This window comes from Dipteris shenzhenensis, chromosome 9, assembly GCF_047967505.1.
Source record: "Dipteris shenzhenensis isolate YYH24624 ecotype China chromosome 9, Dip_SZ_1.0, whole genome shotgun sequence".
NCBI lineage: Eukaryota > Viridiplantae > Streptophyta > Polypodiopsida > Gleicheniales > Dipteridaceae > Dipteris > Dipteris shenzhenensis.
The window spans coordinates 2,783,288-3,071,645 of NC_141604.1; the positions used below are offsets into that span (position 1 = coordinate 2,783,288).

General features: G+C 43.7%; 3 protein-coding genes across 3 annotated transcripts; 2 read left to right on the plus strand and 1 right to left on the minus strand.

Moving 5' to 3' along the window:
• Positions 1-13,762: 13,762 nt before the first annotated feature.
• On the plus strand, positions 13,763-33,205 carry LOC147898075 (mitogen-activated protein kinase 4b-like). The gene is made up of 6 exons (XM_087378979.1): positions 13,763-14,216; positions 14,587-14,716; positions 25,421-25,558; positions 29,292-29,624; positions 29,772-29,955; positions 32,737-33,205. Exons 1-6 carry the CDS (start codon positions 14,059-14,061, stop codon positions 32,910-32,912), a joined length of 1,119 nt encoding a protein of 372 aa, XP_087235105.1. The 5' UTR covers positions 13,763-14,058; the 3' UTR covers positions 32,913-33,205.
• A 62,979-nt stretch (positions 33,206-96,184) lies between these two features.
• Positions 96,185-217,846, minus strand: OVA4 (Nucleotidylyl transferase superfamily protein). Its single transcript, XM_087378923.1, has 15 exons — positions 217,697-217,846; positions 217,410-217,589; positions 191,846-191,933; positions 190,785-190,826; positions 190,470-190,559; positions 189,807-189,929; positions 189,526-189,597; positions 189,215-189,327; positions 189,069-189,090; positions 188,753-188,818; positions 165,404-165,460; positions 165,249-165,295; positions 165,051-165,132; positions 110,808-110,897; positions 96,185-96,576 (listed from the first exon to the last, which is right to left on the minus strand). The coding sequence occupies exons 1-15, from the start codon at positions 217,768-217,770 to the stop codon at positions 96,379-96,381; spliced, it is 1,344 nt and encodes a 447-aa protein (XP_087235049.1). The 5' UTR covers positions 217,771-217,846; the 3' UTR covers positions 96,185-96,378.
• Positions 217,847-285,511: 67,665 nt separating this feature from the next.
• On the plus strand, positions 285,512-286,824 carry LOC147898077 (uncharacterized). The gene is made up of 5 exons (XM_087378840.1): positions 285,512-285,561; positions 285,642-285,873; positions 286,010-286,109; positions 286,369-286,526; positions 286,621-286,824. The coding sequence occupies exons 1-5, from the start codon at positions 285,545-285,547 to the stop codon at positions 286,822-286,824; spliced, it is 711 nt and encodes a 236-aa protein (XP_087234966.1). The 5' UTR covers positions 285,512-285,544.
• Positions 286,825-288,358: the final 1,534 nt, after the last annotated feature.

The following is a 288,358-nucleotide window of genomic DNA, read 5'->3' on the forward strand; positions in this document are numbered from 1 at the left end:
CTTAGGATTTGGGATTTCTGTCCACTTTGAAATTGATCCATGAGTTACTTCATGCAAGCATTGTTGAAATATATGAAAAGCTATCAAAGATCTACCTTTTGGTGAATTCTTAGCTGTGAAAATTTTCATGGAGGATAATAAAAAGGGTGAGAGCCAAAGAAGAGGGAAGGTTACCACCTATTCAGTGGACTTAATTCTCACAATTTTCCTACAAGGTATAATGAAGGGGACATTATAAGGTGCTCGATGCTAACCCGACCTTGTGCAGTGCTCGGTGAAGATGCTTAGTCTTGAAATCTTAAGTACGACATGCTCGGGTGATAGAACAGATAACATTAACACTTAGAGTTTGGGTTAGTTATACAAGAGAACCATATGATGATGGGAGAATTCCAAATCACACTTAAGACAGTTATAATAACTAGCACAATACACCATAAAGTGCAAGAGTAGACAAAGGGAATCAACTTATATTGATCTTCTATTTACAATCAAGCCACCTCAGATTGCAATGAACACTCAGCAAGCTTCCTAACCTAGCAAGCTCAGGTGAGAGGAAGATAACTCAGCACACTACTCTCTTGTTCTCTCTACTCTCCCTATTACAAGCACATCTTTTCTGACTATGCAAAACTACCTTCTAAAATCCATAGTGCTCAATGCACCATGCCGCTACTTGCTACTGGTTGATCTACTGCAATATCCTACATCCTCAACTCCAAACGGTGTCTGGTCCAGAAGCTTGCATTGCTTCCAAGCAAGTCCTTACTCAGTAACTGCACTTAGAACCCTGACCATGTTAGCTTGACCCGAGGGCTAACATTTTGCCTTGGCTATCCTTAAGCCATGTCCTCATGGACTGGCAGGAACCAGCTCCGCTGCTCGAACACTGAGGCTCCTAGATTAAAACCACGAGGTTGTCGCAAAGGATTGTGATGTCATTGAGGTGGTGGATTGGGGCAAGCTGGTTGATTGGAAGGACTAGCTTCATCTGCAAGTGTGAGGCTTGGGAAGGAGAGGCTAAAGGCTTGGTGCCAAGACTCCACTTCCCCTAGAAAGGCCATGATAAAGTGAGCTAATGTCTATCAAAGGCCTCTTTGGTTTGGTGATGCAATTGACAGTCCACATCTCGGCCATGGATGCTCACGTGGATCAGTGATGTCCAGTGCCGTCTCAAAATTGGTCGCATAGTGGCAAACTGAGGTCACTCTATCTTGCCACTTGGTTAGTGGATCTTTGCATAAGTCCCAAACATCATTTTTCATGGCCATTGATTTGGTGACATGGCTATTGATCAATTTCTTGAGCTCCTACAAAATCTTATGAGGCAAAGACCTTGTCAAAACTATTGGTTTTGTAGCCACCTCTATGGCTACTTTGGCATGCCACTACATTGGCTAGCACAAGATGGTTATTGCCTAATTAGTCTATGCCATTGCAACCTACTCGTCCTTGGGAAGCCTTTCAAAGATGGCATTTGGATTTTATGGGCCCTTTCAAACCTGCAAGGTTTACACATTATAAATACATCATTGTAGCTACTAACTATGTTACTAAGTGGGCTGAAGCTAAGGCACTGCGAGATAGCTTGGCTTGGAACATTACTATGTTTATTTTTGAAAATATCATATGCATATATGGATTCCCTTTATAGTGATCATGGTTCACATTTCCTTAATGACATCGTGCAGTTGCTCAAAATTGAATTCAAAATCATGCGTACACTCTCCACCACTTATTATCCTCACTGCAATGGTGAAGCTAAGTCCACAAACAAAACACTCAAGCTTATCCTCACAAAAGCAGTTCAGTCATCCAAGAGTGAATGGGATACCGAACTTCATTTTGCCTTAGAATTGCTTATAAAGTCACTACAAATCTTACTCCTTTTCGTATGGCCTTTGGCTTGGAATCAATCGTTCCCTTAGATTTTATTGTTTCCAATCTTTGTATTGCTACCGATCATCACTTGGATGAGTTGGAAGCAATCAAGGGGCGATTGCATCAGCTAAGCCACCTAGATGAGTTACGCATCCAAGCAGCCTAGTCATAGTAGGTGATACAACACCAAAGAAAGGCATGGCATCTCTCAAAATGAATTTAAAATTAGGGTGGAATGGTCCCTATAGGTTAACTCAAGTTTTCTCCAATGGGACAATTCAACTTGAATCAATGACATTTGATGTGGCTCTACTTGGAGTTGATCTAAATGCATTGTGGCATTAATTGTTGGCTGAATCATAAAATGGATTAGATTGACAATTTGGTGTGGCATTGATAATAGAGATGTATTTTTAGTACCATGAATTTCAACAAAATGGAAAGAACAATACTCATATTGAATAAACATGTCTACATGCCGATCAACGATGTGAGATACATTTGTGCATACATCAAGGTACTGGGCTATGCCAGTATCATTGTTATCATATTAAGCTATGCTAGTATCATTGCCATAAACAACAAGGAAAATATTGACTCATATTACTTGTAGTTGCATACCTTGGAGATCATATGCATTGAGAATAACAATAGCAAGTTTGCATCCTTGAAAGGCTAAGGATGGCAGCCTCATTATTGTCATAGACCTCACCTCACATGAAAAGATCATTTCCTCCACAAGCTTAATGTGTGTATAAGCATTGCAATGGTGGATTAACGATCACAATGTTGTGGTGCTCATTGTAGTTAATGGTAATAAGGTTCTTGCGCCCACTTATGTATGCTTGTATGCATCTATCCACCTTGGTCAAAGCCCCTTCATGTTTCCGCAATGTGAAATTTGTCCCAACTCACTCATGCACACAAAATTGCTCTGAAAGCATGTGAGTTGTCAAAATCAATGACATTTGATGTGGCTCTACTTGGAGTTGATCTAAATGCATTGTGGCATTAATTGCTAGCTGAATCATAAAATGGATTAGATTGACAATTTGGTGTGGCATTGATAATAGAGATGTATTTTTAGTACCATGAATTTCAACAAAATGGAAAGAATAATACTCATATTGAATGAACATGTCTACATGCCGATCAACGATGTGAGATACATTTGCGCATACATCAAGGTACTGGGCTATGCCAGTATCATTGTTATCATATTAAGCTATGCCAGTATCATTGTCATAAACAACAAGGAAAATATTGACTCATATTACTTGCAGTCGCATACCTTGAAGATCATATGCATTGAGAGTAACAATAGCAAGTTTGCATCCTTGAAAGGCTAAGGATGGCAGCCTCATTGTTGTCATAGACCTCATCTCACATGAAAATATCATTTTCTCCACAAGTTTAATGTGTGTATAAGCATTGCAATGTTGTGGTGCTCATTGTAGTTAATGGTAATAAGGTTCTTGCGCCCACTTATGTATGCGTGTATGCATCTATCCACCTTGGCCAAAGCTCCTTCATGTTTCCACAATGTTAAAGTTGTCCCAACTCGCTCATGCAAACAAAATTGCTCTGAAAGCATGTGAGTTGTCAAAATCAGTGACATTTGATGTGGCTCTACTTGGAGTTGATCTAAATGCATTGTGGCATTAATTGCTGGCTGAATCATAAAAATGGATTAGATTGACAATTTGGCGTGGCATTGATAATAGAGATGTATTTTTAGTACCATGAATTTCAACAAAATGTAAAGAACAATACTCATATTGAATAAACATGTCTACATGCTGATCAACGATGTGAGATACATTTGTGCATACATCAAGGTACTGGGCTATGCCAGTATCATTGTCATAAACAATAAGGAAAATATGGACTCATATTACTTGTAGTCGCATACCTTAAGGATCATATGCATTGAGAGTAATAATAGCAAGTTTGCATTCTTGAAAGGCTAAGGATGGCAACCTCATTGTTGTCATGGACCTCACCTCACATGAAAAGATCATTTCCTCCACAAGCTTAATGTGTGTATAAGCATTCTAATGGTGGACTAACGATCACAATGTTGTGGTGCTCATTGTAGTTAATTGTAATAAGGTTCTTGCGCCACTTATGTATGCTTGTATGCATCTATCCACCTTGGCCAAAGCCCCTTCATGTTTCCACAATGTAAAAGTTGTCCCGACTCGCTCATGCAAACATTTCATGCCCTCCTAAGGTTGATCTTTGCATATAGGTGCAATGGTGGGTCTAGATTCACTATCTTATATTGTCATCATGCCGACGCTAAACCATGGGTAGGTTAAGATAGGAGAAAATGAAAAGTCAACTAAAGGAGTTAGATTTCCATGCCAAAGGGTCAGTTGTGCCTTCAAGAAAATTCAATGTGGGCAATGAGTTGATGTGCTAGACCTTGCAGATGTGCTCAGATTGGGGAATGGTGAGTCCATTGTAGGTATTAACACACAATGTCCATGCTATGTAGCATTATGTAATGAAATATCTGCTTGCTGTACTCATGTGAGATGGGGTCAATAATCACCACCAAAATGACAACAAGTTTATCACCAGAAGGACAATGAATTTTTTGAGAGAGCATTTATGCCATGAGACTTTTGCTTTCTTGACTTCATGTGAGATGGGATGGATAATGCTGGGATGGTGAACTTGTGGTTTTAAAGGCTAGCCACATGCTAAATGGTTCTAAGGTTGGATCTTGATGCATATTGAGGGTGCCCTAGCGATTTCCCTAACCTTGGCAGAGCTTCATTGGCTACATGCCCACATTGATTTCATGAGTCCCCTATTATTCATGGTATGAAGACATCGATGACTAATAAAGACTTGCTTAGATTGGTTGCTGAATACAAAAGAAGGCATGGTTGCGAGGGAGGAATGGCAGGGCCCTCCATTCATAGCTACAACTGAGGGCTCTGACCACCATCCTACGATGCCACCCAATGTTTAAACATGTTTGCAAAGGTGCTACCATTTTGCATTCCTCCATTTGTCCTCTATTCTTGTAGTGCATGTGGTTGGTTTATTGGCAATTGCTAAGGAGCTAGAACTTTGATTGAGCATCTCTTGGGGGAATTTTTGTTCCCATGAGGGACTATGGATTCATCTTGGCTTTTTTCCTACTTCGGGCTGATGTCCTTTATTAAAAGTGGTTTATATTACCGTTATTCTACTTAAGATTCACTAGTATGTAACATTACCTTTAGCATGAGAGTTTACGGTTTTTTAAATATATGACACTTGGTTCCATTCCATGGTCCCCCTACATTTATTGGCCCTTCCCCCTACTTTCGCTTGCTTTTTGGCCTACCATATGTGAAGGCTTAAGTGAAGCCAACGGGTAGTGTAGAAAGTGAATTTTTGATTTGGATTCACACCACATGGAGCTCCATTCTCTTCTCGGATTTATGCCACATGGCATTGTAGCCTTGCCATCTGGAAACTGTTGATTGGTTATGTGTCTTTGCTCTCCACTATTGCCACCTGTTCCATTCATGTTCATTGTTGTGGCCGGATTTCATGCATGTCTGCATGGAGCTTTGTTCTTCGTTGTTGTTTGTCGGTGTGATGAAGGCGCGCACTCTGTTGTGTGTAGATGTGTTATGGCCGTTCTTCTTCCGAGTGCTCCGTGTAGATGTGTTATGGTCATTCTTCTTCTGAGTGCTCTATGTAGATGCGTTATGGTCGTTCTTCTTCTGGGTGCTCCAGGTATGGCACCTGTGTGACTCCTCTTCCATCTTATGGTGCAGAGTTCATGGAAATCTGCATGGAGCAGGTTTGTTGTGAGGAGCATAGCCATGCTCTCTGTTCCTCTTTCTTCTTGCAGTGCAGATTGCATGGAGGGTGCAGAGTTCCTGGAGGTCTGCATGGAGCAAGTCTGTTGTGAGGAGTGCAGCCGCGTTCTCTGTTCCTCTTCCTTCTTGCGGTGTGGATTGCACAGAAGCCTACATGGAGCAGGTTTTCTTTGTCTGGCTCTTTACGTGTCCCTTCTTCAGATGTTTCTACATTTCTCCACAACAAATGGGCTTATGAGGGAAAAGCATGGGCCAAAAAAGAGCGAGTCTCTAGGCTTCACCAGGGAAAGGTATGGGTTTAGATCAAAGCAAGCAAATGGAATAAACGGGTATGGCAAATCCATTTCCCAAATGAGAGCCATTCGTTCTCTTATAAAAGGAGGATTGGTTCCATCATGTGTCCACTGGATGCTTTGCTTGTTGATTTTACTGTGTACTTGTTAGTGGACGCTTTTTGTTGTCAAAAGGTAGTAATCAATATGTCAGGAATGGAACAAGTTATCTCTGATGATGGATCTGTAGGCTCATGAGAATTTATGATACTAGTAGCGGAGAATTCGAGAAAGGTCTCTGTTTGCATGGTATTTCTTCATTTTTCCTTGAGATCTCCCCGATCTGTCTAGGTGCACAGTCGAATCAATGCTTCTCTCTCAACGGAAATCTACATCTTCTTCTTCCATTGTCCAGTGTCTTTCTTGTTTTCTCATCTTTCTTTTCTACCTTTTGATTCAAGGGGTTTCTGTTGTTGGTATTACTTTAAAATTCCTTACAAACTTGTGACAGCTTGATTATGGAGAGATATTTTAGGACCTACGTTATTGAAATCCAATTCCTATTGTCACCAATAATCTTATATGGTAGTATGTTATGTGTGTTTGTTTGGAGGGTGTAGAATTTTGGCTTTTTCGATCAGATTTGGGAAATTTGATGCAACCACAATAGTTACGAAGGGTGAACCATTCGATGGTGCCATATCTTTTGTTCCGGATATGATCATACACTACTATGCACCTTGGGTCGCAAACTAGATGGAGAACTTGCGTGCGCCTTTTACATCAGTCATTGACACATTGGCATTTGTGATTGTGAAAGTCGACCTCAATGGGATCAAATCATTGTCGCTGATGGACCAAACCCCAAGGATTGAGCTACGATGATAGCCAAACATCCAAATTGAAACCTTCTTTTCCCAGATATTTGTAGCAATTTTCCATTTTTTGATTAGTTCTCCATGCAACAGTTGTCTTTCATGGCCGATAAAAGGCAAACCCTTGCTCGATTAGTGGACGAGTTTGTGGATGAAGGCATCGTGATGTATGTTGCTAATAATATTTCATATATGCATGCACGGCATGCACTGGGTGTATTTGATTTCACTATCTTAGGGGCAGTACCCGAAGGGAATCTCCAAATCACATTGCATGATGCCTTCATATGTCAAGTGTCCCAGTTAGGTTATGGAAAGAAGGTATATTTTATCTACCTATTAATAGGTCCAAGCACTTGCAATACTTGATAGTATAACAATCTTCTCTATTTTGTTTGTAGGTGCATGGTACTCTACACTTTATTAGCCTCAACAACCCTTTGGTTGAGTATCACTATGAGGCCTATGGTGGCTGCCACGTGAGCTGAGATCCTATCCGACCATATTGCTATAGTTGTGATGGTATCCAAAGTGTTTCTTGGTAACCTTCTTTGAAGGGCTACGTTGTCTTACGTGATGCTACTCACGCTGCCATGCAAGTACGTGGCCCGCATGTAGATGAGATATTGGCCCTTCATTGCCCATTTCTAGCATTCCATGATCGGAGTATTGTCGCAACATGCTCCATGCTGCTCGAAAAGAGGCCCCCCGGAGAATTTACCATCAATAGTTCGGGCTTTGTGATGTCCTTTGCAAAGACTTCCTAGTTTGGAAACACTTCTGATGTATAGACCATTGTGTATGCCTTACCAACCTTTTTCTTTTTTTACTCAGTTTATCCACTACTACTGTTGTTGCACCCTACTCAACTATTTTGGTTTGTAAATACTCTAATCTTGAAAAAAATTGTACAAATGTTATATGTCATCTTGCTTTGTTATCTATACTACATTTACACATGGTGCTTTGAAATTAACATTCATAACTTAAATTTTGGCGTTTAAATTCTTCTTTCTATGAAAAACATTGGGTTCATAGCTACAACCCTTATGTATACCTTGCCAACCTTAAACTAATTTTTTTTTTGTATGAATGTTATATTTCATGTTGCTTTCCTATATGTGGTACATTTGGACATGATGCTTTCAAATTGACATTCATAATTTACATTGAGGTATTCAAACTCTTCTTCCCACAAAAAACGTTGGGTTTGCATGAATAATCTTATGCGTAGCTTTTTTGTCTTTCCTACATTCACACGTGATACTTACAAATTCACATCTTGCAGCGTCTAATTTGTCCTTCTTTTCCAAGTAATATGCAAATCTTATGTGATACATTCTCCTTGTATTTGAACAGGATTTAAACACAATCTCTTAAAGTTCTCATTGTACTTCTATCTCTCTATTTCTCTATCTTTTCATCTCCCTATCTTTCTTCCCATGTGTCCTTCCCTCTTTGTTGTTTGCGTTGTTTGCAAGATTGCATGTACATAGCCTTCTAATTGTTTGTGACACAAGCTTTCAATTATTCTCCCTTACCAATGGATTCAAGAATTAACTTGAACTCTTACAATGTCGACTGGGACAAAGAATTCAATAACAAAAAACCGAACAATACTGACTTGCTTTCTTGTTTGATAGCTCTCTATTCTACATACACATACAACATGATGTTCAAAATGCTTGCACACAATGTTGTCATCAATAACATCGACGATCCAACAATCAGTGCAATAAAACAACAAGAGACACATCCACATCTAAATGATAAACCAAGCAACACAACATTGTCTGCATTTCAAAACTCCACCAATTGCCAACCCTTGATCTTTGACTGCCTTCAAACACTACATCAACTTCTTTATTATCCTTTCTCTCTCCTTTTGATGGCCACTCAATTGTACAAATTATGGAATTCAATGACTCAAACAATAAACAACCAAGTTTCTTACTAATAAATGCGTCAACCACTCCTCCCATAATTATGCCATTGGTAAGGAAACAAATCAAAAGAACATACAATATTCGGACGAAGAGTAAGGAATCAACCCTTATGCATCTCCTACAAGAAAATTTGCATTCCACAGCAAAACAAATTGCTACCCTTTACAAACAAAGTAACTGTGAAAGCAAGCACACTATCGAGGAATATGTAATAAAATTTATAAATTAAAAGCTGTAGATCTCTGTTCTAACAACGCCAATGAAGTAGATTAGATGGTACGAAGTGAAGAAGTATTAGGAACTCATATAGATAACAACCTGATTGGAGAAACATCTTAACAACTTGATTGGAGGAGCATCTACTCACAAAGCCCAATGAAACCAGCTCCTTGATAGGAATGCGAAATCCAAAGATGACGTACCTTGCAAAAATAAATGACACACCGAGATTGCTTGCTTTACATGCAGATGTTTGACATTCACATCAAAATTGAAAAAAGTAAACATCTATAAATGAAAGGCTAAATAAAATAACACAAGAAATCGAAAACAAAGTCCTTGTATGCTCATTGTGCTATAACCAAATCCATTTAAGGAAAAAACCCAGGTTTTCAAAGGAAAACATGTCAATGTCCACCCGCCCCACTAGGAAAACACATCCAACCTGAAAAAATTTGAGGAACGACTGGTTTTGATAAGAATAACTTTCACACAAATCAGACAATTGATGTATGAAGGCTAGCTTGGGCTCCACAGTAGCATCATAAATGTTTTCGCAAATGTTGACAAAGCGCAACAAGTTCTTCTCTGATTTATAAACAACTTTGCTACAGTGACAGTAGCAATCAAATGTCGCTTGCATTATGATCATAACTACATTAGCAGCTTGGTGCATCCCAATTTAACAATGCAAGCACTGCAAGAAATGCTTGCAACCCCTCTTTATATTAATAACAACGTTAAGATCAATCACCTTTGGACCGAACACATCCAACAACTTCATTGTGAAGAAGAAGAACTGCAACAAACAGCAGCACAAATGAACGAGCACACTACTACACTTGACGTTCCAACCAATACCTTCATGCATAGCATTTACACAGGCTAGCAAGTTATGGATTTTGAGAACAAGCCAATAGTCATCGCCCCTTTAGAAGTATTTTCTCCTCTTAGCCTTTTCAAAGATGAACAATGTGAAGAACTTGCATTTCCAAGTCTATTTTATGGACACGCTCATACGTATTGCATACCAAACTGAACAAGCTACCAAGACACAATGAAGGTGTTAGTAAGGCAAGTGCTGTCATTTGTTTAGGTCCGTATGTGCAAAGGACAAATGCAAGGACATAAAATCGAGGCAAAAACAGTAGTGCTAGACACAAACATTGAACAATTGATGCAATCAAAAATTTGGTTTTGGGATTTTGTTTGCTTGAGAACCTCGACTGATTACAAGCAACGATTGAAATGTAACATCTTCGAAATGATTAGATAGCTAGGCCCACCTACATTTATCACATTATCCGCTGTTGTTGTGTTGAGAAGCGATGGGAACCATTGGTGCGATGCTGACAAGAAACAAACAAACACATGAACACAGAAAATGCAGAACAAACAACTGACAACATCCAGCATGTGATCAGATTAGACCCAGTGGCAAGAGCACAATATTATGTCCATAAATTTAGAGCCCTCAAAACATTATTGTGTCAGGAAATTAGTATTTTGGGAATGATATCGGACTTCTTCTTTGTAACAGAATTTCAAAACAGAGGGAGCCAACATGATTATGGCCTGCTCTGGGTAGATGAAGGACCCAATTGCAACAACAACGCTGATGACAAGACCATAGAATAATTTATTGACAAATATATAACTACTGACAATGCGCAACTCAAACCCGTGCTCAATGATATACAAACCCACAAGCATAGACAAACATGTAAGAAAAAGCGGTCCCATTGTCGATTTGGATTTCCAAAGCCACCGATGCGACACACAAAAATTTTAAGACCCTTACTTGATGAAGATACTCCTTGGCCACATTTGCAAGTGCTTACAACCTAAAACATGGACGTACTAAAAAAAGAAGAAAAGCAAGAATAATACATTACAATAACTACAACAAAATAAAAGAACCCGAAAACCACTATAGGGAACTATGCTTGCTCTACCTACCATTCGACTCCACTGAACATGCTTTGAACGAAACATTCTAGACCTGGAAAGACATGCAAAAAGAAAACCAAGCGAGCATTGACTCACTACAAGCACAATTTCAAACAGACACCACATACCCCAAAACGACAATAAGCAACAGCTCGCAGTAGCTTCCTTACAGTCGCAAGCAATGAGCGACCAGTGGCATCCACTGAAAAATGTGATCTTGCCAATGACATGGATTACTACAAAAAATTGAACAGCCTCCACCCGCTCCAGCAAACCAAACCAAAAAACCTATGTACTATGGGAACTTGAGAAAAATGAACTCTGAACAGCGGCGGCTAATTTTTTATGACATTATGCTGAAAAAAAGAACAAATACACTTATTCATAACAGGGAACGTGGGATCAGGGAAAACCTTCGTTGCAACAACGATAGCAGAGGTGCGGCGCCGACACTACTCACACAAAAACACAACCAATATTGAATTACCAAAAGTCCTTTTGCTAGTGTACATGGGAAAGGCAACAGGAGGAATTAATGGCAGCACATTGCATGCGCAGCACTCCATCTACCATTGCTAACAAGCTCATACGCAAGCCTCTAAGTAGAGAAACTCCAAGACTTGGCTACCCAATACAAGGACGCCGAGGCTATTCTCATAGATGAAATATCACTAGTGGGCATTAACACGTTCCTCGCAGAGCAGACATGTGAATGCGAGAAATAATACATAATCACAATGAACCTTTGCCAAGCAAATCTAGTGAAAGATGCTTGGATATTCTCAGAGCAATCAACAACAATGATTGGCTTGGTTTGGAGATCATATGTTAAGTACTATGAATTGGAACAACCAATGCGCCAAGATAACAAGAGATTCTTAGAGATACTCAATAGAATCAGAACAGGAGCGCAAACTCACCAAGACATTAACTATTTAAACACTGCACACCTTAAAACACCACTAGATAAAAACAACATCCCACACTTGTTTTACACAAACAATGCAAAGAACCAACACAACCAAAACATATTCAATAGCCTACCATACCAACCACACATACTTCCGTCAATTGATATGAGACAAAAAACATGTAGCAAAACAATCCTAATCTCAAAGGACCCCACGAAAACATGCGGCCTACAGCGCGAATTGCATCTGAAACCAGGAATGATTGTTGAAATATGCTCGGGCAACCTGGACATCGATGACGGCATTGTCAACGGCACAAATGGAATTTTTAGAGGCTTTGAAATCCAGGGGAAACCTTGCCATGTCTGGGTGGAATTCACTAACACAAACAAAAGCACGCCATGAAAAGAGAAACTTATATGATACAAACATCGACAAAAAATGGACCACCACTTGAACAGGATCACACGGAAACAATTCCCGATACAGGCCGCTGTAGGAAGAACGGTACACCGCTCACAAGGACTCACCACGCACTTGTATTTGTTCCCAGTGGGATCAAAACACATGGCTTGGTCTACACATCATTGCCAAGAGTACGCAGTCCAGAAAATCTATACTTCAACTCAAGGTTAGAAATGAAACAAATAAAAACATACAAAATAGTCCTACAAGAAATAACAAGACTACATGCAGAAAGCAGTTGGACATTCAATTAGGTAGACTTCAGCCAAAATATCATCACAGGAAAAACATTGCAAAGCCTAAACACACGCTCACTCAATTTTCACAAAAAAGACATTTTGAAATCACGAAGCATCCTCCACCCAACAGTCTTGTGCTTACAAGAAACACACACACAACTACGTGAAGCACCGGACATACTATTTTTCAATAGTATCATGACATCATCAAAGCCTAGGCCTAGCCACATATTTCAAACAAGAACTCCATCTCCTGCAACATTTAAGCGTAAACGAACACGATTGTGAATGCTTCCTCACAATATTCCAGACAGCATCAACCAAAAAATTGGCAATTATTAACACGTACAAAGCACCGAGGACAAAAACACAAATCCTCACACAAAATATCCAAATATTATTCGACATGATACTACAACAAACAACAACATACCTTGTGGGCGACTTCAACATTGACTACAAGTCACAAATAGGCACCGCAATAAGAGTCAAAGAAATGATGGGGAGCTACGAAATGCAGCAACTGATAACATCATCAACGATAGTACATGGAACGACTATTGACCATATTTGGACCAACGCAAAAAAGGAAACAATAAAGTTTGGCACAAACTACATATACTGGTCAGACCACTCCTTGCTTTACACAACAATACAAATATAGAGCACCGGCCAAAGGAAAAAGCCAAAAAAGAAAGAAAGAGCCAACCCATCACCATAAAAAAAATACAGCACAAACATATTCTGGGGTAGGCCCACTGAAGAAACTTCAACTTGTTTCTATTCATGTGGTCCTTCCGTTTTACTTGTTATTGGAAGATTTTATTTTATAGGTCAATTTCTGCTACTTTACTTTTTTTTTTACATGGGGGCCTAAATGGTTGTACTACCCTTTAAAACCACCGATGATTAGATTTAGTGTTCACAGAAAACCTGTAAACGAAAATTTCATTTTGGCTGCTCGCAAAAAATATTTTCTCAATTCTGCAAAATCTGCAAAAATGGAGGCAATTTTAGTTATATTGTAATTATATTTTAGCTAAAAGATGTGCGAGGGAAAAACTGGAAACCCCAATTGGTGAAGAAGAGTTTTGTGTGAACACGGTGGTGGTCAACGTCTAAGTTGACCAGGAAATGAAAGCACGTGCGTTGGACTTGGTACCTTTGACCTTCGGCGGGACGCCCCAAGCAGCCATCGCCATAGCCATAGCCACAGCCCAGGCCGTCGCCATAGCCTCTCCTGCTCCAGGATGCCTGCAGCTTGAGCTTGCAGTTTTGGAACCTAAGCCCTTCTCTTCCCGTACTTCCAATCGTCCACAACTCAAGGTATCGGTCCAGCTTTAGCTTCATCGACCACACCCAGCTCTAGTTTTCAGTGCGCCTTCAAGACATTTTCCTCGTCTCTCGCAGAAAAACACGTCCGTTTATTAGCACAACCAAACTTGCTGCTCCTTGATCCATGCAAACTGCCTCATGGACGTAGCCAACGCCGCAGAGGGGCTTGTTCCAGGCGTCCAGACTCATGGAGGCCAGTATATTGAATATAACATCTTTGGCAACTTATTTGAGGTGCCGGCGAAGTATGTGCCCCCTATTCGTCCTCTCGGCCGCGGGGCTTATGGCATTGTCTGGTAAAGGGCCAAGCTTGGTTACATTCTTTCTGTTTTAGCTGTGAGCCAGGGTTGGTCATTTGGCTGTAGACGTTCGGGCTGTGAATGGATACATTCTCATGTTTCTCGTGTTCCGTCTTGCATCAGGCCTATGTGTCTTTCATGATATTTCCAAAGGGTATCTTAGAAATTTTCTGGTTGTTGATGTTGTTGGCTTGCTTATTTATTCATAAAAGGGCATCTTATACAGTTCCCCTACCACCAGTTAGAGGCAGGCATGTATCGTCGATGTACACGTGAGAGCTGCGTGTTGGCTTTAGGTTAGACGAAAACCCAACATACGGAAAGACAATGTTTGAGCTAATTTAGTGGGAATTCTGTCATTTTATAGTTCGGCAATCAATTCTGAGACAAATGAAGAAGTGGCAATTAAGAAAATTGGGAACGCGTTCGACAACAGGATTGATGCAAAGCGCACACTACGAGAAATCAAGTTACTGCGGCACCTGGATCACGAAAATGTACCTTTCTGTCTTTTCGGATATTGCCTTTAGCACTTGGAATTTATATGTAGTAGTAGTATGTCAGAGATCGGAATGTGAATTTTGATCTTGCTGTATGTTTGGGAGTATGTGCAGTCCGTGTAGACTAACTTGAGAATCATTGCTTTTCCGTCTAAGATCTCAGTATCTAAGCTTGTAGAGTTTTTCATGACCTTGCCGTGATATTCAAACGACAGTTTCTTTGTTTGGGCGGGTTCTGTCTTCTGTTAACGCGTATTTATGGGAGGGTGAAGCTTGTGCAGTCAGATATTTCATATGTTATAGACCAGGGTCTTGAAAGAAGATTATCACTTGGAAGAGAAATGATTTGGGATGATTAGGTGGCAGTGCACCACTTGGGGATTATAAATGTCTTTGGATGCCCCAAAATCAACAATATAGAGCAGAAGCCACGGAAATGTAGAGGGGTGAAAGCTCAAACAGCTTGAAATGAACCCTATTTTGGACTGTAACGATTATTTGTACCCCAAATGTCTGCGAAAGGGGCTCACCCTTTTTTTATATATTACATGCAGCCTTGGTAAGCAAGTGATGAGGCTATGAGAGTAGCAGCAGGACAGTAAAAAAGAGCTGTAGGAGCGGCGGGGACTAAAAAGGAGCTGCTAGGGGTAATAATTGCTGCCCTAATACTATTCCAGTCCAATTAGAAGCCGGCATGGAGCTTGGTCCTAGCCATGTACACTGTCTATTTGCTGTCCCATGTCTGGATTGTACTGCTTAAGATCTTTGTGCCCATTTTTCTGCTGCCCCTACCCGCATCCTCCATTTTGCCAGCCCTCTACTGACAACTCTCGTTCTGTAGCAGGGAGAAAGCCTAACTCGTCTCTCTCTATACTCACTACTACCTGAACTGCAAGAATAATGCAATCAAAACACAACTGGAACTGTGGAGTGAGTGAGAAAATGTAAGGGAGGAATATAATGGGCCTTTGGAGAGGGAAAATAAACAATCGAATATGTGTCTGCCCAACAGGGCTGAATACAACGGAAAGAATAAATATTGTACGAGGGAATAAACCCTCTTTGCAGAAGACCTAAACCTCGCTGTAGAACCTGAACTGAACGAATAAAGGGGCTGCTCCCCCTGTTGCTGCTGTCCGGAGCTGAACCAGAACCTGTAGATGCCTTGGAAGGGGAAGATCTGCTGCTCCCTGATCCAGACCTGATCCTGGACTGAATGCTGCTGATCCTGCAATGCATGATATGAATGGCCAAGGGGCAAATGAACTAAAAGCCCCAAATTTGTGCAATTCTCTGCAACAAATGCAAAAGCCCCAAGAATGCTGCTGATCCTGCAATGCATGATATGAATGACCAAGGGGCAAATGAACTAAAAGCCCCAAATTTGTGCAATTCTCTGCAACAAATGCAAAAGCCCCAAATTTGCTCCCAAAATGCAGGCCAAACAATGGCTCTCTGCACCAATGCCTGACAAAAAACTCCTTCCGATGTTCACCTGCAATGAAAGCTCTGCAAACAACCATCTTTCTGGAGTACCCTGTAAAGGCACCCTGATCTGAAGAACAGCAACAGTCCGTACAGTACGGACTGTACGGCTGTATGGACAGCTGACGTCAGCTGTACAGTTGACTGTACGGAAAGGCGCTGTGCAGAATGGTGTATGGAACCCGGTACGGGCTGTACGGTGCTGATGCAGAAGGAATAGAGTTCGCACGTGTGGCGCAGCTGTATGGATGTACAGCAGCTGGTATGGACCTGCAGCAACACGGCGAGCTGATGCAGCAGTATGGAAATCGGGCTGTACGGCCGCCAATGAAATCTGTATGGCAGTACGGCGGTGCAGATCTGCTGGCGATGGAGATGGTGATGGAGCTGTATGGACGCCTATGCAGAGCTGTACGGATGCATAGATGGCGCAAAGTTGTACGGACATGAGCGCGGGCTGTGGGCTTGCACACAAGCTGTGAAAGCTGAGAGCTTGGGCAGGAGGAGCTGGTCCAAGAGCTTGTCCTGCTCTGATACCAAATGTGAAAAAAGAAGTGAGAGGTTTTGTCTAATTGACAAAACCCTATCTTATCCATTAACCATAGTTAGGGATTAGACTGTGGTTAGGGGGAAAAACCTCAATGAGGGAAAAATGCCCCTAACCTACTTGTTACAATACATTGGCCACTGCCTAGAATATGATAATAATTCTAACACTCCGGTCATATTGGTGATAGGGACAGAGGGAAACTCGTCGTGAGGAACACTTGGTCCTTTTGTAGTATTGCTTCCTACTTGGGGGTCCTGACTCGTGTATTCTAAATTGCTGGAATCAAGGGTCGAGGCAGAATATCCAGAAGCCAAGAGATGGACTCGGACCCATAGCTTGGGATCTTGATATCTAAGCCCTGGTTTTGATAGTAGGTCGTCGAACTTAAAATTGGTACTGCCATCGTGTCCCCCAAGATGATATTTGCTACCTAAGTCCTGAGTGGCCGACTGTCTACCCATCCTGAGATCTTCTGAGTGGCTGAGGTGACGTACATGTTGCTCTCCACCTACTGTCTTGGAAATACACCATTCGGGGCAATTGTATCCATTGACATAAGGGCCTGCTTGGCTGCTTTGGTGGAAATGATATCCTCAGAACTTTCTGAATCTGCAAGGATGAGGATCTTTTGACCACCAATCTAGCCGTAGAACTGAAACATTTTGGGAACTTACGAGGCTTCTGATCTCCAAGCTCCTCGATGACCACTAATGTTGTCCCCATAGGAGTGGAAGCTGTGAATGAACCACTTGATGTGGCTCCTTCTACCTGGAGCATCTTGAAGTACGAGAAATCGTGCTTCTTGTGGCCCTACACATGACAATGGAAGCATCGGTTCTCTTTGGCATAGATTGCTCGTGTCACTGCATCCAAGAAACCACCATAGCTGCTGCTATCCTTCGTCATCCAATAGTTCTTCTGCTGCCCATTCCCACCATCTCCTGGTGCGGCGGAATCCTGGGACTTCTTGCTTTTGGATCCTTGACCCTTGTGCATGAGCTTGAAATTCTGAGCAAGCTCATATGCACTCTCATAATCCTGTGGCCTGAAACTATGAACATACCATTGGATGTCTCTACGCAAAACCATGGAGAAACTTGCTCAGCTTCTGGTGTTCCCTCCTGCTGTGCAATTGTATCGACCCCTGAGTAAACTTATTGGCGTAGTGATTCATCATCTCTGTGTCCCCCTGGACATCTCGAAGAACTAATTCTGCAATTTGTTAGGCACTAAGATGCTAGGAATTGTGCTCCGATATCTTTCACGAACTCTGTCCACCCATAATGAGGTGTCTCCTCGTCTACATCGTAGTGGTCCTTCTGCCACTTACGCCATTAGGTGACCGCCTCGCTTGTAAATGCATCGATGCGAGAATTAACCTCTTGTTGTCATTCGTAGGCACAATTGGAAAATAGCTTTCGAATTGGTTGAGCCACAAAATCAACACTAGACTGTTAAGTCTTACCATCATATCAAAGAAAATTGAGCTTCTCGGGAAATGAAGCTTTGACGGCTTGCGGAACTCTCCCTTTCCTCATCTCTCTGTGGGCGGAGTAGAGAAATGAGAAGATTTCAGTCCCGTTCTTCCTTCTCTTGAGCGGTGCACTCTCTAAGCTCCCTGGCTTCTCGAGCCTCGGTCTCTCTGAGCTCCTCGGCTTCTTGAGCCTCGTGATTACGCTCTTCTTTTGCCTCCCGAGCTGCTCTCTTGTGCTCTTTGGCAGCCTACTTAAGATCATCCCGCATCTTTTGGAGCTGAAGCATGCGAGTACAGAGACTCTCTACCTGCTATTGCTACATCTGCATCATGGTTTGCATCTGGCCATTATGGCCGAAATTATCATTAGGGCCTTTGTGGCCGGGGTGGGATTCTGTGTTGGTGAGGCTTGGGAAGCGGATCCTTCTTCTCCGTTAGGGGAGATTGTGGGTCAAAAAGGGCCTCATAAGGTAATGAGTAAGGAATGGAGAATCCCCCTAATTCTAGGTGAAATTTTGAGTGGTAAGGTGTATCAAATGACATAATTTCACTATTTTGACAACGTGGCTAATGACTCACATGAGTCACAGATTTTGAGCCATTAGATCTACATAAGATCTAATGGTCCAAGAGCAAACTACGAGCAGTTGGAGGCATTAATTTCATGATGAGCGTTGATTATAGGCCGTAGGATTCGATCCCGCATCGACAATCATCGTGCGGCGCTGCTTCATGGCCATTAGATCTACTTTAGATCTAGTGGCCCCAAACAAAACCTTGGGTGCCACTTCATGGTCATTAGATCTAAAGTAGATCTAATGGCCCCAATTGAAATCTTCAGGCATCACTATTGCTCCCCCTTGCGCGTTCATGATCGTAGATCAACTCTAGATCCAAGGACCCGTGGTTGGCGCCTCTCACGAATCGTTGGATTCTCATCTCCAATTCAAGGGCGCACGATACACGCCACTTGTGGGGCCTTGGATTAAGATCCCATCCAAGGGCTCTACTTAAACATGCAGGTCATCATGAATGTACATTTGCCACATCCCACATTTGAGTCGTTGGATGAAGAAAGGATCCAACGTCTCATAGCCTTTTAACCTTCCATCATTGGATCAACTTTTGATCCAACCATCAAAAAAATTCCATGAAATGTTGCCTAGTGTAGATAACTTGAGGGATAAGTGGTAGGTCTCTCCACCAATGAGAGGCCTTTGTGTTTCCAACAAATATTAAATGTTGGAGCCTCCTCATTGGTGGATTACTAATTTTTTGATTAGAGCATGCATCCAGATCTCCCCAAATGCACCGATGTTGGACTTGTCACTAGTACTCACGGTGTCCTTTCCGAATCTTGTGAAACCAGCGTCCTTAGATTAAATGGTGGTGAGATCCACTTTAACTATAGCATACACAGTAAATAGCCAAACAATTAATCACCACAAACTTAATCACAGGGAGCTAGAGCGCTCCTACTCAGAAACAAGGACACCTATTGGCCCCAAACGATGGTGCCCCTTGCGGTATTTCTTAAATATTCATATAAAGCCAAGCGGCTGATCACAAGGTCTCCTGAAAGCTGCACCACAGGCAAACCACTGCCCACAGACTTCCAATACCCTGCACACCCTGCACACCCTGCAATCCCTGCTCAACCGTATATGGCGAATAGGCATCCAATTACTAGGAAATCTAGCAATCTTCCTGCCAACCAAGTGTGCAGCAGAGCCCCAAACGCATCAACTGACTGTGCGCTTCTTGCACCTGCACAACCCAATGCCCAACTAGCCAGAGACGGCTGAACAATTGTAGAGAAGCCCCAAACAGCCAAACTATATGGCAATCAATCCCTGGCACAGCCTAAAGGCAACTCGGAAGAAGTCGCCCAAGCCTGGAAAGCTCCAAAATCAGCAGCAACAGCCCAAAAGACAGCTAGAAAACAGGTCGAAATCCTTGTCGCAGCTCCTGCTCAGCCTGGAAGCAACCCGCACACCTGCAGCAGCTGTTGTGCAGCCTGGAATCAAATCACTACTCCTGGACAGCCCCTGATCAATTGCGAATTTCCCAGATAGGTTCCTGGGCAAATTGCGAATTCTCCTGTAGCTCCCTGGCAGCCTCTTGGCAGATTGCGATTTCTTCTGGCAGCTCCTTGGACCTCTTGGCAGGTGGCGATTCTGTACTGGAAGCTCCTGGCAGCTCCTAGAAGTTGCGTGAACCACTGTTCTTCCCCTTTTGGCCCTGGATTTGGCCTCATGTACCCAAAAGCAGGGCTCTCTGCTCTTTTTGGAGTCGTGTGCTAAAAATAACAATTTTTAATTGCACCACTCTTTTGGCCCCCTGCTGCAAACTTTGGTCCTAGGAATGAACGGATCTCCACCTGCTACAAGCCTACCCTCAGGGCCAGCCCGCCCCCACAACGTCGGGCTTTCCAACTTGTTGGGTTTACCAGTTACTCGCATCTCGCTTTTTTGGGGAAGGGCAAGGCCCATACCTCGTTATAGACCTCCCCACCAATAGATAGGGACGAATGAAAATGACCGAACCACGTCCACGGAATGTTGGCACCGAGCAGTTGCTTCAGAGCCAAAGTGATGGGAAGAGCTAAAACGACCCATATATTGACGAATACCGCGTATTATCAGGAGAATAGTCCCTGTAATGACATGAAACCCATAAAACCCGATGGCTAGGAGAAAGGTAAACCATAAATACCATCGGGAATGGTAGAAAGTGCTTCGTAATATTCCATTCATTGCCTAGTAACTGGGCGCACATTCACAATTTCCAAGGGCCCGCTAGGAATTTTAATTCCTAAGTCCCGCGCATGTGGCCAGACTCTCGCGTCCCAGAGGCTCAAGTCAGTCACGCGTAAATTACGGGAGTCGCAAATCAAAAGTCCCATAAACTCACATCCTCGTGACATCTTGTCTATACCATAAAATAGTGGCTGTGCTTGAACTGCACCTCCCTATCTTAGGAAAGAAAATATGAAGCTTTGATACCAATGCATCAGGGAGAAAGCCTAACTTATACTCTTTGTACTCACTACTACTAAGGTGATTTTGGACAAGGTGTACTGAAGCCAAAAGAGTACTTGCTTGAGAGCTGAATGAGAGTTCGTAGTCCAGGTTATCTGGAAATATTCTTGGGATTTCATTTCTCGAGATGGTTTTTTTGTTGCGGACCTTGCCAAAGAAAGGACGAGTTTAAAGAGACCCTAAGAGCATGGTGCCTGGAAGACTCTAGGTTGTTCACTCACTACGAGCTGGAAGATGGTGGTGTTTGGATTGCTCTAGTTCCAAGGCGGGAACGTGATTGAAGGTGGTGGTGCCATTTGGTGCTACCTTGGATGGACTTGTGTACCAGGATGGTTTGCTTGTGCAGGACCAGACCGGAAGGAGCAAGATCCACTGATTCGAACCAGAATCGACACCGGATTGTTTCAGAGGGTTCCATCATGGGAGTTGCTGGGGCAACGTCATCGACGTGTTGGTATTGGGCCAAGATGTGTCGGTGAGAGGGGGTGTTGGACAGGTCCCATCTGTAAGCCCCCAAATGAGGAGAGCGTGGGGGAGGGAGATCTTGGGCAGAACATGCCCAGAGAAAAGAGAGAAAGGGGGCTGCCGTATGGGCAGCACCTCACAGCACAATGTGGCAAGGTGTTCCCAGGAAAGGGGCGCCTGCATGGAGAGCCAATTGGTGTGGGGGCAGGAAAGCGACCTGCAGGCTGCAGCAAGCCCTGGTTATTGTGCACAGACGGCGGGAGATGCCAGCAGCAAAGGCGGCCAGTAGACAAGCTGGTAGGGCTGGTCAGAGCCAGCCTAACAGGCCTGGAACAGGTTGGAACCAAGAGGGCTGGGCCTCGCACTGTATGAAGGGCATTTGCCCTGGTTTTATAGCTCCACAAGCTGGTGGGGGGGATGGATCTGGTCGGTCACTGGTCGGCGACATGGCCCAGCACACAGCCCCAAAATAAAGGAAACTGGAGGGGGCCAGCCAGTCAGCTAGTACACACGAGGGGGGCTGTGCGGCAGCAGCACAAGGCGGCCAGCAGGGGGTTGGTTCATCCCTCTGCTGGGTCGGTTGGTTCAAGGGCTGCCTTGCCAGGGGCCATAGGCCCCATTTCCTCATCACTTGGAACAGCAGTTTAGGAGCAGCAGGAAGCCCTCCCTTGGACCTACACACAGGAGGAGGAGGAGGCTGACATCGAGCTGCAGACTGAGCTCAGGGTGCTGCCCACCTAGGCTGGCTTCTGGACAGTAGGGTGGAAGGGATTTGGACGGAGAGTCTACATATGCTCGAGGTGGAGCACACAGGCTTAGTGCTCTAGAGATATCCGGCAGATCGTAGAAGTACCTTGTGGTAAGATCAAAGGACCACACTCTGGTGGGACTTTGGATCTCTCTTCCATAGCTTTGGACATATATATATTGTTTTGGTGGTTTATATATCTGGCTGGATCATTGTCTATTTACTAGTCTACACATCTATATGAAGTACACAAAAGTTAAGAAGTTTGTGATTCCACACACCACACACACTGTGTGAGCTCCTGGGCTATTCTTCTATCAGTCTTCTGCTGTGCATACCCTCTGTTGGTCGATTTCTAACACTAGTTATATGTTTTTTAATATGTAAAGAGTCTAGAGCTATCAACATACTTTAATTACAGAATTTTGACCCAATTTCTGAGACCAAAGCTCCATTTCAGATATTATGTCTGAGACAAAGCTCTCCATTTCAGATATTAAAAGCCCAATGTCTGAGACAAAGAGCACCAATTTCTGAAACAAAAAGCCGAATTTCTTACTTAAAATATACTCGATTTCTGTGAGAAAATGCACTGAATTTCTGATAAAAAGATCCTCAAATTTCTGCAAAAAATTGTCCCAGAGGTTTTTAGTTAGTTTCAGGTTTTCAGCGAAACCGTTTCAGGCATTTCATTGAAGATTTGCTCAATTTTGAGCTTCACATGTCTAGCTCAAGTCTGGCTCTTATACCATCTAAGAAATAGCACACAAGGGAGGCCTATGAGGCTGACATGCCTTCCTACATGTAGGTGAACCAAGTGTTGGAAAACAGACGTACACTTGTCTATAGCATAATACAGCTAATATAAAACATAGATAAACCAATGATCATACAATAACCAACTGACAGAGGTCATGCAGAAGATATGCAAAGGTTCACAGAAAGTGGCGACTAGAGAACAACCTTTTGACACATCGACCTGCAATAGATCTGCTCCAAACAGCCTCCAAATGTGACGAATCTTTACCAGGAAGAATCGCCCACCTGGAGAAGCCTTGTAGAAAGTGAACTCTGCCCAAAATGAGCTCAACCAGCACAGATTATGTACCTAGAACAGGCGAAAATGCTGTAGGAGCAGTCACCTACCCTGGGAGCATCTCCTTGAGCTCTCTTGAGGTAGAGACAAAACCCTAGGATGGACCCTAACTACGGTCAATGCATGTGTGGTGACTATCTCATCTAACTGAGGTTAGGGGGGGAAAGTGTATAAAGAGAAAAAGTGCCCTTTTTCCCCCCAGCCTCTTATTACATTGGCCTCTTTAGTAGGAAATAAAATCTCTAATGGAAATGAATGCATAATCACAGACAAATCCAAAGTATATCAACTTGTTTGAAAAACAGTTAAAGAAAAATGCTAGCATCAGCACCGAATCATCATGCAAGGTCATCAGATGATTAACCAATGCAACTTTTAAAATTATGGCATAAAAGATATTCACATATCAACTTTTGGAGTTCAACACAACTCATGAGGATATTATTAGTTGGCCATTTACAGAGAGTTACTGAAGAATGAGTCACGAATATCCCTTTAGGGACTTCATGTATACTTTTGAACAACCAAAGTGAGCTCATGCCCTTGCAAAGGTTGTGGACTTGTTTTAGTTGATAGCCCCAAAGAAAAGAATTGGTTGGACATGCACGTGGCATCAGGTTTGGGCTTTATGCATGCTGCTCTCAAAGCATAAAGGGAAATGTGCCATGAAGCACTTGGATGCAATAGCCGTGGTTTCTCTTTGTGCCACGTTCTTCGCATAGTCCCATGAGGATTAGTAGTTGGCTTTTGTGCTTCGTGCACGCTGTAGGCTTTCAATTGTCAAAGTCATTGTCGCTGTGTTTATGATATAATGTGTATATATTTTATTATAGTGGAGAGTTGCCCCATCAGCTATTTTTTAAAAGTTTTTTGTGCTTGGAATGGGAGAGATTAAAATGACACGTCATTGCCTTTACAGCCACTTGTAGCTTGGATGAAGGCTACTCTTGATCAGCCTTTTCTCCAATTGTCTGCCCTTCACCTAGATGTCGACAAAAACTGAATACCAAGAACTTTGTAGAATTGGATGCTCATGTGTGTGGATATATGTGTTTGTATGTTATACTATGGCCTACACCCTAATGTTGGTGGAGATGTAGTAGATAGCCCCTGCTATGTGTGGGTTTTATACTTGACAACGTTGCAGGTGACTGTCATGAGGTTTGAACTACACTCTGTTTTGTCGTTAGAGGATGAGTTTCAGCATGTTCCTTGATTCATCTAGATATATGTGTTTATTTTAATCCATGATATTTTTGTTGTGGCTAGGTTTTTGTTGTAGAGTAATATCTGAAGTCAATTGTTGAGCAATATCTAAAGTCAGTCATTTATTAGCACTGCCCTGCAGGCAGTGCTTTCCTGACACTTTTTAAAAAAAGTGTCCCTCTAATCATTTTTTGCCATGCCTATCTATTCTAATTTTGGATCTCTTTCTCTCTCTCTCTCTCTCTTTCTTTCTTTCTTTCTCACACACACACACACACTCACGTACTCTCTCTCTCTCTCCCCCCCCCCGCCAGCCCCCCGTGGCCAGCCCTCCCAAATCAACTCATGAGCATCCTCCTCTATTAATAGGGCAGTGCTATCGAGCACAGCATGTGCTCTCTTGTTTTAATCCATGATATTTTTGTTGCAGCTAGGTTTTGGTTGTAGATTAATATGTGAAGTCAGGTATTGCAGGCGATTTATTTGGCATGAACGTGGTGTTCTCCTGTCTCATGCCAATTCCTTTTCTTGCTTCCATGTTGCTATGTTCTTAAGTTCTATTTGAGTCGTCTTTCCTACTTTTTGAATCTGATAGTAATTCAAGGAGATGGTGGTTTATTTGATTTTCCCATGCAGATCGTTGCCATAAGAGATATCATCCGTCCACCCAGGAGGGATGATTTTAAAGATGTATATATTGCCTATGAGATCATGGACACAGATCTACATCAAATTATTCGCTCAAGCCAACCATTAACAGAGGACCACTGTCAGGTTTGCCATTTCTTTCCCATCTGTATCTGCAAAAGAACTGGCTTTGTAGGCTTGAAGGCTGCTTCTCCATAGCCCTTTTACTTTGTGAAGAACTTGATCGTTTGTTGCAATCATTTAAGTTTCTTTAGTGACATATTACAACATTTCCCTTTGGTAGATGTAATCGACTGTAAATGTCATTAGAGCCTATAATAGAGGCAGAATCACTTATATGTGTGCATGGTAGGGAGGGAAATTTATCTCAAGGGGAGCAAATTAACAATAAGGGATTTGAGTTTTGTGAAGAAAAACGATGCATACATCTCCAAGCTGCTGGATTTCTTTTAGGGATGATAGAAAACGGATGTGACAAGCTTACTGTAACCTAGCCAGCATAACAATTGTTGCCAGAATCATTAGCACTCAAGATCATTCTTTACATGGCATGTGTACAGAGCTATTGCAAACAGGCACAGCAAAATGACCAGCCAAAATTGCACCAAAGGTAGGTCAAAAAACATACAAAACAATCACCTGTGGGTGACCTCACACTTGCTGCAGGGTCCGGCCGCTAATGTGAGATCCTATGCTTCTCCAAGATCTGTATGCCTCCGTGCCACCATGTGCTGGGACTTCTAGCAGCCCATTTGGCTGTACATATATATATCTCTCTCTCTCTCCCTCATATATATATATATATATATATATATATACATTCTTCCTGTTGCATCAGCCCACCACACTGCTCTACTGCCAACTCATCCTGCTGCCTACTGGCACAATCCGTGCCTACATCACAGGTGTCAAGCCCCTCGGTCTTCCTCATGTGGGGCTCATAGGTGGAGCATTGACCCTACTACCCCAACAAGAATTTGTGTCTTATACTGTTGGAGATTCTAGCCTTGCAGGTCAAGTCCATAGGGGTATAAAATCACGTGTATGTGAATCACATGAACTATGCCATTGTCATAAGCTCACGCCAAAATCAGGGGCTACGACCTGTAATTGTTCTTGCCTCATCTTATAATCCTTTAATTGTTCTTGCCTCATCTTGTAATCCTTCTTTGTTTGGTCTGCTGTGACCTCTTTTGGATGGATATGAGAACAGCTACCTTCTTCTGCTGTAATTGATGACTATAGGAGTTGGCAATCATGCTGAGTAGAGCTGCGACTTACTCTGCAGATTATGGTGGTGCGTCAGCTGTACATAAACAAGGTTTATTGTATTCATGATGCAGATATCGGAGTTCAGATTTCAATTAAATGTTGAGTAGAGATGGTAGTCATGTGTTGAGGTGATAGTCATCTATTGATATTGAATGGGTTGAGATTGTGGTCAAGATCTCAAGTTGATTTGTAACTGAAGCAACAAGGCTGGTTGGCCTGATCTCAATGACACACACACACACACACACACACACACACACACACGGGTTGGCTTTCAACTGGTTTCATTTCTCAAGCTCTTGAGAACATATGTCCATATTTATTAATTGGTATCAGAGCAGGCTCAAAATGAAGAACAATGGAGCTGGAAGATTCAAACGTCAATAGCAGTGGCTCTTCATCAACAGTGGAAGAATTCAAGAGGTGAAACTTTCCTGTATCACAAAAAAAGGCTGAAGTTGGCCTGACGGAGAAAAACTGCAAGGGAGTTGTTTTTGAGAGCCGAAAGGAGAATAGGCAGTGCCCAAGAGAAATCGAAGTGGGACACACAGTGTTAGAGCACCTGTAGACTATGTGGGTTTTGTGTAAGCAATACAATTGGCACGTGAACATGCTTTGACACAGCACTTCTAGAACGAGAATAAAGGATGGAGAAGGTAGTGTATGAAGGTGATAAAAAGGCAGTTTTGCAAAGGCATAAGAGCATAAAGCTTGAAGGCAAAAAGCAGGAGAAGCCGAATGGGCATGCGATTACAGGGGGAAGAAGGGGCACTTTAAAAAATTCTGCTATAAAAACAAGATTCATGAAGTATCGTAGAGTTTCCAGGAAGACAAAGCATACATGGCCCTGGACAATGAAGAAGTAGAAAAACAGGAAACTACCTTTGTATAATTGGATGCTCAAATTGTTTGGTTTGTGGATCTGTATGTGTGAGAGTATATGATATACTGGGGTCTACACCATTGTTGGGCACTGATAACGTCAATGTCATAGTAGTTAGTCCTTACTATGTGATGGAATTTATGGTTCAGTCTTGTCAGTGACTATCATGAGATTGAATTTACTATGTGTTGTGTTTTCAGAGGCTGAGTTTGGGCATTTTCCTGTATTCATATATATGTATCTGCCTACATTACATCTGAAACATCTCTAGATGATACTTGAGGGATTTGGTGTGTCATGGAATAAGCACTTGCTACGACTGCAATGCAGATGCACATGTTTAGAAATAATGCCTTTGTGTTTTATCTAGATCTGTCCATAGGCTGAATCATCGTTGGTTTTTAGTGTCCTTAATCCGGTTGCGTGAGAAGTACCGAGAAGTCAATGACCACTTTTTAGAGATCTACATCTACCATGGCAGGTAGGACCATCCTTTAGACGGATATAAGTCAGGGCCATCCCATTCCAACAACCTTTTATGTGCGTGCTTTGCATTTTTTCTTTTCCGAGCCTTTGATCTTCACGAATGACTGATAAGCTTTCCTCCTTGTGCACCCTCAAACTTCAAGAAGCACACTTATACAATCCACCATTTATGATACCAGATAGTACACATGACATTCGAGAGTTATCACAGTTGCAAGTCCATGAGCAGCAATGGTAGTAAATAAACTTGGCCTCTTGAAAGACTTCAGGTGGCAGTGGCAAGTCAAGCCGCAACATTTAGACATCAAGAAATCAAGATTTCTTTAAAAAAAATTTAGCTGCTAGCATTGTGTCATGATCATGATTGGAGCTAGCTGGATAGGGGTTTAGTTTGCATCTTGAGATGAAAACATTTAAGTGTTCTGCGAGTTTTATCAAAACAAGCCTATGAGATCAAAATTTGTGAGATGAAAACATTTAAGTGTTCTGCGAGTTTTATCAAAACAAGCCTATGAGATCAAAATTTGTGATCTTTCATGTAGGAGAACTAGAGGTGTCTATACATGTATTATAAGCTACAATAGCAATTGCACCAGAGAAACATTAAGTGCTTTGCTGAAAACTGTACCGTGTGTTGGGAATGAAAGTTATTTTCTTGGACTTTGATTGATACTTTTACACTTGCTTACGGCATGATTACTCCAGAGTTCTAGAAGCCGGATCATTTCGTAGATGCTACTTGTTCTAGAGGTGTGTTTCAGGGTTTGTGAGCTGCTCATAGTCACAACAAAACAGGTTTCTTTGAAAGAGAGAACTTGCAGCAGGTTTCAAAATGCTTCTCTTTCAAACAAGCATTTGTATGCATGCGTGGCTTGATTTGTATTTTTTAGTTTTGCTGCGGTTTTTGGATTTAAATGTTGATTTTCAATTCATTAACACCTATATACTTTGGATTTTATGGCACTTGACATGTTTAGACAACAAGCAATGGAACATATGTATGCAATTGTGTAGGGCTTATAATTGAGAATTAAGCATGTTTTGCATCATTTGAATGTACCATTTATATGTGAGACATGTTGTTTAGAGCCCGAAAGTACAAAATTTGAAAATTTCCTAGTTTTGAAACGTTTCACGTTCCTACGATTCTAAAGATTTCTGGTGATCATGATGTGGACTACATCCATGCTTTTATAGAAAACGTGTCCTTTTCTGCAGTACTTTCTGTACCAGTTATTACGAGGTTTAAAGTACATCCATTCTGCAAATGTTCTTCATCGGGATTTAAAGCCAAGCAATTTACTTCTGAATGCCAACTGCGACCTAAAGATCTGTGACTTTGGACTTGCACGTACAACGTCTGAGGCAGATTTTATGACTGAATATGTAGTCACCCGGTGGTATCGCGCACCCGAGTTACTGCTAAATTGCTCAGAATATACTGCTGCAATTGATGTGTGGTCCGTGGGTTGCATATTTATGGAGATACTGAATCGGGAGCCTCTTTTTCCAGGGAGAGATTACGTTCAACAGCTGAAGCTTATCACAGAGGTATTTTGTAAAGATTTAGATGCCATTTCATCCACTAGGGGTGGATAGATTTATACTCTTATTATTGAAGATAGCGCTTTTTAATTAAGGCTAACAAATATCTGTAGCTAGGTATTACTGAAGCACTATATGAAATGTGTTTTCCAGCTGATAGGTTCACCAGATGACAAAGATCTGGGATTCTTGAGAAGTGATAATGCCCGCAAATACATTAGGCAGCTACCTCGCTACGCAAGGCAGTCACTTGTGCAAAAATTCCCTAATTTCAATGCAGAGGCTATTGATCTCATTGACAAGATGCTTGTTTTTGACCCAGCCCAACGTATTACAGGTTAGTCAAGGTTTAAAAATTGAATGCTGAAACAGTGAATGAAACACATTGTATTGGTTTTTAAGATGATTCTCATTTACAGGGAAAGATGTGTTGGCATGTTTAGACAACTAAGCTGCTTGTGCTCAATCAAGTAGCAGTAGCATTCAGTAGGTTGTCTGGTTTTGGTTGCCTTTATTAGGATGTGCAAATATTCAGTTTTTTTACAGGTATGCAACTTACATAGTTCTGCATATTCTATTAATTAAGGGCCGAATAATGGCTAGGGGGTGACTAATTTGAACTGTACTGTAGAAGGTTTATTCCTGCAGTGTGGCATGCAAAATTGATGTAAATGTATCTCTTTGTGGTACTTTGTGTTGAATGTAATAGGAATGGCAGTTCTCTCGTGCTAGCCACAAGCCTTTCTTTTACCCCAAAAAATGTATAGAAAGGTGACCATGATATATCTAGAGAGAGACAAAATCTAAAAACGATCATTTCCTCTCATAGGGAGAATTGTCCTAGCTTTCCTCCAGTGGATTAGCCCATTGTTCGTTTCTCAGTCATCTCCTACTCATGCTTATTCCTCCCCATAAGGTAGCTGGCTAGTCAATATTGGTGTCTCTCATGCTTTCTGTCACCAATTCATGAAGCTTAGAAGAAATGAATACTTATTTGACTCAAAAGTTAGTGAGGTACATGCAAAGAGCATACCTCAAATAAAAGACAATATGCTTTTCCAATGATGAGAAGCATCAGCATACATCAATTTGTGCTATTGTGCTCTATACGTGGAGAGAGAGAGGTGGATGCAGGCCTAATAAAGATTGAGGAGTTATGAGAGAACAGGGCTTTCACACTTCTATCATTCAAATTTCTGTGCCAGTTTGATGCAAGATCCTGTTTTGTTAGTAGCCTCTTGCCGGCATGTAAATGTACAATATAAATTTAGTACTTGCAAGTTGAAAAATGCAGTTTTATCTTGAGACTCAAATCCCAAACCTCAGAATGATTTTTGCACTGTGTAGCCAAACTTGTTTGTGATCATTTCTATGTGACACATTTCTGACATTTTGAAATGAAAGAATTGGACGACTCATGATCCTATGCGGTATGAGTTCCCCTCACTGTCTCTGCCTACTTCCTCATGCAAATAAATGAGAGACCCTGTGTTTCTACTTCCCTCTGAACCACGTAATTGTTTAGATGCTTCTAGGATTTTTGAGCATGTTTAAAGTGTTGCAAAGTGAATCTCAACAAACCTAGCTTCCATACCACTTGCTTCTAGGAGAGCCAGGCTTTCAGCCTTGTGCCATAGGGCAGTTCTGAGCTGTATTGAAACTGCTCAGCGCCCCTTCTATCTCAGAACAAACACTGCAGCTAGCAGAGCAACTGCAAAGAGTAGGGAGGAGAAAGAGAGAAGGGGAATAGGTTAAAATTAGATGTAGTGGTCAGAGGTGGCACACCCAGCTCAATGTCTCGGGCCAATCTTTAGTAAGTGGTGAAAGATGGGATCATGAACCACCTTTTATTCCTGGAAGGCTTTGCAGGGAACAACGCAATTGTGCTAAGCATGTTCTTGGGTAAATTCCTACGAGTTTCGTCACAAATAGTAACCAAACTAAGGTAATTTAGCGACAAATCTGCAAGTGTACTTGCAAAGCTTTGATAGCTCAGAGCTGAATCTATTCACGCATACCAAATCCCCATGTTGTGGACTCTGAACAATCTTTCTGTTGACCATCGCTGCTCCTTCGTGAACATTGCTGTATGCCAAGTCTAGATTGTCTAAGCATTTTTTTGCTTAGAGGCTCGTTTGAGAGAGACAAAAGTGAAATCGTTTAGTCTTCACAAGCAGTTGTAGCTTGAACGAAGGAAATGTGGACTACTTTTTGATTAAGACTTCTCCTTTAGTACTAGCCTTGTCATTGCCGTTCACCTCGGGAGTGCCGACAGAAACTCAGTAAAAGAGCTCTGTATAAATGGATGCTCAAGTATGTGTGGGTGTGTGGGTGTGTGGATTTGCATGTGTGAGAGCATATGTTTTTACTATGGTCTATACCCACTGTTGGGCACTGATGACATTGGTGGAGATGTCATAGTAGCTAGTCCCTGTTATGCTGCTGGACTTTATGATTTTCAACATCATGAGTGACTGTCATGAGATTGAAACTGCACCATGTTTTGTGTTTTAGAGGATGAGTTTGGGCATGTTCCTGGATTTATCTAGATGTATATTTAGTTGGAAGCATGCCTAATGAGTTTTTGCAAAGGTTGAATTCTATCATCTCTGCATCATACCTGCCACAAACTTTATGTTGGAGTAAGCATTTGTTAGACCTCTCTCTGCATTTGTAAATGCTGCAACGAAGGCTGAAGACAGTGGAAACAGAATTTTTGTAGCTTACATTTTATAAGATGTATCGTCTTTACCAAGTGCATACTTAATTCGAAAAAAAAGACTGGGAATGCTCTACATGAAAGCCTTGTTGATTGACATGGCATATCTTTTTATGATTTGTACAGTCTTTCTTAGATAATATGCTGGGTTTATGTTTCGTTTCAAAGCAGTGTAAAATGACACATTGTTGTCTTTCATTGATGTATATACTAAAGTTAAAATCTTGTAGTCTGGTAGCAAATCTTTGTGAGAAATGGGAGAGATTTTTTCAATGTCCCAGTCAGAGCATCAAGGCACATTTTTACCTCAGCAGAGGGTGCAATTGCATGGTTGTCAGGCAATAGTTCGTTTGTATGCTCTGTATTGACAACCAGCTCTGTTTTGGTGTGGTGTTTCAGTTGAAGCAGCTCTAAGTCACCCTTATTTAGCAAACCTTCATGACATCAATGACGAGCCATGTTGTCAAGAACCTTTCACCTTTGATTTTGAGCAGCCTTCTTTTACGGAGGAGCATATAAAGGAGCTGATCTGGTTGGAGTCTCTTAGCTATAGTCCAGACAATATGGAGGAGTAAGGAACATTTATTGTAAACTAGTCTTGATGGGTACTGATGGTGGTCTTATGATTTTCAATTCGAGAATTCCTTATTTATGGTGTCCTCAAGGAGCTCTAGTTTGTCAATTTGCTAATAACATGTACTTCACAATGTCAAGCTCATAAGCCTTCAACTGGTTAAGCTGTAGTTAAGTGTTTCTACCTGTCAGGCTTTTCTATTGTCTCAAAGTGAAGGATTATGAGTATATCAACCTTGGATAACATTTGATATGATTTAGGGAAGGACTTGTAATTTTTAGCTTGATTACTCAAGCCAATTGATGTTACTGCATGAGAGCTGCATCTGTCAAGCATTTGCATTTCTTTGAAAGAGAAGTTCTGTGTATTTAAGTTTTGATTGAAAACAGGTGAGATCCTCACAGTCCGACTGTGTGTTGGACTTGTTTTCCTCCTTTGGGTTTGGTTGAGAGAGAAAGAAACATGCAAAACAATATATTAATTTCCAAGGGAGACCCAGTCGATCTATGGGACTGACAAATTAGAAAGTACAGAATTCAGACGAACTCTTAGAAGCGACTACTTTCATAATAACTCATTTCTCTTGCATCCGGCATAACATGTGGAGCTATCAACTTCTTGAATGAGAAATGCTGATGATGCTTTTAGTATCTGTTGGAGGCCAAATACATGAAAGAGCTGGTACAAAGGGGAGTGCATACAGCATCTCCTATCCTATCCTATCCTCTATTCGAATTTGTAGAATGAGTGTATTTAGATTTAGCTTGGAAATCCTTGATGCGTGCTTCTCCATCTCTATAAACTGACCACTTGCCTTCCAATTTGGCTGCTTTTTAGCTTCGCTAGTTCAGTTGTTTTCTGCTTCAACTGAGCTTTGGTGAGTTCTGCCATCCACACTTCTGTGCTAATCATTGATCATTAACAAGGACCACATATTATGTGGTATATGCTACTGGGTCTCCAAATAACATAAAAAATCCCATATGTACATAAATAGAATCTGAATAAATGCATCATGTGTGTGCGCACATGCATGCATACATAGATGTATGTATGTATGTGTGTGCACACCGCTCGTGTGTATGTGTATACATACATGTAGACTTTGTATGCATGCATGTATGTATGTATGCATGTATGCATATAGACGTGTGCAGCGATGCATGCATGTATGTATGTACAAGATTGGGCAACAATTGGTTGAACCTATGGCTCAAAAGTACTACATAAACAAATTGTGGCCATTGCTAAGATATAGAATCCAATTTATAAAGGTGCAAGATTTGGAAGGTGCCTTAAGTTGGCACTTAAATAGGAAGAGGTCTTTGAAGAAGATGAAGACTCGGGCATATCGTTGGTCCAAAGTATGAGTGCACATATGGTATAAGCTCTTTCTTGTCTCACTTTTTTCCTTGTTTTTCTCTTCTCTATGCTCAGGAAAAGGAATTGGCAGATTTGGCTTCCCAAATGGATGAACTCTGAGCTCAACTAGTCGCTCATAATTAGGGGTCACCAAGAGTTGCGTGTTGTCAATTTAAGGGTGATGCAAGGCTAGCATGCTGAAAATATGAAAACGGAGTTTATTCGGTGCATGAATGTTCTATTGAGGGTAATTTCATTAATTTCTTTGGGTTGGATGTAACCATACCTCATGCCCCCATGATTACACCTATGAAATCCTAATTTGAATACCATATCAATAGCATGAACCTTGAAGATTGACCTTGGGTAGCAAGTGGTTTCTAAACAAGCGATAGAGGCTATTGCATAGATGGCACGTAACCATTTCAAAATCTCATATGTTTCCACAAATGGCACATTGCCCTTTTAAAACACTCACCCTCTTTAGGCACATAGCTATTTTGGATGGCACATAGTCCTTTCAAAACCCTCACCCATTCTTATATCCAAAAGCACTCATCCTTTAAATGTCACTAGTTGCCCATCTATTGAGCTCTACACATACCAAAACTTGGACAAGAAAGAATCATGGATTGCTCCTTTGACTATGAGAAATTCTTGCCAAGATAGAAATATACCAATGCCATTGTTAAGAACATGATCCTATCCAAAATGTTACTAAAGAACACCACACACAAATGCGCCCCACTTGACAATCAAAAAAATAGAGTGACTATAAATGCACTTTAGGGCAAATCCAACCACGTAATGCAAACTCTAAGCACATTTGCCAAGAAATATCCACAAATTTTCTAGATTCTCTCATGGAGACTTTTGGTCAATGTCCATGACCGGTAACAATCACCCCCCAACAAACCATGTCCAAAAAAATAATCATAGCTTCCTTCCCATTACTTTACCCACTTGCATGACTAATCATGCTAAAGTTATGCCCACCTTTTTAGCATAGCCTCATTCCCAAGTTTAGGCATTCTTGGGAATGACACTAATGGAAAACATTTCCTCGAAGAATGTGACCATACAATGATTACAAGACTTTATGGTCAGAAAGCTTGCCATTATCAACCAATATGGTAGAATGAGAGAATTCTATGTGGTAAACATAATGTAATAACATTAGCGCAACATGGAAACATAACAACTATAGAAAAATAAACAAGGGAAAGGTACATCAAATGTATGTAAGCAAGAAGAGGAGTTCCCAAGCCAAAATAGCTCAAACAATTTTAGTAGCTCAAGAGGAAAATGCAAAACATTTTAAAAAGTAGAAGAAAAACAAGATGACATGATACGACTCAATCAAGAACTACTGTATGAGAGATCAAAGAAAACACAAAAGAGAAAGCTAGCAATTCTACTGGAGGATAATATTGTATGAGAGAGAAGGCTTGAACATGAGCTAAAATGCGGAGGCAAGCAAGAAGAGGATGGCATGCATGATAGCGCTTTCATCACCTGAGACCAAGGTTCCTCATGTGCTTCAATCCTAGTTTCAACCTTGCCTTCTATTCATATATATCCTTCATCTTTTAATGCATCAAAGGAGTGTCCATGTCAAGAGCAACACATCGACTCTGGTCCACTCTCAGTAAGGCCGAGATGGACTACACCTCCATGATGTCATCCTTTGCATTGTGTAATGGTCTCTATGTCTCCAGCTCCACAACTCCATGTCATCTCTTCCCACCAATTCATCCTAACGTCATATCAGCAAGCTCCTCTCCTCTGCTCCATACCGTCTCGGGGCTGTGAGAGAGAGAGAGAGAGAGAGAGAGAGAGAGAGAGAGGAAGAAGAAGAAAGAAATATCTATTAACATCTGCAAAAGACCTCATGGGTCTCTGAGACAAAGTACAACCTTTAAAAAGTGACTGACTACATCTGAAAAACCAAAGGATCGGGGGAGTACACAAAGCTCGGCTCCTTTTGAATTATTATAAGTACTATCATAAGGTGGCCTTTATAACATCCGTTTAAGACTGAGAGTCTTTGGGTTTAGATTTGAAATCCCTAATTAGTGCTTGTCCATCTCGATAAACTGCCCATTTGCCTACTTTGCGTGCTTTCTTTACTTTGGTGAGTTCACTAGTTTTTTGTTTGAGTCGAGTCAGTGTGAGCTCCTCAGATACCCAAATCTTTGTGCCCTTTAACTTACGTTTTTATCTCAGGATCTTAACTCTTGCTACCCTCCCTCTGAAGTAGACATGTGTTTGAGTGCTCGTTTAACAAAGATTGCTTATATCGTTCTCGTCCCATTCAACTTGCGGTATTTCCTTCTTAAGGTATATGATTATATCGTCTATGTCTTTCTCTTCATCATCATGTCCATCTTTCAAACCCCCAACGAGTAAGATCATTCTATTTTTCACCCTAGACTCTTGCTCTTTCACTTTCTTGTAAAGATCAACTTTGTTCACTTTGCTATTCACATCAGCAAACAATCATCTCTTGCTCATAGATTTCACTTGAGAGGTGACCATGTCTTGCACTTTCAAAACCAATTGCGGTGTTAGTAGAGATGCATTACATTTTTGTATTGTCTCATGGATGACTTCTTGCTTTCCATTACCCTCCATATCATGAACCCTCCTTTCTAGAGTTGCAAGCCGAAGCTTGAGCTCTCGAAATTCAAGCTCTAGGTAATAGATGCGCTTTTGTGGATTTGAGATGGTCTTCATTTGGTGGTATATCTTTGTGCTAGGAGTCAAGGGAAAAGCTGCAATAGTTGAGTAAGAGATCTTGCTAGTTGAGATTGAGGTCGAGGTAGCAAACAACTTCTCCATGCTGGCATGCATAAACTCCCTACCCAATGCTGGTCATAACCTCCAGGTTGGGCCAGGGGTTTAGCCGAACTGGGGTCAATGGATTGTTGAAATTGTAAGGATTAAGAAGTGACTGAAATAGAAACTCCACCAAACTGGACTGTTAGGCTGAACCAAACTGAACAAAACTGAGGAGAACTTTATTGTACTGAACTGAACCGATATATAAATCAGACTAGCGATGACCTTAGAGGTGAAAACTTGGAGGTGAAACCTTGGATACGACACGAAAAAGGCTGAGCCAAACTGAACGAAACTGAGGAGAACTTTATTGAACTGAACCGAAATATAAATCAGACTAGCGCTGACCTTAGAGGTGAAAACTTGGAGGTGAAACCTTGGATGCGACACGAAAAACAAACTGAGTCGAGTCGATGTTGTGGCAGCCAGACGGGCCGTGGTGATGGCGGCTACGTTACGTTACATTGCAGGCGAGCGATCAAGCGGAAGACTACCGAGGTAGCGGGGACAGAGACGGCTGACCCAAATCTATGTGGCCTTACTGTGAGAGAGAGAGAGAAAGAGAGCGCGCGATCGAAGAGCAAAAGGCCCTCAAGAAAATAATCGAAGAGCAAGGCTCCAAGATGAAGACCTTGGATCTCAAGGTACAAAAGCTTAGACAAGGAGTCACAAGGTCCCTTCGTACATGCAGGATACAAAGATCACCGAGACCACAAGCCCCACCATAATGTGACACAACCTGACAAAGGGAGAAATGCAATATTTTTTCATCATATCGAAGAGTGACCATGGCACTAGGATCATAGATGACCATGGCACTAGGATCGTCATCTTAGGATTTTTGAGTTTTTTGAGTTTTTTGCATTTTAAGTACGAGTTTTGAATTCTTTAGTAAACATTCAACAAGGTCCTTAGTGATCCCTTTCCCTCAGCCCATAAGACATTAATACGAATCTCTCTCTCTCTCTCTCTCTCTCTTTGAGTAAGGTAGAGATAAAAAAGAGTATCACCAAAATGAGGAAGAATTACTAAGTATTTTATTAACTAAGTAACAACTCTAAGGACTTCTTGAGTGAAGGTCCACATCTCCTCTCACAGGCCCAATCATCTAGCACATGCATGCAAACTTTGTGACATCCCCCGCTAGCCTACACTAGACCTCCCACAACTACCTTGTCCCACCTCCTACTCACTCTTCACCACCAATGATATCAAACACACAACTCTCAAGCTACGTAATGGCCAAACCAAAGATCATGAGGGGCTATGTTGTACTGGGTATTAAGGCCCTAGCCCTGACCTTGGAAAAGCTATTCAACGAGGTGGTTTGCATCGGTTCTCCTCACATTGGAGCTCTTAACACCATTATCCCAATCCATAAAGTAAGGGATCCTATGAGTTTGGAAAACTACAGAACCATCGTGATGAGACATGTTATATTCAAGATGTATGCATATGCACTTGATATCTAGGTCAACCGATTTGTGGAGTGTGAGGGATTTAGAGCTATGGGAGAGGCAAGTTTCTAGGAAAATCATGCTATACTAGACCACATTTTTCCAGTTCGATATGTGCATAGCACTAACCGAATAGAGTGCTATAAAGGAAAGGGTCAGAAACCCTAACCCTAACCTAAAGGGGTTTGTATATATTCTACATTTTCAACTAAATCTAGTGTACAGTTAGTCATTTGTGGTGTGCTCTTTAGCTGTGTCCTCTCTCCTCATCTCCACTCTTCTCCTCTTCTCTCTCCATATTTGTTCATGGTATCAGAGCTCTCTTGCCTTCCGATGAGACATTATGATCCTAGTGTAAGAGAGATTGCTCGAGAGATTGAGCGCATTTCATTCTCTTTCATTGAGAGAATTTTCATCCATTAATTCCATCCATTGAGTTAGGATTTCCATTGTGAGATAGATTGAGAGTTGCTCATTGAGAGCAATAAAGAGAGATATCTTTGGACGTTCGTAGACAATTCCATGAGCAAGAGAGAAATTGTCTATGTGTCCTTGATAGATAGGGAGAGAATAGACATTGTAGTTTGAGGGAAAGCTAGTTTTGGGACAGCCATGACTCCAAGGTTGCAAGTCTGCTCCTTTGCAACGCCCAACGACTCCAACTCCATGCAAGCCACGTTGTCTGCCTCTGCACCGATAAAGATAATGCTCAAATAGCTCCAGCACTTGAGTCACCAAAGTCCATAATGTGCCTCCAGCCTTTGATGACGTGCATACATTGGCTCTTCCCAATGGCCTATTCTAATGAACCTTCATGCAAGAGGTGCAACTACTATCTACAGGGTCGTAGCTTGAGTCTACTCCTACGGCTGACCATCGCCCAAGCAAATGCTACCATAGCATTGAGGCAACGCCCACGACGAATGATCGTCACCTCCAAAGCCCAAACCTGAGCACCACATACATACTGCAAGCACACGGTCGACTCTCCACAATCGCGACTCGGTTCCCATCGATGACCGTCGGCTCTCGTCATTCCTTATCACTAGTAATCTGCTTCAACCAATGAGACTTAAGGAGCAGACATGCCATTATGCTCTAATTAACTCTTGCTCAACTCTTTGCTCCAACGACGAGCAGCCATCTCCAACGAACAAAAGCGAGGGCGGCTCAGTCTGAGCACGCATAGACGACTAATAGCTCAACCCAGGCTCTATAGCATGGACTCTAGAGACACCAGCATGCTAGGCTTCACCGACTCCTTAAGCTCAACACACGTGCTCACTATAGCGCCAACCCTAAGCTCGCCACTGTTAAACGCCACCTCCAGTATCGCCATCGGCCTTTGTACGCAACAACAACGGGGGAGAAAAGATCCGTTGACAAAATCCTCAAATCTCATTGACATCTTCACAGATTTCGGTAGCCTCGATGAAATCTTTTTTAGATATCGATGGATCTAATCTCCACTAAGGAGTTGACACATGGCATCACCATACAATGGCCACATGCTACCTCATCCATTAGGGCCACATCATCAGTCCATCCTTATCTGCCATGTGGCCTTATCCAACACATCAGCAGGGCCACCTTGCTACCATGTCATTAGCCACATCACTAGGTCCATGTCAGCATTCTAGTCATTACCACATTAGCTGACACACCATCATTGCCATGTCAGTAGTAACTCATGCATGCCATGTAATCATCGTTGACCAATCAAATTGCCACAACGTCATCGTTGACCAATCAAACTACCACATCATCATTGTTGACCAGTCAAACTACCACATTATCATTGTTGACCAATCAAACTACATCTTGGCCACATCAGCCCTACCACCTCATCTACCACCTCAACATTACCAGCTCAGCACTACCACGTGGTAGTCCCCTGTCAAGCACACTTACCTCTTGCCAAGCACTTCATGTGCACACAGGTGACACCTCCACTAGCACACCTCATCATTTGGCATTGTGCACATTGTTTCAAGCCTTGTAAATCCTCTTGGCTATTCCTGGCACCATTTGCCACAAACCTTGTAATAGATTGGATATACATCTATCTTCACTAATAGTTAAGATTGCACTTGATACAAAAAGTGTATTGTAGTTGATTCAGACTGTGATTTCACATGCACTTTGAGTACATTTCTTACACCATGTCTACCACTAGCAACCTCAATTTGGAGGTATTTGCTAAGCTAGGTGACTCCAATACGGCACATGGAAATATCGAATGGAGACCATTCTTGTACTCCAAGACAAATGGTAGTATGTTGATGGGTCTACACCTAGATCATTGGATGATCCAGCTAGCAGTAGCTCCATTCTCACTATTGCCACAGCACCAGCTGTGAGATCTATAGATGCACACCAGTGTCCACGCCCGTAGTAGATCCTGCCATTGCTCGAGCACAGGAAGAATGGGACAAGAAAGACAAATATGCATATCACTTGATCAAGCAGAATGTGCAAGATGTCATGCTAGGATATCTCAACACAGCTAAGACATCAAAAGAAGCATGGGATATGTTCGCAGCTCTCTATGATTCTAAGAACACTTCCAGGATTATCACACTAAGAAACTAGATCAACCAAATTTTCTGCAACAGCAATGAAACTGGTCATGCTTATGTACTCAAGATCAAGGATTACAACAATCAACTCGCAATAGCAGCAGAAGAGACCATGAATCCTATAGAAATGGTTTACATCATCCTGAATGGACTAGGAGAGGGATACGAGAATCTAGTCCAGAGTATTGCCATTCAATAAAAAATTCCAACACTGGAAGAGCTACAGTTAGTGTTACTTGGTAAAGAACTCAGGACACAATCCATTCATGCACTCAAAGGTCATTCCAATGATCAAGCATTCATAGCTTCAGATAGAAGCACAGGCAGAGGTAGAGGTAGATCATTTTAGCAAAGTGGTCATCATCAGCAAAACAAAATCATCATCAAAATCAACATCAATGTCATCCTCAGCTGCATCAGCATCAACAAAACCAAGAGGAAATCATTCCAACCAAGGAAGATTCCAAGGACTAGGGAATGCATCCACCAACGTGTTAAACATTCAATGCAACTACTATCATAAGTTTGGACACTATGAAAGAGATTTCTAGAAGAAGCAGTACAACTAAGGCGATCAATCTAGCAACAATCGAGGGAATTTTTATGGAAGAGGAAATCATCGCACTGGACATTCAAGTCACAGTCATTATGCCAATGAACCTGAAATATGTTTCTTGCAAGCGAGGATATGCAGAAGACTGAAACAGTGTATCTTGACATAGATTGCAATTCAAAAGGGAAATGCAATTATCAAGCCGATCAAGCCGATCAAGATCCTTGGTACATCGACAACAGCACATCATCTCACATGACAAAACATCGAGAGTGGTTCACGGAGATGAAACCATGATGAGGATAGAAGAATGTTATCTACACTGCAGATAACACACCGAATCCAAATAAAGGGAAAGACATTGTCCCTATGAACAATCTCATTGGTACAAAAGAATTAGTGAAAGATGTACTTTATGTTCCAAAGCTCAGCAAGAACCTCTTATCAGTTGGTCAAATGACGGAATACAACTATCGAGTCATCTTGGATGGAGATGAATGCGCTCAAACACAAATCCATAGGATATCAGCTAGGAAAATCAATCAAGGAAGGACACTTGTTTAGAATGCTAGCTTCAATACCAGACTTGCATACCATGTCAGCTTAACTGCTACATATGCCACTTTCCGCAGTATGGCACACGAGATACGGACATGTCAATTTCAAAAGCTTGATACAACTCAGATCAGAATATGGCAATTGGAATTTCATACAAATGGGTTTACAAAGTGAAGTACAATCTAGATGGAAGCATTGAAAGATACAAGGCCAGACTAGTTACAAAAGGATTTGCACAACAATATGGTCAAGACTATGATGAGACTTATGCTCCAATAGCAAAGATGGGTTCCATGGGGTTCTTGATATCACTACTGACATTCAACACATGGAATTTGTACTAGCTAGATGTCAAGAATGCTTTTCTCAATGGTTAGCTATAGATAGAGGCAATGCAATATGTTTATAAAAGGGGAAGTACCCCAGCAGAGGAGGCCCAAAAGTTGCTAAAAGCAAGCACCCCGAAGTTGGTACAATAGAATCGACAACTATTTTGCTAATCTAGGATACATGAAATCCAATGCAGAGCATACTCTCTACAACAAAGTTCAAGGGGAAGACATTACTATTGCACTTTTGTACATAGATGATCTAATTATGACTGGAAGTAATGATAGCTTTATAAAAAAGTTGAAACAAGACTTATCTGCTGCAGAGTTCAAAATGAAAGATCTTGGACTTATGTACCATTGTTTTGGAATTGAGTTCTCGAGAGATTTAGACAACACCTTCATGAGTCAACTAAAATATGTTGACAGTCTCGTGGGAGAAGTTTCATATGTCAGATTGCAAGATTGCAGCCACTCCCATGGAGTAGAGTTTGAAACTTACAAAAGATTAAAAAGGGCCCAAGTACTATCGACAACTCATTAGATCTCTTATATGTCTGATTATCACACGGCCAGATATTTGTTATGCAGTGAGTTCACTTGCATAGCTTATGGCAAATCTAAAACAGTCTCACTAGAATGCAGCCAAAAGAGTCAGAGGTACAAGAGTTGGAATAGAATATAGAGGATCCAAGGTTGCATGCATACTGTGATAGTGGCTATGCCAGAGATCATGAGACTAGGTTATCTACACAAGGATATGAATTTTTCCTTGGTCAAGGTGCTATATCATGGTTGTCAAACAAACAGCCAATTGTTTCTTTGTCTTCAAATGAATCAGAATATAGGGCACTTACTACAGGTGCATTGAGGTTATATGGCTTAGAAGACTATTGTGAAAAATAGACTACTTTGATGAATCAAATCCAACAACAATATACTATGATAATCAATCGCCTCAAGCATTGGCCAAGAATCTAGTATACCACTCTAGGACCAAGCACATTGATGTCAGAGAGCACTTTATTAGAGAAAGAGTGTTACTTGGTGACATCAAATGCAGCACTGTGATAGCAATGAAATTGTTGCAGACATCTTTACCAAACCACTTGGCAAAGATCTTTTTTAAAAAGCTCTTGCTTTGATGTAGAGAAAGGAGATTCCCACCATTAAATGGGTGTGATGGAATGTAATGCTCAGTCCTTCTTTGATTTCCTAGAATTATTGAAGGCCTAATTCATAATGTTGACCTTGAGGGAAGGTGTTGAGGAACCATCTCAACATCATATGTTTGATATGTGCATAGCACTAATCCAATAAAGTGATATAAAGGAAAGGGTTAAAAACCCTAAACCTAACCCTAAAGGGGTTTGTATATATTCTGCATTTTCAAACTAAATCTAGTGTATAGTTAGTCATTTGTGGTGTGCTTTCTAGTTGTGCCCTCTTTCCTCATCTCCACTCTTCTCATCTCTCTCCATATTTGTTCAGTTAGAGGAGGTCACCACAACATGATTGGGGTCCAACAAGTGGGTAAAGTTGATGCACCAAGGCCAATTGTGATTAAAATTTAAAAGAAGAAAGAGGAGAGAGGGATGCATAATGTCTGGACCATGAGGTAGAGGTACAAAAAAGAATCTAGATGACTATGTGGAGCTGTAATGGTACCTCTTGGTCCAATCCAAGAGGGATCTCAAAGACCTACATTGATAGAGATGTTGTCTTTTACACTGAGACACATGAGATTCTTGAGAGAGGGCTACCAATTGTGATAGGATACACATGGGACTTGGTATATGAGGCTTGGGGTTGTAGTAATTCTCTTTGGATTAAATTGGAGGCCACTCATACCTATGATGCAAAATGAGGAGTTGCACATCACATACGAGTCACATGGCCAATTTTCATTACAATTTGCTACTTTGCCCCAAAGGCATTGTCTTATGCACATGAGGTCATCCATAGAGGGCCATAGCACATATGAGATGATACACAATCATAAGAGGATATCAACTAGCAGGAAAAGCAATCAAAGAAGGACACTTGTTTAGAATGCTAGTTTTAGTACCAGACTTGCATGCCATGTTAGCACAGTCACAACCAATGCCACTTTTTGCAGTATGGAAAAAGAGATGTGGACATGTCAATTTCAAAAGCTTGATGCAATTGAGAAATCAAAATATGGCACTTGGAATTCCTAAGCTACAGGTTCTTGGAAAAGTTTGCAAAGCATATTGCTTTGGTAAACAAAAGACAACCAATTTTGACAGAAGCACCTCTCAAGTAAGACATATTCTTAATTCGATACATACAGATATATGGGGTTATGCACAGACCCACAACATCAATGGTTCACTATACTACTTGACTTTGATCAATGACTATAGCAGATATTGTTGGGTCTACATTCTGAAAGAGGAATTTGAAGTCTTTTCTAGATTTCAAGAATTCAAACACATGTTTCTAGCATTCATGAACTTTTGTAGAAGTAATGGCATTCGAAGACAATTCGCATGTATAGATACTCCTTAGCAAAATGCCATAGCTATAAGGAAGAATGGGAATTTAGCCAATATTGCTAGAGAAATTCTCAATGAGAAGCATCTTTCGAATCAATATTGAGCGAAAGCAATTGCCACTGTAAACTACTTGCTTAATCGGCTTTCGACCAAACTGATTTAGGGTATGACACCTTATGAGGCATTCACTGGATACAAGCCATCCATTGGGCATCTCCATATATTTGGTTGCATATCATATGCCCACATACATGATGATCATAACATAAAGTTGGATGTGAAGTCATGTAAATGCATCATGGTTGGCTATAGTGAAGAGAGCAAAGCATACAAGTTGTATGATCCCATCTACTAAAGGTCATAATCTCTAGAGATGTAATCTTTGTTGTGATGAAGAATTAGAATGGAAACATCAAATACTTTGGAGATGGTCACACCAATTACTCAGTCATCCATAGAAAAGGTTGATGTCCTTCTACTAGGAAAGAAACCATTGCAAACAAATTTATTTACAAAGTGAAGTACAATCCAGATGGAAGCATTGAAAGATACAAAGCCAGACTAGTTGCTTAGGGTTTTGCATAGCTATATGGTCAAGATTATGATGAGACTTATGCTCCAGTAGCAAACATGGTTTCCATAAGATTTTTGATAGCTCTAGCAACACTCAACAGATGGAATGTGCATACAGCTAGTGCTAAAATTCCTTTTCTTAATGGTTATCTAGATGAGGAAGTCTGCATCATGCAGTAACTAGAAGGGTATGTTAAACCAGGGAAAGAGAGTCAAGCAAACTCTCTACTGCTTAAAGCAAGCACCCAAAAGTTGATACAATAGAATTGACAAGTATTTTTCTAATCTAGGATGCAACAAATCCAATGCAGATCATACTCTCTATTGCAAAGTTGAAGGGAAAGCCATTACTATTACACTTTTGTATGTGGATGATCTAATTGTGATAGAAAGCTCTCATAGCTTCATCAAGAAGTTGAAACAAGACTTATTCATAGAGTTTGACATGAAAGATCTTGGACTTAAGTACTATTGTCTTGGTATTGAGTTTCTTGAGAGACTCAAACAACACCTTCATGAGCTAGCATAAATATGTGGATAGTCTTATGAAGACGTTTCATATGGCAAATTGCAAGATTGCAACCACTCCCAGGGAGAAAAGTTTGAAACTTACAAAAGATCTAGAAAATCCTACAATCAATGACAAGTACTATAGACAGCTCATCAGATCTCTTATGAATCTAACTATCCCAAGGCTAGATATTTGTTATGCAGCTAGTTCACTTGCATAGTTTATGGCAAATCCAAATTAGTCTCAATGGAATGCATCAAAGAGAGTCTTGAGATACATTAGAGGTACAAGACAGTTTGGAATAGAATACAGAGGAAGTCATCTAAGGTTGCATGGATACTATGATAATGACTATGTAAGAGATCATGAGACTAGAAGATTAACACAAGAATATGCATTTTTCTTGGTCAAGGTGATATATCTTGGTTGTCAAGCAAGCACCAACTGTATCTTTGTCTTCAAGAAAATCAAAATATAGGATACTCACAAAAGGTCCATGTGAGGCTATATGGCTAAGAAGAGTATTGTCAAAATAGACTACTTTGATGAGTCAAAGCCAACAACAATATACTGTGATAATCAGTCAGATCAAGCATTCAAATGTAGTGCTCCAGGACAAAGCAAATTGATGTTAGAAAGCACTTCAACAAAGAAAGAGTGTTACTTGGTGACATCACATTGCAACATTGTGAGAGGAAATACATTCCTATTAAAGGGGCATGATAGAATGTAATGTTTAATCCTTCTCCATTCCCCATATTCATCATCTTGAGGGAAGATGTTGAGGATTCTTCTCACTGCATCATGTGTTAGATCATATGCATAGCACTAACACATAGAGTGCTAAAGGGTATAAGGGTTGGAAACCCTAAAGTGGTTTGTATATATTCTTTATTTTTAACTAAATCTAGTGTAAAGTTAGTCATTTGTGGTATTTTCTCTAACTGTTCCCTCTCTCCTCATCTCCATTCCTTTCCTTCTCCATATTTGTTCAGCATCAAGCTCCAATCATGAATTGGAACAATTACTTGTGATCTCAAGATGATCAGGCTCTCTTTACTTATGACTATGTGATAGCCACATGAGGTATAGCCAAAGGCTAAAGTAAGTCACAAGGTGAAAGCATAGTAGGTAGTAGCGACCAAGGTTGGAAGAGTCAAAATAGCAATCTAAGTGCTACAAGTAAAACAATTGAAGGTTGCTAGTCACAAAGAGTAGTGAGCTACATAGAAGGACATTGTCAAAGTTGAGTGAGCATACTAGATCCCATTGAAGCACTCATTAGAGGCACACATTTCCCTCACCTATCCCCTTGAGTAGTGAGCTTATTTGTGATGCTATATACAAAAATTTGTGAGGCTCCTTCGTGAGCTGCGTAATGAAGTGTGACCTTCTAGATTTGCATCTGACAAAGTTAACCTGTGTGCATTGTTTAATCATGGACCAATTGGTATAGGATCAAATCAAGTTAATCAAAGAGATCCCTATGTTGATAGGCAGAGGACGATCATAAAGGTTAAACCAATTGCATTTAGTCAATTAGAATTCCTAATTATTGAAATTTATAGTGATTTAATATTTGAATGGAAGGATATCCTTAGCCACTAAGAATCTACTTGGTTCATGTCCAATTGATTTGGGTACTAAATGAGAATTTGCTTATCATTATAATATTTCTTATCTAGGATACCTTATTTCAAGGTTCATAAGCTAGGGCATGAGTGAACAATATTTCTATTAAAAGTAAAAGTATCAAATATATTATAAATGTACTTCAATGCCAAATACCTCAGCTTCTATTCTTAAATAAGCAAGCAAGTCAATAATTAGTAGTTTTTGTATAATAATATTAGTTATAACAAGAGGAATCAATTAAAAAATCACACCAATTTAAGTTTTATTGAATTAAAACTCAACAACTTGTGTATGTGTGTGTGTGTGTGCACTTGTGTACGCATGTGCATGTGTGTGCATGTACATGCGTGCATGCATGCATGCATGTGTGTGTGTGTGTGCTACCTACTATTTCAATGAATCAAAATCCCCGCTACTCAACATTCTTAGTCATAGCTTCGAAAGGCCCCTGGTGGCCATTGTTTCATCATGACTATATTTACATTTATGTTAATGCTTAAGGGTGAAGCAAAAATAATCACCGACCCAGAAGAATTCCATCTAATTATCCTAGCTACATTTCTCATCACGAATCCAAGAGAATAAATTCTAGCTGCATCTCTAATCGAGAATCCAAGAGAATAACTCCTTATCAATTTCCTCAATAGTAAAAACCATAACATCAACAAGTTACAAGGTAGTTCAATTTTCAATTCTCATTTCCAATAGATATATTTTTGTAAGTGTGCATGATAGGGTCGAGAGTACTATATCTCTCATCATGATTCTCCCAAGGATATCCTTCAAGGTTGCCAACATCCTCTTCCACAATACCATGCCCAAGACTCTACTTGCAAATCTGATGGAGAGGTGTGCCAACTCACCTAGAACCATCACAACAAAAATGAAAGTTAGGACAATACATTTTTTAAGTGGAAGTCAGGATTCAATGGCAGCACATATTTGTTATCCTTGTCACTCAATCAAGATAAGCATTAATAAAATCTTGGCATTCTTATAGCAGTTGGCATGTATAACATTAATGAAGTGCATATATAAACTATTAAATGAATCCCAACGGGCTAAGTGAAACCCCACAAGCATGGGATTTGAAATCAAGTTTCCAAGGGCACTTCCTTTGCTCCCAAAGAAAGCAACCTCAAACCATAAAGTAAATTGCCCAAGAACATCCCTAGTGTAGCTTACTATAAAAAATTCCCGTGTAAAAGTCCTCAAGGAGGATCTTCCTCCATTTTCCTGCTTAAGTAATCCTAAAAAGGTATAGTTCCCTTCAAACAAGTCTGACCACTAGTCAGTGATAAGCATTACAAGTAGATGTACTGGTCTTTTCCATCTTCCAAAGGAAATCCATAGAGCATTGGCCCAAGCTAGAAAACATTATTGGTGGCTCAAAGTTATAAAAAGAAGAGTACAATGAAAGTAAGGTGTTATAAAATCTATTTACATTACTGTTCTCAATAAAATAATAATAAAAAGGAAACTAAATCTTTTGCATCTTCTCAATGTTAAATAAAAAGGAATCCTATCAAGGAGAAGGTACTACAAACGTCCGACTGCTTTTAGCATGAGCCATTAATGCTCAGGCAGCTAACCATAGTTTCAAGATTTACTTAGTCCAAAGTAAGCCATCGTTTGTATTAAAGGAATACCATCACAAACTACCATATGAGATGACTATCGATAAGAATAGTTGTAGAATCTCAAACTAGAGATCACTGACATTTTTAGCGTAAGTGGAGCTAGCTTTAGAGCCAGGGAAATTTGTCTCCACTCGATGCCAAGATCGACTCATGTAAAGCCATCTTGGTATTTCTCTATGCCATGAGTTTTGAGTTCTGGTAGCTCTATGAGCTATGATCTTGTAGCATTGGGGTACGATCATCATAGCTGCTTGCAGTTCCTAGTGAAGCTCTTGTAGTTCTTAGAGAAGTTCTCGATCAAAGTTTCTTGATAGTAGAGCCTCAACATATTATCATGCTAATGATTCCTTGCTTTTGTGCAATCATCACGCTACTCTAGTAGATCCGTAAAGAGAACCAATGTAGGATTCGTAGTGCCAATAGGATATCCTAAGGTGGTATCTTAATTAATTGTTCCCAATGATGACCACAACCTACAAGAGAAGGGAGAAGTTCAAGGCTATGCTAGATCACGGCACCTCGACACCGAGGGAAAAAGCTATGTTTTATTATGGCAATTAGAAGGAACTGGATAGCCCTTTCAGAGTAGTCAACACACAAATCCCTCCCATGTCAAGATCTCCTAAGTGAGCCAAAGAAGTAACAATCATGTAGTGGTTTCAAAACTTAAAGAAACAACAAGCTACTACAAGATTTAGAGTTCATCTTCATGACTAATCAACATGCAATCTTGTCCATTTAGAAGCTAGTGGAGGCTGGGGTAGTGGAATACAACACAAAGGAAACTATGGGGAGACACAACCATAGATCCATTTCATAGTAAATTTTGTTTAAGGAGCTCCCCAATGTCCAAGTAGCTTTGTGAAATCATGGTCTCGGGACCCCAAGCTTTGTTGACTACCTCCTGTGGAATTTTCAAGCAAGTAATTGATTGAGCTCATCTCCAAGCGAACTCAAGACCATAAATAAGTGCCAGAACTCCATGAAACCTTGCATGAGCCATCCTCTGTGCATGGTAATTATAAGCTGAAGTAGCATGATCGGCCATAGAGCCAGGTAGTTGGACTGCTCTAGGCGATCATGGCCTGAGGTGTGGAGGTGCAAAGGTATATAGAAACTCTAATAGAGGGTGCTCCTATCGACATGGAAAGCTTCTCATCTTCCCAATTGAGTGTCTATAACAAGTCAGAAATATTCACTAAGCCTTGAGCGTGGCTACATTGACAATGTAAGTGTGCCAATGTCGGGCTTTGTCCCTAGCAAATCACCTCGACATGTAGAGAAACTGTTTTATGAGTAGTGGTATCATAGCCATGACGATTAAACTACATACATCCATGCATCAGATGGAACAAGGTGGTTGGAATGAGGGATCATGTGAAGCTCTAGCATCCTCACTTATTAGGCAAACCCCTGAGCCGTGAGTTCACAAGCCAAAACAGAGGCTGGTTGACTGGCTTAGACAAATATTCCTATGCAAAGAGCATATTACAGTGCATCTAAGCCAATGACCTCCCTAGAGCTTAGGACCAAGTGATGTTGAACTTTGTTTCTAAGCCATGCTGCAACATGTGTTTGAAGGAATGGTAGCAATATGCGAGAGCGCTATCGTGGACTCACTTGAAGTGCTTGCTTGTGCATGCCAAATGCCATGGTCCTTGATCGTCTTCTAGTCATTGGGGTCGTGAGTAGGCTAACTTCATAGTTCTTGGGTTAAGAATGTTGATTCACCGGATGGTCTGGTTGTCCCATATCTCCTCGGGTTGCATGATACGTGAATGACTATCTCAGTTGGAACACTCTCCAAGGTTGGGAGGGTAGGGAAGATGTAGTTGCCAAGATTTCCAACCATTTCAATTTAATGAGGTCACTATCCCCTAATGATATCCTTCCATCCAAGTTATAAATAAGGGAGTGCCAGTTACTACTATGGAATCCTCTCCATATCTTATAAGTGTAAAATATCAACCTCAAAGTACAAATGTGCTCCTTTCTTTTCGCTTAACGTATAGTGCTTATACAAAGCCTTTTAGTGGCCATCACATCCAATGTGCACTCTCTATAGTATGTGGGCATCTCTCTTAATAAAAATAAAAAATAAAATAACAATTTACAATGGAGAGAGTGACAAAGTGCGAATCGTACTTAGCCTAATCTATCACTCAATGAGCATAAAGATCATGGAGGATCAAACCATAGAAGAAACTCCATGAGAGAGACACATGGTAGGCAATACTCAATCTATTGTAATGTGTATGTTCTCAACAATACATGATAGGCCTCTTATATAGAGAGTGCCCTTTGAATAGTCAACACATGTGGGATCCTCTAATCCACATCTCTCCTTGTGGATATCCTTCATCCACATCTCCACATCATGTAGTCCACATCCTAGGGTGGCTACTTTAATTCTTTCCTATACCATACCTTAGCCTTTAATCTATGTGCTCATGGCACCATATCTCAACACCTCCCCTTGGTGCCATGACCCTTTGGCTACTGCAAGGTGATCAGATGTGAGTTACAAATCCATCACCTCCCCTTAGTGCATGCATTGCTACTTGAGGTGGTCATGTGGTTTTTACATGTCAATACCTCCCCTGGGTGCTTTCATAGCTACTCTCAAGTGGTCAGGTTTGATTTACAAAACATATGGGCTGCAGGAGGAAAGGATTTTACTTTTTAATGCTTCATGTCAATGGTGTTCACTTCTTTGCTTGATGTAGCTTGATGCATGATGCTTTGTTTTACCATGTGCCTTAATGCTTTCTGTGTAGATGCCATGCTTTTTGCTATGGTCATCTCATGCACTTGTGCTTCTGGCATGCTTTTTGCATTCATGCGTTGCTTTTCCAGTTGTTGCAAAGGTCTTACCAATTGATTTCTTTCAATATTGGAAGTGTCTAATTGCTAACAATGATTTTGACTTGACCAGCGTGTAGAGCTCCAAAAGGCGATCATTTTTCCTATTTGGAGCGTGTGCAAATTCCTCCTGGATTGCAAGTTACGCCTTGTCGAAGGTTTTGTGAAGAAGAGGGGCCTTGATGATGTGGCACAAGGATTCACATGTAGAATTCAAACTGTACTTAATAAGAGGCTGTGTGCTTGGAAGGCACATGCTGACTGTGCATGCTTATGTGGCACTTTTAACTAATCCTGAACTTAAACCTAACCATGTTTTAGTGTGGGTTCCTTGACCAATGACCAAACCTAGGGTGGCTTGACCCAACCATGATCCAACCCTATCTACCACGTTGGCTAACCAAGGTTAATTGAACTAACCAAGCTATGTTTTATTATGGCAGTCAGAAGGAACAAGATAGCCCTTCCAGCAGTCAACACACAAATCCGTGCCATGTTGAGATCTCCACGGGTGAGCCAAAGAAGTAACAATGTTGTATTAGTTTCAAAATTAAAGAAACAACGATCTCCTATAGGATTTAGAGCTTGTCTTCATGACTAATCAACATGCGATCTCATCCATTTAGAAGCTAGTGAAGGCTAGGGTTGTAAAAACAACGCAAAGGAAACTATGCAGAGACATAACCACAGATCCATTTCATAGTAAAATTTGTTTAAGGAGCTCCCCAATGTCCTAGTAGCTTTGTGAAGTTGTGGTCTCGGGACCCCAAGCTTTGTTGGGTATCTCCCGTGGAATTTTCAAGCAAGCAATTCATTGAGCTCGTCTCTAAGTGAACCCACGACCATAAATAAGTGGCATAACTCCATGAAACCTTGCATGAGCCGTCGTCTATGCATGGTAATTATAAGCAAAAGTAGTGTGATCGGCCATAGAGCCAGGTAGTTTGACCACTCTAGGCGGTCATGGCTTGAGGTGTGGAGGTGCAAAGGTAGAGAGCAACTCTCAATAGAGGGTGCTCCTATCAACATGGGAAGTTTCTCATCTTCCCAACCGAGTGTCTATACCAAGTCAAAAATCTTTACTAAGCCCTAAGTTTGGCTACATCAACAATATAAGTGCGCCAATGTTGACCTGTATCCCTAGTTGCAAATCACCTCGACATGTAGAGAAACTATTTTATGAGTAGTGGACTCACATCCAGGACGATTAAACTACATACACCTGTCCATTAGATGGAACAAGGTGGTTGGAATGAGGGATTGCAAGAAGCTCTAACATCCTCACTTGTTAGGTGAACCCCCGAGCCGTGAGTTCACAAGCCAAAACAAAGGATGGTCGACTGGCTTGGACAAATATTCCTATGCAAAGAGCATATTAGAGCACATCTAAGCCAATGACCTCCCTAGAGCATAGGACGGAGTGATGCTAAACTTTGCTTCTAAGCTGTGCTGCAACACTGTGTTTGAAGGAATGGCGGCAACATGCGAGAGCGCTATTGTGGACTCACTTGAAGTGCTTGCTCATGCATGCCAAATGCCATGGTCCTTGCTCATCTTCTAGTCGTTGGGGTCGTGAGTAGGCTATTCCTTCATAGTTCTTGGGCCAAGAACGTTGATTTACTAGATGGTCTAGTTGTCTCAGAGCCCCTCGTGTTGAGTGATATGTGTATTCAGTTGGAACTCTCCAAGGCTGGGAGACTCTCCAAGGCTGGAGCACTCTCGATGGCACATGCGTGTGGACTCTGGAGACTCTCAAGACCACGACGGAGCTTTGGGTAGTGCAGCAGTCAAAGCTGGAGTAGCAATGATTACGAGATAGGCGAGGGCCATAGGATGGTAGAAGGTAGTCTAAACTCTAGAGAGGGAGTAGAGGAGTAAAGCTACGCATGTGTGGGCAGGGCTACAGATGCGAGGAAGAGTCCACGGGATAACTACGATGGGTAAAAGCTCAGGAGGCGAGGCAAGCGGGCAACAGTATAGTAGTAGACAATAGCATGGGTGGGAGGAAAAAAACATAGAGTAGGAGGTCTTTAATAGGCCAGGGAGTCCATTGGTCGGGGAGGGTCGGGAACTATAGAGTCAGGGCTAGGTTTATTAGGAGGTGAGTTGGCTAGATGCATGTGAATGCATGACTATGCAGAAACCTAGGAAGGGTGTAGAATAGAGGGCTATGGGGGTGTAAAAAGTGTGGGAAGGGGTGTCAATAATACAGGTAGATTTAACCAATCTAATAGGCTTTAGATGCCTAGGTAGTTTAGAGAAAAGAGTAGGAAAAGGTAGTTTAGAAAAAATTAAATTAACCACTCTAATACGAGGAAAAGGTAGTTTAAATAGAATTAACCACTTAATGCTAGGAACATGTAGTTTAGTGAGGTGTTTTTTTTTTTAAAGAAAAGAAAAAGTAATAAGGTAAATTAAGAAAATTTATTAAAGGAAATAAAAAATTAGGAGATAAGGACAAGAGTAAAAAATTAGACAAAACCTAGTAAAATTAGAACATTAAAAAATTATAAGAAAATTAAATGGAAAGTTAAAATAAAAAAGTAGAAAATTTATAGAAAATAAAAAAAGCCATTGATGAAGGATAAAAAGGAAAAAGGAAAGGAAAAATAAGGGAAAGGGAAAAAGAAAGAAAGAAAGGAAAAAATTGAGGTAGGTAAATGGGCTTAATTATTAAGAAAAAATGGAGATAAAGTGTTAGAAAAAGGAAAAATAAATAAGGAAAATTAGGGAAAACAAAGAGAAATAGGGAAAATAAAGGAAAATAGAAAACAAAAGAGAAATTAAAAAATATATAAGAAGAATAGGAGAGAGAGAGAGAGAGAGAGAGAGAGAGAGAGAGAGAGAGAGAGAGAAGGGGGCCAAGGCCTAACCAAAAGAGAGGAAGGTGTAGGAAGTGTGTGTGTGCGTGTGTATACCCACCCTTACTCAAGGGGACACCACAAAGATGGGGGCAGGACACCCATCAAGTGGTGTCCTACCCCACACCCAAAAAGAGGAAGCCTCTTTATAATTATTTAAAAAAGGGGATTATATCATAAGTGTTTCTAAGTGGTTATTTCTTTTGTGATTATCAAATTGTTCAATGTAATTTGATACGTACTGAAATTACCATAAGTATCTTGAAACAATCACGAACTAGGCACAATGATTGCATAGTTATGACAATTCCACCAAATAGTACCACTTGAAAGGGATTAGTCTTACCTCAAGAAGAGTTGTACAAGAACCTCATCCCTGGACAACTTGATAAAGGTTTAGCGAGCAACATGGCACATGGCATGTGCCATGTGGCTAACTCGACCAAGGGTTACCAACATGGCACACGGTTAACCCAGCCAAGGGCTAACAAGTTTTGGGTGTGTGTGCGTTAAAAAAATAAAACCTTTTAACAACATGGCACACGAAACTCAGACAAGGGTGGATAAAAAATTATTTATTACATGGGTGTTTCATAAAACAAAAGATGGTACAATAGTGTAAACAAAAATAATAATGTCGGTGAAGTCCTAACAAGCACCTTATTTACTGAAGAGGAGAATCTGCATACCTTCCACCATCCAAAAAGACCAGTATAACTTTGATTGGGAAGACATGTCTCATAAACACTCATCCCTTGTTATCAGGGTCATGATAAAATAGAAACTTAATCACAGACTTGACTAGCATGGTGAAAAGCTATATGTGAGAAAAAAGTGAGTGTTTGAAGGAGTAGGGTGAAACACGATCTTTATGGACAGACAAAAGGTTTTCTTGGAAAAATATAGTAAGAATAGGAAGTCTTTAGCGTATTGAGAAAAATAGAGTAAACCTAGGGTAATTTGGGAAGTACTAGGGAGTGTTAGTACGAAAAAAAAGTGGGGGGGGGGAGATCGAAATAAAGAGGGGGAGAGGGAGAAGAAAAAAAGGGGGGGGGGGGGGAAGTAATGAATTCAGAAGAAGAAAAAATAGGAATAGTTTTTGGGAAATAAGAGAGTGCTTAGAAAGGATTTAGAAAGGTCCATAATTACAAATAAACTTAGACGTGAGTTTAGGAAACTAGAAAAAGATAAGTTGAAGTATTTTTATGAAGAGATTAGAGAGTACAAAAATTATGAAAATTTTTGGAGAATCTAAGGGGACACCAAAAAAATATATTTTAGAATAAGGAGAAAATTTGGAAAAATTAAGGGGGAAAGAAGGGGGATTGAGGGGAAAGGGAGTTATATAGAAATAGAGAGGAGGGAAGGAGGGGGAAGGGGGGGTTTGTTTAATTAACTAAAAGAGAATAAACAAAGTAAAATACGAGGGGGGTTGTTTAATTAAATAAAAGACAAGACAATAAATAAAGTGAAAAATGAGGGGGGGGGAAGTGAATTAAAAAGATAGGTGTACTATGCACACCTATGAGTCCTTAAGTGCACCAGTGATTGAAGGGCAGAGCAGAGTACAACAGTGGCACAAGGTTCTGTACTACGATGGCACATAGAGAACAAATAAAACTATGTACTGCATTTGCCAACATGTGCTCCCACAGAGTACACTTTCCATTGCAAGCATTGACCCTTTGGAGACTCTGAAGACTGCGATGGCACGGAGATTTGGGCACTATGATTACAGGACAGGCGAGGGCCATAGGATTGTAGAAGGTAGTTTGAACTCTAGAGAGGGAGGAGCACAGGAGTAAAGCTATGCGTGTGTGGGCAGGGCTGTAGATGGATGAGCGGGGAAGGGGCCGTGAATGTGTTTAAGATCATCTCAACACATTTGCATTCACTTCTACAGACAAAAACACCACTCAAATATGTATATAAAATTTTACTCAACGTGTGGGGATTGCATTTTACACACAAGATGCTAACGATTGAACCATTGATAAGATTGTAACTTGTTGCACATGATATTGAAGGAGCTCCACTCACCTACTTCCATCCACAAAAAAGATTTGTTAGAACAAAATATATTTTATTATGGGACTGTAGGCTTTAATTCAAAACTCCACTTGTTATAAATGTCATAATATCAAATGAAAATACAAAGCAAATCAAATATGTAGCCTTAGGAAGTAATCTAGTGTTTGAGTCATCACTCTCTGAATTTTCCATAAGAATATTTCACAACCCGAATGTTATTTAAGAGTCATCATGAGGCCCCTTACTGTTTGAGTTACTAGCCACATGTTCCACTAACGTGAGCATACAAAACCATTTTTGACCATCCCACACATAATGAAGGTCATGTGTCTTCACGGCTATTAAACCTTCCATAGAGAGAAGGTCATTGCTTTCATATATAGTAATTGGTTGAACCAATCATATTTTCATTGTATTTTCACACATCTAGAGATCTTATAGCATTAAATTAACATCTCTAGCATAGAGAGCCTACAATATTATCCTCTATTGTATGTAGCCATCTTTTTTAATAAGCTGTCAACAATGTATGGCAGTAGGTAAGCCAGTGCTCCATCCTTATTTATCAAGAATGTCCCAAAGGCTCTATTACCATAAGTCCAATGTGATTCCAAATCCCACACAACACACAACACTTGTCTATGGTGGTTACTGGCAACTCAATGACAAGGGCGAAGATAACAGTGGTAGAACCTCATACACATGTTGTAAGTTGATGGAGAAAGTAGAGGACAAAATGGCTTTTTTTTCCCATTTATAGCATTGTCCAACCACACACAGGTAGCCTATATTGGTATCAGCTACACCAGGCATTTCTTTGCTATCCTCAAGATGCATGATGATGATCATGTTACGTTATGTAGAGACCATCATGAAACTCCATACATAGAGGACATGATGGTCAGTCACGAGCCTGCTATTTTCGACACGACTGTGATAAGTGCCCTTTTATATCTTCAAAATAGCTGGAGTGATAATAGGCTAGGCTAATTTTCTTAGTGTGATAGCCACCAAACACAAAATATTTCAAAGCTCCTATCCGAATAGCCGTTGTATAGAGGCTAAGAGATGGGTATGGACTGAGCCTATAAAGTGCAAGTCCTAGTCAAATGGGTAGCTCCAAGTTGAGGAATTTGGAGGCAACAATTGTGGTGGCAAGTAGGGTAGCGATGAGCTTTGTATACTAGTTACATTTTGATGCCAACCAACTTAATCAGATCTTATTAATATGGTTGGTCTTATTCAACTAACCATTTATTCTCCAAATCTTTACTCTAAACCTCAACAACATATGCTAGAAAACGTCCACATAAATATAACATCTACACCCTTCTTAACACTAAAAATATCATCAAAATATCTTCAACCTTATATATATAAGCATACGAGGGTTGTTGTCAACTATTTGTCTTTTTCCAATATATAAATGCACAAGTCGATTGATCTTCCATGAAATGGCCGACCACACCAACATTGGTCCTTAAATATGAAAGGATCCAACTACGGATATGATCACATTGTAATTAGTTTCATCATAAGTCAATTATTTGTGTGATATTCTCAGCACGCAATCATGTATAACTCAACCATATATAAGATGAGTGGTGTGATGCAAGCAACTCAGTTGTCAAGAAAAGGTATACCATTATACCATCTAATGGCAAGATATAGGTGATAATGGCATCATGAAACCAACCTTCTAGACCCTCTTACAACACTATTTTAGGATTCTATAACTCACACAACTAGTCACAACATATTGTGTGATGTGTGTACTGACATTGCCATGGGAGATTGAGTTTCCCATGCAATCAAGGCATTCATATGGGGACTTTCAGTTGGACCATATGGTTGAGTTAGTTCACCATAATTGTCACTCCCTTATCCTTATGCCCATGGGTCTTTTACCAATGGCTATTTTTGCATTTTTCTAATTCAAAGTAAGGGCATCATCCTATGGTAATTATGCGAACCATAGGGTCATAGGCCTTGGTATAGAAAAAACATATATGGCCTAGGCCTTGTAATAGAAAAATATATGTGGTGTCTCATGTATGGCCATAATCACAAGGTTAATTGTGTAGCTTTTCATGTGTGGGTAATAAGACAAGTATGTGCCTTCTGCAGCAATAAGTTTGTACTGACAATGTCATTGGAGATCATGCACCCCATATAAGTGTGTTTTAATAAGAAATCATTGTGCATATTTGAAATAGCGTCATTGTAATAGAGCCCAATCACTTTAAAACATGCATTCATCAGGTGTCTCTTTTACTTAAAATTGGAACATTTGCTACATTTGTCATTAAGTTTGTTCCATATCAACATAACACCATGGCATTATGTAAGCACCATATCAATAATCCATCTTGATCACACACACTCACAAGTATGTGTGTGACTCCTCCTAAACAAAGGTGCATATTGAATAGAAGCCAGGTATTAATTGCAATAAATTCCTGTTTTGATGTCGAGGGGGTGTGTTGTGGTCTTACTCATCATCACCATTACACCCCTCCTCGTCTTTGGGGGACAATGAACCCTTTTTCCGAACAAGAGAATGCAAGCGAGATTACTTGTTCCATTACCAGAATTAAGCTCGTCTCCCCTTGCAGGGGGATGCTTTCAAAACACTTGCCAAGGTCGTCTGTGAATGCACATGTTATTGAATCTGGTAGGTTTATCTTCGTGTCATAGACCGATTTGACTATCCAAAAGGCCTTCGATGGGACTCCAAGGTCATCCATGATCAATTCTTGCAGCCTTGCACTAGTAATCATGAGGGGTTCTAGGCATGCTTGTAGTGATGAAGAGATGAATGTTGCTATCTCCGAGAAGACACATGCATGGGCATTAGTTATCCACCTAAAGGAGCTTGTGTGTGCTTTGTATGTGCACATTAAGTAAGGTAGTGTTAGCTGCTCAATGAGTGGACATATTTGAAAGGCTAAAATGTCCTTGGCCAATCGGCCAAGGAAGTCCCCATGCTCAACCAAAACAAAGTCTGAGTTGTGCGGTCTCTCATATGCTAAGGAGAAGGCAAGCTTAGTGCATATGAATGCCGGTGTGGATGCTCATTTGTTCGTGGAGGTGACCAGGACCATAGATACAATTCGGTCCATTTCCTTTTGTACCTCATTAGAGTAAGAGAAGGTTGAGGGTTCCCCCCTAGGGGGGGCCCTAGATTCCATTAAGTGTTGTAGGAAACTTGCAAATTTTTCAAAGGGTTTTGTTAAATTGTGGAGGTCGTCCTCCTCCTGTCCATCCAACAAGGCCCGATAGTTGATACCAAGCTTGCATTATGTAGAGAGTGTCCCCCATTTGCAATCCTTCCCTTGGGATATGGTTCAAGCCTTTCTGCACTTCATTTACGGAGCTGTTCATTCTGGACTATTGTAGTGTCTAAAGTTACCACATGGTTCCAAATGTTGTTAATAAATTTTTTCATGTTAGTTTCAAGGCAATGACAAGATGTGTTCCCTTCATCCCTAAAGACCAGCCATGGCATCACTAAAATTTCCCCCAAATTACTCTTAAAGGACCAGCTAATAGAAGCTTCCCTTATACATGTACTACTATTAGCTTCCCTTATACATGTACTAGCTAGTGGTAAATTATGAGCCAAACAAGAGTCAAAAAGTAACTTCTTTATGGAGAAGTAATCACGGAGGGGGTTATTAAATTCCAAAGATACAAATTCTTTTCTATTCCTTTTTGTGCGGTGGGTGGATAAGGTAAGCTCCCCATGAGGGAGGTAAACAAGGCTTTGAGGGGGAGTTGCATACCTGCAAAATATCAATCTTTGTCATCATATAGAAGGTTCTTAACTGGCATTTTTGTATTGACATCCTACGTAAAAGACATTGTCTTTCCACCTCTTATAATCTTGGAGTGCCTTACTTGAGATTCACTCGTGTCCAAGTGGATTGAGCTCTTTGCACTATTCTGCCATTCAATTTGTTTTGGGGTGTGTGATTGGGCTGGTTGTAGCATCCTAGATCTCCCATAGCCTGCACCACCTCGTGACTGAAATCTGCCTCGTTTTGAAGAGCTTACTGCTCTATGGTTGCTATTATCTTGCCCTCTTACAATTCTCTCCCCATACGAGCATATCTCGGGGGATGGTTGTAGGAGTAATGGTAGGGATGGGCTTTTTTCCAGGTTTCGTGTTGCTATAAGCATCAATTCCCTCATGTACATGAAGGTGACGGAGGCTTTTCCAAACAGAACCATATCCAAGGTTTTCATAAATAATAGGAATGAGTTGAAGGCTGCTTTCAAAGGTCTGCCCAGGAAGAAGGTAACTAGATTGTTGACAATGAACCATATGGCATGGCTAAACCAGAGTGGTTGGGCTTTGCAGTCCATTCTTTCCTCATTGCATCTGCATTTAATATATGGTCTTCCCACATTGAAAATATCATTGACATACTTTGGGGATCTCTTTTCTGATTCATTTATCTTGCTCTTGCATCTGCCAAATACTCCCATTGGGGATGGACATTTTCCTGATGCAAACATAGCCATGGGGAAGAAGCTGGCCAGCGCATGGCTATATACGATTGGGATGTCAAAGTTTCGAGCTACTTGTTTCGCTTCCAATTTTATGTTCTTAGTAGACTGTAAAAGATCAGTGAGGAATAGCCATGTGTCAATGTGGAAGGGGGCCATAAGATTCATATCATGAAGGTCCCAAACTTTGTTATCATGCGCCATAAGTTTTGCTTCCAAAACTCTAAGTGGGAAGAAGGGATTTGTATATGTTGGGCATGAGTTCTTCCTGGTACTTGTCATTGGGGTCACCATTAAGTCTGAGAAGATCTTGTCTTGGTCATCCTGAGAAAGTCCCTCCATATTGTAGAAACTGTGCTGGGGGGAGATAGCAGACTTTGCGGGGGGATGAAACATTTCAATCCCATGTTTTCCGCTGATGCTAGATTGATAGGGGGGTTTAGGTTGAAGTTCAAAAATAAGTTCCTAATAGTGCTCGGGGATGATTCGACAAAGTCCAAGAGAGCTTTGTTGTCTTCATGAATGATCTGGTCCAGGGATTCATGGAGTTGCCTAATGAGGGTTATTGCCTCATCTGCTTTGCCTTTGCTGAGAACTAGGATCTTGCACCAATCATTAAAGGACAGTTGCATTATTATCAGTCTACCCAAATCTAGCTGTTCTTTCAGTTCCTATGAATCCAAGCTAATTATAGATTCATGGACTCTTTGGGGGAACATGGTCATGACTGCTTGACATGCTTGTGAGGGGGCAAGTAGTGGATCCTCATATCCAAGTCTGGCGAGGTTCGTAAACCAAGTACGTGCCTGGGGGAGACAGAAACAAACCCATCAAGTTAGGATCTTTGTCATCCCAATGAGCTTGTTACGGTGTGTGTTACCCACTAAGAACATTATAATCTATTCCTTCCCTACTACACATCCTTGGTTTTCCTGTAAAAAATGCCCTTTATATTGCATGCATATTCATTCCCATGTAGTAACTGTATTTCATCCTATGTTATCAGGAGAAATACATTCCACATCTAGGGATGATACTCATATCCATTTTCATTGCATAGTTATCACTAAAATTCTTTTGTAAAGTCAAAGTTATGTCTATATATATACATCAGCCCACAAACATAACAAGTAGAATTTAACTATTGTCTTTTCCATAAATCTCCTATTCTTGTCTAAGATATGGATTGACCAAAATCTTCCATTGATATAGTCTTTCTTGCACAAAAACCAGGTTACAGTGGATGGTCTGGTATCAGGATAGATACAGATTTGATGAAACCACCCAATAGGCATCAAAAAGTGTCAAACTGCTAATGGGGGTGTCCCAAAGGGTTCTTCAGTGGTAGGTTCTCCTGAACTGAGGGCCATTGTAAAATGCCTGTATATATCATCTCACTGTCCTTCCTTTGATCAAAAAGTCGAGGTAAGTGGCCGGACTCACCTGCATCCATCCACAAGCACAGCATGTTAGGACATGAATACCATGCATTGTGGGACTGCAGGCTTTGCTTCCTAGCCACGATTGTTATCCCTATCCATCCCAACCTTTTTTATCACACAAAAATATTCTGAAGATGTTGTCAATATAGAGCATTAAAGAGCGTGCTAACTTCTGATGTGATCATTCTGTGCTATCCTCAAATGAGGTCTGATCATAAAAAATGCAATGAGATCCCACTGGTTTTTTCATATAAATCCAGCAGGAAATCTAGTCCTTCTAAAGATGCACCTGTTAGAAAGTTGCAAGGAATTCGTACTAAATTTAAAGCAGCAACAATCTCTGGAGCTTCAGTGAGTCTCCAAACCCTCATAGCATTAATTCATGATTGTTAGTCATGTCTAAACATTCTGACGTGCAAAAATATTCCATTGTTAATTATTGCTTTCATATCAACCTAGTATGACAAGCACAGGGTAAGCTGCATCCGCTAAGGAGCAGTCTGCATACAGATTGAACATGTTGAGTTTCTCCATAGGAGTTCAAATTAGGGGACCGCATGGGAGCCATCCATATACGCACGGGGCCAGTTACTACAAGTGGCTTAGGAGGGCGAGAGAGGGAAGAGGGGGCCTCCAGTCAATGTATTTCCAGCTCTATCCTTTTTCCAACGAGTATATGTATCTGTGTGAGTGCATGATCTATGCATGGCATGGGAAGCAGAGTAAGCATGATCTTTGGAGCAAAGGAAAAACGTAAGTAAGCTGCAGTATAGCTACTACAGGTAGGCGTATTAGTAGCTTTTTGGAACCAGAGATGCCTACACATTACCACGTTGGAGCATTGTAGTAGTTAATGCTTTTCTACTGAAACAACAAGAAGGCTTTCCTATTGTCGTCATGGGAGTTGATATCCTCATCAAGTTGAGGAATCACGACTAGATTAGTCGATCTTCTAGCTAGCCATTGATTTCTCACTATCAATGGTGGCGAGTTGAGGCATCATTGTCGTTGAACAAGGCTATCAATATCAGCCTTGACCATACTCCTTCATTAAGAGAACCTTAAGGGGCACTGACTGAACTAGTGTGTGAGCTTCCTTCGTCTGCTGTGTCTCATGATATGCGGTCATCGTCTTCTCTGGCTTCCCTGTGCACTTTTTTGCACTCAGAATTCCTCTGTTTATGCAATAGGACCATCGTTTCTATAGCATTGGCCGTCACAGTACTGATACGCCATAGTTTATTGGTTATCAGGAACTTGGTTACCAGCTGTGCTTTGGGCCTAGCTAGCAGGAGTATGAGCGGCTCCATGTTTGTACTCAAAATGCTACCGTCGTATATACTAGGGAGCTTCACTCACGTAAAAGTTTTTGTTTCGCATGCAGCAGCCTCTAGCACGCGCCTCATCCTTTCCACTACTTCATCCACTAAGGCATGAAAAATGCCTATATATCAAGCGTTTCTTCGCTTAATCATGAGTTCATTCGATGGTGAGTCGCCAGTGTCATTTTAGACTTTCCATCCTTGAGCTTCATGCGTCCCTGTGCTTCTTCAGGACTCCGCAGCTTCCCAGTGGCTCGAGTGCTTGTAGCCCTGGTGGGGGAGAGAGGGGAATAAAAGAGGGTGGTGAGAACAAGGGGTTGTGATAAGCCCTATTCTTCATCCATCGTTGGCTTCGGTGTACTTCAGGGGGCGGGAGACGAGCACCAAGGGGTAGTGCATTGAATGCATTTTTGGTTGTAATTGCTATTGTGTGGCTTCAGGTAATGGGCATGTCATCCCTCCGCCTACGTTCCAAGTATCAAATCTTTGAGATCCCATTTTCCCTCTCGCTGAGTTTGACATTACTCTGGTTAGCCTTCAGTTTTGAGGCTACCTTCCCTCGCATTCTAGGGTCAATATACGGGTCGGTAGTGGGAGCATATATACCATTACTGTTATGGAGGAGGTGCCTTCATTAATTCCTCCCCTATCTTAGCTTTTCTTACCTTAGTCTCCCATGGTTATTGATTGCTTTGCCTAGTCCAATCCAATAGGCTAGGGTATAAGGGATATCCTCCCTTCGCCTATCCCTTGTATGGAACTGTAATAATTCATCCCAAAGCTAAGGGATTATTTCATGCTTCACCCATTCCCTTATCATAGGCTTTAGTAGGAATTAGGTCCCATCTTTTTTCTTTGGTGAAATGAGGTATGCACCCTTAGGGGGTGCATAAATTAATGTATTGCCGTCTTCCGTTCACCCTTTGGTGGGGTCATCTTTGGTGCTCCCTTTGGGGGCATCTTGAATTCCATCTTTGTTTCAATGTGGGGGGTATGTTTCCCCTTACCTAAAGGGGCCTCCTTTTTCTGTTAGGTGGGTCCATATCCATTCATTAGATTAGATCTCTATGGGAGGCAAGTGTGTGCACATGTGTGTGTGTGTGTGTGTTCACGTGTGTGTGTATGTGTGTGTGTGACACACACACACACACACACACACACACACAAAAACATGTGCATGTTTGTGTATGCATGTGCATGCGTGCATGCATGTGTGTGTGTGTGTGTGTGTGTGTGTGTGTGTGTGTGTATGCTTGCATCATGAATACTTAAAGGTCCACAATAATACTTGGGTTTACCATGCCCTTTTGTCTTGTCTAAAGTCAAAATGAATGGAGTAAGGATCACAGATGTAGAGTGCATGCAAAAGTACATATCAATTTATAGCTAACACTTATTTCATTAATTTTGGACTTGTCAATGTACAAATTCATTTTTACATATACTTTTGGACTAGTTTTCGGTTAAAATTTAAGAAAAACCCAATCTTCAAAGCACATATAAAAACATAAAAACAAGCATTTTTAAATATATTTTTCAAGGAGATGAAACTAAAATTATAAAATTTAACGCAGCCTAGATAAGTTACAAGAAAAAATAAGATTTAGCAGTTGTAAACTCTCTTAATATTTAATGGTGTTAATAGACACCTTCAAAAGTTACAGTATTAAGGAAACTCTCACCATATTTATAAAGGTGTTGACAAACACCAAAAGTTACAATAAGCCTGAGATAAGTTACACAAAAAAATAAGATTCAGCAATTGTAAACTCTCTTAATATTTATAATAGTATTTAGGAATCACTTTCAAAAGTTACAAGTGGAAGTAGCAAACTCTCACAATTTTTATAAAGGTGTTGAAAAACACCAAAAGTTACAATAAGCCTCTAACTGGAAGGCAAATCTATTTTCTCTCTCTATCCTAAATTCAACTCATTCAAGAGCTGAGCTCATCTCATCCTCATCGATGTAGTTAAAATTACAGAAGAGAAGTAAGGATTGATGAATTTTCTCCTACATAACACTTTGTTTATTTCGAATGGCTTGCACTTCTTGGGGTGGAAATCTTCCATAACAAGCCACACGTGAAGATATCTCACTTTGAAAGTTTGTCGCTCTCTCCTATATGACTGCAATTTATCTATTTCACTAGTAGCCATACTTATTTTTCTTTTCTCCTCCTTCTCTAAGCCCTTCTGACAAGCAAAGTCATCCTTCTCGTACTGGGTTAACGGAGTTGGATTTCACTTTCTCTCCTCTTTCTTTCCCTAGTTCTCGGCAATCCATAGTTTAGTGCTACCAATGGCTTCCTTGATGGAATTGATTACTTCAAAAAGATCCATGGAAACGAGAGGAGGAAGGTAACGAGAGCGAGGAAGGTAACTAGAGGAGGTAAGGCAAGATGGAAGGAGTATGCTTGAGGAGAGGAGGTAAGGCTGTGGGCAAGATGGAAGGAGTAAGCTTGAGGAGAGGAGTAAGGTAAGAAGAGCAAAGTGGAAGAAGTGTTTGCTACGGGCAAGATATAGAAGATGAACGACTACTAAGGGGTGTATAGAACTACAGACTCATAATGTGAGATGAAAGGAGTAAGCTTGAGGAGAGGAGTAAGGTAAGAAGAGCAAAGTGGAAGAAGTGTTTATTGTGGGCGAGATATAGAAGATGAATGACTACTAAGGGATTTATAGAACTGCAGACTCATAATGTGAGATAAAAGATTTAGAATAAAGAATTAGTAGAGGCTGAGATGAGTAGATTATCTGAAGTAACAAATGCAAGACCGTAATGCGAGACATGTGAGACGTGTAAGACAATGAGTACATTGAAATCTATAAAATAAAGTGATGGAACACAAGAAAGATGTAATTATTAGAATCTCCTCATGAGATATTTTTTTAATATAATAAGTTAGACTTGCTGATGCAAGACCGTAATGCGAGACATGTGAGATGATAGATTTTGAGTACATTGAGATTTATAAAGTAAAGTGATGGAACACAAGAATGATATAATTATTAGATTCTCATCATAAGATATTTATTGCATATAATAAGTTAGACTTCAAAAAAAGTAAAACCGATTTAATAAATTTAGAGAGGTGAGTTGTCCATTGAGTGAAGTAAAAAATAAAAGATTGTAAATGTGAGAGACACATGAGATGATAGATTTTGAATCGGTTTAAATATCATAAGTAAATATCCTAATGTATTGTAACATTTAACATATGTTTAAAAAACACTATCATTAGTCAACACAAACGAGATAAAAATATTCAAGGACTCATGTTTCTTTCTACATGCTTTACAATTGAATAGAGTCTGATGAGTCCTCTTGAGGCTGTGATGCTCGAAGAGTACATTGAGTCTCTACTTCTTGTGTGGATGGTGTACATTGAGTTTCTACTTCTGGTGCAATCGAGATAGACTCAATCTCTTCCTCCTTTGCAAGATGTGATGTTGTAGATGCACATTGAGCCTCTACTTCTTGTGTGGGAAGAATGCATTGAGTCTGTAATTCAAGTGGAGACTGTAATGCTTCTGCTTGAGGCTGTGATGTAGAAGGAGACTGAATTGTCTCTTGTTTTTCTTTGGCTCCCTTAGGTTCTTCATCGAGTCCATCATGTTGTTTCCCAATGGTAGCAGTTAGGTAGTGAACAGTCTTAGCCATAAAATCTTGTAGCTCGAGCTTTGTATATGCTTCTATCGAGACATGTTCAAAAATTTCATTGAGGAACAACATGAAGCTATAGGGGACTCTCCACCCACTACTAAACTTGTCTTTCTGCTCCATTGCGAAGCGTGTCTGGAAATTTGGTTGGTCTTGATTCTCCCTAATTTTCATAATTGCAAATACTAACTTGTTTGCAGACCTATCCATCATGACATATGATAAAGTGAATTTGTGTAGTAAATAGTAAGATGCATGTTCATAATGATATGATAAAAGAACACTTACTTGAACACCCTGTGAAAGCCTATAAATGAATTGACAAACCAACAATGGTTGTCATCAAAATCCCATACTATCTGGCTCCAATGTGAGCTACATCACCAATAAAGAGTGATGAGATTTATCACAATATTAAGTATTAATTGACACAATATTACAAATAAAAGAGTAAAAGAAAGATTGAGATGATACTTACTTCTCATAATATGGCATAAAGACGACTAGCATGCCATCCAAGTCTAAAGGTTGTAGCATTGAACAAACATCATCTATCGTCTTCTTGGTATCACTAAGTACAACTGAAAGGAGAGAATCGAGCACACACATGCAATTCTGTACTGATCTAGGAAAGTGAGATATAACTGTACTGCAGCAATAAATAAACAAATGTTAGAAGCGATTGAATCAAATGATTGAAGTATCAAGCCAAGAGATGTTCATATCAAACTTGAGGATGGCCATCATGACTTTGTCATTAGCCTCTTTCAAAGGGTCGGAGAGGATTATAACTTCCTCGATACCAAATGTCAAAACATGAGGTCGCTTGCTAATGATAACCCTGACCTCAAAAGAGCTCCCCATTTCGTCAAATACAACAGTTACATTAGGACAATTTATGGGCGTAGCAACCAATGTTTCCTCTGGATGCTCCCCACATTATCAATAAATGCCTTAATGATAGATGACATAAATGCGTGTAGATGCAAGTCTGTATATGTCGACAATGAGGTTTCACTGCCGCTCAAATTAAAAATTTGAGCAAGGAGCAAAAAGTAGTTATATTCAACTCTCTACCCACAACTATGGTCATTATTCTACTTCGTTGCAAGGCATGTTACATACTCTATTTGATCTTCTAAGTCACCTTCCATTTGCATAAGTGCATCTATAGTACCTACCAGCTTTCGAGCCGATCTACACATCAAAATAGATAACATAAATGAATGTGCACATTGCATAGGATGCATCTCATTAACATAATTGTGACACAGGTAGGTTACACTTACTCTGACACACTGCCATGAATAGATGCTATTGAATTGACAAAGAAACATTGATTGGCTAAGATGTCCACAGTCACCAAGCTCTAATGCGAGCTGCATTATGAATTAAGAATAATAATTATTTGATATAATCCTCCACAATGTAAGAGATAAGCTAAGTAGGAATTGATACTCACTCCTCATGATATGCAGTAAAGATAACTCGTGACGTAGTCAAATCAACAGGTTGCAACCACTTAAAAACATCATCTGTGGTCTTTTGCTTATTGCTAAGTACATTAGAAACAAGAGGATCGACCATATATGCACATCTCTGTATATATAGGGGAAGCTATTCTAAAACCATACTACAATAAAAAGAAAAGAATATTAGTTCATTTGATCCAATGGAAATACAAAAGCATAAAGTCAAGAAAAAGTTTGCGTCAAACCTGAGGATGGCTATTATGACCTTGTCATTAATCTCTTTCTTAAAGTTTAAAAGGATTGAAATGTCCTCTTCATCGAATAGAAAAGTAAGAGGTTGTTTGCGAATTTGAAACCTAACTTGAAATGACTTCTCCATTTGCTGCAAGGTATGATTATTTTCTAGACTCATCCGATGGATAGCCAGAGTAGCTTTGCTTTCTTGAGATGAGCTTCCTACATTCTCTACTCCAGCTATGTCCTCCTCATCCTCCTCCTTTTCCTCCTCCTATAAAAGGATAAAATAATTATGAGATTCAAAATTTTATATTAATTATAATTAAAAAAACGCTTTTAAATAAATAAAGAAAATTAAATATAAGTTTTCATAACTCTAGATATCTTCGTGGTCTTTTTATGTAACCTTCTGAGGCAAGGTTAGTGTCATATCCATTTGCTTCAGCTTCCTTACTATCGCTGGTGTCCTCACTATCATATCTAGAGCTTTCAACATTTTCATCATCTTTCTTGCTCTCATTATACATGGCCATCTCTATGTCAACATCCTCTTCATGTGAGATTGGACCTTTCTTATCATACTTTATTGTGAGAGAAGCCATAGTATCAAGGTATTCCAAGCAAGCAGGGCTCTCAATAATATTTACATAATGTCCTTTTCTGATAAGAGCTTCAAACAAATGTCCCATTCGACACAATGTGACTTCCCATCCGGACGGCAGCAAAAATTCCATCATACTAATTAAAAGATCAACACTTTTTGCTATCCTTTCATAGTGATTTGCATTGTGATGTAGGGGACCTGGAGCTTCATGCTCTTCCAGCACTAGTTGCAATCTCTTTGCATTCCTTCTTATGTTGTTCTATAAGGAGTGATCATTGTAAGGGCTCTTCATGCACAAGAAAAAGGTTTCAAGACTTTGTATCTTGAGACTGCATTCTCTCTTGTCCCTCTTTCTTGAGTATATACCATTGTAAATCTTAAGCTCATTGCCATATTGTTTTTCTAGGGTAGCACACATTTTTTCCTTGTCATCTTTATCAGCAAATATGACTATGTTACATAGTCCCACTCTACCAATGGTGGTATGTAAGATTCTATCAAAAGAGTTAACGAATGTCATCCAGTGATATTTCATAGACAAAGAAAAGCTGAGGCCTCTCCCAAGCATTGTCATCGGATAAAAAATCATTCAATGAAACTCCCTTGCACTCAACACTCTTTCCAGACTATGAAATGATCTCATGTATGAAAAAAAAGCCCTTGTTCAAAGTTTTTGCTTTTCTGAGAGTGTGCTTATTGATGACTTTTTGTGCATATGCATACACATTTTCCGCAATGTCACTTGCCATAGAAGGAGTAATTTCAGATCCATCATCTTCTACCTTCACCCAATTATGTGCCCAAGCCTTCTGTTTAGCCGACAGTAAAGCTGATGCCATCTGCCTCACAATGCTATGATCAATTTTACATTGGCTAATTGCAATATTTTTTTTCTGTCAGCAAATATTCAATTGCACTCTTTACTGCATCATGCTTGACCTGCTAGATGATGCAATCTTGCATGCAATGATCTTTATCCTTTTTGCCAAAAAACCATTCTTTGGACATTAATTTCTCTGAAACAAGACTTGCGTATTTGTCTGGCAATTTTCTTAGAGGCTCCACATCCGAGCCGTCATCTCTTTTTTCTCAATCTTCTTTGCCTTGTCTTTAATCAATGATGGAGCCTCATATGTGACATCTCCCTTCTCACATGCAAGACACACGTCTTTGATCTGATGAAAAACTTCATCACTACGAAAAAGTATGCTTGTGTAGTCTTGATACCTGTCCCTTACTATCTTAAAGCTTGTAATCACTTCTATTCTTTCCTACTTTCCCCTTGGTACAATGGCACTCAAGCATGTAAAGAAGTCGACAAGATTATCCGTTTCCACTTTAGTTGCAGTTCTTTTGAGAGTGGTCACAGGAGAATGAAAAGTTCTCCATATGGTCCTAGCTTTGAGCAACATCTCTGAAGTGGAGGTGATCTTTCATAGTGCATGAATGTCATGATTAAGTCTTTCTGACTCAATCAAATATTTTTTCTCATTCTTGAAGATACAAATGCATGTAGAATAGTAGTGGAATTGAGGCACACTCGTGAAGGTTTGATAAGTAATTTCTCCTTTATTGTATGCCTCTCTAGAATGCTCATTACAAGCATAGGCATAGTGCTGACCATCTATTGCCTCAAATGTGCAATGAGCTAAGAAATTTCTCTTGGCATCCTTTATATGTCATTTTGGATCATTCACTGAACTCTGTCCTTCTTGAAGTGAGGAAACTTGTTTTCTGAGCAACTTAGTGAATTGCATCTCAAAATCTATAGGCTAAGAGAAATCGATGGATTGACTAGAATCTCCTCTGACTAGCCAAAATGCCCTTGGATAGAGTACCAAATTAGAAACAACTGGTTTTTTCCCATAAATCAACGCCTGAAAAATCTTTTCAGCATAAACAATATCTAAGGTCTTGCTATTGGTGAAGACACTTGCTTTGACCACCGTTGAAGCATGTATAACTTGAGTCTTCTGGCCCCATATATATCCTGGATCCTCATCTATCATAGCCTCATTCAAGTGAAGATTTAGGTTCTTCATTGATAACATTTCTGCTTCTGAATCTGACTCCATTTCAAGACCCTCCGCATCCTCTTTGTGTTCTTCCTCTTCTCTTCTTTGCCCTTTCTTTGTATATGAATGACCTCTTTTTCAAGTTATAGGACTTGGAACTGTAGCTCATGAAGTACTCACCTTTTGCATTTAATGTCGGGGTTTATTTTTTTAGGGGCTCTATGTGAATCACTTTAGATCACCCTACTTCTTCTTCTATTGCCTCAACTTCAAGTATACTCAAGGGCTGCACTTGTTCTGTTATTCCATCAACTTCATGAGTTACACCATCTAAGTGAGTAATACCATGAACGTGAGATTCAAACAAGCAAATGTTTGAATTGCCCATTTGTACTAAACTCACTGTAAAGGAAAAAATAAATTATTAAAAAGGTCACAAGAGATCCTTTGTACAAAGACTCATCCAAAGCAATATTTCTTGTAAAACTTATGATAATGTAAAATTGCAAGCATAGCTATTGCTATTTTTTGGAGTACAAAAGAGGCTTTCATCATGTCTCATGTCTATATAAACCTTTTAATTTCTTGAATATTCAAGAGTGTTATAGTTTTTTGCATTGAAAGTAAAGAGTCTTGTAGGTCTTTTTTGTATACATTTTTAAAATTTTGTGAATCCTCAATAGCATGGTTTTTCATGGATTTAAACTAATAACTCGGATTTTTTAATTTAAGAATATGATTCTTATAAACAAGAAATACAAATTTAGGATTTAATAGTAGTTTTTGCATTATTAGTGCAACATTGTAGAGAGATATTTTGAAATGTATTATGTGGAAATGATAGTGCCAGAAAGTAAACTTTTGATTCTCGAATGACATTTTCATAAAGTAAACTTTTCATTTGGGAAGGATTTTAAGGAATAGTCCAAAAGTAGGCATATGAGTCCAAAATTAATGAAATAAGTGTTAGCTGTGGGTTGTCTACTAGTAATCATCTATAAAGTACTTGCTTCTTTGGTTGATTTCACAATCCTAATTGATTGTTCACACAAAAGACTATTGACACGTCTAATTGATTATTCGCAAAAGACATTTCGCCTTGCAATATTAGTTGTGAGCCTTATATTCTAAAGGCCAATAATTAAAGAATGGGTATGCTTAAGCTATGAACTTGAGGTCACAATTAAAATCATAGAGTCCTAAGATAGCATGGCAGGTTTTTTTAAACAAAACATGAATGAAGTGAAAACCAAAAGACATGTTGCAGATTTGTGACAAAACAATTAGGAGCAAGATATAATGATGGAATATTTTTGGTAAAAAATAGGGAATTTTGACCATGCATTATGTCCATTAAAATCATGGGTAAAGCTTTTGTAAGTGGCATGTAAATATAGCAATTAAACCACACATTCTTCTATCTAGAAGAATATATAACCAAAATGCAAGCAAGCTTCTAGTGAATTTGACATATTAGGTCCTCACTTCACATGGCCCACAAAAAGTATGATCCTAAACCTATAATATCATATGGCTATAATTGACTATTGCAAAAGATGTGCTACCACATGAGCTTTGAGACTTGTCACAACAAGTGCAAAAAAGCATAACGGAAATAGCTAAGTGATTTAAGAGCACTACCTAAGTATTTTTTAGTGAATCAAAAGACAAGGTCATGATGCATTGATTTGGTGTTGAAGGTTATTATTGTTGGTGTCAATGGGCAGGAGCACTAAGACCAATCTCGAAGTGAGATTACCTATTTACTAAGTGAGCATCCAAAGTCACCCTCAACGATAGCATGGTTAAGCCAAACAGGTAGCATGGTTAAGCCAAACAGGTGGAAGAAGAAAGGGGAGGAGGGAAGAGAACAAGGGAATGAAGGGGGATGGAATGGCAAACACAAGGGAGATGCATGTCAAACAGGGAGATGGAAGAAGAGAGGGGAGGAGGGAAGAGAACGAGGGGAATGAAGGGGGATGGAGTGGCAAACACAAGGGCACTATGATGGAAGTAAGAAAAGATTCAAACACCTTGAAGAGAAAGAGAGAGCTCTTATTTCAACCATTTATACATTCCACCTTTTGAAGGGAGGGCCAACCCTATCCTCTCTCTCTCTCTCTCTCTCTCTCTCTCTCTCTCTCTCTCTCTCTCTCTCTCTCTCTTTCTTACAAGAACTTGGTCCCATATGGCTCCAAGGTAGATCTCCTATTGTCTACCTCTCATCCTCTTATTCTTCTCTGCTCTATCTTGCATGCAAAATATCCAACGCTTGCATGAACTGTTAACGATGGCAGTTAACATGCCCCCCTTCTTGCTCTTGATCCATCCATGGATCAGACTCAATGCATGATGTCGTCCTTTAGGGCATTGTTCATGATGTGATGGCAATTGAAGTGCCTATGGGAGATGCAGCAAAGGGCTAGAGAGGCTTCCAAAAATGTGTCTCAAACATAGCTTCGAAGGTATGAATATGATGACCTTGAAGATTGCGAACATGGAAATACAGGCACATAACCTGCAAAAATAGGAGTTGGTGTTAAGGTCAAAGACTATTTTGGAGTGCATCCTTTGAAGATTCTCTTCCATAGTGGGCTCTTTAGTCCAAATGTCCCACAACAAAATGATAAGCGAGTAGAAAAAGTGCACAGTGGCCGTGACTGCTAGATCTGGGACTATTGTAAAAGTGGTATAAAAGTCCTTCCTTTGTGCCACAAGCATGTAGGAGGTGCCCACCATGGGAAAGTTGAGTCATGGATAACTGTTTGCATTTGGTTATTCTTTCATGAGTTATCAAAATCTAGATGTGGATGAATGAGTGCATGGATATACTAGGTGGTTCTCAACTTAATATTCCTATATATTGAGTGTTGTTGATTGACATAATGAATAGGGTGCCACGTGAATGAGCATCGAAAATGTAGATCATAAGGTTTTTTTTGAGAGCTTTCATCCTCTTGGTCTGTCCTAGGTAACATTAGGGTGCCCCATGAATGGGCATAAAAAATTTAGATCATAAGTTTTTTTTTTAATGAACTTTCATCCTCTTGGTTTGCCTTGGGTATCATTAGGTGCCATCTCCAATGGACTACTAGTAGATTAGTCCTACATGCCCCCAAGGATGGCTATACATAGTTGATGGGAGAGATAGCATTAATGGATATACTACTGTGACTATGAGGAGACTCTTCTCTCTCCCCCTTAGCATTTATGATGGATATCTCACATACTTTGGCAAGAGCATTGACAACACACTGAACATGATTTTATGGAATTAAGTTGAGTGATAAGTTGATGGCAGGGTTTAGCATGATATCCCATGACCTGGTCTTCTGTATGTAAGTCTTGGTTGGAGGAGCTACATGCAGCCTCGAAGCTCCTTTGCTGTTGGGTCGACCATTATTTTTATACAATCATAGCATAGAAAACACTATTTTTTCAAGGCATTTGTAATGGATTGTTGGATTTATTACATAGCATAGTGTTTCATTAGACTAGGAAGCTCCCTGAAAACAGTGGCCTTGGAGTTGGGAATATAGTAGTTACATTGGGTGCCATTTGATGGAATGAACCTTTGGGCTATTAAGTGCTAACAAATATACTATTGTGACTATGAGGAGACTCCTCTCTCTCCCCCTTAGCATTTATGATGGATATCTCACATACTTTGGCAAGAGCATTGACAACACACTAAACATGATTTTATGAAACTAAGTTGAGTGATAAGTTGATGGAAAAGTTTAGCATGATATCCCATGACCTAGTCTTCTGTATGTAAGTCATGGTTGGAGGAGCTACATGCATCCTCGAAGCTTCTTTGTTGTTGGGCCAACCCTTGTTTTTGTACAATCATAGCATAGAAAACTCTATTTTTTTCAAGACATTTGTAATGGACTGTTGGATTTATTATGTAGCATAGTATTTCATTAGACTATGAAGCTCCCTAAAAACAATGGCCTTGGAGTTGGGAATGTAGTAGTTACATTGGGTGCCATTTGATGGAATGAACCTTTGGGCTATTAAGTACTAACAAATATACTATTGTGACTATGAGGAGACTCCTCTCTCTCCCCCGATGGATATCTCACATACTTTGGCAAGAGCATTGACAACACACTGAACATGATTTTATGAAACTAAGTTGAGTCATAAGTTGATGGTAGGGTTTAGCATTCTATTTCATTGTCTCTAAAAGCTAACATAGGTGAGTCTATACAATAGGCATATCACCCACATCCTGTAACCTGCCAACCCGTCGCCTTATGCTATTCCCCTTAGCCGTAGGGATCCCAAAAACTATAAAAGGCCACCCTATCCCCCCAGGTCATCACCTTAGCAAAAAGAGAAAAACTCTATTGAATTTCTGCTAGATATTCCTCAACCCTTTGGCCTCTCCCAGCTTGCATTCCAACCCCCATTGGATGTCCTCATCCTCATCCTCCTCCACGGACTCTCTCTGCATGTGTAGCTGCCCTCCTTTTCCCCATGGATCCTAACAATATATTCTTCGAATTTGAAACAAAACTTGGCCTCCACCCCCCAAATCCTCAGCCCACCGGCCCCTCTGAATCCCAAAGTACGCCTTCAAAAACAATCTGGATGCCCTTTGATTTTCCAGTAGAGGAACTACAACTAGAGGAGGAAATATTGATGAGTAGGCCACTCAAGATTCATCAACAGCAGTCATAATCACTCCCTCCCCAAGATATCCAGGAAGCATACTCCAACTCCAATGCAAGGGGAGTACAAGATTGTGTAGTCCCAAACGCACTCGCCGCTTGGAGAAGCCTGGCTGCATAGCAACTCAATGGATCTCTTGATATGCCCATAAGGGGCATGATTACACCCTCCACTACCACAATGCGATCGCGTACCAATCCCTCAAGGAGCTAGAGGTGCAACCCTCCCTTGCACGGATAGAGGCATTGGACCCGTTACAGACCCGTTACAGACCGCCTCCCTTGTCTCGAGGAATTCCTCCAGGCGGCATTTTGCACAAGACAATAGGAATACTTCTGCATTCAGATGTGGGAGGACCTCAAGATGCATGGCAAAGTCCTCAGCAACCCCATGCTCTATATTCTGGTGCTCTACCACATGCTGTAGCAACAACCGCTGATTAGATATGGGCTGGCTGACAAAGTAGCCACAAGTCCTGTGCCAGCCAAAGAAGAAGAGATAGTGGCTTTACCTAAACAACCAAGGATAGGATCCAAGTGCCACCCCCTCTAGCTTTCCCACTCAGCCACCCCTTAATAGCTAATTGCATGCCCCAATACGAAGACTGCGAAGTGCGGGAATTCCTACACAGGTAGCACCTAATCGAGCACTCCGATGCATGCTCTAAGGAAGGCCACCACCCAGGACCCCATCAATGTCGAGGACTTCCCTGGGGATGATACTGTCCACATTGGCCTCCACCTTGAAGCCCAAGGCACATAGGCCACCCCCTCTGTTCCCCAAGTCTCAGCCTCAGCTTCCACCCACCCCCAAGAGATTACCTCCTTCATCACTGGATCCTCTTCATCCCCATGGGCCGGGCTCATAGAAGCCCTCCAATTTTATAGCGCACCCTAGTGCCAGCAGACCTTGGGTGGCTATAGCACCATATTAGCCAAGTAGCTCTCACATGCCGATCAAATGGAGCTCTATCTATTTGATGCAATTTCCCAGCTTTCACATGTGGTGCAAACAATTTTGCAAAGGAGGTAAGAGCACACTTCCCAGCTATCATGCTCTCTCCTCTAGGCACAACTTAGTGCGTACGATAGCCACACGCTCATGGTTGCTACACAATCTATAGGGCAAACTGTCCTCAATGGAGCGGAGGAATATCAGGCCAAGGCCGAAGAACTAGAAGTCTCCCTCACCAAGGTTAAGAACGAGCTTTCTGCTAGTGAATCCCTAGTCCAAACCCTCATGGACAAGTTGGATAAGGAAGAATCTAGCCTTCTATCATGGACAAACAAAGGGCGTAGGCTGAGGAACAACACGCTAGATCTAACACTCATATCCAAACCCTCCAAAATCTCCTAGCATAGGAGCGCACCCTAATAGTCACCATGCAAGCAAAAAATGAGAACATGTGCACCTCTAACCCTATCGAGAGGAATTGACACTATAAGATAGGGAATAGCAAGAGTTCTAGATGTATTGGGAGGTCTCCGCACAATTTGCCACTTACACCCTCACCCCATGCACCCCCCCCAAACACTCCAAATGCACTTCAACACACTCCCCGCAGAAAATGCGATCTTCCACATTGAACTCATGGCCCCTCTTCCCCACAATGCCCTTCAAACCATCCTATGCCGCAATCTCGACCATTGCCGCCCCATCCTTGCCATGTCATATTTATCCCTCGACCTTCAACCTGATAGTATCTCCCTCCATTGTCCTTCAGATATTTAGACCCTCGCTGCCCATCCCATGCTGCTCAACTTCCAGGTGTGGTGCTGAGTCATCACAGAGTCCACAAACTATCCACAGGTGATGCAATCCCAACAAACTCAGCCCATAGGCTCCAAACCATCGTGCGTCGTAATCCCAACCATTGTCACCCCATCCTCGCCATGTCATATTTCTCCCTCGACCTCCAACCCGCAATTCACTCCCTCTGCTGTCCTTCAGATCTTTAGACCCTCGTTGCCCATCCCATGCTACTCAACTTCTAGGCATGGTGCCGAGTCATCATAGAGTCCACAAACTATCCACAGGATGATGAAGTGATGCAACTAGTGAATCCCAATGAACTCAGCCCATGGGTCTGCATTCCCGACACCTCCAAGCCAATATCAACTAGATGTAGACCTATGGTCGGGCCTCCACTATCCAAATGCAAGGGCACCTAGCTGCATACTGCTCCACCACCTACCATCCCCTTGGCATAATCATTTTGTATAACCAGGTGCTACAAGCTCTCCAGGACTCTCTTGAGTCCATGGTCAGTAATTTTGAAACTATTCATGTAGCCTATCCCGAAGTTGTCACTGAAGGATGGGCAGGAAGCCATAGCAGTCTTCAACTCCACTGCCCCCCCCGTTGAAATCCCACAGCCACCTCCTACAACAACAAATCTCACCCAACCCCTTTAGCAACCCACCAATCCCTCCCGCCCCCACTACCCCGCACAAACCTCACCGAGTACTCCTCCAATGTCTCCAACACAAGCTTTGCACAGCATGGGACCTCCCAGTCCATCTCTTCTAATGTTGTTGTCGACCTCTCGGATGAGGCACTCAACATGCTCTTAAAGGACTCGATGAATTTTGAGCCTACACCCATTGATCCATCGCCCCCATAGGGACTACTAAAGAGGAACCTATGCCTATGGACGATGATGATGTCCCTCTAGCACCCCCCTCATCCCTACCCAAATATGTCCAATGGTGACCCGATCTGTAGTCCTTCTGAGATTTCCCAACAGCGCTCTAATGCATCACTAGAAGACTCAACTCGAAGGCTCCCGCCTTCACCTCTATGTAATTCTAGAAGTTTTCCCCCTCAGGCAGTTCATTGCCCAGTCCTTCAATGACTAGACATGGACCCATCCAAAGCACACACATGGCGGGTACCACTTCACTCTTGACGTGTTTGTTCCCCTCATCGACTCTGATGTGGGCCTTCAACCTCGTTGGCGCATCCCTTTTTTAAACTTGGACACCACTTCCGGGAGCTCCAATAAAAGGACCCCAATATTCTTTATAACTTTCCAAAGTACAATTTTCCCAAGGAAATGATTCAGGAAGGATTTTGGTTCCACCTCCAGTCCTTCAACAACACGTATTCCCAATGCCACGATCCTTATAGCAGTCCACTTCAACCGCCTCATCCCCTTGGTCCTCCATGATCTCCCCACCCACAATCGACTGATTGACGACAAGCTCCATAATCTCAACAACCAAATTGTCTTCAACCTCGACATCAGCCCCTCTCAGTTCCAAGACCTCCGCCTCTACCTTCAAGTCCACAACCTCCATGGCCATCACATTTTCACCTTCGAGGACATGCACGCTACTCACTTTTGGAAGTTTTGCTCATACTTCACACGAATCACCCCCTGCCAATTAGACTGCTACAGGGTCCTCTGGACAATCCTCTCCACCCAGCTACTTTAGTGCGATTGAGGGCAACTCAACAAAACAGGAAGGGGGGCATGTTAACAGCCACAGCCACAAAGAATGATGATGAATCCGGGCATATGGATTTTGAGCCGCAAATGGCTCAACATCGACCTAGTCCTGCGAGTTTTGAGCCTCAAATGGCTTAAGATAGAGGTAAGCATCGAGACCATCCAAATTGCCAAGCATAACACAAGAGCCATTTGGATCCCATATATGGATAACACAAGAGCCATTTGAATACAAGAGTAGGTTGAGAGAATGCCCTTGGCAGCCTATGGGCCCAAGTGGTTGTAACAAGAGAAATATGAGAGAGAGTGGTATAAGGAAAAGTATTGGACCTCCCTTCAAAAGATGACTTGTATAAAAGGCCAAATGGTTGACTTTGGTCTTCATTGTTGTATGCACAAGTTTGGAATACAAGCTCTTTCTTCTCTTGCAAGAGTGTTTTTGGATGTTCTCTTGTTTCCCTTGCAGTGCCTTTGTGTTTTTGCCACTCCATCCCCCTTTACCCTTCCCTTCCCCTCTCCCTCTTCCTCTTCCTCTATTCTCCCATCTCCCCTTCTCCCTCTCTTTTTCCCTCTCCCCCTTTCCTCTTTCTCTTATGGAAACCCAAGCTACTCCTTGTGAGAGAAATGCAAAGCATGAGCCATCCACAAGTATCACTCAAGCGGCTCCCAAATTGTTGCAATGGAGTGGAGGATTTGACAGCATTCCTTCAAGATCCCCACAACACATGAGTCACCATTGAGACTATAGACACCCCTTTTCGAATCCAGTGGGATTGTTTTCTCTTAGTGGGAGGGACAAAGGAGGGGGTTATCAATGTGGAAGATACAACTATGAGTATCCCCTTTGCTTGCTCTCTTTAAGCCGTAGTGGTATTTTCATTGAAGGATGTGGAAACTGTCTTGTTAACAACAGAGGCAGATGAGAAAGATGTGGTTGATTTTAGTGGAGTGGTTGCCTTGTTGGTTTGGGCTAGTGGATTGTTGGGCTTACTTGTCACCAATGGGTTTCAGATCCTAGAGACGATAGAGAGGACCAAGGTGTGTCCATCATTTGTCAGTGTCGCTGTGTATTTATGGCAGTCAATTTGGCAATTGACTGCCCAACACTTAGTCTTGTTGAGAATGGACCTGTTTGTCCATGGCACCTACAAGCATAACATAATATTTGCTTACCACACTATGGTTATTTACCGATATGGGCAATTCCACACAACCTTTTGCAAGTGAGATCTTTCCATTCACTCCACGTATCGTGACAGGCGTGTTTTCCAAGGTTATATTATAGTATCAGAGAGTTTAAGCAATGCCATGTCATCATGTCCACTCAGCATGATAATTCATCAATGACATCTAACCAATGCCATGTCACACTACCACATCATCATGTTGCACATCACCTTTTTGATCATCCTCTTGGGATCAAAATTTGGCCATCCTTTCCTTCTATTGTTACACCTAGAGTAAGGAAGACAAGGGATCTTTTGAGAGCACCTAGTAGTGAGCCTATTTTGCGCAGGTCTACCAGAGCTAGGTATCTCGTGGATAGGCTGAAATATGATGAATTTACAGCCATTCACTATGCCTATATGGTCAAAGTGATACGTGAACCAGAACCCACTTCTTTTGAGCAAGCCATGGGAAAAGAAAAATGGGAGAAAGCCATGGATGAAGAAATGGATGCCTTGGAAGCAAATGCTACATGGGAGTTGGTGCATTTTCCTAAAGACAAGAATGCAATTGGCTGCAAGTGGGTTTATAAGGTGAAGCACAATGCAGATGGTTCTGTGAACAGATACAAGGCAAGATTAGTTGTCAAGGGGTATGCACAGACATACGGCATTGATTATGAAGAAACATCCAGTCCGATTGCAAGGATGGCAACTGTAAGAGCAGTCATTGCTATGGCTACATCAAAGGGATGGTCTTTACATCAGATGGATGTAAAGAATGCTTTCTTGCATGGTGATTTGCAAGAAGAGGTCTATATGGAGCAGCCACTAGGTTATGTTCATGTTGTTCATCCTAAGTTTGTTTGCAGGTTAAACAAAGCCTTGTATGGCTTGAAGCAAGCACCCAAAGCATGGTCTAACAAGATAGGACAGTATCTTGTCACTATTGGCTTTCAGATTTTCAAGGTAGATTTCTCACTTTATGTGAGAAAAACTGAGAAAGGCATTATGCCACTTGTCATTTATGTTGATGATTTGATCATCACAGGTGATAGTGATGAAGATATCCTTCATGTGAAAATGTTATTGAAGCAGAAGTTTGAGATGAAGGATTTGGGAGAGCTGCATTACTTCTTGGGCATTGAGGTGATTAGATCCACAAGTGGGATATGGCTCTTGCAAAGGCAGTATGGATTGGACATGCTGTCCAAATATGGGATGACAGGCTGTAAGCCTACTTCACCTCCTTTGGAGTAGAATGTGAAGTTGAGCACAGATGTAGGTGAGCTTCTGGAAGAGCCTACTATGTACAGACGCATAGTAGGAAGTTTGATTATATGACTATTACCAGGCCAGATTTGAGCTATGCTGTTGGGTTGGTAAGTTAGTTTATGCAGGCTCCAAGAAAACCGCATTTGGATGCAGCTAGATGCATACTAAGGTATGTGAAGTCCACATTGCAGTATGGACTATTTTATGAGACAGGGGTTCAGATATTGTTGTATAAATACACTTATGCTGATTGGGCTGGTAGTATTTCTGATAGATGATCTACAAGTGGATATTTGTTCTCTTTTGGTAGTGCTGCAGTCACTTGGAGCAACAAGAAACAGCCTACAGTTGCCTTGTCGAGCACAGAGGCTGAGTACAGGGGTGCAGCAATGGCTACATGTGAGGCTACATGTGAGGTAGCTTGGTTGCATAAGCTACTTTATGATATGCATCAGTCTACAGATGGGCCAGTTGTCATTTATTGTGACAACATGAGCAATATACACTTGGCAAATAACCCAGTCTATCATGCTTGAACAAAGCACATTGAGGTGCATTATCACTATGTGTGGAAGAAGGTTCTAGTAGGTTTTATTGATCTAGTTTATGTCAGCACAGAGGATCAGGTAGCTGACATATTCACGAAGGCATTGGGTGCAGAGAAGCTGCGCAAGTTCAAAGACCTGCTTGGTGTGTAGGAATTGGGATTGAGCTCGAGGGGGAGTGCTGAGATATCGAGCTCCACTCGTGATATGCCAGGGTGACCGTTGTGCATTTATGTCACTGACTTGTTTGCTGCAGATGCGCTTGGTACACCGCCCATGAATAATAGCTGGATGATATCTATCTTTATGTACTCTAGTTAGTGGCTCAGTTAGTATGCCACCTTAGTTAGCTGAGTTTGGTTTGAGATCCACATATAGGGTTCACCTATTCTTTTGTACTTAGAGTTCTTTTGGCTTTTACAACTAAGAAGAGGAAAACTGTTTTCAGCCTTCACCTTTGTGTATATTCCCCCATTGTGTATGTGAGAAAGCTGCAAGTGAGACTCCTTCCTTCTCTCCCACTCTCTTCACATGGGACTATGAATTCCATAGGCATGACTACTTCCATCCCAAATTCTAGGCTAAAGGGTGTGTAGTTGGTGGGACCTTATATGCCGTTCGGTAAGCCCAAAGTGCCATGGTGAGCTTATGTTCCCATCCAATATGACTGGCCTTTACCGTTCATGTCATTGTGTGGCACAAAGTCTTATTCTAGCTCTCAGCTTGGCCGTTTTCTCTAGGGTACTAGGGTGTGAACCTCTTATGAATGGTGAGGAACTCGCTTATTAGAATGTGGATTGTATCATTAATAAATGTGTTCCTCGGTCACTCCCTATTTTTGGTGGGAGGTCAAAGTGTGATATCACGTTCTTGTACAGGAACTTGCGGTCGTCCTCACATCCATCTTCATGGTGGACTTAGCTCTTATCCACTTCTTAAAATAATGTGGCCATGATAATATATCTTACCCGAGTCCCTTTAGTTGTCGGACTGATTGGTCCTACGAAATCAATGCCCCACTTTTCAAAGGGCTGATAAGGACTCCTGTTAGGGGCATATAGTCCTGGTTGTGAGGCATGGAGGCTCATTAGAAGGGGTCACAACATTTAACAAATTTGGTCGCACCCACAAAGAGAGTTGGCCACCATAGTCCTCCTTGCAACACCTTACGGGCCATAAGCTCTCTAGCAAAATGATCACTTGCGATGCCGCATGGGCTTCATCCAAAACCTTCACAAATTCCTCCTCACAAACGTAGTGATGCATTATGCCGTCCTTGCCCATGCGATAAGGTTGGTTGGCTATTAGTTGAAATGGTGTTGCATCCTTAATAAGTTACCTGGACCGATCTTTATTAAGGGCCTTATCCCAAGGGAATACACTGGCTAAGAAGTGTTTGATCTCCTGAGCCCATTCTAGATCTAGATCGATAAGGAACAGTGAGGCATCTTAAAGATCATCTTCCACTCCTGTCACTGGTTCTCTGTTGGAAATGCAGAACATGTGATCAGCCATAATGTGTGTACGTCCCTTCCTTATAGTGACGGTGAAGTCAAACTCTAAAAGGATGAGCATCCAGTGCATGATGCATCTTGTCATATATGGTTTATGACTAAGTAAAGGAGGGCCTAATGATCTACAAAGAAAAACTTGTTTGCCAGCAAGTAACGTGTAAACGTTTTTACCGCATACACCATGGCAAGTCTCACTTGGTCGTGGTATAGTTTATTTTTGCATCATTCAATTGGGAGCTTGCAAATTATATCAGGTAATCCAAATTGAACTTGCTTGGTTATGCAAGCACACACACTATGGCAAAACTTAGAGGCATCAACATGGACATGAAAAACCAAGTCCTAGTTACGTGCTCGCAAAATTGGGGGCTGAAGCTAGGACAAATTTGAGGGTTTCATAGGGGGTTTGGCACTCCTCCATCCAATAGAAAGTGAGTCTGTGTTTAACCCAAAATTGGCACTTCAAAGAATTGATGGAGATCCGATAGAGACGGCATCTTTTGAACACAAGTCTTAGGTACTGGAGGTGATCATCCCATTAGGAATGAACTCATAGATCATCTAGGAAACCTCTAGCAAAATCCCTCAGGTATTCCTTAAAATCCCTGATCATTAGCCTTTGGAATGTTGTGGGAGCATTGGTGAGCCCAAGGAGCATCACCTTGGAAGTGTAAACTACCCATTCCGTGGCAAATGTGGTTTTGTGTTGATCCTCTAGTGTGAGAGATACCTAGTTCTATCCAAGGAACCCATCTAAGACACCTCCTTGCCAATGACACTCTCAAAAACATGTTCCGTTAAGGGCAACGGGTAATGGTCCTTACGAGTCGCTACGTTTTTTGAGATCTATGCACACTCTGATCTTGCCATTCTTTTTTAGCACTATGATTTAGGGGATACCTAGCTCGTATGCTCAATCTCATAGATGAACCCTGCATTGATTAATTTTTTTATCTCCTCCTGTACAATCATCGCATACTTTGGATTCATCAGGTAGGGTCTCTACCGCATCGGTCAGATATCATCCATCATAGGGATGGTGTGTTGTATGACATCAGGCGGCACACCCTTCATATTGGTATGCTTCCAAGTGAAGCAATCATGATACTCATGCAAGAGGGTAATAAGAGACACTTCTTGCTTGGGGGTGCATTTATAATGGCTAAGACATGCATCCAGTTCTATGAGAACTTGGGCTCTAGCGGTGGAGCATACTGGTATTTGTCCCCATAGGGCCCTCTTCCCCAACCTAGTGCCACTTAGGGTCCTCTTCAAACATCTTGTGTCTTAAGAGCAACTGTCCCATCGAAGTGTGTCTTATGAGTGACATCTTGTGCCACTTAGGGTCCTCTTCAAACATCTTGTCTCTTAAGAGCGATCGTCCCCCTTTTGAGCCTTCCTCAACTACCTTTTCTAGGGTAGGGGTGGCCTTAGGGGCTCTGTTTTGGGCCTAGTAGTTTGGATGTATGGTATCCATGCCGTTGTTGTGGTCCTGAGCCTTCTCGTAAAATTTTATTGGTAATCATCGATCAACTCTTTGCCTCTGCGAGGCATTTCTTCTCAAATGTTGGGTCGGGGTATTCGTTGCTTCCACTGAGTTTAAATCTTGCTTGTGAGACTATACCCCTCTTACATTACCTTGTTTTGCAAACCAAGAGTGGACATGGTCCAGCACCGATTGGGTGCCTTTAGACGAGGTGGAAGTGGATATGGTGGCGGTGTCCTGTCGGCTCTCTAATCTGGATGATAACCTTATCTGATCCCTTTCCTACTTTAATGGTATGTGAACGACCCTTGTCCTTAGACTATGTCAAAGATGCTTTCTTGCTTTGAGCCTGCTTTCTATGTTCCTTGCTCATTGCCCTAACTTGTGCCCTAGTGATCACATTCAATGATACCGAAGATACTTGGCTCCTCTCAATACTCAACAGGTTAATGCTTTTCGATTTGGGGTCAATTTTGGGACTCACCTCATTGGGCAATCCTTGAATAGGCGAACCACCCCATAGCCCGCGCATAACAAAGCATTCATGTTGGAAGTGGTTGTTGTGGGTAAGAGTTGATCCTCCTTATAGGGGCAATCCCTTACGAAGTGAGGTCCTTGGGACTTAAAGCAAGAGACCCCGGCTGGTTGGCTTGAGCCTTATAGGGACACTCAATGGCCCCTATGTGGGACTTGGCATATAGAACATTGTATGGCATGTCTTTGCGTCAAGGTGTTCATGTCCCTAGCCCGTTGAGGGGACCATTTGGTACACCAAAACGTATTGTTCATCTTGCAAAATGTAGTGACTTATCTGGCTGGGTTGGTATAAGGAACCTTCGTATGGGCCAGAGTCACTTGTCGATGGGACATGATTCGATTCCTCCCACTCACTCAAGGGTTCCTCAATAATCACCTGGTTCATGGGAGTGATACGAGGTGTGAGGGTTGACGACCTAAGACTGGTGGCAGCAACGGGAGTTTTTGAACCCTATATTGCCCTTGGCTGGTAGGAGGGGCTCCTTGTATTGCTACTTGACCTTGGTTAAATTGGTTGGGTGGGGTGGCAAGGTCAGCGGTTGTATTTGTTGATATATCGGTTTGGGATTGACCTTCGGATAACAGCATTAGAAGGTTTCATGATTCCTCCATAGGATGTTTGCCCACGCATAGTCCACACCACACATTGTTTCTCCTAGGGAATAAAAAGATTGTTGGGGCCTTCTCTTACCAATCCTCCCTTAAGTTGTTGGTCCACTCTGTTCAAGAGATCATCAATGTTCACTCCCTTAAGAATTGGAGTTGTCTCCTTAGTCTATCCTGTGCTAATAGTCTTGCCTGTATGGGACACATTGGAGGAAGCTATAGGGAACTTCTCTGGTTGAGCCTTATCCTTCATATTATCATCCAAGAGTATAGTAGCTTTGCTGCACAACTCAAATGATGTGGGGTTCAGGGTAAACAGATGATCATACAGCTTCGCATCCCTTAACTCAATCAGGAAGCGTGGCAATAAGCGTTCATCGCTCATCCTCTCATGAGGCGTACAAGCTGACAACGCCTACACAAGGAGGTTCTACCCATCTGCTGGAGCCAAGTACCCATAGGTATGCCCCTATGTATAGTGAGCCAAAGAAAGTAGGAGACTTTCCTCGCTCTACGGATGCCCCAAAAGTGAGTCCAGTAGCTCAGCAAGAGCTCTGCAGTAAGTCCCTGTGCGTGCCAATGCTAGGAGGCAGATGGAATGTGATGAGTGTCTCTCTGCTGGAGCCTGTAACCTGCCCTCGTCGAGTACTGGAAGAAAGAAAGAGGACGAACACCTGCCATCGGAGTTGGCCATGCCCACTCACCTGGGTCCCAGTTAAGCTCCGCAAGAGGTCGACCCTGGAAAGTCCAAAGTCTCCATCTAATATCCTCTGCAATGGTCAACCTGGAAGGATATGTGGCCAATTCCTTACCCAGGCAACCAATGACCCTGACTCTGCCAACAAAGCTCCTGACGATCCAGGGGCTGAGTGGGATACAATCTGTGAGAGGAGTCTGTCTCAAAATAAACAAACGGTGTCGGTCCTAAGCGAACTCCAATACATAGCCCAGCCTCACTAAAACAACCTGACCAAGTAGAAATGGGATCAATATAGGCTAGATCTGTAAGTACATCCCTCCACTCCTGAGGAATAGCTCTCATGATCAGTAATTTGGTGGCAGCAATCTGTCCAAGTGGCCCATGTCTATCTCTGATCACCTCCTCTGACATCTCCACACCTTCCCTGAACCAATCTCCTATTGTCACAACCCCCTGAGCATGCCATCTGGCCAAGGGAGTCCTAAGTTCTGTACCAAGGGAAGATCCCTGGTACCGAACTAGGGAGTTATGGTAAAGTGGTTGTCGGGCAATTTCCTCTCTGGAGGAGGGAACTGCTCTGATGAGGTGCTGTCGAAAATGATCCCAAATCTAAACAAGCCTTTTCACAAGTGGTGAGGAAGGTTGAGAATGTTGGTCCGTCAGGAAGATCCAACAGACTCTACCTGCCCCCCATTGACCTACTGCTCTGGGGGTGCACTGGTGAATCCCATGCAGCAGGAACTGTTTCCACGGCTGATCTCCTGGAGTCAAACCTCTAACAAGAAGTTTGACTAAAAGGGCTCTGCTTTGCATCTCCGCATCAAGAACCCCAAGTCCTCCCTGCAAGAAAGGTAAAGTGATAGTATCCCATGAAACTCTGGCCCTAGTGTCCTCAGAACCATCATCACCACTCCACAGAAAGTTCCGAAGCAATCTCCTCACCTGACGAATCGAGTCAGCATGAAAGCACCAACATGACGCAACATACCACATAGTCGCTAGTAGAACCTGGTTGAGTATCAGCACTCTTCCGGCCAAAGAGAGTCTAGCCGTATTCTAGTAGGCTAGCTTTCTCCGGATTCTCTCAAGAACTGGGGCAAACTGTTGCGTCGGGGATACCTCAATGCCAACCTAAAAGCCTAGATATCTCGTGGAGGTGCCTCTGGGAATCCATACAAAGCCTCTATCTCCTCCCCATGCTAGGGTATCCTGCTGAGCTCCAGTCCATATGCCTTTTGATTTGTTCCAATTGACAAGTCCCCTTGAGGCTAGGCAGAACTTGTCAATTGCATCCGCAGCAGTAGCAAGACTATATGCATCTCCTCTAACTATCAGTGCCGTATCATTAGCAAACTTAGTGTCCAGAAGCTCCTGCTCTCGCCGGATAGGCAGATGCAGGCCCAAAGTGCCATGACTGGTAGCCTGCATAAAGTATCCCATAGCCTCCACTACGAAAAGGAAAAGGTAAGGTGCAAGCAGGCATCCCTGTTGTACCGATCTGGATAGCTGAAAAGCCGGTCCTCTGCCTCCACAGACCACCATCCTGCTAGAAGAGTGAGAGTAAAGTGAGGAGACCCATAAAATCCATCAATCACTGAAGCCTACCCTCCTCATAGTGCCCTCCAAGAAACCCCAATCCACCCTATCATAAGCCTTCTCAAAATCGAGAAGGAGAACTGCAATCTCCTGCTGACTCTCCTTCGCCCAATGAGTGGCCTCCCAAAAAGTGAAGATATTATCCAATATACTCTTATCTTGGACAAATCCTGTCTGAGTAGCTCTGATGATATCTGGCAGCATAGGCTTTAAACGAAGGACCAAGGTCTTTGCTAGGATCTTGTAGGTTGTCCCTAAAAGTGTGATGGGTTTCCAATTACGTAGGACTGTCTTGTCTCCCCCTTTCGAGATGAGACAAATCATACCTGTGCATAATGCCTCACCCAAAGATCCTGTATCGAGATCCTCTGAAAAGGCAGAAAGTAGATGAGGCCCAATCATATCCCATAGAGCTCTAAAAAGGAGGGGCGACAGACCGTCCTCCCCCGAGCATCTGTCTCTGGGCAGCTCATGTAATGCATCTGTGATCTCCAGGAGTGATAGCGGGCTATCCAAAACATGACTCATCCTGTCTGAAACTACAGAGTGGAATAGAAATCAGAAGTGATCTCAACAAGTCGATGAGGATCCGTCTGAAGAGACCCGGCCTCATCCACAAGTCTACGAAGACTGTCCGAAGAGTATCTCTGACCCACTGCCCTGAAGAACTCTCTAGAGCATCTATCCCACTTTTGGATCCAGAAGGTCTGTTGGGAGTAAAACCTAGGTCCCTCCTTCCCTGAATCTCCTCTAGTCTCTCCTGAGCCTTTGAAAGCTGCCCTTTAATGAAAAGAGAATGAGGAAAGCTCTGAATCAATCTCTGAAGTCTGGATACCTCCGCTCTTGCGTTCCAATCTCTGATTCTGAGCTTTTCCTTCTTCTCTTTTGCCCTCAACTCGCAGACCATGCTGACTCTAGCCAAAGCCCCCTCTACCCACATCAACCAGCCCTGATCCTCAGGAGTGTCCTCTCTCAACCAAGCCTCTCTCAACCGTTCCACGAACTCTGTGTTCTGAAAAACAAAGTTCGGAACTCTCACAAAGCCTGTGCTCTCCAATCGAGAGGTAAGGAGAATCTGTAATAGGATTGGAGCATGGTCAGATAAAACATAACCCGGGTGGATCCCAATCTATCCTCCTCTGGCCTGGCCCCAATGGCCAATATAAAACCTGTAAAGCCTAGCCAAAGAGACAGCCATGGAAAACCTCGGACCAAGAGACTGAAGACTATAAGCCAAGTTACGAAACTCGTCCAATCAAGCTGCATCATGAAGTCCGACATGCAAAACAAAACTATCTCACTCCACTCTCTCCCTATCAGAAAGTCCACCCTCTGGTTGGCCCAACTTGTCTTTAGAGAATTCAACCATGTTGAAATCTCCTCCAACAATCTAGGTGTTTGCCTGAGGAAGGGACTCTCTGAGCTGTCTCTAAAATGCACGTCTGCGGGCTAGATCCGTGGGAGCGTACACATTGAGAATACCTCTCAATCTGAAGAATAACATAGCATGCCCTGCTCTCCACTAGTGTACCCTCTTGGGTGATATCTGGGGCCCACCTAGCTGAAACTGAGATACAGACGACTCCCCTCGTACCATCCGCTGGGCTCCAATATGTCCAGCTTTGTCCTCTGAGTAAGGATCTGCATCTGTCAATCCTGTCCTGGGAGAGCTTATGCTCCTGGATAAGCACAATGTCTGGAGGGGACCCTGAGGAAATAAATCGAAGGGAGTCCCTAAGCAGCTGCAATCTAGGAACTCCCGATCTACAACCATCTGCATTTGAAATAAATCTGCGGCCGTTCAATCCTCTCACGTTTCAAGAAATGATGGACATCCTAGACATCGGATGGAAGTGAGGGGATGCCAGTGGCAGCGGCACAAATGACTCTCTGACGGCGCAATCCAAAGTCGTCTCTGATCAGGCTCCAGATCTGCCCCAACTCATGTAAAATGGCTCCATCTAAGGGAATAATACTCTGGCGCGAACTGAGGAGCTGAAAGTCAAACCAACTAGCACTCCTAGGCAAATCAAAGTCTCCCTGAACCTCAAAGAACAGAAGCAGAAAGGCCCTGCCTCCGAAGCCAGGTCGAAGAGTCCTAGGGTAAGAATGAATCTGCGAGCCGACAATACGGTGAACTGATGAAAACTCAGTCATGCTCAAAAGCTGTCTATCAATCTCGCTGTCAAGAAGCTCAGCTGACCAGCTTGCGCTCCCCCAAGAACGGAAGCTGCCTGCGGAGAAACGAAGAATGTGCCCCTCTCTGGATAGAGTAATAGATCCCAAGTACTCTACCTCCTCTAACCGTCGATAAAATACCGAGAGAAGTTCCAATCTAGTGAGGGAGTCTGTGGAAACCCCTCGAGCCAAAAAGGACCAAAACTCAACGGGCAGATCTCTGTCAACCATCCTAGGGTCAGGTCTAGGAGTCAGAAGAGCTGAAAGAGGCTGAGCCATCCTAATTCTACACCTGGAATAGGTAAGAGGGAGAGGAAGAATCTGTGACGAGGTGCCTGTACGCAAGGGTGACTGGAAATCTCGCTCAATCTCATCTGTTAGGATCTCCCAACCCTCACACCTGTCTGGGTGTACTGAGCGAAATCTGTGACCGCACTCGTAAAAGATCTGGATAAATCAGGAGTGAAAAGGTGCGAGGACGAGGCTATACTGGGAGGGGTGTCTGAGAGGACGCTCCACATAGCAACAAAAGAAGGTACTGTGCAACAGGGAAGAGAAAGAGGTCTCAAGGGAGCCTCATACAGGCGCATGAGATCCTGGGACGGTCTCTGACTCTGACCTGTGTCATGAAATACCTCTCACTGGACTGCTGTGAAGACGCATCCATCACCGTGTCCGCAGCCTGAGCAGTCTCCTGCTGGATAACTAAATGAACCTCCGGGGTGGAAGTGTCAAGAGTCATCAAATCCTGAGTTACTGTCTCCTACACAGTGTGAGGCCCTGCCTGCGGATGGTCCTCTGCATCTCCCCTTTCCGGGATCTCCTGCACGTGCCTCAACTCCCTGAGCTACCATCTCCTACACAGTGTCAAGACCTGCCTGTGGATGGTCCTTTGTATATCCCCTATCCGGGGTCTCCTGCACATGTGTCTCAACTCTCTGTCAACTGTGAGCTCGTACCTGGGGCTGCTCGAACTGCTGACTCTCCCTGTCTCCGTCTCCTCCGAGCTCTCCGTGAAAGCTGTTCCACTGGAGGCACCTCCAAGTCCTCTGAGTTCACTAGAGGCTCCCCCAAAAAAGTCTCCTCTCACTCTGCTAAATGAGTCGAAGCAGGCTCAGAGACCCCTGGGGGCTGCTCATACTGCTGACTCTCCCTCTGTCTCCGTCTCCTCTGAGCTCTCCGTGAGATCTCTTCCGCTGGAGGCACCTCCAAGTCCTCTGAGTTCACTGGAGGCTCCCCCAGAGGAATCTCCTCTCGCTCTGCTGAATGAGTCGAAGCAGGCTCAGAGACCCCTGGAGGCTGAGCTGTAGGTTTTGGGTCACTCAGAGGATGAGATGTATCCGGAGTCTCAAATCAATGCCGACGACTGGGGCAATTCCTAATAAAGTGACCTCTCTTCCGGCAGAAAAGACACTGATCAAGAAGACCCTCATACAAAACCCTCTGCTGCATCTGGATCCCATCTCCAGTGGAGTACGAAATCAAAGTAGGCAAAGGTCGAGGAGGGGGGAAATCCGAAATGAGTCTAACCCTCGTAACACCTGTACCAGTAACTGAGCATAGGAAGGTCTAGCACCTGAAGGGATGACTGTACCTGCCACACTAGCCATATGCTCCACATCTCTGCGACAAGAGCTAACCTCATCAGGAAGTCCAGGGAAAAGGATCCAAAAGGAGACTTGTCGCGGTCCAGGGGAAGTAGAACTGAAGTGCTTCCGCCAAGGCCACAAATGGATGACTCTGCTCTGAAACTGAATCGGTGAGCTCATAAGTACTCTTTGAGCCTGCTCTGCAGACTGAAGGCCAAAAGAAAAGTACCCTCTGCCAAGCAATCGGAAAACCGTAACTGAGACACCCAAAGAGGCCATGCTGGTGTACACCCAATCACGTAACTACTGGCCTCTACCGGGTAGAAAGCCAATGATGTGAGTCAAACGAAATCCCTCCTCTGATACCTCAATCATCTACACAATGTCGGCAGGAAAAGAAACTGTGACTTCAATCTCCTCAGGTTTGACGACGGGAATGGCATTAGTGTCCTCCATTGTCTCAGCTTACGCTGTCCTGAGAGGAGGAGCTACCTCTGCTGAAAATACCCACCAAGAACTCACAGCCAACCACCAATAAATCCCAAAAAAGAAAACTGTGTAAAGAAAGCTCCGATCTTCAGCCTGCGTGGGATGCAAACAGGTTGCTCAGTGCAGAAGCAGACAGCTCCGCCAATGCCTAGAAACAGCTCAGGATAACAGCTCCCCGGAACACGAGGCGAACTGTCCCGGAGAAGGCCCTGAAACTGTCTAACCTGAAGCAAGGGAGGGGGGCAACCTGTAAGGGGGGGGCGCAGGCGACCTAGGCTGGGCACTGCCAAGAGACCTGGCTTGCGCGACCGGTTTGCAGGCGACCTAGGTGCCAAGAGGCCTGCGCGGCCGAGGCAGCAGATCGCAGGGCCAAGGGGCTGCGCGGCGACCTGTGAGTTGGGCGCTGCCAAGGGCCTGCGCAGCGACCAGCGAACTGGGTGCAGGGCCAAGGGGCCTGCGCGGCCAAGGACCTGTGAGCTGGGCGCAAGGCCAAGGGGCCTGCGCAGCCAAGGAGCGAGGTGGCGAGGTGCTGCAAGGGGGCCTGCGCGGCCACGATAACTAGGGAGAGGGGCTGGGTGAAGGTGATGGGCAGTGGCGGGCAGCAACAGCAGACGGGGAGCTCCTCGCTTTCGTTTTCTTAGGCAGAAGTTCCTCTTTCTTGAAATTGTGTTTATTTTTAATAGTTCATATTATGAATAAGGGATGTGTACTAAAGCATTCATTTGAAATATTTTATTGTTGCAGAAGTTATTAATCCTACTAGAAATTGATAAAGTTTTCAACTGACGGCTTTGATACTTTGTTTAATCAAATTCTCCAAATCATCTGGAGCTCATCACAAATTCCTTGTGAAAGATTCCTATAAACCGAATGCACGGAATTTTAAATGATCTTACATGTAAAATCAAGGTTACCAATCCCATAGCTGTCAAATAATCTGTGGCAGTGAATGGATTTTGGGATACCATAGGTTAAGTTTGACATATTAAGTTTGCCAACCCGAGACAAATTCCATTTCTGTTAAAAGAATCTCCTCTACACTTCCTTGATGGATTCTAAAAATTCTCAACAGGGAGATACAAATGTCATGAGGTTCTACAATAGCATATTTTGACGATTCAACAGTCTCTCTCCTTTCTAATCTGTGGCAGCTAATAGATTTTGGGATACCATAGGTTAAGTTTGCCAACCGGAGTCCAAATTCCATTTCTATTGGAAGAATCTCTTCAACACTTCCTTGATGGATTCTAAAAACTCTCAGGGAGATACAAAGTCGTGAGATTCTACAATAGCATATTTGATGATTTTACAGTCTCCTTTCTCTTCATACATTCAGAAAACTGCATTCTATAGAAAAACAGTTCTAGAGCTAGAACTAGAACAAGAAATGGAATGTTTCATTGCCATGTTTATCCATGTCCATCCTTCCAGGGATTCGTACAAATATATATGCATGCTGACGCAGATATCCTTGTGAGCACATAAATATATGCATGGACAAATACATTCACAAAATATGTATACTTTTACACATACATTGCATTTAATATGTAGATGTGGGTGCATGTAGACTTGTGCACACACATACGCACACAATCTTCGATACATACTTTTGCAAGCTGGAAGAAAGCAACTTGATCCCAAGCTTGTATGGCATATATCTTGATGTTTGAATTGAATCTCTCAGAAAATCTTTTCAAAAATACTAATGCAAGGAAGAACTTCTGGGTATAACCAAAGGTTGGCTCGTAATCACCTTAACATTCAATGGTCTTTAATTTTACAAATGTGGTTCTTCGGTCACCCGTTCTAGATCTATTATACATCACATCGACCTGACACTTTCATGTCAAGACCATAAGACCACACTGGACCTCCTCATATTAACAAGAAGGCTTGCTCATCAATTTCTTTCCTCTTAGAAGCTGCTTCCAATGTATCAAATCACATACCTTCCAAAACTGGAAGTGTCACTTCAATATCAAAGGTGACCAGTACATCCTCATGAGCAATATTGTCTTATGATCGCATAAATTAGACAGAGTTCTGGCTGGCATGCCATGTCCTGTTGCAGCATTCATTGAACCATGCCCGCATATGTGTTCTCACTAATTAGGCTCTGGCAGTTTGATCTCACTTTTTTTGGAGGCATAAAACCCATAGCCTGGTATACATTTGCAAGAGTAGGTTCAGCCATTTCTGCCGCTTTAGCTGATCCATCTGCCAATACGCCATCTATGTACGACGGATCTGCACTAATCTCACCGTAACGCTTCTGCAAGGCGTTAACATTCATACCAACGAAAATTTCAGGACACTGAACGTATATAGTGCACATAAAGCAGTGCTCATTTTAGATTAAAAATTCACGAACATTCATACCCAAAAAAAAATCAGGACACTGAATGTATATACTGCACACAAAGCAGTGCTGATTTTAGACACTAAATGTATATACTGAACATAAAGCCAAGAACAGAGGTGACATTGTGCAAAGCTCTCAATAGATTCCACTCTCCAGGTACTACCTTCCCTCCATCTCTTTATCTCATCCTCCCTTCACAAGGATAGCCAAACAAATACATGGAGGACTCCTTTGGCTTCCATATGTCTCCATAGAAGCTGAACTCTCTCTCTCTCTCTCTCTCTCTCTCTCTCTCTCTCTCTCCTTTGGCTTCCATATGTCTCCATAGAAGCTGAACTCTCTCTCTCTCTTTCTCTCTCAATCAATCAATCTATCTATCTATCTATCTCATAATTTCTCTCTCTCTGCACTTAACTCCACAATTGCTTGGGCATGAGTCGGTGAGATTAAGAAGAATCAACCATGGATCCATTGGATTGGCTGTTGAAATTGATGCAAGCCTAAGCATCAATTTCTCTCTCAGGTCAACTCACCTCCCCCCAGCTCCGCTCACCTCCCCGCTCACCTCTCGTCTCAGCGCTCTGCTCACCTCTCCACTCAACTCTCCCGCTCGCCTCTCCGCTCATTGCTCACCTCTGCTCAGCACTTGTAATTGCAACCAGTCCAAAAGAACCATACTTCCTACCTGAACGAAGAGTTCAACGATGGCCTCCCCTGCGATGGGTAGCCAGGTCCTCATGCTTGGGTCGCGACGTCCCTACAAGCTCCCATAGCCAGCCGTGACCAGCCAAGGAACAATAAACCAGAAGAGCCAACTCTGTCATAACCACCCGTCTATTCCCCTTGACCTGCTGATTGCGTTGAGCGGGAAGGAGTCCCGCTTGCTGCGCCATTGCCTCACAGGGCTTTCGGCTACGCCCTCGTCACAGAACAGCTGTTCGTCTGCCATCACGGAACAGCTGTTCGTCTGCCATCTCGTGCCACAGCTCACGGGTTGTGGCCTTGTACTGTCCTGCTACTATCTTTCGCCATGGCTCCAAAGCCGCAGACGAGACCGGCTCCAAAGCAATAACCCTACGCTCAGCCTCTACACTCAGCCTATGGTCACCCTCAACCTACGCCGCTCCACGCTCCCTATGCTCAGCCTCGCCATCACTCAGCCTACGCTTAGCCTCGCCAGCCTACACTCCCCTACGCTCAGCCTCGGATAACCCTGGTCAACTAACTCTAGTTAGTAGGCTAACTAGACTGTTAGCTAACCAGACTAGAACCAATCAGTCTGGTTAGTGTAACCAGACAGTTACTCACCCAGTTACTCCACACCACCCCCCCCCCCCCTCCCCAAAAAAAAAGAAAAAAAAAGGGGTGTCACCTGTCATTTTCTGTGTGTCAGAGACAATCTGTACCTGTCAGAAAAATCAGAAAATCCTCCTCCATTCCCCTCCACATTCACCCATTCTCCTCCACCCCAACCTACAGCCTCGATCCACAGCCCCGCCTTCTGCCCCCTCCATTGAGCTCTCCCGCTCCCCGCCTTTTATCTGCCCCCTGGGAGTACCTCCCGTCGGGGGGGGGGGTCATGCTCCCGCTCTTGCTCTAAGACCTGCACCGAACACGGATCAGTCAAACGAAATGGGGAAACGTGGCAAAGATACGAATAAAGCTGCCAAGAAAGATGACAACAAAGCCAAGAAACAAACACAGCTGAAACTCGAGGATGTGAACACATGCTACAACCGCAGTGGACTTGGAGTTGATAGCAAAGCAAAGGCGGGGTCCACCTCTCCCTCAGCTTCGGGCTCAGTTACATCCTCATCCTCATCCTCATCCTCAGCTTCAGCCTCAGTGTCAACTCCAGTTCCAGTTTCAGCTCCACTTCCGTCCTCAGCCTCTACAGTTATAGCTACTGGCTCTGATATACCCCTACCCATGACACCATCTCTCCCTTCTTCTCCCACTATAGTTCTCTCTCCAATTATGACACCTACTTTGGAGGGGTCATACACTGTTCCGCACTACTCGACCTTTTTCTCCCCTCTCCCTCTCAGTCAGCCCACATTCTCATACCCTGCTGGGATCACCTCCTCCACGCCACTATCATCTCCATACCGCACCCATCTCACTCAGTCATCACCCAGCCTCCAGTCTCATCCTCACACTTTCATGCCACAGTCCTTTCAGTTTCCGCTAGAGCACAGACGAGCTGACCCATCGGAGGCTTGGGAGAACTTGCTCATGGAGGTTCATAGCATCCGAGAGCGCGAGAGGGAGCTCTCACGCTTCGCACAGGAGCAGACACACTTCACCCAGGAGCAGGCGCATCTCATACAGGAGCAGTCTCAGGCTATCTGAGACCTCCACCTACCATGATATACGCTTTGATCGCGATCACTCACCTACTTACTCTGGCCGTTTGTACATACTTCTCGAACACATTGACTTTATACCCCTATTAGAAGATCGTGCTGCCCTAGTCACCCGCTCACTACACGAGGCTGCTCTTCACACCTTCCCCCACACCACCCGCTTCACAAGCCCACCACCACCTAGGACCGTACCATGTAATAGCTGGTAGGATTATGAGTGTAAGACTTTGCGCCGTCAGCTCAGATTCGAAATAAAAAACAATCTTCCGAGCGAACCAGAGACGCTACGTGAGTACCGTCGACTGTTACGCCGAAAGAAACTTGACTTTGTGCACCAGGATGAGGAGGAGCTACTAAACATTCTATTCAGTAACAACTCTAAGGACCTTTCGCAAAGATTTCTAGAGGGATGGTCCCCCTCACCACTCACTGACACTCAGGTGTGGTTTGATTATGCACGCACACTCTATGATATCCCAAATCAGCTAGTCCCTAACCTATCACACATGCTACGCCCCACATCCTGTACCCTCTTCACTAAGAGGTGGGTAAAGGATGCCGTAATGAAACTTCATAATGGCCGAGCGAAGGATCATGAGGGACTATGCACTGAGTTCATTGCATATGGGATTAACCTCCTAGCCCCGATCCTACCAAAGCTATTCAATGAAGCTGTTTGCTTGGGGTTTCCACGCACCTGAACCATTAACACTATCTCACCCATTCACAAGGCAAGGGATCTAATAAGCCCGGAGAACTACATGACCATTATGATTAGACATGTCGTGTCCAAGATTTATGCATCAGTACTTGATTCTGAGGTCAACAGATTTGCGGAGTGTCGAGGACTTAGAGCAGCATGATAAGCCGGTTTCAAGGGGGATCATGGGACCATGGACCACATTCTCGTGCTCAGATGTATCATCGAGGAGGCGAGGCCACGGAAGTAGAGGGTTTATTGTTGCTTTGTGGATTTTCGCAAGGCATTTGACACGGTTCCAAAAGCCCGCCTCATACGACACCTACAGGATTTGGGTTACGACCTAGAGATTATTTGGGCTATCATGGCACTTTATGAGCGAGTTTCAGGCAGAGTCCTAACAGTATTTGGATGGACAGACGAGATCATGAGCACTATCGGGGTCAAACAAGGGTGTCCATTATCACCTACCTTGTTTGGTCTCTACATTGACGAGCTCGAGACAGTGATGCAAACACGGGGGGATAGGTTGCTCTCTCATAGGCATGCTGATCCAGATATTGCTTTACGCAGATGGCGTGGCTCTCTTGTCTTCCTCAGCAGAGGGACTCCAGAGACACCTTGATGCACTACAGTCCTTTTGTGAGTCTCATGATTTGAAGGTCAACTTGGGTAAAACCAAGGTTATGATCTTTAATTCGTCTCGAGCTATCATGCGCCAAGAGCAGTTCGCATTTGATGGGTCTCCTGTTGAGGTAGTTTCATCATACAGTTATCTTGGGGTCGTCTTTTCCGGATCCATCTTTACTATGAGACCCGCGATGCATGCACGTCTGAGCAAAGGATATGCTTCATTGGCTAGACTAGAGAGGTAGTGCTTCCACTCTCACTTTCAGGATCCACAAACCAAAGGGTTGCTTTTTGACTCCTTGGTCCGCCCAACAGCGATGTATGGCAGTCCATGTCGGGGCCAGACTTGTCATATATAGAGTGGGTTAGGATGGAGCGGCTACAGGTTCTCATGTTATCACAGATGATCCATGGTAAGCCATCTGTTCCTCACCAGATCATTCGGGCGGAGTTTGGGTCACCCCCATTACAGCTAGATGCTACATTTCAAGTCATCACGTATCTGTACCGAGTCAGAGAGTATGGAGATTACACCTTTGGGCGTAGCAGGATACCATGGCTAGCACTGTCCTCTTCTATGGCACTAGCAGCAGGGAGAGACCAGAGGTGCTGGTATGCACACACACAGAGAGGGTTTGAGGGACTAGGGCTCCACATGGACAGACTACCTCCATTCCAGTATAGCATGGATGCTCCGTTCTCGCCCCTCCTATCACACGAGGTCAACTAGGTTATCCGTGAGGATCTACTATAGCTACACACATTCCGGACTTGGTTGGGCCCAAATGATCTTCCAGTGAAGATGGGCTTCTACAGAGATCACTTCTTACATACCACAACGGAGGGTTTCATTGATCCACCAGGATACACGCAGATTCACCTACCCCACTCGCTGAGGATCTCTCTGGGGCAGTTTCGTATCGAGAGCGGCAAAGCAAAGCGGTTACTCAGGGAGAGGCGCATATGCACACTATGTGACATGCAGGAGTTTGAGACAGAGGAGCATTTCATCTTCAGGTGTCCTATTTACTATGAGATCCGAGGGCGTTTCTACTGTCTCTTCAGAGATAGTTATGGGGTTTTGGCCTGTTTCCTCTCCTACCCAGACCAACGGTGTTTGGTTGGTTTCATTCATGAGCTGCTTAGACACCGCGAGAGGATACTCCGAGCACGGAGACAAGAGTAGACTTCTTCCTCGACTAATACCTCTCAAAGCTCTATCACGGAGTTCTTTCAGCCAGATCACACAGACCCCCACGAGACGAGACCTCGACATGACTGTGACCCGGAGCCTGTGACCCGACAGCTCAAATAGAGGATTGACACACAGATCATACTTGGGGACATCCCCTCCTTGTTTAGGGTCGGACCCCGACCGACGGGGGTCACAGTCGCCCTAGTTAGACGCAGAGCTACGCCCAGGAGAAGTACAAAGACTGCACCCTTGAGGGGCCAACAGCCCTCTATTGCTGACCTGATGCCTCCACTGCCTCATCCATCCTCATGTCTTGCTGATGATGATGATGATGATTATTATTATTATTATTATTATTATGTTGATGATGATGATGATGCTTAGATTGATATATAGTCGACTATCGACATGACTATGTTGTGCTATGTTGTACTTAGGACTTAGTACTGCCATTTTGCATTTTTTGCATTCTGCATTCGTGTGGATGCTCATTTAGTAGCTCCACTACCACAGCTCATTGTATTAGGTTTTTCAGTCTCATAGACCCATCGGTCTTCCGAAGACTTTAATAAACTCTCTCTCTCTCTCTCTCTCTCTCTCTCTCTCTCTCTCTCTCTATCTATCTATCTATCTATCTATCTATCTCATAATTTCGCATGATCAAACGACTTCAGAAGATGCACATTCCTGGAGATATCTGCAGGGTTATCATCTGTATGAACCTTGACAAGCTCTATGCACTTGTCCTTAAGTACCTCCCTGATGAAATGGTACCTGACCTCAATGTGTTTGGTCTTTGCATGAAAGACCGGATTCCGTGCTAGCTGAATAGCACTCATGGAATCACTATGCAATGTCGGTACACCTGTATGAATCCCCAACTCTCCCACTAGCCGATCAAGCCATATAGCCTCCTTGCAACCCTCTGTGGCTGCAACATACTCAGTCTCTGTGATAGACAAAGCAACGCACTTCTGTGCACGAGACATCCACGACACTGCACCACCTGCAAAGGTGAACACATAACCAGAAGTGGATATCCTACTATCCACATGTCCTGCATAGTCTGAATCTGTGTACCCAAGTACACGCATGTCTCCTTTACCAAAGCAGATGCACATCTCCTTGGTACCCTGCATGTACCTCATGATGCACTTAACTGCCTCCCAATGCCTCTTTCCTGGATTAGCCATATACCGGCTAACAACTCCCACTGCAAATGCAATGCTGGTCTAGTAGCTATCATAGCATACATAAGACTCCCAACTGCTGATGCATAAGGAACCTTGGCCATCATGGCCCTTTCCTCATTTGATTTGGGAATATCTGTATGACTCAGTTTCACATATGGAGGCAATGGAGTACTCACTGCCTTCCCCCCCTCCATATTGAAACGCTGCAATACTTTTGTAACATACTCTTTTTGTGAAAGCCAAAGGAGTTTCCTACTCCGATCACGCGTGATGCGCATACCAAAAATATGACCTGCAAATCCCAAATCCTTCATATCAAAGGCCTCATGCAACTTGGCCTTTAATTCATCTAGCTCATAAGTATTCTTGCTAGCCAATAGCATATCATCCACATACAGTGCCAAGATTATCAGGCTATTATCCTTAGCCCTTTTAGTGTAGAGGCAGTGATCAATTTCACTCCTTCTAAAACCATGGGACTGAATGAAAGCATCAAACTTCTGATACCATTCTCTAGGCGCTTGCTTAAGACCATAGAGACTCTTCTTCAGCTTGCAAACTAAATGCTCTTTGCCCTTTTCTTCAAAGCCTTCCGGCTGTACCATGTAAATTTCCTCATGCAAATCCCTATGCAAGAAAGCTGTCTTGACATCCATTTGCATAAGCTCCATATCCTCTACTGCCACTAGTCCAAGCATGCATCTAAGTGTGGTCATCTTCACAACCGGAGAGAATATCTCATCAAAGTTCACACCCTTCTCTTGCTTGAATCCTTTAGCAACCAAACGGGCCTTGTACCTAGGCACATCATCACCTGTGACCTTCATTTTGTAGACCCATTTACATGGCAATGCTTTCTTTCCATGTGGCAAAGAAACCAAGTCCCAAGTCTTATTCTTCATAAGTGAACTCATCTCTGATTGCATACTCTGATTGCATAGCATACTCCCACTTGCGTTGATCCTCGCGCATCATAGCCTCTCTATAGCAAGAAGGCTCCCCGCAATCACTAAGCATCACATAGTCTACCCCCGGAACAAACTTATCAGGCGGTCTAGACACTCTAGATGATCTTCTCAAGGGCATTTCAGCTTGCTGTCCCACCTACATATCAGCCACATTTGGCTCATCATTTCCACCAATAGAAGATCCATCATCTACCCTTGATTGTATACCTGTGGGAGTACTTGGTGGTACCATTTCTTGCACATTTGGTGCATGGACAGCTTGCTGTCTATCAACATATGCAGGTGGATTCACATCCTGAAAAGTGATTCTCCTCATTTTCACATCCCTCATGGGTGCCTTATGCATCTTCTTCTCATTGAAGACCACATCATGGCTGCGTATGATCTTCTTTGCTTCTGGATCCCAGAGACGATAGCCCATCTCTCCACTTTCACCATAACCCAGAAAGATGCATTTCCTAGACTTAGGATCTAGCTTCTTTCGAAGCTCTTTTGGCACATGTGCATATGCCTCACACCCAAATATACGCAAATGAGAGTAAGAGAGCTTCTTGCCACTCCATGCCTCTTCAGGAATACCACCATCCAAACTCTTACTAGGTGATCTATTGATCACATGCACTGCAGTCTTCATTGCCTCAGCCTAAAAACCACCAGAAAGACTTGCATTGGAAAGCATGCATTGCAACCTTTCTTGAATGGTACGGTTCATCTTTTCTGCAACTGGATTTTGCTCTGAAGTACGAGGGGATGTGAGCTCCCTCTTAATCCCACGTGTATCACAGAAATGCTAAAAGTCATGAGAGAGATACTCTCCACCATTGTCAGTCTGTAGGCATTTAAGCGTTCTACCTGACTGATTCTCAACCAAGGCCAGCCATTTCTAAAATACCTGGAACACATCACTCTTCCGAGCTATAGCATAAGCCCACACTTTCCTAGTTGCATCATCAATGAATGTCACATAGTATTCAGCCCCGCCTAATGCCCGTGTAGACATGGAACCACATACGTCTGAATGCACCAAATCAAGCATTTCAAACTCTTTCTTTCCCCTTCTTTTATGAGCTGATTTAGTTTGCTTCCCATAGAGACAATGCTCACAAAATTCAAAATCAGAGAAACTCATATGCGGTACATAACCCAAACAGCATAAGAGTTTCATTCCATTTTGGCTCATGTGCCCCAACCTGCAATGCCATAAAGAAGTGCTTGGCTGCTCGGTTATTGCAACAACATGATCAAATACCCCTGATACATGTAAGGGATACAAAGTCCCACACTTGGCATCCCTGGCCAAAAGCATAGAGCCCTTTTGAATTTTCCAACTCTGAAAGCCAAAAGTGGTGTGAAAACCAGCATCATCTAGCTGACCCACTGAAATAAGACTCTTGGTCAACTTAGGCACATGTCTCACATGTTTCAAAACAAATGCACACCCATTTGCAAAAGAAAACTTTATGTCACCTGCTCCCACTATGTCACATGCATAGTCATTTACAAGATGCACACAACCTGTCTTTCCACTGTCATAAGTGGAGAACCATTCCCTATGGGGAGTAACATGGAATGAAGCACCAGAATCCAAAATTCAATCCTGGGAATATGCATCATCTGAAGTGGTAAGCAACTCTACAGATAAACTAGACATGAAGAGAACGTCATTGTCACTATCATGTGTGACTGCATTGATCTCCTCGATCTTCACTTTTCCTTTGTCCTCCCTTGGACTCTCTTCCTTTTGATTTGCACCCCAATTTGCATTCTTTTTCTTATCCTTTTACTCTCTTTTTAGCTTGTAGCAATCCTTTTTCATATGGCCCTTCTTGCCACAATGGTACCACTCAATGTTCCGTGCTCTGGATTTGCTACGAGACTTCCCTCTTTCTTGGGACTTCCCCCTGGACTGTGATCTGCCCCTTTGCACATTTAAGGCTGCATCCTGCTTGTTGCCATCCATAGACTTCCGTCTAATCTCCTCGGCCAACAAGCTACCCACAACATCATCAAATTTCAGTACTCCACCAGGTGCAGAGTTACTGACAGCTGTACGGAAGGTATCCCATGAGGATGGCAATGAACATAAGAGAAATATTGCCTTAGTCTCCACATCAAAATTCATCTTCTGAGCCTGAAGCTGGCTGAAAATAATATTGAATTCATTCAAGTGAGAAGCAATGGAGACCCCTTCCTTCATCTGCAGCTCAAACAACCTCTTCATGAGGTAAACTTTATTAGAGGCAGTTTCCTTCTCATAAGTGGCGCACAGTTTCTTCCACAAATCTTCCGTAGTCTGCTAATTTACTACTGTGAAATAAACTGACTCTGCAAGATAAAGTCTAATAGTAGACTTTGCTAATGCATCCAACTCATTCCAATCTCCTCAGACATATTTGCAGACTTAGCTTCAATCCCTGCCAAGGGTTTAATCTGCTTCTTTTGAATAAGTACATCTCTTATTTGTTCTTTCCACAAAGAAAAGTTTGTCCCATCAAACTTTTTAATGCTGAAAAACTCCTTTTCAGACATGGAAGAGGATGCCATGATGCAAATGAAACAAAATCCCAAATGCTAGTGCCTGCAAGAGAGAATCACACCAAATACCAGGTGCACCCAAATGTGTATGCCACAAGAGAGTGAAATATCACCAAAACTCAAAGCTCAAAGCATCAAAAGATGCATCTGACTCATGTGCATATACTATGCATCCATATGAGCAAATCTGGCCCAAAAGAAAATACCAATAAGTACCAAATGACTCAAGCATAAACACTGTCCACTGGCATATGCATCAATAACATCTCATCCAAGAGAGCATAGCACTATCAGTGCATCACCTGCAATGTGTCAAAGCTGTCCCTCAACATAAAATAGCATCCATGTGTAAAGCGTCCATAAAAAATAGCATCCCACAAGGCAATTTGAGCCTATCAGCGCATCCAATAAGGACCGTAATGCATCCCAATGGCCTATAAATCATCCACTGCAACCCAATGCACACCACGAATGAGCGCACACTGCTCAAACTGCAACCAGAGTGATCTGCATAAGGTATGCTTAAGAAATCATAGTCCCACGGTAATGACCGCTACTGAAAATAGAATCTGAGATGCCTCAAAACATGGGCGCCATTGCATAATCGGACTCAGCAAGAAAATTTGTAAATATCTCTCCTCTGCCAGAACTCCAAAATCCCAACCGATGAGTGAGAAATGGGAGTCAACACTTATCCACTGCCATGTGGCATAAATCTAAGGTTTCAAAACCTTAAAATGAAAAATGCATAACAGAGAGACGAAATCGAATACACAAAGATCTATAACTCTGAAAATCCTCCACCGAATCGAGCAAGAACTGACAGGTAGGGGTTTTTGGGCGTCCAAAAAGCAATGGGACAGACGGTTTTGGAAACCGTGGTTTCAATCACTTGGTCCAACACACGGACTGAAAAACGTTTTTGAAAACAGAGCTGTTTGTAAACTCCACCGAGTGCGAATGATGAGCAACATAGAAGTTTTAGGACCTCCTGAGTCCACCGGAACTGACAGATCTGCAAATGGTTGCTCCAAACTTGAGTTCCAATACCCGGGCAAAAAATGCAAAAACTGACACAGTGAGTCAGAAATCCAATGAAATGATCCCAGATTCAAGAATGAAGGTGTTTCCAAGCTCCTGAAGTGAAGTGGACACCAAAAGCAAGCAATAGTTGCCTCTACAAGTCAATATGGAGTCTCTGTCATCGAACGGAACAGGGAAAAGCTCAAAAAACGACTTTTTCTTTGAAAACACTTAACAGGCTCTCAAAACCACTTCGCAAAACCAAAGTAGCTTTTCCAAAGGTTCCTCCAAGGTCTCTGCACACTCGGATGCAAGTAAAGTCGCCCACAAAGCTTCCCACAGAGCTTCTCCTTCCTCCCACAGAGCTGCTGAGCTTCCAAGCATTCACGCACGCTCAGCTAGATCACCTGGGCTCTGATACCAGTTGAGAGTGCTCTCAACGGAAGCAAGAATGGAAGAGGGAGAGAGAGAGAGAGAGAGAGAGAGACAGAGAGCAACACAAGTTTTGATGGATGCAGAACCACCCTAATCTTCTTTTTCATTCATTTATATATGTGTTTGAGTATTGTACATAACCGGGGTAAAGGCACAGTGACCTTTAACCCCCACAATGATGAGCCTATATGAGTCTGTCAGAGGGAGAGTATGCGCTTCTAGAGGCTTGTCAGACTAGATTGAGAGCACGATAGGAGTGAAGCAGGGATGTCCTTTCTCACCGACAGTATTTGGGCTATACATTGATGAGATCACAACCTTCATTGACCGTTTGGGGGGGAGAGATTGTTGGCTGATCTGGTGATACAGAACTATATGCAGATGACGTAGTCCTCCTATCTTCTTCAACAGTGGCACTTAGTGGCCCTAGAGGTGTTTTGCAGAGAGAGAGAGAGACTTGAACGTCAACCTTGGGAAGAACAAGGTTATGATTTTCAACACCTCACGAGCAACTCTTTACCGATACAACTTCACTCACCGAGGGGAGCCCCTCGAGATTGTACAGTTGTACACTTACCTAGGGGTAGTCTTTGCAGGTCCAATCTTCATGAGGACTCACGCAGCTAGGACACGACTCATGCGATGGCAGAGAGCTCTAGCTCGACTAGAGAGACTATGCTTTCAGGCACATTTCGAGGACCCCCCGACGAAGGGATGTCTATTCAACACATTCATGTACGCAGCACCATTCTAGGGCGGTGATCTATCAATGACAGAGTGACAGCATTTCGAGAGCCTGCAGGTGACAATGGGATCCAAGATGATTCGGAGAAAACCCTCAGTCCCCCACCAAATCATACAGGCAAAGTTCAGCATGACACCACTCCTAGTTGATGCCATCTTCCAGATGGTCACTTTTCTCCATAGAGTCTGGGCCTTATCTAGAGGGAGACTACTGAGATTGGCACTAGTGTCGTCTATATGCCTAGCTAAGAGGGGAGCTTGGTACACACGCATATCTAAATGGTTCATTTCCAAGACCAGGCATGCGTTGGTCTCTATTTGATGGAGATGCGATGACATAGAGAGACCTTGTTGCGCCGCATCAGAGAGCAGGAGACAGTGGCACGTGCGATCGAGCTAGATTGAGCCATGTTACAGGTTTTTACACCTTAGAGTCTGCCCCTAGACGTAGCAAAGTTGAGGAGAAGGAACAGATGACATGAGGGTCAGTGGGATGAGAAACGCAGCCAGAGATGCAGAGAGAGACCAAGGCATGCATGATGGAGGTCCAGCCCATCATAACCATATTCGGAGGGGATTGCTCGACCAGAGGGGTCACTATCAACATGGCCAGCTGAATATAGAGATCACGGAGACCACCTCTATACGAGAGAGTATTGGGTGAGATTGATGCATGGCCACCTAAAGGCGTTCATGTTCCAAAACAAGACAAAAACAGTCCAATGTCGTTGCATCCTCTTTTGTCTTCTTTTCCAGGTCGGGCTGCTCAGAAAAGAGCCCATTCTGCTCAAGGAGATGATCTTCTTCCCTGAATGTTTGCCTAAGAGCTGCTCTGCTAGACGGGTCCATGATGGAAGACTGGTAGATCCATCAACTACTACAACAATGACTGCCACAAGGGGGGGGAAATTCCCCCCCTAACCTTGCCCCGCAAGGTGTAAACGCATACAAGTGAAGGCGGGAGCCGGCCCGATGCACGATGAAGGTTGGAAGGGAGAGGCTAATGGAGTATGGTACTACCACTAGTCCGAGCTAGGTACAAAATACAAAAGTAGATAATAACACAAACATGCTCCCTCCTCTGCTAGCTGAGTCCTTGTAACTAAGCTCTGCTAGGACTCCCTCCAACCTACTTCCGATCATAAGGAAGCATCCTGCTCTGATACCAATTGTAACATGCGCGGACTAGCTGAGCGGAAACATAGATGAAATGTAGAAGGAGAACTCAAGCATGAGAGACACCAAAGATCTTCCTAGCTATAGCACACTGCTTTATTCGTGCTGATGGTGCAAACGCCCTGACTACGGTTGTACACGGTTGCCAAATCAGCATACAAAACTGAGCTCAATACTCCCCCTAACTGCGACTGAGGGAAAAAGAGTTATGCTGCTGAAACCTGTTGGCTGAAATGCACTAGAAGCTGCCTGCTGAAATTGGGGGCAAAGATCCCCTTACATAGGGCAGTCCATGAGCCGACTGGCTGGTCGGTTGACCAATCAGACTAGTCAGTTGACCAACCTGTAGGGTCAGTTGACCGACCTGCTTGAGTTGGTTCAATTGACCCGACATGGTCCTTGTTGGCTGCCCTTGGGTGACCCAGTGCGCCTGCCAATTGGCTGCCAAAAGGGCCTGCAACTTTGCTGCGATTTGATGGTCATGCAGCTAGTTGTCACTACCACCTGTGCTTGGCACTGGCCAGTGCTGCATGTGACATTCCCCTCTTCTGACTTGTTCTAGGTGGATACCGTGCAATGCTTTGCCCTAGCGACCCGACCTACTCCGCCATGGCTTGTGACTTTGGGAACGGGATGGGTCAGACTGTGTGTCACAATGCTCCCTAGTGAAGGGGTGCATGTGGCATAGGGGGACCAGAGACAAACATCCTATCATGGAGAACAAACTAAGGACAAACACGGGTGTAGGGTTTGGCATATTTGATTCAAGTTGGTGTGGAAAACATGCTACAGCAACATGCACGTTAGGGTACATGTCAAAGACATACCCTCCATAGTAGCAGGTTTCATCATTTTGTGCTTTTTGAGGTTCTCATTCCACATCACACCTGAAATACAAAGTACACATATAGCAAAATGAGGCTGTTATTTAGACTACAGCAGATAGTGGCCATCGCTTCCTTGGTGAATGATTGCCATGGTCAGTAACTCAAAGTTTGGATTCTCAGTCCTTCAAATCTTTCATGAAAAGGACCACTCCAGATTCACAAGGGCAGAAAACATATTTGAAGAAAAGAACAATTGTTGTTGGACCCCTCTATTCTGTCAGGAAGCAATTATTCAGATATGCGAATAAGGTTTTCATTTGCAGCAGCAACAAAAGAGAAGTCGTTAAACCTGAATGGGCTCCAAGTGTGAGATCAAAACTTCAGTGAGCAGCGGCTTGAACTGACCCCAGCTTAATCCAATGCACTCTTCTGTCACTTCCTATAACATAAGAATATGTTAAATGTATTTTCATAAGCAACATCCACATGAAGACAAGCTGATATGCAGCAGTATCTTACAAATATAAGGTATCATTTTAATTCATCCTTGAGAGCCAGAAAATGCCTTATGGCACAAACAAATTGAAGCACCCTGCACAACAGTGAACCATGACACCTCACTTGGTGCTAAGCAATCAACAGTCAAATCTACGTACCATAGCTATAAAATGTTCAAGGCAGCTATTTTAAGACTAACCTGCATGGTTTCATGATGTCAGTTAATGCTAAACACTAGATACACATGTAGATGAAAATTGTAAGTACATCCACGTAACATTCATCCACACAGTAGTATGAATTTCCCAGGTCTCAACAAGACTGGCCCCATGCAGTGACAAATGCCATGGGAACAAACAGAAAGTGCATGGCAAACAAGAAATTGGATGAAATGCTCCGTGCTGAGGGGAAGATACCATGTGCAAGGGGACATATAGAAGGTGGTTCTCTGGGTCTAGGACAGCCTCAGTATACAGGGCAGCCAGTCCTCATCATATTTATTCGTTCCTGACATGTACATTAAATAGCATTTCCTTCTTTGAGCAAGTAAAACCTCCTTTAAAACCAGTCACCACTTTTCTTGGGGGGGTGAAAAGGTCATAAAACACACTTTTTTTTTGTGAAATGTCGTAAAACACACGCGCATGCACACACACTTATATATCCATCCAGGAACATGGCCAAACTCATCCTCTGAAAACATAACAATTAGTGCAGTTTCAATCTCATCACAGTCACAAGGCACCACCTTCGTCAGCACACAACCATGTGTTGGATTAGGATTGGTCATCTCCCCACCTATGAGCCCCCAAATGAGGAGTGCATTGGGGGGGTGGACCATAGGATACTAGAATTGATCATGGGCTGCCACATGGCAGCACATGAGCTGCCATGTGGGCAGCAAGGAAAGGGAGATCCCTGGTAAAGGAGAGTCTCTATGGAGGGCACATCTGGGAGAGACATTTCCAGAGGCTGTCCACAAATGGAAAGGGCAGATCTCGGCAGGGTTTCCAGCAAGACTGCATGGGCAGGGCAGATGACATCAGCCAGGGTACGGAACAGTACGGACCTCAGTACAGACTGTTTGGAGGCTTTCTGGGACCTGGAACAAGACTGAACAGAGGCGGAACCAGGCCAGCAAGGAGAAGCAGGGTTTGCGGCTGTTTGGCAGGGTTTTTGGGGCAGCATAGGGGCAGATGTAGGCAGTATCTGTATGCCACTTGGCCAGGTGAGGAACCTGCAAGAGAAGGCCCAGGAGAGCATTTATAGAGAGCCCCCTTCAGTCGGCCATAAAGAGGCTGGCTGGTCAGTTTTTTCAAGGGGGTATCAGCCCTATATAAGGGGGCCTTAGTGCCTCCATTAGGCATCACCTAGAGCAGCCACAGAAGAGAAGAAAGGAGCAGCAAGACCAGCAGCAGTTGGGCCTATTTCCAGGAGTTGAACAAGCTGAAGAGGCTCCAGACTTAGCTCAGAAGGTGCTGCTCACCTAGGCTGACTACCCAGGCAGTAAGGTGGAGGGATCATTGGACAGAGAGTCTACATAAGCTCAGAGGAGCACACACGCTCAGTGATCTACACGTGCCATGCAGATAGTAGTAGGACTTTTTGTAAGATCGGAGAACCACGGTGTGGTGGGACTCTGCATTTCTTTTGTATTGTGTCTAGTTTGTGGACGGATGGAAATATATCAGTATTTCTTCTATATTTGTCTTGGATGCACTCTCTATTTGCTAGCTTGCACACACATCTATGATTGTGAAGTACACACAATTAATGAAGTTTGATTCCATAGTACAACGCTTCCGTGTGTAATTCCTAGGCTCATCTATTAGTCTTCCGCCATGGGATACCCTTTGGTGGGATTTTCATTTCTAACAAGGTATCAAAGCCCTGATGGAAGCTCATGGGAACTGAAGCTTGAAGGCAAGGACCTTGCTCAAGGACGACCTTGATTCATTGCTCGGGGGAATCAGCTTCCATGTCTGAAGTGTTGAAATAGGACTGGTCACCTCCCCACTTGTGAGCCCCCATATGAGGAGTGCATCGGGGGGTGGACCATAGAATAGTAATAGGCATGGGGCTGCCACATGGGCAGCACATGAGCTGTCATGTGAGCAGCAGAGAGAATATGCAAGTACCTGGTAGAGGCGAACCACCATGAAGGTCAGATCTATATCCAGATGCTGTCTACACATGGAGAGAACAGAAATGCACAGGGAAAACAGGTTCAGCAAAGGTTTTGGACCCTATGGACAGGTGTGGGGCAAAGGATAGAAAGTGGGACAGCCTGGGCCAATGGATGGAAGCCATGTGGCCAGGCAAGGTAAACCAAATCAAGCAAAGGAGTTCTAGGGGGCTATTTATAGTCCTCCCCCTAAAGTCGGCTGGTAGGGGGGCAGAAAGTTGGCCATCTGGGTTGGTTATTTGGCAGGGGCTCCAGCCCTATAAAAGGTCGCCCTAGGGGCCTCATAACACATCACTCGGAGAAGCAATCCAAGAGCCAGAAGGAGCAGTAGGAGGAACATCCTTGGGCCTATACACAGGAGGTGAAGGTGACCTACAGAGGGCTGCTGACTTAGCTCAAGGAACTGCCCACCTAGGCTGAGTTTCAAGACAGCAAGGTGGAAGAGATCCTTTGGATGGAGAGTCTACATAAGCTCAATGGAGCATACGGGATCAGAGATCTAGAGATGCCAGGCATCTAGTAGGAGAACCTTTTGGTATTGTATCCTGTCCACTTTGTGGATGGACGGAAATATATAAGAGTTCTTTCTAAATTTGTCTTTGAGCACATATACCTAGATGAATCCAGGAACATTCCCAAACTCATCCTCTAAAAACACAACATAGTGCAGTTTCAATCTCACGAGAGTCACTCATAAGATTGAAAACCATAAACTCCATCACGCATAGTAGGGACTAGCTACTATAACATCCCCACTGGCGTCATCAGCGCCCAACAGTGGGTGTAGACCATAGTATAAAAGTATGCTCTCCGTCGCCAGCCCCCCCTCCCCACCACGCTCAAGCCCCCCCCCTCCCCGTCGCTCAGCCCCCCCCCTCCCCGCCGCTCAGCCCCCCCTCCCCGCCACGCAGCCCCCCCCCCGCCGCTCACCCCCCCTCCCCGCCACGCAGCCCCCCCCCTCCCCATCGCTCAGCCCCCCGCCTCCCCGTCGCTCAGCCCCGCCTCCCCGTCGCTCAGCCCCCCCTCCCCGTCGCCAGCCCCCTCCCTCCCCGTCGCTCAGCCCCCCCCCTCTCCGCCGCTCAGCCCCCCCCCTCCCCGCCACGCTCAGCCCCCCCCCTCCCCGTCGCTCAGCCCCCCCCCTCTCTGCCGCTCAGCCCCCCTCCCCGCCACGCTCAGCCCCCCCCTCCCCGCCGCGCAGCCCCCCCCCCCCCCCCCCGCGCAGCCCCCCCCTCCCGCCGCGCAGCCCCCCCTTTCCGCCACTCAGCCCCCCCTCCCCGCCACGCAGCCCCCCCCCTCCCCGCTGCTCAGCAGCCCCTCTCCGCCGCAGCCCCCCCCTCCCCGTCGCTCAGCCCCTCCCCTCTCCGCCGCTCAGCCCCTGTCTCCCCTCTCCTCTCTCCACCACTCAGCCCCCCCCTCCCCGTCGCTCAGCCCCCCCCTCTCCGCCGCTCAGCCCCCCCTCCCCGCCACGCAGCCCCCCCCCTCCCCGCCGCTCAGCCCCCCCCCTCTCCGCCGCTCAGCCCCCCCTCTCCGCCGCTCAGCCCCCCCTCCCCGCCACGCAGCCCCCCCCCCTCCCCGCCGCTCAGCCCCCCCTCTCCGCCGCTCAGCCCCCCCCTCCCCGTCGCTCAGCCCCTCCCCTCTCCGCCGCTCAGCCCCCGTCTCCCCGTCGCTCAGCCCCTCCCCTCTCCGCCGCTCAGCCCCCGTCTCCCCTCTCCTCTCTCCACCACTCAGCCCCCCCTACCCGTCGCTCAGCCCCCCCCCCTCCGCCGCTCAGCCCCCCCCCCCGCCACGCAGCCCCCCCCCTCCCCGCCGCTCAGCCCCCCCCCCCCTCCCCGCCGCTCAGCCCCCCCCCCCTCCCCGCCGCTCAGCCCCCCCCCCCTCCCCGCCGCTCAGCCCCCCCCTCCCCGTCGCTCAGCCCCCGTCTCCCCTCTCCTCTCGCAGCCGCTCCCCCCCCCTCTCGCAGCCCCCCCTCCCATAGCGACGCCCTCCCCCTCCCGTAGCCTCTCGCAGACCCCCCTCCCGTATCTCCGCTCTCCCTCCCCCTCTCGCAGCCGCTCCCCCCCCCCTCCCGCAACCGCTCCCCCCCCCCCTCCCGTAGCTCCACTCTCCTCCCCCCCTCCCGCTCTCCCTCCCCCTCTCGCAGCCTCTCCCCGCTCCCCCTCTCTCCACTGTGCCCCCCCCTACTGTAGCCTCTCCGCTCTGCCCCCCCCCTCCCGTAGCCTCTGCGCTACCCCCCTCGCTTGCGCTTGGCTGCTGCCCCGTGGCAGCAGGGCCCTTGTCTGCTGCAAGCCTTGGCTTGCCACTGGCCTTGCGCAGGCCTGCGCACCCCTACAGCAATGCTGAACAAGATCTGCCTCTGCAGGAAATCGTGCACCTGAACAAGTCCTACAATGGCCCACAAACCCAAACAGTCTCCGAAGCCAATTGTGGGAGAGATCACAAAGTGCATCTCCAGGAGTGGTTTAGCAATTGACAGCCAACCAGCCCTGAAAACATCGGGTGCAATGGGCACCAATGCAGTTCTTTCTCCCGCAGCCATCATCTCTACTCCAACCACTGCCGCCTATTAGTTGGCCCCCGCCGCCGAGCCCCACCAGGTACTCCAGACACGGTAGCAGACTCCCCCCCCAAATAGGGAGACATGGTCTATGAGATTCAGACTCAGCACACAATACCCTTGGCATGCACCATATGGAACTGTAATGGTACCCTATGGTCTGACCCTAGGAACTTCTCAGAGTCATACACTGGATGCGACATCGTTTTCTATACAGAGACACATGAGAGCCCCGAGCACCCTCTCCCCTCGGTCAGTGGCTATACCTGGGAGTCAGTATTCCGTGAGGAGACTAGATATACTGGGGGGGTCCGAGGGTCAGGCGGAGTTGCAGTACTCCTTCGTTCAGCGCTCACGAGCTTGACATCCGTGGTTAGACGGGATGTCCATGCCCGTTACCTATGGCTCCAATTCCAACGCCCCTCCACACGCGACCTCTTTATTACAGTCTGTTACTTTCCTCCTCAGACGTCACATTTCGCACGGATGCTTCGTGAGGATACGGGGGTATCCCCCTATCTAGATCTCTACTCAGACATTGTGGAGTTCTCCAGACGCGGAGAGGTCCTCCTAGTTGGGGATTTCAACGCAAGGATAGGTGCACATCAGACATCACTCCTGGACTTCCACTCAGATCCGGTCCTATTACCTGAGATGGACACAGAGGACACGGGCTTCCCCTGCTCCTCGGCTGACAGTCGCGCTCCCGTTACTGGGTATGGGCAGGCTCTTTTGGACCTTGGACGTATACATGATCTGGTCATCTACAATGGACTAGACCGGTGGCCTGCCTCCTCTGGTTTCACATGTTTCCCACATGGCGGAGGAGCCAGTGTCGTCAACTACATTCTGGGATCTCCTACTTTAGCCCCACAGATCACTGACTTCCGCACTGCACCCTTACCCCCAGGAGCTGATCACACTTACCTGTTCTTTCATATCCTTGCGCCCCGAGCCCCTCCCAACCACAGCCCGCACTACACTACCTATCATGATATACACTTCAATCATAACCTCTCACCTGATTACTCAGCCCACCTAGCCTCCCTCCTCAGACACAGACACCATACCCTCTCTAGATCACCGAGCCACCCTTATCACCCACTCCCTTCACAATGCAGCCCGCCACATCTTTCCTTCCACTACTCGGTCCACCCGTCCTCCACCTGCTGGCTCCACCCCTTGCAACAGCTGGTATGATGACGAGTGCAAAGCATTACGCCGCACACTCTGACTCACAACCTAGCGAAATGCTAGGGCCAACCCACGTCTCACCAGGGATTATCGTCGACTAGTCCGTCGCAAGAAGCTAGCCTTCTTGCGCCAAAATGAGGATACGCTACTGAACATTCTGTTTAGTAGCAACTCCAAGGATTTTTGGAGGAAATTCCTAGAACGCCGATCCCCCTCCCCCCTCACAGACACTTCCCTCTGGCACACCTACGCACGCACACTCTATGATATCCCTGATCAGCCTCCTCCCGACCTCTCAGCCACCCCCCGCCCCACTTCTTGTATCCTCTTCACAACCCAGGGAGTCACCCACGCAGCGCATAAGCTTCATAACGGGCGAGCTAAGGATCATGAGGGCCTATGCACAAAGTTTGTTGCCTATGGCATCAAAACTCTAGCCCCCATCCTGGCAACGCTGTTCAATGAAGCTGTCTGCCACGGGTTCCCCAGAGCCTGGACCCTGAACACTATCACACCCATCCACAAAGCAGGAGATCCCATGGATCCAGGGAATTACAGGACCATCATGGTTGGACATGTTATGTCTAAGATCTATGCATCAATGTTAGATGGCGAGGTCAGTGCTCGGGCAGAGGTACAGGGGCTCAAGGCATCCGGACAGGCCGGCTTTAGGGCGGATCACTCGACTTACGATCACATTTTTACACTTAGAGGGATCATTGAGGAGGCCAGACACAGGAGACAAAGAGTATATTGTTGCTTTGTGGATTTCTGCAAGGCATTCGACACCATTCCCCGCGCCCGACTCATCAGACGTCTACAGGAGTTAGGCTACGACTCGGTGATTATCTCGGCAGTAGTAGCTCTCTATGAGCGGGTGACGAGGCAGGTCAGGATTGGCACCAGCTGGACCCCAGAGATCACGAGCACTATCGGAGTCAAACAAGGATGTCCCTTGTCACCAACTCTATTTGGCCTCTACATCGACGAGCTCGAGACCACCATCAGGACACTCGGAGGTGCAGGCTGCTCTCTTGCAGAGGCTGTCATCCAGATTCTCCTATACGCAGACGATGTAGTACTACTATCCTCTTTTGCTACTGGTCTTCAGCGACACCTAAATGGACTTCAGGTCTTCTGTGATACACATGACTTGAAGGTCAACCTTGGGAAAACCAAGGTGATGATCTTCAACACTTCCAGACCCACTATGCACCGAGAGCAGTTCCTCTTCGCCGGTGACCCTGTTGAGATAGTTGACTCTTACACATACTCGGGCGTTGTCTTCTCAGGCCCGATCTTCACGATGCGCCCGGCCATGCAGGCCAGGATCAGCGGGGGATACGCCGCTCTTGCCAGGCTGGAGCGACAGTGCTACCACTCCCACTTCCAGGACCCGCGGACCAAGTCTCTCCTTTTTGATTCTTTGGTCCGCCCAGCAGGCATGTACGGTAGCCCTTGGTGGGGAGTCGACCTTTCAGACACAGAGTGGCTCGAGTCGAGCGCCTGCATATACTGATGTTTGCTCGGATGATCCGCAGCAAACCATCGGTACCACACCAGATCATTCTAGCAGCGTTCGGCGCCTCACCCCTACAGCTTGATGCGGCTTTTCAGGCTATCACCTATCTCCACAGAGTCAGGGATTTCAGCTCCTCCGCCGACGGTCGCCTTCGCCTACCTTGGCTAGCCCTATCCTCCTCTATGGCCTTATCCGTTGATGGGGACCAGTGATGTTGGTATAGTCGTCTTTCTAGTTGGTTCACCCAACTGGGCCTCGATTTAGACCGGTTGCCTCCTTTTCAGTACAACCTGGACGCTCCACCATCTCCCCTCTCCCTCACTGACCAGGAGGTCAACCGGCTCATTCGAGCGGATCTGCTCCAGCTCCACACCTGGCGGACATGGTTTCTTCACTCCGAGCTTCCTATGAAGCTCGACTTCTACCGCCGACACTGCCTCCAGATCTCATAGGTGGGCTTCATCACACCTCCGAGTTACACGCAGCTTCATCTACCACATGCGCTCCGGATCTCCCTCGGTCAGTTTAGGGTCTCGTCACACCGATTACGGATCGAGAGCGAACGCGTAGAGGGTATCCCACGAGAGGACCGCCTTTGCCCACTTTGCGACTTGCAGGAGATCGAGTCAGAGGAGCACTTTGCTTTCAGATGTCCTATCTATTATGCCATTCGAGGCCGGTACCACTGCCTCTTCCGCGACGGATTCGACTCCCTCCCACACATGCTGCAGTTCCCGGATCAGCGATGCCTAGCCGCTTTCTTACATGAGATGACTCGCCACTGAGATACCTCTCTCCGAGCATGGCGACACGAGCAGCGCACACAGCGTGAGGACACCCAACGGCCTATCACTGACTTCTTTCAGTCACAGGATACCTCTTCTCAGTCTAGCCGACGATGCGGACGTCAGCGAGAGCCAGAGCCACGACAGTTGCGCCAGCGGACAAACTCACACATCCAGGTCCATGACATCTCGTCTCTGCTCTCTGCCCGCCCCATCAGGGTTACCGTTGCCCTCATCCACAGGGCCACTCGCCGCCCTCGACGACCGAGCTCGACTAGGCCGCGTGACATCAGAGGCCAATCATCTATCGCTGGGTTTTTCCGACCTCCCATTTGACGGCTCCTCTATAATTGGTCTCTGACGATCACCACCTGCACATGTATACTGTATCTCCCCCCTCTGCCCCATTTTTGGTGCCCCCCCCTTCTTTTTTGTATCATCTGGAGGTAGACACATATTTTTTGTATCAGGACTACACACACAGTCCTTCATAACCTCTTTTTTGTTGAAACGGTTGGCTGGCCCGTTTTAAGACCGCCACCGTTATGCACATTGTATCAGTTATCTTTAGTCTCATAGACCTTCACGGTCTCTCGAAGACTTTAATAAACTTTCTTCTTTCTTTTCTCACATACAAATCCACACACCCACACATACTTGAGCATCCACTTATACAAAGTCTTCGTACTGAGTTTCTGTCGACACTCCGGAGGTGAAGGGCAAACTCAGCCATGATGAAGGCTAGCACTAAAGGAGAAGGCTAATAAAAAAGAGTCCAAATCTCTTCATTCAAGCTACAACTGCTTGTGAAGTCTAAACGATTTCATTTTAGTCTCTCCCAAACGAGCATCTAAATCTAGCTGATAGGGCAACGCACCATTTAAGATAGAAAGAATTATCGCAATACCAGCAGGCCGCAACTTGGACAAAACTTCACAAGGTGAAATTTGCATGTCCGCTAATATGGCAGAAGCATATACCTAGATGAATCCAAGAACATTCCCAAACTCATCCTCTAAAAACACAACATAGTGCAGTTTCAATCTCATGAGAGTCACTCATAAGATTGAAAACCATAAACTCCATCACGCATAGTAGGGATTAGCTACTATGACATCCCCACTGACGTCATCAACGCCCAACAGTGGGTGTAGACCATAGTATAAAAGTATGCTCTCACATATACAAATCCACACACCCACACATACTTGAGCATCCATTTATACAAAGTCTTCGTACTGAGTTTCTGTCGACACTCCGGAGGTGAAGGGCAAACTCAGCCATGACGAAGGCTAGCACTAAAGGAGAAGGCTAATCAAAAAGTAGTCCAAATCTCTTCATTCAAGCTACGACTGCTTATGAAGTCTAAACGATTTCATTTTAGTCTGTCCCAAACGAGCATCTAAATCTAAATCTAGCTGATAGGGCAACGCACCATTTAAGATAGAAAGAATTATCGCAATTTGAGCACAGTATATTTGTTGGCTTGCACACACATGGTTGTGAAGTACACACATGGTTATGAAGCTTGATTCCATAGTGAAACACTTCCGTGTGTAATTCCTGGGCTACTAATCTATCAATCTTCTACTATGGGATACCCTCTCGTGGGATTTCATTTCCTAACATGATATCAGAGCCCTGATGGAAATTCTCAGGAAGTGGAGGTTGAAGGCAAGGACCTTACTGAAGGACGAACTAGATTCATTGCTCCAAGGAATTAGCTTTGGTGTCTCAAGGATTGTACCCAGGCGGGAGGCTCATGTTCAGGCAAGCACCTAAAGGATTGTACCCAAGTGGGAGGCTCACTTTTAGACAGGTGTACGACAATCGTATCTCTTCATTCATTATCATTGCCAATAGATACCAGATCCCAAATTTTGGTGAGACGGGCAAGCTCCACAGGACCAACTACCCGTTGTCACTTGTGGAAAATGAAGGTTCAGAGCCACTTAATGTTGAGGGAGTCGTGGGGGATTGCAACGGGGACGGAGCTGTTACCTCACGCCACGTAACTACTCCAACCACATCATCCTCGACGGCGGTGATAACGCTAGCAAACGTGGCAGATCCGGAATGTGGAAGCCTTAGCTATCATTGTGGGCACGTTGGCGGATATGGTGCTTCCGCATATTCAGATGGCAAACACTTCTTTCGAGGCCTGGGCAACATTGAGGGATATGTATGAGCTCAACAATGAGGCAAGAATCTTGACCTCAAGACAAAGCTGCACAACATGAGGATGAGATGCTAGAAGACATACACAGCTCTAGTATTTTTACAACATGTGATTAGGCTTAAGCAAGGCATGTCAACGAGGATGTGGTGGTGAAAAGTAAAAAGGAGCATTCAAAACAATAGGTCCTAATGAAGAAAGATCAACAACAAAATTTGCAATTGTGGACTGCAAATGTAGTTTCTTTGAGATGGAGTTATGTTAGAACACAGAATTGGATGATGGCAAATGTTATGAAGCATCCATGGACATGGCTTTCATCATCATGTTATGGTTTTAAGGTTTTCATGGAGGATTATCTTGTTTTCTCTTTCCTTGTTTGTTTGTTTGTTTTTTGAGGTCATGATGCATCAAGCTTTGCATTCAACTTGAAAAATGCGATTACGGGGGCCTTGAGCTCTAGGTTGGTTGGTTATTCATATTGATCAATATGATGATGGTTTGCAATGGCCATTTTGATACATAGATGAGAAGATGGATATTTTTCTTTGTGGTGCTTGTGAGACTTATGCCAAGATGAATTCTATTAGGATGTCCTTAGCTAAAAAGATTTTTATTATGGTTAACTCTCAATTTTTCCTTATGTGAAGATGAGTTCTATTAGGCTGTCCTTATCTAAAAAGAAATTTATTATGGTTAACTCTCAATCTTAAGAAGAGTATTGTGAAGTGCTCTATTGCTCTTTTATGAAAGAAGTTAAGGGTTTGGTGTAAAATGCACAATCTTAGGTAAGGGGCTTTCATCATCTCTTTATAACAATTTGTGTATTTGAGCTATGATCACGGTTGGAATAGGGGAAAATAAAGAGAGAAAATATCTCCATACTAGTCAAAGTGAAATCAATACAATGACTGCCTTTTATGAAATCAATACAATGACTGCCTTAATAGAAGTCTTTTTCATGAAAAAAAAAAAATCAATACAATGACTGCCTTTTATGTATTTGCCATCCTAAGTGACAAAGATTTGATGGACATTATAGGCTTGAATATGCATGATGAAGGGATAATCAACTTAAGTCACCCTATCTAGAGACTATGAATGTAAGAGGAATGCGATGATGGTTGAATGGCAATGATTAGTAGTTGGAAAATGTTAAAGCCAAGGTGATAAGACATAGGACTGAAAATTAGAAAAAGGGACTAATAAATTGAAAGTCAAGAATCCTCTCTCCTTGATTAGTTGTATTTCAAACAACCTATGGAATTATTAGGTTGTAAAATTGGTTGATTGATGTGGGATATGGTTGTACATTTTCTTTTGATGCTATAACATGGAAAGAGATTGGTAAGAAATAAAACATAGACTAAATTCTTTTGAAAGGTCACGTGTTTCTCATGTGAGTTGGAGTCATGTCTCTAATCAATGCAAGTTGTTCCGGGTTGATAAGGAGGAGTTTGGCATATGGATCCAGTTAGAGTTTCCAAGGATTCTAAGTTCTTGCACAATGTGATCTTTTGTCGACCCATCAATGAAGCATGTTGCAAAGGTACAATGAAAAGTAAATTCCATTCACTAGGGGTAGTGAATTTTCTTAGGGGAGATTACAGGGTGCTAAGTTAGCTTACCAGTGGTAGGTTTCCAAAATCTTGTTTTATTTTCCTTCCATTTGCTTTTCAATTGCATGTTTTGAGCCACCAAAAAATCAAACGTGGTAGTGGCAAGGCATTGTACTTCAAGAGTCTGCTCAAAGCGGGATATCCCATGCATACTCTTCACAAGGATAGCCATCTTATCTTCATCATCAAGCGCGCTTTGCAAACTTGAAAGTTGGATTTGTAGGCCATCTTCTCCCGGTCGTAGTGATGCCCTACGGGCCCTGGTATGTGCCTTATAGACATAGTTATAGGCACTTTAGTGTTTTAGTGTCTTTTATGCCACATAGGACATTTAGAAGAAATATAGTCCTCCTAGAAGAGGCTGCCCGTGAAGGGCCCTGCATGCTAGCCCAAATGGCTATCAAGGTGTGAACCGTGTCAGTCCAAATACCCGTGAACACCTGTGATGGGTGTATCTGGGTGCCATCCAAGGCCTCTGTACATTTGGCTCTCCAAATGTGCCAAGAGGAAATGCCAGCCAAAATCTCCAGAAGCATGAGAAGCTCTGAAGGGAGTAAGTGGTACATCCTCAAGAGAGCAAGGCTCTATCACCTGTCGGCGGACCGAGAGTGCCCAAGAAGAAGGCTCACCCTCATAAAACACATGGGGCCCAGTAAGCGATAACCATGGGACTGAGCCCCAAGTCATGAAGAAAGGGGAAGTATGAAAAATGCTGAGTATCTGAGCATCCCCTTTCCAAACAGTCCTCGCCTGACTACAGTACCAAAGGCAATGTCGCACTGACTCCTTTGCAAAATGACAACGAGGGCAAGTGGGATCAGCCCCAAATCGTGATCTCCATAGGTTCACTGCAATCCCTCCATGAATCGAAAGCCAAAAGAAAAGAGTGATCTTTCTATTTCTGAGGGATTTCCAGAGCCTCCTCCAAAAATTCCTACGCAAATCTGTGGTGATGAAGAAGCTGTCCCAATGGGGGGCTCTTGAGGGAATTCAACCCCTACTGCTCAGCTGAAATCTCCTAGCATTACCAACCGTGGAACGAAAGAAGAGAATCCCCCTCTCTCGGTGCCCATGATCTATCCACTCCCACTCTCCTGGGTCCCACTGCAAGCACCTAATAGGTGCACCTCCATATAGCCATAATCTCCAGGATCATAGGGCCAACAGCAGAGGGTCGGGGTCTAAGTACCACTGCAAGCCCGCTCCATGGTCCAAAAAACCAGCAATCTTGATAGGCTGAAAGGCAACCTCTAGAAGAATATCATCCGTGGATCTAGAGAGTATACCTCCATTCCCAACGTCAAAGACCAGTGCATCTTCCCCGAGACCTCGAAGAGCGATTACCTGTAGAGGAACTGCTATCCTCGAAAAAGCTCCCATTCAAGTGGTGGAAGTATGGCTGCATCTATCTGCTGAATCCTACGTGCTACCCCTTTGGTGCTACCCCTTTGAGGTGACTCACAAACTGTAGTCTCTAATCCTCAGGTAGCCTAATAAATGCCTTCCCAAGTGCCTACTGTGTAAGCGGGGCCTCTCTCCCATCTAGACCACTGCATGTAATGGGAAGTGCCCAATGGTCTGCCATGCTCATCAAGTATACTATCATTCCAAATGATCGGCTGCCTATCAATCTCTTCGAGGGTAGAGGGCGGAACCCTTCAAAGAGGGTTCCTGAAGCTCCCCCAAGCTTTCATGATGGCAGTCATGAGAGGAGAGGCAGGAGATTTGAGAGGGGCGGAAGTAAAAATCGAGCGAGGGCTATCCACCCAATCATCTCCCAAGGTAGGTGTGCAAGCCTGAATGCGTTCAAAAAAGAAATCCTTCCAAGGTTCCTGCCCAAGCATGAGTCCCCTCACCACCACCTTACAAAGCAATGCCCTACATTGTAAGTCCGAGTCAATGATATTAAGGCCCCCTTCACATGTAGAGAGAATAATGGTCTCCTAGGCCACCCTCGCTGCAACATCTGCCGTGCCATCAAGTCCACTCCATAAAAAATTCATGACTGGTCTAACGAGCTGAGTGATGCAATTCCTAGAACGGCCCAGCAAGAATACACAAACCAGGCGGTGGCCAAAAGAACCTGGTTCACTACCACAACTCTAGATGCAAGGTCAAGTTTGGCTGAGCTCCAAAAAATGAGCTTTTTCCTTGTGCTCTCCAATATTGGGGCAAACTGCTCTGCTGGAGAGATGCCCAATCCTCCCAAAAATTTGACAGGAACACCCCTCTAAATCCTAGAAAAGCCAATGTCAACTCCCCAACCTGGAGTGTCCTCATCACTGATCCAAAAGCCAAAGGACTTATGCCAGTTAATGTGTTCCCCTGCAGCTGAGCAAAAGATATCCAAGGCTGTCCAGAAAGAATCAAGTGACTGCGAAGAGGCCTCAATAAATATAGCAGTGTCATCAACCAACTCACAGTCAAGAAGCTCCTGCTCATGTCTCAAGGGCAATCTCAGCCCATAAAGATCAGCCTGAGATCTAAGAAAGATACTCATAGCTTCTGCCACAAAAAAAAAGAGGAAGGGGGCTAAAGGGCATCCCTGACGAACTGACCTGAAAATCTGAAACCTGTCACCCCTTATCCCTCCAATCAAAACCTAGCTGTGGGCTGATCTGTAAAGGGAGGCCACCCCTCTAATCCATGCATCTGAAAATCCAAATCGTAGAAGAGTGCCCTCAAGAAAACCCCAATCTACTCTGTCATAGGCTTTCTCGAAGTCCAAGAGTAGAACTGCTAGCCTCTGCCTGCTCTGCATAGCCCACTCTGTGGCTTCCCAAAAGGAAAAGATATTATCAAATATGCTCCTGCCATGCACAAAGCCTGTCTGACTATCATGGATGAGGTCTGGAAGAAATGGCTGCAATCGGACTAATCGCCTTGGCAAGGATTTTGTATAGAGTGCCCAAAAGAGTGATGGGTCTCCAATGGGATACAAAATTCATGTTGCCACCTTTCGGGATAAGGTGGGTCAATGAGTCGAGCATCTCACCCGAGTCCCAAATGCCCTGTAGGGCTGAAGTAATATGATCACCTATCATATCCCAAAAGGCTGTAAAGAAAGATGGAGTAAGACCATCGGAACCAAGGCACTTGCCCTTATGAAGGACGGAGAGAGCAGTCCTGAACTCTGTGTTGGTAAAGTGTGCATCAAATGAGCATATCATCTCTAGTGTGACCAACACAGGTAAACTATGCCAAACTACATCTCTAGCCACATCTCTGGCCTGTGTGTCAGGATCTGCAGAAAGAAGGGAGGCATAAAAATCTATCGCTAAGTGCATGACGGTATCCGGATGAGACTGCAAAACGCCGTCAAAGTCAATAAGCTATCTGACACTCTCTCTACTATGTCTGAGACCAAGTGTAGAGAAAAAATGTTTATTAACTCTCCCTCCCATCTATATCCAAAAGGACTCCCGTGCATGAAAGGCATACTCTACTCTCTCTGATCAAGCAATGCCTGCAAGTGAGCCCTTGCTACAGCAAGGCGCTCCTATATCCAAGCATTTGATGGTCGTCTCTGCTCCTCCCTCTGCAAAGCTGCCAACTGCCGACGGATATCAATCTCCCGCCTGAGTACCTCACCTCGCCGAGCACTAGCGATATAGTGATAAAAGTCACTGATAATGGCAACTGCTGTGGCCACATGAAGGATCAGCCACCCCCCCTGCAAGTGAGAAACCTAGATCTCCACGACTGCCTCTGTGAGAGTCTCATCTGTGTATAAGGCATCGGGGATCCTAATACTGTGAGACCGTCCTCTCAGATAAGACTCGGAGATAGACAGAACTACCGGAAAATGGTCGGAGGTGGAAACACCAGGTGCAATGCAACCTATCCCCCCTCTATCAAGCCCACTCATCCACATAGAATCTATCAATCCGAGCATGGATGAGCATGGATAGGCATCTGCACCCTACGGTTTGACCACGAAAACAAAAGTGATTGAGACTGAATATGAAACGCATCATCTAACCAAACATCTCTGCCACTGAACCTGAACAAGAAGGCATCCCAAGCTAATACCACCTTCTCTGCCCCCTTGCTTATCGCATGGTGCCTCAACCATGTTGAAGTCACCTCCAATAATCCACAAATCTGCAATGTCAGCCCACGAGAGCAACTCTTTCCAAAAAAGAACACGGTCCCCTCTGTTGTTCGGAGCGTAGAGGTTGAGGAAACCAACCTTACGTCCATCAATCAAAAGTAAAATCCACTGGGCCCTGGAGGGGGTGATGGTACCGTGTCTAATGATTGGAGGGAGAATAGAATCTGAAACTGATATGCATGTACCTCCTCTGGTTCCCAAGGCAGGAAGCCAAAAAGTCCGGCTTGAAAGCAGCTGACCTGACTTGGAGCAATCTCTGGCATCCAGTTTGTGTTCCTAAAGAAAAAGAATGTCTAAGGAACCGCCTGACAAACCTGGATGGAGCTAATTCTTGATCAGTTGTCTGCGATGGCGATGAGGGATGCCGCCTAATCCCTGTATATTCCAACTGGCTATCCTCATCGGCGGGAGGAAGCGGCCTCCAACCCGAGGACTTGGAGCACACTTGTTCCCACTGCTCAAAGTTTTAAGAACTACTACAAAGAAACGTGGAATACCTTACCCGACCTGGTGGCAGAAAAAGAACCCTCCATCGGAGCTGACCTCCTGCCATATACACGAGGTCCAAGGGGAGGAAAGTCCACAGGTGAGAGAGAGAAAGATCTCTCAATAGGGATGCCGATAACTGGCTGTCCAAAAGTGGAAGGTACAAAATCATCATCTGGGAGCTCAGGGAGATTCTCAAGAACGAAAAGGAGTTCCGCTGAGCCAGTCCTCGAGAGGGGGTCTGAAGGATTTCTACCGAAGCGGGGAGAGAATGTAATACCCCCTTCCCTCTATCCACAGAAGGACGCACCTATACTGGGTCCTGATCAAGAAGTGCTACGGACGAGGTGTCAACAACCTAGGCTGCTGAGGGGGGTGCAGCCTGATCCTGGGGTGGAGTGGAAGAAGGCTCCTAAACACTAGGCTCCCGTTAGCCTGCTGAGGCTCCAAGGGGGTAGCCTCCGAAGCAGTAGAAGTATGATATGAAGTAGAGGGCCTAACCCACCATGGGCCAGAGGTGGTGCGGGGTGCAGGAGGGACTCAAGCAACCCTAGGAAGAGGGGGAGCTCGTGTCTGAGGCAGTGCTTGTGGAGCGGTAGGTCCAGCTCCTGCTCTCTGTCGTAAGCTAGTACGAGCTGGTTGCTTTCTGAGCCTCTTTTTCTTCTTTGGGCAATCTCTGGCGAAGTGCCCGGAGGATCTACGAATCCTGCACTGGTCCTACCGACCTGCAACCTCAAATCTCTAGCGGAAGAATGACGCATCGGATCGCTGTAGCATGATGTGGTCATCTGAAATATTAGGGTACCCCATCCATCCTGACCGTCTCAGCAGCCGAAGAGAGCTCACTAGGAAGAGGGGGGATCTCTGCTACCACACCAAACCTCTCGCCAAAAATTGAAAGAAGACGGTGATAAACAGAGGGGAGACCAGGGAACCTGATGAAAACAGAAACTCCCTGCTTGTCCTCTTCAACTGGGTCAAAGCCCAGTTGAAAGGGAAACAAAAAGATCCTCCTCTAGCCTAGAAATAGAAACCCAACGTGTAGCAAGTCTCTCATGACGTCCGGAGAATCTAGGCATACCTGAAAGAAACCTCGTCCCAGCAAATGAACATCCTTAAGGTGGGGGGCGAGCTCCTGGGGAAGCGCCGCAAGCATCCAATCTCTAGCCTATGATCTGGAGAGGTGTGAACCAAAGATATCTGCGAAGAGAGTCAAGGAACACTCATGCTCCAAGTCCTTTTGCAATTGCTGCAACTCGTCTTTTGAAAATGTGACAGTTCTCGCGGCCGGTGTGTGCGGTAACGGATTGACTGAATGGGTGCCCATTCACCAATCGAGGTGGGGAAGGCCGACTCAAACACAAAAAAACTCCGTCCGCTTTCCTGATGCCCAGGAAACCCCCAAAAAGACGGGGGTACACCTGAAGGGAGAGGGTGAAGGAAGGAGGGAGAGAGGAGAGAGAGCAAGTCAGAAGAAGAAGGGGGTAGGTTGAAGGAGGAGGGAGATTGAAGAAGGGCGGAGCTCGAAGGGGGGAGAGGAAGGGCAGCAAGTGGAAGGGAGAGACGGGAAGGCGACAGCAGGAGGAGAGGGGGAGTGAAGAGGAGAGAGGGAGGAGAGGAGAGAAGGAGGGGGGGAGCAATACAACACTTTGGAAAGCTTGGCAACTGAAATCCTTCCAAAAATTGAAGTTTTCTATCAAATTCAAGTTCAGGATTGTCACATTGTGCCACGTCATCACTCAAGGTTTCCAAATTTGGGACTTTTGTGTTTGGAGCTCAATTTCAGCTGGTAACTCTGTACATATTTTCAATCTATTTGCTCTCTCTATCTTTGCATTTGAGCAAGAAAAGGCACCGTGTTGCCTTGAGGCCCCGTGGTGCCTCCTAGAAATATCTGTTGTTGGCTTACAGGTATTTGGGACAGCAAGATATATTTTTGCAGTTGAAAGCCTTGAGGCTTTTCTTTCGTCACTTTATTAGTGCATTTCTACTTGTACTCTTTGCAATGGCTGGGAACAATCATGATTTATTTGGCATTCTTCGTGAAGATGATAAGTTGGATGGCACCAACTATCCGATGTGGTCTTCTCTCATGAAACATATTCTTGTTAGCAGGCTGTTGAAGAGTGACATCACATGGTGGGCTCCCATCATGAGCTGAAAATTTAAAGCCACGGTCCACTGGAGTAGAGATTGACTTGCAATCCTCAAACTGAAAACGATCAAGGAGCTGTCCAATATACTTGGACTGTGACATCATGATACCCCCCTCAACATGAGCAAACTCAATGCCCAAATAATAGTGCAAATGTCCCATGTCTGACATTTCAAAAGCTTGCTGCAAATCAGCCTTAAAAGCTGCAATATGCAAAGTATCAGGGCCGGTGATCAACATGTCATCCACACATAAAATCAGCACTAAAAAATCAGATCCACTCCCACGGACATAAAGAATGGGTGAAAACCAAGGGAAGTGTGCATGAATTTTGGCATACCATGCCCTGGGTGCCTGCTTCAAACCATAAAGGACTTTTCTCAGCCGGCATACCTTGTTTTTAGAACCAACAACCTCAAAGCCAGGAGGTTGTGTCACATAAACTTCTTCTTGCAAATCCCCATGAAGAAAGGTAGTCTTAATGTCAAGCTGGTGCACTTGCCAATGGTGATGGGCTGCAATGGCAATGACACATTTAATAGTAGTAATTCCGAAAGTGGGAGCAAAGGTCTCCTCAAAGTCAATGCCTTGTTGTTGGGCATACCCTTTTGCAACAAGACGGGCTTTGTGTCGATCTATGCTGCCATCAGATTTCCTTTTTAATTTGTAGACCCACCGGGTACCAATGGCATGCTTGCCGGGAGCGAGATCTACTAATTCCCATGTGTCATTTTTGGCAATGGATTGTAGCTTAGCTCTCATTCCATCCATCCACTCTTTGCTGTCAAAAGCATCTTTATGGCACAAAGGCTCTTCATTGCAAGCTGTAGCAAGGAGTGCAAACTCAAGAAAGTGACCATGCATCTGTCTATTCCCTGATCTTGTCCGGGCAGCAAGAGGTTGATCTTGTTTGTTGTCCCTCAATGTGTCAAGAAGCCATCTCAGAACTTGCCTTTGCTGTCTATTGGCAGCTCTTTCTTCAATCATTGCATCATGAATAGTGGGATCATTTTGTGCTGAAAGAGGAACCTGCAAATCAGCATGAGGTGCTGGCTGATCATTGCTTGTTGGAGGGCCTGCAGGAGGCTCATGTTGCTGGTCAAAGGCCGTACCCCTCTGAGGGAAGCGGAGGTAACCAAGAGTCAAAGGCATCAAACATGTCAAGTTCTGGCTTAGCTTTCCAATCCACAAGAGGAGATGCCGAATGTTCAGCAAAGATTACATCTTTACTGACAATAATCTTCCCAGTATTTGGTTGGTATAACCGATACCCTCTGCTCTCCTGGTTGTAACCAATAAATATGCATTTGATTGCCTTGTCATCAAGCTTATGTCTCAGCTGAGATGGTACATGAACATATGCAAGAGACCCAAAAACTCTAACGTGTGAAAGTGAAGGCTTCCTGCCTTTCCGTGCTTCATAAGGTGTAACAGTCCTCAATGCCCTTGTAGGTGATCGATTCAGCACATAGTTGGCACACATCACTACATCAAGCCAAAATTTATTGGGCAAGGACTTGGCCTTAAGCATGCACCTGGCCATCTCCATAGTGGACCTATTTTCCCTTTCAAGAATAGGATTATGCTGAGGAGTGTAAGGAGTAGTGCATGAGTGAACAATGCCCCGTGAAGACAAAAATGCATCAAACTCCTTTGACATATACTCTTCCCCCCTATGTGTGTTAAGGGTGACAAGCTTGCATCCTGATTCATTCTCAACCATATTCAGCCACCTCTGAAAGCATGAGAACACTTCAAGTCATCAATTAGAGTCATGAAATATTTGTACCCTCCAATGGCATTTGTCCTTATTGGGCCACAGACATCACTGTGCACTAGCTGCAATTTCCTTTGTGAGAATTTTGGACAAATCTTTTGAAAAGGAAACCGATGCATCTTACCCAAAAGACAACCCTCACACACAACTGTGTGAGTTTGAGATACATCATTTGCCATGCCTTGTGAATGTAACTTCACAAGAGCTCTATAATTGAGATGACCCATTCTCTCATGCCAAAGATGAGTTTCAGCAGGCTGTGAATCTGAAATAGCAAATGCTTCAATAGAGAGTGGAGCTAAGTGATCATCAAGGTGATAAAGCCCCTTTTTCAAAGTGCCAGTGAGAACTATGGCATTATCATCACGAAGATCATATACCAGACATCTCTATCCATCAAAAATCACTCTGAAACCTCAAGTGGCAATTGCTGAAATTGAAATCAAGTTGACTTCAACTCCAGGCACAAAAAGAACATTTGTCAAAGTGATAGGATGGCTTGAAATGGATGTTGAGCTGCACATCTCCAATTCCTTTTACAGCATAGGAAGCATTATTAGCACATGTGACGAACCCCCCTTGAGGTGCATTAGCTAAGGAATGAAACAACTGTCTGCAAGATGTGACGTGCTTGGAAGCACCACTATCAAAATACCAAGACTAAGCATCATTAGCAATAAAAAATGCATCAACTTGGGAGGGATTAAAGGAGCATGGATAGCCCATGCCCAATCATCCTAGAGAAAGAAAGAAAGAAAGAAAATTTATTAAAGTCTTTGGAAGACCAATGGGTCTATGAGACTGCGAAAAAACCTGAATACAATGAGCTGTGGTTGTGGAGCTACTAAACGAGCATCCACACCAATGCTACTAAACGAGCATCCACACCAATGCAGAATGCAATAAATTGCAAAATGGTAGTACTAAGTCCTGGGCCACCTAGAGCACAACATAGTCATATAAGGACTATATATATATATATATATTTATATCAATCTCACCATCATCGTCGGCATCATCATCATCATCGTCAGCAACAGGACATCACGATGGATGAGGCTGTGGAAGCGGAGGCCTGAGATCAGCAATAGAAAGCTGTCGCCTCCTCAAGGGTGCAGTCCTGGTACATCTCCTAGTCGTAGCTCTGCGTCTAACCAAGGCCACTGTGACCCCCGTCGGTCGGGCTCCGACCCTAAACAAGGAGGGGATGTCTCTAAGTGTGATCTTTGAGTGAACCCACCCTCTGTCTGAGCTGTCAGGTCACAGGCTCCGAGTTGCCATCATGTCGAGGTCTCACCTCATGGGGGTCTATGTGATCTGGCTGAAAGAACTCCGTGATAGAGCTCTGCGAGGTATCAGTCAAGGGAGAAGTCTTCTCCTCTCTCCGTGCTCACAGTATCCTATCTCGCTGTCTAAGCATCTCATGAATGAAACCAACCAAACATCGCTGGTCTGGGTAGGAGAGAACACAAGCCAACATCCCATAACTATCTTTGAAGAGGCAGTAGAAACACGCCCTCAGATCTCATAGTAAACAGGACACCTGAAGATGAAATGCCCCTCTGTCTCAACCTCCTACATGTCACACAGTGTGCATATGCGCCTCTCCTTGGGCAACCGATCTGCTCGGCCGCTGTCGATACTGTGTGAAGAGACCCGGAACTACCCAAGGGAGATCCTCAACGAGTGGGGTAGGTGAATCTGCGTGTATCCTAGCGGATCAATGAAACCCTCCGCTGTGATATGTAAGAAGTGATCTCGTAGAAGCCCAACTTCACTAGAAGATCACTCGCGCCCAACCAAGTCCGGAATGTGTGTAGCTATAGTAGATCCTCACGGATAACCTAGTTGACCACCTGTGATAAGAGGGGAGAGAAAGGAGCATCCACGCTGTACTGGAAAGGGGGTAGTCTGTCCTGCAAACCATTTCTCTATGCGTGCATACCAACACCTCTGATCTCCCCTTGTTGCAAGTGCCATAGAAGAGGACAATGCTAGCCATGTAATCCTACTACACCCAGAGGTGTAATCTCCATACTCTCTGACTCGATACAGATACGTGATGACCTAAGATGCAGCATCTAGCTGTAATGGGGGTGACCCAAACTCCGCCCGAATGATCTGGTGAGGAACGAATGGCTTTCCACGGATCATCCATGATAGCATGAGAACCTGTAGCCACTCCATCCTAACCCACTCTGTATCCGACAAGTCTTGCCCCTGCATGGACAGCCATACATCCCTGTTGGGCAGACCAAGGAGTCAAAAAGAAACCCTTTGATCCGTGGAGAGTGGAAGCATTGCCTCTCTAGTCTAGCCAATGAAGCATATCCTCTGCTCAGACGTGCATGCATCACGGGTCTCATAGTGAAGATGGGTCTGGAAAAGACGACCCCAAGATAAGTGTATGATGAAACTACCTCAACAGGGGACCCATCAAATGTGAATTGCTCCTGGCGCATGACGGCTCGAGACATATTAAAGAACATAACCTTGGTTTCACCCAAGTTGACCTTCAAATCATGAGACTCACAAAAGGACTGTAGTGCATCAAGGTGTCTCTAGAGCCCCTCTGCTGAGGACGAGAAGAGAGCCACGTCATTTGCATAAAGTAATATCCGGATCAGCGTGCCCACGAGAGAGCAACCTACCCCACCCTGTGCCTGCATCACTATCTCAAGCTCGTCGATCTAGAGGCCAAACAAGGTAGGTGATAATGGGCATCCTTGTTTGACTCCGATAGTGCTCATGATCTCGTCTGTCCATCCAAACCCTGTCCGGACTCTGCCTAAAACTCGCTCATAGAGTGCCATGACAGCCCAAATGATCTCCTGGTCGTAACCCAGATCTTGTAGGCGTCGTAAGAGACGGGCTCTCGAAACGGTATCAAATGCTTTGCGGAAGTCCACAAAGCAACAGTAAACCCTCTGCTTCCGTGCCCTCCCCTCCTCATTGATACATCTGAGCGCGAGAATGTGGTCCATGGTTCCATGATCCCACCTTAAACCGGCATGTCCCGCTGTCTGAGCCCTCGACACTCCGAAAATCTGCTGACCTCAAAATCAAGTACTGATGCATAAATCTTGGACATGACATGTCCAATCATGATGGTCCTGTAGTTCTCCGGGTTCATGGGATCCCCTGCCTTGTGGATGGGAGATATAGTGTTGATGGTCCAGGTGCGTGGAAACCCCAAGCAAACGGCTTCATTATTTAGCTTGGCTAAGATCGGGGCTACGAGGTTAATCCTATATGCAACGAACTCAGTGCATAGCTCCTCATGATCCCTCGCTCAGCCATTATGAAGTTTCATTACGACATCCTTTACCCCCTCCCTAGTGAAGAGGGTGCAGAACGTGGGGCATGGCATATGTGATAGGTTAGGGGCTGGCTGATTTGGGATATGTCAGAGCGTGTGTGTATAATCAGACCACACCTGAGTGTCAATGAGTGGTGGGAGGGGACCATCCCTCTAGAAATCTCCGCCAGAAGTCCTTAGAGTTGTTACTGAACAGAATGTTCAGTAGCTCCTCCTCGTTCCGACGCACAAAGTCAAGTTTCTTCCTGCGTACTAGACGGTGGTACTCGCGTAGCGTCGCTGATTCGCTCAAAAGGCTGTTTTTTGTTTCGAATCTGAGCTGACGGCTTAAAGCCTTACACTCATCATCCTACCAGCTATTACAGGGTACGGTCCCAAGGGACGTTGGACAGGTGGAGCAGGTGGTGTGGGGAAAGACGTGAAGAGCAGCCTCGTGTAGTGAGCGAGTGACTAGGGTAGCACAGTCTTCTAATAAGGGTATAAAGTCAATGTATGCGAGAAGAATGTACAGGCGACCAGAGTATGTAGGTGAGTGATCGTGATCAAAGCGTATATCATGGTAAGTGGAGTAAAAGCTCAACGGGGTAGAAAGTGCCATGTGGCGAGGGGTACAAATGCTAAAGAAAAGATAGGTATGGTCAGCCCTTCGAGGGAGAGGTGCTACGGTAAAGTCAGTGATGCGAGATGTGAAGGCAGGGGATTCCATGATGTAGTCCACAACACTGAAGCCTCCCCCATGTGGAAAGCCAGTGAAGCCACCTGATGCGGGCCATCTGTCAAGACCATTATAGATAATGAGATCATGCATCCTGCCGAGCTCTAATAGGGCCTGCCCATAAGATGTGAGCGGTCCTCGTCTGTCAACCGAAACTCGTAGCATACCTGCCTCCTCAAGGTCAGCCGAAACTCGTAGCATACCTGCCTCCTCAAGGTCAATGTCTAGTAGTAGAGTGGAATCATCCCTGAAGTCGAGGAGTGGTACCTGACGAGCACATGTTCTCACGTTGAAGTCCCCAACTAGGAGGACTTCCCCACGGCTAGAGAAGTCAACGATGGACTGATAAAGAGCAACAAATGGGGATGTCTCATCCTCCACTCGAATATCTCTGGCAAAGCAGGAGGTTTCGAGAGGGAAGTAGCAAACTGCGATAAACAAATCCCGGCTATCCATGTGTCGGATCCGAATCCAGAGAAAACTGGAGTGTGGATCTCTCTGCTCCACTGAGATGGTCCCCAAAAGTGTGGATCTATAAAGGATGCGACTCCTCCTGATCCTCGAACCCCTCCTGTATCCCTCGTCTCATCTTTGTAGGCAGACTCCCATGTATACCCGCTGACTGCTGGTAATGGACGCTCTGGACTCTGATGTGTCTCTGTGTAAAAGACTATGTCGTGACCTATATAGGATTGCGAGAAGTTCCCTGGTTCTGACCATAAGGTACCATTACAGTTCCAGATGGTACAGGATAGGCTCTCAAATGTCTGAGTCTCACAGGCCCTGCCTCCCTATGTGAGAGGAGAGGTGGGTGCCCGACGGGGGCCTGTAAGGAGTCGTCCATCTCGTACTACTGCCCACTTTCCCTCTTTGTAGGCCTGATCCCGCTGCTGCAACAGGAAACGCCTCTCCTCAACCTGTAGTGGAGTGAGGTCCTCGTCCATGGAGATCACTGGCTGCTCATAAGGCTGACCTACGACGTAAAGCCGAAAGTCGTGCCTCGGCATCATGGAACCGGATGATGAGTGACTTATCTGCTGTATTTTTAGATGCATTGGAGGAATTGCCAGTGTTAGGCGCATATTTAGGCTTGCCCATAGGCTTTGAAGCCTTGCCTTTTCCTGTCTGCTGTGAAGCAAATGCATGATCAGGAATAGTAACTTGCCTATTAGCATGACTTTGCTCTTCCTCCAAAAGCAAAGTGAGCTAATCAAAAGAGTAGTGGTCTGGATTACCCATGGCCACTAATCGAAGGGTTGTAGCAAACCCTTGATATGTATCAGGTAGCCCATTCAATGTGATACTGACAAGCTCAGAATTGGGCATCACCTCATTAATATTGGCAAGTTGTTCCATGAGGTCCTTGACCTTTGTCAGGTATGCATCCATAGAGTCACCTTCATTCATACTGACTTCTTGCAATTGCCTTCTTAAATATGCAACATGTGCCTCATTGCGAATCTGATAAAGAGAAGCCAATTTGTCCCAAGCATCCTTTGCTGTCCTACATGACCGGATGTGTGAAATAATGATTCTCTTGCATAACAAAGCAATACAGGAATGTGCATTTGCATCTCTTGCATCCCATCTTGTTTGTTCTTGAGTTGGAGGAGCAGCAGTAGGGGTGCTAGAGGATAAAGCATCAGGAGGGGTACCCTCTGCAGAGGGACGCACATGCCCAGTTCATAGCATTGGCAAGCAATGAAGAGAATCTTCAGATATCTCAGAGGCACTCAGGATTTAGCCCTCTTCTATGGTGATCAGGGTTCACTTACCATGCATGCTTACATGGATAGTGACTGGGCACGTTGTTCCGACACCAGAGTGTCACATACACGCAACTGTTTTTTGCTTGGCAATTCATGTATCTCTTGGCTCAGCAAGAAGCAACCCATAGTTGCCACATCCAACTGTGAGCCTTCACCGCTACAGTAGAGTGTGTCTCGCTTCGACAATTACTTACAGATCTTGGTATTCGCGAGACATCCTCCACTATGGTCTACACTGACAGCCAAAGTGCTTTGGCCATTGCACGTAATCCAGTGTTTCATGCGCGTACCAAGCACATTGAAGTTCCCTATCATTATGTTCGAGAGCGGTTGTCAGCAGGAGACATAGAGCTGTCCTACCTTCCCACAGAGGACAACATAGCAGATATGTTTAGAAAGGCACTTCCTTGTCCCAAGTTCGAAGTCTTTCGAAAGGCTTTACACTCCCTTTGTTACATGATCTGACTTACCTTGTACATTCATAGGTGGCTATATCCTTTTGGATGAACATGTGCCACCATGACCAGAAAATACCAGCTATTTTGAGACGTTTCCAGAATACTTCAGCCCATACAATGGAGGGGGGTTTGTAGGCCATCTTCTCCCGGTCATAGTGATGCCCTATGGGCCCTCGTATGTGCCTTGTAGGCATAGTTATAGGCACTTTAGTGTTTTAGTGCCTTTTATGCCACATAGGACACTTAGTCCTATGTGACACCTAGGACACCTAGTCCTAGGGTCTATCTTCATGTACTTTGTACTTTCATTTCTTCTATTCTAGTTGACATGACAACCTTCAGCTTCTACTCGTGTGCTTGCTCCACCGCACCTACAGAATTGAAACCTTGCTAGATGGTCGATCAACTCATCACTCTCTTCCATTTTCAAATCATAGAACTTGAGCCTCAAAAAGACTTTAGAATTGGTGACTTTATTACCGAATAACGTCTCAAGGCGATCCCAAATCTCCTTAGTTGTTGACTTGAAGTCCACATGATGGATGAGAGAGTCGGCCAAGCAAAGACCAATGAGGGCAATGGCTTTTGCATTTTGCTTCTTCCAAATCTTGCATTGTTGTTGATCAAGTAACTCAACTTGGTCGTCCTCAACATCCCAAACTCCTTCACGCATAAGGAGCAGTTGTATCTTGGTTTGCCATGTGGGAAAGCCTTCCCCCTTGAACTTCTCCACAAGCAAGGCACTAGAAGACAACAAAGTCATGATGGCAAAGGCCTTCGAGAAGCCAGGCAGCAAGCTGCGATGAAGAACCAGCACAGGAATGGGCTGGTCTCCGGCTTCAAACACAACAGCAAACTCTTCGTGTGCAAAAGGGCAGATATAGATGCCTAGTGGTGCTCCAAATGTGAAGCCGGATCAAAGAGCAGCAAGTATATGCCCTGAAATGCAGAACTGAGTGCTGCAGCAGGTCCGAACTCCTCAAAACGGCTCACCAAGGCACTCTGAAGTGCAAAAGCAGGTCTCTCAAGTGAAAGGCGGCTCCTTAGAACAGCTCTGAATGCTGTAGCAGGTCTCTGATGCAGAAAACAACGGATGTAGATGTGTGGGAGGCCAGGGAACTACTCGAAAATGCTTCTGTTATAGGCGGTTGCTGCTTATAGGCGGTTATGCAGCAGCAACCTCTAAACACCTAGGAAGCACAATGACCTCGAGCTTCTGCAAATGAAGCGCACGGGTGGTCGGCTATGCTGCAGCAGCAACGAAAGGCTGAGTTTTGGCGATGAAAACCTTAACACATGCTGGCAGGCCTTGACAACTGTAATGACCTACGAGAAAATGGGCCACCTAGTGCTCCAAGAGGACTTGAATGGAGGTCAGATAGAAATGGAAGCAAATGACTGCAAGGAGAGGCAGCTAGAGATGGAAATGAGCTGAGAAAGAGACAGCTAGAGGCGGCTGCAAGAAGAAGAGCTGAGTAAAGTTAAGGTTAGGGCAGGAAGATGATGACGTGGAAGGGCAGCTAGGGCAGGACTAACCCGCTCTGATACCACGTTAGAAACATGGTGAAAGAAAGAAAGTTTATTAAAGTTTGCTAAAGACCGATGGGTCTATGAGACTGATAAAAACCTAATACAATGAGCAAAAGGGTGGAGCTACTAAGCGAGCATCCTAACCCATGCTAGAAAGAAAGAAAAGAAATAAATTTTATTAGAGTCTTCGGAAGACCGATGGGTCTATGAGACTGAAAGAAAACCTGATACAAATCACAGTAAGGGTGGAGCTACTAAACGAGCATCATCACCCGTGTTGAGTCCTAAGTCAAATCATACATAATCAAATATATCTGAGTGTGACAATGAAAAGAAAAAAGACTGGAGCGGGAGCGGAATCCTCCATATGTCATGTCGCCCTGGCTGGTGAATAGCCGATGATGGGACGTTGGCATCTGTCAAGGGGTGCCGTGCGTCTCAGTCTCCTGGAGGAGGCTCGACGCAAGACCAGAGCCACCGTGACTCCCGTGGGGCGTGTCCCGGGTCTAAACAATGACGGGAGGTTCCCTAGAGTGATCTGTGTGTCCCCTTGATGCCTCGTGTGTCGTGCTACGATCGTCAGGTCGGGGTCTCTGTCACGTCTGCATCTAGAGACTGGACGATCAATATCATTCAATGGGAAGAACTCTGTGATCCTGCTCTGAGAGGTGTCTGGTGGTGTGGCCAAGCCCCATCGCCTGAGTAAGTACTCTCTGTGTCGGACCCCCTCGTGAACGAAGGCCACTAGGCATCTCTAATCTGGGTAGACGAGGAATATGGAAAGGAGCCCGAAGCCCTCTCTGAAGAGACAGTGGTAGCGACCTCGAATCTCGTAGTACACTGGGCACCTGAAAATAAAATGCTCCTCCGACTCAACCTCCTGATAGTCGCACAATGTGCATATGCGATGCTTCCTAGAAAACCCCTCTGCTCTGCCGCTCCTTATGTGGAGGCGGTGTGACGATACCTGAAACTGTTCGATGGAGATCCATAGTGAGTGAGGCATGTGAAGCTTAGTGTACCCCGGTGGTGTGGTGAATCCCTCCTCCGAAATACAAAGACAGTGATCTCTATAGAAGCTCAGCTTCACTGGAAGCTCCCTCGGCTCCAACCAGGTCCTAAAGGAGTGTAGCTGTAGGAGATCCTCTCAAATGACCTGGTTGGTGTGTGGCCCAATCGGGATGGTGGGTGGCAGTACCGGCGGGGCATCCAAACTGTACTGAAAAGGAGGTATCCTATCGATGTGAAACCCCAATCTCACAAACCATCTGTGAGTCCGTGCATACCAGCCTCGCTCGTCTCCCTCTGCTGCCAACCTCATGGAGGAATCGAGAGCCAACCATGGCAACCTCTGTCTCCCTGATGTGCAATCCCCATATGATCTAACCCGGTGTAGATATGTGATGGTCTAAAACGCTGCATCTAGCTAGAGTGGAGAAGCACCAAACTCGGCCTGAATGATATGATGTGGTATAGATGGTTTCCCTCGGATCATCCCTGAGAGCATAAGGATCTGCAGGCGCTCCACCTGTGTCCACTCTATATCTGACATGTCAGGTCCGCAACAAGGGCTGCCATACATACCAGGTAGTCAAACCAAGGAGTCGAAGAGAAGAGCCTTGGCCCGAGAGTCCTGGAAGTGGGAGTGGAAGCACTGTCTCTCTAGCCGAGCCACTGAGGCATATCCCCTGCTCAGTCTGTTGGCCTGCATCGCTGGTCTCATCGTGAAGGTCCGAGAAGATGACCCCCAAGTAAGTGTATGAGAATACGATCTCAACTGGTGACCCACCGAAAGTGAACTGCTTCCAGTGCATGTTTGCTAGAGAGGTGTTAAAGATCATGGCCTTGGTCTTGCCAAGGTTGACCTCCAAATCATGGGATAAACAAAAAGCATGCAGTGCGTCCAGGTGTCGCTGGAGCCCCTCGGGTGTGGATGATAAGAGTGCCACGTCATCTGTATAAAGAAGAATCCAAATGATGATCCCAGCAAGTGAGCAACCGCTCCCTCCGAAAGCCCCCATGAGAGTCTCAAGCTCATCGATGTAGAGGCCAAACAGGGTTGGTGATAAGGGACAACCCTGTTTGACCCCTATGGTGCTCAAGATCTCATCTGTCCAACCTGCGCCTGTCCGAACTCTGCCTGCGACTGAAACCGGCCTCTAATCACTCAGAGGGCAGTGGAACTAAACCTTTAATCACTTCAGCACTTATTTACAGCTCACAAAGCATATATCACAACCATTAACCATTGCATGATCACCATTTGGCATTTACCCATTTGTTCACAAACAAAACCACTGAAAAAGGAATGGAGGCTAGAATGCCCCTGCTCAATAAACCTAGACAAGTGCACCCGATTGGCCCCAAATACTGTGGCGCCACTTTCGGTATTTCTTTATATTTCACAGTGAAATGATTACAAGTTGCATCTGGGAGACCTTCCCTGCAACTGAGCACGCAGCCCCAATTCACTGAGCCTTCACAAGGCTTTCAAGTATAGAACACCATCACATAAGTGCACTTAACCCATAGGCTCAACCCAAAGGCATTCTCTTTTCTGAGTGCAATTCCATTGGCTGTTTAGAAGCAATCACACTGCACCCCATCTGCACTCTCTTTGAGTGGTTTCTAGATGGCATTCACAAAGCTTTTCAAAGCTCCAAAATAAAATCAGCAAAGTACCCAACCAAAGAATGACTCTGTAGCACTACCTGGGCACCTGTGAACCAAGAAAGAGGCGGCACACGAGGCCAACCAATAGCTTATGGCTAAAAGAAATTGCAGCAGCAAAATCACAACTCACCAAGCCCTGAAAACTCGAACCAAGTCCTCAATCGCCAAGAGGACATAGTAGCCAATGCCCAATTGCATTCTCAGCCAACGAGGAGTGCAAAGGCATGAAGAAAGAGCATTTACAAGAGCCGACCAGCAAGAATTCCACTGAAAAATGCGAAAAGAAGCACTTCTGTCGCGAAGAAGTGGGAGTTCTTGGGCTCAAAAGAAGCGTGCTTCAGAGAGGAATGCATTGCGAAGGTTTTGGAGAAGTTTCATCGTCGGAAAGTCCTCCAAAACTGAGAAAAACCAGTCAACCAATGCGTGGGACCACTCGAAATTCAATAGAAAGCTGTAGCTTTGCAAGAGGAGAGGCCCAGGAGGCTGTAGAAGCAAAAAGGTCTAGAAAAACCCACTTTTGCAAATTCGACCAGCGAAAGAAGTGCTCAGCTCTGCCCGTTCTACCAAACGCACGGAGGGAAAAGCATATCACTACGAAGGGGAGGCAGAGGGGAAGCCATTGGGCCAAACCGAAGTCCAGGAATCCAAACGGGTGAGGAGTTATGAAGAAAAACGGAATTCAGCTCAAGGAGGCTGAAAAACCAGTCCAAAATCTCAACAAAGGGAGAAGATGAGAGAGAAAACCACACATCTGAAGTTTAGAAGACCCAAGAAGGTCCAGGAATGGCAAAGGAGTATGTAGAAGGCACTAGAGCCACCTGGAACTCTAGGGGGGCCACTGAAGGTACATGGCCCTCTAGGGAGTGTTAGAAATGAGAGAGTGAGAGAGCAGGAAGCAAGAGAGCTGAACGTAGTGCTTGCAATAGAAGAAGTGACTAATACAAGGAGTGGGATGGGTTTTGTCTAAGTGACAAAACCTTATCCTTCACTAACCGTAGTTAGTGAGCTAACTGTGGTTAGGGAAAAAAACCTCTAAAGGAGGAAAAAGTGCCCTTAACCTACTTATTACATTACATTGGTCACTGCTGAATTATAATAATAATTCTAACACCCCCCTGTAGTGCCAATGTCATGTATAAGGAAATGATCAATCACCAAAAGGATATAAGTTCAGGGCACTACAAAATGCCTCAAACTTTTCACATGGAAGTGCTTTGGTGAAGATGTCTGCAACATTGTCATGTGTTGACACATAGATCATACTGATCTCTCCTGCATGCAACTTCTCTCTGACATAGTGATAGTGAACCTCAATGTACTTCGTGCGAGCATGAAACACAGGATTCTTTGCCACTGATATAGCACTCTGACCAGTGAGAATCGGAGAAGGACCCTCCAATGAAAGATGAAGATCAGCAAATAAACGACGCAGCCAAACACATTCAACTGTCGCTGTGAAAGCTGCCCTGTACTCAACTTCACATGAGGAGGTAGCCACTGTAGACTGTTTCTTGCTCAACCAAGAAATGCAAGCATGTTCTAGAAAGAAACAATTCCCACTGCTGGACTGCCTAGTATCATAGTTTCCAGCCCAATCTGAGTCACTGTAAGCATGCATCTGCAAGTCACACCCCCTGGAAAACATCAAGCCAAAAGATTTTGTACCTTGCAAGTAACGGAAGATGCGTTTTACAGCCTGCCAATGCGTAATCTTTGGGCTGTGCATATACTTGCTCACGTGAGAAACTAAAAACTGAATATCAGGTCGTGTATTGCAGAGATAAATGAGGCATCCAACAGCTTGACTATAGAGTGTGACATCAATTGATTCACCTGCATCATGCATTGTAAGCTTCAGCCCCGGCTCCATGGGAGTGGACATACGCTTGCAATCATGCATGTTGAATCTGTCCAAGAGCTTTTGAACATACTTGGACTGAGACATAACAATGCCACGTTTTTCTTGAATAAACTGGATCCCCAAAAAGAAATGTAACAAGCCCAACTCTGACATATCAAATGTAGCTTTCAATTGGGCCTTGAAATCTGCAATTACTTCCTCATTTGATCCGATGAGCAACATGTCATCTACATAAAGAATGATGACCAGAATATCCCCCCCATCCTTCTTGATGTAGAGGGTGCTCTCAGTTGGACTATTGTGCAGCCCCTTGCTGGTCAGAAAGGCATCAATTTTGGCATACCATGCACGCGGGGCTTGTTTAAGCCCATACAAAGCTTTATTCAACTTGCATACCTGAAGTGCATTTCCTGAAATTTCAAAGCCCGGAGGTTGTTTGACATAAACCTCTTCCAACAAGTCTCCATTAAGGAAAGCTGTTTTAATGTCCAGCTAATGAACATTCCATTCAAAATTTGCAGCCATGGCTATAATCGACCTGATGGTTGTCATCCTGGATGTAGGAGCAAAAGTCTCCTCATAATCTATGCCCTTTTTCCTGGATGTAGGAGCAAAAGTCTCCTCATAATCTATGCCCTTTTTCTGAGCATATCCTTTTGCAACCAGCCTTGCCTTGTACCGATCAACGGACCCATCTGGCTTTCTTTTGACTTTGAAAACCCACCGTATACCTGTGGCATTTTTACCTGGTGGCAAATCCACAACATCCCAAGTCTGATTTTTATGAATGGACTGCAATTCATCGTGCATGGCATTCATCCAATGCACATTATCTTTTGCTTCTTCAAATGTCTCAGGCTCCTCCTCATCAAGAAGAGTACCTGCATAAGCTGATTCAACTGAATGAGCTCCCTCCATGTGCCTTACTGCACTACGAGTTCTGCCAGGCAATGGAGCTTCAAGCCTACTCTCCCTGAGAGTCTAAAGCAACCAATGCGGGACTGTTTTGGCTGCGTGTATCTCTTGAATTTCTTGCTTGACAACTTCATCCACACCTTGAGGTTGTACCAATTCAGCTGGGGGCTGAATCTGTACTTGTGGAGCTGGCAGAGGTTACTGTAAATTCTGATTTTCAGCGGGGGAACCAAATGCTATAGGAAGCATCCCCTCAAACACATCATCTGAAGAGGCCGGAATCTGAAATTCAGCATTTGTATATGTAGAATTTTCACAGAATATGACATCTCTACAGACAAAAATCTTGCGTGTAGCAGGATTGTAGAGACGATAGCCTTTGCTTTGTGAGCTATATCCCACAAAAATGCATTTTAGTGCCTTATCTGACAACTTGTGTCTGAACTCCACAGGCACGTGGGCATATGCAACACAACCAAAAACTCTGAAGTGGTCCACTGAAGGCTTTCTCCCATGCCATGCATGCCTCATAGGGAGTGATTGTCTTCAAAGCCTTTGTAGGAGCCCGGTTTAAAATATAGTTGGCACACATTAGGCCTTCCAGCCAAAACCTGTGAGGCAACTTCTTACTTGTGAGCATGCATCTATCCATTTCCATGGTGGTGCGATTCTTCCGCTCAACTTTGCCATTCTGTTGAGATGTAAGCCTCACTGTAAGCTGATGCATAATGCCTTTTTCTTTCAGAAATGTCTCAAATTCATGAGACATGTACTCCCCCCCTTGATCGGTGCGAAGTGTCTGCACCTTGAGTCTTGTCTCATTTTCAACCATAGCCACAAAGTGTTTGAAATGCATAAACACTTCTGATTTTGCCTTGAGACCATAAACCCAAGTGTAGTTGGTAAAGTCATCTATGAATGTAACAAAATAGAGATAACTCCCAAAAGCAGGTGTCCTCATGGGACTGCAAATATCACTGTGAATAAGCTGCAATTTTCTTGTAGCTTTCACTACACCATCCTTCTTGAAGGGAAGCCTATGCATTTTGCCAAGAATGCAACCTTCACATGCATGAGGAGGAGGCGACTCCAAAGGAGGTAATGCATCAACCATATCATGCCTTTGAAGTGTCATTAAGCTGCCATAGCTCATGTGCCCATACCTGGCATGCCATAACTCCGCATTGTGCATCGCAGCAGTGGGAGTGCTAACTGATAATGCAAGATGGGATCTTTTTTCATATAAATCAAGCTGAAAAAGACCCCGATACAAAGTGCCACAGACAACCTCAAAGCATATTCATTTTCTTTGTCTCTCACTGCACACTTGTCATCATCAAAAACAACCTGAAATCCTCCTCTATTGAGTAAAATTTCAAAATTACCCATCACTTGATGTGAAATGGATGGAGGAAGGTGAACTGGCAGATTCACCTGGGATATTACAGCTTTACCTTGATGCTTTTCAGTTAGAGCCGATTGTAGGCTCCTACACGTAGTTCAACAGAGCGAGCGTGGGCTTAATAATGTGTAATTAAATGTGGCATGGTGCCTAGCACATAAGCGTAATTAATCCCTAGGCCCAAAGGCATTCCAAGGAATTAAAAGAGTGGTTGTTGGAAAATGATGATGTGGCATTTTTAATGGGCTCCCTGTTAGAATTATTATTATAATTCAGCAGTGACCAATGTAATGTAATAAGTAGGTTAGGGGCACTCGTATAGCTGATAACCGACCGTCGTACAGTTGGATGTACACTTGCATCACTCCGTACACATGTTCACTGCACTATCCGTACTGCTCTTGTCAGTCCTTTCGTACGTACTTGCAATAGCTCCGCTACCAGCACGTATTAGCCCATACAATAGTACGGTCATCCGTACTATTCTGATCACCTGTACCTACGTTGACATTTGGGCTGTACAGCTCTCGATAGCTGTCCGTACAGCCGTACAGTCCATACTGTACGGGTTGTTCTAGTCTTTCTGAACAAGGGTGCATTGGTCATTTGGAGAGTTCTCATTGCAGGTGAACATTGGAAGGAGTTTTTTTATCAGGCATTGATGTAGAGAGCCATTGTTTGGCCTGCATTTTGGGAGCAAATTTGGGACTCTAGAGATGCACAAGCTCTTTCAGTAATTTCTCTTTCTGTCAAGAGGTTCATTATACCTCATATTCGGTCATGCAAGACATCTATGGCAGCTTAGGTAATACGGGAGAGTATGTTTGCAGCAAGGAACGATGCCAGGGTTTCCTTTCTGAAGCGAGAACTTTCCCATACACATATGGAGGAGGGAGATTCCATGAATTCTCACCTCACGAAGCTTCAGGATCTTAGGGAACAATTGCTCAACATTGATGAAGTCATTCCGGATTCAGAGATGATCTCCACCACTCTGAACTCTCTTCCTGAGTCCTATCTCGGTTTCCACACCTCGCTGAATTTGTCATTGAGGGGAGACAGCAATCCTCTCTCCTTTCACGAGTTGGTAGGACTTCTGTTGTAGGAGGAACAAACACGCAAAAATATGGCAACCCGGGCTGGCAAGCATGCTATTCTCTCTAAGTTCAAGCCCAAGGGTAAAGGGCAGCATAAGCCATGTGCCCATCAGCCCACACATCAGCATAAAGCTGATGCTGGACAGCCTTCTTATAAGGCACAGGGTGATACAAACAAGCAGAAAAAAGAAGGGCATCTGTCATTATTGCAAGTCAAGGGCCTGATGGGAAAATGAGAGCAAGAGGGAGAGAGTGAGAGAGAGAGAAGACTCCAAATGTGCGGGTGTGAAGTGATGAGCCACACCACAAAACTCTTTAGTTTTATTAGGATTAGGTTTTACCCTATGATTGTCTTAAGACAGTCATAGGTGTCCTATCTTTAATGAAGGGTTGGCAATGTGCCTTTACCCCAACAACCTCCCACCTAAAGGCCAATGTGCCTAAAGGGGAGAAAAGAATAAAAATTACAGCAATATACAGTTACTGTATACAAGACCATATAATAAGAATGGTCTCATCCTAATCCCATGATGTGGCGGCAATGTGCAAACCGCTCTGTAGGCAAGCTCTTAGTGAGCAAATCTGCAGGATTATCATCAGTATGTACTTTCACAAGCTCAAGTCGCTTGTCTTCCAGTACCTCCCTGATGAAATGATATTTCACTTCTATGTGCTTGGTCTTCTGATAAAAGACCGGATTCTTTGCCAACATGATAGCACTTTGACTATCACAATGCAAAACTGGCATATCTCCTGTAATGCCCAAATCTCCCACCAGCCGAGTAAGCCATATTGCTTCCTTTCAAGCCTCAGTGGCTGCAACATATTCAGCTTCAGTAGTTGACAGTCATGCTGAGATTTACTGGCAATAAGCATGTCATCCACATATAGGATGAGTAGCATCAAACTGCCATCCTTTGCCCGTTTGGTGTACAAGCAATGATCGGTCTCACACCTATGATACCCTTGGGACTGCATGAAGGCATCAAACTTCTTGTACCATTCTCTTGGCGCCTGCTTGAGTCCATACAAGCTCCTCTTGAGCTTACACACAAGCTGCTCTTTCCCTTTAACAGCATATCCCTCTGGCTGACTCATATAGATTTCATCATGGAGATCTCCGTGAAGAAAAGCTGTCTTCACATCCATCTGACATAAATCCATGTCGTCATGAGCAACAAGAGCTAACACTCCTCTCAAAGTAGTCATCTTGACTACAGGGGAAAAGATCTCATCAAAGTCAATGCCCTTCTCCTGCTTAAATCCCTTGGCAACCAATCTGGCCTTATACCTCGGTAAAGCATTTGAATCCACTTTGACTTTGTAAACCCACTTGCATGGCAAAACCTTTCTGCCTGCAGGTAGCTGCACCAAGTCCCATGTATCATTTTGAAGTAGGGAGTCCATTTCTGACTGCATGGCTTTCTCCCACTTCTTTTTCTCTGTTCTTCCCATAGCTTCCTTGAAGCTGGAAGGCTCACCACAATCTGTCAGCATGATAAAATCAGCCACATTATTGGCTCCTGGAACAAACCTGGCAGGAGGCCGTTGTACACGGGAGCTCCTCCTAACAAAATGTTCCGGATTAGGCTGCTGTCCCCAGCCTGTTCGTCATGCATGACGGGTGGCTGTACCACCATATCTGGCTGTTCTACAGCCCCATCTGCTGGCATATCCAGTGGTGCATCATTGGCAAAATTATCTGGCTGATTTTCAGCCTGTATACCCTCTTGAACAGGGTTATCTGCAGCAGCCTGCTGCTGCATATAAATGGGCATTCTTTGCTGTCCAACATCATCATAAATAACCCTCCTGTATTCCACAGGTTGCACGGGTTCCTTGTGTACACTATCCTCTTTCAAGATGACATCATTGCTGCGTATAATCTTCCGTTTAACGGGATCCCATAACCTGTACCCCATTTCACCTTCGTCACCATAACCCATAAAGATGCATCTGATAGACTTTGGATCCAGTTTGGTGCGCAGTTCTTTGCGTACATAAGCAAAGCACTCGCAGCCAAATACACGTAAGTGCTTGTATGAGGGTGGCTTGCCAGACAACACCTCCTCTGGCACTTTCAACTCCAAAGCCTTGTTTGGCGACCTGTTAATAATGTGAACTGCTGTTTGCACGGCTTCTGCCCAAAAGCCATGGGGTAATGCAGCATAAGACAACATACATCGAACCTTCTCCTGAATAGTTCGATTCATACGCTCACTTGCACCATTTTGAGATGCATTATGAGGGGCTGTGAGTTCCTGTTTGATGCCCTTAGCTTGGCAAAACTGCACAAAAGCATGTGACACATACTCACCCCCATTATCGGATCTGAGGCATTTCAGCCTGCGACCTGTCCGATTCTCAACCTGAGCGACAAGCTTCTTGAAAGCATCTAAGGCATCGCCCTTATGCTTCAAGAAATAGACCCACACTTTGCGTGTGGCATCATCAATGAAAGTAATAAAATATTTTGCACCCCCTAGTGATAACTGTGGCATCTCACACAAATCAGTGTGCACTAGATCAAGCGGTGCTCTATTCTGGGGAGTTCTCCTCTTATGAGGAGTCACAAAATGCTTGCCAAATATGCAATGATCACAAGTAGGCAAATCTGAAAAAGAAAGAGACGGCAGATAACCCAAACGTGACAGTTCTTGCATTCCTTTAACAGACATGTGTCCCAACCGGCTATGCCACAATGAAACCTTTGGCAGCTCGGTTATGGCAACAACATGATTACCCACACTGGAAACATAAAGAGGGTACAAGGTATCACACTTAAAACCCTCAGCCACTACAGCCTGGCCATCAGTAATCACCCATTTGGAATCCCCAAATGTGGTGTGGTAACCACTGTCATCCAATAAGCCAGTGCTAATCAGATTTTTCTTGATTTGCGGCACATGGCGAACACCATCAAGCATAAATGACCGTCCATCAAGAAATACTATCTGTATACTGCCAATCCCTGCAATCTGACATGCATAGTTGTTCCCAAGATGAACTCCTCCATGAGTACCTGTGTAGGAAGTAAACCACTCCCTATGAGGAGTAACATGAAAAGAAGCACCTGAATCCAAGAGCCAGGTGTGCATGTCATGGCCATCAATAACCAAAGCATGTGCTATTACAGCAGAAGAGCATAAAACATCATGTATGTCACTGTCACTGTCCTCTGCTGCAACATTCATTGCATCCAAGTCATCTGCCTTGGCCTTGCCTTTGCCTTTGCTTCCATTGCCTGCATCCTTTGTTTCAGCCTTCTTGGCTTTCTGATCCCGTATGAACTTGAAGCACTTAGACTTCACATGTCCCTTCTTGCCACAATAAAAGCATTCAATATCCTTTTTGCCACGGGACTGACTGCGGGATTTGGACTTACTAGCAGATCTCCCCTTCTGCTGAGTCGTGCCTCTATCCTGTACCTGCAAAGCATTTGAAGACTTGCTGCCCGCATTAATCTTCCTGCTCATCTCCTCCATAAGGAAAGAGCTCTCTACATCAGCATAAATAAGAGTGACATTCGAATTTGACAGGGTGGTCTTGAAAGTGTCCCAACTCTCAGGGAGGGTACACAGCAAGAAAGTAGCCTTGAACTCCTCATCAAGGTTCAACCCCTGTGCAATCAGCTGTGTAAAGATGGCATTGAACTCACTCAAGTGTGAGGTCATAGCTGTACCTTCCTTCATGCGAAGATCAACCAGCTTCTTCAACCAATAAACCTTACTGGCTGAGCTCTTTTGGGCATACAATTCTTCTAGCCTTTGCCATAGACCATAAGAGGTCTTTTCAGCCTGAACATTGAACACAAGAGTGTCTGAAATAGTGAGCATGATAGCTGCCCTTGCGGACAAATCAAGCTCTTCCCAGTCATCAGCTGCCATGTCAGATGGCTTGACACCCTTCACCCTTATTAAGCAATCTTCTTTAACAGAAGTACATTCAAGCACTGTTCTGCCCATAATGCATAGTTGTGTGCTCCTTCCATTTTCTTTATGTTCAGAATTGAAGAATCACTTCCCCCTGATGCCATATCAGATAAGGAAAGTACCTGACTCCCTGGAAGTAAAAAGGACTGAATAAAAATTCTGATTTCTCAGAAAAAACCTGCTCTATTCAAGAGCCAGAAGCACTCTCAATGGTGCTGTTTTTTACTGTCAGGAAAATCTGCAGCAAAACAGTAAATGACCCTGCAAATACTGTACCTTCTGACACACAGTACCGTGCTCAAAGAGGCATAAAAACAGTAATTTCAGACTGCTGCAGCTGCTCAACAAGTGCTTAACAGTGCATAATCATCTGACAAAGCACAAACACTGCTGTAAACACTGCTGTACTGACTGTACTGATCACTTCTCCCACCTCAGATGAGGTATTGCACTGAGTTAATATGCATAAACCACTTGGCAAACACCCAAAAAAAAAATGACACTTCAGCCTGTCACAAAACCTGCAACAGAAAATGGGATAAATCCCAAGCAATCACCCTTCTGCCAAGGGGATAAAATGCATCTGAAGATCTCTGTCGGTGACCCAAGTGCTATCAAACAAAATCTGGGCAAAAGCCCCTTGATCTGACACCTGAACCAAGTGAAGAACACCTCAACACTGAGGTAGCATGCAATATGAAAATCTCTCTGACAAAATCATCCACCAGTGTAATGCATATACTGCCCTGTGTAGAAATGACATACACAAATCCCAACGTACAAACACTCAATGAGGAACCTTTTGAGCACTATCAACGATGGACAGTTAGGGACCGAGTAAACTCGATGCGCCCTGGCCAAGCGTGGCTCAACTGAGGTTCTCTGAGTGTTGCACAAGAAATGTGACCTGCAAGAAAATGTCACCTCGACACTGCGGAAATCGAGGCAAATGTGTGCTCTCTGGCACCACACTACCTCAAGGCATACAAAGCATCCACTGTCAGGCAAAAGCCCTATGATCTGCTCACCTGGAAACTGAGATTCAAGCCCAGTAAAAGCATAAAAGTCCTCTGCAAAATCAAGGCATTTCCTTCACGAAAACCAGATAACTGTGCAATCAACCACACACTGTGGTTCTCTTCACCTCAAGCATGAGGTGAATGAAAGTATTTGCTGTACTTTCAGGATAACACAGTTTTGTGAACTGAAAAAATGACCCTGAATCAAGAGGAATGAAGAGCAGAGTGCTCTTTCTCCTCTCTTTCTTCCCCAAACAAAAAATGTACTTGTTGTACTTTCGTACTTGCTGTACTTGTGCAAAAGCAAGATCCAAGGAGAAAAGTATCCTCTGACACAGATCCCAAAAAAAAATGTACCTCCCTGCTGCAAAAAAAAAAAAAAGGAAGCAGCTTCCTGTACCTGCGCTGTGGAGATCCGTACGGATGTACGGCTCCTGTACGGAATCCGTACAACAGGTACGGATGACCGTACCTGAGCGCGCGCTGCGCGCTCTGGTTCCGCGCAGCCTGGTGCTGTGCACAGGCTGCCCCTGCGCAGACTAGCAGCTAGCAGCTGCTATACAAGGCAAAGGCCCGCGCTCAGCTCGATGCCCGCGCCCTAGCCCGTGCCCTGATCCGTGCCCGCGCCCGTGCCGTTGCGACCTGCGCTGCGCGATGCGCTGCCGCCCTGCCTTGCGCGATGCGCCGCCGCCCTGCCTGCAGATCTGCGAAGCTCGTCCGTACGGATGTACGGACGACATACGGCGCTGTCACCTGCTCTAGGTAGAGGTCAAGGGTGGTTAGGCTAGGGTAGGGAGTGGAGTAGGAGAGGTAGGCTCTGATACCAATTGAAGGGCCTGATGGGGAAATGAGAGCAAGAGGGAGAGAGTGAGAGAGAGAGAAGACTCCAAATGTGCGGGTGTGAAGTGATGAGCCACACCACAAAACTATTTAGTTTTATTAGGATTAGGTTTTACCCTATGACTGTCTTAAGACAGTCATAGGTGTCCTATCTTTAATGAAGGGTTGGCAATGTGCCTTTACCCCAACAGCAAGAAGCCAGGTCATTATATTGGAGAGTGCAAGAAGCGCATAGCCAAAGAAAAGAAAAGGGATTCCGGTATGGTTGTATCAGATGCATCAGGTCCACATTGCCATGATGGAGGAGATGTTGTAGCCAACTTGGTTGAAGAGCACTATGCCTTTTTGACTTGCACTTCAGATTTTTTAGTGGGTAGTTCAGATACTACAGCCACTAATGATGATGACCCATATGCTTTTTTGACTTGCAGTTACGATCCTTCAAAGGATGAATGCTCTTTCAGTGTTGATGAGACACTACGTACTTGGTATTTCGATAGTGGTGCTTCAAAGCACATCACTTCCAAGAGTAATATGTTTGTAACTTTGCATTCTTCACCCATCAAGAAGAAGGTAACTTGTGCAAATAATTCTTCTCATTCATTGTGTGGAGTGGGAGACATTATTCTCACATCCACTGATGGCACAGATTTCAGAATATCAGATGTACTCTATGTGCCAGGTATAAAGAAGAATTTGCTTTCAGTGTCCTTACCAAGTAGCTTTCTATCTCTGTGTGCCAGAATCTGCTCTGGGACCATAAGTTCATCCTGTTCTTCCACTTCAGGCTGTACCTCATCACGTAAATCCTCGGGAACATCTCCATGATATCGCTTTAACAAGCTCACATGAAAGGCATTATGTATCTTCCAATGCGGAGGCAACTTCAGCCTGTAAGCTCCCTCGTTTATCTTTTCAGAAACCTGGAAAGGACCATAGTAACGCATGTTCAAATTTATGTACAACCTTTCCTTGCCTTTCTTATTTTTCAGCCTTGCCATCTGAAAACGTAGCAAAGCCCAATCACCTTCTGTGAATACCAATTCCTTGCCGTGCTTATCTGCTGCTCTTTTCTGCTTGTCTTGACTTCTTTGCAAGGCATATTTGATCTTCTTGTAAGCCTCTTCAAGGCTTTCCACAAAAAAACGATCAGCTTCGAAGATTTTCTCTTTTGTATGTAAAATGGGAGGTATCTTCTTGGCACCTTCCACTATTTCAAAAGGTGCTTTACCTATGGATGTGTGCACCATATTATTGTAAGCATATTCCAACAAAGGCAAATAATGCTCCCATTTGGTTTTGTGGTCTGAGACATAGCATTTAAACATATCCAAGATGGTAGAGTTTTCCTACTCCGATTGTCCATCAGACTGAGGGTGAAAAGATGACGATTTTCAAAAGAAAGAAAATTATAGCAGATCAAATGGCCAAATTGTTTCTGCAGCATGTCTTCAAGTATCATGGGATGCCTGAATCCATAGTTAGTCCGTGCATTGATGATGTGCTCGATCAGTTAAATGGAGCTTCAGTTTTCAGTAGGATAGACTTAAAGAGTGGCTATCACCAAGTGAGGATGATAGAGATCCGAGGATGACCAGCCTCTTTTGGAGAGGGCTGTTTGAAAATATGGGCTGATTGTCCAAAAGAGGCTGGTCATCCTCGGATCTCTATCACTAACTATGGATTCAGGCATCCCATGATACTTGAAGACATGCTGCAGAAACAATTTGGCCATTTGATCTGCTATAATTTTCTTTCTTACTGGCACAAAGTCGGCTTGTTTGCTAAACTTGCAAATTATTGTCCACAATCGATTATGTCCAGTAGGAGTACGTGGAAGATCAAACACAAAATCCATAGCTATGCTTTGCCATGGTCTATCCGGAATTGGCAAAGGGTGTAACAACCCAGGTGCCTTCTGCCTGTCAAACTTTACTTTCTGACAAACCATGCATGTTCTCACATATTCTTCCGCATCTTTCCTCAAAGATGGCCAATAAAAGTATTGCTCCACTTCTGTAAGTTGCTGTAATTCCCCTATGTCCTGCATATGGAGAAGCATGACTTTCCATTATGACTTTCTGTTGCATCTGATCAGTGACACAGAGTCGCCCATGCATCAAAATGAAACCCTCTTTCAACAAATAGTGATCATGCCTTTGACCATCAAAAAGCTGATCATAAATAGTTGAAAAATCAGCATCATTAACATACTGATCTTTCATCACATCTAACACATTGTTGTAAGCAATGCTCACTGCTGAAACACTGGGTTTCTTGGAGACTGCTTCAGGCTGTGGTTTCCTGGAAAGTGCATCAGCCACGACATTTTTGTTACCTGGCACATGTACATTTTGAAAATGAAACATTGAGAGGAAGTTAGCCCATCTCATGTGCTTTTCAAATAATTTTCTCTGCGTGAGAATATCTTAGTGACTGATGATCTGTCTGCACATAAAAAACAGCTCCAAGCAGGTAATGTTTCCATGTGGTCAAAGCATGTGTCCCTGCTAACATTTCCTTCTCGTATGTCTACTAGTACAATTCAGCATCTTTGAGAACTCTACTCTCATATGCAACCACTCTGCCATCCTGCATCAAAGTGCCTCCTATGCTGTTCCCACATGCATCACAAGTTACAACAAAGGGTTTTGCAAGATCTGGCAAGATAATAACGGGTTCAGAACACAACTTTTGCTTCAGCTCTTCAAAAGCTGCATTTTCGTTTGGTCCCCACCGAAACGATACAGCTTTCTTCTGTAAAGCATGCAAGGGAGAAGCAATTTCTGCAAAGTACTTTATAAACCTCCGATAGTATGAACACAACCCAAGGAAGCTTCTGACTTCATGCAGATTTTTCAGAATTAGCCAACTCCTTATGGCCTCAACTTTTGCAGGATCCATCTTGACTCCATCCTTTGACACTATATGACCGAGAAAATGAATCTCATGCATAAAGAACTCACTTTTCTTGGTGTTTATTAACAGCTTGTGTCTTTTCAACTCTTGAAACACAATAGTGAGGTGTTTCCTGTGCTCTTGCTCATTTTTAGAGAACACAATGATGTCTTCGAAGAAAGTGCCCACAAACTTTCTGTGTGCTCTAAAAATTATGTCCATCATTCTATTGAAAGTGGCAGGTGCATTAGTCAAACCAAAAGGCATCACAAGGAACTCATATAAGCCAAATGAAGTACAGAAGGCAGTCTTGTAGACATCTTCAGGCCGTATCCTTATCTAATGGTATCCATTTTAAGGTCTATACGACTGAACATTGAGGAACCTTCCAACCGATCCGATATATCATCAATGCATTAAATTGGAAAACGGTTCCTAATTGTGACTTTATTCAAAGCCTTATAATCAATACACATTCTCCAACTGCCATCCTTCTTTTGCACAAGCAACACAGGGGAACAGTAAGGAGAATTACTTGGCTGTATTAATTCATTTTCCAAGAGTTCCTTCACTTGTGACATTATCTCTTCTTGTTGTGCCTTACTGACACGATAGGGAGGTATATTAGGCGGTGAATTATATCAATTCGATGATCCTCGGGCCTCTTGGGAGGTAATTCTTGAGGAAGTGCATTTGAGAAACAATCCTGAAAATCTGAAATAAAAGCAGCCCTTTCTCTATCTAAAGCAGAAAGAGTAGAGCCTTCCTGAACTTGTTGGCTGTCCTCTTTGACAAAAATCAAGTACGCTGAAATATGACGCTTTATTACATTGGAAATACAAGAAGCTGAAACTACAGGGATGGACTCCCCTTTCAACTTTACATCAAGTACATGATTTTTACCTCTATGAGTTAAAGAAATCTTCTTGTTTCTCATCTGCACATCAGCCCTCACCCTGTACATCCAAGGCATTCCAAGCAAAGCATCACACTCTAGCAAAGGCATAATGTAGAAGTCCTTTGCATCCTGATATCCCTGGATATGCATCCTCAACTTGCCAATGATAGGAGTGACAGGTGTGTTGAGTTCAGGTTTGGCCATATCACACATGCCGGATGGCCCCATTTCCTCAGGCTTGATGTCAAGCCATCCTGCCATATCAGGAGTTATGAAATTTGCCTTTGCCCCAGAATCAAAGAAAAACAAACAATTCTGATTTCTGATTTTTCCCCATGCTCTGCACATCTCAATCTTTTTCATTTCCTCTTCATCATGTGCATGTGGCAAACTCCCAATCACATCTGGAAGAAGTCCTGCAGAAGGTTTAGGCCTTTTGCCCTTCCGATCAGCCTGTTTATCACCATTCTTATCATCATCTGACCTATCTCTTTTCTTGGATGGGCAATCATAAGAGCGGTGTCCCTCTCCTTTGCATATAAAACATTTGTTTTGCTCCATGAGTAACTTTTTCTCTTCATCAGATAACTTAGTACGGGGCTGTTTATTAGGCTGTCCACACCTTTGACCAACTTTGAATTGGGCTTTTCCTCCCTTTTGAAACGGTCGTTTGTCATAATTTTTATTTTCAGATTTGATGTCCTTATCCTGGTGTTTGGCAGCCCGTTTGTTGTCTTCTTTCTTGTTGTCCATAAAGCCCAAATTCTTCTCCTGCATGCATGCATATGCTGTCCTTGCATTCTCAATTAATTGAGACATAGAACCCACCTTGGTTTTGATGCAATAATCACGTAGCTCACTAGGCAATCCACAACAGTACCTCTCTATTTGCTCTTTCAAAGAAACATGCCTGTAAGAGCTCAATGGCAGCAAAACATCTCAAAACCTCTGGGTGTAATCATCAAGATTCTTGCAAAGTTTGTATGACAAGTCATGCCAGTGTGAAAGTACTTCAACTTCAAAAGTTGGAGTAAGCCAAGTAGAAGACAACACTTGCTTAAATTCCAACCAAGTAGCAGGTGCATCTCCATGAAGCATAAGGTTGGTGTACCACTTAAGTGCATTGCCTTTCAAAAATGTGGCAACCTTCCTCATCTTGGATGCTTCTGTAAACAAACCCCCAAGAAATGCAGCATCGAACTGTTGAAGGAATGTGAGGGCTTTGTACCTGTCCTGTACTCCATTATATGTCTCAAACTTCACATGAGAACCACCATCCTTAAATTCTTTATATACATTTGATATTGGCTATCCCAAAGATGGCTGTATTTTTGCAGCATTCCCTTCACTAGGGAGAGCCATGCTTGGCTGAACATTAGGCATGGGAGCATATGCTGTGGCTTGCATGCCTGGCTGCATTCCCACATTGTCATACATGGCTTATGCCCAGTTCGCGGTGAAATCAACATAGCATCAAAGATAGAATCTATACCAAAATATTCAGATTGCTGCCTCAAATATGGCTGAGGTGGCTGAGCCACATTTATGGACTACACATTATTATTTTGAGGAGTAGAAGTACCCAAACCAAGGCCTTGTGCTGGCTGCTCATACTGTTGCACTGGCTGTACTTTTTGTACCTCTTTCTCAAGTGCTCTTTTGGGGGATTCCTCTCTTGGAAGTCACTTTCTGAGTCATTTTTTATGGCTGTCCCTCATGGGAAACTGATGCATGAGTGTGCGGTCCGCCATGAGAAGCTGATGCATGTGTGTACTCACTCTTTCCGTGCCTGTGCTTACTTGATTTCTTCTTCTCATTGGCATTTGTTTGCACAGTCTTAGCCAAATTTTGAGTCAGCTGAGTCAAAGCAGTCACTGCACTTGCAAGCTGTGCATTCAACATAGTAGCATCCTCTGACTCACTGCTAGAACTAGTATCACCGTTGAGCTCAGTTGTAGCGTCATGTATGGCTTGCTCAAAAGGCATTTGTTGTGCTCCCTGCAGTTGTACACTAGCTGGATCATTAAGGCTTTCCTGCCTTCTCCTTTGAGGAGTTGTGGAGCTCTCTTTCTCATGGGTACTCGCCATGTTTATGGTTGTAATATTCAGCTGTCAAAAAGTGCAGCAAAGATATCCTTCCACCAAACTACCGAGGCCCACCTCTTGAGAAAGAGTGTGTGGTATTCCAGCAATGGAACCAATGAAACCGGCCTCTAATCACTCAGAGGGCAGTGAAACTAAACCTTTAATCACTTCAGCACTTATTTACAGCTCACAAAGCATATATCACAACCATTAACCATTGCATGATCACCATTTGGCATTTACCCATTTGTTCACAAACAAAACCACTAAAAAAGGGATGGAGGCTAGAATGCCCCTGCTCAACAAACATAGACAACTGCACCTGATTGGCCCCAAACACCGTGGCGCCCCTTTCAGTATTTCTTTATATTTCACAGTGAAATGATTACAAGTTGCATCCGGAAGACCTTCCCTGCAAATGAGCACGCAGCCCCAATTCATTGAGCCTTCGCCAGGCTTTCAAGCATAGAACACCATCACATAAGTGCACTTAACCCATACGCTCAACCCAAAGGCATTCTCTTTTCCGAGTGCAATTCCATTGGCTGTCCAAATGCAATCACACTGCACCCCAGCTGCACTCTCTTTGAGTGGTTTCCAGATGGCATTCACAAAGCTTTTCAAAGCTCCAAAATAAAATCAGCAAAGTACCCAACCAAAGTATGACTCATGTAGCACTGCCTGGGCACCTGTGAACCAAGAAAGAGGCAGCACACGAGGCCAACCAATAGCTTATGGCAAAAAGAAATTACAGCAACAAAATCACAACTCACCAAGCCCTAAAAACTCGAACCAAGTCCTCAATCACCAAGAGGACATAGTAGCCAATGCCCAATTGCATTCTTAGCCAACGAGGAGTGCAAAGGCATGAAGAAAGAGCATTTACAAGAGCCGACCAATAAGAATTCCACTGAAAAATGCGAAAAGAAGCACTTCTGTCGCGAAGAAGTGAGAGTTCTTGGGCTCAAAAGAAGCGTGCTTCAGAGAGGAATGCATTGAGAAGGTTTTGGAGAAGTTTCATCGTCGGAAAGTCCTCCAAAACTGAGAAAAACCAGTCAACCAACGCCTGGGACCACTCGAAATTCAACAGAAAGCTGTAGCTTTGCAAGAGGAGAGGCCCAAGAGGCTATAGAAGCAAAAAGGTCCAGAAAAAGCCACTTTTGCAAATTCGACCAGCAAAAGAAGTGCTCAGCTCTGCCCATTCTACCAAACATACGGAGGGAAAAGCATATCACTGCAAAGGGGAGGCAAAGGGGAAGCCATCAGGCCAAATGCAAGTCGAGGAATCCAAACGGGTGAGGAGTTATGAAGAAAAACGGTATTCAGCTAAAGGAGGCTGAAAAACCAGTCCAAAATCTCAACAAAGGGAGGGAGAAGATGAGAGAGAAAACCACACATCTGAAGTTTAGAAGGCCCAGGAAGGTCCAGGAATGGCAAAGGAGCATGTAGAAGCCACTAGAGCCACCTGGAACTCTAGGGGGCCACTAAAGGTACATGGCCCTCTAGGGAGCCCATTAAAAATGCCACATCATCATTTCCCAACAACCACTCTTTTAATTCCTTAGAATGCCTTTGGGCCTAGGGATTAATTATGCTTATGTGCTAGGCACCATGCCACGTTTAATTACATATTATTAAGCCCACGCTTGGACTTTTAAAACCAAAGTTGTCATGGTCTTGTAGTACGTTAAAGTACTTAGAATTTCACGCCCCCGTGACATACCCCTCTCTTGAAACAGCAAACCACAGTTTGCTGCCCCAAAACACAAGAGCAAGCATGAAATATAGCATGAAAGAGGATACAAGAAAGCCGCAGCTATAGTATACAGAGGACAGTGAAAATATGGCTAGGAGATTCTCTCATAAGTGCCATGACTACCTAGAGAAAACTGTGTAGACATAGTCAATGATATCATCATACATGTCACCCTAGTCATAAAGCATCCTTGATATCAAAATCCCCATGGAGTAGGCAGTCTAATCACAGATCAAGATACATCCGATGATGGATTAGATAGTATAGGCAAGAAGCCCATGATAGGTCGTTGTCTGCTATCTAGATGAGATGTCTGTCGTGCCCTCTTGGTAGCTATTGACACCTGACGAGCGCCACAGTAGCTCCCGTCGGCCATCCCCAAATTTACAAATGAAAGAAATGTCGGTGAGTGTGATCTGCATGTCTGTCCTTTGTCAAATGTGCCTCATCTCAATCTTGAGGTCCCTGCCTCTCCTGCTATATGTGGCCGGGGGGCAACATGCTCCGACTGGAAGAACTCTGTGATCATACTCTAAGGTAAGGCCCCTCGCTCTTGTCTCCATGATCTGAAGAGACACTACCTATGTCAGACAGCCTCGTGAATGAAAGCGGCCAAGCACGGTGCAATGACACACGAAAATGTCCAATGGCAATCCTAAGTGAGTGTGGTAGGTGAATCTAGGTGTACCCTGGTGGGATAATGAATCCCTCCTTAGAAATGGGAAGGTCTTGATAGAAACTGAGCTTCACAGGAAGCTCTATCTATGCCAACCAGAACCTAAATGTGAAACCAGACCAAAAACCCTAAAAACAAACTGGTAATCAGCCTTGAAATCCTAAAAACGAATCACTGCTGATAGAAACGCAGCCTGGATCTTCGATTCGCAGCAGATAATCACCAAGATAGATTTCAAATTTCATAGATAACAGCATCTACTAGCTTCATCTGACGAAGAGCAACAGCAGATTTCTTCTGATAATCAAAACGAACCGAGAGAGGATAGAAAGAACAAAGATTGCTACTTCCACACAATATTTTGCCACATTTCATTGCTTGTATGATGCTGAACTTGTAGATGCAGATGCTTATGTTGTTCATGCTTCTACCATGGCAGATTCTCATTTATGGTATGGGAGGTTTGGACACCTCAACTCGGAGCTTTGGTAAAGTTGCATAAAGAAGATATGGTTGTTGATCTTTCTAAGTTGCATAGGCCTTCAAAGCATGCCTGTGAAGTATGTTTACTTGGAAAAATGCACCGTATTGCATTTCCCAAGGATGGGATAGTCGGTGCACCTCACAAGTTGTATTTGATTCATAGTGACGTTTGTGGTCCCATGCACGTTGCAGCTATTGGAAAATTTTAATGTATTTTTGCTTTGAAATCCAAATCTAAAGTTTTTGCATATTTCGGACATTTCATTGCCTTGGTAGAGAATGAAAGTGGGCTGAAAATTGCCAACATTAATACAGACAGGGGGGGTGAATACATGCCAAAAGAATTTGCTGATTAGTTGGCCTCACAAGGCATACATCATCAATGCACTGTGCTTACACTCAGCAGCAGAATCCCGTGGCTAAAAGGAAGAATAGATCAGTCATGGAGATGGCCAGGTGTATGCTCAAAGCCTAACAAGGATGTAGTCATGTGTGCAAATTATATTTTGAATAGATGCAAGCAGCCTGATATGCCTCCAACTTATCAGGATATTATGCACAGGGCAATTGACCAAGAGAGCTTAAATTCAGGAGCCCAAAAGACTTGCCCATTGGTTGTTTGACACTCTCAAAGATAGCAAAGAAGGTGCTCCTCTGCTAGCCCATACTAGAGCAGCTTTTAGAAAAGCACATGCTAATTTGGTTGCTTTTGCATTGGTTGCTACAGCATGCAATGAAGAGCCATTATGCCATAAGGATGCCTTTCAAACTGATTGTCGGTTGCAAGCCATGAAAGCTGAATTGGATTCAATCCATCAGAATAACACTTTGGAATTGAGTGACTTGCCTCCTAGCAAGAATGCCATTGGAACTAAGTGGATATACAATGTTAAACGGAAAGCTGATGGTTCAGCGGACCGTTATAAAGCCCATCTTGTTGCAAAGGGCTATGCACAGCAACAGGCCTTGACTTTGAAGAAACTTTTGCCCCCACTTCCAAGATCACCACTATCAAGATTGTTATTGCCTTTGCTGCCCACTTTCACTGGGAGGTACATCAGCTTGATATTAAGACCGCATTTCTTCACGGGCACTTGCAAGAGGAAGTCTATGTTACCCAACCTCATGGCTTGGACGTTGAAGGTTCTAAATGGAAGGTATACTGGTTGAAGAAAGCCCTTTGTGGATTGAAGCAAGCACCCCGAGCTTGGTATACAAGAATCCATGCTCATTTACTAAGTCTTGGCTTGTAGAAAAGCCCTACAGAGGCTACCCTTTACATCCGTAAGAGTGGGACAGATTTACTGATTTTAGTACTCTATGTGGATGACATGCTTGTTACTGGGGCCCATGCTGAGCAAATTGCAGCTTTTAAGCTTGACTTGCAGAAGACATTTGCTATGTCAGATCTTGGTCCTTTGCATTATTATCTGGGCATTCAATTTGCTAGCAGTGAGGGTATTTTGATGTCACAACCCAAGTACATTGGACAGCTTTTGCAACGTTTTCAGTTTGAGAATTGCAAGCCAGTATCCACACCATTAGAGCCTCGTTTTCATTTCTCATCTGAGGATGGCAATGGTGCATGTGATATCACTCTCTATCAACAAGCAGTTGGTTGTTTGATTTACTTATGCCATACCAGGCCAGATCTTCACTATGTTGTCTCACAGCCCCTCTACACACTATTGGCAAGCCGGGAAGCGTGTCTTCAGGTATCTCAAAGACACTCAGCATTCAAGCCTTCTCTACAGGCCAATTCTTCACTTGTCATGCATGGATTCACTATAGTGATTGGGCTGGCTATTCCGCCACCCGTGTGTCACATAGTGGCATCTGTTTCATGCTTGGTACTTCATGCATCTCTTGGTTCAGCAAGAAGCAGACTACAATTGCTACTTCTAGCTGTGAGACTAAGTACAAAGCAGCTTTTACAGCTACAGTGGAGTGTGTTTCGCTCCGCGTGCTACTTGCAAATCTTCATGTATGTCAAACAGCTCCTATTGTCATCTTCACTGATAGTCAGAGTGCTTTGGCTGTTGCACGGAATCCAATTTTCCATGCCCACACAAAGCATATTGAGGTTTATTATCATTATGTCAGAGAGAGATTGTCAACAGGTGATATTCAATTGTTTTATGTTCCCGGTGAAGACAACTTGGCAGATCTCTTTGCAAAAGCTCTTCCTCGACCAAGTTTGAAGCTTTCTGGCAAGCTTTGAACTTAGTACCTTTTGTAACTTGATCTGTTATGCTTTGTACAGTCATAGGTTGCTATATCCATACAGGATGGACATGTGCAACCATAACATTAGTTCTTCAAGTATTCTCATACATGTCCAGGATATTTCAGCCCATACCATGGAGGGGGGTTTGTAGGCCATCCCATGGGCTACCCATTGGTGCCTTATATTCCTTGGTATGTGCCTTGTAGGCCTAGATATAGGCAGTCGGGACATATGGTTAGTACACTAGGTACTACTAGGACACCCTTTCCTAGGGTTTTGTTCTATTGGGTGTACTTTGTAATAGTTGCCCTAGTCTACAATTTGCAGTTTGAATTCCTTTCTGGCCATTGGACTCCTACTTTATATAGGAAATTTGATTATCATATTTCCAAGGACATTGAAAAATCAATTAAGTCTCATAATTTGTATCGCTTCTCCCTTGATCCAGTTTCTTCTCCTCCAGTGCTCACATGAAACACTGAATCATCAGAATTCATGAGGTTTGAGTGTTTTACATTTTCAAGGTCTGAAAGTCTCAGTTATTATGTTTACATCTAATTGCAAACCATCTATTTTGGACTAACCAAATTTCCCTTCTCTCTTTTTGGAACTCTACAACAAAGGAGATTTTGAGAGAGCATGATGGACAAGTCACAATTTGACAAAAATATATTATCAGTCACTAGAAAGAAAACACTTGCAAAAATATTGCATCTGCTTTTAAGATAGGCTTTCCGAACATTGCCTTTGTAGCACCATATATATGTGATCCCACCACCATCTATAGTACCCTAACCATATTTCAACATGTCCACATCGATAAAAGGAAAAGCATCCTCTCCTTTTTGTTTTTCACAACTTTATTAAAATTGTCTAATGACAGTTTAAGAAGATACTCATATGAGATGAACTTTTTAGCCAATGACAAAGCAACAACTATTATCCTTAATAAAACAAAATGGTAAAAATCAAACCTCTTTTGTTTTTCTAGTAATTGCTTGATATACAGACAATAGATTGTTACATTCTGGTCGTTCTACATTGTCAAATTCCATTCTGCACAAAAGATTGCATCTAAGAACCTTTTTTTCTACACTCTTTCAACATAGACATCCTTAACACTATGTGAAACCAAATCTGAGCTAGCATGTTTTTAAAATGAACAAGCATACCCCAGAAAAGAGTCAGTTTTACACCGTTTGATTTTGTGTACTATAGTCTGCAACACAAAACAAATTATATCAGAAATTCTAACCAGACTAGAATTGAAATAAAGGAATTCCAACAAGAACATACAAAGCTGAAAGAGTATAAACTTACTACTTACATCTGGATCATCAAGCAAGTTGATCCTTGAGAGGTCTGAGGGTGCTGACTTTGACATCTTCACAAAATCACACAAAAAATCATCACCTATCAGTAACTGAATCCCAATCTGAAAGAGCTCATATACAAAACTTGTAGGAACCACAAAGGGCTTCAATACTTGTTCTCTGGACACCAGCATAGGTAAACAAAAATGTGACTCAAGCTGTACAATAGTGACATCTTGCATACACCAAAACATGCTTAGAGCACTAATAGAAGCAACTAAGGAGAAAGTTTTTGTATACCATGCTCGTACAAACAGTGGTCCTTGTCCAGCCTGGGCACCTGGGCTCTCCAGGGCCTACTGGAACCGAATAGAGACTTTGCATAAACGATTTCTCTTAGGGGAGTTAGGGGTGAAAGCACAAACACCATACCCCATCTTGTTGGCTGAGACAGGTATGATACCTCTCGAAGGAGAGGCATTGTGCCAATTCATGGCATACCTCAACAAAGTTGGAAAGATGGACGCCAATAGGATACCACACAAAACAATGGAAGCTACGTGAATCGCTGGATGGCACAAAGAGGGGCTGAAATGGATGGAATTATGGGGTATAACCACTGCTGATATCCCCGAAGATGCATGTGAAATCAAGGAGTTAGTGACGCAGAGAATGCTACAGAAGCTATGGCAAGAATCGGGAGCAAAAATGCAGTTTTATAAGCAGGAAATCAAAATGGATGGAATTATGGGGTATAACCGCTGCTGACATCCCCGAAGATGCATGTGAAATCAAGGAGTTAGTGACGCAGAGAATGCTACAGAAGCTATGGCAAGAATCGGGAGCAAAAATGCAGTTTTATAAGCAGGAAATCAATCCGATGGACAGCTATGGAATGCAGAAATACCTCGGGGAAGACATCAATATTTAAAAGACATTTAATCTGTAAAATCAGAACCAGCTCACATGATCTCGAGGTGGAGAGGGGAAGATGGGAAAGACCGAGGGCACCAAGAGAGGAAAGAGTATGTAAAATCTGCCCCACGGGAGAAGTAGAAAATGAGCAGCATGTACTCCTAACATGTCGAGCATATGCACAAATCAGAGAATGTTATGGGAGCAATAGAAGCAACCTGAAATCCCTACTGGAGTGGGCAGCCAAAGAGCTAGGCAACTACATAAAGGAAATTTTAGAATATCGCAACAAAGTACTTGGTCTAGCACACAGCCTAGCACAACAAGCACTCACTGCATAGCACATTTCTGCTTTTATTTATGCTATTTTCTTTCAATGGATGTAAACAATCACTACCTGTTGATAGTGATCACTGTCCCATAGATCCTAAAGGGGCTCACAAGGACGTTAATACAATCATATCATATCATCTCTCTCTCTCTCTCTCTCTCTCTCAGCCTCTCTGCTCCTCTCCGCTCCCCCCCTCCCCGTAGCCTCTCCACCCCCTTTCCCGTAGCCTCTCCGCTCCCCCCCTCCCGTAGCCGCTCCTAGCTGGGCTGAAACCCCAGCCCAACTAGGGGGTTAGCTCAGCCAAGGGGTAACAAGAGATATGGCCAGCAAAGCATGGCCCGCCCAGCCTACCTTCCTCCTCTTCAAAAACCCCTTCCACTCCAGCAGCCTCCAATAACAAAGCAGATACTCCACAGTGGCAGCCAGGACACCTTCCCCGTATGCACATATATATGAACGAGGTGGTCTTTTTGACCGACCAATTCTTGGATATCATGAACAAATTTACTTCCTACAGGATCAAGTGAGAGAGCTGAGGATGCAGCTAACGGATGCCATAGCTAGAATTCAAGTCTTGGAAGGACCTGGTAAGAAGGAAGTCATTGACGAGGTTATAAAGTCATGCAATGCTTCCCCCCCTACCCCCCAACTAGTCTCTGCAGTCAAGAATCTAGTTCATACTGAAATGCAGACAGCCAAGCAAGAAGTGACTGTGGAGTTTGATGCAAAGGCCAACAAAGCTGATATTCAGGAAGAGATTAAAGAACATGCAGCTAGAAAGGATAATGCTTTGAAAATCAGAATTGGGGGGCTTCCAGATGGATGGTATAAGGAAGATGAATCTTTTAGTGATACCTTAGCACATGTCCAAACAGCCATGCCTACTGTTGACTGGACAGCAAATGCCAATGACAATCCTCACAATCCAGATGATGACGGTGAAGCTCGAGTAGTTCATATCGGTCAACGTAATGGCCATGCTATCATTACGTTCAACTCACGAGACATACGTATAAAAGTTCTACGACAATCTCACAAGCTGAAAGGGACGAAGATATGGATAACCGACGAACTCACCAAGGCTCAACTGAAGGATAAGGCAAAGGAATTAGCAAAGGTTCGGGCTGCCAGGAAGGATGGTAAATGGGCAGTCTACCGGGACGGGATAGCACTCATTAGAGAGTTTAAATCTAAACCAAAAGACTCTCAATCTTAAACTGATGTAAGGCCAACTATATATATGTGTGTATGTTTTATCTAGGCTACAATATAGGTACTCTCTAAATAAATGGAGCTGCTTTTGCACTCCTTGGGAGCTGCCCTGCGCCCTCCCTAAGCTAATGTACTAGATGGCTTTCATGTTGTCCCATAGACCTCTTGGTCTCCCGTGGACGTTAATAGACTCTCTCTCTCTCTCTCTCTCTCTCTCTCGCCTCACACAAGGATATGGTGCTTTGGCCCGGCTAGAGCGACAGTGTTTCCAGGCGCACGTCCAAGACCCACCGACGAAGTGCTGGCGTTTCAACACCCTAGTGAGACCAACTGCCATGTATGCAGCACCGTTCTAGGGGTGTGATATTTCAGCAGCAAAGTGAAAGAGATTTGAGCGGCTACAAATAATCATGGGATCCAAAATGATTCGTAGTAAGCCCTCAGTCCCCCATCAGATAGTACAGGCAGAGTTTGCTATGACCCCTCTTCAGATCAATGCCACCTTTCAGACAATGACCTTCCTTCATAGAGTCTGGGACCTTCCCCGTGAGAGGCTACAGAGACTAGCATTGGAATCCTCTATCCGACTAGTAGAGAGTGCGTTTGATACAGCATGGTATGCACGCGTCTCTACTTGGTTCGCCAGTCATGGCATTCAGATGGACAGGCTCCCCCCTTTCAGTACAGATGAGATTCACCCCCCGAGTTGATTCCGCGAGATGAGATTAACCGCATCATACGGTTAGACCTCCTCCAACTTCACACACTTCGAACTTTGGGGGGAGACCAGGAGTTCCCCGCCAAGACCCAGGTCTACTATAACCATTTCTTGAGAGTATCGGAGAATGGCCTCATCATCAGACCCCAGTATCTTGAGGACAGAGGAGTCTCACATGCACTGAGGATTGCCATTGGACAGATGCGAGTCTCATCCCATCAGTTGAGGATTGAGGCAAGGAGAGCTACAGGCATACCCAGAGAGCAGCGGACTTGTATGCTATGCACGATGGGTTAGGTTGAGACCAAGGAGCACTTTCTTTGTAGACAGATGCAGATACGTGAGCTCTTTGTGTCACACTAGAGAGCTATCACGGAGCCTGGATACATGGAGCCAGATCATGTTCCTGGAGCATTAGCCCTGAGTGCCTGACATGCCTCACTCATGTTACACACTATTTGGCTTCTCTAGCTTGACTTGATATGATGTACTACATTAGTATTTCAGCTTATGTGTTTTCTAGTACTCAACGAGAGCCTTAGCGAGCCCTTCGCCCCAGCCCACAGTGGCTTGTATGAGTTTACTTTGTTTTCGCACTTTTGTTCCATAGGCCCGCGAGGCCTCCCGTGGACGTTAATCTCTCTCTCTCTCTCTCTCTCTCTCTCTCTCTCTCAGCCCCTCTAGGCCCCCGCGGGCTGAGAGAGAGAGAGAGAGAGCAGCAGCATTGGGGTCTTTTGTCACTCGTCTTTTTTTGTACCGTCAAGAACTTGAAAACTCTTGACCCTTCCACATCGGAGGAGATTTTTTTTGTACTGAGGATTAGGTCCCATGGGTCATTTTTGGCCCCCCGAGGACGATAATAAATTCTACTTCTACTTCTCTCTCTCTCTCTCTCTCTCTCTCTCTCTCTCTCTCTCTCTCTCTCTCTCTCTCTCTCAGGATTAGGTCCCATGGGTCATTTTTGGCCCCCCGAGGACGATAATAAATTCTACTTCTACCTCTCTCTCTCTCTCTCTCTCTCTCTCTCTCTCTCTCTCTCTCTCTCAGAGCCCCTCTAGGCCCCTGTGGGCTGCCTCCTACCCTACGTGATCAATCTCGGACCCCGTGGGCTGTCTCATAGCCCCCCCGCATGGACTCCCTGCTGCTGCGCGGCTGGTAACAGGCTATTGGGCCTGCGCGATCAATCTCAGCCCCTGTGGGCTGCCTCCTAGCCCCCGTGTGGGCTCCCTGCTGCTGCGCGGCTGGTAACATGCCATCGGGCCACCTGAAGCTGCTGCGCCACCCCCCACCACCTGTTGCGCCACCCCCGCCATCTGCTACGCCTCTCTATCGCGCCACCCCCGCAATGCAGGCCCCCCCGCTCTAGCTCTAGCTCAAGGCTGCTCCAGGCCCGCCAACGTCAAGGGGCTGCCAACAGTCCCTGTCTAGCCAAGACAAGGTCTCTGACCAAGACAGGGTTCACAGCCCTTACAGCCCTCATGCCTCGACCAGCCCTATAGCTCTGCTCCAACCAGCTCCTGACCTGCAAAAATCAAGAATCAAATCAAGAAAGACTTGCTATGGGCAGACCTTAGGTGGTGGGCAATCCAAAGAGCAGAAAAATCAGTAAAAATCAGAGAAAAAAGAGAGGCTGTGGAAAGCTCACCCGACCAGAAAACCAGAGGGGACAAGGACAAAAAATACAGCGTAATTTGGACCAAACGCCAGAAAGTAGAGGATGGGAATGTCAAAGCATGCCTATCTACTATCAAAGAGGTATGTAAGCTACAAGATGCTGAAATTAAATGCTTACAAAAGAAACTGGAAGAATACAAGAAGGATGAGCTTTCAAACATACGTGCTCAAATGAATGACAACATGAAGGGATGGCAAGAAGAAAGGCATGCAAAATGGGCAAAACGAATAGGGAAATGCAGATGGATATGATGCGGGATATGGACGTGAAAAACATTCTTCTTACATCCAAGATAGAGAGCTTGGAAGCTCAGGTGATTAGTCTTCAAGACAAAAATGCAAAATTGAAAGCAAACACATACGGAGATGAAGGGGAGCTTGAGCCATCCCTACACGAGGAGCTGAACATCATTAGGGAACAAATGAAGCAACTCAAAGGGGCAAAGAGGACTTCAGAAGAAGGATGCAAGATCATAAATGAACTGAAATCTGAGAATGAAAAACTCAAAAAAGGCTTGGCATTCTTGCAAGACACTATGAAGGGTAAACATGCTGAATTCACCCAGAAAATCAAGAAAGGAGAGGCTGCAATCTTGGAATGGAGCAATGTGGTCAAGAAAGGTACTGCTGTACCCAAGAAAGCGTTCATTTCAGATGCTCTAGAGGAGGATAAAAGGAGAAACAGTAAAGCCCTAAATGCCTTAGTCCGAGGCCTCACAGTAGGAGATACTCCTATGGCAGACGCAGATGCTTTGTTCACCAAAATGGGTGTGAGCCTGACACGTGAGACAGCTTGGAGGGTTGGCAAGCCCGATGCACTCACAAGGCCACTTGTGATGAAGCTCCGAACAGCCATGACCCTCATGAGCACAAGGGTGACCTTGAAAGGAACCCGGATCTACCTGGACGATGACCTCACCCTCATACAGCAGGAACACCGGAGGGATGGTATGGTACACGTCATGGCAGCGAGAGAAGAAGGGAAATGGGCTGCATACAAATATGGTAGGGTGATCATCCAAGAGAGATGAGAGAGAGGAGATCTGGACCGGGGGGAGAAGCAAGAAAAGGAAGAGAACGAAGAGGGTGAATTATGACAGTGTCGGGCCAAAGGGACACAAAGTGGACTGAGAATTGCAGTGTGGAATTGCAATGGCACACTCTGGTCTGATCCAGATGGTTTCCGGAGACATACACTGACAGAGACATGGTCTTCTACACTAAGACACATGAGAGCCCCGAGAGAGGACTGCCCACCATGACAGGATATACATGGGAGTCATCTCACAGGAAGGAGACCAGGAGAGACAATGGTGTCCGAGGTTTGGGGGGAGCCCCCGACGAAGTGTTGGCTTCTCGACACTCTAGTGAGGCCAACCGCCATGTATGCGGCACCTTTTGAGGGTGTGATATTTCAGCAGCAGAATGGAAGAGATTCGAGTGGCTACACGTGATTATGGGCTCTAGGATGATTCGGAGTAAGCCTTGGTCCCCCATCAGATAGTTCAGGAAGAGTTTTCCATGACCCCTCTCCAGGTTGATGCGATTTTTCAGGCAATGACTTTCCTACACAGAGTTTGGGACCTACCTCGCAAGAGACTTCCGAGGCTGGCACTAGAGTCCTCCATAAGACTAGCTGAGAGTGGGGTAGGTACAGCATGGTTTGCACGCGTCACCGCATGGTTTGCCAGTCACAGCATTCAGATGGATCGGCTTCCCCCGTTCCAGTATAGCATGGATGCACCGCCTGAGTAGATCCCACGAGATGAGATTAACCGCATCATAAGGTTAGATCTCCTCCAGCTCCACACATCTCGCACTAGGGGAGGGGACCAAGAGTTCCCCAACAAGACCCAGCTCTACTATGACCACTTTTTGAGAGTATCGGAAGATGGGCTCATCATCAGACCTAAGTATCTCGAGGACAGAGGAGTCTCACACGCACTCAGGATTGCCATCGGACAGATGCGGATCTCATCCCATCAGCTGAGGATCGCGACAGGGAGAGATGCACGCATACCCAGAGAGCAACGGACTTGCAGGTTGTGCACAATGGGGGGGTCGAGATAGAGGAGCACTTTCTATATGTCTACCCAGCCTACTATGAGATCCAAGGGCGCTACCACTGCCTTTTTCAGGAGGGGTGCGGCTTTGGCCCACTCTCACAACTGATCCACTTCCAGGACCAGGTCTGTATTGGGCTCTACCTGATGGAGATGCGACGACACAGGGAGACACTACTATGACATATTACAAAGCACGAGGATGGGACCACCGCACCACAAGGTACCGAGGTAGACCGAGCACAGAGATAGGTCACGGATTTCTATGCATTTGACTCAACCCCAGGACACTCTGGGATAGAGGAAGAGGAGCTAGACGACATGAGAGATATATGGACCAGTGGAGAGAGCTGACACAGCACTACTAGGCGAGGGACACAAAGACTGTACACAGCATGACAGGCGACCAGAGCACACACGATCAAGGTTTGACCTATTTCAACTCTCCTTAGGGGAGATCGACCGAGGCGAGGCATCACCCTTGACATAGCCCATCAGATCCAGAGATAGAGGAGACAACGCCCTCCACCACCATGGAAGACCACCCTACAGATGCAGATACGTGAGCTCTTTGCATCTCATCAGAGAGCCATCATGGAGCCTAAATACGTGGAGCCGGTTCATGCACTTGGGACTCTAGCTCTAAGCACTTGATATTTTCATGCCACTCTCATGCTATTTTGCTACTTTCTTGCTATTTTGTACTAGTATAGCATTTTAGTACTCAACAAGGGCCTTAGTGAGCCCTTTGCCCCGGCCCACAGTGGTCTGTATGAGTTACTTGATTCCATACTTTGTCGCGTAGGCCCACGAGGCCTCCTGCGGATATTACTATATATTTCTTTATATCTCTCTCTCTCTCTCAACAAACACAGCAATCGGAGCAGTTTGACAGTGGACAGCACCGCGGCCCACAAGAAAGGGACCCACCCGATGCCCATGCCGCTCACCACAACCTCGACCTCTATGATTACCACCACCACTTCGCCACCATCATCTACATTTGCCTCATCTACGCCACCTCTCCCCTCCCCCTCTCCTCCCATCACTAGCCCCATCAACCACGGCTCCACAGTACTTCTCCCTCGTATCCCCTCTACCTCTCAATCAACCACCCTTCATCGCCTCGTCCGGCCTCGCTACTCCTACACACCACTCCCCCGCCCAGATCACCTTGTCCCCACCCTCAGTACAACCTCAGCAGCCCACCTTTATTCCAACCCCTCTCGAGATCTAGTTCCCACCCGGACCAGGATATCTTAGATCCCCACCAGATGCTTGGGACTCCCTATTGGCTAAGATACACAGCATTCGGGCCTGTCAAGCAGATCTGACACATTACACTCAGGAGCAGGCCCGATACACCCAAGAGCAGGCCCGCATTATACATGAGCAGGGCACCCTTATCCAAGGGCTCAGACACGACATCACACAGCTCCGAGAGGAGCTCGGGACCCTGAGAGCAGCACCTGGAGGGACTCCAGTCACAGAGATGGAGGCACAAATAGCCACGATACAATCAGCTATAGCAGAGACGACTAGATGGGTGGACGTGGCGAAACGAGAGCCCGCAAAGGCAACCGTTTCAGCCGCCATACAAGAGCAGCAGCAGAGGGCTTCGAAGACCCTCAACATCCGGATACGAGGGATCACGCGAGACAACACCAGCACCACGACGATGCCCATGGAGGAGGCGATCACCTTTGTGACCACCACCATGGGGGTCCCCGACCACGGCATAGAGGGAGCATGGCGTGTTGGGAGAGACCCCAACCGAGAGCAGCCCCTAGTCATCCGACTTCAAAGATTCACATGCTCGACTAGCGACACTCTGACATCGAGCCGCTCTACGAGAGCATCCCACCCTGTCCATGGATGAGGATTTGACACCACTACAGATTGAGGAGCGACGAGTTTTTCTCCAGCACCGGGATGTTGCCCGCAAGGAGGAAAAATGGACCCTGGTCCGAGATGGTAGGATGTTGACCGGCACTCGTCGAGCTCCCACCCGTGCCCCCTAGAGGGACGGGGCCTATGAGACTCAGGTTTCCGAGACCCTAGCCTACACCATTCTAAACTGTAATGGTACCTTACGGTCAGACCCAGGGAACTTCTCGAAATCTTACACAGGACGAGACATAGTCTTTTACACGGAGACACACCAGAGCCCAGAGCATCCACTACCGATAGTCAATGGCTACACATGGGAGTCAGCCATGCGAGTCGGCCTTCAGGGATGAGACGGGGATACAGGAGGAGTTCGAGGATCAGGCGGGGTCGCAATATTATACAAGTCTTCCCTCACTGGAGCCATCTCTATTGAGAGGAAGGACGCACACTCCCGATTCATGTGGATCCAGATCCGACGCACGGCCACTCGTGACCTTTTCATAGCAGTATGCTACTTCCTGCCAGACACATCCCACTTCGCCAGAGTTGCGCGAGAGGAGAGTGAGACATCGCCATATGCACCCTTACATCCGGATATCCTAGACCTTTCAGCTCGCGGGGAAGTTCTCCTTGTTGGGGACTTCAACGCCAGGCACCACTCTTGGACTTCCGAGACGACTCTATCATGCTACCAGACATGGACCTAGACGGAGCATGTATGACCAGGATCTCATCGGACTGATAAGGACCTGTTACACCATATGGACACACGCTCCTTGGCTTGGGCAGGATGCATGATCTCATCATCTACAATGGGCTTGACCTATGGCCCTCCTCAGGTGGTTTTACTTGCTTCCCACATGGGGGGGGCACTAGTGTAGTAGATTACATCATGAGATCCCCTACCTTCACCTCACGTATCACCGACTTCACCGTAGCACCACTCCCTCCAGGAGCTGATCACTCATACCTATTCTTCACTATCACCACCTCACGCTTAGCCCACCACACACACCACACATGACGCACAACACCTACCACGACATACACTTTGATCACAGCCTCTCCCATGCCTACTCTGGACGCCTAAATAGACTCCTAACCTACATCGATCACATACCACTCATAGAGCACCGTGCTGCCCTGATTAGTCGCACACTCCACGAGGCTGCCCTCCAAGTCTTTCCCCACACGGTCCACTGACCACCATCTCTTGGTTCCACACGGTACACAAGTACCGACGTCTCGTGCGTCGGAAGAAGCAGGCATTTCTTCGTCGAAATGAGGAGGAGTTGCTGAACATCTTATATAGCAACAACTCTAAGGAATTTTGGCGGAGATTCCTTGAGCGTAGGTCTCCATCACCCCTCACCGACACGAGAGTTTGGCACACGTATGCACGCCATCTTTATGATGTCCCACACCAGTCTACTCCAGATCTCATACACACCTCACCCCACCACTTACACGTTGTTCACCAGAGGGGGAGTCAAGGACATGACATTGAAACTACACAATGGCCGGAGCTAAGGACCACAAGGGGCTATGCATTGAGTTTATCGCGTATGGGATCGACACGTTAGCCCCAATCCTAGCAAAGCTATTCAATGACGCTGTTTGCCTTGGCTTTCCCCGCACTTAGACACTCAACACCATCACCCCCATCCACAAGGCAGGGGATCCCATGGACCCGAGTAACTACAGGACTATCATGATTGGACATGTGATATCCAAGATCTATGCAACAGTATTGGATGCGTCCGTCAACCTGTCCGTAGAGATGAGAGGGCTTAGAGCAGAGGGTCAGGCCAGTTTCAGGCGAGACCATGGGACTATGGATCACATACTCACACTCAAGAGTGTCATAGAGGAGGCCAGATCACGGAAGGAGAGGGTATATTGCTGCTTTGTGGATTTCCGCAAAGCATTTGACACAGTACCTCGAGCTCGACTCATCACACGCCTACAAGCACTTGGTTTTGACCAGGAGATCATCTAGCCAGTCATGGCACTTTATGATAGAGTCTCAAGCCGAGTTCGGACAGGCGCAGGTTGGACAAATGAGATCTTGAGCACCATAGGGGTCAAACAGGGTTGCCCCTTATCACCAACCCTGTTTGGCCTCTACATCGATGAGCTTGAGACTTTCATGGGGGCTTTCAGAGGGACCGGTTGCTCACTTGCCGAGATCATCATCAGGATTCTTCTTTATGCAGATGACGTGGCACTCTTGTCATCCACAACAGAGGGTCTCTAGCGACAGCTGGATGCACTGCAGGCTTTTTGTTTATCCCATGATTTGGAGGTCAACCTTGGCAAGACCAAGGTCATGATCTTTAACACCTCTCGAGCAAACATGCACTGGAAGCAGTTCACTTTCGGTGGGTCACCAATTGAGATCATATCCTCATACACTTACTTGGGGGTCATTCTCCCGCCCGATCTTCACGATGAGACCAGCGATGCAGGCCAGATTGAGCAAGGGATATGCCTCACTGGCTCGGCTAAAGAGACAATGCTTCCACTCCCACTTCCAGGACCCTCTCTTCTCTTCGACTCCTTGGTCCGACCAGCCGGTATGTATGGCAGCCCTTGTTGGGGACCTGACATGTCAGATATAGAGTGGACATGGGCGGAGCGCCACAGATCCTGATGCTCTCATAGATGATCTGGGGGAAACCATCTGTACCACATCATATCATACATGCCAAGTTTGGTGCTTCTCCACTCCAACTAGATGTAGCCTTCAAACCATCACATGTCTGCACCTAGTGAGATCATATGGGGACTGCACATCAAGGAGACAGAGATTGCCATGGTTGGCTCTCGATTCCTCCATGAGGTTGGCAGCAGAGGGAGACGAGCGAGGCTGGTATGCACGGACTCACAGATGGTTTGTTAGACTGGGGTTTCACATCGATAGGATACCTCCTTTTCAGTACACTTTGGATGCCCCCCCGGTACTCCCACCCACCATCCCGATCAAGCCACACACCAACCAGGTCATTCGAGAGAATCTCCTGAAGCTACACACCTTTAGGACCTGGTTGGAGCCGAGGGAGCTTCCACTGAAGCTGAGCTTCTACAGAGATCACTGTCTTCGTATTTCAGAGGAGGGATTCATCACACCACCGGGGTACACTGAGCTTCACATGCCTCACTCACTAAGGATCGCTATCGGACAATTTCGGGTATCATCACACCGCCTCCGCATAGAGAGCAGCAGAGCAAAGGGGATCCCTAGGGAGCATCGCATATGCACATTGTGCGACTGTCAGGAGGTTGAGTCGGAGGAGGTTGCATTTTATTTTTAGGTGCCCAGTGTACTATGAGATCCGAGGTCGCTACCACTGTCTCTTCAGAGACGGCTTCGGGCTCCTTTCCAGATTCCTCGCCTACCCAGATCAGAGATGCCTCGCGGCCTTCATTCACGAGGGGGTCCAACACAGAGAGTGCTTACTCAGGCGACGAGGCTTAGCCACACCACCAAACAGCTCTCAAAGCAAGATCACAGAGTTCTTCCCATCGAGTGATATTGATCGTCCAAACTCTAGCTGCAGACGTGACAAAGACCCCGACCCAACGACCACAGTGTTGGGGTAAAGGCACATTGCCACCCTTTTAAAAGTTATGACCCCTATGACTGTCTTAAGACAGTCATAGGGTGAATCCCTAATCCTAATAAAACTCTTGAGTTTGTGGTGTGGCTCAACACTTTTTACACACCCACACTTCTTGTGTCTCCCTCTCTCTGTCTCCTTTGTTCCACTCCCTCTCTCTTTCCCTCACAAGTGATATCAGAGCCTCTACCTCTCCCTCTCCACTCCGGTCTACCCCTCCCTCTCCCCTCGGGCCTCGTGCGCGGCAGCAGCGAGCGGGCGCGCAGCAGCGAGCGGGCGCGCAGCAGCGAGCGGGCGCGCAGTAGCGAGCGGGCGCGGCAGCAGCGTGCAGGAGCAGCCGCGCGCAGGTCGCGCGCGAGCAGCAGCAGCTAGCTGCTGCTACCCGCTACCCGCTACCAGGCGGGCGCAGCCAGCGCGCAGCACCGGCGCGCACCCAGGCTGCACACGGGCAGCCGTACCGGAGCGACCAGTACAGCCAACCGTACCGGCTGTACGAAATCCGTACAGGCCGTCGTACCGGCTGTAGGGTCACGTGACCAGCAACAGCCGACTGCACACAGGCAGCCGACCTCCTTCAGCGGGCGAGGACGCGTGCAAGACCTTCGACATTTGTTTTTTGGGATCCGTGTCCTCGCAGGTACAGGGTACAGCAGGTACCCTGTGCAGGTACAGAAGGTATAGCAGGCACAGATTTGTTTTTTGGGGAAGAAGGAAAAGAGAGAGCACTCTGCTCTTCATTCCCGGAATTTTTTCAGTTCTAAACTGTGTGTGTGAGGTACAGCAAGTACACTCGTGTCCCTCGTGCTTGAGGTGACTAGTGCCACAGTGTGTGGTGGTTGCACAGTTATTTTGTTTCGGGGAGGTCAGATGCCTTAATTTGCAGAGGGCTTGTATGCTTTTGCTGAGTGCAAATCTCAGTTTTCGGGTGACAATTTCATAGGGCTTTTGCCTGGAAGTGTATGCAGTGTATGCCTTGAGGCAGTGTGGAGCCAGGGTGCCCACATTGGTCTTGTTTCCGCAGTGTACTCAGTGACATTTCTTGCAGGTCACATTCTGTGTACGACACTTTGAAAATCTCAGTTGAGCCACGCTTGGCCAGGGCGCATCGAGTTTACTCGGTCCCTAACTGTCCATCGTTGACAGTGCTCAAAAGATTTTCTCTTCAGTGTTTGTACGTTGGGATCTGTGTTGTTATTGTGTACACAGGGCCGTTTATGCATTACATTGTCACATGAAAGTGCCAGGAGAGCGCTGTATTTTGTATGCTACCTCAGTGTTGAGGGTGTTTTTTCACTTGGTACAGGTGTCAAATCAAGGGGCTTTTGCCCAGATTTTGCTTGTGAGCACTTGAGTTACTGTTTGAGAACTTCAGATGCCTTTTATCCCCTTGGCAGAAGGGTGATTGTTTGGGATTTGTCCCATACTTTGTTGCAGGTTTGTGACAGGCTGAGGTGTTTGGAGCCTTTTTCAGTGGACCAAACAATGTATGACAAGTGGTTTATGCATATAAAATCAGTGCAATACCTCATCTGAGGTGGGAGAAGTGTCCAGGACAGCAGTGTTTTGTGCTTCGTCAGCTGATGATGCACTGATAAAGCACTTGTGGAACAGCTGCAGGATTCTGTAGTTACTGTTTTATGCCTATTTGAGCACGGTACAGTGTGTCAAAAGGTACAGTGACTGGAGGGAAAATTTTCTGTTTTGCTCCAGATTTTTTGACAGTAAAAACAGCACTATTGTGAGTGCTCCTGGCTCTTGATAGAGCAGGTTTTCTCAGAAATCAGAATTTTATTTAGTCATTTTTTACTTACAGGGAGTCAGGCACTTTCCTTATCTGATATGGCATCAGGGGAAAGTAAATCTTCAATACTGAACATAAAGAAATTGGAAGGGGCACACAATTATGCATTATGGGCAGAACAGTGTTTGAATGTACTTCTGCTAAAGAAAATTTCCAAGACCATAAGGGTGAAGGGTGTCAAGCCATCTGGGATGGCAGATGATGAGTGGGAAGAGCTTGATTTGTCTGCAAGGGCTGCTATTATGCTTACTCTCACTGATTCTCTTGTGTTCAATGTTCAGGCTGAAAAGACCTCTTATGGCCTATGGCAGAGGCTAGAAGAGTTGTATGCCCAAAAGAGTTCAGCCAGCAAGGTTTATTGGTTGAAGAAGCTTGTCGACCTTCGCATGAAGGAAGGTACAGCTATGACCTCACACTTGAGTGAGTTCAATGCCATCTTTACACAGCTTATTGCACAGGGATTGAACCTTGATGAGGAGTTCAAGGCTACTTTCTTGTTGTGTACCCTCCCTGAGAGTTGGGACACTTTCAAGACCACTATGTCAAATTCAAATGTCACTCTTATGTATGCTGATGTGGAGAGCTCTCTCCTTATGGAGGAGATGAGCAGAAAGAATAATATGGACAGCAAGTCTTCCAATGCTTTGCAAGTACAGGAAAGAGGTAGGACTCAGCAGAAGGGGCGATCTGCTGGCAAGTCCAAATCCCGCAGTCAGTCCCGTGGCAAAAAGGATATTGAATGCTTTTACTGTGGCAAGAAGGGACATGTGAAGTCTAACTGCTTCAAGTTTATACGGGATCAGAAAGCCAAGAAGGCTGAGACAAAGGATGCAGGCAGTGGAAGCAAAGGCAAAGGCAAGGCCAAGGCAGATGACTTGGATGCAGTGAATGTTGCAGCAGAGGACAGTGACAGTGACAGACATGATGTTTTATGCTCTTCTGCTGTAATTGCACATACATTGGTTATTGATGGCCATGACATGCACACCTGGCTCTTGGATTCAGGGACTTCTTTTCATGTTACGCCTCATAGGGAGTGGTTTACTTCCTACACAGGTACTCATGGAGTTGTTCACCTTGGGAACAACTATGCATGTCAGATTGCAAGGATTGGCAGTATAAAGATAGTATTCCCTGATGGACGCATATTTATGCTTGATGGTGTTCGCCATGTGCCGCAAATCAAGAAAAATCTGATTAGCACTGGCTTGTTGGATGACAGTGGTTACCACACCACATTTGGGGATTCCAAATGGGTGATTACTGATGGCCAGGTTGTAGTGGCTGAGGGTTATAAGAGTGATACCTTGTACCCTCTTTATGTTTCCAGTGTAGGTAATCATGTTGTTGCCATAACCGAGCTGCCAAAGGTTTCATTGTGGCATAGCCGGTTGGGACACATGTCCGTCAAAGGAATGCAAGAACTGTCACGTTTGGGTTATCTGCCGTCTCTTTCATTTTCAGATTTGCCTACTTGTGATCATTGCATTTTCGGAAAGCATTCTATGACTCCTCATAAGAGGAGAACTCCCCAGAATAGAGCACCGCTTGATCTAGTGCACACTGATTTGTGTGAGATGCCACAGCTATCACTAGGGGGTGCAAAGTATTTCATTACTTTTATTGATGATGCCACACGCAAAGTGTGGGTCTATTTCTTGAAGCATAAGAGCAATGCCTTAGATGCTTTCAAGAAGTTTGTCGCTCAAGTTGAGAATCGGACAGGACGCAGGCTGAAATGCCTCAGATCCGATAATGGGGGTGAGTATGTGTCACATGCTTTTGTACAGTTTTGCGAAGCTAAGGGCATTAAACAGGAACTCACAGCCCCTCATAATGCATCTCAAAATGGTGTGAGTGAGCGGATGAATCGAACTATTCAGGAGAAAGTTCGATGTATGTTGTCTTATGCTGCATTGCCCCATGGCTTTTGGGCAGAAGCCGTGCAAACAGCAGTTCACATAATTAACAGGTCGCCGAACAAGGCTTTGGAGTTGAAAGTGCCAGAGGAGGTGTGGTCTGGCAAGCCACCTTCATATAAGCACTTACGTGTGTTTGGCTGCGAGTGCTTTGCTCATGTACGCAAAGAACTGCGCACCAAACTGGAGCCAAAGTCTTTCAAATGCATCTTCATGGGTTACGGTGACGAAGGTGAAATGGGGTACAGGTTATGGGATCCCGTCAAACGGAAGATTATACGCAGCAATGACGTCATCTTTAAAGAGGATAGTGTACACAAAGAACCCGTGCAACCTGTGGAATACAGGAGGGTTGTTTATGATGATGTCGGACAGCAAAGAATGCCCATTAATATGCAGCAACAGGCTGCTGTAGATAACCCTGTTCAAGAGGGTATACAGGCTGAAAATCAGCCAGACAATTTTGCCAATGATGCACCACTGGATATGCCAGCAGCAAATGGGGCTGTAGAACAGCGAAATATGGTGGTACAGCCACCCGTCATGCATGACGAACACGCTAGACAGCAGCCTAATCCGGAACATTTTGTTAGGAGGAGCACCCGTGTACAACGGCCTCCTGACAGGTTTGTTCCAGGAGCCAATAATGTGGCTGATTTTATCATGCTGACAGATTGTGGTGAGCCTTCCAGCTTCAAGGAAGCTATGGGAAGAACAGAGAAAAGGAAGTGGGAGAAAGCCATGCAGTCAGAAATGGACTCCCTACTTCAAAATGATACATGGGACTTGGTGCAGCTACCTACAGGCAGAAAGGTTTTGCCATGCAAGTGGGTTTACAAAGTCAAAGTGGATTCAAATGCTTTACCGAGGTATAAGGCCAGATTGGTTGCCAAGGGATTTAAGCAGGAGAAGGGCATTGACTTTGATGAGATTTTTTCCCCTGTAGTCAAGATGACTACTTTGAGAGCAGTGTTAGCTCTTGTTGCTCATGAGGACATGGATTTATGTCAGATGGATGTGAAGACTGCTTTTCTTCACGGAGATCTCCATGATGAGATCTACATGAGTCAGCCAGAGGGATATGCTGTTAAAGGAAAAGAGCAGCTTGTGTGTAAGCTCAAGAGGAGCTTGTATGGACTCAAGTAGGCGCCAAGGGAATGGTACAAGAAGTTTGATGCCTTCATGCAGTCCCAAGCGTATCATAGGTGTGAGACCGATCACTGCTTGTACACCAAACGAGCAAAATATGGCAGTTTGATGCTACTCATTCTATATGTGGATGACATGCTGATTGCCAGCAAATCTCAGCAGGAGATTAGTGCTTTGAAGAAGCAACTGCATAAGTCTTTTGACATGAAAGACTTGGGTGATGCAAACCATATTCTTGGTATGCGGATTATTCGTGACAGGTCCAAGGGACTTTTGTTTCTGTCACAGAAGGAGTACATTGACAAAGTACTGCAGAGGTTTAAAATGGAGGGGGGAAAGTCTATTAGTACCCCGTTGCCTCCACATTTAAAACTCAGCAGTAAGGACAGCCCCAGATCAGATGATGATAAGGCTGAAATGGCCAAGGTTCCGTATGCATCTGCAGTTGGTTCTTTGATGTATGCCATGGTTGCCACTCATCCGGATATTGCTTTTGCGGTGGGAGTCATCAGCAGGTATATGGCAAATCCAGGCAAGCGGCACGGGGAAGCAGTGTAAGGTGTCTTGAGGTATCTCAAGGGTACCAAAGACTTGTGCATATGCTATGGTAGGCACGATGCATTGGTGCATGGTTTTACAGATTCAGACTATGCAGGGAATGCAGATAACCGGAAGTCTACTACCGGTTATATTTTCACATTTGCAGGAGGTGCTATATCATGGGTGTCTCGGTTGCAGAAATGCATTGCACTGTCAACCACTGAAGCTGAATATGTTGCAGCCACTGAGGCTTGCAAGGAAGCAATATGGCTTACTCGGCTGGTGGGAGATTTGGGCATTATAGGAGATATGCCAGTTTTGCATTGTGATAGTCAGAGTGCTATCATGTTGGCAAAGAATCCGGTCTTTCATCAGAAGACCAAGCACATACATGTGAAATACCATTTCATCAGGGAGGTACTGGAAGACAAGCGGCTTGAGCTTGTGAAGGTGCATACTAATGATAATCCTGCAGATTTGCTCACTAAGAGCTTGCCTACAGAGCGGTTTGCACATTGTCGCCACATCATGGGATTAGGATGAGACCATTCTTATTTTATGGTCTTGTATACAGTAACTGTATATTGCTGTAATTTTTATTCTTTTCTCCCCTTTAGGCACATTGGCCTTTAGGTAGGAGGTTGTTGGGGTAAAGGCACATTGCCACCCTTTTAAAAGTTATGACCCCTATGACTGTCTTAAGACAGTCATAGGGTGAATCCCTAATCCTAATAAAACTCTTGAGTTTGTGGTGTGGCTCAACACTTTTTACACACCCACACTTCTTGTGTCTCCCTCTCTCTGTCTCCTTTGTTCCACTCCCTCTCTCTTTCCCTCACACACAGCACGACACACGAGGCATGGAGGGGACACAGATCTCTCTGGGGGACCTCCCGTCATTGTTTAGACCCGGGGCACGCCCCACGGGAGTCACGGTGGCTCTGGTCTTGTGTCGAGCCTTCTCCAAGAAACCGAGATGCACGGCACCCCTTGACAAACGCCAGCGTCCCATCATCTACTATGCACCAGCCAGGGCGACATGACATACGGAGGATTCTGCTCCGCTCCGGTCTTTTTTCTTTTCATTGTCACACCCAGATGTATTTGATTATGTATGATCAGACTTAGGACTCAACACGGGTGATGATGCTCGTTTAGTAGCTCCACCCTTACTGTGGTTTGTATCAGGTTTTCTTTCAATCTCAAGACCCATCGGTCTTCCAAAGACACTAATAAAATCTCTCTCTCTCTCTCTCTCTCTCTCTCTCTATATATATATATATATATCCCCCAACCCCCTCTGTCACGAGGACGTGAAAAGTGATGTAAAGTATCTTCGTAACTCAACCTACGCTTAACCCGGGGTTAACCATGGTTAAGTGTTGTAATGGTTTGGTCGTAAGGGACTGGCTAGAGGAAGTGCACACTTCCTAGAAGTTCCTAAGGGCAAAGTCTAGGTGCACCACTAGGTCCTAGGGGCAAGGCAAAGGCTTTAAAAGAGGGGTCTAAAAGTTGGGCCCAAGGATAACCAACGTTGTCCTTGGTATAGGGGTTAGGACTTTAATGAAGGGACAAATGGCAAGGAGGAGGTGCCATTTGTCAAGCATGTGTATGCATGCTCTTCTCCCACCTTCCATCTCTCTCCCCTCACTCTCCCAGAGGTGTAGGACGTTTTCAGTTGTTCTTGTGCAGTTTTTGAGCTGTTTGAGCTGTTTCAAGCCTGTTTTCAGCCGTTTTAACACTGTTTTGACTGTTCCAAGGCTAGTACACACTTCTAGGAAGTGCCAGAACTCATTTTTGGACTTTCAGAAAATTTTCGTACGGACTGTACGGAATCCGTACGGGCGTGTTCAGCTGCCTCCAGCAGGTGCCCGGAGTTGTCTTTTGCTGTGCTGAACCTTTGTGCACATGTTTTTGGCTGCGTGGTGGCTTCTGGAGCTGTTCTGGAGCTGTTTTGGACCAGTGCAGGCTGCAGGAGGAACTTTCCCTATAGCTTTTGGCACCTTCTCTTAGGAGGACTCAGGCACAGATCCCGAGGCATTCATTTCGAGGCAAATCTGTGAACCATCTTTCTTGTTCACCCTCCGCTCTCTACCTTCATTTCTCTCTTCTCCTAATTGCTGGAAGACACCTGCACCCTGCAGGGAGCTTGGATAGAGGATAGGTGCGAGGAAGGAGCTCGCCCCTCTGCCACAGTCAACAGGAGTTGGTTCCAGGTTCGGTTTTTTCTTGTTCTTTCTTGCTTTGCAGCTTTTTGCAATGCATGCATGTTGTGTGCAGTCCTTTCAGGATTGCAACAGGTTCTAAGAAGCACCCAAAGGCAAGGATGATCCTGTGGAAGGCCTAAGGACGGTGTGGATGCATGCGATAGCCTTGAGGCTGCCTTGAGCTCAGTTTGCCAATGGTTTGGATGCCCACCTCTAAGTTGTGTCAGATCAGAAGTGAATGCCTGAGTATGCCTTGCCAGTGGGAATTCTAGTGGTGCACTGGGATTAGATGCCTTGAAGACAAGTAGAGGATTTGCAGAGAGGAACAGTGCAAGGTTGAACCCTTGTTGTATGTACCAATTTCATTCCTAAAGAAATAAATAAATACCGGAAGGGGCGCCAAGTATTTGGGGCCAATGTGGTGTCTTGTACTTGGTTTCATTGAGCAGGGGCACTCTAGCCTCCATCCAGTTTTTTCTCCAATTGTTTCTAAGTGGTATTGTTTAACGTTAAGTGGTTGGAAATGATGCAATGTGGCTGTAAGTAATGAAAATGCAATGCAAGTTCTAGTCTACTGCCCTTTAGGAAACTGAAGGCCGGTTTCACTCTCCGCCCGCTGTTGCTGCTGCAGCCCCACAGCCCCGCCCTCTCGCTGCGCCTCCTGCTGTCTCCGCCTAGGCTCTCCGCCCCTCTCCGCCTCAGCCTCCGCCTCCTTGCTTCACCTCAGCTCCTTACTCCACCCCTCCCGCCTAGGCTCCCCACTCCTCCACACCTCCTTTCTGCCCCTCCGCCTAGGTTCCCCGCCCCTCCGCCTAGGCTCTCCGCCTCCCTCCCTCCGTCCTATGCCACCTCAGCTTCTCCACTTCCGGTAGCGTCTCCACGTCCGGCTGCCCCTCCGCCTTCAAGCTCCCTCTTCGCTCCGTCTCTACACCTCCTCCCGCTGCGCCTCCACTGCTCCCTTCCACCCGCAGCCCTTCCTACCGCCTCCGACTACCCTCCTTGCCCTGGGTGTGCCTCCCGCCAGGGGGGGGGGAGTTGTGCTCCCACTCCCGACCGGGCACTAAAACTTGCACCAAGGGGACACAAATCAGTCCAAAGAAATGGGAAAAGCTGAGAAAGAGATGGATAAATCCAAGAAAGATGACAACAACAACAACAAAAAGCAAACGACACAACTGAAATGAACACGCGCTACAACCGAAGTGGACTTGGGATTGACAGCAAAGCAAAGGCGGGGCCTACCTCAGCCTCAGCCTCATCTTCAGCCTCCATCTCTACTTCGACTTCAGCCCCCGCTTCAGTCTCAGTTCCACCTCAGCTCCCTCTCGCTCTCTCTCTCTCTCTCTCTCTCTCTCTCTTCATACTTGCCTCCTACTTGCAAGTACGTTAATACACTCATCTTCCTTCCTCCTACTTGATAGGATGTTCACCACCCAACCTTGGCAAATCAAGCAAGAAACTAGCTAGAAACTCCTAGATACACCAAGCCCAGTGGTCACTGTCTATAAATGCAATAGTCCACTCTAGACACTTGGTGCACATACAACCTAGGACTAGTACTAACTTCCTAATTAGTTAATAAGCAACCTAAGCTTATCGCTAGGCCACTAAAGCCTAATGACTAATGATCACTGCCTATCTTCCTAACTTAAAGCATCCCCCCTATGGTAATGTTACATCATACTATCATTCATACAACAATGGAGATCTACTACAACAACCAGAAGTGCATTGCAATTGCAAAGAACCCAACGTTTCATGCCTGAACAAAGCACATCAAGGGTCATTACCAATTCATTGAGGAGCTGATTGTGGGTGAACTAATTGTGCTGATCTACTGCCTGACAAAACAGAATGCTGCCGATCTGTTCACCAAGGCTCTTTCTCATGATTAGATGGAGCATCCTATTTGATGTACGGGGGTTGGCCCACATTGAGGCAATGAGAGGGGGTGTTAAGAGATCACAGTCCACCTGTGAGCCCCCATATAAGGAGGACAAAGGGGCAGTAGATCTAGGGAGGTCAAGAGTAGAAATCAGGGCTTGGATAGGTGCGGCAGGCCCCGATTTGAGGCCATGTAGAGGCCCTGGTCTGGGCATTTTACAGACCATACCTGAGGCCAACCTGGTGGTCATATGGTCAGCTGGTACAGATCTACTGGTCAGCTCAAGCAGAACCCCAGTCGGCCAATTTGGATCCACAGACAGGTCAGCTTGGTCTGTGCACTCTCCTGCCTTGTATAAGGGCCGTTTTGCCCCCCTGAAGACCTTTTCACAAGGCATGCAGAGCACTTCAAAGCTAGACAGTCTTCCCTCCGTCGTCAGTTTTGACAGCCTCTCTTGCCTGTGGTTTTGCCCAGCATCAACTGGATGTGTTCAGCTCTCCCTTGAGCTATTTTGCCTACAATTGTGGAGGACCATACCGAGGTGCTTTGGTATTGTACTTGCTGTTTTACCTTCTGCATAGCTACTGCTGCATGGGTTCATTTACAGCATACTGTTCTGAGTTAGATTGGAGAGGGTATACTTGATCTGTCCGCTGCATAAGGTTGCTATAGCAAGCAGGCATATTCTCTGCCATAATTGTGGTCTACAGATCATTTAAACGGTTTAAATTTGTGCATTTCAGCCATATTTGTGAAGCCTCGCAGCCAGGTAGACATTGCCAATCTCTTCATGGATTGATAAGAGATCTTCTTTGAAAACAAATGACAGTATAGATTGAAAAAGGCACTGAGGATAAGACCTTAGAACTCAATAGCAAGAAGCCTATGCAAATGAAACAAAAAGATCACTTTTTTTAAAAAATGGGCCATGCTGTTATTGTGGTCAGCCGGGCATGTGCACTCCGAATGTTAAAAGAAAATGACTGCATCAGAGAAGGTACATCCTAGGGCAGAGGCAGAGGAAAAAGCCAGGTTATGCACATGCAACAAAGGAAGTGGTGGCCTTTTGCATCACAGATCAATACGTTGCTAGCATTTCAAAAGACCTCATCGAAGAGAATTTGAAAGATACGAAGACATGCTTGGAGCGCAAGGCAATGAGCGGGGAGAGTTAGAAGTTAATACCTGGTTTATTATTATGTCAATGTTCACATGGGATTTCAGATGCAGTTTGGGGACGAGGTTTGGTGATTGTTTTTTTTAATAGTCTGCAGCTAAAATTTTCGGTTTAATACATACTACATCAAAGTAGGTCCAAAAGCCATACAAACAGGGCTTATGCCCCCCTTTCCCTTTTTTAACAAAAACCAAAGGATTCCGTGTTGGGACTTAAATTTTTCATCAAAAAGATTGCACACAATCATTTGACGGGTGCTCACCTTGGCCAACCCATCAGTCAAAGACATGACACGAGCACCAGCGGGAGGAATCAATGCCTCTGGAACCTGTGGTGCATTCAGTTGATCAACATGTAAGAGTTACAAGGGAGATTAGTTTTGCTAAGCTAGCAACTGCATGGCATTGTTGCAGAAAGAGTGTAAAGAATAAGACTTCAATCTAATCAAGCCATGCCAGTATTAATATAAGCACACATGCGTATTAAATCTACATAGCATGCATGAATTAAAAAAATTAAAAATTGAAGCAGTCTTATAAGCACTTAAATGCATAATCCTGGTAAAATGTCCCCATCACCTTGAAAATTCTCCCCCCACGGCTGCATAAACAAGGAATTGTATCAGACAAAGCTAGATGGATTAATACTTCATATGGAAAAATGTTATAGTATAGTTGCAAAAAGGAAACAGCAGACTTTATGGTAATGAGGGGTCCAGACACACCCTCCAAGCTTCTTCCACTTCCGACCTCCGTATAAATTGTTGAACCGTTCTGCAATGTCACGAGTGAGTTCTAAATGTTGCCGCTGGTCCTCGCCAACTGGAACCAGGTCACACTGCCAAAACACCACGAATGTTCTAAATCCCAAGCACGCTGCCCCAATGACACTTTATTCACCCTGCCGTGCAATTGCTCTAAGCAGATTCTGATTTACAAGGAAGACAACTCAACAACAGACACCACTGAGATCTTGCCGAAGGACTCCAAATGTCTGCTACCACACTGAAGCAGAGAGACGGCAAGGGGCACTAACCTGGTAAAGCAGTATGTCAGAAGCCATAAGCACGGGGTAAGTTAGAAGCCCAGTTCCAACATTTTCATCACCCTGCTCATCAAATCACCAGAGAGAGAACATTCTGAATCAGCAAATTTGATCTCAGTCAACTTCCGAATTCTTGTTGCCACAAGCACTTGGGACCTAACAAGTTTGGTGAGTCCAATTCGACAACCTATTACATAATCAGTCTAGGCAATAAAAAGGCATCTCAAATCTCACAACCAATTTGCGGATTTGTTTCATGGTAAGAAACACACCACCTTCCGAGACTTTTCTTTAAACTGAATCATCTTGTTCAACCAGCCAATTGGTGTGATACAACTAAGCAACCATGTCAATTCTGAGTGTGCTTGTACATGAGATTGCACAAATATTAGGGCCTGAATACAAAGCGCAAAAATATCAGATTTCGTATAAGCATGCAGGACTAATGTTCCAAAATATTGAATATTAAAAAACAGACTAAAGAAATTTGCATAAAGCTATTATGATCAAAATTAATAACTAGATCAGACTAACTACAAACTTCAAAACCCAATGGCATTCCATCCACGTTTGATTTACTCTTTGGCCGTGCAGAAGTGGGCGGGAAAGAGATTCAGATTTCAGAATCAGCATCAATAATTCTCGCTCACACCTCTCACATTCCAACTGATCAGTGCTTTCTCTCCACGTAAGCAACAGAACAGGCAAGCCACACAAATAATCTAACCAGCCTCATGATGCATCTGTGATATCTTTAAAACGGAGTATGCCATTATTTTAGCTTACTCCTAGTAGAGAAGACAAAACGACTCAGACAATATATCTCGTTTGCCAAATCATTGTAAAAAACCTTAGAGATAATCTGCAACCTCTATATCAAAAATTGGCCTCTTCCTTACAAAGGCATAGGAAATTTACAAGGAAATAGTGTGAACCTTTGTTGGATCAACTCCGCAAGCCATATACATGGCTGCTGAGTTCCGTGTTGCTTTGGATAGTTCCCCTGCCTCGTGCTGCAATGTGATCTGTACTGCATCATGGATTGATGAGTCAACTTCAAGATCTCATAAGCTTGATCACCTGAGATTATCCGTATAAAAATCCACTAATTGCTGAAAAATATCTCTGACAACAAGTCATAACCTATGCAAAAGAGAGAGACAGTTTACATATCACAATTCCTTCCTCTATTAGAGGAAGAGATATGTTAAAGAAAACTCAAAGCTAATAAAAGCTTGAATTCTGCATACCGCATGTAAATCGACAATGAAAAAAAGTGTGTCATAAAGCTCCTGCAAATCATAAATTCACAAGATCACCTTCCGTGAAATTTTTTTTTTTTAAGTGGGCCAATAAACAACCAAAAAGCCATGTGCTCAAATAATGTTTCCAAACAGCTGATGACATGATAGCAATCCTATGGTCAGCAAGGAGAAAGCCATGCTGATGATTTTTGATGGTACGTGCAAAAAAACCCCACGAAAAATAAAGGGTTGATAAGAATTCCCAAAAAGCAACACCACCACCATAATAAAGAGTATTTCAAATATCAATAACTCTCTTCTTCAATTGTTGGTATCATTGGCATAGTGACAATCAAATTAACAAAACAGACTCACCCTGTGGAGTTGTACCAGAATCAAGGGGATGACTAAGGTTCTCCCTGGCACAGAGAATGGTCTACGAAGGATGCAGGGTGATCTCTTGCTACACGTTTTCCTCATTGACGTTAAGATTGGGTTTTTTAAAGGTTTTGATTGCAAACAGGAAACCAGTGTGTGCTAGTGTTGTGCATAGATGGACTTTCAATTTAGCCAGCAGCTTTCTAGCTCTTTGCGTTTACATTCCCAGATATCAAAATTTTCAGGTCCATGGGCTACTTAAGCTCTGACCCAAATTTAGTGCATCCTCAATTGCCTTCATACCCTACCAGGGGCATTATTTACTAGTTGTACTAGGCAATCATGGACAAGATCACTCTAATTTGGCGATTTCATATTTTCTACTGTATTCTCATCACCAAGAAACGAGACATCTTCTCCTCATCCATGTTAATCCAAGGCATTTTTCGTATTTATTGTTAACAATCATTCACCTCAACATAAAACAAATCTTGGCTCATCAAACTCAGCTTAGTGACCAAATAGAATCCTTTTATAGGAAAATAAAAGCTGCACAAAGGGAAAACAAGTATAGGCCTTTGTATCTTCATTGCATTTCAAATTTACTCCCTAAGATTTGAGCTTTTAAAATTGTTGTTGGTAACTTATTTCCCCTGACAGTAGAAGCCATGCAAATAAAGGTTGCCAACCTGCAATGACACCCACGTCTTTATAGCACCCAGATAATTGCCCAGATGGATCATTCCAGTTGGTTGAATGCCTGAGACAACCCTCTTCCTGATCACAAGCAAAGTTGATTAATCTAAGACTATGTCATAAGCTTATCAAGCATGGCAGACCTTAAGTGTAAATTATCACATTATCAACACCCAAAAGGTTAAAAGATTATTGATCATAGATCTTCTATGAAAGTACACGCATCGTGAAAATTTGTTTGTCAAGCTCATCTTAAAGTAATATTGCTCAAAGTCAGCCAACTTCTGAATATCTTATTCTTAAGAACCTTCTCAAGCTGCACAATAAAATCCGTAAGACCATAGTAATGAAATTTATTTTCTATGCTGTCCTACACGATTTTGAAATCCAAAATCTTCTATGGCTTCTGCAGTTTAAACTCTACTGTTTCAATTCAAAACTTTAGGTAAGCTGAACAGGAGCTGGGAAGAGCAATTATTCCCAATAAAGGTCAAGACAGGAGACGAGGCATGGTCAAAATCACATTAGTGATCAACAAGAATGCTATCAAGGTCCAACTACCAGTCCAAGTGAGAGGACAAGATCCAAAGCAAGGTCATGATCCAAGTCGAGATCAAGGTCAAGTTCAATTGATGCAAACACCTTGTGAAGCCATTTGACTGTTATTATACCGTGCACATAAAATATTCAAGTGTACTTGCTTGCCCCCCTCCCCTTCCACTCCAGCCGCGCCTCTCCCTGCCCTTGGCGCTCCGCTTCCCTCTCCCCATAGCGTGCATCTGTGCATGCCTCCACCCTGCCATTTAAAATCTGCTGCTGTTTACGGAACAGCAGTGTTCTGTTTGGCTCTCCCATGGATAAGGCTGCTAGACGCAAGAGCTCAAGGTGGTTTCGTTTCCCTTACCACGGATCATCCGTGATAACATGAGAACCTGTAGCCACTCCACCCTAGCCCACTCTGTATCCAACAAGTCTGGCCCCCAGCATGGACTGCCATACATCCCCGCTGGACAGACCAAGGAGTCAAAAAGCAACCCTTTGGTCTGTGGAACCTGAAAGTGAGAGCGAAAGCACTGCCTCTCTAGTCTAGCCAATGAAGCATATCCTCTGCTCAAGCATGCCTGCATCGCGGGTCTCATAGTGAAGGTGGATCCGAAAAAGACGACCCCAAGATAAGTGTATGATGAAACTACCTCAACAGGTGACCCATCAAATGTCAACTGCTCCTGGCACATGACGGCTTGAGATGTATTGAAGATCATAACCTTGGTTTTGCCCAGGTTGACCTTCAAATCATGAGACTCACAAAAGAACTGTAGTGCGTCAAGGTGTCTCTGGAGCCCCTCTGCTGAGGAAGACAAGAGAGCCATGTCATCTGCGTAAAGCAATATCCGGATCGGAGTGCTCGCAAGGGAGCAACCTACCCCTCCTTGTGTCTGCATCACTGTCTCAAGCTCGTCAATGTATAGGCCAAACAAGGTAGGTGATAATGGACACCCTTGTTTAACCTCGATAGTGCTCATGATCTCGTCTGTCCACCCAGATCCTACCGAGACTCTGCCTGAAACTCTCTCATAAAGTGCCATGACAGCCCAAATGATCTCCTAGTCGTAACCCAAATCCTGTAGGCGCCGTATGAGGCAGACTCTCGGAACCGTGTCAAATGCCTTGCGAAAATCCACAAAGTAACAATAAACGCTCTGCTTGCATGCCCTCACACCATTCAATGCACCTTAATGCACACTTCCCTTCCTATTGCCCCTAGGACCTATAGATGTGTGTGCACATTTTTATTAATAGAATAAGCGTCACATGTCCAAATTTGATGCCGTTTGAAGCAGTGGCTCAAGCTTGACTAGTTCTATCTACTGAGATCGTCCACAAGCATAACAATTCGGTCGGTGTCCATCATAAATATAAATACATGTTACACCATTGGCGTATAATATATAATAACGTTCTAATGTCTACTAATCACTAATTAGTGATATCTCTTGTCATGACACTCCCTCCTGCTTGAATGGGCGAAGTCCTCTTCTAGATCCTCTCTTGTCTCTTTCTCTTGCATACGCTTTTCTCTTTTGCTTCTGCATTTGCATCTCCTATTCATAATCTGCAAACAATTCTCTTGATAGTACATGATCTCTTCTGAATCAAAACTTAAATCTCATCCTCAAGTTCTGGTTCCTCTTGATGCTGAATATTCAAAATGCAGAAGTACCACTGCAGTGCCTCTTCAATGTCTCTTCATGCTCAGAATCTTCTTTAGGATACCAAGCTGCTGAAATCTCTTTATAGTAACCTGCTCAATAAGCTGAAACATATTCTGAACAAACTGGTCAGTATTAAAATGATTCTCTCACCCAAATGTTTCATTGAACTAGGTAGACCTTGGTCATAGATGACTTTACGATGGAGAGCCGATGACCCATCTAGCTATCATTCAATGCACTTTAATGCACCCTTCCCTTCCTATTGCCCCTAAGGCCTAGACACGTGGGTGCACATTTTTTATTAATAGAATAAGTGTCACATGTCCAAATTCGATGCTGTTTGAAGCAGTGGCTCCAGCTCGACTCGTTCTATCTACTAAGATGATCCACCGCCATAACAATTCGGTTGGTGTTCATCATAAATACAAATGCATGTTACACCATTGGCGTATAATATATAATAATATTCTAATGTCTACTAATCACATATTAGTGATTTCTCTTATCATGACACTCCCTCCTGCTTGAATGGGCAGAAGTCCTCTTCTAGATCCTCTCTTGTCTTTTTCTCTTGCGGACGCTTTTCTCTACATCTGCATCTCCTCTTCCTAATCTGCAAATAGTCTTGTCTTTGATAGTACACGATCTCTTCTAAATCAAAACTTAAACCCTCATCTTCAAGTTCTGGTTCCTCTTGTTGCTGAATATCCACCTTTTGTTAGCACTTAGCCCTGGTATGGCCTTGGAGGCTAGTCTTAGGACTCAGTCAACCCTTAGGTTGACTTCATTGGTCAACCATATGGTTGACTTCGGTGCCATATAGGCCACCCCTTTGTACTTTCTCATTATCCATTTGCAAGTACTTCATGTTCCTTCAGCTTGTTGTTTGCTCCCTTGCACTCCACTCCCATTCCATTGCTTCCCGCACCTAACAGTGGTATCATAGCAGATTCTTGCTCCGGATTGCTTCCCTGACTTGTACATCTGTTATTCACGCTTTCGTGTTGCCCTTTGTTGGTGAAGCTTGAGTAGCAACAATGACCAACGCTAGTTGCAATGTCCTACGTACAACAACATGCAACAACGTAATCAGCGTCGTCAGTACATCGTCAAGCGTACAGTACCCTATGCAACATCGACTATACGGTATTATTAGTACAACCTGCATTGGCTTACAGTAATTGTACGACAACTCGTTCGTTTTGTCTTCCGTACAACTTGTGTCAGCATTGCAGTGACATTTGCTCCCTTGGTCACATTTTGGGGCTTTTTGTAGTATTTACCCTTTTTGACTCAATTTTATTCCAAAATTGGGGCTTTTGAGATGCTTTGACGTCAGATTGCCAATTTGCATTAATTTTTTAGGCTTTTCCTTAATATTTTCTCTTTTGTTGCAATTTGCCCTTTAGAATTCACATTGGGCTTCAATTTTGCAAAGGACAAGGCTTTTGGAAAATTTGCAGGCACTTTTCCACTTAGTTTGAGAAAGATTGCAAGATATTTTCAGATTTGCAGGCTATTTTATCACATTGCCTAGCTAGCAGTGACATTTGGGTCCTTTAATCTGACATTGGGGGTTTCTCAGTGACATTGGTAAGAAATTGCAGAAAATTTGGTCAATTTGCAACTTCGCAGCTTCGTTTGGGTCTTTTTATTTGGGGCTTTTGCCAGATATACTGGTACAACTCAATTTGGGATATTCTTGCATTTGCCCTTTGATTTGGGCTGGTCATTTGAAAGACAGCTATTTGCAAGGGGGTCCTTTGATTGGACAGACATTTTCTTCCAAGTCGTTTTGGGAATAGCTTGTGCCTTTTGCTCAGTGTTTGCGCAGCCATCTTGGCATTGACACTTGCAGACATTTGCTGTCATTTTCGTCTGACATTTCTAGCAGCAGTCAGATACTTGGCAACCAGCTCTTTGCATTGTAGCCTTGAGGTTGTGACACTTAAAGGCACTTTTATTTTTTGGTGATTTTCATTTGCAATGGCAAACCATGAATCTTTTGGGATGCTTGCTAAGACAAGCTTGATGGCACCAATTATCCCATGTGGTCATACTTGGTGCGCCACCTCTTGGTGTCTAGGAACTTTTGGAAAATTGTATCTGGATCAGAGACTAGACGTGTCTCTTCATTATAGGCACCTTATGCCAACTCTGGTTCCTCTACCACTACCCCCTCCGTGCTTGCCTGTAACATGCAACAGCAATCTCAGCAAGACCTTCTTTAAACCTTTAAAGAGGAATTAGCGCTATGCACCATAGAGAGAGAGAGAGAGAGAGGAGATAAGAGTAGAGAGAGAATGGAGTCAACAACCGATTGGGTCCCTGTACCCATTGAGGGCCCCCTCCCCCAATCAAAGCAGAATTTGCTTTATACTGGGAGAATTGAAAGATACAAATAACACTCTTCGAGAGAGCACGAAAACGCACTTCTAAAGAGTACACTGTGCACATGTATTGCAGACCCAAAGACCTGCAAGGCAATGCCAACCAATACCAAAACCTTAATGCTGTCCACACTGACAATGTAGGGCAGTTCTGCAAGGCAGGGAAGAGGCTTGTGCCATCCATCGGGATGTAAGGTTACTGCAGGAGTGAGAGAGAGAAAGCTGAAAGTAATAGATCCTAAAGGGAGCTGAGAAATCACTGAAATATAGAGCTGTGCAAAACTCTAAAGAAAGTTGTAAAGAGCTGCTGAAACAGTACCCTAACCTTACTCCGTTTGCTGGTCCGAGTCCTCAACTGTGGTGCTGTGTATACACCTTCCGACAGGCTGAGCTGAAGGTCCAAAGCTCAGGCTGATCAGGGCCAACTCCGGAGGTGTTCAGGGCTGCACACAAGAGGCTGGAGGGGAGCTATTGGAGTGCTGAAGGCTTGGGGAGCTGAGTGGGAAATTAGGGCATGGAGGCCCCCTTTATATAGGGCTGGAAAGGCTGAGCCAACCAGCCCAAAATGGCCAACTTTTTAGTCGGTTATTTTGGAGCTGGTTGGTTGGTCCCTGTGAAGAGCCAAACTTCTCGAGAATGCGAATGTGTGCAATGCATGCAGAATTTGAATGCCAATTGGCCTCCAATGGGGGAAGAGCGCTCTTGTGAGAGTACTATTTCTTTTTAGGACCTACATGCAAGGTGGAAGAGAGATGGCAGATGAATGCAAGGTGAATAGAGAGAATGCTACGTGAGATTCACAATGAAGGGTGATACCCTTTCATTGATGTCCCTTGAGATCACTCAAGTTCCATTTTTCCATTTACACCTACCCTTACCCAATGATCCATGCATCTACCATTCAATGCACCTTAATGCACCCTTCTCTTCCTATTGCCCCTAGGACCTATACACGTGTGTGCACATTTTTATTAATAGAATAAGTGTGACATGTCCAAATTTAATGCCCTCTAAAGCAATGGCACCAGCTTGACTAGTTCTATCTACTAGGATGGTCCACAGCCATAACAATTTGGTCAGTGTCCATCATAAATATAAATACATGTTACACCATTGGCGTATAATATATAATAGCGTTCTAATGTCTACTAATCACTAATTAGTGATTTCTCTTGTCATGACACTCCGTCCTGCTTGAATGGGCAGAAGTCCTCTTCTGGATCCTCTCATGCCTTTCTCTTGTGATTTCTCTCTCTTGTCTCCCTCTTGTCACTAATCACTAATTAGTGATTTCTCTTGTCATGACACTCCCTCCTACTTGAATGGACAGAAGTCCTATTCTGGATCCTCTCGTCTCTTTCTCTTGCGTACGCTTTTCTCTTTTACTTCTGCATTTGCATCTCTAGTTCATAATCTGCAAACAGCCTTCTCTTGATAGTACACGATCTCTTCTTGTCAGAACTTAAATCTTATCCTCAAGTTCTGGTTCCTCTTGATGCTGAATATTCAAAATGGAAAAGTACCACTGCCGTGCCTCTTCAGTATCTCTTCATGCTCAGAATCCTCTTTAGAATACCAAGCTGCTGAAATCTCTTTATAGTAACCTGCTCAATAAGCTGAAACATATTCTCAACAAACTGGTCAGTATTAAAACGATTCTCTCACCCAAATGTTTCATTGAACTAGGTAGACCTTGGTTGTAAATGATTTTATGATGGAGAGCTTCTTAATCTATAGAAACTATAGATCATCAACCTCTTTTTCCAACTCTTCTATTTCAGCCCTATTCATCCTATAAGACGCTCTACATGAAGAAGAAAATTCTTTATTCCCTGTCCATACTCTACAATGAATATGCCTACTCTCTATTCAGTTCACACATCCATACACCAGTGTTGGCTGAATGGACAGCATTTACTCTTGGTTCTATGTTCACCGTAGAGTCCTCGGATGAGGAGAAGCCTCACCCGCTTGCTTGGATGCTTTGCCTTTTCCTTTTATAGGAATTGGTTTTGGCAATTTTGACTAATAGAGTAGGACATTTATGCCATGGATGCCCTGGCTTGTTTTTCGTACATTCGAAACATTTACCTTCCTTAATTAGCTTTTTCTTCTCATCGTTAGTCATGGAAGGAAATGGTTTCCATCCATGCTTGATTGGCTGTTAATATTTTGTACAATAACTTTCTCCTTTCCTTTGTTGAAGGGTTTACGAGGATTCAATTTCCTCTCAGCAAGCTCAACCAATTTAGTGAAGTCTTTCAAGTTGGTTGGGTTGAACATTTCAACCTCATACCTCACTTTCGGAGTTAGGGTTGCTAAATGCTTCTTCCTTTTATCATCCTCACTCTTCTCACGTAACTCTAAAGAGAGTTTCGAGAACCTAGCTGTAAATTCAACGTTACTCTCGTTATCTAATTGCTTGAACCTTTCCCAACGGAAGGTCAATTCTTCTTCATGCCTTGGAGGCATGAAAGTGGCCTCAAGCTGCTCTACAAACTTGGACCATTGAAGAATAGGCTCTTTTCCTGTTTGTGACAAAGCATCCTTCTGTAGATGCAATGTGGCAAGAGCAAGTTTCTCGTGATCGATCTTATCTTGAAGGGCAAAATATAGCTCAAAATGGTGAATCCAAATGAGAATTTTATCCACCTCTCTTGCTCCATCATACTTTGGGAATTCTATTCTCTCTCGAGGTTAAAATTTGACTCTCTTCGAGGGGGTACCTAAACCTTCATCCCCAAAATTCAGCACTCCCTTAGTCCCTAATTTTGTCATAATGGACTGTTTAATCATATGGCTAAGCCGAGAAACAGCTTATCAATGGGAGACTCCTCTCTCCCTCTTGCACTTGGATTATAACCCATGTGTATGGGATTTTGAGTTAAAGGTGTAAACTCAACGCCTTGGACTCGTTTCTCCCTTCATTTCTAAAGGAAAACTCCCTATCAAGAGATTCTTGAAGGAGAGATGAAGGTAATTCTATACGTGGGTTATCATACTCAATATGTGTCTAACTCTCATCTAAATTATCCTCTTAGGAGGAGGTGATGGTGTTCTCTCCCTATCTCCTTCTGGTAGTGGAGGAAAAAGGACAAGTTCATTATTAAATATCCCTTCCCCTTCCATTCTTTCCTTTTAGTAATACAAGAGAGAAAATGACTTGCTGTAATTTCAGAAAAGAGACTTATTTTACAGCAAAAGCCAAATGTTATAGAGTTGGTAGTACTTATCTGATTCCCACTTCCCTTGTGTCGAAAAACCACTTAAAATGACCTCTTCTTCCTTCTCTTTTAGCCTTTCTTCATTGTTTTTATTCTGTGAACTGGTACACACCGTTTGGGCTACTTGTTTTGGGTGGATTGGAGCTCTAGATACCGTTACACGGGGTACTTGGTGGGTGGATCACCCTCTTAAAATCTTGTTCAGATTCGACTTTCCGTTGGGGAGAACGTGAGGGGGGGGGGGGGGGGGGGAGGGGGCTCTTTTCCTCACGGATTAAGGGTTTTAAGGATCTATTCGCACAAGGGGGAGTCACCCCGTTAGGACACCCTGTTCCCCATCCAAAGACCAAGAAATTCAACGAAAGCCCTTGCCTCAGACCCTCCAAATTCCATGTTTTGCAGTGTTCATGTGCCTCGTCACTCCAAAAAACGGAATTACAGACAGCCTTTCGTCCAGATTTGCAGACATAATTCTGTCGCCATATCGATCTCGTGTTTGGCACATCAGGGTTGCAACATCGGCCCAGTCAAAGCGTACCAATTGGCCCTCTAATGGGGCAGAATTTGAATGCCAATTGGCCCTCCAATGGGGGAAGAGCACCCTCATGAGAGTACTTGTTTCTCTTTTGGACCTACATGCAAGGTAGGAGAGAGATGGTGGATGAATGCAAGGTGAATAGAGAGAATGCTACGTGAGATTCACAATAAAGGGTGATACCCTTTCATTAATGTCCCTTGAGATCACTCAAGTTCCACCTTCCCATTTACACCTACCCTTACCCAATGACCCATGCATCTACCATTCAATGCACCTTAATGCATCGTTCTCTTCCTATTGCCCCTAGGACCTATACACATGTGTGCACATTTGTATTAATAGAATAAGTGTCACATGTCCAAATTTGATGCCGTCTAAAGCAATGGCTCCAGCTCGACTAGTTCTATCTATTGAGATGGTCCATAGCCATAATAATTCGGCCAATGTACATCATAAATATAAATACATGTTACACCATTGGCGTATAATATATAACAATGTTCTAATGTCTACTAATCACTAATTAGTGACTTCTCTTGTCATGACAGTCCCTTGGCCGCATAAAAGGTGGCTAGGGAGGGGTGCAAGGTAGCCTACAAAGGAAGCCCTTCCCCTGCCATTTCCCTTCACTTTTTCCAGTTGAGGGGGCCCAAAAAGGGCTGCTATCATAGGTTGGACCTAAACCTATCTCTAATCCTAAGACGGAAACACTACCCCACTGTTCTCCAGTGGGTACCAGTGAACAAGGACTAATCTGTCGAACTTAACCTAAGGCTGAGAGACTGACTTATGTAGCTTGTGCCTGACTGTCCCTGGACAAGGGCTCACAAACAGGTCATAGCATACGACAAAATCTCCTATTAGGAAACTATTACGCACTTGTCGATGTAGCCAGTGTGTCACATTGCACCCAAGTGCAAGGGTCATATCAAATACGCAATGAGGCCAAAGTTGCTTATTTGCGCAGGCAGCTTGACAATGTTAAGACAGATGAAGGGGGCAGCATGTTGGAAAGGTCACCTCCCCAACTGTAAGCCCCCATATGAGGAGAGCATGGGAGAGGTGAACCTAGGGTTTGAGAGACTAGCACATGAGCAGCAGCATGGCTACCATGTGGGCAAGAATCAAAGAGAGAGAGGTATCCCGGACAGATGGCGCAGCATGGCGGGAGGCTGGAGGCACGTACACGGCTTGCATCATGGATGGCACATGGCGGAAGATGGCGGGAGAGCCTGCAAGGGGAGCCAGCAGCCAGGTCGGCCGGTTTGGAGGCTGGTAGGTATTAGAAATTACCCAACAGAGGGTACACACAACGAAAGACTAATAGTATTGCCTAGGAGCTCACACAGTGTGCGTGTGGGGTGTGGAATCACAAACTTCTTAACTTATGTGCATAGATGTGCAAGCCAATAAATAGGCAATGCTCATAAACAAATATAGAAGCAACTCTTTATATTTCTGTCCGTCCACAAAGTAGGACAAAATACAATACCAAAAGGTTCTCCTACTAGATGTCAAGCACTTCTAGATTTCTAAGCCCGTGTGCTCCACCTCGAGCATATGTAGACTCTCTGTCTAGATCCCTTTCACCTTGCTGTCCAGAAGCCAGCGTAGGTGGGCTGCCACTCTAGCTCAGTCTGCAGCTTCTCCTGGGTCACCTTGTCCTCCTGAATGTAGGCCTAAGGCTCCCCCTTTGCTGCTCCTGTCTGCTGTCCTGAGGGATGCTCCAAGGAATGTTGAATGAGGCCAAATGCCTCCTCTTATATAGGCCCCCAAGGGAGCTGGCAAAAACCGACAAGCCTGCCACAACCTGGCCGACCAGTCTGTGGCTGGTCCAGCCCTAGTAGGGCTCACAAACCCGGGCCTCTTGGGCCCACTCTTCTAGGGCCTTGGCCCTCCAATCAAGGCAAGAGCCCAGCCTATATAAAGGCAGGTCCCTGCCTCATGGCAGCCTCCTTTGCTGCTCCAACAGACCTCATCCAGCCCCGTACAGTCTTGTACCCTGCTCCGTACAGTTGCGCCACCTGTCCCGGGTCTGCAAAACCTTGTACCCTGTTCTGTACACTTGCTGATGTCAGCACCACCTGTGCACCTCTATTCGGGGCCTGTTCCAGCCCGTACAGACAGCCCTTGAAGCACCTCTGACAGGCTGCTGTACTGCCCACATGACAGCTCATGTGCTGCCCATGTGGCAGACCCTTATGGCTGTCCTTTCCCTGTGAGGTGCTGCCCATGCGGCAGCCCCCTCCCTTATCTTTTCTGCCTAGGTTCACCCCCCCAATGCTCTCCTCATATGCGGGCTTACAGATGGGGAGGTGACCATTCCAACAGTGGGGCTGCAGCCTATCAGGCCTGGAACAGGGGCAGACTATGGGGGCTGAACCCCACAAAGTTAAAGAGCATATGGCCCTGGTTTTATAGCCCCTGGAGGGGCAGTTTTGGGGCAGGAGGGTCTGCACACAGGTCGGCCAGGATGGGGAGAAAGTCGGCCAGCAAGGGTCAGCTATTCCCCCTACTGGGTCGGTGGTATTGTAGGCAGCCTTGCCCTAAATAAAGGGGGCTGGGCCCCCACATAAATGCAGAGGACACACAGCCCCACAGGTACTACCCACAGCCCAAGATAAAGGGGGCTCTCTTGATATTATTCCTGATGGCAAAGGGGGTAAACACTCCTCTCGTGTTCTTTATGTTCCGTCTCTCGGCTTTCATCTCCTTTCGGTTCATCAGATTTGTCAAAACAATATGAAGGTCGAGTTTGAAGCGGCCTCTGTTACCATCCACGATCGTGCTACCGGACAGCCGGTTTGGACCGGCCATTCTACCAATGGTATCTACAAGCTTGTCGCCCTTCCCTCCCTTACAGGCACCTCCCTTGGCGACCTTTGGCACTATCGGTTTGGTCATCTACACATTGATGCTCTCTATCGTGCTTTCCGTGACCAGCTTGTCCTCGGCCTCCCTAACGTCGGCACTTGCCAAGGTCTCTGTCCCTCTTGTATATTGGGCAAACAACATCGCGAGCCGTTCGCCCATCATGCCTCTCGCCGTGCCACCGTTCCGCTTGGTCTTGTTCACCTCGACCTATGTGGCCCTATGCAGGTTATGTCACTGGGGGGAGCCTCGTACTACATGCTCCTTGTTGATGACTTCAGTCGCTATTCTTGGATCTATTTTCTTTCCCACAAGGATCTGGCTTTCAGTCGTTTCCAGACCTGGCTGGCCCTGGTCGAAAAAAGAATCCAACCACTCGCTCAAAATTCTTCGAGCTGATAAGGGTGGTGAGTTCACCTCTCTCGAGTTTGATCGGTTCTTGAGTAGTCATGGTGTCAAACGGGAATTTGCCAACACATGTACCCCTTCTGATAATGGCGTGGTTGAACGTAAACATCGTACCGGCGTTGAAATGGCTCGGACAATGCTGACTCACAGTCAACTCCCTCAGTCCCTCTGGGCCGAGGCCATGATGACAGCGATCCATACTCTTAACCGCTCTCCGACATCAGCGGTTCCAGGCATGACCCCTTATCAGGCTTACTATGGATCTAAGCCCGATGTTTCCCACAAGCTCTTGTTCGTAGGCTACAACTCCGTCTCCACTGGATATCGCCTATATGATCCTCGCCGCCGCATTATCTCCGTGAGCAGGGATGTCCTTTTCGACGAGCAGGTCCTTCCGCCATCCTCCGACTCTCCTCCTGTTCTTGGAGATCCGTCCGATGCCCCAGAGCCCTCTATCCCTCCACCTGCCTCGTCCCCCGTTACATCACCTCCTATTCTCTCTCCTCCGCCTCCTTCTCCGGCTCCACCCTCGTCTACTCCTCCCTTGGAACCCCGCTCAGTACGTGTTCCGCGATGGCTCATTGATACTCTCCGCTCCTCCGGTCTTGAGGATCCCTACTCCGAACCACACCCTGATGATGGGCCTCGTCGCTCTCATCACCACCCCCCACCGTCCTCTTCTGATCCCCTCCATGTCAATTACGCCCTTATGTCTCGCATCCTCGCCACTCGCGAGCCCACTACCGTTCCTCAGGCTCTGGCCCAGCCTCATTGGAAACAGGCTATGGAAGCGGAAATTCATGCTCTTCTTCGGAACCATACCTGGGACCTTGTTCCTCGTCCCTCACACCGTTCCGTAATCGGTGTCCGGTGGATATTCAAAACAAAGTACGCCTCTGATGGTTCTGTCGACAAGTATAAAGCTCGGCTGGTGGCTAAAGGCTATGCCCAACGACCCGGCATCGACTATGGGGAGACCTTTGCACCTACTGCCCGGATGAGCACCATCCGAACGATCCTTGCTCTTGCGGCCCACCATCAGTGGCCCATTTTTCAAATGGACGTCAAATCTGCGTTTTTGAATGGTGATCTTCAAGAAGAGGTATATGTGGATCAGCCACCCGGCTTCATTGATTCTCGTTCTCCTTCCATGGTCTGTCGCCTTCGCAAGGCCCTCTACGGTCTCAAGCAAGCTCCTAGGGCCGGAATCAGCGTATTGATACCTTCTTCTGCCGCCAAGGGCTTCATCGCTCTCTGGCTGATCCCAATCTTTATCTCTTTCATGAAGGACAGCTTCATACCTTCATCATTCTTTATGTGGATGATCTAATACTTACTGGGAGTCATACTAATCATATCCTTGCCATTAAAGTTGCTCTTCAATCTGAATTTGAGATGACGGATATGGGCCTCCTCCATTTTTTCTTGGGTCTTGAGATTTGGCAGACCAAGAGGGGGTATTTTGTCTCTCAGCAGCGCTATGTTCACGAGCTCCTCGAAACTTTCCACATGGCTGACTGTCGGCCCATCACTTCTCCCATGGATCCCAACTCTAAACTCTCTGCTTCTGGGTCCACTGCTTATCCTGATGCCTCCCTCTACCGCCAGCTTGTTGGTTCTCTTATCTGGCTACTTAACACTCGACTGGATCTCGGCTTCTCTGTCGGCACCCTCAATACCTTTATGTAAACCCCTTCGCTTTCTCATTGGCAGGCTGCTCGACGTCTCCTCCGCTATCTTCAGGGGACCTCTACTTTCGGGCTCCTATATACTGCCGGTGGTTCCTCTCCTTCCCCGCTCACTCTCCGAGGTTGGAGTGACTCTGATTGGGCTGGCGACCCCGATTCTCGCCGCTCTACCACGGGCTATGTTTTCTCCTTTGGCTCTGCGGCTATCTCCTGGTCCAGTAAACGCCAACCCACGATCGCCCTATCCTCCACCGAGGCTGAGTATCGTGCTATGTGTAGTGCCACCTGTGAGGCTGTGTGGCTTCGACGCCTTCTTCTCGATTGTGGTTTTCAGCAACCCGCTCCTACCACACTTTTTTGTGACAATCCAAGCTGTATTGCCCTTGCTCGCAATCCGGTTTTCCATGCTCGGACAAAACACATCGAAATTCAGTACCACTACACGCGAGAGAAGGTTCTTGACGGTACCATTTTGCTCCTCTTCAGCACCACTACCGACAACGTCGCCGACATTTTTACCAAACCTGTTTCCTCTCCCCTTCTCCAGCATCATGCCAGCTCTTTGGGTCTTGTGCCACACCCTGGAGCTGAGAGGGGTGTTGAGACTGACATCTCCAGGGCGCACACCAGCTCCCACGCAGCAGGGCCGAAGCAGGGGGCCAGAGGGGGTAGACTGGCTGACCAGCCCCTGGCCGACCAGCTGGTCGGCCCAGTTGGCTGACCGACCAGGCTGGTCGGTCTAGGCCAACTAGACCGACCCTCCTGGCCTTCCCTATATAAGGGCCCTCCCCCTTCCTCATTTTACTCACTCACTCCAGCAGCTCCTCAAGGCTCCGGTCATTGCCTGCTCCTGGCCGTTCCTACCTGAGCCCCTCAGCTGCCCTGTTGGCTGCCCACGCTCCCTCTGCAGATCCCTCCTCTTTCCCAGGCTCCTGCCTCCTCGCTCCAGGCTTCTTCAGTCTCCTTGTTCCCAGGTTCCTGCCTCTTCGCTCCAGGCTCCTTCAGCCTCCTCGTTCCCAGGCTCCTGCCTCCTCGGTTCAGGCTCCTCTAGCCTCCTCGCTCCCAGGCTCCTGCCTCCTCGCTTCAGGCTCCTCCAGCCTCCGTGCTCTCAGGCTGCAGCCTCCTTGTGCCCCTTTCCTCTGCTTCAGTTCAGCCCCTTCTGCAGCTCCTATTTCTCATCCTGTTCAGGACACTTTGTATTTCAGTTGCTGCCCTGGTTTATGGGCTGAGTTACAGCAGATCTATTTGTGGCACATCTTGTTGTTCTCTGTGTGATTCTGTAGCTTCAGTTTGTTTTCATCTTCCGCTGCCACTTTTAATACTCACTTGGGGCTGAAGCCTAGGCTGTCTACTAAGGCAGCAAGGTGCTGAGATCTTTGGACGGAAAGTCTATTTACGCTCGTGATGGAGCACGCGGGCTCAAGTCTAGAGATAGCCGGCAGTTAGGAGGAGGACCTTGTGGTAAGATCAAAGGACCACCATTGGTGGGACTCTGGATCTAACTCTTTTGTATTGTCTCCATAGCTTTGGACAGAAATATATTATTTTGGTGTCTTCTATATCTAGCTGGTTCACTGTCTATTGATGTGTCTGCACATCTATCCTGTGCACATAAGTTTAAGAAGTTTGTGATTCCACACCCTACACCACACTGTGTGAGCTCCTGGGCTATATCAGTCTTCCACTGTGCGTTCCCTCTGTTAATCGATTTCTAAAACAGCATGGATGCCTATTTGACACAAGTCAAAGACTTTAGAGAGCAACTCATAAATGTTGATGAGATTGTACCAGACTCACAGGCTGTGTCTACCATACTTGATGGGCTTCCTGACTCGTATCAGAGATTTGCTACAACACTTCAACTAGTGGCCATGGATAACCCCAACCACTATTCTTTTGATCAACTTGTTTCCCTACTCCTGCAGGAGGAGCAAAGTCGCCAAAACAGGGCTGCTTCCACTCATGCAGATCAAGCCCTTGCTACTGATCACAGGGGCAAAGGAAACCGGGGGGGGGGAGAAATTACAGCAAGCCCAACCTACATCTGGTGCCTCATCCTCTTTCTCTCATGCCGATGGGAAGAAGAAGAAACGTTGCAATTATTGGAGGAAACCAGGTCATGACATCTCTAAGTGTCGGAAGCGTATAGCTTCCGAGAAGAAGCAGCAGGGACAGCCAAGACAGCAAGGTCTTGTTGTCACAAATACTCCAGCTGCTAATGTCACAAATACAAAGGCAGCCAATCTTGCTCATGATGAGTGGGCATTTATTGTGGAGTATCATTATAATCCTACTCTGCATGATTCAGCTTTTGCAACCTCAGATTCTACCTTAAACTAGTACTTTGATAGACGTGCTTCCAAGCACATCACTTCCTGCAAAAATCTTTTTCACATTGAGTGGAGTTCCAAAGGGGCTCAATGTGTTCAAAGGGGGGCACTGTCACTTGTGCAAATAATGCAGCATATCCCGTGAAAGGGATTGGTGAAGTGCTTGTCACTAAGTGTCAGGTGATACCATTCCACTTGTGGAAGTTTTATATGTTCCAGGTATCAAAAAGAATCTGATTTCTATCTCAGCCATCTCCACACATGGCTTTAGAGTTCTTTTTTATGGTTATCGCTATGTCATTTATGACAATCGGTATGACAACTATATTGTACTTTTTTTTCAAGAAACAACTATATTGTACTTAGTGGAACACTTGATAGAGGACTATATCATCTTGACATATATGCACAACAGGCTGCTATAGAAGCTAATGCCATGGCTGAATCTGTAAATCTGATACACATCTCAACTTCAACAATTTGGTGACGATGCATTCACATGACATGGTCATAGATCTTCCACCCATGCATGCACTTAAAAAGCATGTATGTGAGGGCTGCTTGTTGGGCAAAATGCATAGGACTCCATTTCCCAAGGACAGGACCCTTGGTGCATCAAGAAAGTTGCATCTCGTACATAGTGATGTGTGCAGACCGATGCAGACAGCATCACTTGGGGGGTACTATTACTTTGTTACTTTTATAGACGACTTCACCAAGTTCGGTTGGATATATCCCATGAAGCTGCAGTCAGATGTCTTCTCTTGCTTCAAGCATTGGATTGCCTTGGCAGAGAATGAGAGTGGGGAGAAACTCTTGACCTTCCGCACTGATAGGGGCAGTGAGTACTTGTCTCGGGAGCAGCCCAGGGTATCATTCATCAGTGCACAGTGGCCTACACTCCACAACAAAATGGACTTGCCAAGCACAAGAATAGAGCAGAAGCCTAAATGGGCAGGTGCATGCTTAAGGGAAAGTCTTTGCCCAATAAATTCTGGTTGGATGAGATTATGTGTGCCAACTATGTGCTCAATCGAGCACCCACTCGGGAATTGTCAATAGGGATGTGGTTTTTGCTGAGCATGCCCCGTTACCTTGGCTGGACTGTAAAACACACCCTTCAATGGAAGCCTCTGATGTGTTTGATTCTATTCCGCCTTTCACAGATACAAATGACACACTGCAGATCACCGTGCCACATGCTTCTAGCAGCTCCAATCCTTCTCCCGTTGCTCCTGCTCAGCCTACTTTTCCACCGCCAGATGGCCATGCTATCGAGAAAGCAGTTCAAGAGGAGAGGGCTGTCATGAGACAGCAAAAATCAGTCCCTCATTGGCTTTTGGAAATTGGATACACTCAGGACAGCAAGCAAACTGAGCCTTTGCCTGCCCACACTAGAGGTGCGCACAAACAAATGCAAGTAAATTTTCGGGCTGTAGCTTTGATTGCCACTACCTATAATGAGGAGCCTCTATGTCACAAAGATGCATTTGAAAGTCATGAATAGATGCAGGCCATGAGAGCTGAACTTGATTCCATTCAAGCAAATGGTGTTGATTGCTACAAAGCTCGCCTTGTTGCGAAAGGTTCACTCAGCAGCATGGTATTGACTTTGAAGAGACATTTGCTCCCACTTCACGCATTACGACCATTCGTTGTGTCAATGCTCTTGCACCTCACAGCCTACAGGCATTGGGAGGACCATCAGTTGGACATCAAGACCGCCTTCCTTCACAAGGATTTAGTGGAAGAGGTCTATGTCACTCAGCCTCCAGGATTTGAACTTCCATGGTCTAAAACCAAGGTATGCCGACTTAAAAGGCTCTTTATGGTTTGAAGCAGGCACCAAGGGCATGGTGTGTCAGGATACATTCTTTTTTGTTGTGCCTTGGGTTTCAGAACAGTCCTACGGAGCTACTCTTTATGTCCGGAAGAGTGAATCAGAATTTCTGATTTTGATTCTATATGTGGATGATGCTTATCACTGGGCCAGACTTGCAGATTTCAAGCAGCTTTGCAAAAATCTTTTGCGATGACAGATTTGGGCCGGTTGCACTATTACTTGGGCATCCAGTTTGCATATGTATTGAAGGGGCTATAATGATAAGTCAGTCCAAGTACATTGGACAGCTCTTAGACCGCTTCCAGTTTGAAGATTGCAAGCCAGTTTCTACACCATTGGAGCCTGGCTTTCGTTTCTCCTTTGAGGAGAATGCACCATTTGAAGCCACCCTTTATCAGCAGGTTATGGGCTGTCTTATTTATTTATGTCATACCCAGCCTGACCTTCAATATGCCGTCTCCCAGTTGAGCAAGTACATGCACATGGGTAGAACACAACATTGGCACGCAGTGAAGTGGGTCTTCCGTTACTTAGGCCACACAAAATTTGGGACTGTTCTATGTTCCTGAGTCTCCACTGGTCTTGCATGCTTTCACAGACAGTGACTAAGCAAGTTGTTATGACACGAGAGTGTCCCACACTGGCAACTGTTCCATGCTTGGATCTTCATGCATTTCATAGTTCAGCAAGAAGCAACCTATAGTTGCTACTTCCAATTGTGAAGCTGACAACAAGGCAGCCTTCACAGCTACAGTAGAGTGTGTCTGGCTCTGTAAGCTACTCACACGTCTTGACATCAACCAGCCAACTTCTACTACCATCAACACTGACAGCCAGAGTGCTTTGATGATTGCAAGAAACCCAGTGTTTCATGCGGCCACAAGCACATTGAGATTCATTATCATTATATTTGAGAGCAGTTGTCAACTGGAGACATACAGTTATCCTATGTTCCCACGAAGGACAACTTAGCAGATCTCTTCATGAAGGCTCTACCACAGCCCAAGTTTGAGGCTTTTCGCCATGCCTTACACTTGGCGCCATTTGTTAAGTGATTTTGATCTCCCTGTACTCTCATAGGTTGCTATATCTATCTTGGACGAATATGTGCAACCATGATATAGTTTCCAAGTATACCTGAAGATACTTCAGCCATACCATGGAGGGGGGGTTGTTAGCACTTAGCCCTGGTATGACCTTGTAGGCTAGTCTTAGGACTCGATCAACCCTTAGGTCAACTTCATTGGTCAACAATATGGTTGACTTCGGGGCCATATACACCACCCCTTTGTACTTTCTCATTATCTATTTGTTACGGAATTGTATTTCCGATATTTCTTACTATGGGAATTATTTTATTTTAGTCTAGTGTGACTATGGCAGAGTATTCTATAGAAGCACACCGGACGCGGCGGGGGTCCTATGGATGCTTTGTGGGGTTTAGTTGGGGACGCCTAACTACCTGTGTTTTGCTAGGCTAGATGGTTAGTATTCTAGGTGATTCCATGTTAATACTAATGTCGCTAGTGTTACTGGTATTATTGCAATTGGTCGCAAGGTGTGTATTTTGATGTCTGTATATCAAGCGTACAACTGTGTTGGGATTAATTGGTGTGATGATTCATCAATTGATTGTAACAACTAACACATTTGGTGACTTGAGTACAGATGATGAGTTGGATAACGAGGAACGGAGATGGTGAAGGTGATTTGGATTGATTGAAGTATCTAATGGTTGTCAAAGGCCATGGGCCATATTGTAAAGTAAAGAATTTTAAGCCGTGGGCTAATATATTTTATTAATTGTGGATGAGGACATATTAAGCCTTGTGATGTTTTAAGCTCGTAGAGCTATGTTCAGCAATCCTCTAATTATAGACAAGGGATGCTTTTTGATGTACTATTATTGGCTCTTTGCTTTTTAGAGTTACAATTATAAATACTCTAGATGGGAAGCAAGAGCCACCATTTAGGGGGGGCAGATTGGACCCCATGCAGTGTCGATCTCTCTTTCTCTTCTCTCCCCCACTTGTGTCGTGGTTCTTGGTTTCTATGGTTTTGGTAAATCTTGAATTTGGGAGCATGCTTGAGTTCAGTTTTCGTAACAATGGTATCAGAGCCTGGCTACGCTCTAGCTTGACTACGAGAGGCAAGCAACATGAGTTTCTGCAATCTAATGACATAGTCGTTCTCAAAATGTTCTTTCTAATTGTTTAGACTACTTGATCGCTAGGTTTTGAGTTTGTATGCAAAAGTTATCAAAGATGCTTCGAAAATCAACGCTACAACTACGATTGGCAAAAACGACCCGCGATGGCTTGTTCAAAGGGTATGCACCGGTTCTTTTGAGTGGATGGATCAATACATTCCGACTTCAAGTAAGAAATTTATGGTTGTTTCTTTTCACTACCTACTGTCAATGAATTGGTATTAGCTGTCTTTGGATAGAAAGATGAACAACCATGACCGGAGATGACTTAACCTTAAGGCATGAGGACAGTAAAGATTCATATTCTTATATAATTAATTATATTTAAAGTAATAGTAGCATCATGTGATTTCAAGAATGGAAGTCGTATGAAGATTGCAACCCGGGTGTCGCTCTCCTAAGCAAAAGACCATGGCTATTTGGAAGAAAGCAATAGGAGTAAATTACGAATCGAGAGCCGCAAATGAAACAAGGACAAATAGATACACGATATGCATGTTATTGCTTCAACGCATCTATGTATACATCTTTTATCCTTCTTTTTTGCTTTACTTAATTGTTTTTTTTAAGTTACATATGATGAGGTCACTATGAAAGAGAGACTCTCCAAGGAATCTCTTTTGAACCACAAAGTTATCGGACCGACGATTGAACGGGAAGCAAAAGAAAGTTGATTGGGACTCAACCAAGCAAGCAAAGATTTGGAAGGACAAAGGAGATACGTATCTATTCCCATATTTTTTGTTTTTATATTTTTTCATTGTTCTTACTCTTATTGAAATACTCATATAGAGACAAGAAAGAATGGTATGGCGACGGAAGGTAACAATTGAATTTGAAGAAGAGTGATACGTCAAATTAAAATAGCACGAAAAAGAGAATAAAATATGATAGCCTATATCGGATCTAGGATAATCTAGGTGAGCTAAGATATATCTTTGTTATGATTAAATAAGCATGATTATGTTGGCTAAGAGTTTGTTATGATTAAATAAGAATGATTATGTGCATTCATAAGGATAAGAAGACGTATATTATGTGGTATGTATGAAATAAGAAATACAATTACTTAGAGGTCTTGTATCCTCATAGCTTGCTTGAGTAGATGCCAATCTTAGCTTAATTATAGATAACAAAACTATTATTGTGTGATACATATGGTATGCTTCGATAAAGTGTTCTGCTAAAGTGAACTGAATTAGAGAAAATTAAAGAGGAGAAAAAGCATATGACATTCTTGCTAAGCAAGAGGGCAGGTATAATTGTTTGGTGACAAGCTTGTTGCTCCGATAATTTCTTTATGGAATTGCTTTTATAGATAATGAAAAACAATTGGTATGTCAGACAATATCTTCTCTGTATTTTCTAGCAGTTGAAGAAAATACATATTAGATCGATACTAGCTACCAACCTAAATCAGAAACTTTGACGTGCGCTTAAACAATGACGTGCATATACCCTTCTGCTGATCACAGAATAGTATATGCCACTTATTGCTACTCACATCAAAAGAAAAAAAGAATTACACTTTGTATTTGTTATTATTTCTCAATATCATACTGGTATGGGACGGTATAGATATTGAGAAATATGACAAATATAATGCTGGAACCTGTACCAAAATCATAAGCAATGAATGGATGTGGTATAGTACTTTCTCTTGGTATAGGGTAAGACTAAAAATAATCTTTCATAAGTTTTGAATTGGCTAAATTCATTATCTCTTGGTTAATGAGAGCTTAAGATCTCTTGAAGAAATTTTTTTGACCATGATGATACTTAATGAATATCCAAGAGATTACTCTTCACATCTCTACTCGTTGACTCGGAAAGTCAAATACACAACTGAGGTTTACTGCAATCCAAGCAAGAGGGATGTCACGGAATTGTATTTCCAATATTTCTTGCTATGGAAATTATTTTATTTTAGTCTAGTGTAACTATGGCAGAGTATTCCATAGGAGCGCACCGGACGCGGCAGGGGTCCTAGTGGATGCTTTGTGGGGTTTAGTTGGGGACACCTAACTACCTATGTTTTGCCAGGCTAAATGGTTAGTATTGTGGGTGATTCCATGTTAATACTAATGTCACTAGTGTTACTAGTGTTATTGCAATTGGTCGCAAGGTGTGTATTTTGATGTCTGTATATCAAGCGTACAACTGTGTTGGGATTAGTTGGTGTGATGATTCATCAATTGATTGTAACAACTAACACAATTGGCGACTTGAGTACAATGATGAGTTGAAAAACGAGGAACGGAGATGGTAAAGGTGATTTGGATTGATCGAAGTATCTAATGGTGGGTGTCAAAGGCCATGGGCCATATTGAAAAGTAATGAATTTTAAGCCGTGGGCTAATTTATTTTATTAATTGTGGATGAGACCATATTAAGCCTTGTGATGTTTTAAGCTCGTGGAGCTATGTTGAGCAATCCCTCTAATTATAAACAAGGGACGCTTTTTTATGTACTATTATTGGCTCTTTGCTTTTTGGAATTACAATTATAAATACTCTAGATGGGAAGCAAGAACCACCATCTAGGGGAGGCAGATTGGACCCCATGCAATGTCGCTCTCTCTATTCTCTTCTCTCCCCCACTTGTTTCGTGGTTCTTGGTTTCTATGGTTTTGGTAAATCTTGAATTTGTAAGCATGTTTGAGTTTAGTTTTCGTAACACCATTTGCAAGTACTTTGTGTTCCTTTAGCTTGTTGTTTACTCCCGTGCACTCCTTTCCCATTCCATTGCTTCCCGCAACCAACACTTCTATCATCCTCACTCTTCTCTGAAGAGAATTTCCAGAACCTAGCTGTAAATTCCACATTACTCTCATTATCAAATTGCTTGAACCTTTCCCAACAAAAGGTCAATTCTTCTTCATGCCTCGGAGGCATGAAAGTGGTCTTAAGCTGCTCTACAAACTTGGACCATTGAAGAATAGGCTCCTTTCCCATTTGTAACAAGGACCACCACATCAAAGCATCCTTTTGTAGATGCAGTGTGGCAAGGGCAAGCTTCTTGTGATCGTCTTACCGATACCGATCCTCCACTGGTTTCGGTTTACCCCCTAAGGGGTACATGCAATGGTTCCTAAGATTACTACGGGAAATGTGCTCATCAGCGCCTGACCCGAAGATGGAAAAACTATAGCTCAAAATGGTGAATCCAATTAAGGATTTTATCCGCCTCTCTAGCTCCACCATATTTTGGAAATTCTATTCTCTCTCAAGGTTGAAATTTGGCTCTCTTCGAGGGGGTACTTAAATCGTCATCAATCTCCTCTAATTGAAACAGTTGGCGGTGAAAGGTTGTGGTCATCTCTCGAATCTCGCGAGGGTTCGAATGGATCTGGCTGCCCTCGTCTTGTAGCCACTGAAGGTGGGTCCTTGTTGATCGAGGGCCAGTGCTCTGGAAGAATTGCCAATCGCCTCCGCAGTGCCGGATTTGTGCTATGGTATGCTGACCCCCCCCCCCTTCTCATGTAACAAGGACATCAAGGATCTACACCCTCTTTGATGGGGCTGCTCAACTGCTCAAGGTGAAGCACCAACGTGACATTGTTGTCCCAACTAGGTTACCTGTGGCTTCACCTTTGTTTATGGCCCAATCCCTAACATCTGTCAAGCCGCTCAAGTAGGCCATCATGTTGCCTTTGACCAAACGAGCAACTAAGACTCCGAGGGAGTCTAGAAAGCCCTGCCTCCCACATATTACGCTCTGCTAGAGGCATGCTGAAAAAGAGTCTCCTCCTTGCTTGTCCTCCTTGAACTCTGGATTGTGGAAGTCTCATCCAATTCGCACTCTCTTTTTCTTCTCGTCCCAGTCATGGATTGTTGCTGCTTTGATACCAAATTTGAAGAACCAGAATTCTCAAGAATGCAAATGTGTGCAATGGATGAAGAATTTGAATGCCAATTGTCCCTCCAATGGGGGAAGAGCCCCTCATGAGATTTCTTGTGTCTCTTTTCGACCTACATGCAAGGTGTGAGAGAGATGGTGGATGAATGCAAGGTGAATAGAGAGAATGCTACGTGAGATTCACAATGAAGGGTGATACCCTTTCATTAATGTCCCTTGAGATCACTCAAGTTCCATCTTCCCATTTACACCTACCCTCACCCTATGACCTATGCATCTGCACCTTAATGCACCCTTCCCTTCCTATTGCCCCTAGGACCTATACACGTGGGTGCACATTTTTTTAATAGAATAAGCGTTACATGTCCAAATTTGATGCTGTTTGAAGCAGTGGCTCCATCTTGACTAGTTCTATCTACTAAGATGATCCACCGCCCCAACAATTCGGTCGGTGTCCATCATAAATACAAATATGTGTTACACCATTGGCGTATAATATATACTAATGTTCTAATGTTACTAATCACGGATTAGTGATTTCTCTTGTGATGACACACGAATGTTTGATCAAGATGAGCTCATAGGAGGACAGGTGGTTTGAATTGCCTTGAGGTAGGGGAGTTCAAGATTTAGGAATTCCACTCAGCGTCATGGACACGATCTAACTATCTGGATATAAAGTTTACGCACCAACCTATTGACAGCGGCCTTTCGCAAACACCTCATCGAGTGACTCTTGGATGCGGACTCGCAGAAGGCACGAGTAGCAAGCGAAGCGCAACGAGAGATTGCACGACAGAGGTCGCACAAGGTGACACGTGCGGAGGAGACACTGCACGGGCAAGCAACACACAGGGAACCACATGTGCAGGGGACCTCGCGACCTTCGAGACAGGCCGTGAAGGCAAGACACGAAAAGACGCACAGCGACCCACAGATTCCGAGGTCAAAAAACACGACTCGAAAGTTTTTATGCGATCGCTGCCCTTTCTGCCTGCCATAAGACCGTCTAGAAACCCCAAGCTTTGGAGGCAAGAGGTTCCTGAACCCTGCAACCCTTGAATTTTGGAGTCCCTGAGGTAAGACCTTTCTCTGAAAATTTTGGTCTTTAGACAAAAAACGGGGTGTCCTGACAAGGGGCCCCATGTGCAAATGTACCCTTAAACCGTGAGGAAAAGAGACCCCCCCGTTCTCCCCAACGGAAAGTCAGATCATAACAAGATTTTAAGGGGATAATCCACTCACCAAGTACCCCCTGTAACGGTATCTAGAGCTCCAATCCACTCAAAACAAGTGGCCCAAATGGAGTGTATAAGTTTACAGCATAAAAACAAGGAAGAAGAGGTCATTTCAAGTGGTTTTTCAACACAAGCGAAGCGAGAGTCGTATAAGTACCACCAACTCTACAACACGTGACTTTTGCTGTAAAATAAACCCCTTTTCTGAAATTACAGCAAGTCATTTCTTCTCTTGTATTACAAAAAGGAAAGAATGGAAGGGGAGGGGAGATTTAATAATGAACTTGTCCGTTTTCCTCCACTCCATCTGAGCAAAAATTTAGCATACATTCTCCATCTGAGCAGGTCTAAGCAACCCTAGCCAATGGTACCTGAAACATAACACTATGTCCAGATCATCAGTTCCATCTTGTGCACCATCCTTCCTTATCATTGCAGCTTTGGAGTTCAAAAGTATTTGGCCTGATGCTCTTAATTGGATACTGGTAACTGACCTAGCTGTTCAGCTACCGACACAATCCTCAGTCCTGAAGCGGGTAGCTGGTTTACTGTGTTTAACTTAACATAACCGAGTTTCGCACTAGCGCTAAAGCATTTTCCTGGATTTATCGCTTACACGAATTTTCTACGGTAGGATTCGTTAAGGGAATTGGTTTTAGCCCCCAAACGTAATTTGAAAAAAGGCACCTGCCAGGAGTGAAAAGCTAGCATGCAGCGGAAAATGCATTTCTTCTTACTTGCCCTCACCTTAATGGGGGAAGATCATCATTCGCCGGTCGAATATCGTCGGAGGACAAATTGTCGATGATGGATGCATGGGGAGAAGCGCATGTTTGTAGAAGTCGGGAGCACAGAAAAGAATCATTCAATCGGTTCGCCTTCCCCGCCCAGAGCGGAACCTTAGGCGCTCCCACGAAACAAGATTTCCTGGTTAAGCAAAACAGCATCGTTGGAAATCCACAATCGAAAGAGGAGTACAAACAACTACAACGGAGAGTTGAGAAACTTATGCGATCAAAGCGCGAGAAGGTTACATAGATGAGGCTGAAGGAGCCAGGCGAGACGCAGCAACAGTCTGTAAGGAGCTCCCAATGAATGCTAGCGCCATAGCCAAGCAAGCCTTGCAGCTTATAGCATTGCCACGTCTTCTAAGGTTGATAACAAAGTCTTTTTTTTTTTTTTAGCGTTTAGACCAAGCTCCTAAAATGTGTGGGTTGGGCACCTCACTATCTTGGTCACCACGTATGGGAGCGCTTTTGGCAATTTCAATTTCTTGTTACACAACAATGGCTTCCAGGTCACGCGAATTTTGGGACACTCGCCCATGATGAGAAATGGGCGATGGCTTGCATGAAGTTCGTGTGGCGCAAAAGGATTGGTTGCGCGTCCATGATCATGGGCAGTCACCCTGCCTCGCCCAAGGCCCACCCATCACACAAAATCACCTGCGCCAACCAATCCACAAGCCATTTGCTTAGACCACATAAGCAAAGATACCTTGTTGCAATAAATGTGGAGTCTCTTTTTCTTATGTTGTCCATCGAGTGTGTAGCGAGGCCCTGCCCATGCATTTTCTAGCGTAGGGTGGTGTGTAACCGCCCTGAGTTCATGGCAAAAGGTGAAGGATGTTACAAAATGAAGGAATAATCTTCTAGTATAGTTTATGTGGCACGGGAGGGTTCCTTCCATTACTCTAATCTAGCTAAATCACTACATGGAAGCTACGCACTCATTCGCCCTCCTCTCGCTCACCAAGCAACCAGCCTTCCTTTTTGCAAAATCTTATTTTTGGGAGCTTTCTCAAGGTGACATGTGTAGAGAGAGAGTGTCGAGTTCTAGAGAGAGAAAAATAGCAATAGTATAGATATACAAGGTTGCATGGCTCTTGTATTATTAGAGAGAACATGTATGAATGATGGTGTGTCCACTATGGAAATGATTTTTTGCTCTTGTTATTGTTGTGCCAAATGTGGCCATGTTTGAAATTGTGTATGCATGATGATCTTGTGGCTTTTCCTTAATCGTGTCTGTATTAATGTCTCCAAGGACCATAACATGATAATTATGTTGGAGATCCTCTAGAATTCGGTTAGTGTAAGATTGGATTTAGTTCACTCCTTTGATTGTGACTTAATACCTTCATGTTGTATTTTCTATGTGTGTTTATCGATATCCTATTTACGTGTGCATGTAAGAGAAATTGGGAATAGTTTGGAAACTTGAGGCACGTACAAATGGCTTTCAATAGCTTGGAAAGTTGAGGCACATACAAATGGCTTTCAATAGCTTGGTCTCTTGCAAACATATAATATCGAATTTTGTTTAATTTGGTATGGTTAAATCTCTTGAATTTGAGATCCTCCAAATTGGTTGAGTAGCATAAAAATGTGTAGATTTGTCTTATTCAATGGAGCTTGCTTGAAGTTCTCCTATTGCTTTTGTATCTTATCACATGTTTCTCATAATCCTATGGAATGTTTGCAATCAAATTGGAGTAGTTTGGATGTGTTCAAAAGGCCTATGGTTGACTTGGTTTGCATGCTAGTTGCTCTTGCCATTCCTTTTGAGATCAATCTTGATGTGTTAGTTGCTCTTGGTTTGCATGCTAGTTGCTCTTGCCAATCCTTTTGAGATCAATCTTGATGTGTTATATCTAGAACTATGTATATCTCAGGTGCTTCCATTACAAAATGTTACATGCACAAAGTTGTTCTCATGTGATGACTACAATGAGCCTAAGTATTTACAATGCTCTAAGCAACTTCATTAACATATGAATTTATTGATTAAATTTATTAAATATGATTATTGTTAAATATAAAATTAAAAAATCTATTTCCTCTAGTCCTCTCTTAAAAAAGTAGAATGCAAGGGCTCAATCTAATTAACTTTTTTTTTTTTTTGGACTACATCTGGGCTACAAAGAAAGAGCTCATCCATTACAAATTATATTTCCACTCATTTCTTTAGCATTGAGCTTTTGCTATTATGGACATTAACTACTTCATGTATTTTCACTATTCACCTAAGAAAAAATCATCAATATCCACATCATCCTCCCCACTTTTTTTCTCGGCCATTCAAAGATTCTCTTGCACTTCCAAGGTTATGTTATTGATATTCTCACATTAGTTCTTTTATTTGGAGCTTTTGTTGTGCTTTAGCTCCATAGTGATGAACATGTTCCCAGCAATCTTTATTAACATATTGTTCTAGCAATTTGCATAGTGTACCACATTACTACATCTTTCGTGTGGATCGAAGCCTAGTATTGTATATAATTAGTGGGTGCCTCATATGTGTCCACATATGAGAATGCAACACCTAATCAAATGGAATATATGTTGCCATTGGGCTTCATTTAAAATAAAAACATTTCATTTCATGTTTACGTCCGATTTGAATTCTTCTCTTGGCATATAACACACAGGGCACAATAACAATTCTCTAGGTATATTAAATCCATAGTCTCAACATCTTCTATTTCCACTCTATCAACTAAGGTATCTTTCCATTAACTCTTTGGCCAAAAGTCATGATAAAGTTTCTCATGGAGTATAGTGGATTTGTCCATGCAAGAAATCAATGTCTTCCAATATTGAATCATACATGCTATGCACCTTGAGTATGAATCCTTGACTCTTGTGTTACCAAGATGAGACCTCCAATATTTGACATGCTTCTTGATTCCTAAAATTATTAAATCTTTGTCACTCAACTAAGTGCATATGGGAACAACCTTAGGAATTCCTAATGGTAGCATTGCTCTACTTGTACATCACATTTCCACAATTGAATACCTTTAATGGCTTCTGTTACCCCATTTTGGATGCATCAGCATCATGGCAGAAAAATGAAAACTCCACTAGCGTTGAATGACCTACTAATGCATATCAAAAATATATATTTTTTGCCATGGTATCTAGAATTAGGAATACAAGAAACTAAAGACAAATCTGGATATATGAATCTTGAAATTGACTCTAGATCAATAAATTCAAAAACATAAAGCAATCCCTGGCCCCTGAAGCTTGACCATGGGTCTAGACTATATGTCCATATGACCTAAATGTGCAACCTGGATTGTAACTCTATATAAGTAATCCAAACTAAGTCTAGATTGCATGAGCTAGACTTTATGATCCGGATAACAAACAATCGATGAGGGTCTAGGCTAAGGATCTAGTTTGCAAATCTAGAAAATAAAAATTGTCGTAAACATGGATTCAAATGTTAAATCCAATTTTTTTCTTGGGAAAGCTAGCTCATGCTCTATAAACCCAATTTTGATTCACTCCATCCAAACTATGGAGCTAGATCTAGAGTATGGGGTTGATAATCTAATGTTTAGAACTAATGATTCAAACTAGTCAATCCAATTCCTAGACCATGGATTTGAACCAAAGATTAATAATTTTAATACGTGTTCTTAATTTATGTGGGCATTTCATACAGCTATTTTGGCTCTTCTTTTTGTAGTATGTGTATAGGTTTTAATACATCGTTTGGTTGAATTATTTTTAAAAGGAAAATTATCTCCAATAGATAGTGCATATTGCAACTCAAGTGGTATTTTTGTGTCTCTCTAATTCATTTAGTTATGACACTCTACTGACTTATGACATTGGTAACGAGTAGCTAGGACCCATGACACTTGTTTTCCCAAACTTATTATGGTTTGTGTTGGATGGTGATAGGTACTAGAGTGTTCTTTGGAGTAAGCTGTTGTTTGTTATGTGGATATTTTTTACATTTTTAAAACTCCCTATTGTATTAAAAACATTGACTTTTGTTAATTAAAGGCAAATGCCAAAACAAAAATAGAAGGGCCCAATAAATATGGCAAAGCAACCCAAGAAAGAATCGTGTCAAGGTCATCCTCCTCCAAAGATTCCTGATTAATACAAACTGGCTCATTTTGTCAAATTAAAAAAAACATTGAGTTTGATGTTACTTTCTAGTTGATTACATTTTTATTTCCCTACATATTGAGAAGTATATTGGATTCACTTCATGATACTCTCTTATCTATATGAAACTTTTTTTGGGTTTGAAGTCCAATAGATGGATTAGTTGTTGCAATCTAGGACATAGATGAATGCACCAAATACTCAGTGGAAGATGAGACTAAAGATAAATGTGACAAAGCCATTGAGTTCCTATAGAGCCTATTGTGCAGTAATAAGCAGCTTGGGCTATTGAAGTAACACCCTTAGAGATAAGTATCTAAAAATCCATAAGAGATGCAATTGTCCTTCTTCGCTTCCTCTTCCTTATACCTCTCTATGGCTCACTCTAGCTCGGTGGAAGAGCACATAGCTGAGGTCTCCTCTCCCCTTTTCCCTCACACTTTCCTTCTAGAATTTTCTCGAGGAGAGTTGAATACTTCTATGCTTCCTAATACTTGGATCATTGTAAAATATTTGAGCACTCACTCAAGACTACCATAGCTTGTCAAGGTCAGGCTTTTGTTACAATGCAAATGGAAAGGATGTCTCCCTGTGCAACTATCACCCTAAAATTGCTTGTGCGCTACGGTCCTTAAATCTACCTCTATAGTGATTAGCTCACCCATCCGTGCCCCGAGGCGACCTCATGCCTAAATACTCCATGCAATCAATGTGCCCACCTGTGCCTTTGTGTAGTCGCTTTGCCCACCCTTCACCCGCCCTTTGATTCTCGTGCGACCTCTTCTATCACCATGGGTCCTTGCCTCTTCTCATATGACGGCACTTCCTCCTGCAACCCGTAAACGTCAAAGATCCTCGTCAGATGCCGAGCCCGTTGTTCTTTGACCACCTCGTTGTCTGCAATGGGCTCACAAGTCCTTGACTCCTTGCCTTTTATTAAACAAAATCAACCCCCCCCCCTCCCTCTCTCCTTTTTACTTTGTTAAAATTTCCCTTTTACTTCTTTATACAATTTCCCTTTTTCACTTCATTTAACAAAACCCACCCAATCCCCCCCCCTCTCTCTAGTCTATTTGCTTTCTTTATTGATTTTTTCATCCTTTTTTTTCCACCCCCTCTCCCCCTCATTTTGCTTCAATTTCCCCCTCTTATTTCTCCATATTCATAACTTTTCCACCTACTTCTAATTTCCCCCGCTAGTCCTAATTATATATTTTAATGCTTATGCCATTACTTCAATTTCATTACCTCCTCACCCTTATTTGTCTGCAAACCCCCCCTCTATTATCTTTATATAACTTCTCTACCTATTTCTTCCTAGGCTATCTGTTTTCCTTACTTCCCCAAAATAACCCCCCGCCCACCATTTCTTTACTCTTCAAACTATCTCCTTCCAATCATCCCCTACCTTTTCTTTCTAACTACTTTAAAAAGCCCCCTCTTACTTTTTACTTTTCTCACCTATCACATAAACTTGTCACACACCCCCCGCCATTTACTACCCTTCCCACTTTGTTAAAATTGTTTCTTAAACTCACCTTCTAATTTCCCTCTCTCTTTCTTTTTCACTCTCCTTCCCCTTACTCTTTATGTTATTTTTCCCTCCCCCTTTTCAACTTTTTTTCTTTCTCACCTTTTTTCCCCTCCCTCTTCCCTCTATTATTCTCCCTTTCCCTTTTTCCCTCCCTCTCATCTATTTTAATCTCCCTTTATGGTTCCCCTTGGATCGTCCTTACATATATATCCCCATTTAATTTTTTCCCTTTACTAATTCACCCAAGTAAAATTTTTCCAATTTCCATATTCTGATTGTTTTAAGCCAAATTTTTTCTGTACATTTCCACACTTAACCTTTTACCTAACCACTCAGCCTAACCTTTTGCCTAAACACTCTACTTAATCCACACTTGAAAAACCCATCTTTTACACTTAATATTTTACATCGTGTTGGTTAAATTTATGGCTAAGCTTCTAAGTTATTGTCACCTCGATAACAAGGGAGGAGTGGTTATAACACCTGTCTTCCCAACTTAAATTAAGCTAGTTCTTATCATGTTTGCTTGTTGGATTGTGGCAGGTATGCAAACTCTCCTCTTCAATAAAAGAGATGCTTGTCAGGACTTCACCAAGCTCTATATATAATTTTGGTATTGGAGGCCTTGATTGCTTCAAAATCCTTCCATGACCACCATCTTCTTAGAGGCACATATGTGAGATCCACTCATCGATCTATGCCTTGAATAGTAGGTGCACCAAAATGATTTGTGCCTAAAAAATGGAAGGTGTGATTGAGGATGTAGCCCTGCTTCCACATCTATCTCTGGCACGTTATTGGGATTTGGGTGTGTGTATCCTCCACGGGTGTGCCTTGAATCGTCCCTCTGCCATTTTTGAGAACATTTTTGCACCTGCTCCATAAGAGGCATGAACATCAATGACATCCTTGTAGCTTAGGTGAAAGCTTTGGAATTTTCCCCACCACTTGTAAATGTCAGAGACATAGTCGGTCCCTTGGGAAGGATGATCACCTAGTACCAAGTGGTGTGGTTGAACGGGGGCTCCTAGCAGACTCTCTTCTTCTTCTTGCTAACCTCTTGATTATCTTCCTCCTCATGAGGACCGTCCATGTCTAAGAAGAGTATGGGCTTAACGATGTTATACCATGTGGTATTGTCCATATCTTATAGACCCTTCCTGTTGAGGATTCATCTAAACATCATGTTCAATATGATGCATAGCACTAACACAAAAGAGTGCTAATAAGGAAAGGGCTAGAAGCCCTAGCCCTAAACCTAAAGGGGTTTGTATATATTCATTATTTTCAACTAAATCTAGTATACAATTAGTCATTTGTGGTGTGCTCTCTAACTGTGCCCACTCTCCTCATCTTCACTCTTCTCCTCATCTCTCTCCATATTTGTTCATGATGGTAATAGAGCTCCATGGCCTTCTACTGAGGCATTGAGATCCTAGTGCGAGAGATTGAGAGTTCTCTTCCGTTTGAGAGAATTCCATTTATTCTTATGTGAGAATGAGTGGTTCTTTGATTCTTTGAGAGTGATTTCCTTCTTCGTTTCTCAAGTGATTCTTGAGAGTTCTTTGGTGAGGATTCCTATCCATTGAGATATCTCCTTAGAGAGTTCATCACCGAGAGAGAGAGAGTTTTTGTGAGAAAGAGATCATGACAGCATCATACACCTTTTAGAGCCTCAACCTATCCTATTAGAGACTTGCCACATCTTCTACCATGTCACCCTACCACGTGGCACATAGCCCCTCCACAGGGACACTTGCCTCTAAGCACTGCATGTGCACCTAGCTACTGCATCACACTACACTTCATAGGTGCACCCCTTGCTGGGCATAGTTTGCATGTGATTCCACTTGCCACATCACCAGTGCCATCTCATCCTTCCCCCCCCCTCCTAGATCAAGCCGTATCTCTTGATCCAGGAAGAATTTGAGGGTACTCCAAAAAGGAAAAACGCTCAATTTTTTGTGCTCTACTCACTCATCACATCACACACACATTTTAGGAAACGTATCATACAATTTTTTGCCTCATCATCAAATCCACTTCTTGCACATGTTTAAGCCTTTTCATTGACGTATCTGACCCAACACCTAAAAGGAACAAAAGGAAAGAAACTATTTTTTGCTTTTCATTGCTCAATGGTTGGAGATCAGAGTAGATTACTTAATCCATAGAGTAGAGAACTCCAAAGTAGCCAATCAAATCCAAGCCTAAAAATTCTTGACAAGTTCCTATTTGGAGTCAATCCCTAAGCTCACATGTGGTTTCACATCATCACATGTCTTGACACCCGACCGTCTACATAGCAGTGAGGAGATTCTAGAGTATTTAGAGGCATTGGAAAATTGACTAGTGGGTGGATTGCACATCATTTCATTTTGCACTCTCTTGCCGCCATTGTAAAGCTTTATTGGCTATTTTTTGGCATTTACACACACCATTTGAGCCTTGTAAAGCCTCTTGGCTATTCTCGAAATCATTTGCCACAAGCCTTGTAATGGATTTGATATATATTATAGCTCTATCTTCGCTGATAGTTCAATTTGTAGTTGATACAGACAGTGTTTTGTAGTTGATTCAATCTTTGATTTTCACAACACTTTGAGTAATATTTTGCACATGTCTAAGACTAGCAACCTCAATTTGGAGCATCTACTAAGTTGGATAATTACAAGTATGGCACATAGAAATACCGAATGGAGACAATTGTTATACTTCAAGACAAATGGGAGTATGTCAATGGGTTTACACCTCAACCATCTAGTGCACCAACAGCAACTCCCACCATTGCTGCAACACAAGCAGAATGGAAATACTGAATGGAGACAATTCTTACACTTCAAGACACATGGAAATATTGAATGGAGACAATTCTTATACTTCAAGACAAATGGGAATGTCAATGGGTCTACACCTTGACCATTTAATGCACGAGCAGAGTAACTCCCACCATTGGCATATCACAAGCAAAAGGGTCTACACCTATAACAATGGTGTCCACACCTGTAGTAGAACTTTCCATTGCCCAAGCATAAGAAAAATGGGACAAGAAAGACAAATGTGCCTATCATTTGATCAAATACAACGTGCAATATGTCATGCTTGGATATCTCAACACAGTAAAGACATCTAAAGAAGCATGGGATATGTTCACAGCTTTTTATGAGTGTGTGAAAGCCAAAGGAGTTTCCTACTCTGGCCATGCATGATGCGCATACCAAGAATATGACCTACAGGTCCCAAATCCTTCATGTCAAAGGCTTCATGCAATTTGTCCTTCAATGCATCCAGCTCATAATTGTTCTTGCTAGCCACCAATAGCTAGCCACCAATAGTATATCATCCACATAAAGTGCCAGGAGTATCATGCTATTATCCTTAGCCCTTTTAGTGCAGAGGTAGTGATCAATCTCACTTCTTCTGAAACCCTTGACCAAATGAAAGCATCAAACTTTGATACCATTCTCTAGGCACTTACTTAAGGCCATAGAGACTCTTTTTTAGCTTGCAAACCAAATGTTCTTTGCCCTTTTCTTCAAAGCCTTTTGGTTGTACCATGTAAATTTCCTCATGTAGATCCCCACGCAAGAACGTTGTTTTGGCATCGATCTACATAAGCTCCATATCCTCTACTACCATAGGTCTAAGTACACATCTAAGTGTGGTCATCTTCACAATCAAAGAGAAGATCTTAGCAAATTCCACACCCTTCTCTTGATTGAACCCTTTAGCAACCAAATGGGACTTGTACTTAGGCACATCATCACCTGTGACCTTCATCTTGTAGACCATTTACATGCCACTGCTTTCTTTCCATGTGGCAACGAAACCAGGTCCCAAGTCTTATTCTTCATGAGTGAATTCATATCTAATTGCATATCATACTTCCACTTATGCTGATCCTCACACATCATAGCCTCCCTATAGCAAGAAGGCTCCCCACAATCAGTAAGCATCACAAATCTCTTAGGCAGTCTAGACACTCTAGCTGATCTTCTCAAGGGCATTTTAGCTTGTTGTCCCACCTGCATATCAGCCACATTTGGCTCATCATTTCCACCAATAGATGATCCATCATTTGCCCTTGATTGTGTACTTGTGGGAGTACTTGGGGGCACCATTCCTGCACATTTGGTGCATGGACAACTTTCTGTCTTCAACATATGTAGGTGGATGTGAATTCACATCTTGGAAAGTAATTCTTCTCATTCCCACATCCCTCACGTGTGTCTTATGCATCTTCTTCTCATTAAAGACCACATCATGGCTTTGCATGATCTTCTTTTCTTATTGATCCTAGAGATGATAGCCCATCTCTCTGCTTTCACCATAACCTAGAAAGATGCATTTCCTAGACTTTAGATCTTAGCTTCTTTTGAAGCTCTTTTGGCACATGTGCATATGCTTCACACCCAAATATACGTAGATGTGAGGTTGACGGCTTCTTGCCGCTCCATGCATCTTTAGGAATACCACCATCCAAACTCTTACTAGGTGATCTATTAATCACATGCATTGCAACCTTCACTGCCTTAGCCCAAAAACCACCAGAAAGTCTTGCATTGGAAAGCCTACATTGCAACCTTTCCTAAATGGTGCAGTCCATCTTTTCTGCTACTAAATTTTGCTCTAGAGTATGAAGGGCTACTAAATTTTGCTCTAGAGTATGAAGGGACATGAGCTCCCTCTTGATCCCATGTGTATCACAAAAATGCTAAAAGTCATGAGAGAGATACTCTCCACCATTGTCAGTTCGTAGGCATTTAATAATTCTACTTGACTGATTTTCAACCAAAGCTAGCCATTTTTAAAATATTTGGAACACATCGCTCTTTCGAGATGTAGCATAAGCCCATACTTTCCTTGTTGCATCATCAATGAATGTCATATAGTATTCAGCCCTACCTAAATGATCGTGTAGGCATGGGATCACATATATGCAAATGCACCAAATCAAGCTTTTCAACAAAGCATCCCATAAGGCAATCTAAGCCTATCAGTGTATCCAACAAGGATTACAATGCATTAATGGCCAATAAAGCATCCACTGCAATCCAATTTAAACCACAAATGAGTGCACATGGCTTAGACTGCAACCAGAGTGATCTGCATAAAGTATATCCAAGAAATTACTGCCCTATGGGAATGATCGCTAGTTAAAATAGAAACAAGGATGTCTCAAAACATGGGTATCACTACATAATAGGACTCCACAAGAAAATCTGCAAATATCTCTCTTCTGCTAGAACTCTAAAGTCCCAACCAATGGATGTGAAATTAGGAGTCAACCCTTGAAGTTTACCAATAAATAAACCTTAGGTGACTTAGACCTTAGCAAAAATGCCACATGACAAAAATCTAGAACCTTAGAGCAAATATGAAGCAGAAGATGAATTTGTAGACACAGAGTATCATAGATCTACAAAAGTTCCATGGAATCACCCAAAAACTTAAAGGTAGAGATTTTAGCCCAACCCCGATCCATCGGAACAAACAAAATTTGAAATGAACAGTGTAACATCTAATTCAAGAACTATAACCTCAAAATAAGAACTCTAGGAGAAGCTCTAAAAGATTCCCTTCTTTTGCTAACAAAGGTATTTTAGAAAACATGCATGAAAACCTTTACTTAGAATACAAAAAATACATAAATTTATATAGTAATGTCTCAAAACCATTACAATATGGACCCATGCATCCAATGCAAACAAAAGGGCCATGGCATAACATATTTCAAAATTCTAACATGCTAGAAATTACATTGCTTCACAAATATACATGCCATTGATCCTACAAAGGATAGTACTCATCCTTGAATCCTATACCTTCAAATGCACTAGAGCTAAATCTTTGTGGGGTAGAATTTGTAAGAGCCTTCCTTCTCCAAACTATCCACTAGAACATTCTCTGCGTCAACCTAGCCAAGTTGTGATGCCGACCTCTTTCTTGCATGGCATGTCTAGGCTTCAAGTTGTGCACTCTATCCAATCAATGTCTTTGGAATCTTTCGGGATAATGTTATGTATTGTGTCCCCTTTGGCAATTGCCTTGCTTGTCTTAATTGAAATGCATATACGAAAATATCTAACCCAATTGCTCAGTTAATGATATCATCTACCAAGCTCTATGTTGCTTGCTTTATGCAATCAAGCTATATGCTTGGTCAATGATATCATTGACCGAGTGAGCCAAAACCTTTGAAAGCACTAAATTATTTGAGAAAAAATTAAAACTTTTGGTAGATGCATATTTTGGCACTTTTGATATAAAAAATGAGCTTCGAAGACTCTAAAACCCTAAAACGACTGCAAACATGGGTACCTTTTGACAATTCTTTGAAAAACCTCAGATAGGAAAGCATGTGTTGGTGTGATAGGTCAATGATATCATCGACCTAGTTCATGTTTGGTCCACCAAGAACGTTCTTGGTACCAAACACACGCCAGGTCGATGATATCATCGATTAAGAGTCGAGCGCATGCTTCTGTAAGAAAATAATACAACGTATGTGCTCAGCAGATAATAGGATCTCGTACGCAAGAGAGAAAACAAGATAGTATGGAGAATCAAAAATTTGATTACTTTAGAATTGATACAATAGATGGCGCTGCCTCCTTGCCATGCGCTCCTGTGAAAGAAGCTTTGATGGCATGCTGAAAACAGTAGAAGACGGAGGCTGAATGCTAAGGAATCAAGGTTGCTGTAGCCAATGATGAAATGGGCTTCACGAGCTTATTCTTATATAGCCACCAGTCGTAGTCGGTTAGGCTCAATTAGGTGGTCGACCTAGTCTACCCAAAACGGTCGACTGGGGGTCGGTCCCAAAATAGGCCACCGACCATACAATAGAACCGGTGTGCAAAATAGAGCAACTAACCTACGGTCACCGTTCGGCCCATAGCCATCTGGGATCATTTGAGGCTCCAAACAAGCCCCGCAACCTGAGAGTGGGTTGCCCCGAGAAATGCTCCGTCTACCCTCAGTGCGGTCAGTCAAGGGATGCCTTCCTATACTTGCATGTAGCCTAGTTGGCAGTGTGCCAACTCTATCTAAAGCGGTCCAGCCATCAGGCCACACATGGCCTCCATCTGGTGTCCAAACCAGGACCTATCGGATAAGCGAGCTACTCAAGTGCCTTCTCCTCATATGGGGGGCTTACAAGTAGAGTTAGCTAGTTCCCGCGTAGTTACACGAGAGTGGAGCATTGATATCTAACACCCCCCCTCAATGTCCACCCGTAAGTGAACTTACTTTTTCGGCCCAATGCTAAGTCGATGAAGATGCCTCTCCAACAGGTCTCTTCCAAGAGCCTTTGTGAAGATGTCTGCAGCATTCTCTGTAGTCGGACAGTACATCAAGTCGACCTCTCCATCCATGATCAACTCACGTACAAAGTGATATTGAATCTGAATGTGTTTTGTGCGAGCGTGGAACACTGGTTCTTTGCAATCACCATGCAACTCTGATTGTCACATGATAACTGTGTAGGCTTGTTTTGCATTACACCCATGTCCCCTAAAGTCCTCCTCAACCACACTGCCTTGCAAGAAGCAAAGCATGCAGATTTGTACTTGGCCTTGGTAGAAGCAAGAGCAACTGTGGGTTGCTTCTTACTGACCCAAGTGAGAAACAGTACCCTGTCACTGATCTCCTACTGTCCATGTCTCCTGCCCAATTTGAGTCACAAAAAATGGTCAAGATGTTGCCCTGGGTATAGGTGATGCCATAATCAAGTGTGCCTTTGATGTATTTCAGCACCTGCATCCGTACCCTCCAATGGTTCTCTCGGGGCTTATTGGAAAACCTGCTTAGTACACCAGTCGCAAAGCTGATGTCCCCGGCCGTGTGTTGCACAGGTAGATCAAGCTACCCACAAGCCTTCTGTACTTCGCTTCGTCCACCAGTGGTGATGAATCCTCATTTGAGAGCTTTGCGTCAACCTCCATAGGGGTACCAACTGTTTTGCACTCAGCCATACCAAATGCTTTCAGTATCTCTCCAGCATATTTCAGTTGTGCTGCCAAACTTCAATCCCCAAACAGAAATGCATCAGTCCGAGGTTTGTCATTTCAAACTCCCTTCCTAGCAAATGCTTCGTCTGTGAGATCTTCTCTTCATGGTTCCCTGTTATGACAAGGTCGTCCACATAAAGGACCACGATCATACACCTGCCTCCTTCTCTGAAGATATACAAATTTGCATCAGATGGGCTCCTCCTAAAACCGTTTTGCAGAAAGTAGGCATCAATTCATTGGTACCACGCTCGTGGGGCTGTTTCAGCTCGTAAAGTGCCTTCTTTAGTTTGCAGACTTTACCTTCTGAACTGGGGATCTCAAATCCTGGTGGTTGTTCCACGTATACCTCCTCCTTGAGATCTCCATTCAAAAAGGCAGATTTCACATCCATCTAAAACACGGGCCAACTTCTTTGGGTAGCTAAAGCCAAAACACTACGAATTGTGGTTAGTCGAGCTGTGGGAGCAAAAGTATCTTGATAATCAAAACCATGTACCTGTGCGACTCCTTTTGCCACGAGCCGAGCCTTGTACTTATCCAACGTGCCGTCGGACTTATACTTGATCTTGTACACCCACTTGGTTCCGATTACCTTGCGCTTTGGTGGTCGATCCACAAGGTCCCAAGTGTTGTTCTTCATTATGGAGCCATACTCTGACTGCATAGCCTCCATCCACCTATCATCACCTTGTGCCTCTTCAAGACACTTGGGTTCATCAGCATGGATCACTTCTGTCATCAAAGCATAGTTGACCAAGTGTTCCTGCGCCCTTCTTTGCTCCTCTAATCTCCTGGACCGGCGGTGTTCGGATGGTTCCTCCTCAATTGCTGGAGGTTCTCTACCGTCCAAAAGCTGCTTTACCCACTTCGGGAATGGCCATTGCCATTGTGGTTCTACAGGCTCTTCTTCATCTTCTTTGTCTTGAATCCTCCCAAGCACCGTTGGGAGAGTTCAGTTTGCTATTGGTGGTGGTACTAGATGGATATCCTGGTCCTGGTTATCTGGGAAGGAAGCATTCTCCTCTAATTGATGCGGTTGTTCTGAGAAGACCACATCACGACTTACAATTACCTTCTTGGTAACAGGGTTATAGAGACAATAACTCTTCGCCTCTTCACTGTAGCCCAAGAAAATACACTTCCAGCTCTTCCGTTCCCATTTGGTCCTGGTAGCATCAGGGACATGCACAAAATAGTCACATCCAAAAACTCTGAAATTTGCAGCTGAAGGTTTCTTACCAGAAAAAGCTTGTAGTGAAGTCATCCCATTCACAGCCTTCATGTAGCTACAATTGAGGATGTAAACTGCAGTGTTACATGCTTCTGCCCAGAAAGTCTTTGGCAAATCTTTCCCTTTCATCATACTCCGGCCCATTTCACAGATGACATGCATCTTGCATTTTGCTACTCCATTTTGCTGTGATGTATGTGGTGGGGGTTTCTGCCTCTTGATTCCGTGACTTTTGCAGTAACTTTTGAATTCAGTCAATGTGAACTCTCCACCTCTGTCTGATCTCAGCTTCTTCACCTTCCTCCCCAATTCTTTCTCGACCATTACATGCCATTCCTTGAACCTACTGTAAGCCTCATCTTTCGTCTTTAGGAAGTATATCCATATCCTTCTACTGTAGTCATCGATCAGCGTCATAAAGTAGAAGGAACCACCCAAAGCTTCTGTCTCCATCTTTCCGCAGAGGTCCGTGTGAACGAGCTATAGAGGAGCCTTTGCTCTACTGGCCTCTTTAGGAAAGGGCTGCTGATGCTACTTGCCCATCATGCAAGCTTCACATACATCGGGCAGATCTGAAATTTCTGGTAGGTTTGCAATCATTCCACTTTTATGCATCTCCTTCAAAGAACTAAGGTTTAGATGACCAAACTTCTCATGCCACAGCTTAGTGTTCTTCACATCCACTCGAGCATTGAAAGCTGAGAGTTTGTAAATGTTGTTGCATCATGTACCTTTACCAATGACCTTTCCTTGAAGATCCAGGATCTGTGCACCATTCTTATCGAATTGAAATTTGAGGTCCCGATCCGTGATCGCAGAAATGGACAACAAGTTCCTCTTGATATCTGGCACATAAAGAACATTGGACAACTATTTTACAACTCCATTTGACTTGAAAGCAATCGTACCTTTTCCTTTTGTTGGACATTTTGCATCATTGTCGACTGCTACCATGATGTCATTCCCTATCGGCTGTAGAGAGGTATACCAATCCTTCCGACTGGTCATGTGGCGTGATGCACCATTGTCAATGATCCAAGGTTCATCTGCAGGTACATGAACTGCCTCCATGCAAATCTTCTCAATTGCGACAAACAGCTCTATGGATACTGCCTGCGCGCTGTTGCTGGACTCTTTCTTCACTCCGTTCTTCTCATCTACAATCTTCTTATGGCACTCATTCTGCTTGTGCCCTGCCTTGTTGCAATAGAAGCACTTGATCTTCTTCTTTCTCTTTTTATCATCAGAAGAAGATGGGTTACTAGAGTCCTTACCCTTACCTTTCTTTGATCTAGTCTAGAAAGCTGAATCTTCTCCAGTCCTCATCTTTTGATGCCTCCTCCTCTAGAAGCATCGCATTGAAATCCTCAAAGTTGAGGGGCAGATTTCTATTCTGCGTATTCAACGCCATAACAAGACTGTCGTACTTTGGTGGGAGAATCTGTATGCACCTTCGTGCTAGATTCTCGCTGGTGATGGTGATGCCAATCGTAGTCATCTGATTGCACAAATTCTTTACCCTGGTGATGAACTTCTCTACTGCTTCAGACTCAAACAACTTTTCATTCGCTAGTTGAGTCTCAAGATTCTGAATCCCGTCTGATTCGTGGTCTCGTACTAATTTTTCAAGACCGTCCATGCCTCCTCCACTGTGATGACATGTTGAATTAATGCCATAACAAAATCACTAATACTATAGACAATAGAACACAACACATCTGCATTTCTTCTTGTCCACACTAGAATCTCATCCGTAGTTGGTATTATCTGTTGTCTTGCATTGGCTGGATTCGGTATCAGAACCGGCCTCACGTCCACCCCAGTAGCAGTGTCCCAAAGCTCATATGCACTTAGGATGGTCTTCATCTTGAACTTCTTGAGAGGATAGTTAGAGCCATCCAACTTTTCGCTTTCATCGAACAGTGGGATTTGCAGTCTTGCAAGCTGGGCCATCTCTCACAATCTACTCGCAAACAGAAACACACTACCAAATCTTCTTGCTAGAGTCCAGGCTCTGATACCATGTAAGAAAATAATAATATGTATGTGCTCAACAGATAACAAGATCTCGTACGCAAGAGAGAAAACAAGATAGTATGGAGAATAAAAAATTTGATTATTGTAGAATTGATACAATAGATGGCGCTGCCTCCCAGCCGTGCGCTCCTATGAAAGAAGCTTCGATGGCATGTTGGAAATAGTAGAAGACGGAGGCTGAATGCTCAGGAATCAAGGTTGCTGTAGCCAGTGATGAAATGGGCTTCACGGGCTTGCTCTTATATAGTCACCAATCATAGTCGGTTAGGCTCAATTGGGTGGCCGACCCAGTACACCCAAAATGGCCGACTGGGGGTTGGTCCCGAAATAGGCCACCAACCATACGATAGAACCGGTGCGCAAAACAGAGCAACAGACCTACAGCTACCATTCGGCCCACAGCCATTTGGGATCATCTGAGGCTCCAAACGGGCCCCGTAACCCGAGAGTGGGTTGCCTCGAGAAATGCTCTGTCTACCCCCAGTGCAGTCAGTCAAGAGATGCCTTCCTGCACTTGCATGTAGCCTAGTTGGCGGTGTGCCAGCTCTATCTAAAGCCGTCTAGCCATTAGGCCACACATGGCCCCCATCTGGTATCCAAACCAGTCTGAGTATATGTGGACTTGAAAAAGGGTAATGTCACCACAAGGTGCAACCAATACCCACTGCCTTTCATGGAACATGTTCTAGAAAGGGTAGCCGAGAAGGAAGCTTATAGCTTTGTATGGGTACAATTAGGTATCTATAGCCTCCTCGGAAGATCAGCATAAAACTACCTTTGCAACCAAATGGGGTGTGTATGCAACCAAGGTGATGATATTTGGCCTCACCAATGCTCCTGCCACATTTCAGGGTTGATGATCACTGCATTCAAGGAGTACCTAAGAGACTTCATAGAAGTCTTCTTGGATGACTTGTGTGGAAATTCAAAATGGGATGATCATCTGAAATACCTGAAGCTAGTCCTTGAGAGGTGTAGGTTGCACCCGATATCCATAAATCCTCTCAAGTGTCAATTTTGGGTCAAACATGGAGTGATTCTTGGTCACATAGTGTCCAAGAACGGGATCTCCATGGATTACAGTCATATCAATCTCATTTTGGAGCTACACCCATCCACGAATGCCAAGGGAGTGGAGTGGTTTACAAGCCATACAAGGTACTATCAAAGATTCATCCTATTCTACGTAGACATAGCTCATGGGAAAATATGGCATTATGCACAGATGTGTGTGCAAACATGAGTATGTGAACATGCTCGAGAACATTCGAGAATAGCAGGCAGTCACTTCACCGCACTAACATTACAGCACATAAGGTGCTATAGGCAAGCCTTATGTGGCTAACCCTCTCCCAGGATGCAGTCGAGTTTGTTAAATGATGCAATCCTTGCCAAAGAGTAAAAATTCCCCATAAAGCAGTTATGATGCCCCTAACAAGAATGTTAACTGATCAGTCTTTTGAGAAATTGGGCATATATTTCATTGGTCCTAAAAGCCCAAAACTAAAGGAATGGGGGCCAGGTACATCATCCTATCTATAGATTATTTCACCAAATGGGTAGAGGGATGAGTCACAAAGAAAGCTGATATCCACAGCTAAGTTTTTATATGAACTGTAAGTAATCACATGGTTTGGGTGTCCCTTAGAACTAGTCAGCGATTGAGAAACTCATTTCCTCAATGAAACAATAGTGGTCTTGACCAGCAAATTCATGATCATACATAGGAAATCCATGCCTTATTATCCTAGAGCAAATGGCTTGGCTAAAAGCTCAAACAAAACGTGTTGCATGATTATAACTTGTATTGTTGAAGCTTGTTGTACCAACTGGGAGGACAAGCTCAACGCATCACTGTGGGCCTACCGAACATCTTACAAAGTGGCAACGAACTGCACCCCCCTTAGCTTAGCCTTCAGGGTGGAGACAGTTATGCTGATAAAGTATGTAGTGCCCCTTCCGATGTATGCATATTTTTTGCAACTCCATAAAAATATAAAACCCCTGTTGAGAGTTCACGCTCAACATCATGTGATCATGTGTGCATAGCGCCATCACGTGATCATATGTGCATAGCACTAACCTTATAGAGTGCTATAAAGGAAAGGGTTAGATCCCCTAACCCTAACCCTAAAAGGGTTTGTATATATTCTATTTTTTCAACTAAATCTAGTGTGCTCTCTAGCTGTGCCCTCTCTCCTCATCTCCACTCTTCTCCTCTCCCCTCTTCATATTTTGTCATGGTATCAGAGCTATGTTGCCTTCCGCTGAGGCATTGAGATTCTTGAGAGTGTGAGAGAGATTGTGAGATTGAGAGTTCTCTCGAGTGTTCTTGTGAGAGTTCACTTCCGTAGAGAAAAGTTTCCATTCATTGCATTGAGAGAAAATTTCCGTCAAACAATTCCATCCATGTGAGAGAGAGAGATATGCTCCTTCATTTCATTGAGAGATTCATTTGACTCTCTATTCTGTTCATTCTTCCATGAGAGTGAGTGGTTCTTCATATTGTGAGAGATCTTCGATTCACTTCTTGAGAGATCTTTTCTTTTCGTTCTTTTCTACACAGAGAGAGAGAGGTGTATTCTTCTTTACAAAAATCTGAGAGAAAGAGATTGACACTCATTCTTTTCTTTTGAGAGAATTCTCTCTATGAGAGAATAGAGAGAGCTCTCACTCGACTGCATCAAGCGATGCTCACTCGACTGCATCAATCCATGCAATAGCACCAACGTGCTCCTTCTGCATCAATCGATGCTCACTCGCCTCCAAGGCTCCATAATTTACGAGTGGCTTGCAGCAAAGATAGCAGCAATGGCCGCAACTTCATCTTCAAGCCAAGCTCTCCTACACACAGGCTTTTGCGCCTCTACAAGTGATAATGACGCATAGCCAGCTCCTTCGCCAACGAAGGCTCATATAGAAGCAGCCTATCTACTAGCTGACTCCTGCTTGCAAGCCCGGCTCCAAGGCCCTACTCAGCATCTACGACCTCTATGAATCTCCAAGGCGAACCTCTAAGGCTTTCAAAGCTACGCAACCACCTCCGTTGTTTTGCATTACGATGCGCCATTTGGACCTGCAACCATCTCCAAAAGGAAAGCGCTCCTCAGCAACAGCGGGACCTCTCGAAACGGTGCAGACTCTTGTTGGTGCTAGCAACCACAACGAACAGCCCCACCATAGCATCTACAGCAACTCAATGCTCACGACCACACAGCAAGGCATTCGAAAATGAAGGTCTAGCCATCTGCCAATGTCAGCGACCCTCTACACTAAGCTTTCCTCCATTCCGAGCTCTTGAACAATCACCGCCATTAACAAGGCTCCAACTGCTCTTTAACACAGCACACAGCCAATGGGCTCGACGAAAGCCTCCATCGATAGCAACACGCCAGCGGTTCACCAAGAGACCCAACAGACTGCACGGCCGACCTCCTACAAACTCCAACGAATTCGCGACCTCCAAAGCCTTCAAGCTCTCGACACTCGACGGGCAGCTCCATCATCTCCTAGCAACGAACCAACGGAGAAGACGACAGAATCTTCAAGATTCTATTGAAATCTCAAAAGATTCTAGCTGCCAGTGCAACGACATGTGGCAGATAGGCTTTGACTTCGATTAGGTCAGTGGAACCTGGGTTTAGTCAGTGGTTAAATTTTTAACACGTGGTAATACCTTAGCACTTGGGATTGCTCAAGGTCACCACACCATAGAGCTCCAGCCACGTGGCAGACCTTATCTGCCATGTCACTAGTGCCAGCTCAGTAGGACACATCATCACCGATTGCCATGTCATCACCGACTACCATGTCATCATCGATTGCCACGTCATCATCGATTGCCACATCACTTGCCACATCATCAGTGACACATCATCAGCCACATCACCTGCCACATCATCAGTGACATGTCAACATTGCCACATCACCTTGCTGACATCATCTGTGCCACCTCAGCACTGCCACCTCAGCTGTCCAGTCAGCATTGACCCCTGCCAGGCACACACAGTGCTCCACAGGCACTTCATGTGAACACTCCTGCCACCTGAGCACAGAGCTTCACAAGCACACCTCTTGCTAGGCACAGTGCCACATCATCACTGCATGTGACTCACAGTGACACATCATCATTGAGCACATTTGCACTCCTTTTGCCCCTCCACCTAGATCAAGTCATATCTCTTGATCCAGGAAGAATTTGAGGGTGCTCCAAAAAGGAAAGTCGCTCATTTTTTTGTGCTCTACGCGCTCGTCACATCATGCACACACTTCGGCGCAAGTTACACTCACATTTGAGCCTCGCCGACAAAACCACTTCCTTCATGCACATTTGCCTCTACATCGATGCATCTGACCCAGCACTTAAAAAGAACAAAAGAAAAGGAATTATTTGCTGCTCTTTCATCGATCGACGGTTGGTTTAGATCTAGATCAGAGTAGACTAGATCGCCATAGAGGGGACGCTTTGAATTTCCCCAAGTTGCCAATCTAAGCCATGCCCGAAATTCCCGACTAGTACCTACTCGGAGTCAGACCATACACTCACATCCGATTTCACATCATAACATTACGTGAAACCTTACATTCATCAGTTCAGTGAGCAGACTTCAGAGTTCAGAGGCATTGCAGATTGATTCAGTGGGCAGATATCATTTGATTTCACACACACATGCCACCATTGTAAAGCCTATTTGGCTATCTCACGGCATCGTGCACATCATTTCAGCCTTGTAAAGCCTCTTGGCTATTCTTGGCATCATTGCCACAAGCCTTGTAACACAGATCAGATCTTATATACTGCAGTTCTATCTTCACCGATGGTACAAAGATTTCACTTGGCATCTTCAGTGTATTTGCAGTTGATTCATACAGAGTTTTTTAGGACACTTTTTGAGTACATTGTTTGCACCATGTCGACTAGCAACCTCAATTTGGAGGCATCTGCTAAGTTAGACAACTCCAATTACGGTACATGGAAATACCGAATGGAGACCATTCTTGTGCTTCAGGACAAATGGGAGTATGTCAATGGATCTATACCTAGACCATTGGCCGATCCAGCCACCAGTAGCTCTACTCCATCTGTTGTCACAGTACCAGCAACGGGATCTACATCGGGATCTACATCTACACAAACAGTTTCCACACCAGTAGCAGATCTTGCCATTGCCTGAGCTCAAGCAGAATGGGATAAGAAAGACAAGTATGCCTATCACTTGATCAAGCAGAATGTGCAAGATGTCATGCTAGGACAACTCAACACAGTTAAGACATCAAAAGAAGCATGGGATATGTTCGCAGCTCTCTACGAGTCCAAGAACACATCCAGGATTCTCACCCTGAGAAACTAGATCAACCAGAGTTTTTGCAACAGCAGTGAAATTGGTCATGCTTATGTACTCCGCATCAAAGACTACAGCAATCAACTTGCAGCAGCAGGAGAGACTATGAATCCCACAGAAATGGTTCAAGTAATCCTGAATGGACTAGGAGAAGGATATGAGAATCTAGTCCAGAGTATTGCCATCCAACGACCAATTCCAACACTGGAAGAACTTCAGTCAGTTCTACTTGGTGAAGAACTCAGGACTCAGACCATTCAAGCACATAAAGGTCATTCTAATGATCAGGCATTCACAGCTTCAGACAGAAGCAGAGGCAAAGGTAGAAACAGAGGTAGATCATATCAGAAAAGTGGTCATCATCAAGAAAATCAAAGTCAAAATCAGCATCAGCATCAGCATCATCCTCAGCAACATCAAAATCAGTAAAGAGGAAATCATTCCAACCGAGGAAGATTTCAAGGATGAGGGAATGCATCCACCAATGTGTCAAACATTCAATGCAACTACTATCACAAGTTTGGACACTATGAAAGAGATTGCCACAAGAAGCAGTACGACCAAGGCGGTCAATCCAACAGTAATCGAGGGAATTCCCGAGGAAGAGGAAATCATCGTGGTGGACATTCTAGTCACAGTCATTTTGCAACTGAACATGGAAATATGTTTCTTGCAAGTGAGGAATTGCATCAAACTAATACAATGCACCTAGACACTGATTTCAATCCCAAAGAGGATTTCAGCTATCAAGTCGCCCAAGTGGAACAAGATCCTTGGTACATCGACAGCGATGCATCATCTCATATGACAAATCATCAGGAATGGTTCACAGAAATGAAGCCATTAGAAGGACAAAAGAATGTCATCTACACAGCAGACAATACACCGAACCCGGTTCAAGGGACAGGTGTTATCCCTATGAACAATTTCACTGGTACAAAAGGATTAGTCAAAGATGTGCTCTATGTTCCGAAGCTCAGTAAGAACCTTTTGTCAGTAGGTCAAATGACGGAACACAACTACAAAGTCATCTTCGACGATGATGAATGCACTATCAGAGACAAATCCAAAAGAGGTCAGCTAGTAGCAAAAGGTGTCAGGGAAGGACGCTTATACAAGATGCTAGCTACAGTACCAGATAAGCATGCCATGTCAGCTCAAATGCAACAGATGCCACTATCTGCAAAATGGCACAAGAGATATGGTCATGTCAACTTCAAGTACTTGTTAGATCTCAAGAATCAAAATATGGCAATTGGGATTCCGAAGCTACAGTTTCTTGGAAAAGTTTGTGAAGCATGCTGCTTCGGTAAACAAAAGCGAACCAACTTTGTTAGAAGTACCTCTCGTGCACGAGGTATTCTTGATTTGATTCATACAGATGTATGGGGTTATGCCCAGACCCGCAGCATCAATGGTTCACTTTATTACTTGACCTTCATAGATGACTACAACAGATATTGTTGGGTCTACTTTTTGAAAGAGAAATCTGAAGTGTTTTCCAGATTTCAAGAATTCAAAGCCATGGTAGAAAACCAGACAGGCAGAAAGATCAAGGTCATGAGATCAGACAGAGGAGGTGAATACATGTCTTCAGCATTCATGAACTTTTGCAAAAATCACGGCATACAAAGACAGTTCACATGTGCAGATACTCCTCAGCAGAATGCAAGAGCTGAAAGGAAGAATGCGACTTTAGCAGACAGTGCTAGAGCAATGCTTAGTGAAAAGCATCTTCCGAATCAGTATTGGGCAGAAGCAATAGCTACAGCTAACTACTTGCTTAATCGACTTCCTACCGAACCGATACAAGGTATGACTCCTTATGAAGCATTCACTGGACACAAGCCACGCATTGGGCATCTCTGCATATTTGGTTGCATAGCATATGCCCACATACATGATGATCATCGCAGGAAATTGGATGCGAAGTCACGCAAATGCATCATGGTTGGCTACAGTGAAGAAAGCAAAGCATACAAATTGTATGATCCCATCAACCGCAAAGTCATTATCTCCAGAGATGTAATCTTTGATGAGGAATCAGAATGGAAAACCTCACCTACACCGGAGATAGAAGCATCAACTTCATAGTCATCTACAGAACAGGTTGATGAAGAAGAGCAAGAATTGCCAGCAACACCCCAAGCAGCGCCACATCAGCTCAGACGGTCTACTAGGGAAAGCAGACCACCAGCCAGATTGACATATGCTCAAAAAGGCAAAGCAATTCAGGTGGAAACCACCAACTATGCTCTTATGACTACCATCATGGCTACAGAAGAGCCAGTGTACTTCGAAAGACGCAGTAGACAAGCCAGAATGGCAAACTACTATGAATGAAGAAATGGATGCTTTGTATAAAAATAACACTTGGGAATTATGCGACCTTCCACCAGGAAAGAAGGCCATAGCCAACAAATAGGTATACAAACTGAAGTACAATCCAGATGTGGCAGTATTCAGAGATATAAAGCCAGATTAGTTGCAAAAGGATTTGCACAACAATATGGTCAAGACTATGATGAGACTTATGCTCCAGTAGCAAAGATGGATTCCATACGGTTCTTGATATCATTAGCGACACTCAGCAAATGGAATGTGTATCAGCTCGATGTCAAGAATGCATTTCTCAATGGTTATCTAGACGAGGAAGTCTACATGCAACAACCCGCAGGTTATGTTGAACCAAGAAAGGAGAACAAGGTTTGCCATCTCAAGAAAAGTCTCTATGGCTTAAAGCAAGCACCCAGAAGTTGGTACAGCAGAATTGACAAGTATTTTGTTGATCTAGGATACATGAAGTCCAATGCAGATCATACTCTCTACTACAAAGTTCAAGGGGAAGATATTACTATTGCACTTTTGTACGTAGATGATCTGATTGTGACAGGAAGCAAGGATAGCTTCATCAGAAAATTAAAACAAGACTTATCTGCAGAGTTCGACATGAAAGATCTTGGACTTATGCACTATTGTCTTGGATTTGAGTTCTGGAGAGATTCAGATAGCACATTCAAATATGTTGACAGTCTCCTGAAGAAGTTTCATATGGCAGATTGCAAGATTGCAGCCACTCCCATGGAACAGAGTTTGAAACTTACTAAAGATTCAGAAAAGCCTACAGTCAATGACAGATACTATAGGCAACTCATTGGATCTCTTATATATCTGACAATCACACGGCCAGATATTTGTTATGCAGTAAGCTCACTAGCACAGTTTATGGCAAATCCAAAACAGTCTCACTGGAATGGAGCCAAAAGAGTCTTGAGATACATCAGAGGTACAAGATAGTTTGGGATAGAATACAGAGGAAGTCATCCACGGTTGCATGGATATTGTGATAGTGACTATGCTGGAGATCATGAGACTAGGAGATCAACATAGGGATATGCATTTTTCCTTGGTCAAGGTGCTATATCATGGTTGTCAAACAAACAACCAACTGTTTCTTTGTCTTCGACTGAAGCAGAATATAGAGCACTCACTATAGGTGCATGTGAGGCTATATGGCTCAGAAGACTATTGTCAGAAATAGATTACTTTGATGAGTCAAAGCCAACAACAATATACTGTGATAATCAATCGGCTCAAGCATTGGCCAAAAATCTAGTATATCACTCCAGGACAAAGCACATTGATGTCAGAGAGCACTTCATCAGAGAAAGAGTGTTACTTGGTGACATCACACTGCAGCATTGTGATAGCAGAGAGAATGTTGCAGACATCTTTACCAAACCACTCGGTAAAGAGCTATTCGAGAAACATGGACTAGCTCTTGGTTTGACGCAGAGGAAGGACATTCCCATTAAAGGGGTGTGATGGAATGTAATGCTCAGTCCTTTTTCGATTCCCCAGAATCATCATCTTGAGGGAAGGCCTACTTCATGATGTTGATCTTGAGGGAAGGTGTTGAGAGTTCATGCTCAACATCATGTGATCATGTGTGCATAGCACCATCACGTGATCATATGTGCATAGCACTAACCTTATAGAGTGCCATAAAGGAAAGGGTTAGATCCCCTAACCCTAACCCTAAAAGGGTTTGTATATATTCTATTTTTTCAACTAAATCTAGTGTACAGTTAGTCATTTGTGGTGTGCTCTCTAGCTGTGCCCTCTCTCCTCATCTCCACTCTTCTCCTCTCCCCTCTTCATATTTTGTCAGCCCCTTCCGTTGATCGCACCTCACTTACATATTTCTTAGTGACCCCCGCCCCAAGGAATCTGGAAATATCTATGCCACCTACTATGGAGAAAGTGATGTCTTTGGCACAAACGGTTTGGCTCTCAAACCATAGAACTTTTTTTGCTTGCCATGAATGAGCTTCTATATTTGAATATTACTTTCTGTTGTAAAATTTGATGGATTGTCTTGATATTTAGGAAACATATGGAGCCTATGGATAGCTAGTCAAATCTCTGCCATATCACTCTTATGACATGCTGTAAGATCAGTCTCTCTCTTCAACGATGAAGACAGTTGTGGAGCTTGTTTCCAAGTCAAATGTGCAAGAAATAGCTACCTTCCTGATCAACCTTCCATTGTGAGCACTCATGGTCACTACCACCAATTTGTGCCGTAAAGGTAGCAATGGTGGATGGTGTGACTTCCCAGATGATGGTAGTCCGAGAAGTCCACAAGTCCAAGAAATGCCTGTAAGATTTTTACTAAAACCAACACTATGATTTCTGGCCAAGCACATATTACTTAGATTCCTTACGGCCATGTCCTACTTCTTTTTTGAAATTAAGCTCTCTCTATCGAGCATAGAGGCATTGAAATTTATGGTCTCTATTTTGTCGATTTTAAAGTAGTTAGTAGCCCTAACTAAATCTACCATATTCTAGTCACATAACTCTATGCCAAAGATCATCTAGTGGCATGCAATTCAAAAAAATGGCCATACCTTCTTCAACCTAGTACTCATCTCACCATCATGGGGGAAGGGCTAGAGATGTGACTACAATTGCAATTTCAAGGGCTCCAACATGGCACGAAATTAATAGAAACTAGGGGTTGAATTGGTGAGGTAGTGGCAAATTTTGTGGTCAAAGCCCCTCATTCAAAGTGACAACAAGCGATGGTAGGACAATCTCAGCCTATGAAATTGCTCTAGCCGATTGGCAATTTGGCCAAATATTCAATTTTAAAAAATATCCATTGGTTATAGACATGATATCAAAGGTAGTACCACATGAAAACCTAGCAATTGCTACTTGAATGTCTCTATAGCAGTATCGAATGCATAACTTCATTGCCATCAAAGTTTTTTTAGATGAAGTTTTCTACTTCCAATTCTTGGAAAAATGCATGCATCTGAGGTGATCTATGTAGAAGCCACCCATGTTTGATTATACTATATTGTAGCATTTATAGATCTAGTGGTTTTGGAGTGTGCAAGAGACCTATAGTATTATAGAGCTCAAATAACCAGAGCTAACATTCTATTTGATATGTGAACTGGTCCATTTTGTTGTGGCTATAGTATCTACTTCTCTAGCATCATGAAATGCTACCTTCTTCCCCTACACTACTACACACAGAACTGGGCTTGATTCCGACGATGAAGCACCGACGTTTAGCATGCGTAGGCCCTAATTGTTGGTAAGCAAAGCGGGTTTTAAAAAGTGTTGCTATATAGCAACTCTATATAAACATCGCTATATAGCGACCTTTATATAGAGTTGCTATATAATTACCAGACTTGTAGAAGGTTGTTATATAGTGACACTGATACACTTTCCTATAGTGATGTTTTATAGAGAGTGTTTTTCCCCATACTGACCTTTAAAGATAGTTTTTCCCAATGACAATTTTCTTTTCTTTTCATACATGTTTGATCAATAAAAGTACAAGAGCATGTACATGAAGTTTGAAGCTCATATATTCATGTCCAAGTTTGAGATGAAAAAAATCAATGAAGAGCATTTACATCAATGGCTTCATCTTGAGCCGAGTCTAGCATGCCAAACAAGTCTATCTTGAACTCTATACCGGGTTGATCTCGTATATCATCATCGTACTCTGGCATCGTACGTTCACCTAAGACTTGATCATCTTCTTCAATAAAGTCGGGTGATTGTTGATGATCGTTATCTTCTTCCTTGATATCGTGATCTCCATCTTCCTCCCGTACGATGTCATTATGGGCATCTTCCTCTTGGCTCATATTGTGATCTTCATCTTCTTTGCTAGATCCATTTGGATCAATTGGATCCGGCATTGGTAGTGGCATCTCCATATCCACATCTCTATCTTCAAAAAATTTCTTACTTCGTGGTGCAACTTGGATCACGTACCACCATCTTGGATCAGAACGATCCGAATGAAAAACCACCTATATTGAAGATGGGTGCCAAATGCCATCAATTATATAAAACTATGCTTAAGTACATGTACCAATGGATCTTTAAAAATGAAAGATTCAATTAATTAAATCATTAGTATGCACCTGCTCACAATGCTTGGGAAGAACAAAAGTATCACTTTCATCGGTCCAAAGTTTGGTGGAGTCTATTGCAAAGAAACCACTACTGTCTTTTCTCACTATCACATGGGGACCGTTGTAAATAGTTCTAAACCATTTTACATCAAGAATGAAAATACAAAATCGTCTGAAATCAATTTCATAGATTTTGCACATGGTCCCACAATAATCCAACTGTGAGGAGAGAAAATTGGTATCTGAAGCACTTGCTCGACTATCTTGTGTGAAGTTAGCCATGACTCCACAATCATATGTGACTCTTTGAATCGATGCGTTCCATGCAAAAATGTCATCCATATGACCATAATGCACTATACTTTTTGTACTCCAAAAGAGCATAATTAAAACAATGAGAATGCATCTATTTTAGAGCATATATTGCCACAAATAATTACTTAATTATGTCAAGAGGTAAGAAACTTACATGCATCATACTTCCAAATGATAGCTCTCGCTCGTGCTTGTTTATTGTCTCTCCATCACATGCGGCTTTACATAGAGCCAATTATAGCCAATCAAGTGGCATGTGAGTGGGGAGAAGGGCGAGATCCCATGGATATGGTTGTGATCACCTGTACATTACTTTGAATCTCCTCCTTGCATTTATTATTTCTGCTTTGATAGCTTCGTATCTCTCAATCCACTTCTACATCTCCTTGCTATTGAGGATACAAAACTTATTGAATTTCTCCATTTACTCTTCGCTCATCTTTCTTTCAATCCCTTTTCCTTGGGGAACCTCACCAATGATGCGATCATCATCCTTGTTATGCCAAGCCTGTGGCATATCAGGATCCATGGATGCAAGAAACTCTGTGATATATACTAATGACTCTTGCACAAGCCATCCCTTTGCCATGCTTGCTTCTAGTGTTGCTCTTTGCCTTACAAATCCCTTCAAGTTTTCATAAATCGCTCGAGAAAAGACATTCACTGACTATGAACAATACCTGCAATGGCCACCTCATCAACTATGTGCACAAGCAAGTGCACTTGAGTTGTCATAATGCTCGAGCGAAAGTGCTTCTCAAGCAAGCATATAGCTTTGATGAGGTCCACCCTAGCCTTCTCGATGCTTGATATGGAGATCTCTTTTTGAGATATCCACCTATTTCACATGCCCATGTAAGATATATTCATAATCAATCTATAGATTATTCAACTTAAATTGAAGAAAATGCAATCAATGCGATTTGATAGTAAGCATACCTCACAATACCACTGATCTTGAATATAGCATTTTTAACATCTTCTTGTAAGCACCCTTTCACTGTAATTGGGAGGATGAACTATCCAAGCAACAAAGAAGTCATGTCAATAATATAACATAATCATAATTACACTAACACATCACGATTATCGGTACACTAACCCTACTAATTAGAATACCTATAAGACCTTGTGCCAATCATGGGACTTCAATCGCATCCTTCTCTTCTTTTTCCCTCTCTTTTCCCCTCTCTTTCATCTCTTTTTCTCTCTTTTCATAAGCATATGCTTATATGCTCATATGCTTGTCCATAACATAAGCATATGATTTCTCTCTTTTCCACTCTTTTCTTATTTTTCCCTGTCTTTTCCCCTCTTCCTTCTCTTTTCCCCTCTCTTTTTCCCTCTCTTTTCTTCTTTTCCCCTCTTCTTTTCCCCTCTCTTTTTCCCTCTCTTTTCCCCTCTCTTTCATCCTCTTTTCTCTCTTTTCATAAGCATATGCCTTTGCTCTCTTTTCCCCTCTCTTTCATCTTTTTTTCTTTCTTTTCATACACATATGCATTTGCTCTCTCTTTCATCCTCTTTTCTCTCTTTTCATAAGCATATGCATTTGCATATGCTTATGATCATATGCTAAAGTAGATGCATGAGCATATGCTCATATTCTTATGCTTATAGATATGGATGAAAGAGTAGGGGAAAAGAGAGCAAATGCATATGCATATGAAAAGAGAGACAAAGAGATGAAAGAGAGAAGAAAAGACAGGGAAAAAGAAGAGAAAGCATGTGCTTATGCTTGAGCAAATGTATATGCATATCAAAAGAGAGACAAACAGATGAAAGAGAGAAGAAAAGAGAGGAAAAAAGAAGAGAAAGCATGTGCTCATATGCTCATGCATATGCATATGAAAAGAGAGACAAAGAGATGAAAGAGAGAAGAAAAGAGAGGGAAAAAGAAGAGAAAGCATGTGCTTATGCTTGAGCAAATGCATATGCATATGAAAAGAGAGACAAAGAGATGAAAGAGAGAAGAAAAGAGAGGGAAAAAGAAGAGAAAGCATGTGCTTATGCTTGAGCAAATGCATATGCATATGAAAAGAGAGACAAAGAGATGAAAGAGAGAAGAAAAGAGAGGGAAAAAGAAGAGAAAGCATGTGCTCATATGCTCATGCAGAGTAGTGCTTATCCTTGAGCAAATGCATATGCATATGAAAAGAGAGACAAAGAGATGAAAGAGAGAAGAAAAGAGAGGGAAAAAGAAGAGAAATCATGTGCTCACCGAGGCCCTCCACACTCTACACGACATTTTTCTCAACAAATAGACAAAAGGTTCTATTTCCATCTTCACACGAAACATTTTTCTCAACAAATCACAAAAATTCTTGGTTCAAAATTTGAAGGTTTTTCTGGATAGCTTAGACATCAGCGCAAACATCAATAGGGTCCAAGATTCTAATTCATCCTCCTCGTCCTCCTCCTAGCCTAGTGTTGTTCACCCAGGTCTATGTCCTACCTGATCATGTTAGACAAAAGGCTCTATTTTTGTCCTCCTCCTAGCCTAGTGTTGTTCACCCAAGTCTACGTCCTACCTGACCAAGCTAGACAAAAGGCTCTATTTTTGTCCAAGATTCTAATTCCTTCTCCTAGCCTAGTGTTGTTCACCCAGGTCTACATCCTACTTGACCAAGCTAGAAAAAAGGCTCTTGTGTTTGTTTTTGTCTTCGTGTTTGTGTCTACATTTGTCCAATCCCCCCAAACTAGACATGGGATCACATTGCACATCCAATGAGTACGAAAACCCTCGTAGGAGGAGACATCATGATCTCTACTGTCCAGAGGACTTTGATTTCACTCAAGCAACTTGTCAAGGACCTACCCCTATGACTACCCCTGGCCCGACTCCTCTTAGACCTAGCACTGCGACTACCCCTTGGGGAACTCCTTTGCTCGTAGCCCATGCCTTTATCGGGAGTCCCGATGAGTTTATCGCACAAATGAGCGTCACAGAGGTAGTGAGATCTTCTCTTTGATATCCGAGAGGACTTCATCTCTTCCCTTTCCTACACCAATGGTTGGACCTACTCCACTGCCATCCCCTCTAGCCCCTTTGACTGAGGGGTCATCACCTGGGCATACCCATCGTAAGGGAAGGAAGAGTAGAAAGGGTCAAGGTTGCTATGCTGACTCAGGAGATGTAGACGAGTCAACACACTTACATCTCTATAGGTCTCCACGTGGTCATGAGACCTAGTACAAGTTAGGTCCCTTGCCCTCTCCCACTCCCTCTGCTACTCCTCGCTCCCTAAGTGCTCATAGTAACACCCCTCGTTCTAGCTCTTCCACTCACATGACTCCTCCTTTCTTGCCTGAGGACCTATACTATGAAATCACTAGGACGGGAGAGATAATAGAAAATAAATAGGGCTCAGAACTGTTGGCCCACCATGAGGCGATTGATGAGCCACCACTTCAAGAGTAGCATAGCTACTGAGTGGCAGTACCAGGATGATGAAAAGAAGAATGCAGTCATCAATGAATTGAAAAGACAATACCCTAACCCCCCAAATCAGGAGTTTAGTAACTCTTACATAAAAGAGCGCATGTGTTTAGTCTTGAAGCATCGTAGGTCAACCTTGCATACTTCCATCGCAAAGAGGAAGGCTAAACCCAGCTCAACAGACAAAGCTGATTGGAAGTTTTTCAAGAAGGAGTATAGGGACCATGCCGAAAAGTTTGAGAGTCAGAGAAGGGCTATGAGGAGATGGCTGGACTCTGTAGGTACTTCGCACTTTGGTGTAGGCAGACGGTTGGCATTCGAGGCATGGGTGGTAATTCTACTTCTTCTCATTTAATTTATTGTTCTATTTGTTTTATTACATATTACATGCACTTTATCTAACTCTCATAAATTGGGTCCATAGCAAGCTGCAATGGGTTGCCTTCCCATAGACAAAGAGGCGAGTCACGCGTTTTGCATAGGAGCGAAGCCGTGGTTTATTGAGATGGAGGCCATGGGAGCGACAGTCGATTGGGCTGAGGTGGCTGCTCACATGGTATAAGTCTACTCCTACTTGTAATCTCACTTTTTAAATTGTTTTATTTTTTAAGTTCCAATCTAATTTCCAATTAATATGGTTTCACTCTTAGAGTACAAGCTCAAACATCCCATTAGCAGAGGTAAGCAATGATGACGAGGGATTGGGCTTACATGACTTCAACGAAGGCTAGGGATCAACCGTAGCTCACGAGGGCCAGGGATTAGGCCAACGTGACCACAACGAGGACGAGGACGTGGTGATGATGATTCGGATGAGCAGTAGCAGTAATAGTAGTAGTTTATATATACTTCGGCATGTATATGCTTTTGTATGTTGGCTCGTTTGAGCAATTTTGTATCACCCTTTTCGAAAGGGTAATTTTGTAATAAAAACTGATGTATATCTTCGGCATGTATATGCTTCTATCTCTCGACTCGTTTGAGCAATTTCGCATCACCCCTTTCACAAGGGAAATTTTGTAACAAACAAGATTTGAGAGTTTTATCTCGCTTGTGTGCTTGTAAACATCTTTTGTAATTACTTTTAAGAAAAACATTAGTGGGGCAAAATAGGGCTTGTTGTGGCCCTATATAGCCCCACTAATGTTTTTTTAAAGTTTCTGTTAACCGTCGCTATATAACGATGCTTTACCAATGTTGCTATGTAGCGACACTTACCAGAGTCACAATATAGCGACATTTCTTCTTTGATGCTAATAGCGATGTAAATATCGACCTTTGTGCCTGTCAAAAAAAAACTTTTTAGTGTAAAAAAGGTCCGCATTTCCATCGCAAAACGACCTGTGCCTTGTAGTGCCAAAAGGGCAAGGCTAAGAAATTGCTCTAGTCGATTGGTAATTTGGCTAAATATTCAATTTTAAAAAACATCCATTGCATTGGAAGTAGACATGATATCAAAGGTAGTACCACATGAAAACCTAGCAATTGCTAAGTTTGAATGTCTCTATAGCAGTACTGAATGCATAACTTCATTGCCATTAAAGTCTTTTTAAGATGACATTTTCTACTTCCAATTATTGAAAAATACATGCATATGAGGTGATCTGAGTAGAAGCCACCCCACATTTGAATATGTCGTATTGTAGCATTTATAAATCTAGTGGTCTAGGAGTGCACAAGAAACTATAGTATTATAGAGCTAATTAAATGACCAAGGCTAACATTCTATTTGATATGTGAACTGGTGCATTTTGCTAAGTCTATAGTATCTACTTCTCTAGCATCATGAAATGCTACCTTATTCCTCCAAAAGGACAAGACTAAGAGCCTTTTTTATTGTGTATCTAGTTTTCTAAATCTTAGAAAAAGATAGATGTAAAAATAAGTATCACATGTCATAGAGGATAGGGCTAAGTGAATCTTTAAATGAAGTTTGTTTGCTTGAAGATGTTTCTTAGCTAATTGATAATGAGGGTTTCTTAAATAACACTATTATGATGCTTGTTCATGAAGTTTTTAGGTAGTGCATTAAAATATTCACACTTCCCTCAAGTATAGTAAAGAATAATTTTTGGCGCATGTCCCTTCTAGAAATTTTATAAGAAAATTTATGTTTTTAATTCTTGGTACATTTTAGAGAGGAAAAAAGAGAGAGGAGAAAAGAGAGGGAATGCATATGCATATGAAAAGAGTTAAAAAGAGATGAAAGAGAGGGGAAAAGAGAGGGAAAAAGAAGAGAAGGATGCGATTGAAAGAGAGGAAAAGAATAAAAAAGAGAGGGGAAAGAACGAGAGAGATTTTTGCTTTTCCCGCAGTAGAGTTGTGAAAGACGACATCATGTGGGGTTTCAGGTTTTAGCCCCAGGAATCGCTATGTAGCGACACTGGTCAGTCGCTATATAGCGACATTATATATCCTAAAAGTGTCGCTATATAGCGATGGAATAGGGCAAAGCATCGCTATATAGCGACAGTTCAGGGCAACCATGGGTGGCTATTTTTTGGATCTTAATGGATTTCCTTGCATTTTGTGTTGTGATTTTGGAGGTGTGCAGATGGAAGGGATGAGTGGAGGCTAGTCAGATGATGCACCAATGCCTGGGAGCACAAAGTGGCTTACAAAGAGGTTGTATTGTCATTGCACTCATTACAAGCAAGAAGTACGACATCAACATTGTATTTTCATGTGCCACTTGTGGATATATGGGGAGGAGCCCGAACTAGTACCCACCGTTGGTGGTGCACGTGGTGATGGATCATTGGTAAGTCAATGCTATTTGAGTTCATGATTAATATTGCATGCATACACGACACAAAACCTTGAGACAAGATCTTATATTTACACAAAACCTTGAGATAGAATGAGGAGGGTGCATGTATACCTTCACACTTTGAGCAGGAGTATAGTCTCCCAGATGTGCCAAATGATGAACATGATGGATTTTATTTTTAGGGGCATTACATCACATGTACATGTGATGTCCGAGTCTGAGGTCAATATGCAAGAGTTGCAATCAACATAGTTGTAAGAGGGTGCTAGGATGTCAAAACTACAAGCTTGTCTCTCAATCTTGAATCTGCAAGCAAAGTATGGTGGTGAGATACAAGTGTCTTGACCTTAATGAGGCTAGCTCCTGCATTAATTTGTCTCATTATTTGGATATTGTTTGTTTTGAGAATCATCATGTATGTTTGAGAATCATCATTATTCAAAGCCTATGTATGTTTGAATTGTGATAGGTTGCTCCTAAAGATGTTGCGTGCACCAGATACCATGCTCACATTAAGAGATGAAGTGAAGAAGATGCTGCCAACGGTGGGTATGGATTATGATACCATCCATGCTTGCTGTAATGATTGTATTCTCTTTTCTCGCAGCATGGAGATTTGGCTAGTTATTTGTAGCGTGGGGAACAACGATATAGAGATGACTTGTATGGTGAGCACATCCCGGTAAAGGTCTTGAGACACTTTCCCTTCATTGTTAGAATACAGCACATGTTCCGATACAAATCCATAGTGGAGTTGATGACCTGGCATGCATCTCATCGGTCCACTGATGACACATTGAGGATTCTCGTAGATTGTAGTGGGCTCAAGTTCCATGATTGGCACAAGGTCTTATAGGTATTCTAATTAGTAGGATTAGTGTACCAATAATCGTGATGTGTTAGTGTAATTATGATTATGTTATATTATTGACCTGACTTCTTTGTTGCTTAGATAGTTCATCCTCTGAATTATAGTGAAAGGGTGCTTACAAGAAGATGTTAAAAATGCTATATTCAAGATCAGTGGTATTGTGAGGTATGCTTACTATCAAATCACATTGATTGCATTTTCTTCAATTTAAGTTGAATAATCTGTAGACTGATTATGAATATATCTTACATGGGCATGTGAAATAGGTGGGTATCTCAAAAAGAGATCTCCATATTGAGCATCGAGAAGGCTAGGGTAGACTTCATCGAAGCTGTATGCTTGCTTGAGAAGCACTTTCCCTCGAGCATTATGACAACTCAAGTGCACTTATTTGTGCACATAGTTGATGAGGTGGCCACTGTAGGCATCGTTCATAGTCGGTGGATGTTAAATGAAAATTTGAAGGGATTTGTAAGGCAAAGAGCAAGATTGGAAGCAAGCATGGAAGAGGGATGGCTTGCGCAAGAGTCATTATATATCACAGAGTTTCTTGCATCCATGGATCCCGATATGCCACAGACTTGGCATAACAAGGATGATGATCACATCGTTGGCAAGGTTCCCTAAGGAAAAGGGATTGAAAGAAAGATGAGTGAAGAGTAAATGGAGAAATTCAATAAGTTTTGTATCCTCAATAGCAAGGAGATGCAGAAGTGGATTGAGAGATACGAAGCTATCAAAGCAGAAAGAATAAATACAAGGAGGAGATTCAGAGTAATGTACAAGCGATCACAACCATATCCATGGGATCTCGCCCTTCTCCCCATTGGTGAGGCCAAATATCATCACCTTGGCCACATACACACCCCATTTGGTTGCAAAGGTAGTTTTATGTTGATCTTCCGAGGAGGCGATGGATACCTAATTGTACCCATACAAAGCTGTAAGCTTCCTTCCCGGCTACCCTTTTTAGAACATGTTCCATGAAAGGCAGTGGGTATTGGTTGTGCCTTGTGGTGACATTACCCTTTTTCAAGTCCACGCATACTCGTTTTTTCCCATTATTGTTTAGGACTATCACACAATGGGAGACACCCAATCTATATGCTCTATCTCATAGATGAATCCTGCATCTATGCATTTTTGGATCTCCTCTTGCACTATGAGCACATCTTTGGGATTCATAGGATAGGGACATTGTTGCACTAGCTTGATGTCATCTACCATGGGTATATTGTGATGCATGACTTTAATAGGCACACCCTTCATGTCTGTATACTTCCAGGCCATGTAGTTCCTTGTATTCTCGGAGGAGGGCAATTAAGTCATGCTCCTCATTAGGGGTGAGGTCATCTGCTATATTTATCGATTGTGGCTCGACTGCCCCTTCTAGTACCAGGATCACTTCCTTAACTTTGGCCGAGCCATCATATCCTTGGAAGAAACCTTCTTCTTGGGTTCTCTTGGCTTGCTGGTATAAGATTTTGTGGTATTCTATCATGTAGGCCTTATAATGAGAAGGAACCTATTGTAGGTCCTCCTTTTCTTCATCCTCATCCTCCTCCATTATTTGGGTTCCTTTTCCCTTGACCTTGGTAGAAGCCTTCAAGATTTTGGAACTTTGGAGCTTTAGATCTGAAGGGGGTCCCTCCATGGCAATTATGGAGCCTATCAAAGAGTAACCCTGCTCAACTAAGATCCCCATTTGGAGGAAAAATCATGGTGAGTAGTAGTGGCCCCCACATATGTCAGCCAATGGAGGTCCAATTTGACTCTAACTTCCCCCTTGTTCACCTCGCGGGTTTGAGCATGTTAAACATTTGGAGGGGCGCCACCATATTCAGCTCTTCATGCTCGTTGTTATTTGAACCCTATCCTTTTTGAGATGTCAATATTTTCCAAAATGTGCATTCAATTTTGAGAGAACTCTAGCTTGGGGAGAGGGGCATACCAAAACTCATCTACCTCCTTCTCATTGCACTCTCTCTCACAAGTTTGGAGCTATTTAAGGGATGTTGTCTTGTCTATTGTGTTAGATTCTATGGCAGATGGGTGTCGTGACAATGGGTGGGCCTTGTAGGTGTGCAAGTCCATTTGCACAATTTTCTCCTCATGGCATAAATAGATGTTGTTTGTGCCCCAATTACATATGAGTTTGGACATTTACAAGAAGGGTCTACATAGGATGACTTCATATCTAGGCTACTGAATGAAGTCCATAACCACAAATCGAATGGGTTACATGAATCCAAATACCTTAATGTTAATACCTACGAGAACTCCAAGGGGTTCTGCCATCGGCTAGCTTCACTACAAGATGGGTTCGCTTGAGGGAAGCTTTCCCCCATGTTTCCCAACATTCTTTGGTGCAGACACTTACACTTGCTCCCCCTTCTAGGATGGCATCAACCTTTTGGTTTTGGTAGGTTATGGGGATAGCTGCATTGGTGCCATCACCTTCAAAGTATTGGCCTAATTATTGGGAGGTAGCAAGCTAAGGGTGTCCACTTCTGGACCACTTTCAGGTGACTGTGACACCTGCTCGAGTGAAAATACAAAGGTTTTGCTTCGGTTTGCAATACCTTGATCGAGGTATTGTCTCCAATGAAACTCACACACGAGGACAACCGAGCCAAGCCAATACCTCGATCGAGGTCCTAGACTTTCTTTCACCGAACTGAGCCTATACCTCGATCGAGGTCTCATGGCATGTCACCTATACCTCGATCGAGGTATCGTGGCAAGCTAGCTATCGAGCTATTGTAGCAAGTCCACATACCTTGATCGAGGTATCGTTGATAGATGACTTCGATCGTGTCAAATACCTCGATCGAGGTATGTGCCATCTGATAGAGCAGATGACATACCTCGATTGAGGTACCATGGCACATCCAGAAACCTCGATCCTAGTATGTTGGACTGATGACTTGGCTGCACATCCGATACCATGACTGAGGTATGTGGCATCCGGCTGGTAGCTGACATACCTCAATCGAGGTAGATGGACCGATGTGTATGGGGCATGTCGAATAGCTCGATCGAGGTATCGTGGCGTGTCTATACCTCGATAGAGGTATGATGGATCGATATGTATGTGGCATGTGAAATACCTCGATCGAGGTAGTGAAACCCTAAATTTTTGTATATAAAGAGAGGGACCCCCCTCATTCTTCATACCTCGATCGAGCTCCTCCTCATCGAAATTGACGAAGATGCGGAGAATGACCGATGGAATTGTGGCAGCGACGGAATTGCGGGAGTGATGGAGAATGACGGAATTGTGGCGGAAGCTCGACGGAATTACGGGAATTGCGGGAGCTCGACGGAATTGCGACAGCGATGGAAACGACCGACAGACAATGATGGAGATGGATGGAGCGGGAGATTCCAGGTAAGGTTTTTTTAATGTAGCATTTTTTTTTGCAAAAATTTATTTAAATTTTAGTTTATAGGAATATCTAATTTAATTATTAAATATTTCTAAATTTCAAATGCATTTTAAAGGATTTTAAAATTATTTTTTGAATTACGTAATTTTTTATTTAAAATGTGAAAATGTATATATTTTGTTTTTTAAAATCATCTATTAAAAAAAAGAGATTAAAGTTATTTTACAAATTAGTGCTATTTTTATTTCAATAAAAAAACGTTTAAATTTTATTTTTAAAAATCGTCTTTTAAGAAAAAAGAAAATAAGAGTTTAAGGTAGCTTTTATGTTATTTAAGTCAGTGAAGTTTTTATTTAAATGTCAAAAATTATATATTTTGTTTTTTAAATCATCTATTAAAAAAAAGAGATTAAAGTAGTTTTTATGTCAATTTTTAAATTACTGAAGTTTTGAATTAAATATAATGTTTAAATTTTGTTTTTAAAAATCATCTATTAAAAAAAAGAAAATAAGAGTTTAAAGTAGCTTTTATATTATTTTAGTTTATAGGAATATCTAATTTAATTATAAAATATTTCAAAATTTCAAATGCATTTTAAAGTTTTTTAAAATTATTTTTTTTAATTACGTAATTTTTTATTTAAAATGTGAAAATGTAGATATTTTGTTTTTTAAAATCATCTATTAAAAAAAAGAGAGATTAAAGTAATTTTGATGTTATTTTTCAAATTAGTGCTATTTTTATTTAAATAAAAAAATGTTTAAATTTTAGTTTTAAAAACCATCTTTAAAAAAAAAAGAAAATAAGAGTTTAGGGTAGCTTTTATGTTATTTAAGTTAGTGAAGTTTTTATTTAAATGTCAAAAAGAATATATTTTGTTTTTTAAAATCATCTATTAAAAAAAAAAGAGATTAAAGTAGTTTGCATGTTATTTTTTAAATTAGTGAAGTTTTGAATTAAATATAATGTTTAAATTTTGTTTTTAGAAATCATCTATTAAGAAAAAGAAATTATTGCAGTGTGTGAAACATCTATTGTTATGTGGAATATTATAGATTATATAGTTGGTTAAGAGTTGTTTCATAATTTAGATAGAGTAAGTAGGCTGAGTTAACAAGTTAGAGCAACATGATCTAGTTAAGGCCTAGTCAAAAAGTTGTTTAGGGCTAGCTATTCCCAACTAGCTAGGAGCCAGTCATGTAAACCAATCATTCAATAGATGCTCCAAGTCAAGCAGTATAACCAGGGTTATCTCAATGACCATAACCTATCTCTATCCTATAAATATTGTCATTTCCTATATATTCTATACATTTCAAGATGCTATTCTACTTTAGTTTGGCATATGTTTAGAGGTGCAATTTGACTTCCACTTGCAATTATTGAGAGGTGCATTTGTCCACCTTCATGTGGAATATTCTAGGATGCAGGTCTTGCCTTGGGTTATATCTTTCAAATTAGCATCTATTCCTTGTAGTCCATTTTAGTGTATTGTACATAACATTTTCTTTCTATCACTCAGTATCTTTACATCTCTCTTCCAAAAATACATCTCTACTACATACTTTGACATGCTAGTAGAGCCCATGGTAGTCTAGAGCCTCGAAAAATGGAGGGAGCATCTAGAACAAAAGCTATTTGCTATTAATTACAGCAAGGGTGGGTAATATAGACAAGGAGAATGAGCTTGAAGAAACCGACTTTCTAAAGTAAACAATTTGTAAATAATTGTAAATACGAATTGAATTTACAACATAGCACTATTGTAGGCATAGCCACACATTTGGCCCATCTACCGATAGGTGCATAGGATGATCCCAATGACATCCTGCCTCATCAAGGACTACGTAAATAGTTTTTATTACATAAATAGATTATAAGTCATATTGAATAGAATATTATTTTCATTACCCAAATAGAATATTAATTTCCATGTGTTTTTTTTGTGCATGCGCTAGCCAGCACACAGGTTCTGACACCACTATTCATATGCAGATAGCGATTTTGAGAGCTGAGATGAGGGCACTACAGGATGCTAGGGCACCCCCTCACTTAGTTGCGAGTTTAGATTTAGTCATTGATGCTCTGGGTCGATTGGACACAGTTGAGGACATTGTGGAAACCTTTCAGGCACAGGCTGAGGTAGAGATCACTGGTCATGGCTTGGATTGGAGAGCCATTCGAGAGTTATTTGAGCATGAGTCACCTCATAGGCAGGCCTTAGAGGATATGTTTTGGGATGGTAAAAATGAGGCGATGCGACCACGATCAGGGCTGCCCTTTCATATTTTACATTGTAGGCACCCTGTCATAGTAGCACACATTTATTCGAGATATCTCACTGCGAATGGTGGTCGAGTCAATTGCCTCACAACCGTCAGATAGCTAGTTCATTTGCCATGCAGCTATACGCTGAGTTTGTGCTTGGTCATCTGGTAGACTACCTTAGTACCCGTCTAGGATCAAGAGCGGGACATGATAGGATGGGGCGTCAAGAGCGTCAGACTGCAGGTGTTGGCATTGACGTGAGGCACTAGAGCTATGCACTGTCCTTGCACCAGTATTGTGAGCTGTTGGAGGACGGATTAGGGGGGATGTTCATTCAGTGGCATCATCCTTGCACGACATGGTCTCTACCCTATCGAGATCACTTTCGATTCCACCACCCCCACCTCCCACATTTATGGAGCCTCTCACATCTACACCACCTCCCACATCTACACTGCCTCAGCATGAGTTGGAGACTCGAGATGCATGGATTGCAAAGTTGGAGGCATTGTTGGTTGAGTCTAGGGGTGAGGTTAGTTATTCTGATTATTTTAGTTTATTTTTTTGTTGCGTGTTTTGAACTGAAGTTTTTTGGTTAATTCTCACCATGTACGCGACATGTTTGCATTGCAGGCACATCTATAGCGATAGGATATGGACTCTCGTGTATGACTGTTGGAGGTAGATTTAGAGGAGCAGAGGATTCGAACATGCATAACATACCATCGAGCAGAGCACTATATTTTGCAGCTGAGACATATTAGTTGTGATCCATCTCGCCAGAGGATCGACCCTATCGTGGTCCTGTATCCCGCTCCTCCTGTAGATGTGCTGACTAGGACACCCATAGATGCACCAGTCATAGCGAGGCTTCCTACCACCACTTGCATCCTTTGCCATGAGGAGTTTGACACTGTAGGGTGGTTTGGACTAGGGTGCAGCCACATCGCACATCTCCATTGCATGACTGGCCACATGCTGGCACAATCAGTGTGCCCTGTGTGCTTTGCTGACATTGATGTGGCCACATATAAAGGACTAGGCATGGATGATCTATATCCTGGTCATCGTTAGGCCATTGATCCATTTGCCTATGTGGTCTTGACAGAGCACTACAGGGAGGAGGCATAGAGAGCTTTGCTATAGCAGGAGGGTGTTGATACGTCAATGGTTCCAGCGTGTGTTCCACGACGCTTCTCATATGGTGATTTCATGCCAGGTAACGAGGCGCGAGCAGAGGAGGCACGCCGTATTGAGCGAGAGGCAGAGCTTCAAATATCATTGTAGCAGTGGGTGGAGTAGCAGCTTGGGCAGGGCTGAGACTAGCATCTTCTACATGTAGAGACGATTACTCATGCTGGATTTGAGGCACGAGTAGAGATGGCAGTGGTGGCTCATGCAGCATGCCCTCCTCTTCATTAGGATGAGGCTGGCCCATCTCATGCAGGAGATGAGGCTGGACCATCTGATCCAGCTTTGCCTGAGGGCGCACAGTAGACGGTTGGACAGCAGGTCATACAGGAGCCACATTAGAGGATGACTAGAGGATCATATGTGGAGTTATCAGACTCTAATTCAGGATGATTGTTTAGGCTTCACACATATCTTGTTTACGGATGCACTTCTGCATGATGATGATGATGATGTACACATTCATTTTGGTACTTTCATGATATTGTTCTTACTTTTATGATGTATGAGCATTTTGGTACTTTCCTGATATTCTTCTTACTTTGTTTATCTCAGTTTATAGTTTGTTCAAATCTAACATAAACATTTAAAATTAGGAGTATGATTTTGAATTTCAAATATCTCAATTCACACATCTAATACATAAGGTATTTTAAAAATAATGCCATCTGAAGTAATTGTAAACATTAAGCATTGAAAAAGTGTTCAAGTATAAGGTCTCTCTCTCTCTCTCTCTCTCTCTCTCTCTCTCTCTCTCTCTCTCTCGTGCTATGAACTTTATCATTTTGAATATCATATTGAATTTCATATATATTAATGCTTGCAATTATTAACTAAACCTAAGTGCCGTGCGAAGTTTCATCCCCATGTGTGCATTTAAAATTAGGAGTATGATTTTGAATTTCAGATATCTCAATTCACACATCTAATACATAAGGTATTTTAAAAATAATGCCGTGTGTTGTAATTATAAACATTAAGCATTCAAAAGGTGTTCAAGTATAAGCTCTCTCTCTCTCTCTCTCTCTCTCTCTCTCTCTCTCTCTCTCTCTTTCTCTCTCTCTCTCTCTCTTTCTAGAGCTCTCTCGTGCTATGAACTTTATCATTTTGAATATCATATTGAATTTCGTATATATCAATGCTTGCCATTTTTCATACAGTCACTAGTAGGGATTATACCTTCCATGTGGCACATATGAAATAAGTTGGAGACCAAATCTTGCATGGATGTATGCATTATACCTTGCACGTGGTGCATACCAAATCAGTTGGAGACCAAATCTTGCATGGATGTATGTCTACGGTAGCCTAAGAGCCGTGCAAAGTTTAATCCCCAACAGATAAGTCCACATGTGTATTTGGTTAGTACGTGCGCCATTTTTCATACGTAGTCACTAGTAGGGAGTGCTTGCAAAAATGTACGCATTATACCTTCCACCTGGCACATACCAAATCAATTGGAGACCAAATCTTGCATGGATGTACGTCTAGGGTAGCCTAAGAGCCGTGCGAAGTTTCATTCCCAATAGGGTTTAGGGTTTAGGATTTAGGGTTTAGGGTCTTTTAGGATTTAAAGTTTTTTAGGGTTTAGGGTTTAGTTGTGCTAGTAGGGATTGTAAAAATGTATGCATTATACCTTCCACGTGGCGCATACCAAATCAGTTGGAGACCAAATCTTGCATGGATGTATGTCTAGGGTAGCCTAAGAGCCATGCAAAGTTTAATCCCCAATAGATAAGTACACATGCATATTTCGTTAGTACGTGCACCATTTTTCATACGTAGTCATGCTAGTAGGGATTGTAAAAATGTACGCATTATACCTTCCATGTGGCGCATACCAAATCAGTTGGAGACCAAATCTTGTGTGGATGTACGTCTAGGGTAGCCTAAGAGCTGTGCAAAGTTTAATGTCCAACAGATAAGTCCACATGCCTATTTGGTTAGTACATGCACCATTTTTCATACATAGTCGTGCTAGTAGGGATTGTAAAAATGTACGCATTATACCTTCCACGTGGTGCATACCAAATCAGTTGGAGACCAAATCTTGCATGGATGTATGTCTAGGATACCGTGCAAAGTTTCATCCCCAATAGATAAGTCCACATGCATATTTGGTTAGTACGTGCGCCATTTTTCATACGTAGTCGTGCTAGTAGGGATTGTAAAAATGTACACATTATACCTTCCACGTGGTGCATACCAAATCAGTTGGAGACCAAATCTTGCGTGGATGTATGCCTAGGGTAGCCTAAGAGCCATGCAAAGTTTCATCCCCAACAGATAAGTCCACATGCATATTTGGTTAGTACATGGGTTATTTTTCATACGTAGTCGTGCTAGTAGGGATTGAAAAAATGTACACATTATACCTTCCACGTGGTGCATACCAAATCAATTGGAGACCAAATCTTGCATGGATGTACGTCTAGGGTAGCCAAAGAGCTGTGCGAAGTTTCATCCCCAACAGATGAGTCCACACACGTATTTCGTTAGTACATGCACGAATTTTCTTAGTCACATTTTTAAAATGTCCTAAAGCACAAAACACAATTACAACTTTACTACTAATAAACAATTTTTTGTTTTACAAAAACAACAAATCCCATTGAGAAGACAATGAACATCATGTATAAAATAGAATCTAATACAATGATGTGTATGAACATGTATACAACCATCATAGTGAAATACAAAATATGAGTCCATGAAAATTACAATGGTACGGTCACACAGTGAGCCTATACATATCGAATACAAAAATATGTAATCAACTAGTGATACCCAATAAAAATCAATCTGATCAACTGATGATCTCAATAAATATGATATGTAATGTGCTACTCCTCAGGATCGGCTCTCATGCCAATAGTTGCAAGTTTGCTCTCGTGATCTGCCACTGCAAGGCGCCATCGTGGAGTGGACGTCACCTTGCGACTGTGAACACGACTCAAAGTAATCTTGATCGCAACAACAAGATGAGAATACATGTATGCCTCCTGATCCACCATGTACTCCTGGAACTCAATAGAGCGACCATGCCTTTGTATCTGCTAAAAATACTGGCCACCTATGATCATGCTATGAGCATTGAAGTGCATCTCATGGCCATCCATTGTATCCTCATTCAGCACACTCTTCACCATAGAGCATCACAATAAGTAATAATCCACACCCTCCTCATTGCCCTCCGAAGCAATAACTGTGAAGATATCACCAAGATGCAACATATCTGTAAGCTGGTCATAATCTCTAGAGGGACTGAATCCTGCATCCTGATCATCATGTACCTCCTCCCAAGGTTGGAAGGGAGAAAGCACTCACCGTGCCCATGGATCGTCGGCCCATGGTATCATGGAGCACCCTCCCCAATCATCATCAATGCATGCAGAGCAAAAACATGCAAACTGTCGAGAAAAGATCATGGAGTGAGACTCACCTATGCTCCTGATGGAATGGAAATCAAGAGTGCCAGACACTGAATGACAATTAAAAGGCCTAGACCGATCAAGACTCCCAATGTCCATGCACCAAAAATACCGGCTCACCACCCTATCATCATGCAACTGAAACGAGGAGATAGCACTAGTGGATAAGTGCTGGTTGCACCACCGCACCACATCATGTGCATCCTCAAAGCGATCGGCACTATGAACACAACTAGTATCGACACAAAGCACGCTTCATGCAAGCACCTACACCATCGTGCTCTCCCTTACCGAGCCCTGTCTCGAAGTAGCTCCATGTGATCGAAATGCCTGTCTCACGGTGCCATCTGGAGAACCAATAAAACTGTCTAGCAGATTTGAACTGACCACCACAACCATCTGACCAGATCAAGTGCTGCTGCCATGTGACACCATGATCCCTCAAGAAACTATCATGCAAAGTGAAGTAATGCTGCACAAAATGGGCATCATGCAATCGATCATCACTAATGTAGAAGTGATACTCTTGCACAATGATGTGTGAGTCCATGGTGCTATCAATGCCATCCACATGAGCCTGTGCATGACGATAGCTAATGTGCACAAATATAGCAACCTACAATATGGCATTGAAAAAAAATATGACTATTGAAATAATTCAATATAATGAGGCCATAAAAAAACCAATAACTCAATCACAGGTCACCTATTCGGAGAAATAATACTCCGATTGATCTCACGCTGTGGTGCAAAGGTATAATTCTCCGCAAAGTCCACCATTGAGACAACCACCCCTATAGGAAATGTCCTCAAACATGCACGGAATTGATGATCCTCCCACTTCGCAGTGTGCGAGTGGCGTATGTAGCAGTACAGCTTCCCTCGAAAACTGTCAATGGATGCAACACGTGGTGTCTCCTTCCCCACAAGATGCAACCTCCTCGACTGTGCACCACCATCTAATGTCAAGGTACTGTACACATAGTGCTGCCAACGAACCATCTGCACATCACAAGTATCTAGTGCAACTCGTGGCACTCTAGCAAAGTCACCACACAAAGTACACCTGCCTTCCACACAATCAAGGGAGTGGAATAAAGCATCACCATCTTGTGTACACAATATGGAATGAATGAAGTCGTGAGGGCTAGTAGGAACCACTCCACTATGACCATCAAGGGAAGGGAATACATCATACATCAATTCAAAATCCACATGGTAGTGACAATAGCATGTATCACGCTCCTGAGGGCATCGCACAAACCATGGCCTGCATCGCTCAAATTATCTCTGCCCAATCCTGAACTCCGGGTGGGCCTCTACAAACTGAGTGTACAACTCAGTCTGGGTACACTCCAAAAAACATGCACCATGCTCAATGTACACACCGTGTGACACCCTCTTTTGCAATGCCTTCTTGAACACTGGGGATGCTCTGCAATGCTCCTCCCAAAACTGTTGTATGAAGGACCTATTGGAATCATCCAACAATCAATCGCTGCGAGGTGCACGACCACTTGAAGCCCAAAGAGCATCAGTCTCACTATCCTCTAGACTCTGCCTCCTAATCATGCCTGCTCGCAATGTGTGCGGTGCAATCTGAAGAAGACATGAAGTGGTATGCACATGGCCTATCATATGAGGTCTACTAATGGCAGCCACAATAGCACGATGTGCTGCCAAGGCATCACTGGAGTTCCTATGCTTAATAGAAGCTTAATAGAAGCATAGGAACGTCGAACACTGCTAAGGACCTCACTACATACAACCCTATCTCTACGTGCACCAAGACCAGCAAGCCTCCTACACTCTACCAAGTTAGGGTGATCAATCAGGGATGTGAGAAGAGCAGACTGCGAAGCTGGCATGAGGTCACTAAAAAAAGACTACACAATCTTGCTAGTACGATGACGGATAGTGGACTTCGGCAAGTCATGTTGTGAAGCAACACTACTGCTGCAAGGTGGGGCAAGGGGATGAATGGGAGATCGTAGGCTGGAGGGGGGAAGGGAGGCACCAAGGGGAAGGGGGGGAGGGGGGAGGGTGGAGGGGGAAGAGGTAGAGGTGGAGGCCAAAATGTAGGTGGCTAGGGAAGGGCAGAGGCTGGAGGTAGGGGAGCAGATGAGGATGTGGAGGGGGGGACAATGGAGGTGGGGGTGGGGGTGGGGGTGGAGGTGGAGGTGGAGGTGGGATGTAGAGGTGGAGGTGGATCCATGGTGGTAGCGTGAGCTCTAGCTCTAGAGCTTGTGCTCATGAGCCTTCCGCTTGCGCTCCTCGTCAATGAGATTTGGGGGGGGATTCCTACATCTTTCACATCTACTAGCTCTACGGCTTTGAGAACCCATTCTCAATGAAAGTAGGATGGAAGGTGTGACAAAGTGATGGGGAGGCAAGAATGGCTAAGAATGGGTGAAATGAACCAAAACGTGGTGTCTTATAGAGAGCCTCAACTCATCCACTAGATTGCTCTTAGATTGCTCTTGATTATTATTGGTGGAGAAGGTGCTAAGATTGAAATTAATTTGCTGGAATCCAACGTTAATTTTGAATATTTGCATCATTTGATTTTATTCCAGTTTTGTACCTCCAAATACCTCGATCGTGCTCATAAACCTCGATCGAGGTATGCTATGCCTAGGTCATATACCTTGATCAAGGTATTCAATGCCTCACACAGGTCATAAACCTCGCTCGAGGTATTATATGCCTCGCGGTCATATACTTCGATTGAGGTATTCTATGCCTCATGCAGGTCATAAACCTTAATCTCTATGCCTCACGTAGGTCATAAACCTCGATCAAGGTATTCTATGCCTCGCACATCATGGCCATAAACCTCGATCAAGGTATTCTATGCCTCGCGCACATCGTGCTCAAATCACATGCATGTATAACTTACCATGCATGTTGATAATGTGGCTCGCCATGATCATGATGTGTATACATGTGGCTGATGTGGCACCATGCATGGTCATGATGTGGCAATATGGTGTCGAATATATGAGTCTCTTCCATGACGTGGAAATGTGATGTGGCATGATGAGTTGGCATTCATGAGGTGGTAGATTGACATGGCAAATTGAGGTGGAGGGATTGGTGATGTGGGAGGTATGCCAAGGTGGCAAGGTGTGATGACATGGCTCCAAGAGTTCCTATGATGTGGAATGATGAGGTGGCACATGTGGCTGATGTGGCAACACATGTGGCAATGTAAGGTGACATGGCAAGGAATGATGTCACATCTCCTTGATGACATGGCACCATGCGGTCTAACAACGTGGCATGGTTGCAAGGTAAAAATAGATGACTCAGCCTTCTGCATGGGTAGCATGCACACTCCAAAGGCTTGCCACTAGGGTCGGTGATGCTCCTAGCCTACCTCACCAAGCCTAATACCAAACATACCTTGTCTTGGTATTAGGCTTGGGTGGCCCTTTTTCCCCCACAAAAGGGAGATTTCACTCTTGGAGGCCATATCGTACGTTTTCCTTACTCAAATTTAACCAAAATTTTTTCCTCTTATTCATCATGCGGAGGACTAAAAATATTGACATTTTTGAAATGTTTGGTCATGTTTGAGAATTACTAGATTTATTTTTAATATTCTCTATTGATCCTCTAAGGAGTAAAAGTAAAAATTAAACTTCAATCTTCCTAAATCTAAACGTTGGATTTGGGATTGGATGATTCAACCACACACCCTTATGTGCCTACTAAACTTCCACTGTTATGGATAAAATTGTCTAAGGAAAAAGGCATTAATATGTGTGTGTGTTTGTATATGTGGCAATAGTATAATAAAATATGGTGTGCATAGGGCCCAGGGTTGAGGTGGTAGGGCATGACCATGTGCCACCCTTCCACGTAAGAGGACCCATAAGGTGTGTTGTACATAATCCATGATAGTAATATTATAAAATGTAAGGTGGCATGGCTCCTCCATGTGCCACCCCTCCACCTAGGCTGCATTTATTGAGATATGGCTCAAAGTCCATGGGAGAAGTAATATAAAATAGGTGGAGATGGATATTATATTGAGTTATTCCCTCCATATGGGATAGGCCCATGTGGGGGAGGTATAGAAGGTCCAAGAGAGCAAGTTAAATAATGGGGAAAGTAGGATGAGGTGGCAAGATTCCTTGTGCCAACCCTCCACTTGTCCTCCTAGAGGTTTGAACATATTATAAAATTGGAAAGAGACCAAGGGAGTATCATAGACTTGAGATATGGGACTTGATTTATGTGGAAATTTGAGGCAAAGGGTTGTCGCACACAATTGAGAGTGCGTAACCGCCTAGCCCACATGGGAGACTTTTTCACACACACCATGCATGTGGGATGATACATTAATTGGGAGAGACCCCCTCTTTTGGCTATAAAAGGAGGGGGCTATTCCTTGATCAGACACGCTCATTCTTGTAAAGCCACCTAGCTAGTACTTTGATATTTCCCTCTCATCCTTTCTTTCAAATAAAGTATGATCCTCTTCCCTTGATGTCTCCATCTTTACATTCCTCCTCCTATCATGTACATGCTTCTCTCCCCCCTCTCCATTTCCCCTTGCGTCATAGTCTCCCTCTTCATTCCCTCCCCTTCTAATTCCTTTTCCCCTCCCATGATAACGTTTCGCCCTCATGTTCTCCTTTCCTCTATGGCCCTCGAGTGTCACCATGCTTAGCCTCTAGCCTTTGGTCTTGATTTCTTTTTTGGCTAATAGAAATGGTGTGGCTGCTGGGATCCGAGCCCTGGTCTCCATGGCTAGTGGCGAATCTTCTGCTCGTACCGGTTGCATCTGCAAAACTGTACCATATGTGCTCCTTCTAAGCTATTGCACGTGCATTCAATTCACGCGTCTACTGTGCTCACCCGCACGACAGTTTTTTGGGCTGCTGCGTCTTCTGGTTGCAGACAGTTTTCTGAGTTTTTGCAAAACTGTAATAGCAGATCCCGCACCCTTCTCTCTCTTCTCTTCTTCTTCTTCTCCTTCTCCTTCTAAGCTACTGCATGCGCATTCGATTCGCGCGTCTACTGTGTTCACCCATGCGACAGTTTTCTAGGCTGCTGCGTCTTCTGGTCGCAGACAGTTTTCTGAGTTTCTACAAAACTGTAACAGCAGATCCCACGCCCCCTCTCTCTCCTTCTCCTTCTCCTTCTCCTTCTCCTTTCTTTTTATTAAAGAGTAGGATTTGAATGCAAGACCTCCCCCTTCACAAAAGGGAGACTTATCATTGGGCCAACAAGTTGGAAGTGGTGAAAATGCAATGATTTTTGTTTATACATTGAGATCTCAGGAACTGTAACTCTCTAACTGTGGGGAGTTTGCTCTTGCTATAAAAAGCAAAAGTACTTCATTTCATGTGCTCTGTTCACATCTCCTACTAGATTGCCGGTTCAGAACTTCTCCAAGCTCACTTCACGAATGCACGCCACATGAGAAGGGTGGATATTTATGTCACTTCTCAACGCATTTAAGGATTTGGTGCCTGGTCCTCTGCACCTTACGGCTACCAATGCATGAGATCTCTTCCTTGATCTTCATGTTGACCTTCAACGGTTGATTGTCCAGTGCATTGTTCAAGGAGATGACAGGTGGAATGATACACCGTGGATGATTCATGGTAAAGAACTATTGATACGCTGGGAGAACTTTGATTTTACTTCTACTCATGGTGCGGTGATCGAACTACTTGCTACTTGAGAGGTAATTAAAACGGTGTCCTTCATCGAAGGGTGGGATGTTTCCCAAGCTTGGGGGGAGATTTGGTGCATCTGCTTGTTAATTCCTATGGATAAGCTCGTCCTGAATGGTTTATTCTTAATCTCACAATGATTTATCTAATTATAAATAATTATTTATAATAAATAAATTCATAAAATACATGCATTTTAGTAGCACACCACATTTTTTTAGTATTTTGAATAATTAAGCAAATCCAATTTGGTGGTATTAGCCAAAAAAGAAATCAGGACCAAAGGCTAGAGGCTAAGCATAGCGACGCTCGAGGGCAATAGAGGAAAGGAGAACATGAGGGCAAAACGTTATCATGGGAGGGGAAAAGGAATTAGAAGGGGAGGGAATGAGGAGGGAGACTATGATACAAGGGGAAAGGGAGAGGGGAAAGAGAAGCATGTACATGATAGGAGGAGGAATGTAAAGATGGAGACATCAAGGGAAGAGACCATACTTTATTTGAAAGAAAGGATGAGAGGGAAATGTCAAAGTACTAGCTAGGTGGCTTTACAAGAATGAGCATGTCTGATCAAGGAATAGCCCCCTCCTTTTATAGCCAAAAGAGGGGGTCTCTCCCAATTAATGTATCCTCCCACATGCATGGTGTGTGTGGAAAATTTTCCCATGTGGACTAGGCGGTTACGCACTCTCAATCGTGTGCGACAACCCTTTGCCTCAATTTTCCACATAAATCAAGCCCCATATCTCAAGTCTATGATACTCCCTTGGTCTCTTCCCAATTTTATTATATGTTCAAACCTCTAGGAGGACAAGTGGAGGGTTGGCACAAGGAATCTTGCCACCTCATCCTACTTTCCCCATTATTTAACTTACTCTCTTGGACCTTCTATACCTCCCCTACATGGTCCTATCCCATATGGAGGGAATAACTCAATATAATATCCATCTCCACCTATTTTATATTACTTCTCCCATGGACTTTGAGCCATATCTCACTAAATGCAGCCTAGGTGGAGGGGTGCACATGGAGGAGCCATGCCACCTTACATTTTATAATATTACTATCATGGATTATGTACAACACACCTTATGGGTCCTCTTATGTGGAAGGGTGGCACATAGTCATGCCCTGCCACCTCAACCCTAGGCCCTATGCACACCATATTTAATTATAATATTGCCACATATACAAACACACACACATATTAATGCCTTTTTCCTTAGACAATTTTACTCCAATTTTATCCATAACAGTTCCCCCCCCCAGGCAGGGAATGCACAGCATTTCCATGCCTGGGTCCATCACGCACAAAGGAAGGCTTGAGGTAACGCTTGTTGATCACCTTCCTTCCATATGGTTCATGTAGCTCCTGAACTTGTACAGACCCATTGCTATGTTTCTTGATGACTTTGTATGGACCAGTCCACAGTGGCAGAAACTTCTTATCCATTTGGTGGTCCAATCTGTTATCAAAGCATAGCACAACATCCCCCTCAGCAAAGTGTCTTTACCATCCCTTGCGAATCTTAGCATCCAAGCGGGCCTTTTGTCGATTCTTTTGGACCTCTGTTTGGTGTAGTGCAAGGCATCGGGTTTCATCTAACTTCTCAAGTTGTACCCAATCTGGCCTCTACATGTTCATCTTCTATCATCCTCTATTCTTGTGCCAATCTCAAAGCTAGAATCTCTATCTCTAGTAGTAAAACGGCCTCAGTACCATACACCAACTCAAAAGGAGTGTGACCTGTAGATGTTTTATGAGTGATGTTGTAAGCCCACACAGCTTCAGTGACCTTCTGATCCCATTGGCTCCTATTCCCTATGGCCATTTTTCCCAGGGTTTTACAAAGGAGGCCATTGGTCCACTCTGTTTGACTCATGGATGCCGGATAATAGATGCTAGAAGTGTGATGATCAATACCCATGCGATCCATGAGTAACTCCACTGCTTCATTTAAGAATGGACTCCCATGGTCAGAGACAATCTCCATGAGTGTCCCAAACCTTGTGCAGATACATTCAAATATGAAATTTGAAACTGCCTTACCATTTGCAACGGGGACGGTGATAGCTTCAGCCCACTTAGTGACATACTGAGTGGCTACCAAAAGATACTTCTTTTTGCAGGCAGTCATGGGCAAGGGCCCCACAAAATCTATTCCCCACTTTTGAAACAGATGGATGGACATCTCTAGGTGATGTTGCCCAAGATGCAAATCCTTCCTACCAAAGAATTGGCATGGTTCACAGGTTTTGCAATACAAAGTGACATCCTTAAACAAGGTCAGCCAATAGTATCCAGCATGTAAAATCTTCTTAGTTGTATAGTCACTGGCGTAGTGGCCTCCACAAAATCCATCATGATAATGCTTTAATACCTTAGGCACTTCATCTGCATCAATGGCCCGTCTTAGTACCCCATCCATGCCTTGACGGTACAACATCCCATCAAGGAGGGTGTAGTGCCTACTATCTCTGCGGATCTTCTTTCTCTCATAGCTAGTATTTTCTGGAGGAAAGGAGAAAGCAGTCAGAAACCTATAGATACCACCATACCATGGATCCCCAACTTCTATGGCCGTTACAAGGGTTACATCAAGGCACTCCTCTAAATCAATCAAAGCATTCTTCAAGTTGGAACAACCCCCTTTTACAATTTTGAAAGAAAAATCATCTTCTTGTAGAATTGCTAGCCATTTGGCCAACCGGCCCAAGAATTTAATATGATACTCTCTGTTCGTGACAAAGGTGTGACCGCCCTGGAACCATGCCGTGTGACACAAATAAATTTTTTGTGTGTGCATTGAATTTTTGATCAGACTATATGATTGTGTGCACAATAACATGTGTGATGTTGTGTCTGAAGACTTCAAAGACTAGATCCATAGGGAAGTAGGTGAGATTTGCATTTTTGTGTGCTAAAAAGCTTGTTTTTCCACCTCCTAAGCATTGGGGAGTGAACAAAAAGTGGACACCCTTAGCTTGCTACTTCCCTATTGTGTGTCTAGGACCTAGAGAAAGTATAAGTAACAATGTTTCTTAGTGTTTAGAGAGACAATTTGTTTCAAATCTACTAAGGACACTAGACAAGGACCTCATATTCTTTGGATATTAACAAAGTCTTCATTGTGTATTGGACACCAATAGGGTATAGCGTCCTGGGCTAATGATGGACCCAATTCAAATTTAAGCTTTTATAGTAGCTATTTCAAAAGAAAGCTAGCTGTTTATACAACAATAAGTCTTTATTTTAGTTTTAGAATCTTTGAAGGCTGTGTAATTTCAGGTGGGGACTCCTGTGTTGTGGGAATCTTATAGGAATGCCGAGGGAACTCTAGACCTCCTGCTAATCCTCGTGGGAGTAATGCAAGCCCATGCGGTCCAAGGTGTCATTTCAATGGATTTCAGAGTTACAACAATGTGAATCCTCAAGAAGGGGATGGAGAGAAAGAGAGGGGAAAGAGAGGAGGAGGAGGGGGAAAGAGAGAGAGGAGGGGAGGGAATGCATGAAGCAAGAAGGGGGTGAGAGGCATTCACAAACAAAAGAGCATGAGAAACATAGACAACACCTCTTGGAAGAAGGAAATCTTCTATTTCTCAAACATGCATACTTACAAATGAACATCATAAGTCAAACTTTCTAGCTTTTATACATAGCACTTTTTGAAGGGAGGTCTGACCCTACTCTAGCTCACCACTCTCTATATGAGTCTTATATTACAAGCACTTGGCCATGCCAAGGTGGAATTATGTTCCTATTCTAGCCTTTCCTTTGCTCTCTCTCCTAGGGTTTAACATCCCTCATTCCTTTAGTTGATCGATCCTTGGATCAAGTTGCATGGAGAAGGCTGGTTATTAGCATGACCTACACAAGATAGTGGTGGTCAAAAAGCATTTGGGAGATTCTACAAAAAGGGAAGTAGGGCTCCAAAAAATGTGTCATGCATGTCCTTGAATGTTTGTATGTGATGTGCATGGAGATTGCGAACTCGGAGGTACATGCATATGACCTGCTTGAAATCAGGCCCTTCATCCAAGTTGAGCATGATCTCGTGGCGTATATTAATATTTCTTTCTTCAAGTGTTAGGTGTTACTTTGGAACATCCCATAACAAAATGATCAAGAGGCGAGAGTAGTGGATCGAAGCAAACCCCATTGGATCTGAGACTTCTTCATACCTACTGATGTAGTCCTTCGTTTGCATTATGAGTCCATAAGCACTGCCAAGGGGAGGAAAGTTAAAGTGGGGAAAATTGTAGATGATGTTGAGGTCCTTCTCCCTCATTTCCTGAAAAAGAGACCACTTCCATCGATGAGGGACTGGCATATATGTCATATGAATGTGGTGGGAGCGGCAGGCTTTACAATAGTTAAGCCAAAATTCCTACTTCTTAAAAAATGGAACTCTCTAGGTAGGTTGGTCTCCTACGGTTGCATGCGTAGAGTAGGCGCTGTGTTGGGGTCAGGTTCTTGGTAGCTACCTCTTTCTTTGGGCCTATGGGTGGCCTCCCACTTGTGGAATGTCTACTCAATGAAAGCTATAAGTGCTTGGACTACCATAATGTTGATGGCCTTGAGGCCAAAGCTTTGCAACTTGCCCTTCCATAGGCTAATGTTTGTCAGGTCCTCAAAAGGTTGGCACTTGTGTAGGTGTTGATACCACTTAGGATCATCTACTGGTATATCTTTGGCATGATCCTCTCCATCCATGGGGAAGTGGTTCAGATTTGTCGAAGGCTGTTGTTGGGGGGGAGATTTTTTGGAGGCAGAAAGATGGGCTGCAAGATATGCTAGACCTGGTCAAGAGTAAAAGTCATTGGGAGGTTCCTATACTATCTCTGTAGAAGCATCTGTTGACCCTAGGTGTGTGGTGCTAGAGGGATGTGAGGAAGATAGTTGTATGGAAGCAGGTTCTATAGACGGGGTGGAAGCGGTGGGGTTAGGGAAGTTAAGATAGGTATTAAGAGGGGAAGCAATAGGATGATTGAAATTATCTTGTGGGTGGGGGAGCTGGGAGGTATCCAAGTGAGGGGTGGAGTTAAAGATTGCTATGGCCATATCAACTTCTTCTTCAAAAAGTGTACGGGGATAAGTGACATGCTTGGTTTCAAAATGGCTAAAACCTTAGTCGCATGCACTGCATTGCTTCTAAGATTGTAATATATAGCTAGATGATACCAGTGAGAGGGTATTGCACCACTCCATGGGCCAAAAGATAGTAGTAAGTTTTTTGGGATTCCTTCCGACTACATTTGCATAGCCACCCGAGGCCTTTGGCATGGGATCATGCTTAGGTAGGGAGGTTGTTGTGGGCTTAGATAATTCCAAAATGTCTAGGTCATGGGAGAAAGGGATGACTCTAGGATACACCTACACCAATTATGAAAATTAAGGATTATAGGGTGCAAAGGTAGGTGTTGGACATCGTGGTCCCCTTCAAACTTAAGGTCATTGAAAAAAAGGCCATCGCTAGGATGGGATGTCCTTGGATAGAGTGGAGGTGTATGATGTTAAAAATGTAAGTGGGGGAAAGGGGATTGGTGAGATCTAAGTGGTATTGAATGGAGGAAATCCTAAGGATGTTAAAATGAAAGTGGAAAGTGTCTTACATTGTGTATGGCTCTAGGTAGAATTAACATTTGGATTCTTTAGAAAAAATAGAATTTTCTCTAAGCAATTGGTGCTATCTTCAAATGTTTAATGTGCTTTTTCCTCGTTTTACTATAGATAAGGATATAATATAAGAATACTAGAACAAATTGTCTTAAATATGGCCTCAAGACATTGTCATAAAACAAGTTGGAGCATTAGTTATAATGGCATTACTCAAAATTGATAATGCATGTATCTAGTATGAAATGATGTCTTAGGGGCATCCTCTTCTCTACTAATTTGCACTTGGTGATATCTTGATCTTAAGTCAATTCCTTGCAATTGATCAAAGAGCTCATAGGATACTTATGTTTTATTATGATTTTATTTAAAGCCTGGTAATCTATGCATAATTGCATAGTACTATCTTTTTCCTTTACCAGTAAAATCGATGAAGACCAAGGTAAGGTACTAGGTTGAATTTGGCCCTTCCTAAGATATTCTGTTAATTGTATTTTGACCTCACATTCTTCCATTTGACTAACTCTATATGGTGGCTTACAGATAGGGATAGATCCAGGAATTATGTTTATCTTATGATCTACTTCTCTCTCAAGGGGTAAACCATCAGGCAAATTAGATGAAAAAACATCTTTAAATTCAACCATTAAATCATGGAAAGAAAACTTATACTTTTCAACAACATCAAGAGAAACTTTACTCTTTTGAGGTATAGCAAAAATAAAATCACCAATAAAAGTAAGTTCATAGAGATATACGTCACATTCTTATTGGTGGATCATTTCAATTCCATTGAACAAATAAGGGGAGAGTTGGGTACATCATGTTCTCCCCAAATCTGGAAGACCCTACCCTCTTTTACAACAATGATGGAGTTATTTAAATAAATATGCTACAAGCTATGCCCGAGATCATATGATCATTCTCGACCAAGAACAATATCTATTTTATCAAGATGCACAATTTGGAAATCCAAGGCATATTGATAGCCTTGAATGTCCACCTCTACACTATGTATCATGGTGTCCCAAATCACTACCCTTTGCCAGAGAGACCACATATATATGGGCACTTAGACTCTCAAGCAGCTTCTTTTTCTTAACTAATGAATAGTTTAAGAAATTGTATGTGGCATTGTCACATCTTACTTTTTACTCCTCAATTTTTCCATGCATCATTAAATCGCGAGGACCAAAAGTGGTTTGCCACATTGCCAATGATAGGCAATACATGTGGGTGCTCTACCTAGGTATACTTTTCAGTATCTTTAAATGATAAAACTTGCACCATAGGTATTTTTTTTGTGGAGGTTTATTTTCGGCTCTAAGCTCTCGTCTATTTGTTTCTAGGGCGATTCCAAGAAGCATGATATTTGCCTAAATATTTAAAGAAATATTATTCTACTTGGCCGTTTCATAATCCTCTTCTTTTCGAAGAGGTCTATTCTGTGTTTGTGGTTTCTTGGGCAGTGTCTGAGAAACCTCTTCCTTAAATTGCCCCTTCCTTTTAACCTCCTCCTTAAATTGCACATGTGTTTGTTTTTGTGGAGGTTTATTTGTGGCTTTAGCGCCCGTCTATTTGTTTCTAGGGTAGTTCCAAGAAGCATGATATTTGCCTAAATATTTAAAGCAAAGATTTTTCTACTTGGCCATTCCATAATCCTCTTTTTTTGAAGAAGAGGGCTATTTTGTGTTTGTGGTTTCTTGGGTGGTGCCATGCCAAAGAAATGCAGATGCACTGTGTTCTATTGTCTGCAGTGTAAGTGATTTAGTCATGGCATTAATTCAACATGTCACCACAGTGGAGGAGGCATGGATGGTCTTGAAAAATCAATATGAGACCATGAATCAGATGCAGATTCAGAATCTGGAGGCTCAACTCGCGAACGAGAAACTATCTGAGTCTGAAACAGTAGAGAAGTTCATCACCAGGGTGAAAAATCTGCGTGATCAGATGACTGCGATTGGCATCACCATCGCCATCAAGAATCTAGCATGAAGGTGCATACGGATTCTCCCACCAAAGTACGACGGTCTTGTTACGGCGCTAAATATGCAAAACAGAAATCTGCCCCTCAACTTTGAGGATTTTAGCGCAATGCTTCTGGAGGAGGAGATGCATCAAAAGATGAGGAGTGGAGAAGATTCGGCTTTCTCGATTGGATCAAAGAAAGATAAGGGTAAGGACTCTGGTAACCCATCTTCTTCTGATGATAAAAAGAGAAAGAAGAAGATCAAGTGCTTCTATTGCAACAAGGCAGGGCACAAGCAGAATGAGTGCCAGAAGAAGATTGCAGATGAGAAGAATGGAGTAAAGAAAGAGTCCAGCAACAGCGTGCATGTAGTACCAGTAGAGCTATTTGTAGCAATTGAGGAGATTTGCAGGGAGGTAGTTCATGTACCTACAGATGAACCTTGGATTATTGATAGTGGTGCATCGTGCCACATGACCAGTCAGAAGGATTGGTATACCTCTCTACATCCGGTAGGGAATGACATCCTAGTAGCAGTCGGCAATGATGCAAAATGTCCAACAAAAGGAAAAGGTACGATTGCTCTCAAGTCAGATGGTGTTGTAAAACAGTTGTCTGATGTTCTTTATGTGCAAGATATCAAGAGAAACTTTTTGTCCATTTCTGCGATCACAGAGGATCGGGACCTCAAAGTTCACTTCGATAAGAATGGCACACAGATTTTGGATCTTCAAGGGAAGGTCATTGGTAAAGGTACATGGCACAACAACATCTATAAACTCTCAGCTTTCAGTGCTCGAGTCGATGTGAGCAACACTAAGATATGGCATGAGAGGTTTGGTCATCTAAACCCTAGTTCTTTAAAGGAGATGCATAAAAGTTGAGATCAGATAGAGGTGGTGAGTTCACATCAACTGAATTTGAAAGTTACTGCAAAAGTGACGGGATCAAGGGATAGAAACCCCTGCCACATACATCACAGCAAAATGGAGTAGCAGAGTGCAAGATGCATGTCATCTGCAAAATGGGTAGGAGTATGATCAAAGGGAAAGATTTGCCGAAGACTTTCTGGGCTGAAGCATGTAACATGGCAGTTTACATTCTAAATCATAGCTACACGAAGACTGTGAACGAGATGACTCCACTGCAGGCCTTTTCTGGTAAGAAACCTTCAGCTGCACATTTTAGAGTTTTTGGATGTGATTGTTTTGTGCATGTTCCTGATGCTAACAAGACCAAATGGGAACCGAAGAGCTAGAAGTGTATTTTCTTGGGCTACAGTGAAGAGGGAAAGGGTTACCGTCTCTATAATCCTGTTACCAAGAAGATAATAGTAAGTCGCGATGTGTTCTTCTCTGAATAGTCGCATCAATTGGAGGAGGATGTTTCCATCCTAGACAACTAGGAGTAGGATATCCGTCTAGTACAACCACCAACAATAGACCGAACTCCCCCAACAGTGCTTGGGAGGATTCAAGATCAAGAAGAGAAAGAAGAGCCTACAGAACCACAACGACAATGGCCATTCTCGAAGTGGGTAAAGCAGCTTTTGGACAGCAAAGAACCTCCAGCCATTGAGGAGGAATCATCTGAACACCGCCGGTCCAAGAGATTAGAGGAGCAAAGAAGGGCGCAGGAACACTTGGTCAACTACGCTTTGATGAAAGAGGTGACCCGTTTTGAAGAACGCAAGTGTCTTGAAGAGGCACAGGGTGATGATAGGTGGATGGAGGCTATGCAGTTGGAGTATGGATCCATAATGAAGAACAACGCTTGGGACCTTGTGGATCGACCACCAAAACGTAAGGTAATCGGCACCAAGTGGATGCACAAGACCAAGTATAAGTCCGACGGCACGTTGGATAAGTACAAGGCTCAGCTCATGGCAAAAGGATTCACACAGGTACATGGTTTTGATTATCAAGATACTTTTGCTCCCACAGCAGCTCGACTAACTACAATTCGTAGTGTTTTGGCTTTAGCAACACAGGAAAGTTGGCCCGCATTTTAGATGGATGTAAAATCCACCTTTTTGAATGGAGATCTCAAGGAGGAGGTATACGTGGAACAACCACCAAGTTTTGTGATCCCCGGTTCTGATCCCCGGTTCAGAAGGTAAAGCCTATAAACTGAAGAAGGCACTTTACGGGCTGAAACAGGCCCCACAATCGTGGTACCAGTAGATTGATGGCTACTTTCTACAAAACAGGTTCAATAGGAGCCCATCTAATGCGAATTTCTATATCGACAGAGAAGGATGCAGGTGTATGATCGTGGTCCTTTATGTGGATGACCTTGTCATAATAGGGAATCATAAAGAGAAGACCTCGCAGACAAAGCATTTGCTGGGAAGAGAGTTTGAAATGATAGGCCTCGGACTGATGCATTTTTTTTTGGGGATTGAAGTTTGGCAAGAGCCAAAATAGATCTTCAATTTCACAGCTGAAGTATGCTGTAGAGATACTAAAGGCATTTGGCATGGCTGAGTGCAAGACAATTAGCACTCCTATGGAGGTTGACATGAAGCTCTCAAACGAGGATTCATCACCACTGGTGGACGAAGCGAAGTACAGAAGGCTTGTGCGCAGTTTGATTTACTTGTGCAACACACAGTCAGACAACACAGTCAGACATCAATTTTGCAACTGGTATACTAAGCAGGTTTTCCAATAAGCCCCGGGAGAACCATTGGAGGGCAGGGATGCAGGTGCTGAAATACATCAAAGGCACACTTGATTATGGCATCACCTATACCAAGGGCGACATCTTGACCGAATTCTATGACTTAGATTGGGCAGGAGATGTGGATAGCAGGAGATCAGTGACAAGTTACTGTCTCTCACTTAGATCTAGAGCTGTGTCGAGGGTCAGCAAGAAGCAACCCATAGTTGCTCTTTCTTCTACCGAGGCTGAGTACAAATCAACATGTTTTGCTTCTTGTAAGGCAGTGTGATTGAGGAGGATTTTAGGGGACATGGGTGTAGTGCAGAACAAGCCTATGCAGCTATCATGTGACAATTAGGGTTGCATGGCAATTGCAAAGAACCCTGTGTTCCATGCTTGCACAAAACACATTGAGATTCAATATCACTTTGAACACGAGTGCATCATGGATGGAGAGGTCGACTTGGTGTACTGTCCGACTACCGAGAATGCTGCGGACATCTTTATGAAGGCTCTTGGAAGAGAGAGGCATCTTCATCAACTTGGCATTGGGCCGAAAAAGTAAAGTTCACTTGCGGGTGGACATTGAGGGGGGGTGTTAGATATCAATGCTCCACTCTTGTGTAACTACACGGGAACTAGCTAACTCTACTTGTAAGCCCCCCATATGAGGAGAAGGCATTTGAGTAGCTCGGTTATCCGGTAGGTACTGGTTTGGACACCAGATGGGGGCCATGTGTGGCCTAATGGCTGGACGGCTTCAGATAGAGTTGGCACACTACCAACTAGGCTACATGCAAGTGCAGGAAGGCATCCCATGACTGACCACACTAAGAGTAGATGGAGCATTTCTCGGGGCAGCCCACTCTCTAGCTGCAAGGCCGGTTTGGAGCCCTAGATGATCCCAGATAACAAAGACCGTAGGTTAGTTGCTCTATTCTGTGCCACGATTCTAATGTGTGGTCGGTGGCCTATTTTGGGACCTCATTGACGTGTTTTGGGTCGACTGGGTCGGTCTCCCAATTGGGTCTAATTGACTACGACATGTGGCTATATAAGAGCAAGCCCGTGAAACCCATATTCATCATTGGCTATAGCAACCCTGATTCCTCAGCATCCAGCCTCCGTCCTCTACTGTTTCCAGCATGCCATCAAAGGTTCTCACACAGGAGTGCACAGCTGGGAGGCATCGCCATCTATTGTTTCAATTTTACCGTAATCAAAATTTTGATTCTCCATACTATCTGCTTTTCTCTCTTGCATACGAGATCCTGTTATCTATTGAGCACAGACATTGTATTGTTTTCTTACAGGAGCATGGGCAGTAGGGGAACGCATGACACAACCTAGGGGATCTTCGTATAAGGTTTTGGAGAGACTGCCACGACTACCTTCGAGAAAGAAATGGGTATTGGAATGATGGGTATTAAAATGCTGTGAAGCAAAAGGGGAATGGCAATATCGACTTTATAACTCTTTCTGCATGCTAATGACACATTGTGTGAGTGAGTTTCTCCACTGTTCATTGATATCACAGTCTATTATTATTGACTCTCTACAAATAACATTGAACATAAAATGCACTCTCTTTTTTTGGATTTTCACTTCAAAATTCTCTAGAAAATGTAACAAAAATAAAAAAGTAAAAATTCCTTTAAAATTTCTAGAAGGGGCACACGCCAAAAATTATTCTTTACTATACTTGAGGGAAGTGTGAATATTTTAATGCACTACTTAAAAACTTCATGAACAAGCATCATGATAGTGTTATTTAAGAAACCCTCATTATCAATTAGCTAAGAAACATCTTCAAGCAAACAAACTTCATTTAAAGATTCACTTAACCTATCCTCTATGACATGTGATACTTATTTTTACATCTATCTTTTTCAAACTTAGCAATTGCTAGGTTTTCATGTGGTACTACCCTACCCTTTTTACACTAGAAAGTTTTTTTTTGACAGGTGCAAAGGTCGATATTTATGTCGCTATTAGCATCGAAAAAGAAATGTCACTATATAGTGACTCTGGTAAGTGTCACTGAATAGTGACATTGATAAAGTGTCGCTATATAGTGACGGTTAATAGAAACTTAAAAAAAAATATTAGTGGGGCTAAATAGGGACACAGCAAGCCCTGTTTTTTCCCACTAATGTTTTTTATAAAAGTAATTACAAAAGAACGTTTACAAGCACATAAGCGATATAAAACTTTCAAACCTTGTTTGTTACAAAATTTCCCTTATGAAAGGGGTGATACAAAATTGCTCAAATGAGTTGAGAGATAGAGGCATATACATGCCGAAGATATATAACATTGTTTGTTACAAAATTACCCTTTTGAAAAGGGTGATACAAAATCGCTCAAACGAGCCAACATACAAAAGCATATACATGCCAAAGTATATATAAACTACTACTACTACTGCTCATCCAAATCATCATCAGTGCATTCTTGTCCTCGTCATGGTCACGTTGGCCTAATCCTTGGCCCTGGTGAGCTACGCCTGATCCCTAGCCTTCGTTGAAGTCGTGTAAGCCAAATCCCTCATCATCATCGCTCACCTATGCTGATGGGACATTCAAGCTTGTACTCTAAGAGTGAAACCATATTAATTGGAAATTAGATTGGAACTTAAAGAATAAAACAATTTAAAAAGTGAGATTACAAGTAGGAGTAGAGTTATACCGTGCAAGTAGCCACCTTAGCCCAATCGACTGTCGCTCCCATGGTCTCCATCTCAATAAACCACAGCTTCGCTCCTATGCAAAACGCGTGACTCGCCTCTTTGTCTGTGGGAAGGCAACCCATTGTAGCTTGCTATGGACCCAATTTATGAGAGTTAGATAAAGTGCATGCAATATGTAATAAAGCAAATAGAATAATAAATTAAATGAGAAGAAGTAGATTTACCACCCATGCCTTGAATGCCAAACGTCCGCTTACACCAAAGTGCGAAGTACATACGGATTCTAGCCGTCTCCTCATAGCCTTTCTCTGACTCTCAAACTTTTTGGGATGGTCCCTGTACTTCTTCTTGAAAATCTTCCAATCAGCTTTGTTTGTCGAGCTGGGTTTAGCCTTCCCCTTTGCCATGGAAGTATGCAAGGTTGACCTACGATGCTTCAAGACTAAACACATGCGCTCTTTTATTTAAGAATTATTGAACTCCTAATTTGGGGGGTTAGGGTATTGTCTTTTCAATTCATCGATGACTACATTCTTCTTTTCATCATCCTGGTACTGCTACTCAGTAGCTATGCGGCTCTTGAAGTGGTGGCTCATCAACCACCTCATGGTGGGCCAACACTTCTGAGCCATTTTTATTTTCTATTATCTCTCGCGTCCTAGTGATTTCATAGTACAGGTCCTCAGGCAGGAAAGGAGGAGTCATGCGAGTGGTAGAGCTAGAGTGAGGGGTGTTACTACAAGCGCCTAGGGAGCGAGGAGTAGTAGAGCGAGTGGGAGAGGGAAAGGGACCTAACTTGTGCTGGGTCTCATGACCAAGTGGAAACCTATAGGGATGTGAGTGTGTTGACTCATCTACATCTCCCGAGTCAGCACATCAGCCTCGATCCTTCCTACTCTTCCTTCCCTTACGATGGGTATGCCTAGGTGATGATCCCTCAGCTGAAGGGGCTAGAGGGGATGGCAATGGAGTAGGTCAATCCGTTGGTGTAGGAGAGGGAAGAGATGAAATCCTCGGGGATAGCAGAGAGAAGATCTCGCTGCCTCCGCGATGCTCATTTGTGCGATAAACTCATTGGGACTCCCGATAAAGGCATGGGCTGCTAGCAAAGGAGTTCCCCGAGGGGTAGTTGCAGTGCTAGGTCTGAGAGGAGTCAGTAGTCGCAGGGGTAGGTCCCTGAGGAGTTACCTGAGTGGAATCAAAGTCCTCTGGGGAGTAGAGATCATGATGTCTCCTCCTAGGAGGGTTTTCGTACTCATTAGATGTGCGACGTGATCCCATGTCTAATTTGGGGGGATTGGACAAATGTAGACACAAACATAAAGACAGAAACAAACACAAGAGCCTTTTGTCTAGCTTGGTCAGGTAGGACGTAGACCTAGGTGAACAACACTAGGCTAGGATGAGGAATTAGAATCTTGGACAAAAATAGAGCCTTTTGTCTAACTTGGTGAGGTAGGACGTAGACTTGGGTGAACAACACTAGGCTAGGAGGAGGACAAAAATAGAGCCTTTTATCTAGCTTGGTCAGGAAGGACGTAGACCTAGGTGAACAACACTGGGCTAGGAGGAGGACGAGGAGGAGGAATTAGAATCTTGGACCCTATTGATGTCTGGGCTAATGTTTAGGCTGTCCAGAAAAACCTTCAAAATTTGAACCAAGAAGTTTTGTGATTTGTTGAGAAAAATGTTTTGTGTGAAGATGGAAATAGAACCTTTGTCTATTTGTTAAGAAAAATGTCATGTGAGCATGGAAATAGAACCTTTTGTCTAGAGTGTGGAGGGCCTCGGTGAACATCACTAGGAATTGCGTTCTATCCAATGCTGCCATCTGCATGCAGTATCATAATGCAGTCGCAAGCAGTATCCTATATATTTCGATACTGGCATCCTCTCTGCTTGGCTCTAGCACCCCCGGTCTGCTGTTGGGGGACTATTCCAAGCTCCGCTGTGACTTCTGTTTGTAGTGCGGTCGTTCAGACTGGTGCGCTGAGCTACTCCGCCTCAGTCACATATGGCGATAGTGCGTTCACCCGGAACATGCAGGTACCATGACCGCGACATCATTCTTCCTGTTGGAATTCTGTAACTGCTGCATCTTTGAAAAGTTGATGAATCGGTTGTTAGGCACGTCTGGTACTGCGTGTGATTCGGATGGAGTAGAAGCTCTTCTAAAGGACGATGATGGTATTCTCAGCGCTGTAAGCCAATCTCTCTCTCTCTCTCTCTCTCTCTCTCTCTCTCTCGTCAATACTACCGGCAAACTTCTAAAAGCAATACGTCAAATTGCAGCTTGTATGCCCGCAACAAAATTCAAATGGCTTAGGTTGCTTCTTATTCGATACGGGAGACGACATTAGCTCAGTATACAACCAGGCTGCATCAAGCGGTAGCAACAGCGATCTCGCAGCAGTTAGGGGAGGTGGCAGGAATGTGTTGGACAACTGCTTCAAGGACGGAACTAGCGAAGGTAAGGCATGCATTGTGCGAATGCAGCTGTTAATGTTGTAAGGTTGATTGCTCACGATTTTGTAACACTTGATTCGACTGCATGGCAAATGACCGGTTTCAGGAGCCAGGATCTGCACTATTGGTGGTTTTATCGTATCTATATTGTTCTGCGGCATTACCGCGGAAAGTCCCGCCTGTACTGCCGCCATTACACTTGCAGGTGCAGGTGTTGGAGCTGGGGTCGGTGTTCTGACCACGTGCGCGGGCTCCCTGGGCAACAGTCCTAAGAAGGGTTGGTTTCCTGGTAGGAATATTTCTATCTATACAGGCTCTACAAGATTAAGCAAAAGCTTTCCATTTATGCGAAGAACGCAAAGAGATATTAAGAAGTAAGAGAGCGGCAAATTTGTACATATGCAATCGTTTCTGAATAATGTATCATTATATGGGATTTTCGTGAATCTTATTAAACACAAGTTACATTTCTGAGAAGTGATCTCATGAGTTAGACAAGAGAAGTGATCTCATGAGCTAGGCCTCACGATGTCTTCTTTACCTGTATTTGCAGGCGATGCGGTCGTTACTACTTCTCTCGGTACCACCATTCCAATGTCTCTTATTTCGCTAAAACAATAGATTTAAAATACTCCGAGAACAGGAAAACTGAGATTTTTTGAGTTTCGCACATGGTACTCTTGTATGATTATGAGTTGCAGGTGGCTGTGAGGCAGTCCAATGGGTTTATTGAATCTAGCCCTGTCTATGCTTTTGGTCATGCCGATTCCAACGCAACTGCACTCTTCATCAAGCTTACCTTGCAATGTAGTAACAACATCGTTGATTGCAATATCCACTGTCCATCTTCGAGAACACTTACTCCCGACCATGTCGCCCCCACCATTCATCCAGGTATATGTGGCTTCATGCATGATCTTGTTGTTGATATTCGAATAATCTTCGACCACATTCCTTTGACTTGAATAGTATTGCCCTTGACTTCCAACATTGGGATTATCAATTCTCTATACATTGACAATTCTTAAGACCTTGTTTGCCCCTTGTTTTCCATAAAAGAAGCACATCCAATACAAAAGGGCAAAGGATTTTCACGTGGGCAACCTCATGTTGGTTGCATGTGATAATGTCAAGGAAACACAAACTTTCAATGTTATAGGTCATCCTAACTAACTAGCATTCTATCTGTGTAAACACACACTTTTGACAAGCATGACTAAGACTCCATTTACGGAGCGTCAACACTTGTGCATGCAACTAAAACTATTGAATATATCCTCTCCATGCATTGAGGACTCAAGTACTAGGAAGCAAAGCCTTTTCCTCATACATTTGACAATTTACGACTCAAGCCCATGCATAAATAGACTATAGTACCCAATGGTTTGAAATTGAGTGTCCTTGACTCTTCTTTGTAGATATCACAATCACATTGGAGCATGGACTATACAATCCCTTTACCCTCATGGGAAACATAATTGTGGATGGTGTAGTGGCTTCAGTGCATAGTGATTGGTTATTAGATCATATGTTCGATGTTATGGGGATTCCTCACTTGCTACATAATGCATACCAAGTAAGGGACTCAACACAAAGTAGAGGTACAATGAGTCGAACATGTGCTCATTCTTAGATTGACAAATCTCACACGTTTTCTTGCTATCTTGTAGGTTGTCATGTTCCCTGTGATGCTCCTTCACCACATTCTTGGAGTAAAGTTATACAACAATTTGTACAATCTAATAGATCAAAATGTGAACATACCAAATGCAGGCACCCTATACGGTGGTCACCTGGCCATATTCACAACTATTAGCATCATCTTCTCCATTTTTATGGGTCTCAAATGTGTCACATCACGTATAAGAATTTGAGTTGCAGGGATATTTTATCGAAGCTATATGTATATATATTAATATGAAATCCTAGCGAAAGTTTATCGAGCTAGTTTTTTAAGTTTCATAATTTTGATTGAACATATTATAAACTTTTATGTTTTCTTTCAAAATTTACAGAAAAAATGGTAAATCCTCACGAAACTTTAAGATTTTCTCATAAAAGTTTCAAATCTTAGCAAATGTTTCAAACTTTTATTTTTATTAAACCATAAAATCTTTCTAAACCAATACAAAAGTTTCACCTCTTAACAAAAGTAAGAGAGAAAAATCACCCCTATTGAGTTGGCACCAAGCAAGCATCCATAGGAAGAAGCTCGACATCAAGTCTATTATGGAGGAGCTTGATTTCTTATAGACAAGTATAGCTCTAGAGATACAGGCCAAAATGGAATAAGGCTTCACATCAGAGTCAAGGAAAGACTCACCAAAAATGCCTTACAAGCACGTGACTAATCTTGAATGACTAGATGAGACAACATTGCGCGCAACATATTGCATTCGAGTGGATAAGCCAAGGCATAAAAAATGGTTTGACTATGACCTCAAGAACAAGGACCTCAAAGAGGGCAACCTAGCACTCCTCTATAGCGTCCACAACACCAAGCACAAACTTAATTATAGGGGCATGGTCCCTACCATGTAGTGGACATTACTCCACAAGGCGTATGTGGAATAGCCACCCTAGATGGAGTCAAGATGGATGCCTACCTCAGTGGTGGCAAACTAAAAAGATATTATGGTCCACTCACTCTATAGACCCTCCAAGACATACACCAAGAAAAGGAGCTCAAGGCCAAAGTAGTCCGAATGAAATGCTAGGCCATCGAAGAAGCCAAGATATGTAATGCCAAAATTAGACAAAGAAAACCAATGGCATTGTTTAAGGCTACGGTAGAACACCTAGGCCTGACTGATGAACTAACGGTAGATTTGGCTAGGTTGAGTGTCCAATTATAGAGCTCAGGTACAAGTTTCAAGGCACTCATTGATCCAGGAGTGAGCCATAACTTCATCTCCCATGAGGTATGGGAAAGCACTAATGTACGCCTAAACCTTACTACTGCTTCAGTTCAAGTTAATAATGATAAAATCTTTAGTACATTGGGGTATGTGGACTTGAAACTAATAGTTATCTACTGCCAGGTGGTAGAGGCTCATTTTTATGTTCTTCCCATAGAGATGACTGCCGAATAGATGATCTCGGGGAGGACTTGGTGCTATGCCATAAATTGCCAAATTGATTGGAGAGAGAGAATTTCCACTCTCATGTACAGTGAAAAAACCTCACTAATTATGCTCTGTAAAGACTATTTCACTCCCCCTACAGTGTGACCACCTTCAAGAGACAAGGAATTCCTAAAGAAAGGTAATTCCAAATCTCCAAAGACCTCCCACAACCCCTAGTCTAGTCCCCAGAAGGCAATCCATCCAATGCTGCTCAAAGTCCTAATCACAATAAAGACAAGCCTCTGCTGTAAGCTTCTTTGTCGCCTCTACTCCCCATGCCCAT

What these genes read in the sequence shown, in the direction of transcription:
- LOC147898077 (XM_087378840.1), top strand. An exon ending in GCTTCATGCATGATCTTGTT is followed by an intron (nt 285,874 to 286,009) that starts GTTGATATTCGA and finishes TTTCCATAAAAG; the next exon opens with AAGCACATCCAATACAAAAG. An exon ending in ACAAACTTTCAATGTTATAG is followed by an intron (nt 286,110 to 286,368) that starts GTCATCCTAACT and finishes TCTTCTTTGTAG; the next exon opens with ATATCACAATCACATTGGAG.
- LOC147898075 (XM_087378979.1), top strand. Translation starts at nt 14,059, where the DNA reads ATGGACGTAGCCAACGCCGCAGAGGGGCTTGTTCCAGGCGTCCAGACT. An exon ending in GGGGCTTATGGCATTGTCTG is followed by an intron (nt 14,217 to 14,586) that starts GTAAAGGGCCAA and finishes GTCATTTTATAG; the next exon opens with TTCGGCAATCAATTCTGAGA. An exon ending in GGCACCTGGATCACGAAAAT is followed by an intron (nt 14,717 to 25,420) that starts GTACCTTTCTGT and finishes TTTCCCATGCAG; the next exon opens with ATCGTTGCCATAAGAGATAT.
- OVA4 (XM_087378923.1), bottom strand. Translation starts at nt 217,770, where the DNA reads ATGGCGCTAGCATTCATTGGGAGCTCCTTACAGACTGTTGCTGCGTCT. An exon ending in AAGTGGAAGAAGCTTGGAGG is followed by an intron (nt 189,091 to 189,214) that starts GTGTGTCTGGAC and finishes TTGTTTATGCAG; the next exon opens with CCGTGGGGGGAGAATTTTCA. An exon ending in TGACTGATGGGTTGGCCAAG is followed by an intron (nt 165,461 to 188,752) that starts GTGAGCACCCGT and finishes GATTTTGTGAAG; the next exon opens with ATGTCAAAGTCAGCACCCTC.